This window comes from Adiantum capillus-veneris, chromosome 8, assembly GCF_014529385.1.
Source record: "Adiantum capillus-veneris isolate H3 chromosome 8, ASM1452938v2, whole genome shotgun sequence".
Classification (NCBI taxonomy): Eukaryota; Viridiplantae; Streptophyta; class Polypodiopsida; order Polypodiales; family Pteridaceae; genus Adiantum; species Adiantum capillus-veneris.
The window spans coordinates 7,834,461-8,122,818 of NC_140938.1; the positions used below are offsets into that span (position 1 = coordinate 7,834,461).

A 288,358-nucleotide genomic window follows, 5' to 3' on the forward strand; every position below is an offset into this window, starting at 1 on the left:
AAAGAGAGTAGCCTTGAGATGTAAATACCAAAACCTGTCTACATACTTGTGGATAGACTTATGAGAGAGAAGCTTCAGGCTGTGTTATTTGGTAAGCACTTTGTCATTTGCATCACTTGCAAGGATTTGCTTCATGATGGAAACTCGTAGAGTTTTCCATGTCTTTGGAGCTTGGCTGTTGCCACGGAGGCTAGCCCACCATTGACGAGCTGATTTTTGAAAGTGCATAGCTACATGGCGTAGCTTCGACGACTTCGTGAAGCCCTTGTCTCCAAAGGCTGCATCAAATTGCTGGATGAAGGCCAACACTTTGTCGGTTGCACCAAAGGTGCCATCATAGGTGAGAAAAGAGATATTCTTTCCTCCCGTTCTTTAGCTTTTGTGACCTTGGCCATGCAAGATATGATTTGCGATGTCCTCCCCTCTTGTATTCTCTAGGAGAATAGCCATAGCTTTCATCAGAAGAGGAGGAAGGTGAAGAAGAAGGAGAAGAGGGTGACCTCTTCCTAGCCTTTTTCTTCCTTTGTTTCCTCTCTTTCTTTTTGGAACGACGAGGAGAAGGACTGTATGTTGATCTTTTCCTCTTGGGAGGAGTGGGCGATCATCTAGACCTCCGTCTTCGTGGAGCCACATCTTCAGAGGAACTTAAACTTTCATTGATTTCTTTCTCTTTGGATTTCTCCTCTCGTATGGGAGAGAGTTTTCTTTTGGGGGTCTCTTCATCTCTCCTCTTGGAGAGGAAGGTAAATCCCATAAGCGCGAAGTTGTTGAGTAACTTCGGCTTGCAAGGCAGGGTTGCCCATAGCTTGCTACAACCTAGTTACGAGATAATTCACAAATATGGGAGCATCATCATTAGCACCTTCATGTGCAAAATCTAAGCTATCAATGTTCATTCTACTCTCTTGGTTATTGTCAGCCATGTTAACAAATTTTCATGTATGTACTTAGTGTATGCTTTGGCAATTCAAAACTTTAGTTGCCACTCTTCTTAGCCTTTGAAAATCGGCTCTTAAGTATCTACACCCATGGCTCGAAGTGGTTAATTATAGAGAGTAGTGGAGTAAGTCTAACATAGTTGAGGGCTAACTCATTTCGGACTTCTTATGGATCAATAATGGTAAAGCCATAGAAAAGTCTAAAAAGACTCCATTATTAAGTCCAAAGCTGCCGATGTGTCCACCATATCCCACATAGTCACAGCTCAAGAAAATCGATAATAGATCCCAGTTTCACTTAACCTAATATAATTAACAACATCAACCATTTATAGGCTACTTAAGGACCTCTCTTCTTAAGCAAGATAAGAGAAACCAAATGCTATGATACCACCGTAATGGAATTGACCTATTTAACTTGAGAGTAGCAGAAATTAATGAGAGTACTTTTGAGAAATTACTTTGTGAGCATAGCGGGTGAACATAATTGAAGATAGCAACATAATCATAGCAATTAGTTAACTTTGACATGAACAATACTTTTGCAAGAGATAGAATTTAGAGAAGCTGACAACAGTTGAGGACTGAATTTATGTGGAGCCGGGGAATTTGTATTATGATTTCTCCCATGAAGAGAGACTTGTTACAATACAATCTTTGTGTTCCTAATGACCTAGGTGATGCAATGAAGATGGAAAGCTTCATGCATCACAAGCATAACATAAACTTTGAAGAAAGCTTTAACTATCCCAAGACCTCAAACACCTTCGAAGGTGGAGAGAGCTAGCAGGGAATGAGGGTAGGGAAGAGGAAGAAGAAACATTTGAAAGGAGAAAGAATTAGTTCCTCACTTATCATAACTCTTCTTGCTAGCATACATAATAGCATAGTAATGAAGATGGAGAAGATGGCAAGCTTAAGCATTGAAGCATGGCTCTTGGTTGGATTTGCACTCCATAACCAAGAGTGTTGGTGTAGGCTCTCAACCTCTACTTGCTTGGAGAAGGAGAGGGAGCTCTTGCATTTTCCACATTGCATAATGAGAGTGTGTGTGGGAGAGTATACACCCTAAGCAACCCCCTAGCTTGCTTGGGTCGACCCCCCCTTGTAGCTCATGCTTGAAGCTCATTGGACCCCTCCAGGCCTTGCCAATCACAAGCAAGAGGCATTACAAGCAACAAGGGTAGCCTTGGGACAAGTGTCCCCGTTTCCATTTTGAGAGAGAGGACTTGATAAATGGAAAGACGATAAATTAAACCTCCTAAATCATCATTGGACCCCTTGGTTGGCCAACCAATGGGCTTCAGGCACACCATGAGGACAACATGAGGAGGAACTTGACAAGTGTCCCCTTTGCTTTCTTTGTAAAAAAGGCATGCCTTGTGTGAGTGTGTGTATGTTCTCTCTCATCCCGTCCTCATCTAGGGGTCACCCCCTCCTTGTAGGGATTGACTTTTGACTTTTGACACCTCAAGCCCTTCAAACCTAAGCCCAGGTCCCACCACAATCTTGGCCTTTAAGCACTTCAAGCTTGGGTTGGGCCGGCTTCCCACCTCAAGCTCAACCCTAGCTTACCTAAGGTCAAAGGACTTTTACACACATTATTGGAGGTCTTCAATGAAGCTGACCCTAAGGTCTTATGCTCCATTGGTTAGCCTTGCTCTTTGATAGACCATCTCTCATTTGGGCCCCTTTGCCATTGGCTCCGTGTTGAGATAGATCTATAAGCACATGTCTATATCTTAACCCTTGTTCTCGTTTATTCTCCCACATTAAGTGATCAATTTAATATGAGAAAATCATTTGGGTTGGTTAGATATTAGATTTTATGACAAATATAATGCTCGAAGATCACTTATGACATAAAAGGCTCGTGCAAACCTACAAATGGAGGTTCATTTGGCAGCAACACATGGAAGAAAACTTAGGGAAGCTCTTTGTGGCCTTCAAAAATGCAAAGTAAAGGCACCCTTCAAATTGTTTTTAAAAAGAGAAGTACTTAGTGGCCAGCCTTGCAATTTTAGGGCCGGAGTGAAACTCCATGGCCTTTTCAAGACTATAAGTACTGTAAATAAGAGTACTAAATTTTTGACTTTACATTGCCAGGATTCAATAGTTTTTTCAATTTCTATCATTTATCCTTCACTTTTGCATTTCAAATTGAATGTTTATTAAGGTTCTCTATGAAGTGAAGCAGAGTGTGACACATGGAGGGTCTCTCCTTCCTTGAAAATTTTAAGCTCCATTATATATAGTATAGATATGGGTTGAGTAACCCTACTATATGTTAACCACACTCTAACACAATTTTATAATTTATCTTTCAATAAATAGACTTTTCCATTTGGGGAGGTTGAAGGATGATATTGATCCCATCGATGGCATTTTGTTGCTCAGCATCAAGCCATCCGGTAAGAATAACTCATATATGGTTTGTCAACTCACACAATGGAGCCTTGCATTGTAATAAGCATGAGAAACTAGCCTGACAATATCTTGTGTATCCAAACATCATGAATTTGTTGTATATAGCATCCTTACGCTCTTCCTTGTTCAAAGAGTGTGAGAATGCCACCGTCAAGGAACGTTTTAAAGGAGGGTTTCAAAAGGTACAAAATTTGAAGCACCTAGAATGATTAAATTTTGAAATTTGATTGAAAGGGTGCTATTGCTTTGTTAGAATGAAATTTTCATTCTAGGTCATTTATAGATTTTGAAAACCTTAGGGTGATAGTGTATCATGAAGGTCCTAGTTTGTGAAGCCTTCAATTTTCTCACATAGCTGTGGATCCTTAATTTTATTGTAGACTTGATACATATAAAATTTAGTGTTCCTTGGTTTACTCAATTTTCATCATGTTAGAAGAGTATCTAATAACAATTGTATACCTAGCAATCTGCAAGTAGTTGGGCAATTTGATGCTTGTACGGCTATAAGATTTTCTCATGTTGATTTGGTCCGGACAATTTTTTTAAAACCTCTCTCTCTCTCTCTCTCCGGGAGTGCACTCATCCACCAGACGTCTTGTTTTTGGTCTTTGATTAGGGAAAATGTTGTTTTTAGTGAGGACATGCATGCAAACCGTAAGACTTAGCGCGGGAGCATGGATAGAAAAATACATTTTCTCAACGCTAAAAATAAGGGCAAACTTGAAATTTCCTCGATTCTTAGGTCAAAATTTGAAGCTTTTGCCCAGGTTTTCTTCAAATCGATATCAGCCGGTTAAAAATACACTCGACCCGGGTTTCTTCTAACACTTCGTGGGACCATGTCGCAATGCATCTGCCACAAAATTTGCCTCGATGGTATTAGAGGAGGACACGTTGGATACAAGAACTGGACTGTCGACACGTTGGCCTGCAGTGAAGTCAAAATGACAGCTTCTTATTTCAGCCGAATCCTCGCGAAGCGGGAACTCTTTCGTTTGCTATTGGCAGCTGGTTTGTGCTTGTGGGCGGTGTCGTGGTCGCCATTGCTTTCATTTCAGCAGCAGGAGCGTACATGCGAGGAGGAGAAGCTGCAGAGCTGGGTTCCAAATATTCAACCAACAGGTCTCCCTCTGCGGCGGCCCTCCCTGTACCTGATGCGGATGTGCCACACAACCTCACCCACCCTAATCATCTCATAGTCATGATGAATGGCATTGTCGGCAGGTTGGTCACCTTAAGCACTGTTTTCGCTAAGTGCATGATGCTTCCATCTCGTTTCTTTCTATAGGATCTGCAATGATAGAGAAGGCTTTTGAGCCAAATGCTAAATTATGTTATGCCTTAATCCTCATGTGAGCTGACACATTATTTTTTTGGCTAGAATTAGTCATGGTAATGACGATGAGACCCCGATGAGATAGCCAAATTGCAAACTTTTTATCACGTCTTCACCTGCGTACTAATGATACCTGGTTTGTGAGGCGCCCTCTCTATTTAAATAATACCAAAAAAATTATGGGATTTCAAAATCTATATCTGTTTTTTGGGATTCCAAAATTTCAATCGGTCAATAGATTCAATCAATTCTACGAAGAAGATTACGTTATATAAGGCACATGGCCTACACATAAGGCTCATATAAAGCCTCATCAGCTTTCAGACAACTCAAGACATATGTACTGAACTGATAGTGTATGTATACTCATGATAGAGCTCATTTCTTGCAGTGATATCTGCATCAATCAACAAAGACCCACCAACGGGTTGCAAAACAATAGAATACGAATGCGGTGCCTCTCATCAGGATCGGGCATGAATTTTTTTTCTTTTGGTAGGATCCATCATGCCAAGGGCCTATCCATTGAAAGAAAATGTCACATTACTTACAATGAAATTCCATTGTTCATCCCATCATTGCATGCCACACCGAAGAAATAAAAGTCCAAATTTGGTGGGCTGTGGGGCATGATGAATTTATGCCGCTGGTTTCTTGGCAAGTCTTGCTGTTATTCTCATCTGGCACAGTCTTCTCAAGCTTCTTGATCATCTGATCCATGGCCTTGTAGACTTTGCTGATGCAATACTGCATGTGCATTGATGATCAACAATAAGTAAGCAATGGGCCTCATTATTGCGTCAAGGGACTTCAGTCTTCACCTTGTCCCGTCAAAGGGCATCATTAGCCCGTTCTTTCAGTTTGAGTGGAATACTCTAGCATGTGAAGTATTTGGCCCGAGAAAATGCTTGCTCATTGCTCCACCACATGTGGACAAACTGCTTGGCATAAGGAATCTACAGTTTTGATAACTTTAGGAGGGTGAGGTCACTTGTTATGAGCGCGTATAGAGCTAGAAGAGAGCAAGTGGAGGAGATGGATCCACAGAGATGGTGGGCTTAACGCTCTCCATCACCTCCAAAACAGTGGAGGCCTCTCTCTGATTCGGGAAGAAGAAGAGGATCCATACGAAGGGCTCAGCAGTTTGCTTCTTGATGACGCGTCTCCTTCTCAAAGGAGAACTCAAGAGCCTCCACTGAAGGAACGAGAAAGAAGTGAGTCTCCTGCCACCTCGGCAGGAGATGGATTCACAAAGACAGTGGGCTCCGCTCAGACTTTATTAAGAGAGCTAGATACAAGACTTTGATTACATGACTTGAGTACAGGACAAGGCTTGATTGCAAGGACAAGACTTGAACATAAGACAAGAACTAGAAGAGATCTTTCCTCATAGGAGCCTCACAACTGGTGTTGGCAAGACTGAGGGGCTTGTGGCCCAAGACCCCTATTTATACTAGTGCTTGAGAAGGTTAGAACTTTCTAGGTTCTTCTTGAGGAGGTTAGAATCTTCTAGAACCTTCTTGATCCTTCTAGTTCTTCTAGAACCTTTTGGATCCTCCTTCAACTTTCTAGAGCTTTCTAGAAACTTCTAGATTCTTCCGGAATCTTCTCCAAGCTTCTAGAAACTTCTCGATCCTTCTAGTTCTTCTAGAACCTTCTAGATCCTTCTTCAACTTTCTAGAGCTTTCTAGAAACTTCTAGATTCTTCCGGAATCTTGTCCAAGCTTCTAGAAACTTATAGAATCTCCTTAACACTTTTAGAACCTTCTAGAATCTTCTAGATCCTTCTAGATTCTTCTAGAGCCTTCTAGTGATGATGGAGACGGTGACACAGGCAATGACGCAAGCGATGACACAGGTGATGTCATAAGCGATTGACTCTCAAGCATCCATGACATCACTCCTCCTATCAAATGCATGCTGCATTTTTGGTGGTTAGAGGACAAATGAAATCAATCAATCGTCCCGCTCATTGACAAATGCAACCCAAGGCTCCTATGTCTTCTAGAACTTAGAAGGCTGCTAAGACATTGAGTCATGCAAGAAGAGAAGGTGATGGTCAGATACCCACTCTCAATGGTGGCAAGTGCTGCTCTATTTTCTACGTTGTTTGCGACTATGCCCACCACATGCTTTGCAGGTACAGTCAGATTGCATTGGCATATGACGACTGAGAAAACACAACGTTCATTAGAGAGTGGGGAGCATTTATGTATCTAGTGATTCCATTGGCCTTTGTAAGACTCCAACCACATTTCAGCGTGCCATGATGCAAATCTTCAAGGAAATCGACAGGATTTTGCATGGCCATATTTGTCGAGGATGTCACTATGTGGTTCAACACTTGGGAGTTCAAGAGGTGCAGGGTGAAGGTGGTGAGTTTGAACCCACTATTAGTGCGTGTTTGCATAATTCAAGGGATTGTTGATTGGAGAGTGTTTTGAGATGGTGGGTCCTCGCCATGTACAGACTACTGTTTTCCATTTGAGGAGACAAGATGGGACAGTTCCATAGAGCCTGAGTATATACGGGCAGTAGCTACTGACTTTTATGGAGAGTTGCTCTCAGTTAAGCCACTATCAGAGTGCATGGACGCATGCAGAGAGAAGGTGTGGACACAGATGCCTTGCCTCGTCAATGAGGAGATGCGACAGATGCTTGAGAGCCCTCTCTGGTCAGAGGAGCTTCAAGAGGCTCTCAGAGCACTCTGTCATGAGACAGGCACCACATGCCGTCGGAAAAGAATAGATTGAACAGACTTTTAGCACCTCAAATACAACTGAACGGAAAGAGAGAGACGACACGGGGAGTGGTGGAATATTACCCCAGAGAGTATTGTCTCCAAACCTTGGCGCTTCTTTCGGTATTTTTTTATATTACTTAAACTCAGTACAATGCTGGTACTCGCGCTCTGCACCTTCACCAAGAAGAGTGCCAGAGACTGATCCCTTTGCACATATTTAAAGGCCCTTGGCTTCAAAAGCAGTTACATGAAAAGCAGTAAACTCAAAAGCATATGGTCTAAAAGCTGCCAGTGCAAAAGGAGGAATCCGTACAGCTCTGCTACGTCAGCAGCTAGCGTGAAACATGGAAATCCATACAGTCTTTCACGTCAACAAGCTAGCATATAATCCGGAAATTCGTATAATCTGCCACGTCAGCAGTCAACGTAAAATCCGAAAATCCGTACAGTAAAGCTGCCACGTCATCAGCTCGCAAATTAGCCTATGTGTGTGTGTGTGTGTGCTGAGTCGAGTTTTATTTTAATGCCTTTGTTACTTGTGTCCCATCGGACGGGGTTCCATAAGTTGGCGGGAACTCTTCTTTAAAAATAGGCCACTCGGCAAGACTTTGCAAGTTGGTAAAACTTCTTCTGCTGCTTCTGCTTCTTCACTTAGGGTTTAGGCCCCTCGACTGCGATCTGCAGATTGGCTCCGTTCTTCAGCGGCTTGACACGTCAACAGTTTGTGGCACTCGCTCGTTGTAGTTGCCTGGAAGAGGATGGTTTGACTCCCAGCTTTTTCTTGGAGTACTGGGAGGTGCTTGGACAGGACCCATGTAGTACATACCATCACATTTTGCACACTGGGGAGATGCCTGATAGCATGAGCGAGGGTTTGACCTACCTCATCCCCAAGGAGGGGGGATATGAGATTCGGCAATGGCGTCCCATCATCATTCTTAACTCAACCTACAAAATACAATATTCTTGCAAAGGCTCGGAGTTTGGGAATTCAGCTGCTACTTGAGAGCATCACACATGAGACTCATACGAGCTTTGTCGAGGAGCATAGTATCCTTGACAACATCTTCACCTTTTGGGAGGCGATTGCCCTCGCCTGCCTGCGAGGATTCCTTATGAGATTTGGCAATGGCGTCCCATCACCATTCTCAACTCAGCCTACAAAATTCTTGCAAAGGCTCAGAGTTTGAGAATTGAGCGGCTACTTGAGAGCATCATACATGAGACTCATACGGGCTTTGTCGAGGAGCGCACTATCCTTGATAACATCTTCATCTTTTGGGAGGCGATTGCCCTCGCTTGCCTGCTAGGAGAGGATCTTGTGGTGCTCCTTCTCGACTTTGAGAAGGCCTACGACGGAGTTTACTAGTACTTCTTGGAGGGCACTTTGTGCAGGGCGGGTTTTTCAGATGCATGGATTAGAGGGGTGCCTTCTCTCTACAGGTGTGCTCACAGTTAGGGGTTGCAAGCAGAAGGTCGGGGGGAACGCTTCATGCTTACACGCTCAATATGGCAAGGTTGTCCTATTGCCCCCTTCCTGTTTGATTGCAGAGGCGATGAGCAGATATTTGGCCTCACAGGTGGTTGGTTTGCGTGGCCTACAGTTACCCATTTGGAGAGAGGAGCTTCTGGATGCTGAGTTTTGCTGATGACTCAGACATGTTTTTGGAGGGCTGTGAGGCCAATTTGCATAGGCGTGAGCAGGCTTTGAAGGTGTTTAGTTGTGTGCCGGGAGTATTGACCAACTGGTGAAAGACAATTGCTTTTTCAGTTGGTCATGCTCCCACACCTAACTAGATGCATGGAGGGGGCTTTCCTTGGATCCCTCGAGGGATGCCCGTTCGCTACTTGGGCTGCCAGATTGGCTTGGACTTGTCACCAGAGCAGCAAACTGCCCCCTCCTCCTAACCATTAGGAAGAAGCTGTTACATTGGAGCTCGCGAGGCTCTCTCTTTGTAAGGTGCAGCGGAATGAATGTTGGAACTTTGCTCAAGATGAGTGCTCCGAACTGTGCTCAAGGTTCCTTTTGTTCTTATGGAAGGGAGAGCCTTCCTTTCTTAATGAGAGAGTGCAATGATCACAAACAAAGTGAATGGACACTGTGCGTGAAAGTGTATGAGACTGAGAGATAGAGAGAGAGGAGAAATATGACACCAGAGACGTTGTAAAAGCCTCCTCCGAAGGCCCCACTCTCTATGGCAAGAGCGGTCTACTTATGATTGCACAAATCTCTTCAATGCTTGGACTTGCCGACGATGTCGAGGACGATGAGGACGACGACGAGACGGGCTGAAATCTGAAAACTCTAATGGCTGAAATCTGCAAATCTTTATCTGCTGAATTCCGACTCTATGTCGGTGACGATGTCGATGGCGACGATGCGACGATGACGCGCTGAAAACGCAGATGCTGAAATCTGCGTTTTCCGGGCTGAAACTGTAAACCTTGCGGAAACTGACCGTGCGGCGAGGAACTGCTGCGGGAAGGTGAGATTTGCGAGGTTTGGGACTTGATCTGCGATGTCTAAGGGCTGAAAACTGAAAACGCTGATGGTTCTTGAGGTTCCGTCGCGGATAATCTGCAAAACGCTAGGGTGTGATGCAGATGCAAAAACGCTAGGGCTGAAAATCTGCAATTCTGATGCCGGTTGTCTTGCAAATGCAAAACGCTAGGCTGATCTGATGTTCTGCTGTCGCCGGAATTTGCAAGTGCAAATCGCTGGCTGATCTGGTCCAAAAACGCTAGGCTGTTGCGGTGGAGCAAAAATGCTAGGGCTTGGGGTTCTGCTGAGAAGTTGCCTGTTGAGCGTGTGCTCCTGCTGCCTCTTCTGCCAATTAGTGCTAGCCTAGGTTTGCTTATATACAAACTTACCCTACCTACTTTCCAACAAAAGTCACTTAAAAATAATAAGTGAAAAATATCAAAAATAGGGAAAATATGTCTATGCACTATAAAAATGCTCCTGAAGGATTCTGATGGGAATGCTTATGATCATGCTGTGTGCAACGAGAGGATATGCATCTACACTAAGTGACTGGCCATGCACGGTCTACGAACAGACTCACAAAAGTACCAGATCACTTCCTATTCTAGACTGACTTGATTGAACTGAACCCTGGTCATGCTGTAGCTTGTCCACGGACACATAGGATTGGGTGTGTCACGTGACATCCCCTCCTTTTCAAAGTGAGGTACTGGTGCCGAACTGTATGGCGTTGAGGGAGATCGCCAATAGCATCCGGAATCCTAGAAGGGACTCTTTGCCGGCCCACTCTGATGTGTGGGTCGTGCGGTACTTGAACTTCATAAAGGTCTGCAACGCTTTCTTCTTTGGGCCGCGCCGAAAGCGACACAGTCTTATGTGGCTCCTTCAATGCTTCAACTTCGTCGAGAGTCATGCTTCTTTCTTCTTCAAGAATCTCCATGGCTGAAAATTCGTGAAACCACTTCCAACACAAAACCATGAACATACCTATTCCATGTAAAGTGAGTGGAAAAAATCTTGGCTTCCTCAAAGACTGTGCATGCAATGTGGATGAACAAATAGACGGAGTGCCAAACCGTTCACCACATACACGCAAACAATGAGATCGAATCTTGTCTTGCTGATCTAAATCAATCAACTGTGGCAATTCACAACGAAAATACCCATGCTTGGTGCTCATACTTTCATGTGCTCTTTCTACAACTGTGTCGTGCCAAGGAAGTGACATGGAATGTGACTTCATTGAATGCATACTTTTCAGCTTTTCATGAAAAATCCGCATACATTCCTGCTCATTCATCTCTTGCATCTCTGCCTGAACTTGAGAAAAGAGTTGCAAGAATCTTTCATGTGTCGATCGCTCTTCTCTTGTTGTGCTTTGGTCTCGCGTTCATATTATGCTTCTCTTGCTTTGTTCTCGCGATGTATGGCTGTCACTCTTTCTGTGTATTGATGCTCTATGGCTGCCATCTTTTCTTCGTTTTCACGCTCTATTTCTGCTTTTCGGTCTAACTTCTTGTCCATAAACAACTGCGGCAACTCCTTCATAGGAGTTAGTGCAATCCTTGACGTAGATGGGGAAGGGGGAGGGTCGGAAAAACCTCCTGGTGGGGAAAATTCTTCTTCGCCTCTCTCATGCTCATCATCTCCAAGCGAAGTATCCATTCCGCTTTGAGTGATGACTATCCACTGAAGTCGTGGGTTCTTGTGGTCTTGGGTTCTTAAGTTCACGAGGAACTTGGGTTCTTGGGGGTCTTGGGTTCTTGAGGGTCTTGAGGTTCTTGGGTTCTTACGGTTCTTCTTCCGCTTGCAATCAGTGTTTGAGAAGGATCTTCTCTTCACCCAAGTTCCGCTCTTTTCCGCGGGCGCACCCCTTGGCGGCCTTGCGCTCACACCAAGGTTGCTTTTTCCCACCTCACTTCGATTGGCCGGCCGCTAAGTGCACGGTCCGCTCTCAATGAGTGAAAAGAGGCACAAGGGGAGGCTGGACAAGCCCTTCTTTCCTGGGATTCCTGTCACTCTTCAAAAACACGATTAGGAATCGACACGCCCAAGTGAACTTGGGTTACGTGCGACCTCAACGAGCAAAAAAAATTAGGTGGTTCTTGTGGTTCTTTCCTTGAGTGATACAGAACACTGCCAAAGCTCTGATACCAATGTAAGGTGCAACGGAATGAATGTTTGAACTTTTCTCAAGATGAGTGCTCCGAACTGTGCTCAAGGTTCCTTTTGTTCTTATGGAAGGGAGAGCCTTCCGTTCTTAACGGGAGAGTGCAATGATCACAAACAAAGTGAATGGCCACTGTGTGTGAAAGTGTATGAGACTGAGAGATAGAGAGAGGAGAAATACGACACCAGAGACGTTGTAAAACCCTCCTCCGAAGGCCCCACTCTCTATGGCGAGAGCGGTCTACTTATGATTGCACAAATCTCTACAATGCTTGGACTTGTCGACGATGTCGACGACGAGGCGGGCTGAAATCTGAAAACTCTAATGGCTGAAATCTGCAAATCTTTATCTGCTGAATTCTGACTCTATGTCGGTGACGATGTCGATGGCGACGATGCGACGACGACGCGCTGAAAACGCAGATGCTGAAATCTGCGTTTTCCGGGCTGAAACTGTAAACCTTGCGGAAATTGACGGTGCGACGAGGAACTGTTGCGGGAAGGTGAGATATGCGAGGTTCAGGACTTGATCTGCGATGTCTAAGGGCTGAAAACTGAAAACGCTGATGGTTCTTGAGGTTCCGTCGCGGAGAATCTGCAAAACGCTAGGGTGTGATGCAGATGCAAAAACGCTAGGGCTGAAAAATCTGCAATTCTGACGCCGGTTGTCTTGCAAATGCAAAACGCTAGGTTGATCTGATGTTCTGGTGGCGCCGAAATTTGCAAGTGCAAATCGCTGGCTGATCTGGTCCAAAAACGCTAGGCTGTTGCTGTGGAGCAAAAACGCTAGGGCTTGGGGGTTCTGCTGAGAAGTTGCATGTTGAGCGTGTGCTCCTGCTGCCTCTTCTGCCAATTAGTGCTAGCCTAGGTTTGCTTATATACAAACTTACTCAATTTGCCCTACCTACTTTTCAACAAAAGTCACTTAAAAATAATAAGTGAAAAATGTGAAAAATAGGGAAAATATGTCTATGCACTGTAAAAATGCTCCTGAAGGATTCTGATGGGAATGCTTATGATCATGTTGTGTGCAACCAGAGGATATGCATCTACACTAAGTGACTGGTCATGCACGGTCTGCGAACCAACTCACAAAAGTGCCAGATCACTTCCTATTCTAGACTGACTTGATTGAACTGAACCCTATTCATGCTGTAGCTTGTCCACGGACACATAGGATTGGGTGTGTCACGTGACACTCTTGCTGGCAGGGCTGTTGTGGCCAACCAAGTGCTTTTGGCCACCATGTGGTACATCACATCTTACTGGATCTTCTCGATTTCTTGTATCAGCCAGCTAGAGAGGCTAATCAGGAACTTTCTGTGGACATGGAGAGACACGAGTAGATCCCTCCTTGGGAAGGTCATTGTCGGGGGTCTACCTCCCGGGGAGGAGCCCTGAAAAGAGCTCTTGTTACATCGGATCAAGATCGCCCATCTGTGTGCAAATGAAGCACTGGTTCAGGAGGCTCGAATACTCCACTATTTCTGATCCAACCACCACTCACCCGAGGCAACAAAACCACCTTCGGGAGTGAATGCGTGTCCCGAACAAGAACCCGCACATTGTCTGTGGCCTTGGCCACAAGTGATGTTGAAGTGCGTGGGGTCTGAAAGACTGTCACCAATCATGGAACCAATCCTGGAAAGCAAGGGAAGATGCTCCGGCCTCAAGCATGGGAAGCAAATTGAGATAGGAAGATCTGCCTCCTCCTCAAGCACATCTGAAGTCGGGTCGAAGCCGTGGTGTCACTGTCGTAAGTAAGCTCGAGCCGCCCGAATGCCAAGCGGGCTCATCGATATCACTTTGACTGCTATCTCGGGAGACTCAAACTCTCTTTGGTAATAGCCTCTCTCGAGAATGTGTACATCAATGATCTTGCCCACTTTGGTGAGAAGTCGGGCCTGGAGTAAGTCCCGAACCTCACCTTTGCTGGGCCGCGTGCCAACAATCTTGCAAATGACCAAGGTGGCTTAAAGTGGTTCCACCTCGACCACCAAGTTCGGTTGCTCTTTTGGCGAAAGAGCAAGTCGAAGGGTTGGCTCCACGGTGTCAAGCGAGGAGGTTTCATTAGAGTCCCTCTAAGGTGGAGTAGGGGCCGCTATTCTGTGTCTGTTGCTGTTAAGGAGACGACGAAGACAACGATGTGAGCCTCTGGTAGGCAAAAGGTTGCGCACAGATAGCACTTGGAGGCAAAGGGGGGGCTAGAGGATAGAAAAGCTGCGGAGCGGGGTGGGGGTAGCGTGAAGCAAAAATTTGGGGGGGTGGGGGGGGGACAGTGGGAAACGTGAGGGGGGTGTGGGGAGCTCGAGCGGGGGAAGCAGGGGAGGGCAACACGAAGGTGGGCAGGAGAGGGGGGGGGCTTGAACGAGGATGGGGGAGCAGGAGATGGTGAGAGAAAGCATTAGCAGCAAGCTTATCCTTCACCTCTCTCTTTCTTCTCCATAGATGTATAAGAAATTCTCTTAGTAAGAAAAGAGCAAAGTAATTAAGCAAGCGAGTGAGAAGTAGCATTCATGTGAAAACTGGTTCTTGTGTCATGTTTAACATATGATTCTTGTGTCCTACTTTTGTGTTTAACATTGGTATTAGAGCTCTGCTATTCCACGAGCATAACACAAAAATCTTCTTTCTTGAGTTTGGGTCTATGCTTTTAGCATATTTCTTGGGGATTTGCCTTCCATTCATAAAACTCTAGGATTTGCCACGTAGAGCCATGTGTCTTGAGTGCAGGAGAAAGAAAACATTGTTTGTACAAGATTGTAATTGTGTGCCCATGAGGGTAAATAGTGCCTTGGAGTGAAGACTCTTAACACCTTGTTAAGAGAGAGGAGGAGAGAGCTTCAGCTCTTTTCAAGCGTGCGTGCAGACACACACAGACACAAAGATGAAGGCAAACCTTCTACTTCTTCTTCTTCACTTACTCAAGCTAAGAAGTTTACAGAGCATAAAAGGAAAATACAACATAGAGGGAAACTAGTACAACAGTCTAGTGTGAACTGCTAATGAGTGAGCTGGATAAGTGTGTCATCACTTTGGTAGGTAGACCAAGCTGGTGTAGTCTAGCCCCAGGGAAACTAGTACAACGGTTTACTGTGAACCGCTAGTGAGTGAGTTGGATAGATAAGTGTGCCATCACTCTGGTAGTGCGCCAGTGATATGAGTGTCGATGATAGTCATCCAAGAGTAATACATGTTGAGCTTCACATCTCAACACTTCCCCTTAAGCTCAACGCCATTTCCCGTATGTCAAGCATCGTTGGAAACCGCCTCAACTTTGCTGTTCCAAGGGCCTTCATAAAGATATCCGCAACCTGCTGATTAGTCGTCACGTACTCAAGGTCAATGTCGCCTGCCAAGACTCTCTCGCGGATGAAGTGTAATGTACCTCAATGTGCTTCATCCTCGCATGAAATACTAGGTTCCTAGCCAATTGTATGTTGCTGAAGTTGTCACAATAGATGATAACTGACCTCTGTATGTGTACTCCAAAGTCGTGAAGTAGCAATCCCAACCATGCTCCTTCACATGCCGCCACCGCAACACCCCTGTACTCTGCCTCTGTACTCGATAGAGAAACCTTAGGTTGCTACTTTTTGCTCCATGTGATAGCCACACTCCTAAGTGAAAACATGAATCCGTTGGTAGACTTGCAATCATATGTGCCACTAGCCCAATCCGCATTTGTGTACCATAGAGCTGCAACTCAACATATGTCACGTGACACATCCAACCCTATGTGTCCGTGGACAAACTACAACATGATCAGGGTTCAGTCAGTCCAGCCAAGTCTAGATTAGAAGTGATCTGGCATTTTGTGAGTCTATTCGTAGACCGTGCATGCCCAGTCACTTAGTGTAGATGCATATCCTCTGGTTGCACACAGCATGATCATCAGTATTCCCTTCAGAATCCATCAGATTCAGTTAGGGGAATTTTCCAGTGCATTTAGCCTATTTTCCCTATTTTGGTATTTTTTACTTATCATTTTTAAGTGACTTTCCAACAAAAGTAGGTAGGGCAATTTTGCTAAGTTAATATATAAACAAACCCAAGTTAGCACTTTCTGGCAGAAGAGGCAGCAGGAGCTTCCCGCTCAACAGGCATCTTCTCAGCAAGAACCCGCAGTACCCTGAGCACCCGCAGTACCTCAGCAATCCCTTGGCGTTTTTGGTCTTCCCATCCTCGCTTACATTCAGCATAGCGTTTTCAGTTTCCCCCATCAGCAGAACTCGCATCCTAGCGTTTTCCATTGCCACCATCGCCAGCATCTCCAGTTGCCTAGCGTTTTTGCTAGAACCACCCGTCGTCGTCATTGGCATAGTCCCAAGTTGCATCAGTCCATTGCATCCGCATTGTACCACTTTGTGCAATCATAAGTAGACCACTCTCGCCGACAAGAGTGGGGCCTTCGAAGGAGGGTTTTACAATGTCTCTGGTGTCGTATCTCTCTTCTCTTTCTATCTCTCAGTCTCATACACTTGCACGCACATTGTCCATTCACTTTGTTTGTGATCATAGCACTTTCCACTAAGAACGGAAGGCTCTCCCTTCCATAAGAACTAAAAGGAACCTTGAGCACAGTTCGGAGCACTCATCTTGAGCAAAGCGCAAACATTCATTCCGCTGCACCTAACATTGGTATCAAAGCTTTGGTAGTGTTCTGTATCACTCAAGGAAAGAACCACAAGAACCACAAGAATGTTTTTTGCTTATTGCGGTCGGATGAACCCAAGTTTACTTGGGCGTGTCGATTCCTAATCGTGTTTTGTTGAAGAGTGACAGGAATCCCAAGAAAGAAGGGCTTGTCCAGCCTCCCCTTGTGTCTCTTTTCACTCATTGAGAGCGGACCGTGCACTTAGCGGCCGGCCAATCGAAGTGAGGTCCTTGGTGTGAGCGCAAGGCCGCCAAGTGGTGCGCCCGTAGAAAAGAGTAGAACTCGGGTGAAGAGAAGATCCTTCTCAAACGCGATTTGCAAGCGAAAGAAACCTTGAAGAACCTCAAGATCCTCAAGAACCCAACAATCAAGACCCTCAATAACCAAGTTCCTCGTGAACTTAAGAACCAAAGATTCTAGTGCATGGTCGTCACCCGAAGCGGAATGGATACTTCGCATACAGGTGATGAGCACGAGAGAGGCGACCAAGGATTCTCCCCACCAGGAGATTTTTCCAACCCTCCCCCTTCGCCATCTACACCACGAGCTGTTCTAACTTCTATGGAGATGATGGTCAAGTCAATGATGGACATGATGTTGGCACAACAAGAAGTGACTCGCATTACGATGGAACGAAATGAAAGAAACGCACTACAACAACAAGAAGCGACTCGCCTTACTTTAGAAGCTAATCGAGTTGCGTTGGCCTAGCAAGAAGCCAATCGCCTTGCTTTCGATCGCGAGCGCGATGAACGAAATGAACGAAAAGCAGAAAGGCAGGCTGAGCGTGAAGCTCAAAGGGAGCTATGCACTCAAGAATTGCTTTCCGAAGTACTTGTCTCGAAGACCGAACCACCCAAAGATCGTGGTAGTTCATCAAGTGGCGCAAGCCACGATGCGGATTCCAACCATCCAGTCACAGAGAAGTTGACTTTCAGTAAGTATGACGGTAAGATGGATGCTACGGTTATTCATTTTTGGTTGCATCAATTTAATGCTTATTTTGCGACAACTAAGAAAATAGGAAATAGCAAAGTTTTGACGGCAGCTATGTACCTTGCCGGTGATGCCATCAATTGGTACCATGCATGGCAAGAGGCACAGCTAGCCGTGCACCTAGAGGAAGCCGATGGATTCACGCCCCTTTCTTTCAATTGGGCTGATTTCCAAGACAAGCTCAAGGCGCGGTTTATGCCACCTTAGTACCTTGCACGATTGAAGGACGATTGGCGCTCCTTAAGCAAAATGGTATGCCGGTTATGTCTTTTTCTAATTGTATTTTGCAGCTAGGCACTCAATTACGAAAATCGGATGATGAGCGCAAAGAGGCTTTTCTCTTTGGATTGGACGAGTATATCAAGTACAATGTGGAGGTACTCGATCCAATCGATCTCAACAAGGCAGTAGGGATTGCTCTCGCACAGGAGATGAAGCACAACAAGGGAAAGCCTAAGGAGAACAAGACTTCCACAAGTACCTCGCAGACTTCTCAGAACCCTCAGAACGGTAAGAATGATAACTCTTCTAACCAATCTTCCAACAGTCTCTCATCAAAGAATTCTTCCAATGAAGAAAAGGGTAAGGCTAACACAATTGCTAAACCTAAGCTTACTCCAAATGAAAAGGTAGCACAAGGAATTGTAGAAGGATACATCATGTCGGAAGAGCAGAGCACTTATTCTAAGGAAGGTCGTTTTCATTGTCACATTAAGGGTCACATAAAAAGAACATGTCCTAAGATTGAATCGAATAAATCTAAAGAACCCACAGCACCCACTTCCTCTGTCAATGCAATGAATGATAACACGAGTGTGCCCCAAGTTTCTCTTGACCCTCCCATTGATGATTCTCTCATTAAATGTTATGGTCGTACGTCGGGGCACCGTTTTGTCATATTGTTTGACCCAGGTAGTATGCATGATGTGATCATTTCCTCTCTTGTTGAGAGAGCCCGCCTCGAAGTTAGTCCGAGATCTCCTATCGAGGTCTCTGGCTTTCGTCCCGGTATGGACGCTCTCATCACGGAGGAGTGTCTTGATGTGTTGTTTGCAATTCAAAAGATTGCCTTCACTAGAAGATTTGTTGTTTCTTGTTAGGTGCAGCGGAATGAATGTTGTATTTTCTCAAGATTAGTGATCTTTATTGCTCAAGGTTCCTTTTAGTTCTTAGGGAAAGAGAGAGCTTTCCGTCTTGTAGAGTGCTGTGGTCACGAACAAAGTGAGTGGATTGTGCGTGCAAGTGAATGAGACTGAGAGAAGGAGAGAGAAGAGTGTCACCAACATGTGACTACTATCTATCCTTTTTGTTGATTTCTTTCTTATTATCTATTTACTTTCACTTTTTGGAAACACCCCTCGGGAAATCTAACTGCCTTGCATTGCATAGCTAGTGTGGAACTGTCCAGAGGGAGTCCAGGCCTAAGGGCAAGAGAGCACTAAGGTTGGACAAGGACTATGGTTAGCCAAAGTGGGGTCATTGACTAGCCAAAGTGGAATCCTTTGCTACAGAGGCTACATTTCAGTTCTGGGTGTGGTTGCAGTGTACAAAGGGGGTCGGATGACCTAGAAAGATACAATGGCAGCATCTCCTAAAATTTAGGGAACTGCTATTTTGGGACCTAAAAATGTGTTTGCGTCATTACCTCCGGAATGACAAGGGGAACATTTTCTTACTCTGTCGTGAAGTCAATTGGGCAACTGGTTGGGAGATTTTTAAGGCGGCAACCCCGAAACGGGAAAATGCTTGTAAATGTGCCAAGTGGCACCTTCTGGTGCACTTTCCTCATGCAGAAAAATGGGCGTTGATTTTTAAGCTGAGAGAGGCTCATTTTCAGATTTTGTCACAGGTTAAGAGCTATGGAGTGCTTGCTTTCCCTCCTATGTACAGTGCGGTGCCAGGAGTGATGCCCTGCACGCTACGCACTGCCCTCTCTCTCCCCTATGGCAGTATGTTATGCCCCTCTAGTGGGCTTTTCATTTGACCAATGTACAGTTGTGTGGGTTCATGCGCGATTGCCGAGGCAAGAGCCTCTTGCACAGGTACTGGATTAGCTAGCGGCTAATCCCCGCAGGTACAGGTGAATTCGGAGAGGTTTCACGCCAGAAATCTCGTCCGATTCAAAGGGCAAGTAGCCCTACAGGTGCGGGAGCTCGAGGACTTGCTACGGATGCGACCGGCAAGCGAAACGGAGCCCGAAACAGTAAATTACAGCCTGCTGTGTATTTTTGCAGGTTTAGGGTTTTGGCCCTAAACGGTCCCTAATACCCCCAAGAGGTTCGGGGATGCGAGGGGACCGCTGTACAGGTGATCTGGTGTATTTTCGGGGCTGAAAACAGAGAATTCAGCGTGCTGCAGATTCTCACCAGGTTTTGCAAAGTGCCCGTATGCGTCGGGAAAATCAGTCAATGCGTGGGAATACTGACTGTGAAGGGTCCTAGTACAGTTATGTTGCCGAAATCGGGCCGGAACAGTTGAAATTCAGCCAAGTTTGTGCGGGGCAGCTTGTAGGGAACCACAGCGTTTATTACCTCTTTTGAACAATAAAGAAATACCGAAAGGGGCGCCTAAGTTAGGGGCCAATCTGGTGTCGGTCTACTCATACAAGTGCAATCTAGTAGCCTGTATCCCTCTCCCCTTTGTTGTGTCTTGAAAGTACAGGTAAAGTGAACGACCAATTAAATGGGTGAAAGCAAATAAGGTTTAAGTTTAAAGTCTACCCAGGGGGAAACTTTACAGAGGCTTCAAAGGTCCGCAAGGCAGCCACTTTCTTGACAGGGAATGCGGGACAATGGTGGACAACTTTATTGCTTCAAGGGCAAGCTCCGTCCACATGGATTTACTTCAAGCAGATTTTTGCAGCAGCATGGTTATCTGATGACTTTGAAGCAGATGTCATGACAGAATGGCACCAACTTAATGCTGCTACTTGCAAGAATCTGGATGATTACAATCGGAAGTTTTGGAAAGCTCTACTTCTAGTAACTTCCTATAGGTTTGTGCCATTGACAGAACAGATTGAAAAATACTGTTGTGGCCTACCCAAAGGATTGAGAAAATACTGCACGAAGACCAAAGTCACTACTTTGACGCAGCTCATCGAGGTAGCAAACACCGGCAATGGTTTGCTCAAGGGAGAAGATTGTGAATTTAACACTGGCGTCAAGGCAGGATTAGCCAAGAAAAATTCAGCAAAGAAGTATGTTCCCAAGGAGGCTCCGAAAGGGACTCAGGAGCTAGCCAACGCAGGGAAAGATAAAGCTTCGGCTGAATCAAAAAAGGGACCAGCGAAGAAATGGAAAAGACGTTTTCCTCGCAAGTCTGAAGAGCAAAAGAAGGTCCTGAGGTCAGAGAACAAATGCTTCATCTGTGAGCAGCCTGGCCACATTGCTTACAACTGTCCTACAAAGAAAAGGCCAGTTGATTCTGAAGACAAGGAGGACAGGAAAGGAAAAAAGCCCATGGCTGGTCTAGTGCCAGATATGGTGGGCGACAAGCCAAATTCAATTGCAAGTTTTCTTTGCAGAGCATGGGGAAAGGTCAGGGATCAAACAGTGCTTATCTTCTTTGATCCAGGTGCCAAAGCCAACTTCATTTCCCCAGAATTGGCTTCAAAGTTGGGAATCAGATCTGAAGAGAGAGGGTATACAGCAGAGGCAGGTTTGGCATGTCCTGGCCATACAGAGGCTGTGACACCCATCATTGGAAAGTTGCGCCTACATATCCAGTCCTATGTAGATGCTGAAGAATTTTACATCATGCCACTGGACGGATGTGATATGTTGTTAGGTATTCCTTGGTTGTTTCGTGTACAGGGAATCATGGATGCCTACAACAAAAAGATCACTGTACAGAGCAGGGGAAAGACTCACATTCTGGATGTAAAGCTTAAAGGGGAGTCTATTCCCACTGTATCAGCTTCTGCTATTACTTCTGTAATGAAAAAGCATCTTTCTGCGTACTTGGTTTTTGCACGTGAAGTGTCAGATTGTGATGAATCAAATTTATCTATGCTAGATAAAGAAAGGTCAATGTTTTTACAATAGTATAGTGACTATTTTTCTGATTCATTACCGTCTCAATTACCGCCAGAGAGACCCGAGGACCATGCGATAGATTTGGTGCCAGACAGTAGCCCACCAAATAAGCCTCCGTACAGGGTTAGTGCGGCTCAGCAGAAAGAGATAATGGGCCAAGTACAGGAGCTGTTAGAAAAGGGGTTGATTCAGCCCAGTTCATCTCCATTCTGTTCTCCAGTGTTGTTGGTGCAGAAAAAGGATGGCTCATGGTGTATGTGCATCGACTACCGTGCACTGAACAAGAATACCATCAAGAATAGGTTCCCTATACCTAGAATTGATGATATTATGGACAAATTAGAAGGAGCAGCTATGTTTAGCAGGATAGATCTAAAGAGTGGGTACCATCAAATCCGCATTAATCAGAGGATGTGCACAAGACTGCTTTTAGAACGACGTTTGGCCTTTACGAATTTTTAGTGATGCCCTTTGGTCTCACAAATGCTTCTGCTATGTTCAATAGGATGATGGACAGAATTTTCCGTCCACACCAGCAGTTTGTTGATACATTCTTTGATGACATGATAGTCTACTCAAAGAATGAAGAGGAGCATAGGCATCACTTGGCCATTGTATTCAAAGAGCTACGCAGTCATAGGTTGCTCGTCAATGCAAAGAAAAGTGAATTTTTTCTGGAAGAGATTCACTTTCTGGGACACATTGTCTCAAAGGATGGTGTCAGAATGGATCCTGCAAAAGTTGAAGCGATCAAGTCATGGCCAAATTTGAAGACGGTGCACGATGTCCGAAGTTTCTTGGGACTATGCTCCTATTACAGAAGGTTTATCCGAAATTTCGTTGAGATTGCTTCACCTTTACATGCTCTTCAAAAGAAGGCAGTCACCTTTAGATGGACACAGAAAGAGATTTCAGCTTTAAATCTCTTAAAGGAAAAGATGACTTCAGATCCCGTCATTGTGTTGCCAGATCTTAGGAAGTCATTTGTGGTCCAGTGTGATGCCTGTGGTAGTAGCATTGGTGCAGTGCTAATGCAAGATGGCAGGGTAGTAGCCTATGAGAGCAGAATTTTGCAAGGGCCAGAGATGACCATGCAGGTCTATGAGAAAGAGTTACTGGCTGTGATTCATGCGCTCTTAAGCTGGAAACACTACCTGTTAGGTGCAGATTTCGTTGTCCAAACGGACCATCAGACCTTGCGATACTTCTTGACACAGACAAAGTTATCTGAGAAGCATATGCGATGGGCAAATATCTTGTCCATGTTCCATTTTCAGATTGTGCATATGGAAGGCAAGAAGAACGTTGTGGCTGATGCCTTGTCAAGGAAGCCACAAATTTCAGCTGTGTCAATTCCTTATCATCATGAACTTGATGATATGAGAGAATAGTATGCAAATGATGAAGATTTTGCAAGGGTCTTCGAGCAGCTAATGGATGGACAACGTCATGAACACTATCTTCTTAAAGACGGGTTCATGATGATGCATGGCAGATTGTGTGTCACAAAGCCATTGCGACGCAAAGTTATGTAAGAGAGTCATGTCCCACCGTATGCAGGGCATCGTGGTATCGATGCTACAGTTAAAGAGGTTGAGACATTCTTCTATTGGCCTACATTAAGAAGAGATGTGGATGCCTTTGTGCGAGAATGCCTAATTTGCCAGAAGGTCAAGTTTGACAGGCAAAAGGCGCCAGGGTTATTGCAACCACTACCTATTCCAGACAAACCATGGGAAAGTATTGCTATGGATTTTATCTTTGATCTTCCGAGAACGCAGACAGGAAACGATGGTATTTGGACCATCATTTGCAGATTCAGCAAGCAGACTCATTTTATTCCTGTCAGGAAGAAGATAAAGCCAGATCAGATGGCACGCTTGTTTATGAGCAATATTTTCAAGTATCATGGCATGCCACAGTCGATTGTTAGCGACCGTGATCCACCCATGACAAGTTTATTCTGGAGAGGCTTGTTTGAGAATATGGGCACCACGCTCAAATTCTCTTCGTCATTTCATCCTCAAACAGATGGGCAGTCAGAAGAGGCAAATTCTACTGTCCTAGATCTGCTAAAGTGCTATGTGTCAGAGCATAAAGGAAAGTGGGAGCAGTATTTGCCATTGGTGGAGTATGCATACAATAATACAGTGCATTCATCAACTGGCAAGGCACCCTTTGAGATAAGTTGAAGGTGGCAAGAAAGTTCCTCCCATACTGCATACAGAGGACAAGATATTTGAAGCAGATAAGTATGTTCAGGACATGGATGAAATGTACAAGAAGGTCAAATTGGCCTTAGAAAAGACTCAGGCAAAGCAAAAGAAAGCAGCTGATCGTCACCGTCGTGAAGTGGTATATTCACTTGGTGATTCGGTGCTTTTGCGCTTTGAAAAGGCAAGGTTAAAGAAGACGAAGGGCAAGGAAAGACTGTTTCCAAAGCTCAGCATGCGTTACTATGGGCCTTTTCAAGTGTGCGACATAATCAGTGATGTTGCATATAGGCTGAAATTGCCCGACAGTTGGAAGATTCACAATGCGTTTCATGTGAGTCTTCTCAGACCCTTTGTGGGTTATGTGCCAGAGGATATGCCAGCTGAAGATCAGCCGGAAGTCGAGGAACTTGACGAGATCTTGGTCCCGGAACAGATTTTGGCACATAAAGAAAGAAAAGTGAAAGGCAAGGTTGCTAGGCGTTCTTTGGTAAAGTTCAGAAACTATCCACCAATGGATGCTAAGTGGATGGAAGAAGGTGAACTTGCAGAGTCACCAACTGTGTTATCAATTTACCTGGAAGCCTTCGATTTGCAACCTACCTTGACCCCTTGAGTTTCAAAGCTACATGGATTGTCAGTGTGACAATGGCTTCTGAAACAAATGATGTACATGGTATTTAAAGTGAGCTCAAATGAAATACCTGTTACATGAATGTTAGAGCTGTACAGATTGTCAGTTTGGCAATTGCTCTTATGGAATGTCCAAAAGTGTGCTTAGTGCTATAGAAGTGAGTATTTCTTGTCAGTTTGTCAAGAATACAATAATTGCTTCTATTAAAGAGTACATGTGTAACTGCATTCTTAAACTGTCGGTTTGGGTATGCTCGAAAGTGTTACGGGATCCAACGTGTACTATAAGACAGTGGCAAAATGTGCAGCTACCATTTTGTCATTGGAAAGTTAGTGACTCAAAGCAATGGCAGAGTGCGAAGCTACCACTATGTCATTGGGACAGGGTTCACACGCAGGCAATACATGTGTTGACGAGGTGTTGAATACACCAGGGTTGACAATGAGCATGTATGTGTCGTACATGTGTCGACAGGTGTTGAATACATCAGTGTTGACTGTGAGCATGTACGACATAGATGCAAACGAGGACGTTTGAGATTTCAAGAGGGGGGTATGTCACCAGCGTGTGACTACTATCTATCCTTTTTGTTGATTTCTTTCTTATTATCTATTTACTTTCACTTTTTGGAAACACCCCTCGGGAAATCTAATTGCCCTGCATTGCATAGCTAGTGTGGAACTGTCCAGAGGGAGTCCAGGCCTAAGGGCAAGAGAGCACTAAGGTTGGACAAGGACTATGGTTAGCCAAAGTGGGGTCATTGACTAGCCAAAGTGGAATCCTTTGCTACAGAGGCTACATTTCAGTTCTGGGTGTGGTGGCAGTGTACAAAGGGGGTCGGATGACCTAGAAAGATACAATGGCAGCATCTCCTAAAATTTAGGGAACTGCTATTTTGGGACCTGAAAATGTGTTTGCGTCATTACCTCCGGAATGACAAGGGGAACATTTTCTTACTCTGCCGTGAAGTCAACTGGGCAACTGGTTGGGAGATTTTAAGGCGGCAACCCCGAAACGGGAAAATGCTTGTAAATGTGCCAAGTGGCACCTTCTGGTGCACTTTCCTCATGCAGAAAAATGGGCGCTGATTTTTAAGCTGAGAGAGGCTCATTTTCAGATTTTGTCACAGGTTAAGAGCTATGGAGTGCTTGCTTTCCCTCCTATGTAGAGTGTGGTGCCAGGAGTGATGCCCTGCACGCTACGCACTGCCCTCTCTCTCCCCTATGGCAGTATGTTATGCCCCTCTAGTGGGCTTTTCATTTGACCAATGTACAGTTGTGTGGGTTCATGCGCGATTGCCGAGGCAAGAGCCTCTTGCACAGGTACTGGATTAGCTAGCGGCTAATCCCCGCAGGTACAGGTGAATTCGGAGAGGTTTCACGCCAGAAATCTCGTCCGATTCAAAGGGCAAGTAGCCCTACAAGTGCGGGAGCTCGAGGACTTGCTACGGATGCGACCGGCATGCGAAACGGAGCCCGAAACAGTAAATTACAGCCTGCTGTGTATTTTTGCAGGTTTAGGGTTTTGGCCCTAAACGGTCCCTAATACCCCCAGGAGGTTCGGGGACGCGAGGGGACCGCTGTACAGGTGATCTGGCGTATTTTCGGGGCTGGAAACAGAGAATTCAGTGTGCTGCAGATTCTCGCCAGGTTTTGCAAAGTGTCCGTATGCGTCGGGAAAATCAGTCAATGCGTGGGAATACTGACTGTGAAGGGTCCTAGTACATTTATGTTGCCGAAATCGGGCCGGAGCAGTTGAAATTCAGCCAAGTTTGTGCGGGGCAGCTTGTAGGGAACCACAACGTTTATTCCCTCTTTTGAACAATAAAGAAATACCGAAAGGGGCGCCTAAGTTAGGGGCCAATCTGGTGTCGGTCTACTCATACAGGTGCAATCTAGCAGCCTGTATCCCTCTCCCCTTTGTTGTGTCTTGAAAGTACAGGTAAAGTGGACGACAAATTAAATGGGTGAAAGCAAATAAGGTTTAAGTTTAAAGTCTACCGCCCTTTTGGGATTGAACAGGCCAGTTTCAAAGAGATACGACACCGAGAGGTTTGTAAAACCCTCCTCCGAAGGCCCCACTCTCGTCGGCGACAGTGGTCTATTCTTTGATTGCACAAAGGTGTACAATGCGTATGCAATGGACTATGCAACTTGGTCTATGTCGATGACGACAACGGTGACGACGACGACGATGACGATGACGATGACGATGACGATGACGACGGCGACGACGACGATGACTTGATGGCTGAAATCTGTGGGTTTCTAGTCGCTGAATTCGGGGACTGATTCGGGGCTGAAATTCTCTGTTTTTGTCGAAGGTTCTATGTTGAATAAAAACCCTGCGGTGATGCACCTTAGGGCTGCGTTTTTTTGGTCAAAGTACTAGGCTGCAAAACGCTGGATTAGCAGGGTTTTTCCATGCTGAAAATGGCAGCATCTGCAAGTCTTCTAGCGTTAGTGGCTGGTTGGATCATCTGTTGTAAAAATGCTACCATAAAGGTGTGTTTTGCAAGGCTGAAAGCTGATGAAAACGCTGGTATTTGCTGTTGATAGGCAATCCAAAAACGCTGGCATTTGGGGCTGCTGCTGATGGTCAAAAAACTAAGGGCTGAGGCCCGTGGGTCGCGGAAAACGCCAGAGAATGGCACTTGATGGCGATGCTTGATCTGGGAACTATGGGAGAAAAACGCCAAGGAAGGGAAGCTTCATGGCGATGGAGATCTTGCGATGGGTCATATGGGGGGGTACTGCTGAGAAGTTGCCTGTTGAGCAAGGTGCTCCTGTTGCCTCTTCTGCCAAATAGTGCTAGCTCTAGTTTGCTTATATACAAACTCAGGAAAATTGCCCTACCTACTTTTGTAGGAAAGTCACTTAAAAATAATAAGTGAAAATCCCAATAAATAGGAAAATAGGCTAAATGCAGTGGAAAATTCCCCTAACTGATGCTAATGGATTCTGATGGGAATTTCGATGATCATGATGTGTGCAACCGGAGGATATGCATCTATGCTAAGTGACTGGGAATGCACTGTCTACGAATAGACTCACAAAAGTGCCAGATCACTGCCAATCTAGACTTGACTGAACTGACTGAACCCTGCTGTGGTGTAGATTGTCCACGAACACATAGGGTTGGGATGTGTCACATGACATCCCTTCCTTTTCAAAGTGAGGTACTGGTACCGAACTGTATGGCATCGAGGGAGATCGCCAACAGCATCCGGAATCTTGGAAGGGACTCTTCGCCGGCCCACTCTGATGTGTGGGTCGTGCGGTACTTGAACTTCATAAAGGTCTGCAACGCTTGCTTCTTTGGGCCGCGCCGAAAGCGACACAAAATCTGCTGAATCTTCTTTGATGCTTCAACTTCGTTGAGAGTCCTGCTTCTTTCGTCTTCAAGAATCTCCATGGCTGAAAATTCCTGAAACCATCTCCAATACAAAACCATGAACATACCTATTCCATGTAAAGTGAAGGAAAAAAATCGTGTCGACTCTAAAGACTGTGAATGCAATGTAGATGAACAAATAGACGGAGTGACAACCCGTTCATCAAACACATGCAAACAATGAGGTCGAATCTTTTCTGTTTGATCGAAATCAATCAACTATGGCAAATCACCATGGAAATGCCCATGCTTGGTGCTCATACAATCATGTGCTCTTTCGAAAACTGTGTCATGCCAAGGAAGAGACATGGAATGCGACTTCCTTACATACAACCTTTTCAGCTTTTCATGAACAATCCGCATACATTCGTGCTCATCCATGAGAGAAACTTGCTCAACATACAATATGTCATGCCTAGGAAAAGGGATCACATAACGATGCTGACTAAAATACAGGAAACCTTCACGAATGAAACACTTGAACAATGCGTGCGTATCAATCATGCGAACACATAATACTTCCTGTGATGGTTCTTTGGACGAAGGTTCGAGAGCCAAGATCGGTTTGTCCTGAATGATCGAATCGTCCTGTGGGGGTTCTTTGGACCTTGACTCGAAAGCCAAGATCGGATCTTGGTGATTGATCGAATCTACAACGAGGTTAGCGTCGGTAAAAAAAGCATCAACTAACACATCATCCTTGTGAACAATCACATCATCTTCATGCAACTCATCATGCTTGTGAGAAATCACGTCTTGATCATGCAAATCATCATGCTTGTCACTGTCATCCAAATCATTATGCAAATCATTATCAATCAAATCATCATCATCATACTTCACACAATCATGCAAATCCTGTGTGTCATGCTTTGGAGAAGAAGAAACGGAGAGAGTCTCCTTTTCCCGAATTTCGTGCATTAGTGCCGGCACTCGAGAAAAGAGTTGCAACAAGGCGGCTTTCCTTTCTTTGTACTCATGCTTTATGGCTTCCATTCTTTCTTCGTGTTCACGCTCTCTTTCTGCATTTCTTGCTTCTCGTTCTAACTTCTGTTTCAGAAAAAATTGCTGCAAAGCCTCCATAGGAGTTAGTGCAATCTTTGTCGTAGATGGGAAAGGGGGAGGGTCGGAAAAACCTCCTGGTGGGGAAAATTCTTCTTCGCCTCTCTCATGCTCATCACCTCCAAGCGAAGTATCCATTCCGCTTCGAGTGATGATCATCCTGCAATCGTGGGTTCTTGTGGTTTCTTGGGTTCACGAGGAACTTGGGTTCTTACGGGTCTTGGGTTCTTAAGTTCACGAGGAACTTGGGTTCTTGAGGGTCTTGAGTCTTGAGGATCTTGGGTTCTTGAGGTTCTTGAGGTTTTCTTTCGCTTGCAAATCGCGTTGAAGAAGGATCTTCTCTTCACCCGAGTTCTACCCTTTTCTGCGGGCGCACCCCTTGGCGGCCTTGCGCTCACACCAAGGTTGCTTTTTCCCACCTCACATCGATTGGCCGGCCGCCAAGTGCACGGTCGACTCTCAATGAGTGAAAAGAGACACAAGGGGAGGCTGGACAAGCCCTTCTTTCTTGGGATTCCTGTCACTCTTCAACAAAACACGATTAGGAATCGCCACCCCCAAGTAAACTTGGGTTCGTGCAATCGCAACAAGCAAATTTTTTTTTTGTGGTTCTTGTGGTTCTTTCCTTGAGTGATACAGAACACTTCCAAAGCTCTGATACCAATGTTAGGTGCAGCGGAATGAATGTTGTATTTTCTCAAGATTAGTGATCTTTATTGCTCAAGGTTCCTTTTAGTTCTTAGGGAAAGAGAGAGCTTTCCGTCTTGTAGAGTGCTGTGGTCACGAATAAAGTGAGTGGATTGTGCGTGCAAGTGAATGAGACTGAGAGAAGGAGAGAGAAGAGATACGACACCGAGAGGTTTGTAAAACCCTCCTCCGAAGGCCCCACTCTCGTTGGCGAGAGTCTATTCTTTGATTGCACAAAGGTGTACAATGCGTATGCAATGGACTATGCAACTTGGTCTATGTCGATGACGACAATGGTGACGACGACGACTTGATGGCTGAAATCTGTGGGTTTCTAGTCGCTGAATTCGGGGACTGATTCGGGGCTGAAATTCTCTGTTTTTGTCGAAGGTTCTATGCTGAATAAAAACGCTGCGGTGATGCACCTTAGGGCTGTGTTTTTTTGGTGAAAGTACTAGGCTGAAAAACGCTGGATTAGCAGGGTTTTTCCATGCTGAAAATGGCAGTATCTGCAAGTCTTCTAGCGTTAATGGCTGGTTGGATCATCTGCTGTAAAAACGCTACCATAAAGGTGTGTTTTGCAAGGCTGAAAAGCTGATGAAAACGCTGGTATTTGCTGCTGATAGGCAATCCAAAAACGCTGGCATTTGGGGCTGCTGCTGACGGTCAAAACGCTAAGGGCTGAGGCCCGTGGGTCGCGGAAAACGCCAGAGAATGGCACCTGATGGCGATGCTTGATCTGGGAACTATGGGAGAAAAACGCCAAGGAAGGGAAGCTTCATGGCGATGGAGATCTTGCGATGGGTCATATGGGGGTTACTGCTGAGAAGTTGCCTGTTGAGCAAGATGCTCCTGCTGCCTCTTCTGCCAAATAGTGCTAGCTCTAGTTTGCTTATATACAAACTCAGGAAAATTGCCCTACCTACTTTTGTAGGAAAGTCACTTAAAAATAATAAGTGAAAATCCCAATAAATAGGAAAATAGGCTAAATGCACTGGAAAATTCCCCTAACTGATGCTAATGGATTCTGATGGGAATTTCGATGATCATGATGTGTGCAACCGGAGGATATGCATCTATGCTAAGTGACTGGGCATGCACGGTCTACGAATAGACTCACAAAAGTGCCAGATCACTGCTAATCTAGACTTGACTGAACTGACTGAACTCTGCTGTGGTGTAGATTGTCCACGGACACATAGGGTTGGGATGTGTCACGTGACATTTCTCCTCTCTCAGAATGTGATATGATTTTGGGCATTCGATGGTTTTGTGATCATGACGCTTTCATGGATTTTATGACTAACACTATAACTCTCGATGCCACAAGCGATTCTCCAATTGTCATTCATGGAGAGGACATTGCTCATTCTCCATCTCTCATTGCTAATATGCAGGACAAGATTGAAAGGATTCGGGATAAGGAGACTCTCTCAGTCTCTTTTTCTCCACAACATGCCACACAGAATTTGCATGATTATGAGAAGCATGATAATGATTTACATGATGATTTGGATGACAATGACAAGCATGATGATTTGCATGATCAAGATGTGATTTCTCACAAGGATGATGAGTTGCATGAAGAAGATGTGATGGTTCACAAGGATGGAGTGTTAGTTGATGCTTTTTCTAGCGAAGCTAACCTCGTTGTAGATTCGATCAATCACGAAGAACTGATCTTGGCTTTCGAGTCGAGGTCCAAAGAACCCCCACAGGACGATTCGATCATTCAGGAAGAAGCGATCTTGGCTCTCGAGCCTAGGTCCAAAGAATCCTCACAGGAAGTATTATGTGTTCGCATGATTGATACGCACGCATTGTTCGAATGTTTCATTCGTGATCGTTTCCTGTATTTTAGTCAATGTCTATATGTGATCCCTTTTCCTAGGCATGACATATTGTATGTTGAGCACGTTTCTCTCATGAATGAGCACGAATGTATGCGGATTTTTCATGAAAAGCTTAAAAGTATGTATGTAAGGAAGTCACATTCCATGTCTCTTCCTTGGCATGACAGTTTTCGAACGAGCACATGAAAGTATGAGCACAAAGCGTGGGCATTTCCATTGTGTTTTGCCACAGTTCATTGCTCTAGATCATAAGAGAAAGATTCGATCTCATTGTTTGCATGTGTTTGATGAATGGGTTGTCACTCCGTCTCTATGTTCATCTACATTGCATGCACAGTCTTTGAGGAAGACAATATTTTTTTCTTTCACTTTACATGGAATAGGTATGTTCATGGTTTTGTGTTGGAAATGGTTTCAAGAATTTTCAGCCATGGAGATTCTCGAAGACGAAGAAAGCCTGACTCTAGACGAAGTTGAAGCAAGGAAGAAACCACAGAAGACTTTGTGTCGCCTTCGGCGCGGCCCAAAGAAGCAAGCGTTGCATACCTTTATGAAGTTCAAGTACCGCACGATCCACACATCAGAATGGGCCAGCAAAGAGTCCCTTCCAGGATTCCGGTATTGGCGATCTCCCTTGACGCCATACAGTACGGTACCAGTACCTCACTTTGAAAAGGAGGGGATGTCACGTGACACATCCAACCTTGTGTGTCCGTGGACAAGCTACAACATGATCAGGGTTCAGTCAGTCCAGTCAAGTCTAGATTAGAAGTGATCTGGCACTTTGTGAGTCTATTCGTAGACTGTGCATGCCCAGTCACTTAGTGTAGATGCATATCCTCTGGTTGCACACAGCATGATCATCAGTATTCCCTTCAGAATCCATCAGATTCAGTTAGGGGAATTTTCCAGTGCATTTAGCCTATTTTCCCTATTTTTGGTATTTTTTACTTATCATTTTTAAGTGACTTTCCAACAAAAGTAGGTAGGGCAATTTTGCTAAGTTAATATATAAGCAAACCCAAGTTAGCACTTTCTGGCAGAAGAGGCAGCAGGAGCTTCCCGCTCAACAGGCATCTTCTCAGCAAGAACCCGCAGTACCCTCAGCACCCGCAGTACCTCAGCAACCCCTTGGCGTTTTTGGTCTTCCCATCCTCGTCTACATTCAACATAGCGTTTTCAGTTTCCCCCATCAGCAGTACTCGCATCCTAGCGTTTTCCATTGCCACCATCGCCAGCGTCTCCAGTTGCCTAGCGTTTTTGCTAGAACCACCCAGAGCTGCCAGCGTTTTGGATTTTCAGCATTCGGTGTACAAGGCAGCCCCAGCGTTTTTGGTTTTCAGCCTCAATTGCATCAGATGGTCAGCGTTTTCAGCCCTATTGGACAGTAGCAGGTTCAGCCGTAGTTGGTTGTAGAAGACCCCCATTTTCAGCCCATAAAAATGCAGCCGAAACAGTCATTTTCAGCCACCGAAACAGCCCCGAAATTCAGCAGATAGAACACCACAGATTTTAGCCCTAAAGTCGTCGTCGTCATTGGCATAGTCCCAAGTTGCATCAGTCCATTGCATCCGCATTGTACCACTTTGTGCAATCATAAGTAGACCACTCTCGCCGACGAGAGTGGGGCCTTCGGAGGAGGGTTTTACAACGTCTCTGGTGTCGTATCTCTCTTCTCTCTCTATCTCTCAGTTTCATACACTTGCACGCACATTGTCCGTTCACTTTGTTTGTGATCATAGCACTTTCCACTAAGAACGGAAGGCTCTCCCTTCCATAAGAACTAAAAGGAACCTTGAGCACAGTTTGGAGCACTCATCTTGAGCAAAGCGCAAACATTCATTCCGCTGCACCTAACAACATAAGTCCTATTAAAGAGTGTGTGATTCAAAGTAGCACTTACATAGCGCAATGCGGGTGGTTTCCGAGGAGATTGCATAAACTGACTCACCAATCCAATTGTGTAGTTCAAGTCTGAACGTGAGATAGTCAAGTAGATCAAGCTACCAACCATCTTCGTGTACATGGTAGCATCCTCAAGCACTTGATCTGCATCATTCCCCAACTCCAAATTCGGATCTAAGGGCATTGCAATCGGCTTACAGTCAGCCATACCATACTTTTTCAACATGTCCAAAGCATATTGTCTTTGTGACAGTTGTACACACTCTTCTGTGCGAACAATTTCAATGCCCAATAAATATCGCAAGTCTCCCAAGTCTTTTATCTCAAACTCTTGCAAAAGTAGAGCCTGTATACCCTCTACTTTAGTCACATTATCACCTCCAACAATCAAGTCATCCACATAGATACATATCACCACGATTCTTGCTTCATTCTTTTGCACATACAATGAACGATCTGCATTAGACATCTCAAAGCCCAAAGAAACGAGGAATGTCGCAATTCTTTCATACCAAGCTCGAGGTGCTTGCTTTAGCCCATATATTACTTTCTTTAACCTACATACAAGATCACGTAGCTTCATCTTCACATAACTCTGTGGTTGCATCATACACACTACGTCCTCCAAGTCTCCATTCAAGAAAGAATTCTTCACATTCATCTATTTCAACGCCCATCCTAAAGCTACAACCATTGCAATAAACACACTAATGGTAGCCATCTTGGCTATAAGTTGAATGTCTCCTCATAATCAATCCTTTACGTTTGTGCATAACCCTTGGCCACAAGCCTTGCATTTTACCTTTTCACACTGCCATCAACATTGTGCTTTATCTTGTAGACCCACCTACATCCAATTGCCTTATTCCCCTATGGTAATGGTATTAACTCTCATGTTTCATTTTTATCAAGAGTAACCATCTCCTCATCCATAGCTTGCCACCATTTCTCATCTTTGACAATATCTTCAAAACAAGTGGGTTCTACTTCCTGTGTAATCTTCGCCATTTATGCACAATGACGAGCCACATAACTGTCATAAGATCTCTGCACAGGATTTCTTACTCTTTTAGACCTGCATGCCCCTGGATCACTTTCAAGTGCCTTATTCCGTGCTTGTATCCTTCTTGCACTTGGAGTCTACACAGAGGGTATGCCAAACTCCTCATTTAAACTCTGCTTAGAACCACTGTTGTCACCATCATCATGACCAACACTCAAATTTGGTAGCTTAGGGGGATCATCAACTTTGTCCCTTCCTTTTCTTGATACATTTGACGAGCTAGCATGACACCATTCTTTCACGCACTGCATGGCTTCTCACCAGAACCTGCACTAGGTAAACCCTTGCAACCCACTCAAAACCTGTGATTGCGCATTTGTATTTTTTGATGTCACATTATCTCTTACATCAGTCCTTAAATCATCCTTCACATGAGCATACCAACTTGCAATTTCATCAAAAGCAACATCTTTGCTCACCCTGACTTTACCTATGACATGATTGTAACATTTATACCCTTTCTGCCCAAGGGAATATTCAATGAACACACATTTTTTTGTTTTTGGATCAAGCTTACTTCTCAGCTCATCTGGCACATGCACATAAACAATACATCTGAACACTTAAAAATTTGATACATTTGGTTTTTCATCAAAAAACATCTTTTCTAGTGTCATATCATCCTCTACTGTAGCAGGAGGGGTCTTGTTCATAATGTAAACACCTATAGAAACAACTTTAGTTAACAATGAGGCATGTTCTTTTCATTCATCAATGCTCTAGCAACTTCTGCCATCTGCTGTAGAGTCAGTGTGACATAAAAATGCGTTTCATGCAGATGAAACCCCGAAACTCCGAAACCTATGAAACGTTTTGCCGAAACGCATGAAACAGACAGGCATTTTTTATGAAACGTTAAAAATTGGGGTTTTTTGTCCAGAAACCCAACGCTGCAGTTAACAAATGATTGTGGTCCCTAAAACTTATGGTTTGTGACATTGAATTAAGTTTGAACTTTGTTCAATAGAAGTACTTTGCTAAATGAATCAATGATGCATCAGTTACGATTCATGAAACCAGTGGCTGTGTTTTAACTTTCATCAATACTGAACATCTCTTTGATCGTGCTCGCTTGAAGTTGCTTCTAAGCAGTGAGCATTGAGCAGTGAGCACGTCTCTCTCTCTCTCTCTCTCTCTCTCTCTCTCTCTCTCTCGTGGACATTAAAGTCTAGAGTCATGTGTGCTACATTGTATACATATTTATCATATTTTATTAATATATAATTTAATGTCGTTTATGAAACCTGTTTCATGTTTTTGACGCTATGAAACGAAACGTTTCAAAACCTCGAAACCCCGAAACGTTTCATGTCACACTGTGTAGAGTACACCTGCATGAAAAGTACTTGTGAATTCCATGTTTTTTCAAAAAACGATTGAACTCATTTGAGAAGTATTCTCCCTCTTCATGTGATTTCAGGCACTTTACATGTTTTTCAAACATAACCTTGAAATTCTAAATGCTCATAAACCCTTGACTTTTTTGCTTCATGAAATAGATCCATACCTTTCTTGTATGGTCATCAATGAAGCTCATACAGTACCTGCATCCACCCATAGATGCAGTCTTTGTTGGACCCATACATCTGCGTATACTAAATCCATTGCATTTCTATTTACATACTTGTCATGAGGAAACGATGCTTTTGCCTGCTTTTCTTTTCAAACTGAAAAGCCTAAAATTTTTTATGTATGTCAACAACTTTAAAGGTTCTCACACCTGTAACCATCTCTTTAGTTTGCATCGTCTTCAGTCTTTGCAAATTCACATGACCAATACGTTTGTGCCAGATCTCACTATCTGCAACAACTCCTGCACCTTATGCAAACATGGCAGCATTTACCTTGGGCACATTTACAACTAAATTAAACATTCTTCCCACTTTCTTTCTTTGCGCAACGAAATTTCCATCCGTCTTATGCTATTCGACAAAGAGACCATCAGAGTTAAATCTGAGCTGCAAACCCTGCTCAACCATCTGTCCAATAGAAACCAAATTCTTTGTGATATTAAGTACATGTAATACATGAGCCAAGTACTTTACTTTACTGTGTGTCATAGATAACGGTATATTTCCTGCATGCATAATGAAATGTGCAATATCATCACAAGTCTCTACATAGCTAGGACTCTGCAAAGTCTGCATTTCCTTGAACTACACACCGTGACTGGTCATGTGATTTGATGCACCCGAATCCACATACCAGACATTATCACCAGATTTTGCCACATTTTTGTAGACATAGTATTTAACATGTGCTGCACCACAAATAGCCTCTCAAGCTCATCTACATTCCTACTAGTGGTTGCATAATTATTTTGTTACCTCCTGTCTGGAAAGTCACGTTCAAAGTGACCATGTCTCTCACAACGCCAACATACAACATTCCCATGTTGACTTGTATTGTTACGTTGCACATTACCATGACTGCTTGGAGTTTCTCTTTCTCAAAACTTTCCTCGACCACCTGTGTTCTGTCTTTAAGCATTATTCTATTGCTATGCTTGGTGGTTACCTCTTTTTTTTTTGCAAGAAAGAGATCCTTTCTTTAGTTAAGAAAACTGCCCAATGGGTTACAGCCTGCCCTTGCTAGAGAGGGCTACATCAAAATGTGGGGAGCTTCCCAATGAAAAGGTAAGATGTGTACAATATTGTGATGGCTAGATCAAGATATGGGAGGAGGAAACAACCACAATGGTGGACATTACTACCATCTAGGTGCGCCATGAACCATTGTGAAGAAGGGCCCTGGTTGCCATAGTCGTAGAAGGTCTCACAGCACTCCCGCATGCGGTCGGAGCTTCCGTGAAGTCTCTCAAACTGGCCCTTGAGTGTATGGATCAGATCCAACCAAATGTCACGGAGAGTTCGGCGGTGGGACATGTCGAGCCTCGAAGATGCGGAAGTAGCAGGCTCGCTAGATGAAACACAATGTTAGGCTGTAGATAAGCTCCCAACTCCACTCTTTATCTCTGCTCCACTCTTGAGGGAGAAGCTCTTTGGCAGGCTGGAGTATAGGCCACCCTCTTGTATCACAATCATCGTGCTGATGGAAGCCATCTCAAAGCGAAGTGCTAGGTCCGTGAGTGAGTACCAAGCTACAACACCCCAAGTGTACTAGCTGGTTGTAGAAAGTGCAGGTAGCAACTGAAGAATCCGAAGCCAAACCTGTTGTGCCATGGGGCAGTCCCACAAACAGTGACGCAGGGTCTCAATTGGGTGGTTACAAGCGGCATATACCAACGAGCGGCCATTTTGCACCAACCAACCCCAATTGCAATAGCTCGATGTGCAACTACTAGCCACTGGGACATGGTGACTCTCCTTGGCTGCCTGATCTCATAAGTACTCCCAAAATCGTGCCAAGAACTTGAACATGAGACCCTCCTCTTACCAGTTTACTGTTGCAGTAGGACGATCTTGTCTCCTTGCTATGAGTATGTGGCAACTTGGCCGAGCTTTGTACTGGAAGAAGGGGTTGCCTGGGTGATCGGCTGGAGTAAAGGGATCCCGCCAAAAATACTCCCTCAGGTCCCACTGCACTCGCACGAGAGGGCGGCTTTCCCAAGTCCATAGCTGCTAGTGTCTTGACTCAAAGGTCTGACGGGTCAGGGACACAAGTCCTCCCACTGATGCCCACAACTCGGATCCACTGGAAACAACACTTAGCCACCTCTGGTGCCTCGGCAGTGACATTGTGGAGGCGACCCTCTCTCTGAACGTCAAAGAACATGCAGAAACCTATGTCTGAGCAAACGTTAACTGAAATAAGGATCTCTAGTCGTGTGAAGGCCCCCATCCAGTAGGGTGTTGTTGGCTCAAAAGGGGTGTGCCACTCGATAGGTATAGCCTCTACAATATCCTGACACATGCTCTACACCCCCCTCCTGTCTTGCAGCTAAATGCTTTAAATCTCCTCAGGAAGTATTGTAAACTGCAATCAATCCCCAAAAGTGCGGGCTAAACTCTTTGCCATGGGACCCCAAGAGACCTGAGGTCTGCTACCAACCAAATGCATGTGGGTTGGTATTGCTCAAGGCCACTTAACAACCACTCTCAAGACGGAAGCAGACTCGCAGCAAAGCGGTCCTCCCATCTCTTGCTCAGGCCTACTCTATGCATCTCTGTGAAAATTCAGCAAGTCGAAGGGCTCCATTGTAAGGTGCAGCGGAACTGAATGTTGAACTTTGCTCAAGATGAGTGCTCCGAACTGTGCTGAAGGGTTCCTTTTACTTACGGAAGGGAGAGCCTTCCGTTCCTTTAGTGCGAGAGTGCAATGGACACAAACAAAGTGGTGAACATTGTGAATGACGGTACTGAGACTGAGAGATAGAGAGAGAAGAATACAACACCAGAATGTTGTCAAACCCTCCTCCGAAGGCCCCACTCTCTATGGCGAGAGCGGTTTACTATTGATTGCACAAATCTCTACAATGCTTTGGACTTGCCGACGATGTCGACGACGATGAGGACGACGACGAGACGGATTGAAAAACGCTAATGGCTGAAATCTGCAAATCTTGTATCTGCTGAATTTTGACTCTATGTCGATGACGATGTTGATGGCGACGATGCAACGACGACGCAGTGAAAACGCAGACGCTGAAATCTGTGTTTTCCGGGCTGAATTTGCAAACTACGCTGGATCTGACGGTGCGGCGAGGATCTACTGTGGGAAGGTGAGATTTGCGAGGTTTGGGACTTCTACTGCGGTGTCTATGTGCTGAAAACTGTTAACGCTGATGCTTCTGGGATTTCTGTCGTGATGAATCTGCAAAACGCTAGGAGTCGTGCTGATTCTGCTAACGCTAGGGCTGATCTGTGATCTGATGCCAAAACACTAGGTGTTCTGCTTGATCTTGCTGTCGCCAGACTGTTGCAATGCAAAACGCTGGATGATCTGCAAGCAATGAAAAATGCTGGTTGTCTTGATCTTTGGTCTTTGGCTGAAAACGCTAGGTTTTGCTGCCCGGGAAGGTCTTGCTGAGAAGGTGCCTGTTGAACAAAGTGTTCTTGCTGCCTCTTCTGCCAGAAAGTGCTAGCGCTAGGTTTACTTGTATACTTGCTTGCTTGCTAAATTTGCCCTACCTAGTTCCCAACAAAAGTCGCTTAAAAATAATCGGTGAAAAATGACTAAAATAGGGAAATTAGGTCTAAGCACTGTAAAAATGCTCTTGATGGGTTTTGACTGAAAATTTGATGATCATGCTGTGTGCAACCAGAGGATATGCATATATTCTAAGTGTGTGGACATGCACGGTCTACGACGAACAGACTCACAAAAGTGCCAGAACACTAAGCTAACTGAATTGAACTCATGTCATGAAGTAGCTTGTTCATGTACGCATAGGGTTAGATGTGCACGTGACATCCCCTCCTTTTCAAAGTGAGGTACTGATATTGAACTGTATGGCGTCGAGGGAGATCGCCAACAGTGTCTGGAATCTTGGAAAGGACTTTTCGTCGGCCCACTCTGATGCGTGGGTCATGCGATACTTGAACTTCATAAAGGTCTGCAACGCTTGCTTCTATGTGCCGCGCCGAAAGCGACACAAAGTCATCTGTGGCTCCTTCAATGCTTCAACTTCGTCTATAGTCATCCGTCTACTACCTTCTTCAGGAAACTTCGAGGATGAAAATTCTTGAAACCACTTCCAACACAAAAACATAAACATACCCATTCCATGTAAAGTGACTGGAAAAATTCTTGTCTTCGTTAAAGATTGTGCATGCAATGTAGATGAACATATAGACGGAGTGCCAAATTGTACATCAAACACACGCAAACAATGACTTGTCTTTCTGATTTAAATCAATCAACTGTGGCAAATTACAATGAAAATGCCGATGCTTGATGCTTAATCCTTCTTGTGCTCTTTCTGATACTGTGTCATGCCAAGGAAGAGACATGGAATGTGAATTCCTTGGGTGCAAACATTTCATCTTTCCATGAGTCATCCGCATACATCCGTGCTCATTCATGGGTGAATCGTGTTCAACGTGCAATATGTCATGCCTATGAAAAGGGATCACATAAGGACGGTGACTAAAATACAGGAAAGCATCACGAATGAAACACTCGAACAATGCGTGTTGACTAATCATTCAAACACAAAATACTTCCTGTGGGGGTTCTTTGGAACTCGACTCTAGAGCCAAGATCGGTTCTTTGTGACTGATCAAACCTGTAATGAGGTTAGCTTCACTAGAAAAAGCATCAACTAAACCATCATCCTTGTGAACAATCACATCTTTATCATGCAAATCATCATGCTCGTGAATAATCACATCTTGATCATGCAAATCATCATGCTTATCATTATCATGAAATTCATCACGGTTATCATTATGATGCAAATCACATGTGTCGTGCTTTGGAGAAGAAAAGACTGAGAGAGTCTCCTTCTCCTGATTCTTGTCAATGTGCGCATGCACACTAGAAAAGAGTCGGAACAACTCTTGCATGTGTTGGGCTCTCTGTTCGGTCGCCAAGCGCGCTTGCTGACTCTCACGCTCAAAGGCTAACCGGCTTTCTTCACGCTGGCGAGCCAATTTTGCTTTTCTTTCTTGGTGCTCATGCTTTATTGCTGCCATTCTTTCGTTGTATGCACGATCTAATTCTGCCTTTCTTTTTGCTTTTCTTGCTTCGTGTTCACGATCAAATTCTGCCTTTCTTTCTTCTGTTCTTCTTCGCGTTCTAACTTCTTGTCCATCATCATCTTGTCGAAAGCCTCCATAGGAGTTAGTGCAATCCTTGGCGTAGATGGGGAAGGGGGAGGGTCAGAAAAACCTCCTGGTGGGAAAAATTCTTCTTCACCTCTTCCATGCTCAGCACCTTCATGCAAAGTATCCATTCCGCTTCGGGTAATGACCATACACTGAAGTCTTGGATTCTTAAGTTCACGGGAAACTTGGGTTCTTGTGGGTCTTGGGTTCTTGGGTTCTTGAGTCTTGAGATTCTTGAGGTTCTAGAGTCTTGAGAGTCTTCTTTAGCTTGCAATCTGTGTTAGGGAAATATCTTCTCTTACCCAAGCTCTTCTCTTTTCTGCGGGCGCACCCCTTGGCGGCCTTGCGCTCACACCAAGGTTGCTTTTTCCCACCTCACGTCGATTGGCCGGCCGCGAAGTGCACGGTCCGCTCTCAATGAGTGAAAAGAGAAACAAGGGGAGGCTGGACAAGCCCTTCTTTCTTGGGATTCTTGTCACTCTTCAAAAACACGATTAGGAATCGACACGCCCAAGAGTATTTGGGTTACGTGCGACCGCAACAAGCAAAAAAAATTCTTGTGGTTCTTTCCTTGAGTGATACAGAACACTGCCAAAGCTCTGATACCAATGTAAGGTGTAGCGGAAGTGAGTGCTCCGAACTGTGCTCAAGATGAGTGCTCCGAACTGTGCTCAAGGGTTCCTTTTACTTACGGAAGGGAGAGCCTTCCGTTCCTTTAGTGAGAGAGTGCAATGGACACAAACAAAGTGGTGAACACTATGAATGACGGTACTGAGATTGAGAGATAGAGAGAGAAGAATACGACTCCAGAATGTTGTCAAACCCTCCTCCGAAGGCTCCGCTCTCTATGGCGAGAGCGATTTACTATTGATTGCACAAATCTCTACAATGCTTTGGACTTGCCGACGATGTCGACGACGATGAGGACGACGACGAGACGGGCTGAAATCTGCAAATCTTGTATCTGCTGAATTCTGACTCTATGTCGATGACGATGTCGATGGCGACGATGCAACGACGGCGCGCTGAAAACGCAGATGCTGAAATCTGCGTTTTCCGGGCTGAATCTGCAAATTACGCTGGATCTAACGGTGCGGCAAGGATCTGCTGCGGGAAGGTGAGATTTGCGAGGTTTGGGACTTCTACTGCGGTGTCTATGTGCTGAAAATTGAAAACGCTGATGCTTCTGGGGTTTTTGTCGCGATGAATCTGCAAAACGCTAGGAGTCGTGCTGATTCTGCTAACGCTGGGGCTGATTCTGCTAACGCTAGGGCTGATCTGTGATCTGATGCCAAAACGCTAGGTGTTCTGCTTGATCCTGCTGTCGCCAGATTGCTGCAATGCAAAACGCTGGATGATTTGCAAGCAATGAAAAACGCTGGTTGTCTTGATCTTTGGTCCTTGGCTGAAAACGCTAGGTTTTGCTGCCGAGGAAGGTCTTACTGAGAAGGTACTTGTTGAACAAAGTGTTCGTGCTGCCTCATCCTGCTGCCTCTTCTGCCAAAAAGTGCTAGCGCTAGGTTTACTTATATACTTGCTTGCTAAAGTTGCCCTACCTAGTTCCCAACAAAAGTCAGTTAAAAATAATAAGTGAAAAGTGGCTAAAATAGGGAAAATAGGTCTATGCACTGTAAATATGCTCCTGATGGGTTCTGACTGAAAATGTGATGATCATGCTGTGTGCAACCAGAGGATATGCATGTATTCCAAGTGCCTGGACATGCACGGTCTGCGAACAGACTCACAAAAGTGCTAGAACACTTCATAAGCTAGCTGAACTGAACCCATGTCATGAAGTAGCTTTTCCACGTGCACATAGGGTTAGATGTGCACATGACATCCATGGACCGCCCGTCTGTCACGAGGCTGTGGCAACCACTAATCGTAGTTGTTGGTTTCTTTCCCTTGATTTTTATTTAATTTTTGGGACCCTTTTTTTGAAGTCACAAATGGCCGGACATTGTATGGCGAGTGTGAAACGGCCGACAGCCGCGAGTTTCACTTGCAACAGTGAAGGACAGGTCGCCAGGAGATGGTCGGGCCATTCGGCACTGAAAATCGAGCAATAAAAGTATGTCAGGGCTCAGCTCAAAGTCATTTAGGACCCACGCGACTTTTATAAGTTGGTGAGTACTAGGAAATTAACTTAAGAGAGGCAAAGTGGGCACTTGGCGGCACCAGGTTAATTTGCAAGTACACCTCAGTTGGGGCGCCCAAAAATGAGAGAGGAGGCTCATTCTTCTTCATTGTGAACTACACAGTGTGTGTGTGAGTAGTGGGTGCAGGTCTTACAGATTTACTGGAAAGCTTGCCTTCTCCCTTGTCTTATGTAGCACGATGATTGTGCTCTCGTGCACCTCTCTCCCCCTTTGAATACAGAAACTTGATGCCCCACTCGAGGGGTTTCATCTGTATGTACAATTGTGTGGGTTTTTGCGCATTTGCCGAGACGAGCCTCTTGCACATGTACTGGATTAGCTAATTGCTAATCCCCCGCAAGTACAGGCAGCGTCACCATGAAATGCGTTTCGGCAGGTAAGGACAAGTGAAACGTTTTGGGCCTTGAAACGTTTCGCTCACCAAGTGAAACACAAGCCGTTTCACTAACAACAAGTTACCATAGTTTTAGTTTCAAAGTCGCTAAACGCACGTTTCGGTCTCACGTTTCACTGTGCTCTCATTTTGGACTGAAACGTTTCATGGTGAAACGCCGCGTTTCAGGGTGAAACGTTTCGGCCTTGAAACGTTTCGCGGTTACGTTGGGTACAGGTGAACTTGGAGAGATTTCATGCGAGAAATCTCGTCCGATTCAAAGGGCAAGTAGCCCTACAGGTGCGGGAGCTCAAGGGCTTGCTACGGATGCGACTGGCACACGAAATGGAGACCGAAACAGTAAATTACAGCCGGCTGTGTATTTTTGTAGGTTTAAAGTTTTGACCCTAATTGATCCTAATATCCCCAGGAGCTTCAGGGATCATTGTACAGGTGATCTGGTGCATTTTCGGGGCAAAAACCAGAGAATTTAGCATGCTGCAGATTCTAGCCAGGTTTGGGAAAGTGCTCGAGTGTGTTGGGAAAGTCGCCTTTTGTATGGGGATTTTGTCTGTGAAGCCTCATACTGTCGTTATGTTGCCAAAATCAGGCTAGAGTAGGCTATTTTCAGCCAGTCTTTGGGGCCTACAGGATGTTGCTGTCTGCCTTGAAGCACTCTAGCTGCCAAGCCGTACTTTGTTTGAAGTGTTAATTCCAGTCACAGGTTTATTCGTGAAGTTTCTCTGTGTCGTAAAGTTCAAGTAAAGTTTATTAAGCAAAGATTTGAGTGAAAGATAAAGTCTACCGCCCTACGGGCCGGTTTCATGGTTCCGTCTGTGGGATCCAGGTGCGAATCTAGTGTAGCAACAACTCGTTCTAGGGCTCCTCCCCTGGATGACGACCCATGACAAGGTTTTTTGTTGGAACAAGAGATTCCACCGTTGGATGGGAGGACGCTCGCTGCTGCCCTCGCTCAACCCCCCTGCGCACGCTCTGCAACCCCCCCTCTCTCGCCATCGCTCTTCCCCCCCCCAAGCCTTCCTCATGCTGCCCTGCCCGCTGCCTGCAATCAGCTCCAACGCGCAGCCAGCCCTCAGCGTGTCCGCCCCCGTTTGCCACGTCTCAGCCCCCCTCCCCCCACGCCTCAACCCGCCCGCCCGCCCGTCCGTCCGCCCGCCCCAGCATCGCACTCCCTCTCTTTCCGCATCGCAACCCCCAGCCCCTCCTCCCTGGTCTTGCTCGGTTGAATTCTTCAGCACTTACGACGTGCTCGGCCAGTAGAGGGCCACTTCTCGTCATCGTCATTTCGCCCTTTCTCCACAACAGTAGACATTGATGGAGGGTCATGTTCCACCTCAGAGGGACTCTCAGGAAGCCCCCTCGCCCGACCCGCAAAGCCCACCATCCGACTTGCTCCTTCGCCGAGGCCCGACAGAGCAAGCGAGCCTCGCAGCAGAGGTGGAACGCCTGTAGGCGACTTCCGTCATCTGCAAGATTCTTGGCACTAGACCGAGCAAAGGGACGTGCGCGATCTTCTCCAGGGGCAAGATTTTGGATGTTCACTTCCTCGGACGCGGCTACTATCAGATAGAGTTCGAGACCTCCGAGATGGCGTCCAAGGTCATCGCAATGAGTCCCTTGGCCATCAGCAGTTCGAGCGCACTTTCGACAGTGGAGGCATGGTTGCGATCCAGCTATAGATGTTATAGTAGAGGAGGCAGACCTTCCCGTTTCTGTCTGCTTTCCCGGTTTGAGGAGGGAGTACCTGTCACTCTTATTCAGGATAGGCTCAGAGATTGGGACTGTCTTGGAGACACCTCGCACGGCAGCCTCTGTAGCTGCCAAGGCGGCCGGCATCCCCTTAGTACGTGTTCTGGTTCGGAACACCCACACTCTCCCGAAGGTCATCCTACTACCTCGGGTGAGTGGGGGTTGGTTCCATCAGAGCGTGGAGTATTTGGGCCTCCCGAATCAGTGTTTCATTTGCAGATAGATGGGCCATTTGGCAAAGGTCTGTCCTCGCAGGAGACCTCGACCCACAGCGCATGCGCAACCTCCCAAGGCTGAGCAAGCCCAGCAGCTAGACACACAAGACGCACAGGTTGGTACCTCGACTGAGACCAGCAATCAGACAGCTGATGGGTGGTAGCAGGTGCCTGGCTGCCGCCGACAGGGGCAGGCACTGCTCCGCCTGGTGGCCGACCTTTTGCAGCTCAACAACATTGGGTTCCGATTGGGAACCGGTTTGACCCCCTTCAACAGGACCCGCCTGAGGAGGCCCCGTCCACTTCAGTTCCTCCACCTCCACCCCCTCCTCCCTCCGCCGCCTCCGCTCTGCCTCCCCCGCCTCCCCTACCTCCACCTTCGCCTCCCGTCCCTCCTCCCTCCTTGGTGGGGCCCTCAGCCTCATCTCCCTACCCCTCCACCTCTCCTCCTCAGACGCAGGGGATTGGACACGTGTTTGCCGTGAGGCGACAATCTCTTGGTAGTGCTTTCGCTACGAGCCGCATGGCTCGAGAGGGACAACCCCACTTGAGGCCATCTCTTTTGATGTAGACTTCTCCTTTTGCAGCAGTCCCTCGAGGTTTGACTAGCTTTGACATTCGCAAATGCTGGGTCTTCTTCGATTGCAGCTTCACACGGTTCTTGGGTGACTCTTCTCCTGACTTGGAGGAGGCTTGCTTTCGAGTTCACATCCTCTTTCTTGCAGCTAGAGGCAGGGAGGCTTTGGACACAGCGGTAGGTTTCTCCTTTCCATTGTGCGGTAGAGATTCCACAAAGTGGACCCAACGCACAGTTCTTGACTCGCTCCAGACTTAGGCTACTGAGTTCTCACACCACACAGGCGACTTAGGGGTGACAGATCTGGTGCAGACACTTTGGCCTCTTGCCAAGTTCAGCGTGACGTCTCCGGATGGAGCGGGTTGCAGGCACATTGTGGTGCAGTTGTTTGATGACATTAGAGCCCTCCTTGTTATGTATTTGTACATGAGGATTCTTGGACAGAGGATGTAGCCCTTCGGGCTGCACGCTCGGCTTGGACCTGGGCGGGACAATGACTTCTTTCGCGCTTATCTGGAGGTCATTCAGATGCGGATTACTCCCCATCCAAACCGGCCTCAAAGATAGTGAGGTTACAGCAGCAGTTGTTCTCTCCCACCGACTCCATGAGGATTATCTCATGGAATGTGCAGTGATTAGGAGGGCCCCAGTTTCAGCGTCAGAGGGGTCAATTGCGTCAGGAGCTTTAGAGATGCCTTGTAGGTGGTGAGATTGACATTCTTATGCTACAAGAGCATCATCTTTGTGAGAGCCGCATTAGACGGTGTGGTTAGATTTTGCGTGGTCGCTATGAGACGTTTTGGTCAGCTGCATTTGGACCTGGAGGCATCCAGGGAGGGGTATGTATGACTATTGCTGATTCTTTGCAGAGCAGGCCATTGTGGACAGAGGGATTATTGTATCGGGCAGGGTTCAATGGATTACTATGCAGGTTCAGGGTTGCCTCATGGGCCTTCCTGAACATCGATGCGCTCAATGTGGCGAGTGCACGTGCAGAGTTTTGGTCTCACAATGTAGAGTCTCTGCCGTAGGCAGAGCAATGGTGCATTGGGGGTGACTTGAACATGTTGGAGGACCCCTCGGACAAGATTGGAGGTAGTCATACTACAATACATGGAGTTGAGTTGGCAGCTTGGGAGAGGTTATGTATGACTGCGGGTTTCAGTTGTGTGGCAGCATTCTAGCTTTGTGAGGCCCCCAGACAGCCTCTGGCCTTCTCTCGTTCGGACCGCAGAGTGGGAGGAGTGAACCTATCTCGAATAGATCTCTTCTACACTAGTCACCACTTCTGTGACTTGGGTGGGACTGTTTGCATTCTGGATGGGACTTCTTTTTCGGACCATGCACCAATGATCCTCATAGTGACAGATAGCCAGAGGAGGGGAGTACGATGCTTCGCATCCCTGAGAGGGTGTTGCTGGACTCTGCGCTTAGAGAGCGAGTGGTGGCTCTTTGGATAGAGGGCTTAGACATGCAAGACTCTCCTGCTGATAGAGTGGCCACTGGACTTGCTTAGCTTAGTCGGCCATTTCTCCAGGAGTCTACGGCCCGCCAGGCGGCAGTGAGAGTGGAGGAGCAACGTCTCCGACGAGGCGTTGCTTCCCTGCAGAGGTTGCAGGAGCAGCATCCAGACAGTCCCTGGTTGGAGGAGCATTTACAGCAGGCTCGCCAAGACTTGCCAGCACCGAGGAGAGGCGCCATGAGTTTGCTTTCCATCGACAAGTATCTCAGTGGACCTAGGTGGGTGACAAAGTGATAGGGGCTTTCTTTGAGACAGTGGGACCCCGACATATGCATGCCAGGGTCAGCCAATTGAGGAGGCCTGACGGGTCGGTTGCTCTAGAGATAGAGGACATGCGAGTAGTTGCTATTGACTTCTACTGTGACTTGCTGTCAGCAGAGCCTTAGTTAGAGCGTCAGGATGTATGCAGAGAGCAGGGTTGGGCACAGTTGCCTTGTCTTGTGACTGATAAGATGCGCCAGAGGCTTGAGCTGCCTCTTCAGCTAGAGGAGCTTCACGCGGATCTCAGAGCACTTCCCCGTGGTAGCTGTCTAGGTGAGGATGGTTTGACTCCCAGCTTTTTCTTAGAGTACTGGGACTTGCTTGGCTCAGATCTCTGCAGCGCTTTTCAGTACTTCCTGCACATAGGAGAGATGCCTGATAGCATGAGTGAGGGTCTGATCTACCTCATTCCCAAGAAGGGTGGCTCCTTGGATGAGATTCGACAGTGGCGGCCCATCAAAATCCTCAACTTAGCCTACAAAATTCTTGCCAAGGCTCTGAGTTTGAGGATTCAGCCACTTCTAGAGAGCATTATACATGGACACAGATAGGTTTTGTCAAGGAGCATAGTATCCTTGACAACATCTTTACTTTTTGGGAGGCATCTGCCCTCGTGCACCTCCGTGAGGAGGATCTGGTGATACTTCTTCTCGATTTTGAGAAGGCCTACGATAGAGTTGACTGTGTCTTTTTGGAGGGTACTCTACGCAGGATGGGTTTCTTAGATGCCTGGATCAGAGGTGTGTCAGCTCTTTACAGATGGGCACACAGTCAGGTGATGTTGGCAGGTGGTAGAGGAGATTGCTTTATGTTCCACACGTTTGGTCAGACAGGGCTGCCCTCTTACCCCCTTCCTCTTTTTGTTCTATGCTGAGGCGATGAGCAGGTTTTTGGTTTCATAGCAGGTTGGTCTACGTGGCTTAGCGCTCCCTATTTGGGGCGATGAGCTTCTGGATGCTGAGTTTGCAGACGACTCAGCCTTGTACTTGGAGGGCCAGGAGGCCAACCTCCGCATGTGTGAGTAGGCTCTTGAGACCTTTTGTTGTGCATCAAGCGCATTGATCAACTGGAGAAAGACAATGGCTTTCTCGGTTGGTAGTGCTCCTACGCCAGATTGGCTACCAGGTGAAGGTTTCAGATGGATTCCTCCAGGGACTGCAGTTTGTACTTGGGTTGTCAGGTTGGTTTGGACTTGTCTCCCGAGCAGCAGATTGCTCCCATCCTCTTATCCATCAGGAGGGATCTTTTACACTGGAGCTCCGCACGACTTTGTTACACTTGCCAACCAGGTGTTGTTGGCTACTATGTGGTACATCACTTCTTGCTGGATTTTTTTGAGTTCCTGCATCAGCTAGGTAGAGGCTGATCAGGAACTTCCTTTGGTCAAGGCGTGACAATCAGATAGCCCGGGCTAAAGTGTCCTGGCAGGTCATCACTCTTCCGTGTTCTCAGGGAGGGTTGGAGATCATTGACCCAGCATAGCAGAGCAGAGCCCTTCTTGGGAAGTTTGTTGAGAGGATTGCTTCCAGGGGAGGAGCCCTGGAAGGTGTTTTTGCTTTAGCGGCTTAGTGCTAGAGTGCCCCAGGCTGGAGGCCCTTGGAGACCTTCGACCAGATGGATTGTCACAGCTATGCGCAGAGTGGGTCCGAGCAGGAGACTGGAGGACCGTTTTGCTGTGAGTTTGCTCCGCTCCTGGGAGCAGCTGAGGAGAGGCCTGGAGCAGCACTAGCCTACTTGCATGGAGGAGCGTCTGCGAGACAGCCCCTTGTTTGGAACCCCATGGTTAGCACTCAGAGAGGCCACTTGGTTGGTAGTAGGCCTCATGTTTCTTGGGGTCCCATGGCAGAGGGTCCAGCACGCACCTTAGGTGACTGGTTACAGTTTTCAGGCTTGTCAGAGGAGCTTCAGAGCAAAGCTACAGGGCATGAGAGGGGTGCAGAGCATGTGTCAGGACATTACAGAGGTAGTACCAGCTGAGTGGCTCACACCTCTCGAGTCGGCAGCGCCCAGATGGATGGGGGCCTTCACGCGACTGGAGGTTCTCATCGCTGCAGCATGGTCCATAAGCTCTTGAATAGTCGTAACAAGCCTCGACAGACAGTGTTCCTGTGGCGGTGATGGTAGTCCCAAGACATAGCAATCACACTGGACCTCCAAGGTTATCTGTTTGAGAAGAGATACCCGATGGGAGATGGTGAGAAATTTCAAGTCATAATCTGCAAGGGTTTCCGTGGCAAGCATTTCAGGATACCCCACTCTGCCAGAAGCTGCCAGAAACCATATAACTTTGAACCAAAAATTTCTTGAAAGCTTGCCAAGTCCTTGGAGTTTGCGGCGTGGTAGCTATAGACATCCACCACTGCATGGCATTGCCTCTGAGAAAAATGGCATCTCGAATTTTTTTTTCTGATCCTTCTTTGCAAGTGATCTTTATGGCTTATGCCCTGTAAGACAGAGCGATGAAGATGGGAGCGCGCCCGATGTGTGATGAAGTAAGGGTAGGAGTGCCTAATAAGTTCGGTGTCTGGACACCAAGATTCTTCAAATAAAATTCCAGTAGACTTTGGAAGCGCCGGTTTGCTCCGTCTCCTCTTTGGTAGGATCGATATGCTTTCAAAAAAGAACACGCTTGAAGCTTTAATACCAATGTCACGAGACGGACACCACGTGCCACGTGCCAGTGAAAAAGAACAGACATAACAACTTTTAAGCACTTCAAATAACAACTGAAATGAAAGAGATGCACGACACAAGACGGGGAGTGGCGGATTTCCACCACGAGAAAGCACTGGTCCCAAACCTTGGCGGCCCTTTCAATGTTTCTTTATATTACTTGAACTGGGTACAATGCCGGTACTCACGCTGTGCACCTTCATCCAGAACAGTGCCCTGAGCCCTTTGCACATATTTAAAGGCCCTTGGCCTTGAAAAGCAATTACATGAAAATCTTCAAACTCAAAAACATTTGGTCCAAAAAGCATGAGCCCAAAAAGCTGCTAGTGCATTTTGCGGAAATCCGTACATCCTGCCACGTCATCAACTAAAACGCGGGTGTCCGTACAGCTGTCACATCATCATCAATTTGACAAGGAATTGAGCGTGTGAGTGGTTTTGCTTTAATGCCTTTATGTCACTTGTACCCCATCGGACGGGGTCCAATAAGTTGGTGGGAACTCCTTTTAAAAAATGGCCACTCGGCAAGACTTTGTAAGCTGGTAAAACTTCTTTTGCTGCTTCTGCTTCTCCACTTAGGACTTAGGCTCCTCGGCCAGGATCTGCAGGTTGGCTCCGTTCTTCAGTGGCTTGACACGCCAGCAGTTTGTGACATAAGCGAGTCGAGAAGATGGCGTACTATAAGTTGATTCGCCAAAGGACAACTAACTGTGAACAATGGCGAGCGAAAACGCAAGGGAAGCAGCATGGGGGAGGGGGGGGGGGGGGGGTTTGTGTGAGCGCTGGCAGCAACCTGATGGCAAGGGGAAGGAAGAGGGAGCGTGCGAGGGAGAGGGGGGGCACAGGAAGCAGCAAGCTCCTATAACTTTTTCGGAGGATCCTACATGTTAGTCGCCTCTTCCTCGATCACCTTCATGATGTGTACCGCATCCTTTTCCTCTTCCTCTGTTGAGGACCTGTTCAGAATTATTTCTGCCCTGCACAGAGGAGTCCTTAAGCTCCTTCTCTTCCACAATCAGTAAGGACACCAAATCTGTAATCGTGGGAAGGTTTTGTTGAAGATAGATACCAGTTTTAAACTTTTCGTATTTTGGACCTAAACCTCACAGACATACTTCCACCTTATCATCATCATCGACCGTAACTCCAGTTGATGCAAGGGACTCACATATCTTCTTTATCTTTAGTGAATAGTCATTGATAGACACGTTTTTTTTCTGCACTAGCTTCCTTGCCTTTGTGTTGGTCACGTCCAGCGATAGTAAAGTGTCCCAAGCCTCCTTAAGGGTGTGAGCACACTCACAAAAAGCCAATACATGACCTCCGATCTCCTTGGTTCCAATCTTTAAACACCTATATGTGCGCAGCCAAGGTTGTTTCAAAACGTACGTACGAATTTGTTCCGTTCGATACGGCCGTACTGTACCGTACGGATTGATTCGTACAAGTCAAAAATTCCGTTTTTTTTTGGGAGATAAGTCCATCGAGTGATTTTGTGAGGATTTTTGAGCCACTCCGTACATGTTTGGGCACATCAACAGAGATGTCTTCAAATGTCTCTAAAAGCTAATGTATGTAATCTTGTTTTTAATTGGAAGTGTCCTAGAAAGTTCGGAAATTTGAGGTTTTTTTACAAGAGTACGATTTTTTAGGTACATAAATTTTTTTCTTGTACGAAACAACGTACAGTACGTACATATCCACCACGTACAATACGTCTGAACCACCTTGTGTGCAGTAGTTGCACCTTCCTCTGCTAATGTTGGTGCTGTCTCATGCTCTCTGTCAATGTACTCTTAATAACCTTTACCTATTAAGAAATTATTCATTCTAAACTTCCAAGCATGGAAGTTGTTCTTGTCCAACTTCTCACTAACAAGCTAGCTAAGTCAATCATTGTCGAACAACATGTTTTCAACACTTCACCAAGTCTCTGAGCAGCTTGCTAAAAATAGTTAGATACCACCTGTAACCATCGTATGTATACATACACCGTTTTACAATACTACACAGTATTTGTGAACACTGCAACCAAAACAAAACTTTATGCACCACCAAAATGTAGATTTGCAGAATCCTGAACCTTAGCGTTTATGCACGCAAACGCACTCTAACTCCAAAATGGGGGCCGGAACGCGCCTGAAATGGAAATTTGGTTGCACAGACTGTAAGGTGCAACGGAATGAATGTTTGAACTTTGCTCAAGATGAGTGCTCCGAACTGTGCTCAAGGTTCCTTTTGTTCTTATGGAAGGGAGAGCCTTCCGTTCTTAATGAGAGAGTGCAAAGATCACAAACAAGTGGATGGACACTGTGCGTGCAAGTGTATGAGACTGAGAGATAGAGAGAGAAGAGAATACGACACCAGAGACGTTGTAAAACCCTCCTCCGAAGGCCCCACTCTTGTCGGCAAGAGTCGTCTACTATTGATTGCACAAACTCGTACAAAGTGAATGCATGTGACTGATGCAAGTCTAGGCTAGGTCGATGACGACGACCGGGATGACGAGACCGACGCTATGGCTGAAATCTGCTACTCTTTATGTGCTGTCCAAAAACGCTGATAGGCTGAATTCTGCTGCGGCTGAAAACGCAAGAGAAAACGCTGCCTTTGCTGGTCTTTATGGCTGAAAACTGCAGGTACTTGGGGCTGAAATCTGATGGTTTTTAGGGCTGAAAACTGCAAGTCTTTGTCTACTGAAAACGCCATGCACATAGGGGCGATGATGCTTCAGAAAATGCTAGGGTTGCTGGTACCTTCCTGATGAAAAACGCTAATGACTGATGTGCTATGGCGATGATGCCTGCTGAAAAACGCTAGTGCTGGAAGAGACATGGAATGTGACTTCCTTGGGTGCAAACATTTCATCTTTTCATGAGTAATCCGCATACATCCGTGCTCATTTATGAGACGTGCTCAACGTACAATATGTCATGCCTAGGAAAAGGGATCACATAAAGATGCTGATGAAAATACAGGAAACGATCACGAATGAAACACTCGAACAATGCGTGCGTATGAATCATGCGAACACATAATACTTCCTGTGAGGGTTCTTTGGACCTAGGCGCTAGAGCCAAGATCGGTTCTTCTTGAAGGGGTTCTTTGGACCTAGGCTCGAGAACCAAGATCGATCCTTCGTGATTGATCGAATCTACAACGAGGTTAGCTTCGCTAGAAAAAGCATCAACTAACACATCATCCTTGTGAACAATCACATCTTCTTCATGCAACTCATTATGCTTGTGAGAAATCACATCTTGATCATCATGGAAATCATCATGCTTGTCATTGTCAACCAAATCCTCATGCAAATCATTGGCCTTCAAATCATCATGCTCATCATTAACATCCAAATCATCATGCTTATCATTGTCATTCAAATCATCATCATGCAAATCATGTGTCATGGTTTGGAGAAGAAGAGACTGAGAGAGTCTCCTTCTCCTGAATCCGTTCAATCTTCGCCTGCACATTTGCAATGAGAGAGGGAGAATGAACAACTTCCTCTCCACGAATGACAATGGGAGAGTCACTTTTGGCATTCAAAGTGAACGCATTTTCCGCCCAATCAATGAGAGGGTTATTCTTATGAAACCATCGAATGCCCAAAATCATATCACATCTTGAGAGAGGAGAGACAATTTTTTTAATACGGAAAACAGCTTGTTGAATTGTAAACAACACACCAAGACACTCTTTCGTGATGAGAGAGTCCATACCGGGAGCGAAGCCAGAGACCTCGAGAGGAGATTTCTGATTAACCTCTAGGCGGGCTCTCTCAACAAGAGAGGGGCTGATCACATCATGCATACTACCTGGGTCAAATAATATGACAACGTTGCCCCGTCATATGACCATAACATTTAATGAGAGACTCATCAATGGGAGGGTCAGGAGAAACTTGGGGCACACTCGTGTTGTCATTAATTGCATCGACATAGGAAGTGGGTTCTGTGGATTCTTTAGATTCATTCATTCAAGCTTAGGACATGTTCTTTTTATGTGACCCTTAATGTGACAATGAAAACAACGACCTTTCTTAGAATAAGTGCTTTGCTCTTCCGACGTGATGTATCCTCCTTGTGCTACCTTTTCATATGGAGTGAGCTTAGGTTTAGCAATTGTGTTAGCCTTACCCTTAGGTTCATTGGGAGAATTCTTTTCTGAGAGACTGTTAAAAGAGTGGTTAGAAGAGTTACCGTTCTTACCGTTTGAGGGTTCTGAGAAGTCTGAGAGATACCTGTGGAAGTCTTGTTCTCCTTAGGCTTTCCCTTGTTGTGCTTCATCTCCCGTGCGAGAGCAATCGCTACCGCCTTGTTGAGATCGATTGGATCGAGCACCTCGACATCGTACTTGATATACTCGTCCAGTCCATAAAGGAATGCCTCTTTGCGTTCATCATCCGACTTGCGTAATTGGGTACCTGCAAAACACGATTAGAAAAATACATAACCGGCATACCATTTTGCTTGAGAGTGCGCCAATCGTTCTTTAATCGTGCGAGGTACTGAGCTGGCATAAACCGCGCCTTGAGCTTGTCTTGGAAATCAGCCCAATTGAAGGAAAGGGGCGTGAATGCGTCGGCTTCCTCTAGGTGCGCGGCCAACTGTGCCTCTTGCCATGCGTGGTACCAATTGATGGTATCACCGGCAAGGTACATAGCTGCCGTTAAAACCTTGCTATTCTCTGTCTTCTTAGTTGTCGCAAAATAAGCATTAAATCGATGCAACCAAGAATGAATAACCGTAGCATCCATCTTACCATCATACTTACTGAAAGTCAACTTTTCTGTGACTGGATTGTTGGAATCCGCATCCCGGATTGCGCCACTTGAGGAACTACCAACCTCTTTGGCTGGTTGAGACTTCGAGGCAAGAACTTGGTGAACCAATTCTTGAGTTTGGAGTTCTCTTTGAGCCTCACGCTCGCCCTCCAAGGCCGCTCTTTGAGCCTCTAGATCGGCCTCCAAGTCCACTCTTCTTGCTTTAGCTTCCTCTTGTCTTTGTGCTTTTCTTTCTTCTCGTTCATCGCGCTCGCGTTCCAAGGCAATGCGAGCCGCTTCTTGTTGTATGGGAATTATTTCGTTTCTTTCTTCGCGCTCGCGGTCCTTAGCTTCCTGTCGTTCTGCTTTTCTTTCTAGTTGTGCCATCATCTCCATTATCGACTTGACCATCACCTCCATAGAATTTGGTACAACTCGTGGCGTAGATGGGGAAGGGGGAGGGTCCGGAAAGCCTCCTGGTGGGGAAAACTCTTCTTCGCCACTCCCATGCTCATCACCTGTATGCGAAGTATCCATTCCGCTTCGGGTGATGACCATGCACTATGATCTTTGGTTCTTAAGTTCTCGAGGAACTTGGGTTCTTGCGGGTCTTGGGTTCTTGAGGTTCTTAAGGGTCTTCTTTTGCTTGCAATCCGTGTTTGAGAAGGATCTTCTCTTCATCCAAGTTCTTCTCTTTTCCGCGGGCGCACCCCTTGGCGGCCTTGCGCTCACACCAAGGTTGCCTTTTCCCACCTCACGTCGATTGGCCAGCCGCTAAGTGCACGGTCTGCTCTCAATGAGTGAAAAGAGGCACAAGGGGAGGCTGGACAAGCCCTTCTTTCCTGGGATTCCTGTCACTCTTCAAAACACGATTAGGAATCGACATGCCCAAGCGAACTTGGGTTCGTGCGACCGCAACAAGCAAAAAAAAATTTTCTTGTGATTCTTGTGGTTCTTTCCTTGAGGTGATACAGAACACTTCCAAAGCTCTGATACTAATGTAAGGTGCATCGGAATAAATGTTTAAACTTTGCTCAAGATGAGTGCTCCGAACTGTGCTCAAGGTTCCTTTTGTTCTTATGGAAGGGAGAGCCTTCCGTTCTTAATGAAAGAGTGCAATGATCACAAACAAGTGGATGGACACTGTGCGTGCAAGTGTATGAGACTGAGAGTTAGAGAGAGAAGAGAATACGACACCAGAGACGTAAAACCCTCCTCCGAAGGCCCCACTCTCATCGGCGAGAGTGGTCTACTGTTGATTGCACAAACTGGTACAAAGTGAATGCATGTGACTGATGCAAGTCTAGGCTAGGTCGATGACGACGACGGGGATGACGAACCGACGCTATGGCTGAGATCTGCTACTCTTTATCTGTTGTCCAAAAACGATGATAGGCTGAATTCTGCTGCGGCTAAAAACGCAAGAGAAAAGGCTGCCTTTGCTGGTCTTTATGGCTGAAAACTGGAGGTACTTGGGGCTGAAATTCGATGGTTTTAGGGCTGAAAACTGAAGATCTTTAGGGCTGAAAACTACAGGTCTTTGTCTGCTGAAAATGCCATGCACACAAGGGCGATGATGCTTCAAAAACGCTAGGGCTGCTGGCACCTTCCGGATGAAAAACGCTAATGACTGATGTCCTAAGGCGATGATGCCTGCTGAAAAACGCGAGTGCTAATGTTGATGGAAAACGCTAGCATGGGGAAATTTGTGGCAATGATGCTGGGATCAAAAACGCTAGGTTGTGGATCTTCTTGCTTGGAGGAAAATCGCCACCAAGGGTTCTTGCATGAGAAGTTGCCTGTTGAGCGATGGAGCTCCTGCTGCCTCTTCTGCCAATTAGTGCTAGTCTAGGTTTGCTATACAAACTTACTCAATTTGCCCTACCTACTTGCCAACGAAAGTCACTTAAAAATAATAAGTGAAAAATGTCAAAAATAGGGAAAATAGGATAAATGCACTAAAAAATTCCCCTGAAGGATTCTGATGGGAATGCTTATGATCATGCTGTGTGCAACAAGAGGATATGCATCTACACTAAGTGACTGGACATGCACGGTCTGCGAACAGACTCACAAAAGTGCCAAATCACTTCTAAATCTAGACTGACTGGATTGATTGAACCTTGATCATGCTGTAGCTTGTCCATGGACACATTTGGGTTGGATGTGTTACGTGACACAGACGTAGTTCAAAAGATTGCACACAAACACGACTCACAATCTCCAAAAAGAAGCACCTCAATCGGAAATCGTTCGACGATGGTAATCCCGAGATTGCTTCTTTTGGTGCTGCTTCAAGCTCCTCAGACACAACCAGGCTCTGATACCATGTTAAGAGAGAGAGGAGGAGAGAGCTTGAGCTCTTGCAAGCGCGCGCACACATAGAGAGATGGAGGCAAACCTTTTACTTCTTATTCACTTACTCAAGATAAGAAGTCTAAAAAGCATAAAAGGAAAATACAACATCGAGAAACTAGTACAATGGTCTATTGTGAGCCACTAGTGAATGAGTTAGATGGATAAGTTTGTCATCACTCCGGTAGGTCGACCAAGTCGGTGTAGTCCAACTATTGTATCACTCGTGAAGATATGCGTATCCATCAAGGTGCGCCAGTGATGATGGCTCTCGGTGATGGTCAAAGCAAGACCCTAGCTGCCGAGAAATGAGGTGGAAGGAATGAGCCAGCAACTGGATGAGGTGGAGGGATAGGGGGAGTGTAAGGGATTTCCTTTCTGGGAAGGGGGATTTGTCAGAGGTGGGGGGTGAAGCTGGAGAAGTGGAAGTGGAAGATGTGAGAGCAAGGAACAAGTGTTGGAGGTGGAGATGGGGCCTTTAGTGGCAGAGCTGCTCCCTCCTTGGTTCATCATGAGTAGATGTCGAAATGGTTTCAGGTAGGAACTGAACTCGTTGCTAAGCTGGCGGCTGACCTCCCTGAGGCCTAGGGAACTAACCTTGTTGACCCCAACCGGTGCAGATCTCTTGCCAACTATGATCATCTTGTGTAGCTGAGGCCGATGACCCAAGGATCTGCAGAAGCTGCTGCTGCCTGCAACTATTCCTACTTTGGCTTACGGTAGAGTCTAGGTATGCTAAGCTATGACAGGGTCTCCAACGAGTGCAAGCTCTCTGTAGATGTTCCATTTAACGGCAGATAAAGCACTAGTTAGGCAGGTCCAAGTACTCGACCTGTTGCTTGACCCATTTATAAAAAACCGTTGTTAGGAGGATCTCCTTTGGGAGAGAGTGGGGGTCTTGAACTGAAACTCAAATGATAGGAATCCTTGTTGCCTCAGCGGCTACAGAAGTAGAAGTCTAGGGGGCCTCAATGTAGGACCCAATGAAATCCCCAATCCGATGAAGCAAGGAGAGGTACTAGTGGGCAGGCCTAGAAAGCAAGACCAAAACTGGGAAATCTGCCTCCTCGCCAGACTCAAGGCAGGAACCCCGTGAGATCCCCCATCCAAGGAAGCAAGGAGAGGTACTCCAAGTGCAGGCGTGGGAAGCAGGACCCAAACTGGGATCTGGGCTCATCTCAAGCACCTTGGCCACGATATCTAACAACTTTCGTTGATAGTGGCAATGGCCAAGAGTCTGCACAATGATGATCTAGCCCACCTATGCGAATCGGCAAGCCTGCACCAAATCCTGAATCCTGAAGGTCTCCTGCGCTTCAAGCCTTGCTTATCATCCTCAAGGACTTCCAACATGTTCTTTTTCCTTTTGAAGTTAAAACCTGCTTGTTCTTTTCACCCAAATCATAAGCAAATCTTCATGGCAGAATGTCAAATTTCTCAAGTGTGCATGCTACATAACTCATTTTGATGGGCACCCAATGAATGCGGAGCAGCTGAAGTGTTTACCCTTTGAAGGTTGTTTCTGTGCTTCATTAGTGGGGCATGTGACAAGTCAGGGGGCGGATGCTACTGGTAGATCGGGTCTTAATGTAATACTCGCAATACCTACAATATATATAGTTCGGGTCTCAATGCAATACCTACAACGGTACTTTCAAACATCGGGCTGGTTTTGCTCTCACATAGCAATGCCATTCAAGCCAGATGGGGAAGAATCTTTAAAAGGGGAGTGGTGGCACATGGCTAGGTTGCTTGCACCAAAGAAAATCAAGGAAGCTTTAATGTTTATGTTGTGAAAAGAGGTTCAAGGAAGCAGCACTATGTCCAAATTCTCGCCTTTTTCTGTATTTTCTTGGTTATAGAGCTAATGCTTTATTTGGATAATTTATTCAGTGCATTCATTGTTTTTTCTTGTAGATTCGACAAGGCATGAATAAATGATTCGGTGGGTTTATTCATCTTTTGCAGTGCCAGTGATTGGAAGTTTGCTGCAGACCAGTTCAAGTCACAGTTTGGAGACGAAGTGTTGGTTCACTGTGAGTAGTTGCTAATTTTCTATGGTGGACCTGGTGAATGCATGAGGGCTTAAGTTGACTGTTTTGCTAGATCAACCTATGAAGAGTCTTAAGGATTTCATTTTTACAGGTAGTTCTCGGAATGCTGCGACATTAACATTTGATGGAGTTGATGTGATGGGACATCGTTTGGCAGAAGAGGTAACCTTTATTTGTTTGCCATACTAAGGATTTTTTTTTGCCAAGCATATTCCTGTTAATACATGTGTGTGTTATGTGTGTGTCTTCCCAGGTTAAAGAAGTTGTGGAGGGTTCACCTGGACTGACGAGGATATCATTTATTGCACATTCGCTAGGTGGTCTGATTGCTAGGTATGGTATAGGGCAGCTTTACATTCCATTCAACAGTACAGCCACTGATTCTTTCAAGGGAACGATTTTGGGTCTGCAACCTGTGAACTTCATTACAGTGGCAACTCCTCATCTTGGATCTCGAGGAAATGGCCAGGTAAACTGTTGTCGCAGACCTGATACTATGTTGTTGCTGTGATTCATTAAAGTGAGCTGTTTGTCTTGACCCTGAAGATACTTACAGAAAACTTCAACACCACTTTGTTGATGGTAGGCATACCAGATCTTTTTTTGTTGCAAAAGCTTTCAAGCTATTTGTGGGAATCTATTTGGAGGGGAAACACAAGATTAGTGCCCTTTCTTTTGAGGTTTCCCCATTACTTCCACTTTTCTTATTGCCCACTCTCCAAGCTCTCGTATGCATCGGCTCATTAACCCCCATCATGGTCATGAGTTCTTTTACCTCTTCATTAACATTATCTTGGTCTTTGAGGCCACAAATCTTCACATGTAAAGTCCGGACACGCCTCCTTTGCTCCTCTTCAAGTGTCTAGTTAATGATGGTGGGTGTGGAGGTTGTTTCCTTGCCTTTTCCTTTTCTTGCGATCTCGATCCATTTCTTGGCCTCATCCGCTTTCTGTTGGATCTTTGTAATAACGTCCGTCCACGAAATCGTCATTGCTTTGTGTTGCTTCTCGCCATCTTTGATGGCTTGCATTTCTTCTTTAATTGTGTTGAGTTTGTCAACTACCGAGGGTTGAAGCTCGCCTTTTTCAAGTGTGTATCGTGATCGCATCTTTGCAAGCTCCTTCTTGAGTATCTCCTCACCTTGGGCCGTCACCCGACTCTCAAGTGTGTTTATTGTGCTTTCTTGGATCGATATGCGTTCTTCAAGTCTCTTTATTGTGCCTAGGAGGTTGCAATTAATCTTGTTAATGGTCTCGCCCAGTTCTTCTTTGCATTTTTGAATGGCATCCTCCAGAGGGTCGTCTTTGCCATTTTGCTTCTTCATGTTTGAGAGGGAGAGGGAAATGCACAGTATGGCGTCAAGGGAGATCGCCAAAAACTTCTGGAATCTTGGAAAGGACTCTTAACCGGCCCACCCTGATGCGTGGGTCACGCGATACTTGAACTTCATAAAGGTCTGCAACGCCTTCTTCTTTGGGCCGCACCGAAAGCGACAAAGTCGCCTGTGGCTCCTTCAATGCTTCCACTTCGTCTACAGTAATGCGTCTACCTTCTTCAAGAATCTCCAAGGATGAAAATTCCTGAAACCACTTCCAACACAAAAACATGAACATACCCATTTCATGTAAAGTGACTGGAAAAATTTGAGTCTTCCTTAAAGACTGTGCATGCAATGTAGATGAATATATAGACGGATCGCCAAACCGTTCATCAAACACACGCAAACAATGGAATCGAAACTTGTCTTTCTGATCTAAATCAATCAACTATGTCAAATCACAATGGAAGTGCCGGATGCTTGATGCTCAATCCTTCTTGTGTTCTTTTGGATACTGTGTCATGCTTAGGAAGAGACATGGAATGTGAATTCCTTGAATGCAAATATTTCATCCGTTCATGAGTAATCCGCATACATCCGTGCTCATTCATGAGTGAATCGTGTTCATCGTACCATATGGCATGCCTGTGAAAAGGGATCACATAAGGACGGTGACTAAAATACAAGAAACCATCACGAATGACACACTCGAATAATGCGTGCTGACTAATCATACGCACACATAATACTTCCTGTGGGGGTTCTTGGACCTCAACTCGAGAGCCTAAGATCGTTTCTTCGTGATCTATCGAATCTGCAATGAGGTTAGCTTCACTAGACAAAGTATCAACTAAACCATCATCCTTGTGAACAATTACATCTTGTTCCTGCAAATCATCATGCTCGTGAATAATCACATCTTGATCATGCAAATCATCATGCTTATCATTATCATTCAAATCATGTGTGTCGTGCTTTGGGGAAAACGAGACTGAGAGAGTCTCCTTCTCCTGAATCTCTTTAAGTTGCGCCTGCACATTAGAAAATAGTAGGACCAATGGGGCTTTGTCACAAAGTGATGACGTGGCGGACAGCAGAAACCCTAATTTCTGCCAGAAACCCTAAAATTCCTGCAAACCCTAATTTTTGCCAAAAACCCTAAATTCCGGAAATCGCGGAGGCGGATTATTAAAAAAAAAAATAAATTTTTTTTTTTTGGAAAATGATGAGCGACGCGAATTTTGCTTTTGCTTTTTTAAAAAAAAAAAAAAAAGAGAAAAGACTCTCTAAGAGAGAGAGAGAACTGATGCTTTTGATTTTAAAAGCTTTTGGGGCTCTGCTTCTGGGCATCCCTTGTAACCTTTAAATTAGTGGTGAGGGCCTCACTTCTCAGAGCATCTGGACGCAGAGTCTGAGAGTGAAACCCTAACCGCTCTCTTGTACTTTGATGATTGATTAATACAAAAAGAAATACCGAAAGGGGCGCCAGTCTTTGGGGCCAATATCTCTAGGCACGGAACTCCGCCGGGCCAGTGCAAATCTATTGTGATCTGTGAATTGTTTTGAAGTGGTTATTTGGTGCTGTCGCGGTTGATTCTTGACTTGGAGTGTCCAAGTTTGTTACAGTGGTATCAGAGCATGGCCGATTTCTCTTCTACGGGAAATACGATCCCCGATTTTTTTTTTTTCCGCGGCACCTATGGCTTCAGGCAATGATCAGTCGACTCCCTCTGCATCTGGAGATGCGGGCTGGGATCACAACGAAGATTCAGGCAGAGAGTATGGCCCGCCTCGGCCTACTCAGGCGGAGCAAAGAGAGATGGAGCGTCGTCAATTGATTGGTGATGCAACAAAGATGATGCTCAATTTTGCCAAGGACCCGAAGATGGTAAAATATATGAACCAGACCTCTTTGAAAGAGGTACAGACAGAGTGGCAGAGAACCACAACACCACTCCCGAAACCCGCTCTCAAGAAACCTTCTACCTCCAAGAAATATACGGAGAAGGAACTGGAGAACGTGGTTGATGCACGGATTGCTCAGCTTTTCGACGTGCAAAAGAAAGGCAAAAAGCACGGCAAAAAGCAGAACAAAGGTACTGACTTCCCGGGATATTTGGGTCGTCAGTCGACATTCGACAAAGCAAAGAAACGGAAGAAGCGTGTTCGATTTGAAGGAGTACCCAGTTCTTCTTCTTCTTCTTCTGACAGTTCTTCTAGCTCCTCGGATTAGAGCGAAGAAGACAGAAAAAAAGCAAAAAGCGAAGCAAGACACAAAGCTTCGGAACGGGCAAGAAAAAAGGCAAAGAAGGCTACATCTCGCCCAGAGATTGACAGTTCTACTGAGGACTCGTCTACAGACAGCTCAGATTCCGATGACGGAAAGTTTTATGCGAACAAGAAGAATTTTTACAAAGCCAACCAGTATGACTTTCTCGAAGATAACAGCAAGAAAGTCCGAGAGTTTAAGGAAGGTGGCCACTCGATCAAGTTTGATACTTTTCAGGATACTCAGATGCTTCGAAGGCTTTGTCTCTTATACAGCAGTTTGACATCGCTTTCGCGGGAGGACGCTATTCAGAGCACTCCAAGATTCGGAGAGCTGCCTCTTACTCTGAGGGGAATGCTCCTACTTGGTGGTCCACGCTTCTATTAAGCCAGACTGTGCCAGTTACATGGCTGAAATTCAAGAGGCTTTTTATTTCTTCTTGGTTGACTCAAGAGTTTGAGCGAGATATACGAGCTGCTTGGAACCATCTCCGGATGACCAAGAGCGATACAGTGAATTCTTATTGTGAAAGATTCTGGAGCTCTTTTCTACCCGCCTCTTCATTCAAGAAGATCTCGTTCAGAGAACAAATTGAGCGGTTTACCTTGGGTCTACCTACAGAGATCCGAGATCACTGCTTGGAACAGAAGTCAGCTTCTATTCAGGAGTTGATGAGTCATGCGAAGCGGGGCTTTGCCATTCACTATGGCAGTCTGACTTACCCCACAGATGAGGCCATGACACAACGAGCCAAACAGACTTCTGGGAATGAAAGTAGAATGAAAAAGAGCAACCCAGAGAAAAAAAAAGGATGCACGACCCAAGCTTACTCCTGAGGAGAGAGCTCGCTTCATCAGAGAGGGGAAGTGATTTGGATGCGGGAAACATGGACATATTTCCGCAAAGTGCCCTGATAAGGCACAGAAAGAACAAAATGATAAAGACGACGACAGGTCTAAGAGTTCGAGAGCAGCTGAGGAATGTGGCAGAAAAGGCAGATAGAAAAGCAGAACTGGTACCACATGGCGTGGGACTTGCACCGAATCAAATGAATGAAAGTACAAACTTTGCCGTTTTTTTTTGGGGCAAAGTGAAGGATGTAGAAGCTCTTTTGAAGGAGCCAAGGCCAACTTCTTTTCACTTGGAATTGGCGGCTCGATTTGGAACTGCGCCCGACAGACTGACGCCACTGGCGGAGGTAGTTCGACTGGCACCCGGATGGGATGTTGCCATTCACTGGAGTCTGGGCCCCGAAGCGAGGAGTGTCGAGACTGGGGTGACTCCCGGAGGAGTAGCTAGTGGTGTCTAGCCAGGAACGGTCGATAGCCACGCAAAACCTAGCCTAGATGGCGATGCGGTGGCTGGTGTGGGGATGGGCAGAGAAGGGGAAGGTAAAGAACCTCCTCAAACACCAGGCGGTGTCGAGGCATCAACGACGGCATTCCCACAACAATCGCCATCGCCACCACTAGAGCGTCGGTGCATAAACGAGTGTGAAGATCGTCTTGTCGACACTGAAGCTTCGGAGCGTGCTGAATGCTCCGAACGCTGAAGGAGTAGAACAATGTGATGGTGCTTCAAAGTGATGTCGATCCTCGTACCACCTCCTCTGCTGAGGTGACAAAGAAGAAAGAAACTCATCATCATCCATACTTGCATTAAACACACGAACATTTAATATTAATATTGAATGGAGAAGAAAACGTGGACAAGTAGAGAGAGAGAGAGAGAGAGAGAGAGAGAGAGAGAGAGAGAGAGAGAGAGAGAGAGAGAGAGAGAGAGAGAGAGAGAGAGAGGACTCATAAAGGGGGAGGGATTCCTGTATAGAGATATTCCTGTGAAGATCTTGTGAATTTATCTCCCGTGTGCATTCTACGTATCTTGTAAAAGCACTGCGCTCCGAGTGCGATGGAGACTGAGGCTACAATCGCGAAGGAGGTGATCCGTCTCCGCTCATAGATGTTGCTCGCTCCTCCACTAGATCTAGTTGATCGGGTGAAAGAGACGCTAAGAAGCAGTAGTAGCGCTTCTTAGCGTCTCTTTCATCCGATCAACTAGATCTAGTGGAGGGATGAGCAGCATCCATGAGCAGAGACGGATCACCTTCTTCGCGATTGCAACCTTAGCCTCCCTTGCACTCAGAGCGCAGTGCGCGTTGGCATATAATACTTCCACGACACACGGAGGAGTGTGGCTGTTCGTGAGAACATACCTGGAGCATACGCACCGAGGAGTGTGGCTGTTTGTGAGAACATACCTGGAGTATACGCAACTGGAGTGGACGCAATGACGATTAAACACATTTTAAATTTCTCGAGTATAGCATATAGACAGGAATGAACAAAAAGCCACGTGAATATTATATATATTATAAAACGGAGCAAAATTGTTCAAATACAATGTTTATGGCTTTAACAGGTCTCTCTCTCATCCTCGCATAGCTCAGCATAACTCCCTATATCTATATAGAGCTCTCCGTTTAGGCAGATGTCCTCCGTTTCATTTTGTAGATCCTCTGCATGCACCCCATAGAGAGTAGCAGCTTGATGCTCGTCTAGCACCACCTTAGCGGCTTCTGACTGAGAATCTTCTCCAATCTCCTCCATTGATGCCGCTGTGATTGGCACATGGTAGCCCTCTTACGTCCGTGCACTACGAGGGGCTACCTCTATGACGTACCACCAGTTTGATGCAAACTTTGTAGGATGAAATATGACCTGTCAGAGCCACATAACTTATATGAGAGCTTGCAAGCACATAACTTCTAAAATTGGATGTTAACTGTTTACATACTAACTTGTTCACAATGCTCGGGTAGTACAAAAGTGTCTCTTAGGTCGGTCCATTTTTTAGTTGAATCCACCTCAAGGAAACCAGACTCTTCTCTCCGCACAGTAGCGTTGCAACCCTCCATGTTTATCTTGAACCATTGCATGTCAAACAAGTCGACAAAAAATCCTCTATAATCGATCCTCAAAATCTCTTGTAGCATGCCAAAGGAAGCGAATTCCGCCACCATAGGATTTGCATCAGAGGATCGTCGTCGACTAGACTGTTCAAATTTTGCCATGATTCCACAATCTTGAGTAAAACGCTTTTTGTCGATCCATTCCACCCTAAAATGTCGACCTTTACACCATGCTGCTGTGTATGACTTATACAACCAACAAAGATTTTGAGTGGCCGTTCAAACATCTAGAAAGTCACTACTCGTACATTGCAAACTTATCTTGGTCGCGCAACCCCGAGAGTACTCCTACTCCTCCTCAGTCACTTCTTCACCGCACTGTTGTGCGCTTTTCAATTGGTTGTGCAGCCATCTTAAGATCATGAATGTTGGGAGGCTCTCCAGACCCGCCAAATAATGCATCGGTGGTCGTCTTCCCTGTCTCCACTCGATCCGTGCCCTTTGTCGGTCTTGCTTTGCATCCTCGTATTGTTGAAATCCACTTTTGCATCACTGAATTGTGAAGCATGCAAAGTCGATTGATTTTAGCCTTTAGATCTTCCGTCATCTTCTTCTCAACACCAAGATTGCACATTACAATCCCATATATGCGCTCTTCATCTATGGTTCGCCATAGCGTGTCCCGGGCTTTATCAAATCCATCTAGACACTCTCCAATGTAAACTAGGGACTCTGATAGCAGCCAACCTTCTGTCATGCTACCCTCTGGACGTGCCTTCTGATGCACATATCCCTTGAGTGTTTTCATGAAACGTTCTAAAAAGAACATCCATCTAGAATGTACTGTGCCAACTATTTCCACCTCATCAACTATGTGAACAAGAAGATGCAGTAGGAAAGTGTTTCTCAAACATGCACACAACCTCCACATCGTTTAGTGTGGCGAATGGTATGGAGTCTACATTGATCTCCTTTGGTAAGATCCATTGCAGCAACTTCGCAATTTTGTAGATTGTGTTATGGACGTCAGGAGACAAACATCCCTCAATGGCCACCGGTAAAATAAACTGCAAAACACGTCTAGCAATGATATTAAAGTCCACACACGAATTTGTTACTCAATTCCCACTATGATATATTCCACTTCAAACATACCTGACACATTTTATGCCAATCATGTGACTTCAAACCGGTGAGCTTTCCTTCTTTAGTAAAATACATTCGGAGCGAGTGCATTACACCAATGGGGGTCCGCACAGATCGAATGATCTCTTTTACTTGGCGTTCTTGGGCTCCTGTAAAAATCCATGGCATTTTAGGGAGTTTTATCGATCCATTAGATGTTGTCTGCGACCAATATTTCTCCATACAATCCACATTTCTAAGGTCAACCCTGGCTCCCAAATTATCTTTCTTGCCGGTCAGATGGTCCCACAATAGATTATCCACATCCTTGAATATGTGCATTGGATCGAGCGCGTGATTGATCATGAGTCTGGGCCAATATGGTAACTCGTACCATAGAGAGAGTATCTTCATCCCTGGGGCAAACCGTCATCACACATCTCCTTCTGCTCTAACCATTCTTGTGCATCCATCCTCGGTGGCTCTCTTCCCAAAAATCCATCGTGTAACACATGATTCTCTGGAAGATACGCTTGATAACCTTCGTAGATTTGCTTCTTCAATGAGGGTGCCCGACGTGCATTAAGTCTAGGTCCACATGTGACACATTCTCTCTATCCGCTTGTTTGAAGCCCTGCATGTATACACATGACAATAGACAAGCTTGAGAAAAACCAAGATTTACAGTGTTTGAGTTTGAGTGTAAATCACCTGAGCATTCTGTTAGTCCGGGAGAGTCATGCATGGTCCACATTAGAATACCTCTAATCAAAGCATTCCATCGACCTGTGTGTCGGCTCATATCCACCACTTCTATGCCAATCCACAATTGTTGTAGCTCTTCCAATAGTGGACAAAGATACACATCCATATTCTTCACTTTATACCGCCCCGACACAATCAAGCTTAGCCACAGGTGCCCCTTCTTGGTAGTCAACCACGGGGAATGTTGTAGTTGACGATGACAACAAGCCATACACTGTAAGATATTGATCTCTGACCAAATGGATTTACGCCATCCATAGCCAGGCCTATGCGCAAATTTCGAACTTTCATGGCAAAGTCCGGCCATGTTATATGTTTCCAGGCTGCGCAATCTGCAGGAATCCGTAGCACACCATCCGAAGATTTATTCTCCTCATGGCATGATGCTAGGGAGGCCATGGACTTACATTCGAATAAATGCTTGATGCGAGGAAGCATAGGAAAATATCGTAAAACCTTTTGTGGAATTTTTGTTCCGTAGAGATCTACTCGATATCTCTCGGAATCACATTTCGGACACTTCTCCATGTCTATGTATTCCCCTCTGAAAAGAATGCAGTCGTTAGGACAAGCGTGAATCGAATTGTAATCCATCCCCAAGTTTTGCAAGATCTTTCTTACTTCCTCTCTGGAAGCTGGCATCACATTATCACCTGGCAGTATGTGCTCTTTGAGAAATCTACACAGCAAAAAAAAAACTTGTGTAAGTAATGTATCAGATCATTATACATCTAGAGTTTTTTATTAAAGTAAACACATTGTAATAGATCACCTGAAAATCCATGTGACGCTAGTGTCACTCCATCTAAACTTTGCTTGCATGTTGAGAAGAACCAAGAGCGCCTTCAATCTAGACACAAGTGCTCCTTCATACAATGGCGTATCGGCTTCATTTTTCATATCATTATAGATAAGCCCTTTTGAATCCATGATCGTCTCGATCATTCATCGATCTTGGGCTCAAACATTGCCTTGTTGGGAATGTGGTGTACGTGATCTTCCTCCGAGTTGTGAGAGGCTACATCTTGTGGCCTCACGTATGCTGCTTGACCAAAGTGCATACGAACACGTCTATTGGGTTGCAAGATTGCTGGCTATTGGCCAGTGTCAGAGTCCGACGAGTTATAATTGGCAACAACTCGATCTATAATAGATGGATCAAACTCGCCAAATTTGTGAACGTGATGCAAAGAAACGCTTCTTGTTTGTCTCACAGCATGCTTGCATTGATTACAAGGACATAAGATCTTTGTTGAGAGATAGGTGTTTCGGTTGGACGGCCCCACATCCTCGTCACTACTCATACTGAATGTAAAAACCTTATAACCTGAACATAAATTTAATCTTCTATTGGCATCCTCTGCCTTCTCTCTCTCTCTCTCTCTCTCTCTCTCTCTCTCTCTCTGTGTTCACACTGTAAACTACCTCACATTCTCTAGTCATGTCCAATCTCCAAGGATTTAATATTCACATGATCACGTGAAATTTCTTGTGATCACAATGTTTATTATATCATTCACATAATCACAATTAACGTGATCACAAAATGCCAATAAGTAAACTGGAAACCCACCAAAATCCCACCGAGGTATGTGTTTTTCCTCACATACTTACTAGGAAACTATGTTAACCCAAAACCGATCCTGTTAAGAAATGAAAAAATCTTGGTGGGATTACCGAATTGGATGATTTCTATAGGTTAAGGAGAAGTCACGTGAATATTTAATGTGATCACATATTTTGAAACGTGATCACTCAACGGTATTAACATGTTCATATGTTTGTGATCACATTAATGAAATCCATGCCAATCTCCGCACACTTCGGCCTAGAGGTGCACATAGATCAGAACCACCGGGTTCTAATGTCGTCTTTATTGGTCAATTCCTATATTTGTGGGTACGAGAAATCTACACACCCATGTTTACATAATAGTGCATGTAGTGACCAAAACCCCTTTGCCTCTTCTCTACCTGTAGCAATCCACATCATCTTAATATCTCTTCATAGCAGATCTTTGTTCGAGGGATTACTTAGCACATGGCCTCCAATCTAAGTATCATGCCGTTGAAAGCTTTCCAACTTAAGGTCGCATCCGTAGAGAGGGATCAACGTTCTAACTCTAATTTTTTTTCTGTAGTCCCGAAGGTAGACTTTAATATAAAAAATCTAAATGCAAAATCTAATCTTAAATCTAACCTAATTGAACATATGGTGATTCGCGGCTAATTGAATATGGTTAGTGTGTGAGTTAATATGTGTCAGATTCTGATGGGAATATACATGTTGTTGTGTAATTGGTGTTTGCTCTTTGGGCAAAGCCTTCATTGACATGCACTAAAATCTAACGTAAATCTAATCTAATCTTAAATCTAGATCTAATATAATCTTAAATTTAACATAAACCTAAAGGTAATCTAACTTAAATCTAAATCTAATCTAGTTAATCTTAAATCTTGTCTTCATCTTAAATCTAAATCTAATATAATCTTAAACTCAACATAAACCTAAATATAATCCAATCTTGAATCTTAAGCCTAAATGTAATCTAACTTAAATATAACCTAGCTAGCTAATCTTAAATCTTGTCCTAATTTTAAATCTAACATAATCTTAAACTCAACATAAACATAAATCTAAATGTAATTTAACCAAATCTTAAATTTAATTTAAATCTTAACCTAACCTTAAGTCTAACCTAATTTTAAATTTAGCATAAATTTTAAATATAATCTAACCTAATTTTAATGAAATGTAATTTTAAATCTAACCTAACCCTAAATCTTAATATAACATTTCATTTCATATTTTCTCTACTTTTTCTAATCTATGTCTCTCTCTCTTAGTTTTCTCCCCTTACCTCTCTCTTTTCGTCTTCTGCCCCCCTCTCTCTCTCTTTGGTTTCTCTCTCTCTCTCTCTCTCTCTCTCTCTCTCTCTCTCTTTTCCTCTCTCAGTGTGTGTGTGTATGCATTCTTTGTTTATGCATGTGTATGTGTGTATGTGTTTTTCATTTATGCATGTGCGTACTCTCTCTCTCTCTCTCTCTCTCTCTCTTTCTTTCAAAGACACAATGTGTGTGTGTGTGTGTGAGAGAGAGAGAGAGAGAGAGAGAGAGAGAGAGAGAGAGGGAGAGAGAGAGAAAGAGGGGAAGGGAACATGAGAGAGAGGAGAGGGAAGGAGCATACCTGGCTCTCCTTCCTTTCCTCATGTGTGTGTGTGTTATCATTACAGAGAAAATTCTTTTTTGAGAGATTTGGAAAAGAAGGTACATAGTTGCGAGAAGATTCCAAAGTGCGTACTTTGATCGTTTTTTGGGGACTATCCAAGTGTCCATGGCTGAGGCCAGTTCTTTACCTTTATCTTTGTTTTTTTTTCTTTTTCTTTGCCTTTATGTATGAATAAGATATGTACTCCTAAGCACCTTGAAGGGATGAATATTTTGGATTTGCGGAGACAAGTTTATGCCAAGAAAGCTATGTTATCACCAGTTTCGGTCGCCTAGCAGCAACCTTGGCCTCTCATGTTTTTCCATTTGTGTGCTCATATTGTTATGCCTGCTTTTCGTCATTGGCATCCATCGTATTGGGAGGTTATATTTGGCAAGCTTGAAGGTTATATTCGAGGTTTCCCATTTTCTTCTTCCCTTATAACTGATTGGAGGACTGTTACTGCGCATTTATCATGGCGCGGTTGTCACTCCCCTTCTGGAAACTCTCTTAGATCAGAGGGTATCCATTGGAGTAGGGTATTCTCATCCACTCTGGTCCAACGAGCTCCTCGTCAAGTGTATTTTCTCTCTCAAAAAGGATTATGTCAGGTTGATCAGGTGGTTGATTCTAACAGGCATGTTCTCTCCTTACTACCTTGGTTTGGGTCCTCATTATCGTCATGTTTGGCAGGAGATTCAGCTCATGCTTTCTATTTTGGCCCCAATAGCTCACTACCTTGGTTTGGGTCCTCATTATCGTCATGTTTGGCAGGAGATTCAGCTCATGCTTTCTATTTTGGCCCCAATAGCTCACTACCTTGGTTTGGGTCCTCATTATCGTCATGTTTGGCAGGAGATTCAGCTCATGCTTTCTATTTTGGCCCCAATAGCTCACTACCTTGGTTTGGGTCCTCATTATCGTCATGTTTGGTAGGAGATTTAGCTCATGCTTTCTATTTTGGCCCCAATAGCTCCATACACAATGGATTCCCGTTTGTTGGATTGGCGCCTCTCTACCACTAGTTTTGTTTGCATATCGGTTGCCTCAGTTTATGAATTCTTAGAATCTGATGCTTCGATAGCGCAACATGAAAAGCACTTATGGTCAATTCACAAATCTCATTTGTGGTGGAAGTGCACTTTGTTTTGCATCTGGAAAAATTGTTTGCCTTTGAACGAGCGCATTTTCCTATGGTGATGTTTGGTTGGTGCTCTACCAGTTAGTGTTTCCTACATGTACGCTGTACGGCATATCACAACATCTTCATGTCCTCAATGCAATGCTGCTACGCTTGCTCTCACACTGTTGTCACTCTCGTTCATATTTTATCGCCGGGTCTCGGATGCTCTATGACTTTGATTCCCCTTAGCCACCTTTCATAGATGGTTCTAGCTTTTTGGAGTGCTCTAGCCTCAACATTTGGAGCCATATGATTTTATGAAGTCTTGTTGGCTCACATTGATGCCCGGAACATGTTGTTGAATTATTCCTTTTGTTTTTTGGTACTGAGATGACACATGTATTGCCTTGGGCTCTTACCAAAGACTATCAAAGCCTTATCCGCCACAAGTGTCCAATATGGTAGAAATAGTTGACTTTTCGTGCACCTGGTGATGCTTTCTTCCTATGCTTGCTTCTCGCTTGGGGAAAGTATTATGTCCTTCCAAACTTGATGCAAATACAAATCGGTTTTGTGTGCTTGGGGACATCGATGTTCCCACGCCTCAAGGTATTACTGTCAACTCAGGGGACCCTTTCATTTGGCAAGCATCCTTTCGAGCTCAAATAGGGAAAATTTGCAAATTTATGTTTTTGTTGGGTAAATTTGGACGTATGCAATCTGAATGTTCCGAGACTCATTTTCAACCTCCTCCTTCACTGGTTCCATAACTTGTTTTTTCCAATGGAAAGAGGACTCTAGATCTCTCTCCATTGGGGTCTCTACCTTGCATGATGTTCCGCCTCTGGATAAAGGCAAAGTCAAATCTGTTGGCTCCTAAAGCTCTGAGAGAAAGGGTAAGCTTGCAATTGATCACGAGACACGAAACAAGGGTAAGAATGTCAATCCAGAGGAAGGATCTCCTTGGATAACCCCCAAGAAGACCGTCAAAATATGCTCACAATTTTCTTCTCATAATTATGTACCTCTTGCAGTAAAATTTGCGGTGCAAAAACCTCTTCCTTGTAATGACAATTGTACGCTTTGTGGTATGCATGGAACAAGGTGGTACATTCTTACAGAGATGCAATGATTCATGGGGCTTCTTCATCACTTGCAGGTTTTGCTTTCACTGATGGGGATATGTAATCGATCCAGGTCTCTTGATGTTGATGTGCCTATGGGCATATGTCTACTTAGTTCCCCTTTCCTTTGTCTTTGTACATATTTCTTTAATGCATAGTTGTGTTAAATGCATTTCATATAATGTACGCGGGTTCTGTAACACTGATAAGTGGAGATTAACCTGGAATTATGTACATACATGTAAGGCATACATTGTTATTTTGCAAGAGCACAATGAGCATAAATTTGCTGGGCAATGTTCGTATTTTGTGGGATACTGAATATCTTATGTTGGATTGATGGGCTATTTGGGTGTTTTGATGTTGGTTAGACATGAGTTGCATCCGGAGTTGCACCCAATTCTTGTGTACAATGATCCAGTAGGTCGTTGGATGGTGATTCAATGTACAATCAATGGTCAAACTTATGAATTTGGGGGTGTTTATGTCAGGACAAGGGTAAAACCTAAGAACTAGAGCAGTCATGGACTTCGGCCAGGGGCCGAGCTAGACCGTGTGGACAAGGGATCCGTCTAGGGCAAGGGGCTAGGAGCCCGCCTATATAATGGGGGGTTGGGAGGAGGATCCTCAGTCTAGTTCCCCTAGTTATTACACTGGTATCAGAGCCAGATAATTTTAGGGAAGGCGTGGAGAACTTTTTGCATGTGCATGAGGGCAAGGCCGTAGAGCTCTCTCCTTGACACTCCTCGACGAGACAATTTCGGTGGGCAACTCCACTTCCGAGGAGGAGGGCTGAGATTTGCACCTGTGCCAAAACCCTCACTCTCGGGCGTGACAGAAGCATGCGGCCCTACTGGAAATGTTCCCTCTTTGTGGCGGGTGGTTTCAACCAACAACTACGAAGGGTTGAGCACTTCTTGCATCTCACGCTGCCTGCAAAGCAAGCCATGGCACTTCAGGCATTTTTTTCACACTCATGGGTGCCCAACCCTTAGGGTTGGTGGCCAAACATATTTTTTTTAGCAAGTTTAGGGGTCGGTACCTACAACAAGGATTTTCCCTTTTGTTCTTGAAAGAACGGGATTTTTTCCCAGGAATCGTAAGCTCGTTATAAAGACATGATGGTGCAGAATTGCAAATAAGGGCTTTGAAATTTCCTGCCGACTACGTCAAATCGACTTGGTGCTATTCAACGGGTAAATTTACGGTCTCCTAAAGATCGGACAACCAACAATAATTGTGGCGAGTGCTTTCAAGCAACTTGGACTACCAACGAAATTGCTGGTCGCTTCAAGCTTGGAGCACGAACGAAATTAGCAAGGCTAATTACCGGTGTCAACGGGATTCTTTATCAATAATTATCGATTGCGGTGCATCCTACATCTACGACATTATTCTTCGACTCGAGGTATTTTTCTTTACAACCACAGGCGGAGTTAGCACGACCAATCACAGGCCTTTGCTACAAGTTTTTGCGTCAGTACGGCTACAAATTTTTCGGTACTCCAAGGTATTCTTTTCTCTTTATTTTGTACAACGCATTTCGCCATGAGTACGAACAATGATGCTCAACATATGTTTGACTTCGAATACCTGGAATCGGCTCCACCTATGGATGTCGTGTGGCCGGATACTCTCACGGAGGGTTCAGGGACAGATAATGCATATTTCGGCAGTCTATCTCCTCTTCCTCAGAGCGTGTTTGATATTCTAGAGGATGATAGTAACTTGCCAGATGCCAAAGAGTTTGTCACTCGACAGGACTGGCAAACTTTTGATGCCTGATTTCACAAGTTAGCTGTATAGGTCCACATATTGGCTATGCAAGTGGAAAATCTCACACAATTATTTTACAACATGCTACCAGAATCAACTTCTCCTTTGCCAGCAACTCAAGGGGTTGTCTGCCCAACAGTTATGACCAAAGAGGTCCAGCACGTAGTATAAGAGAAATCGGTTGTCGATACAGATTTGGTCGTGACCAACGTGGTCAGGAAGCGACTCTCACAATTAGACTTCCAATGGGCAAAGCGTTAAAAATTATGCTTTTATTGCTTAGGAACGCATCAAAAAAGCAGTGTCCACATGTCCGACAACTTACGTATGAGGCATGAGTTCTTGATTTTGACATAAACTCCAGTTTTGGTGCACGGCACAGTAGTTATATGGCTTTTGAACATGTTATGCTTAGCCATTTTCTCATACTTGAATATGGATTTTCAGTGTATTGTAAGTTTTTTGAATTGGGTATTGTTTTGCCCCAATTGCTTTTCTGCTATAGTCATTTTTGGTACGACCAGTCACATCATCTCGGCTTATACGATCCGCCGAACACATTATGCGGTGCCTACAAGATCACTGCATTCGAGTGTATAAGATACATGTGTTTCCCCAATTTTACGTTTTGCATTTATTTTGGACAATATTGCTAGTTGTGCAAATGCCAAATATTGGCCACTTTCACGTGACGCAAGCCATCACTTTTGCCAAGGGTCCAAAAATTTTGTATGCACGACATGCTAGCTAGGTAGATTCAATTCTACCGCCTCATGCAATATGCTTTCGCTATACCCCAGACACTTTGTCACGGACAAGATAAGTTCTGGATTGTTTAACATGATTTTTTTTCGTTACTGTCAACGCACAACCACACTAAAAGGAACCTATATCTAAGACTTAATTCACCGGCAAGGTGCCATATTTTAGTCATTTTTGTACAGTCACGATCCCCTACATGGTAGGTGGGGCAAGATGTGACTTGTGTTTTCTGTTACCTCTCTTGATGACAACATCATAGAGGCAGATTGTTGCATGCTTATAGGATAAGCTGCCAGTCAGGCATAAGATGTCTAAGAGCACACATTCTGGGCACACACACACTAGAAATTTTAGGAAAGTTCCTCAGCCCAACATGCTCTTCTTTTCGTTCTCTATCTCTCTCTGTCTAAGAAAAATATGAAACTCTTCTAAGAAGCTTTTGATACATGTTTTGCTCGTGAGTCAGCTTGAGCCAAGATGCTCTACCTCACAGCTATTATGTGGCTAAGATGCTACTCAAATTAGTCTTCATCAGTTCGTCAATTGAACACTATTTTGCATAAGGGCTATGAGCCAAACAGGCTAAGAGCCTTTGCCAAGCCAAGGGTAAGACCCAACTATTGACATTCTTTGGGTGATTGTTTTCAAGATCTACCCAAGGAAGTACAAATCGATGTTAATGGACAAGCAAGAGTCTTTTCACTATGGATGTTTAGGGTGTCATTTTTGCACTACATGTTGTCAGTGTGACACTCAAGTTGAATTTTTGATAATCTTCAACTCACAGCAGCTGATCTCTACAAGAAAGTATAGATGCAGCAATCAGTTGCGACAGCATGGCTGTCCATAAGAGCTTGACATTTCACTTGTGTGGATTTCCTGCTCTCTCTATTGCACTACGACAAGTCTATGGACATACTGTTTTGGGGTAAGACCCGACGGGTGATTGTTACATCACCCCATAGGCATTAAGGATCACAGTTTGATTTGCATTGAGGATCACAATTGATCTCTCCCAATTATACTTTCAAAGAAAGAATTCCACAATCCACCACACACGGTAGTGAACAGACACACTTTTCAAGTTGATTCCAATCATCCTGTACACGGTTGACTATGTTGGTTACCGTTATCTGCTAGTAGTTGAGCAGTTTCTACAAAGAGTCTTACCAAGGGGTTTGACTACATAGAATCTAATCCAAGGGCTTGGATTGCAAAGGAAACACCCAGGGTCCTCAGTGCAATGCTGTTTGTTTTTTCAGGTAGGGGACGCGCTCCTCTCCATTTGAATACAGGTAAGTGTACATCACATTCAAATCTCCAGGTACGCATCTATTGATTTGGTGTTATTCCATTTTTAGTATGCTTTGCTTGGTTTTTCAAGACGTCTAAGTACGCTTGAATGTTACAGAGCCATGCCAAGGGCATGTCGGCACAAAGTGTTTTGGGCCAAGTGTCCAATCTATCTTTCTGTCTTATGCTGTTATGAACCTACTTGTAGGGTTCAATTTGGCACATGTGGTCACATGGGATACAACTCAAGGAGTTCGGTTTAGCCAGTGTGGAGCAAGATAATGAGGATTCCTCTCACTCTTGTCGCGGAGTGTTTTGCAGTTCCTCCACACACAAGTACATCTTGTACTTGATGGATGTCGCTTTTTCGGCCATCCTTATTTGAGACATATTCCACATGTGGTGAATATGAGTCTCTGGGACTGTCACTGGCACTTAATTCTTAACGATGTGTTGCGACGAAGTCCCTACGTGCTGGTTGCATCCGTTTATTAGAACATTTGAAGCACACCGTATTAGGAACAATTTCAGTGGCCAAAAATTGTTGGGTACTCAGTACAAATTTGTTGCGATGACAAGTGTTGTGAAACCACCTTAAAGGAGGGTCGTTTCTACATATAGCCAAGTATGCTAAGTTACTGAGAGTGTCTCATGGTTGGTACCTAGGTGTGACTGACCTTTCACATTCTGTTATGCTCCAACTCTTGTTGAAAGGCTTTCACTTACGTACCGTGGAAAGTCTCGTCATGGAATTGCGGTTTGGATAAATTTGTGTTAAATGCATGCACACTAGGTGTTATGGGCCCTAGTGTTTAACACTGATTTATTTGGAACGGCATGCCAATTCATGGACTTTATTCTCTCTGCACCTTTTTGCACTGCATGTGCAATCTCTCGTGCAGATTTATTATGAGTTTACACCCTGCCATACAAGGCACTGGCTCATGATGGGTGTCTATGGTTGGATGGTCTAAACTCTAGGAGCTTACTCCAGTCCACCCGCTTTCAACCTAGTTGGTTGTCTTCACTCCATATAAAATATATGGCTAGATACTCAATGATTGAGTCCTAGTTCATCAGCAGTTAGGGAAGACTGTTTGTAAGCGGTTGGGGAACAACACCTCACTCTTACTGCTGCTATTCATCTCGTGTTGGATGGGTAACTTACAAATATTTCTTTTGCTAAAGGATCTACTCAGAGCATACATTAACACAACGCATTTCTGAATAGATGATTTTCTCCCTATTCTAGAATTTGCTTAAGTACGGTTTTCAACTTTGAACACCTGTTGTGGTGGGGTTGGAGATTGTTTCAATAGTTTCATATGTCAAGGACTTACCATGTGTGCTGACAAAGTATCAATAAAGAAAACATCAGTATTCTTAAGAAGATATTACTACTGGTGTTTTCGAGGACGAAAACTCTTCCTTAAGGGGGGAGTAATGTCAGGACAAGGGTAAAACCTAAGGACTAGGGAAGTCATGGACTTCGGCTAGGGGTCGGGCTAGACCGTGTGGATAGGGGATCCGTCTCGGGCAAGGGGCTAGGAGCCCGCCTATATAATGGAGGGTTGGGAGGAGGATCCTGAGTCTAGTTCCCCTAGTCCTTACAATTTATGTGCACATAGCCTCAAAGAAATGTGCAACTTTATGGCATGCAATGTCTTCTTATCCTTGGCTTTCCAATGCTTTTCTTTGTGGTGATTTTAACAATGCCCCTGCTTCATCGGATAACACCACATGACAGTTGCACATGTTGGGTGTGGAAGAGCAGGCTTGGATAGATCTTGTTGCTTGCACATGGATGTTGGATTTGTGGATCCTTTTGCATCCAAATGTTTGTGGGTACACTTTTCAAACATAATACTCACTCGTCATATCGTGCACGACTAGATCGGTGGTACGTCCTCAATATGCAACAATATGATGAGTATGTATGCGAGATGAGCATTGACCACACCTTATTACTATTTGATCATGCCCGTGTTTTGATGGCCTTGCACTTTGGGAGAATGCATGGTGATCAGTCTCTCTCTAGGAAATGTTTACTACACTATACACATCAACAATGGCTATCTTTCGCATGAGGTATTTTTTGGCATGATTCATGATATTATTCCCCCACTGGTTGCCCATATGCATTTGGATCCTAATATTGCTTGGCATCGTTTCTTCATGTGTGTGCAAAGTGTGATTCAGGATTATGAAAAACACTATATGCTTCATTTACGTGGGAGTGTTGATGATGTAAAACATGTTTATCAAGAGCTCCAAATTTGGGTTGATACGTGTCCATTGATTGACTATGAGTTGACAGCACTTTGTTATGCTCGAGTATGTTTGCAACATAATGACAAACACAAACTAGATAAATGGTAGACTCGTGCTCGACATCGAGTGTTGTGGGACGCATGCCTAACCTCACCATCCTATCTTATTGCAGTATTAGTGAGAACCATAATTAATTTGTCAAACCATGGGATGAAGCTGATTCGACTAGTGCATACAGGCTACAAGAGATTGTCAATCTTTCGGAAAACAACTAACAACTCGCATCTAACTCAAGCTACACTCAAGTGACTGAAATCACCAAAAGCCAATCGCTCATCGGCAAGCAAATCACATTCGTTACAGCATCAAATGACATCCAAAAGTAACGAAACTTCTAGGACAAGTTTACAAAACCTAAGCATACATGCCTATGGTCTGAAACCCCACTTTAGGTCAAGTTCCAAAATCACGATTATTAACAATAGTGGATTTTTGACCTAATCGTTTTCGACCCAGAATGAATTTAAATGCTTAGCAATGATGCCCCAATACCCCGCCTATGCTTAGTTTTCGATTTAAAAGTGTAAATTCTTAGTTATGATGAAATTAGGCCGCGGGTCAGCGACGCCAAAAGCTACGAAATACTGTGAATGGCTTACGTCAATGCGCATAACAAGTAGCCATTACTATGTACTTGTTCTTCCTGGGAGTAACCTTCTTAAAAGGTCCCATAAAATCTAGTCCCCATTTCATGAATACTCCCAGTGGTTGTAGGCATCAAGAGAGTCATATCTGCAGCTGTTGGTCGACCCATTCTTTGGCATATGTCACAAGTTTTACAAAAACTTATGACATCAGCAATCAGTGTTTGCCACCACAGACCAGCTTGTAGAATCTTATTATAGGTTACTTCGTTGGAAAAGTGTCCACCAGATTCACCATTATGCGCTTCTAAAATTACTTGCATTCTTCCTTCCATAGGGACACATCGTCGAAGTATACCATCAACACCCACTCGATAAAGTAATCCTCCTATGATAGTAAATTTTAGGCCTTTTATGATCAGAGCTTTCTTCTGATTTTGCTTCCAATCCTCTGGGAAGGCACCTTGGGAAAGAAATTAATAAATATCATACCATACCAGATCCAGTGATTCTTCTGCCTCTAACTGAAATAAATGAGCATCCACTGGTTTGTCTCTTAAGGGTGATTCTGAATATCCGTCCGTACTTCTTGAGAGAAAATCAGCTCCACAATGGTTTCGGCCAAGCTTATGGAAAAATCTGAATTCAAACTCCATTAGGAACATCATCTATCTTATCAGTGTGCCTTGAATAATGACTTTATTAATAAAAAACAGAAGAGCTTGATGGTCCACATAAAAATGGAATAACTTGATGGTTCATTAGGAACATCATCCATCTTATCAGCGTGCCTTGAATAATGACTTTATTAATAAAAAAATAGAAGAGCTTGATGGTCCACATAAAAATGGAATAACTTTCCCAACAAGTAATGCCTGAACTTTGTAGCGTTGAAAACCATTCCAAGGGCTTCTCTCTCAGTAGTCGTATAGCCTTGTTCAGCTTGATGAATCTGCGATTGGCAAAATAAACCGGATAGTTTGTTCTTCCATCTGGCTGAGCTAATATTGCCCCCATTGCCAATCCCGAAGCATCTACATGTACGTGGAAAATAATATCCCAGTATGGCTGCCTAAGGACTGGTTTACTGGTAATAGCTTTTTTCAGATTCTGGAAGCTTTCCTCGCATTCAATAGTCCATTTGAACTTACTGGTCTTCTTTGTAAGATCATATAGTGGTACTGCTTGAGAAGAAAACTTATGTACAAATCTTCTATAGAAATTCACATAACCCAAGAAAGAACTCAACTTTGAAGCAATTCTGGGTGCTTTAGCTTGCTGAACACACCGAATTTTGTCATTGGCCATCTCTATTCCATTTTGGGAAACCACATGTCCCAGTAGCTCTCCCTTCCAGACTAGAAAAACAAATTTGAATGGATTCAAACAAATCCGCTTCTCCTGGCAGTGTTTGAAAACCATTTCTAGGAATAGGAGGTGTTGTTCCTCATTTGAATAGACAGTGAAGTCATCCATGAAAATGGCGAGGAACCGATGAAGGAATTCATTAAACATCTCTATCATACACCACTGAAAGGTAGCTGGTTCATTGCACAGGCCAAAAGGCATCACCAGATACATCCATGAAGCTATACATTTCATATCCTGCGATCTCATCAAGCAAAATATCAATAAAAGGCAAGGGAAATGGATCCTTAATAGTTTGGGCGTTTAGTTTCCTATAGTCGACACAAAATCTCAATTTTCCATTCTTCTTGGGGACGATGACTATGGGAAATATCCAATCACTGCTTGGCACTTCCGTAATGAACCCAGCCTTGAGAAGATTATCAATCTCCTCCTTGATCTTCTTTGCATAGTTGGGGTTCGTCCGGTATCTTTGCAATCGTACTGGCCTAGCATCTGGTTTCAGCTGTATTCCATGCTGGCATACTTCAAGATCTACTCCCTTCAGATCTGTATGTTCCCAGGTAAACACATCTTTATAGTTCTGGAACATTTTTCGTGCCTTTTCCTTCATTGCCGGATTGAGGTGCTTGTTGACCTTGATCATTCTAGGATTATCCTCTGATCCTAGGTTCCACTCTTCCACTTCCCGGTCGTCTGGAAGCAACCAGTTTGGCCCGTGTTGCCTTCTTGTATGTGGAATAACTGATTGCATTCACTCTAGCTCATGTGTCTACCAAAGCATTGGTGCTATGATTGTTGAGCTGTACTTTGATGTGCAGATCCATTCCATCTAACCAATTGTCATGTGTTGAAACTGCCTCTTTAGGTAATTCCCATTGTCGATCATCTATTTCCAAAGTGTTGGTGGAATCAGTATCTGTTGATTCTTGAGAGCAGCTTTACGCTTGAGTACCCGAAGCCTAGCTTTCTCTTGGGCTTCATCAATTACCTGCTGTCGTTTGATCTTCCTTTGTTTGGCTGCATGCATTCTTTCTAGCAAATCATTGGTTAGTGAAAAATTGTATTTCTTTAAACGACATCCACTAATCCAATTAGAAATTGGTTCATCATCTAGGGTGGACAATTTTACTGCTCCACTTGGAGATACATCTTCAATGAGAAATGGTCCATTTTCCTTTTTCTTAAACTTTGGAATGTGCTGCTTAAGGGAATAGACTAAAACTAAGTCCCCTTTTTTGAAGATTTTTGTGATTAAGTGGGAATCAAAAAACTATTTTTGTTTTCGCATTTTTGCATAGATTCGGCTATAGTAGTTAGCCTTTGCTCGTCTAGCTTTTCCAAATCTTCAAGTCTTTCTGACAATTCATGTCCAGTCCACTCAAGATTCTGTGCTACCCTTAATGTCGGCAATAGAAATTATACTAGTAATATGGCATCAAGACCATAAACAAGGTTAAAGGGTGTAGCATTTAGAGCTGTTTTGAATGAAACTCGATAAGCCCATAGAGCAGCATGGAGATTCATTTCCCAGTCTGTCCTTCCTGAACCAACCACTTTGGTCAGTACCGAGCTAAGAATTTTATTCGTATGCTCAGCTTGTCCGTTTTCTTGTGGGTGATAGGGAGCTGATTTGTTATGGATGACCATAAACTCATTAAGAAAATACTCGATTACCTCATTGAGGAAATGAGTTCCTTGATCATCACTGACAATCTCTATTGGCAGTCCATATCTCTTGAATACATACTCATATAAGAATGCAGCAGTGGTTCTGGCATCATTCTTTTGAGGTGCTTTAGCCTCAGTCCACTTAGTTAAATAGTCCATAGCTACAATGAATATTGAGCTTGGGTTCTATAAGCAGGTGGTTGTATCGGTCCAACAAAATCTATACCCCATTTTGAGAAGTCTCTAGCCCCCATCATTGGTCTTAAGGGCATGATGTCTACTCATGTTGGAATTTTTGCTCATTGACAAGCATCACACCTTCGAACATATTCTTTGGCATCTTCAAAAAGTGTTGGCCACCATATGCCTGCCATCAAGATTTCTCTTGCGGTGGTCTCACTAGAAAAGTGACCTCCAGCTAATCCAGCATGTGCTTGTTCTAAAATCGGAATATACTCATTTTCATTTGCACAAAGACACAAATATTGATCTTTACCTCTCCGATACAACTTGTTCCCAATAAGAGCATAGTCTCTTGCTTCAATTTCAATTGCTCTTTGACGGCGTTTACTCATATCCTCAGGAAATGTTTAGCTCGATAAGTAAGTAACCAGATAATTACTCCACTTAGGAACAGGTGACATTTGAAACAATGTTACATGAGGAATGGGTGGTTATTTTTGACTTTGAGGGCAATATTTTACAAAAGATCTAACATCTCTCCTCATAGTCGGCCAAAATACTCCAAGTCTCGAGATTCGTTGCATAGTTTGGTCTTCCGCAAAGTGAATTCCTACTATGGTAACATGTGCTTGACTTAGGTATTGTTCTTTTTCTTCAGGGTTAATGCATAATAGCAATATCCCGTCTGGATTTCTTTTATATAGCCTTCCAGCTAGTAATTGATACATAACCGATTGCTCAATTAAATCAATTGTGATAGGAAGTGGTATTTGTGAATGCACTTGAGCTATTGTCATCAATGACAGAATGTTTTCCGACCATCTAGGTATCATTTCCATGGAGAACAAATAAGCATCTAGTAAATCATCGTCTACCCCTTTAGGTAATTACCCTGAAATAATCCTTGACAAATGATCTACTCATTGATGTGTAGTGCCTTTTTTTACAACCACAATGAAATCAAATTTGAGAAGAATGATGAACCATCTCACGATTCTCCTTCTACTGCATGACTTGTTGACCAAATACAACAAAGCTTGGTGGTCCACAAAGAACACAAACTTGTTGGCTAATAGGTTATGTCTATACTTTTTAATGGCATAGATCATTCCTAGCCCTTCTCTTTCGGTGGTGGTGTAATTCTTTTCTGTCATGTTCAATTTGTCGAGCTAGAATAAGAAATAGGAAAGTCAAATTTTCCATCTCCTGGTTGGACTAGTATACAACCAATAGCAAAGTTTGAAGCATCTACATGTACGTGGAATACCTTATCCCAATCTGGTGCTTTCAATATTGGTGAGCTGAGGTGAGGAGCTGAGGTGAGAGCTTGCTTTAGCTTCATGAAGGATTCTTCACATGCCTTGGTCCATTCAAAGTGCGTAATCAAGCTATACATGGGTTTTGTAATTATAGCGTATATGTAGATGAACCGTCGGTAATATCCACAATGTCCCATGAAGGTTTGTACCCCCTTGACTGTTGTTGGTCTAGGCAAATCAACAATGACATGAATCTTCCCAATATCAATAGCTATGCCATTTTTAGACACGATATGTCCAAGAATTTTCCCTTGTCTTTCGATGAATGTGCACTTTTCAGGATTTAAACAAATCCTATAAAGTCTCCATTTCTCGAATACCTTTTTGAGGTGTTCAAAATGATCAGCCCGGATTGACGAATGTACGTATAGATAATCCATGTATACTTCTAAGAATTTCCGAAGATACTCTTTGAAAGCATGGCTCCTCAACCTCTGAAACGTGGCTGGAGCATTAGTTAACCCAAACAGCATAACCCGATAGGCAAATATATCCCATTTTTTTGCAAAAGCAGTTTTATGTTGATCTTTTGGGTCAACCAAAAGTTGATTGTATCCCGAAAAGACGTCTAAGAAGCTGTAAGCTTCTTTTCCTGCCACTCATTCTAAAACATGCTCAGTTATTGGAAGAGGAAAGTTGTCTCTAATGGTAGCTGCATTCACCCTTTTGAGATTAACACACACTTGTAATTTCCCATTCTTCTTAGGTACTACCACAATTGGAGACACCCAATATGTGTGTTCAATTTCGTAAATGAATTCAGCTTCCTTTAGTTTTTCAATCTCTTCTTTGATCTTCCTGGCAAATGTTTCGTTATAAGTGTATGGTCTCTGTCTACTTGGTTTCGCATCATCTCTCATGGGTATAGTATGTTGACAGATTTCTGGATCAACACCCTTGAGATCCTTGTAAGACCAAGCGAAGATATCCCGGTATTCCCTTAACAAGCTTAGCAAAAGATTTTCTTCTTCTTCTGTTAGGTCATTCGCAATGTAAGCAGGTCTAGGCTCTTCTCTTGGTTCAGCCAAGTCTACCCTTTTAGCGTTTTCAAGCCCTTCGTAAGATTCGCCTTGTTTCCGTAGTTCCCTAACAGGTTGTTCAATTATGCTTTTCCGATCTTGGAGAGTATACTTTTTGTAATGGGATGGAACATGCATTACATCCTTACCATCCTCTTCCATGGTTTCCATTTTGGTTGCGTAAATCTCCTTTAGAGTTTTTTTCAACTCTTGATCTTTTTTCCGCTCCACTCTGGTCATGAGTGGTTTCTTCTTCTGTGATTTTTCTTGAGTTTCCTTCCTTGTTTTTCTCGATGACACAATCATTAGCATCTATCTGCATCAAGAATTGTGTTTTACTTGAGACTGATGGCATAGGTCATGTTTTCACGATATTGGTATCTCTCTTTCGTTTATACCATTTTGTCTTCTTGATTTTTGGTTTGGAAAGTCAAAAAACTTTTCCTCCCCTCCGTTTAAGAGTAACTGAGCTCTCGTATTCTCTTTTTCTGACCCCGAATCTTCTGAGGTAGCTAAGTCTTCATCTAACTCATCAGTTGCATCGTAATAGAGGTAGAAAAGACTTGTTGAGCTTTCATTAAGTCCTTGGGTTCCTCATCTTTGTTTTCAATGTTAAGGACTGACATCATTTGGATGGGAATTATGTCGTAGCCATCCTCATTGCAAAATTTAGTAGGCATAGACTTATTAACACATACATCCATTGTTGCTAAATTTAAGTCCACCTGAATGGTTCAAATAAATGCTCTGGAAAGGGTTCAGGTATGTAGGCTTCGTCTGTACAGTCATTTTCTAGGATACATTCCTCTTGTCTTAAGCTCCCATTTTCTGAAGCCCCGCACATCCAAATAGGAGTGTCTTTGTTTAACCAGGATGGGAGTTTAGTTTTTGCCAAAGAGACTGGATCAAACTCTTGGATGGGTGTTTTCAAACCATCTCTATAAGTGTGGTCTTTCAGATTGACTCTTGTTATAGATCCCACCTGCTTCAAGTACAGATAGTTATTTCCCCAATCTTGGATAAGTTGTACCTGTCGCATGAAAGGTCTTCCCAGTATGATTCCATAGTTGAGTTTTTTCCCAAAGTCTACTATGGCAAAAGTGTGTTGATATTCAATTTCACAAGAATTGACTATCATTTTTTCAAGTAGCCCTAGTGGTCTCTCAATGTGTCCATCAGTCAACTACAATTTCAGTCACGTTTGTCTAATGGCTGGCCGTCCCCAGGATTCCCATACAGCTTTAGTGGCTATGGCTATGCCACCTCCACTATCCAGCATTGCCATGGTTTCAATGTCATTATATTTCATTGGGAGGGTGGTGTTTCCTTCTTCCCCTTCATAATATTCTCCGACCTTGTTCATAGGAACTGATCGAATCTCTTTGTTTTCCATTTCATTTTTCAAATTTCCCAAATTCTTCGAGATTAACTCTGTTATCCCCACCTTCTCTAGGATTTTTTGTAAATCGTTCCAGAAGTATGTCCTGAGTTTCAACAGTTCTTCCAAAGTAAGAGTGCATTGGGTGAGTGTAGACATGATTGAATGAATGTTGTCTACTTCTAGGGTCTATTGGGATCTTTTTACTTGAGTGGTCTTGCAAACGATGGATTCATCTTTGTTATCTCCCAAGTAAGAAGGTAATGTTTTTAATGTCAATGGTTTAGATATTCCTGAAGATTTCGATCCCCAATCCCTGTACAAGGATTGTAAATCCATGTTTATATGAGATGGTAGGTTAGCCAACCAGACTTCCTCTATAGGAGCTGACTTTCAAGTTAGGCTCCCATCATTGATCTCTCTTACCTTTTTCCATAAGTGTCCTGGCCAGTCTTTCTCTACGAATTGAATTCCGTCTAAGGCATCTTCGCTGTCTACTACTATAAGCTCTGGTTCATTTTTTTCAAGGTGGGGTTCTGCCATACATCGAATTTTGCTTTCGTTTCTTCTACCGCAAGCTCTTCAGGTTTTGCAATAACTTCAAGCTTGGGTTTTTGTTTATCCATCATTTCTTGCATGATTCTTACCAATTTTTGATAAGCCTCCAGCTTTGCTGCTTCCATGTCTGGAGATGGATAGTTTTTCCATTTTTTTTCCATGTCTTGGACTGATTTAAGTCCTACTTGGTAAGCTTCCAAGACTGCGTTAATAGGCTCAAAAATTTTATCTACCAGAATGGATCCCCAATGGATCCTCCAGATTTCACGGTTATTTCCTTGAATTCACTGCCAGTTTCTTTCAACTTGTCCTGGGCTAGCATTTTTGCTTTCTCTTCGTTTTCAACCCGTTGTTTTTGTTTTCTCATCTCATAACTTTTGCTTCTGCTCCTTTTGATTCTTTGACAAGAAACTTTTGTGTTCTCCGAATCATCAGAGGAGTTGTGTTTCTTTTTCTTTTCCTCTGCTCTAGTGATTAACTTGATTGGAACAATTGGTTCACTCTCTGATGAGCTACAAGGCATCACTTGGACTACGTTTACGACAATTTTTCCCTTGTTCAAAGGATTCTTAGGACAATCTTCCGGAAAGGCTTCAATTGGTTTGAGGTTTTTGTCAGGCTCTGGACATCCGTTCTTCCAATGGTCATCAACACCACAGTTATGACAGTTTCCTGTTCTAGGCTTCATTATGGGTCTTCCCATGGGAGGTTTGACATCTTGATTAGCTACATAATACATTGGTGCGAGCTGTGGTGGAGCATAAGTCATGGTTTCTTCCATTGGTGGTGTATGTGGACTATACCAATCTCCTTCTACCATTATTGTAGATGGACTAGGCTCTACATAGGGTGTAACAGGCACTAATGCTTGTTCATCTATGACTCCTTCCGAGTGCATGTACTTTACATGCCTGCATTATGTCTTGGATACGGAGGTTGTTGTCCCAACATAGGTTGAAGTCTTTCCATACCCATTGGTGGTCTTTGAGCTTGGGCCATATTAAGCTAATATCTGTACATGGGTTATCCTTGTGGCCTCATGGGCACATACTGAACATTCCCATCATACTTTGGTATGAAGTAGCACTCGTGGGTCTCATGGTTGGTCCATTTACCCTCGATTGCACACCATTTTTGTGGCCTAATTGGTTGTCCCTGTGGAGGTATCCCTTGTCCTGGTCCTCTCATAGGTGCTTTTTGCATATTGTTCATCATTTCGTTCATCCTTTTTAGCATATCTTCTATGGTTGAGAGCAGCAGCCGTTCTCACTTGTCCTGGTTTTGTGGATGCTGTTTTTTTGCTTTGGTTATCCTTAGGAACATCTTCTTCATTGAAGATCTCGCAATTGTGTCCTAGGTCAATAGCATTAGACACACACGCTTTTAGGGTGGTATGCTTTTTACTATAGAGTATAGCATGAAGTTCTTTGTTTAGCAGTCCCTCCAGAAACAAGGATACAAGTCGTTCTTCTACAGGTATCTCCATCTCTAGGCCACTGGCAATGTATTGTTTCATTTGAGCCGCACAATCCCTAACAAACTCACCATGTTTCTGTTTAAAGTTGTAAATTTGAGCTACCGTATTATGTTTAATCCCCGTTTTGGAACAAACAGCTACAAATCCTTGAGATAATGCGTTCAAGTCCATGATTGACCTTGGTGGAATTTTTTGGAACCATGTCAAATCTTTTCCTTCTAATGTCATTCCAAACCCCTCGAATTGAGTATGGAAATTGAATATACGCTCCGCTCTTAGCACTTGCTTAAAGATTTCTAAGTGGTCATATGGATCCCCTGATCCACTGTATTTTCTGATTCATTTTTGAAAATCAGTGTAACACGTCTATTTGGTTCCACTCCAAGTCTTCTAGGAGTTGGTCCTGTTCCGAGCCCTTAAAAGCAGTCTATTGGAAATAGTGACTCATGTAGCCCTGGACTGGTCTTAGTGTCACCCGGTTTTCTACGTGATGAGGTGGTTTCTGGTTTCTTCACATTACTCTCAGATGATCTCTCAAGATGTTCGTCTCTTGGAGTGGTTTCTGGTCCTTGATCCAAGATCCAATCCCGTATGGAATACCCTTGGTATTTGGTTTGTTTACCTCGTCGGGAGTCATCATAACGAACTTGTTGTTATAACAATCCCTAAACAAGTTGGTAGATCTGTAGATCCCTTATCTTTGATCTTGAAGATATAGATGATCTTCATGGTCGTTAATTGTCCTGGTCTGGCATGAGAAGTCCACAAAAGATCTTTTATGTTTCTATCTTCCCAACAATAGACTCCGATCTTAGGATTATTCGTACTAAGACGTTTCAAAGGCTTCAAATCTGCTTGATCATATCCCTCGAATTCCAAAGTTGGTGGTCCTTTTGCTGACATATCTAGGATTATAGTGTTTACTTCCATTTGTCTATCACGTCAGAGTCTTCGACCTGTAAATACTGAGTTCCGTTTCAATCCATGTACATTTTTCCTTGTTTGTTTGTCCTAACCTCTTCTTCAAACTCAATACCATGGTCATCAATGCGAACATCATACTCCTCGTTAGGGTCCAAGTAAACCTGGGCTCCATGATGGTTAGTCTTGTAAAAAGATAGTATATGCTTATAGCGCACTGTCGTTCAGGTTTCCGAATGAGTCGAGTAAGAAGACATTTCGGATGTTGAATCTGAAAGTGTCTGAGACTTCTTCAGGAATTGTGTGCAAGGAATTGCCTTGATTCATGCTTTCTTCGGTAGATACTCTATTGGAGGTTTCTCTGTGTATGCCCTGATTTTCTAGTACACGACCAGATCTAAGGTTCATATAGACTTATGAAGCCCTGGATAGAGTACTCACCTTTGGATTGACTTGTCGTCAATTTCCACTCGATTTAATTGCAACTTTCTGTCAAGCCACTGATTCCTCGTCTGCAACCTGATTCCTGTACAAATTTAATCAAGTTAGCTATTCTTCTATATAGACAGTCGAGCTCTTGAGAACTCTTGTGATTGGTCTCTGTGTATCACTTCAAATCAATCTATGGGAGTCAAAATTTGACTTTCAGATCGACTTCAACAGAATTCAAAGGTTTGATCTGCAATCTGAAAACTGAGTGTATCTGTATCAATTTTAATCTGATTGAACCCAGAATTGCCATGTGGCTTTATATTCTGTTGGTCTATCATTGCATAAGTTCAAAAGTAAAAATGATGTCTCTCGATAGCAAAAGTAAATAATCATGATTATTTACTTTTGTCAAGTTTTGACACTTTTTGGATTCGTTTGGCAAGTATTTGAACTTGTTAAAGCCCTTGGACAAGTTTCAATAAGTTTGGACAATATTTGATCAAGTTTATCAACTGTTCCATGTCCGTAGACTGTGATTTCAAGGATTTGACTTAAGTCTCACTTTTGTGGTCCAAATTTCACCAAAATTGATTTGTGAGGTCTACTTGATGTGCTTAACTTTGTGGTATACTCAAATTTGCAAAATCATCAAGCTTTGAAGCAGATGTAAATAATCGCGATTATTTCCTCTAGCTAAACTTTTGCAGGTTTTTGTCCCAACTTTGACACAAATCTTTTAAGCACCTCAAGTTAAGGTCACTAGCCAAGTTTCATCAAGTTTGGACAATTTTTGGTCAAATGGTCATCATTTATCTGTCCGCAGACTAACTTTGCAATTTCAGTCACAATTTTCAATCTAGTGATTCAAGTATTACCAAATTTGGTTTGTGGGCTTTTTACAACATGGTAAAGCTACTGGTATGCCAACTTGGTCAAAAAAGTTCAAAATAGAGCAGATATAAATAATCGCGATTATTTACATTTAATAATTTTTTACAATTTTTTGGTCAATTGAGCATATACACATGTTTATCACATCAATATAAGCCTATGGATCAATTTTCAACAAGTTTAGATAAACTTTTCTCCAATTTATAAGCAAGATTCAAAAAGTCAGTACAAACTTTAGTTTTTACCCAGTTTTTTGCCAGTTTAGTGATCCAAATCTCTTGGGCCTTTACAAAGATCGTTTGTACACATGCAATAAGTCAATGGTATGAACTTTGGTCAATTTAGAGCAGAAAGTTAAGAATCGTAATTATTAACTTGAGGCTTAAAATGAACACTTTTTTGCAATTTTCTCAAAGACAATCTTTATATGAGCTATTTTAAGGCTATGAATCAAGTCAAAACTTAATTTGACGTAAAATGTCAAGAAAAAGTAAATAATCTGAGTTTTGGTCAACTTCTTGAAACTTTTACCTCGAAGTGTCCTTGAGCTTACCCATTGGTTCAGAAAACTCTTAGACTTACTCTCCCAGTAGGATTGAGTGGATGCGAGTCTTTTCAAGCTATTTCTAGCCGTAGACCTGAAATTCTGCAACTTAATAGAACACTCACACTTGATTATTTTCAGAGAGAGCAACGTTTTGAAATCCACCTCGGATCCTACTTACCCTACTCCTAGATTCTCATGCAATGGGTTTGTGGAAAGTGTCAACAAACACTTGTTTTCTTGTGGTTTTTTATGTTTTTCAGAGTCTTGATTTTAAGACTTGTCTCGTCTACCAATCATTTTCAAAATCCTAATCTAAATCTACAATCCTAAAGGTACTCAGCAAGTACAATTACTTCCAAGCTACCTCTACACAGCAAAAGACAACACTCTTAAGCTATGCGGTTTCTAAAAAGAAATTTTTACTCTAGGTGAACCTAGAGGAAGTTAATGGACAAAGTTACACAAGACGCTCATGTTTTTTCCTAGTTTAGGTCTCTTCAATTCCCGGCAGCGGCGCCAAATGTGGGACGCATGTCTAACCTCACCATCCTATCTTATTGCAATATTAGCGAGAACCACGATTAATTTGTCAAACCATGGGATGAAGCTGACTCGACTAGTGCATAGAGGCTACAAGATGTTGTCAATATCTCAGAAAACAAATAACAATTCACATCTAACTCAAGCTACACACAAGTGACTGAAATCACCAAAAGCCAATCGCTCATCGGCAAGCAAATCACATCCGTTACAGCATCAAATGACATTCAAAAGTAACAAAACTTTTAGGACAAGTTTACAAGACCTAAACACACATACCTATGGTCTCAAACCCCACTTTAGGTCAAGTTCCAAAATCACAATTATTAACAGTAATGGATTTTTGACTTAGTCATTTTTGACCCAGAATGCATCTAAATGCTTAACAATGATGCCCCAATACCCCGCCTATGCTTACGTTTTGATTTAAAAGTGTAAATTCTTAGTTATGATGAAATTAGGTCACGAGTCGGCGATGCCAAAAGCTACGAAATACTGTGAATGACTTACGTCAATGCGTAGAGCTTTTACCTACGGTTGCAATGCAACAAATGCATTTGCAATGTGACAACCGGAGAGGGAGTAAGAAGCGCAAGAAGGAGAGAAGTGAGTGCCGTTAGCTCACGCTGTGTATTTCTTTTCCAAAAAACTTATAAAAAACTTACAAAAATTGGCTTTTATACCTTAGCCAAGGTTTTTGGGTAGTCAATACTAATAATTTAGAGTTCTACCAAAGCTGGGAATTGACTGGCTAAAACAATCTGGAAGCTTGTAGCGCTGGCTCATTAATTATAAGGTTTATCAGAGAAAATAAGAGTTACAATATTCCCGATTTATCAAAATAATAAATGTTTTACAAGGAGAACTCCGAAAAATGGTGTCTGCGTTAACTTGCTACTAACAAGTGTTTGTAGATAGGGATGTGCTTCAAAATAGTATTTTAAGCACCTACAACATTCAAGGGCATCTCAAGACATTAAGAGGGCGAAGCTCCAATTGGACTCATGGACAACTTCGAAACGTGAGCTTGCTCATGCCATGACGTTGCATTTTGGGAATGCATTGTTCCTTCTCTAGTTTCTAATGAAACTGGCCATGCCCGCTAACTTCTGTTATCTAAAGTGCATGCAATTCACTTGCCTCATGATGCGCAAGCGATGGAGGTGGATTTTAATGAAAATGAATTGCACTCAGCATTGATTGCTCTTGGTAGACGGCGTTCCACTAGTTGGGATGGACTCACTGTGGAATTTTTCATCTCCTTCCGGAAGCCCTTGAAAGGGCCTTTGCTCTATATGATGAATGTTGTGTGGAATAAGCAAAACTTGCCATTGTCTTGGAAAGAAGACTTGCTGAAATTATTGGCCAAGCAGGCGCTTTGCGAGTTTTTATCTCATTGGCCGGCTGATTACCCTCATGCTGGTCAAATACAAAATTTTGGCTAAGATGATTGTGCATCGCATCAAAGAGTCACTTCTTGCAAGTATCCATCCCGCTCAATATGGCTTCATCCCTCATTGCCAAATCATGGATAACTTGGCAAATGTCTTAATTGGAATGGAATATGCCAAATATACCCAGCAAGATGTACTCGTGATGCAAGTGACATTGAAAAGGCATTTGATACAATACAATGGGATTTCATTGCTGATATAATGTGAGCCCTTGGATTTGGTCCTAAGATAGCCAATGTTGTATATTTCTTGTATGCTCATAATTCGTCATTTGGCCTTCTTGATGGTGACCTGACCGATCCTTGGCCACTTGGATGCTCTATCAGCAAGGTTGTTCGCCTTAGTGCTTTATTGTATGCCATTGCCACCCACCCCTTGTTGTTGCATTTGGATCACTTCACTTCCGTTGGCCGTCTTCACGGATTGCAATTACCCTCTGGGAATGAATTTATTGGCCAGGATTCCTTATTCATGACTAGTAACAACCAAGATGAGATGTGGGAGATTATGCAAGCTTTGGATACATTTGTGCTTGAGGCTGGCCTTAAGGTCAATTTTTGAAAATCCAAACTACTGCCTCTTAATGCACGTGAATGGCATCATCTTTTGTGACCTGGAGACATAATTGATTTGCATGTGATTGTCACACACTTGAGCTTTCCTATTGGGTGGAATATAACCAACACCCAGCAAGTGATTGGAGTATGCCACAATAGCCCAATCCACTAGAGTTCATCTTCAAACTCAACACAACTTATAAGAAAACCATTGTTTGCACACAACCATAAGCACACAGTCAGTACACCAACACAAATAGACCCAATCATCTTGCACTATTCAATTCATAGCCTTCCACACGCACACACCTTGACCATCTTTCCATCCCTCTCTCTCAACACCGCACATGAACCACCTCTTTGAGCCCCATGGGATTTTCACCTTGCACCCTGAGGGGATGTCTCGGTGCCATGACAACCCCTCACCTGAATAAAAAAATTGGCCGCTTCGAGGCCCTATGGGACCAAGCTTATAACAATATGCCATGTCAACACTGTCTTGTGCCATCAACAACAGCCAACACACCCCTGCTATCTTCAACATCAACACAAAACGCCGCCTGGCGGTCGCCCTCGTGGGGACGACAATGCCCATAGGCTCCACACCATCACCAGAGCTCAAGAGAGCTCTCTCTTCCCACCTTGATACCCCTATGGCCTCCTCGCCTTGGCCTATATACCATGCTCGTATGCCTTTTGTCCACACATGTAGGTTTAAGAGACGCTGCCATGTGGCAGCATTTGTTGCCTTGGCCTTCAAACTTCAAAAGCTCATCCACTAAAAATCTCAAAAAAACTTCGATTTCCTGCCCTATTTGAACACCCCCCATTTCATGCTCAATGCTCTAGTTCTCGAGCCGACAAAACCCACCAGAAGTTGTTGTCCCCAAATTTGAGCTCCTCTCTCTCTACTACACTTTGACTTCCCAGGGCCACTCAATCGAGCCGACCAAAATTGGGAAAAATTATCTAGCAATGTCTCGGTATCATCTGGCACAAGCTTCAAATTATTGTACCTAGATGACCATGCATCAAACTGACAAGCATCCACCTCTTGTTGGCTTCATCTCTGTAAACCTCGTCGAGATCTAAAAAATATCAGATGACACATTTTCCAATGTGACCAAGTGGGCACATAACTAGCCCCCAACAAACATTCAATTGAACATATCTTGCACATTTGGGATCCGATTCACAATCCGGAATTGGCATGCTCCATAGATCAATACAATATTCTAGAGCATAAAAGTCATCATTTGAACACCTAAACCTTCCAACCCAATTGGCCCCTTATGGAGCCCATTTGGCCTAAAAGACCGCATAAGACATACACTTTTGCTGCTACCTTCCTGCCCATGACCTTTGTACCTGATTTAGCCCATTGTCATGCACCTGTTAGCCCATCCATACCTGCCTATTTCATCTTCTATGGTTGACACACTTTAACTGTACCATCATTACCCAACCCCCTTGTTGAACATTTATGCTCAACCAAAAACAAATTTATTGAACTTGAAACCTGCAACATTCTACTAGCATTCAAACAAACTTATAAAGCAATAACCATATGTATAGTATATACAAAGCTGCATGTTCTACATCTTATGTCTTGAATAGGTAGGTCCCCTAACCCCCCTGCATCACATCACAACTTTCTCTTGGGTCAAATACTTGGCATTGCTCACACCCATCAACCTGTAGCACCGCCACATAGTGCCACATCCAAGGACACAACCATCCATATATATAAGCTTCCCATAACATACCTTCACTTCCACCACTTTGAGCATCCATTAGTGCAATGCTTGCTCTAAACAAAGTACCACGATGTACACCAACCTATTGTACATACACACCATCCATACCTAGAATTCTTGGCCCTCCCTCCCATCCATATAAAGTGGAGCCTCCTCCAAGGACGACCCACCTTCATCTCACTTGTATGCACCTGGAAGTTATCTACTACCACTTCACCCACATGAAAACATCATAAACCTCTTACCTTAATGATACATGAAAACATCATAAACCTCTTACCTTAATGATATAGTGTCTATCTCCCATGTGTTGCTTATGTCCAAAGCACTGCTAGAACTCGAACAACCTTGGTGTTCTTCTGTGGAACTCGTCACTTTTGGCACTTCAATCGCTTTCTCTACTATCTGCTTTAAAATGTGCACCTTCTCTTTAAAATCCTGGGCCACATCCTTGCTCGAACCCTCTCAATCAAACACATTGGGTGGCACTTTGAACATCCCTCTTTGCAGTTTTTAAGACCTCTTAGGAACATCTCCTCTAATTTTCCATCATTTCTACCAGTTCCCACCAAATGCATATCAACACAGGGAAGATGTAGAAGGCGGGGACAGTCACAACATGCGGTAACTGCTCCTTAGAAGGCCGACCAACAGGAAGCGAGAACAGCTACAATGGCAGTAATTACTACGATGTTACTGTAGTAACTTTGAGAGCTATAAATAGGACCCACTACAATGTAACTGGGCTTTTTGGCTTTTGGCTTTTTGGCTTACGAGCTCTTAGAGGTTCTCGGTCCACATGCAAGGCAGCTGAGGCCAAGGGTAGAAAAGGCCATCGTCACAATACAAGCAGGAAGGCCATGGAAGAGACTGAGACTGAGACTAAAGAAGAAGGACATTAGGATGCCGACAATGATCATTATAGAAAGTCATCCAAACGCAATCGGGCAACCACGTCCAGAGAAACCAGAGACGATTTAGACGGGCATGGTTACTCTGCTTTGTTAAGATCTCTTTTCCAATGTTCAAAGGTGGAAAGAAAGATGACCTGATGTCCATATTCAAGCTTTTGAGCAATATACTGAATTGAAGAATATTGATGAAGATGACTAGGGAGAGTATTTTCCTCAAGCGTTGAAGGATATGGCAAGAAAATGGTATTATCATTATCCAGCTTGCTAGCTCAGGTCTTACAACAAATTGATCAAGACTTTCAAGATTAAATACTCAGACAACAGAGGAGATGAAGACATTCTCTATGAGCTGGACAAGATCAAACAAGGGAAATTGTCTGTATTAAGGAGTTAACCACGCAGTTGCAGAAACCACCTTTAAAAAAAAGACTGCGTGCATGGTTTTTGAATGGGTTTTGCAGCAAGAAGCTGAGAGAGCAAGAGGTTTCTACACCCACGAATAAGTTCAATGACCTGGTGCAGCAACCTCTGAATCTCGAACAGCAAGCCAAGAAGGAGAGAATCCATAAGAAGCACAGGTCTAACAGCTTTACTACTGAGAATTCCAATTCTAGTGAGACTTCCAGTAGTTTTGATAGAAGTTCTGATGAAAAGAGCAAGGACAAGGCTAAGAAAGGGTCTTGTTTCAAGAAACTTTATGAAATGGCCAGGCAGATTGTTGAAATCAGCTAGAGGAGACAACCATTAAGGAAGATGGAAACCTGGTGCTCCAAATGAAAATCCAAAGATCATGTGTCCAATGAATGCCCACAGTGCACATACTGCAAAGCGTATAGCCATCTGTGGAACAGCTGTGGCATTCAAATCCATCATTTCAAGAAGGATAAGGATCTGTCTCTAGGTGCATTTACAAATGATGAACCATCCAAGGTAGAGACGACCAGTGTACCTCAAGAGGAAAAAATCAGGTACCAATGGGAATGGTACTGGGCGCAGCAGATACCAAGGGGGTACTGGCCGAGGCCAAGGTTGTGTTAATTTCCAAAACCAAAGCCTTAACACTAGGTTGGTAACCTAACAGGACATAAAAGTGTCCTTTCAGGGTTTTGAAAAAAACCTCCAAAACCATAGTAGATCCACTCATTTTGTAAAATCCTTTCATGAGGTTATAGTTCAAGGCCTACTACACATGGAAAAAATAAGAAACTTGTAAAATTTCTCATATTTTGGTCACACCAAGCCTCCAAAGTTGATCGACCAATGCATTTTCATCAAAACAGTAATTTCTTACGTTTTGTTGCATAAAAATAAGATTAGGGATTTTTGAAGGACTTGAGATAAATTCCCTAGTTAACTTCAATGGGTTGGTGATCAGAACATATGATTGCTTCTCACTCACTATTTTTTGTTTTTCCAAAATAAATAGGTACAAAAAATTTGAATTTTTACCATTCTGCAAACCTATCATCAAAGTTTCTATAGCCACGCTCAATACAAATAATATATGCATGTTTTCTTAGTTCCCTATTGTCCTTTATGTTCATAAGGAGCCATGGAGCATGTCAAAAGAATAATACATCTCTTACCAAGGGGAATCTTGGGGACAAAGATGAAGTGCTAAATACAGCAAACATGAAAAAACTGGGTTCAACGTTATGAGTTGTAGAATCCCATAAAAACTATTCAATATCTAGTGAAATTTGATCCTTATGACTAGATATGGTTACTACCTACAAAATGCATGTAGTTGTCACAAGAAACTAACAATATTGAAAAAGCTATACTTGATTTACTAGAATGTTTAGTTTTCTTCTATAATTGAAAAAATCAACCATCGTTGTATACTATGAAAAATAGGGTATTAGGTGCCCCAAAACTTTATGTTACAATATGCGACATAGAAAATAAAAAATGCATTTGGATATCATGAAATCCACCAAAAAAATCATAGAAGGGCTAAAATTGGCTTAAAAACAGGATTTGACAATTTTTGTAATTTGGTCATAACTTACAACTTTAATATTTATTTCTCCCTAGAAGCATTAGGACATGTTGAGGACTACTAAAGATAGTTCTCTAGCATTATAGACCTCACAAAAATGAATTCTAGAGTGGTATAGTTGCAAAAAGTTGAAAAAAGCCAAAAACAGGACCCGTTTTTTCACACAGTTTAGGTTGTGAAATGTTGTGCAAAGACAAGGTTAAAGATGGAATTGATATTCCAAAAAAATGTCGAGTTTTTTTCAGCTCATGAGACAACTTTCTCGATAGATAGCACCTCAAAATCCATTTTGAAACTCTTGATATAATTCAAGGAAAATGGTCACTTAACAGGACATAAAAGTGTCCCATTACCAACCTAGTGTTAACTGCTATACCTGTGGGAAATATGGGCACTTTGCAGCACAGTGTCCAGAAGCACCCAGTACTACCAGAACCAGTTCCAGTACGGACAGTCACTCGCAGTAAAGGAGTGATTATTGAAGAAATTCCAAATGAGCTTGTGAAACCAGTGAGTCCTGGATCCAATAAATAGACTCAGCAGCAGACAGAAGTCTAGAATGCTAAAGGCAAGGAGAAGGTAGTCGATGAATGGCAAGAGCAGCGAGAACTGGCAGCTAAGATCATAGAGGATCTAGGTAAGAAACTACTAGAGAATCCAGAGAGTTCTGATGCTCGAGTTATTCAAAAGATATAAGCCCAATATTTTGAAAAAAAGGTAGCCAGATTAGTCAAGATCTGGAATCTCTGAGACCATGCTTGTTGCAGTGCAAAGAGTGATGGATGATTTAGGGCACGTCAAATCAGAATTGACATCAATAGGAAACACTAGACTGGGGAACGCAGACACCAGAATAGAGGATTGGCACTGTGAAGATAATCCTGATTCCTCGAGTTTTGATAATAATTCTGACCAGGAAAGAGAAGAAATTAATGCCCAAATTTGTGCCTAAATTCAAAAATTGACAATTGAAAAAGAAGATATCAGGAAGACTTTGCCTAAAGCAGCAAAATTCATCAGATAGCGGAGAAAGGCTGAAGAAGATTCCAGAGCAGTTGAATTGAGAGCTGTCAGAGATGATCAAGTGTCGATAATCTAGGTGGACTACAAGGTTAGGAAACAATGGGAGCCGCTATCCAGTGTTATAGTGAATGGAGGGGCAGGTGTGAATATCCTGGGGACACATCTTCAACAAAGTCTTGGTATCACAGATTTGAAACCAACACAACCCTTTTAAGGTTCAAATGGCCGATCATAGAGTTGTTCAGGCAACTGGTATGATCAAGAATATGCAAATTAGGGTGGGTAAAGAAAAATTCAAAACGAGCTTTCTAGTACTGGATGTTCAAGGAGCATATGGTATGCTACTGGGAAGGCCATGGTTGCGGACGGTGTAGGTTGTTCATGATTATGCCAATCAGAACCTAACAATATAGGGAATCAATAATAACACCAGAATTTGGAAGAAGGCACTTCAACCAGAAGAGCTTTGCCAGAAGTATAGGGTTAAGAAGATTGAAAGGATGCTTGCAGCAATGAACATTTTTCCAATAGCTGAAATAGACTTAAACGCGGTATTATTCAGAAAGGATCAGGATGAGAAACAGAGGAGGCAATTTCCAGATCAGTTCACTGAACTGAATCCTGGAGAAAGACCATTTTAGTTGCCTCGATGGTTAGAGAAATCAGCTGACTACAAAGAAGAATGTTCAGATTCCAGTACACCAGCGCACACTGAAGAGGTTACTGGAGTTCAAAATGAGAATCCAAAACTAACTTGTCCGTCCTAGGATTATGATGAGGAGTCAACTAAAAGAAGAGAAGGTGGGCCAAATTGGTTGCTTCCAGATGATCAAGAAAGTGAAGAATGGAATCTAGGTTCTGAAGAAAGTCCTCAATTGATCAAAGTGAATAAGCATCTGAACCCATAAATGAAAGAAAAAGCTCGACTTATGTTCCAAAAATACAAAGATGTATTTTCATAAGAACATACTAATTCAAAAGATGTAGAGGTTTTCCAACACATAATACCTCTGAAACTAGGTGCCAGACCAGTACGTATGTAGAGGTACATAATGAATCCAAACTATGCCAAGAAGGTCAAAGAGTAAATTGACAACCTTCTGAAAGCCAGATTTATCACAGAGGTCACCAGTAGTGACTGGCTATTCCCTATAGTGGTGGTACCAAAGAAGAATGGAAAACTCAGAGTCTGTGTGGATTACTGAAAATTGAATGCTCAAACTATCAAAGATCCTTTTACACTACCCTTTACTGACATTCTTCTTGATGAGATTGTAGGCCATGATGTGTATAGTTTTATGGATGGCTACAATGGTTATAACCAGTTGAAGATTGCTCCTAAAGATCAACGAAAAACCACTTTTATTACTGAATGGGGTGCATTCATGTATTTAGTCATGCCATTTGGTCTCTGCAATGCTCCAGCAACATTCCAGCATTGCATGATGGAGATATTCAGTGAATACTTGCACATATTCTTAGCTATATTTATGGTTGACTTCACTGTATTCTCAATCGAGGAGAAGCATTTACTATTTTTGGAAATGGTTTTCCAGCGATGCAAGGAGAAGAGGATCTGTTTGAATCCATTGAAATCTGTTTTTCTGGTCTGGAAGGGACAATTATTGGAGCATATAGTGTCTAGGAATGACATAGAGATGGCCAATGATAAAATCCAATGTGTCCAACAAGCCAACACACCCCGCACAACATCTGAACTAAGTTCATTCTTGGGATATATAAATTTTTATACAAGATTTGTTTTCTTCCAAGGTGTTAGAAGCTGGACACACCCCACGGTATCTAACTACTCGGAGGATTATTATTTTTTGGAATTAGTCATTCATTGAGGAAAAGGTCCCGGTTTTTCACCTTGTAAATGTTGGGACTTACAGAAGTTTCCAGATTGTATCCCAGTTTTGATAGTTAGAAGGAGTAGATGGATGATTTTGGAACTTTAGGTTTTGAGAAGTTGTAAGGTATATATATCACTTTTTGACCTTAATGAAGGACCTTATGTCATTTTAAACAAGTTGAAGTTTGTGAGTGAGCGTACTGTGTACGTGAGAGAGAGTGTGAGCTTTGTCTTGACTCTACGTGTGCTACGGTGGTCGGAATCGAGTGCGGAGAAGTGCAGCGTGTTGCCCCCGACTAGAGCTACGAGCCGATACCAACATTGCGCGCATACGGTCCGGCTTCGGGAGCTTCTTCTACGAGCTTCATTGGTTGTTTGGGTGAGCATATGTTGTCCGATTTTGCATTGCAGCATATCCACACGTTCACATTGAGTAGAACCACACATTAGGCACTTCAGATTTCGGAAACGAAGACCTGCAGATTTCGGCCAGACATCCTACGTGTTTCTGCACCGGGTGTTTTGGGTCGTGACTTTGGTTCACAGACCTTAGGGAGAGTGGCCTATAGGTATTCGTAGGGTCTCCTTCAAGTTTTGTGGTGTTTTCGAAGTGTTTGATAGGTGTTCGGCTCTAGCAAGCGTTGTAGGAAGCATCCCCTTTTGTTCTCTTGAAGACTGTGACTTAGACATTTGGTAGGGGCCTCTGTAGGAACTAGTTAGGAGTCGGTCGAGTGTAAGTTGACACCTTATGCTTACTTCCACGTGCCTGCGGGTCGAGCTTCGTCCTTAGCTAACATTACTTGTTAGGTGAGTTCTCGCTGTGCTGACGTCTGTCGCGGCGTATCCGTCCAACATTGGCGCCGCTGCCGGGGACGAAAACCTTAGGTAGGTGACCGAGACTAATCCTTGAGGATTGGGATTTTTGGCTTGCCAAGAGTCTCGCTTTACATTTAGATAGGATCAGAGGGTGGAGGACTCTCTAGGTCTTAGAGGGAGTTTAGGAAGCGTGTGTCTAGCCTAGATCCTTCGACTGAGGTAGAGGAGGTACACTTAGGAATTTTTTTAGTTAGTAGTCGAGTTCTAGAGTAGGAACAGGGAGTGGGAGAAGCGGTGTGAAGAGAGCTTGAGAGTCTGGAGAGGCCAAAAGGCAACCAAAAACACCAATTATCACCATTTCTTCATGGTAGGTAGGAGTAGAGTAAGTAGAACATCATGATTCAGATCGAGCATCAACAGCATTCCTGTCAGGAAAAACTTTAATTTTAAGCCAGGAGACATCCTACGTGTAGTATGTCTACAGGCCAATCTGGGAGGAATTTTGGAATTTTGAGGTGACCAGTGTGTTCTGAAGGTAGGGTTTACCCTAATTTCAACTGCAAAGGGGAAATTTAGCCATCTCTTGACAGGATAAGGCCAGATAGACTGAAATTGCTAGACATCCTACCCAATTAGTGCAAAAGCATCAACTTGAAACCAAAACCTTAAGATGGCTGCATGAGTGTGCCTTGCATGATATATTGAGTGACTGAAAGGGTCTTCACCTCATTCGGGTAAGAGAATTGGGTTCAAAGTGGACTTTAGCACTTTTGACTGAAAGAAGAAAAACAGCAAAATTTTGAGACTTTTGACATCCAAACTGAGATCTAAGCATACCACTGGGATACTGACATCAGGGGGAAGCTGTGGAACAAATCTGGGGTCAAGCAGGCCAAAAAGACATTCTACGCGTAGGATGTCTACTGAGTGATTTAGGACTCCAAACTGAAATTTGAGTATACCAAGATGATCAGCAGCTCAATAAGAGCTGAAGTCTTGAGTTTAAAGCCATTTTGAAGAAAAAGACATTCTACGCGTAGTATGTCTAATGCAAGAAAGTGAAGCCATAATTGGACTTTGAGAATTGTAAGGGGTTATATAGCCTAAGGCAATCCTGCTAGTCAATTTTGGTCCAATTTGGAGTTGATTAGACTGATCAACACCATCATCAGGCCGTCGGAACAGATTTCTGACTCATTGACCAGCTTCTAGAAGTCCAAATCAAAAAGTAAAAACAGCTGTAAGCTCAGCACAACAAGGGGAAAATACAGTGCAAAAATCCAGGCTAAATGCAGCATGAGACATCCTACGCGTAGGATGTCTATTGGGCATTCTGGAGAGAAAATTTGACTTGGCCTAGACAGTGAGGTTCTATTTGGCTTAAGGGCTCTAGAACTTCTTTCAGAGGTAAAATTGGACCGTGATTGCCCATTTGACAAAGCAAATACTGAATTCAATCTTTTTCACGTAAATTGGCCAACATCAAGGAAGGGTACTGTTTCAGATTAAGAACCTAATCAGGAACATCAACAGTGTATAGAATACATTAGTGGTTGAGATTAACTCTCCAGTTATACCAATCATTACTAAGATCACCTCCAGCAGATAAATGCGTTGATCCAATTGCCGAAATTAAAACTCTTGTGTACAGGTATATTCAGCAACAAAGCAAGACGTTATGCAGAAACTGATCCATTGCCAGGTTAGTGGTTGAACTTGTGATCAGTTGCATTGATAAGTTTGATGAATTTAAAATCAGGAAGATACATTGTTAGAGACCAGAAAGTGGCAGGTGACCAAGTGAGCGTAGTGTCCACTGAAGAGAGTGTAACTCAGGCAAGGTTAGATTCGCTAGCACCGATTATTGAGGAAGGTAGTGATACTGACACGTCGTCAGACAAATCTTTCTTCATGATGGGGAGCCAACAGCCAGGAAGTTTCGCCTATGAGGGACCTATGCGAGGAGGAAGTACCTCCCAAAATCCTTCGAATGATTCCAGGCTTACTGTGATCTTCTTGGAGGGAACAAACTCAAGAGGAGCCCTAGTCTATTCTGACTGTCGAGGTCGCAAGTGCATTTGTATTGAAGAGAGGCCAGCACAAAGATTGGAGATAATCCACGTGTATGATGATGGAGATAGATTCTGAGACGAAAAGGGAAACCACTATTTAATAGTTAGCAACCCTGAAGATTACAACAGATATGGAGACAATGTGTCTAAAGGGAAAATGATTTCAGAAACTCAAGAGCCTCCACCAAACATTGATCAGCATGGAGCTATTTTCATGTACGATAAGAAAACAATCAGGGTTCCAACTTATAACGAGAATGTGGGAATCTACAAACACGAGAGCGAGGGTATTGTCTCTTACTTTCGCAGTAAAGAACCATACGTAGACGAACTAAGCAAAGACAAAGTTCTTTACTTATTTTCTTATGAAACTGCTACGGGGAAGGGCATAGTTTTTGTTGATAGATATGGGCGAGAATACCAACGTATTCTCCCAGAGGAAGTAGAAAGAGCAACAGGTCCAGGAGCATCAACATATGCCCCTGAGGAAATGCCGAGAGCCGTCCACACCCCAAGCAAGTCAACGAATCCATTCTCAGATGAGTATGACGCTACATCACATTCCCCCAGACCGCGAGCATTCAACAACCAAGACCAACCAGTAAACCAGCCATCATTGCAGGCATGGCTTAGACAAAGTGCGACAATGGAACCAGACGAAAACCGAGAGGGTTATCCAGCGGCTCGAGGGCTCAGGGATTTGCAAGAACCACCACACTATTCAAGGTATCAAGCAAAGGGTAATCCAAAGACACAAGGGTCGACCGAACTTGGAGGACCACCCATGGAACGAGTTCGAAGAGAAGGACCACCTCCGGCGAGAACCTTTAGAAATTATGGCTTAGGAGCACCGTTGGGCGAGGAACCAGCCTATTACAAAAGGCCTGAGGAGGGGTATAGACTTGGAAGGGGTGATCCCATGATGAGGTTTGTAGACCATCGCAGAATTAGACCTTCTCAAGTGCAAAAATGGGTAAACAGGAAATACACAGGAAACAGAGACCCAAGAGATCATGTAGCAGCCTTTGTACGTGTGATTAGAGCTGAAGAGGTGTTAGACTTTCCTACCCAATTCGCAGGGTTTGTACTAACCCTAGAGGATGATGCTGCAACTTGGTTTGACTCTGTAGAGCGTAGAGACTTTGAGTCGATGGAGGAAGTGTTTGACGATTTTATTGAGGAATTCTCTCAAAGGGGAATAGCTCATAATACCGTCTCACAAATCCATAAATTCAAACAAAAAGATGGAGAATCTGTACGGAAGGCAGCCCTAAGACTAAAGAGATATGTTAAGTTCTGTCCAGACTTATGTTGATATTCATCCAAGGACTAAGGAATGCAGATCTCCAAAAAGACTTACATATGAAGAGGAGCACTACGTTGAATGAGTTGACCAAGGAAGCCTTGTACCTTGTGGACAATTGTGCGGTTTACAAAGAAGGGGAGTTCAAGGACCTTGATGACGATTCATCTTCACAGCAAAGTGGGAGCAAGTCCTCCAAGACAACACTGAAAGGAGAAATAGCGGTAAACCAAGAACAGCTTGTAGATGAAGTGCTAAAAAAGATCAACTTGTACGCCAAACCCCAGGCTAAACCACCCAAGTGGTGTGCTATTGAACAAAAATGGACAAACCATGGGACCGAGGAATGTTACTATAACAAGGGATATGTGAGGGAGAGACCTTATGCTCCCCAAGCTCCTGTAGCTTCCCCTTAAGTTCCACCTATGCCTAGATATCAAGCAGGCAACTTGCCAAGACCTGTAGGTGTAGAGAGACCACAACCGGTGTTGGGGCAACAACCACCCCTACCAAGATTACGACCAGTTGGTGTAAGATACACCCCAACGGTAACTGAACCAGAAGAAAAGGCTTTGGTGCCTATGCATGCATGCATACTATGAGGATCCCAATGGATATGCGGCGAACCCTATCTATTATCCACCGGAGAAACCCTTGACACCAGATCCATGGAGCATGATGGGGAATCAAGGGCCTCCAACTGCTATACAGGCCGCAGGAGAAGGAAGATATAACTTAGATGAACGAACATTGTTGTTCATAGCCAATGGAGGCATGGGCGGACAGAGACAGGCTTACCAGCAACGGGGAGCTCAAGGAGCACCTCAACAACCCAAGGGCCCCTGTTACAAGTGTGGCGGAGACCATTGGCTGAGAGACTGTCCCCATGATGAAATCATTAGAGTCAATGCGTATTTCCCAGAATGTGGAATTACTCATTTGATTCCCGATTGCCCTAAAAACCCAAGTAAAGGAGAAAAAACCACCTTGAACCTGTTGGAAACAGTACCTTCCAGTGGAGTATCAGAAAGTGAAACAGTCATACCTGTTCAGGCGGTGACACGGGCCCAAGTCCAAAGAAGGACGAATGAACCCATAATAGAAGAACCAAAGACGGATGCCCAAAGTTCAAAAACGAAAAATCCGAGAAGCACTTGGAAGGCAAGAAAGGCGCGTAGGAAAGCCAGGAAAGAACGAGAGAAAACCGCCCTATCCGATGAGTTGAAACATACAAAGAACAGGTTGGAGAGGTTAGAAGATCTAGCCAGCCTAAGCTCACACACCACAGCAGCCATAGCACCAAAGGAAATAGCTGAGCCCAAAAGTGCAGGATCAGGAGGATCTGTGTTAGCAGACAAAGTAAACGAGCAGTTGGATGCGCTTCTAAGAGCTTATGAAGCTCGGCTTAAAAAAAACCAGACCCAGGAGCAAAGATGGATGACATATCCATATGCGGAAATAGAAAAACAAAGGTTGGATATGTGTAAAAAGATGATCGAGACGGCTCAATCATTGATGGAAGACCCATTGGGAAAACCGGTAAATTGCCATGATGTGCGAGTTCCAACCCCTATCCAACCAACAATAGAGAAACATGAGGAAACAAAGGAAAGACTCACTAATGAATATGAGTCCAGAGGAGAGCCTATCATAGTGCCCAATACCACCGAAGGGGCAAGTGACGGGGTCCGTCCTAGAATATCGGCAGAGATGGGAAAGGACGGTAATGGTCTAGATGATCTGTGGAAGCAAATCAGAGAGGCCAACGAGGCAAATAGAATGAATGACCACCTGAATAGCACGAGAAAAGGAAAGAATGTGATCCTACCTCCTATTGAAGAATTTGAGGCAAGATCACAAATAAACTTTGAGGTGCATTCACAAGGGGGAGACCAAGGATCTATTAGTTCGGGACAAAGCCAACCAGACTCTTTGAGAACTTTACCCTCTTACCTAGGAGAATACGAAGCTAAGTCAGAAGTGAGGGCAATTCCATCTCAAAGATTTTCTTCTAACAAGGTGATGGACTCACAAGGATTGATTGAGCTGTTAGCCACCCCGGTGGCATGCACAATCACGTTAGCAGAACTCCTAAAGCTAAGGCCAAACATGTGGACCACAGTAGGAAAATGTCTAGAAAAATTTGGAGTAAAAAACCCCACCTTGAAACTACAAGAAGGAATCAGGGAGTTGGACAGGCCTAATCTAAACACTAGGCCGGTACCATTGAATAAGGTTGGAGAATATTGTGAGGGAGAAGACGGAAACACAACGCTACCTGTAGAATTCCAAGGAGTGGTTTCCAAAGCTATTCTTGACAGTGGAGCGGGAGTTACTACCGCCACGAAGGAAGTCTGGAAAAAATGGGGAAAACCAGCTCTGAGGGCTACCCAAATGAAGCTGCAGTTGGCAGATGGTTTCATGGAGAAGCCTCTCGGACTCTTGGAAAAGGTAATTGTCACTTCGTGCGGGATCGAGTATGAGCATACATTTGCAATAGTCAATTTCGACAAAAAGAACAATTATGAGATAATCTTGGGATGACCATTCATGCGACAACTGAAGATGGTCCAAGATTGGGGTTATGATCACATATACCTCAGACATGGCGAGACGACAACTAAAATACACTTGAAAGACCATAGTTACAAGGATGTAAACCAAACACCTGTGGAAGAGTTTGATTCGGCTACAATAGCAGGATCAGAACTACCAGCATGGTTGGGGCAACCAAAAGAGCTATGGATGTGCGGAGCTTCACATTGTGGAAGCTTAAGAAAAGAGGATTGCATCTTAGAAAGAGCAATTGAAGACAAAGAGTATATTCCGGAGCCATTCCCTGAAGATGCCTTGGAGCCTCTAGAATGGGAACACATACTGGCAATGTTAGATGTATGTACCATTACCGACAGTCCAACAACAAAATTTTGCGATAAGGATGGTTACGATGTGCTACCCTATTACATGGTAAGCGTGATGCCAGAAAAAAGGACGGTAGCACTTCCAGAACAAGAAGAGTTTTACAACTCTTATGAGCAAGTGGAAGTAAATGATGAAGCAGATAAATCAGCACCATACCATCCACAAGCCAATGGGCAAGTGGAGGCCACAAATAAAACACTATGCACGGTCCTTACTAAAATAGTGTCACATTCAAGGACCGACTGGGATCAGCAGCTACACTCAACACTATGGGCATACAGGGTAGCTTACAAAACCTCAATAGGAACAACACCATACAACATGGTGTTTGGGCTTGTTGAGCCAACAGAGGATCACACCCACATTTTTGCTCACACTCATCATTTTGTAACCATTGATTGTAATAAATGTCTTTTCGACATTAATTTTGATTTGAGCCATTCATTAAGTAACGGAACTCAATTGAGTTTCCAACTTGTAATCCCGAAGTAATTTCACTTGCTGATGTAATTAGTTAGAGATGTTCTCACCTCCAAGGCTGAGGTATATAAGCCAAAGTTTTTGTAACCTAAAGGAGTCAGATTATTAATCAAAGTGAGTTTTTGAGCGCCGTGACTGTGTCTGAGAGAGAGTGAAAGAGAGAGAGTCTTATCTACTCGCTACACGAGCTACGGAGCCGCCATTGGAGAAGTGACACCGCCATTGTGTTAGCAACGGCGAGAGCTACGCACAGATACCAAGAGTGCGCGCTATCGGCTTCTATGTGTGGTAAGTTCCTACGAGCTTCGGTGTGAGTTTTCTTCCAACTCGTGTGTCGAAATGGAGCGTGCAGCATATCTATAGAACCACAACGAGTAGAGCTACACATTAGTACCATCGGGGTCAAGTTTCGATCACCTGTATTTTTCGGCCTGTCTTCATACGCGTTTACCGCACGGAGTGGTTATAGGTTGATTTTGCAGTTCAAGTCTTTAGGGTGTTGTTCTTACCTAGTGTATAGACTTCCCCTTGAGTTTGAGATCGATTCCATGATTCTAGATCCTGTTTCGTATAGCATTCGTTCGTAGTACGGATTTCAGTCACTTGCGTATTTTAGAACTTAGATTTGATTTCCTTAGTAGTGATTGTCATTAGAAGGTCGAGTAGGTGATTTGACACCCACCTAGTTGTTTCCATGCGCCTGCGGGTCAAGCTCCGTCCTCGTCTGACAAATTCTGTTGTTGGTTGAGTTATCGCTATTTAGCTTCCGCTAGCGGCGTAACCGCCTTAACAATTGGCGCCGTTGCCGGGGACGAGAGCCCTAAGTAGGTGACCTTAGACTAATCCTACGAGGTGATTCGTATAAACTACTTTGTACACTTTAGTTAGAAAAGATCTAGGAGTGGTGGACTCCGAAGATCTCGAGAGATACTAGGAAGTGGGGTATTCCTGGGTCTTCCGTGTTGACAGTATTTTTAGTTTAGCTTAGATTTGTTTGTTGTTTTGTTGGTGTTGAGTAGTTGTTGATAGAAGAAGAATTTGCTAGTCCGTGAGTGACAGCGGATCTCTTTAAAATCACAATTACCAAACCCATCTTATGATTAGGAATAGCTTAGGTAGGACTTCATTTGATCCTGATCTAGAGCTAGTAATCATTGGAGTATTTGCTTGATATGGTTGATTGCATGTTAGATCACTAAACCGTCGAGTTAGGAGTGAAACTTGCAATAAACAAAAGTCAGAGAAATTTTCTGTGTATTTGGGAGCTGCTGAGCACTTGAGAAAGCTTTAGGAAGGATTCTGTGCCAAAAAACTGGAAATCTGCAACTTTAGACATCATACGCGTATGATGTCTAAATGACCAAACAGAAACCAAAACAGAAATTTTGACTTTACCAGAGTGTTCAAAAGGGGGATTATACCCTAATTTCAACTTAAAACAAGAGCATTAACACTCAAAGAAACCCAAAAAGACAAGCAGGAGTCCAAGAAACGCAAAGAATAGGAAATTTTGGATTCAGATCTTGTTTTTACATTCAAACCTGACAAAAACACTTGAAACTCAATTATAAACATTGGAGAAGGCTTAAAACCAAAAATAGTCAAAATCTGGGACAAAAGACATCATACGCGTATAATGTCTTTTAGCACATCCACTGCTTATTTTTGATATCTGACCTAACAAAATTGTTACAAACACTGTAGAAAGCATAAATATCCAGTCTTGACCCAAATTGATGAAAAAGATATCATACGCGTATGATGTCTTTTACCTAATTTTGGACATATTTTGATACTTTGCCAACACAGATCCATTGTAATAGCTGTCTAGGGGTTATATTTCAAGTTTCATCCCATTTGGATCACAATTGACCCAAAACAAGTCAAAAGCGAAAAATTGCCAAGAAAAGCCTAAACTAGCCATAACTTGCTCAAACAGAGTTCAAACTGAATTTTGTGAGTGGACAGAGCATAAGGGGGCTACTGAGAGTGAGCATAACCAAAATAGTCCAAATCTGTGAAAAAAGACATCATACGCGTAAAATGTCTTTTTCAGCATAACTGCAACAAAATTCTCACGTGATGAAACAGAAGTTATCCAACTGACAAGATTAAACAATTGACCAAGTATCAATCAGTTTGGATCAATTCTGACCACAAAAACTTGGGAAAACAAATTGTCGAGACGGAAAAGTTAAAGTCCTTTAGGGGAATTGATGAATTTGAGATCGGACAGGAATCTCCAGAATAACCAACCAAAACAAGGGGAACAAGCAAGTGTCATATTAACCGAGGGAAGTGTAAACCAAAGTTGGGTGCAACCATTAGAGACGATCTTTGAAGGAAGGGTTTCTGATACTTCTTCAGAGAAATCTTACGAGATTTTCACCGAACACTTAGAACACTTGAACCTGAACAACAGAGAAAATATGGCAGCAGGATCATCAAACCCTTCCGCCACAATGAAGCTATTGTTCATAAAATATCAGTACGACAATGAGCAAGGTGCCAAGATCTACAAAGATGGAATGGACCGCTATTGTGTAAAGATAGAAGATAGACCTAGTGAGTTCAAGGACTTAGTGCCTGTGAGCTATAGCGGAGATAGATATCTAGATGACGAGGGTACCATGTACTTGGTAGTCCTAAACCCTAACATTGTGGACAAGTGGGGATTGATGGGCACCAAAGCCAAAGTAGATGAAGAACTCGAGGAGAAAGCACCAATAATGAACTTCCCTGATGCAAGGTTAAGAAGAGAGAATGAAACTACAAGGATCAACACTGATAACATCTATGTGGGGCTATACAAATATAATAATGGGGAGCAAGATCTCTATTATAGATGTGAAGAACCCTACACCGGAGAGTTGACAGACCAAAAAAGACTTTATGTCTTTACCTACACAGAGGGATTGGAAGTGAAAATTGCCGCTTACGACAAGTATGGGAGGCAATACTCAACAATGGGCAAGAAAGAATTAGAAGGATATACATACTTTGGGGGACCACTACATCAGTATTCTGTTACTTCTAGCTCACATAGACCAGCACCAACAAATGGAGTGCAAAACCCAATGACAACAGGAGGACAAAGAACTCAGGTTGCTGACTCTTTCAGTCAACCTCAGTACTCGAAGCCCTGACCAATGGGATCATTACATTCCAGAGAGTCAATGGATACGAATCGAGGTAGTGCAGTTCCAATCCCCACGTATACCACTCCAGGTCCAAGGTTCGAAGCGGAACCATCACATTTACCTCCTAGTAGTAGATTCAGGGCAGGGGAACCGACAAGGGTAACCCATGAAGTCCATGATGCTAGAGAAAGCTTTAGCCGGGACACAGGAGCAATGAGATTGGTAGCAAACCATAGACGTATGAGACCATCTCAAGTAGCCAAGTGTATGCCAACGAAGTATGGTGGTTCAGGAGATCCGTATGCACATTTGTCACTCTTTAAGCAAGTCTTAAGAGCTGAGTAGATAACCGATTTCCATACACAATACGAGGGATTTGGTCTTACTCTAGAAGGTACGGCATTGACATGGTTTCAACCACTGAACATAGGGGGATTCCATGACATTGACCATTTGCTAAGAGAGTTTGCTGAGGAATTCTCAAAACGAGGGATTAAGCACAATACGGTCTCACAAATATATGCTTTTAAATAGAGAGAACACGAAAAAGTGAAGGAAGCTTCACTTCGCTTCAAACAATACATTGAGAGATGTCCAGTACGTGAACAACCACAAGATGACAGACTATCTGTTCTCTTTATTGAGGGATTGAGAAACGACACTCTCAAGAAGGACTTGCACTTGAAAGCTTGTACAAGTTTCGAGCAAGTAACGAGAGAAGCATTGTACTTAGTGGATAACTGTACGTTTTATGGAGAGGTGTTAGCGGATACAGATTTTGCATCCAGTAGCTCTTCCTCCGTAGTGAGCGAGACTACCACTAAAAAGAATGTTCAAACAACAACCATGCCAAATGTAGAGCAAATGATAGAAGAGGCTCCAAAAAGGATGGCACCATACCAAAAACCATTGCCAAAACCACTGAAATGGTGTGCTATTGAACAAAAATGGACAAACCATCCAATAGAGGAGTGCTATTACAACAAAGGGTATGAAAGGGAGCGTCAGTATGCACCTCCTGCTCAATTAGCACCACCTCAGGTACATCCAGTACCTCGATACCCAACGGGAAATGTACCAGGACCTATGGGGATAGAAAGGCCGCAACCGGTATTGGGACAACAACCGCCTTTACTAGGAGCAAGACCAGTGGGCATTAGATATGCACCAACCTTAGAGAATCAGGAAGAACAAGCCTTAGTGCTTGTTCAAGCCTATTATGAAGAATCTGGTGCACACATGTCTCCAACTGTGTATTACCTACCAGAAGAACCCAAACAACCAGAACCGTGGGGCATGATTGGAAATGTTGGAATACCAACAGTTACAAGTGCTTCTGATGAAGAGAGATACAATTTGGACGCAAGAACATTGATGTTCATAGCTCATGGAGGGTTAACAAGACAAAGACCATCCTATCCACAAAGGACGAATCAAATGGGACCAAGACCAGCACTAGGACCCTATTACAAGTGTGGAGGTGACCATCTGATGAATGTTTGTCCACATACAGAAATCATTAGAATTAACGCTTATTGCACTGAGTGTGGGGTTACTCACTTCATTGAGGATTGTTCAAAGAATCCAAACAAAGTGCAAAAGACGACATTGAATATGCTAGAAACTATTCCTACCAGCAGTGGGTCTGAAAATGAAACTCTGATACCAACGCAAGTTGTTACTAGAGCTCAAGCTAAGAAAACCACTAGAGAACCTGAGAATGGAAAGTTAGCGACTGAAGTGGTTAGTCAAGGACCGCGGAGTCAGAGAAACACATGGAAAGCTAGAAAAGCACGCATGAAGTTGAGAAAAGAACGTGAAGACGCTATTCTAGCCGAGGAACTAAAGCGAACTAAAGATAGATTAGAAAAACTTGAGAGTCAAAACGGGAAACGAGAGATGAGCCCGGAAAGAACGAAACAAAAGAGTATCAAAGAAACAACGAGCTTAAGCTCAGGGGGATCAGTGCTAGTCGACAAAGTACACGAACCATTGGACGCACTGATGAGAGCTTACGAAGCTAGGTTAAAGAACAACCAAACACAAGAATAGAGGTGGATGACATACCCAAACGCGGAATTGGAAAAGCAGAGACTTGAAATGTGCCAGAGAATGATCGAGACTGCACAAGCCTTATTAGAACCACCAAGAGAAACAATGAATTGTGGAACGGAAAACCCAATTCAGCAAGAGACTATCATTTCACGGGTAGCTGAAAAGACTCCCAGTGTACAAAAGCATGAAAATACACACAAGGATGACCGCATAGTATTGAACACAACCGATCAGGAGACAGAGAGTTTTCATCCAGTCATACAGAGGTCTTACGGAAGAGATGAGGACTACAGTGAATTTTGGAAACAAGTGAGAGAGGCAAACTTTGCAAACGAGCTAAGTTGCCAAGCTAATCAGACAAATTGGGAAAAGGACATCAGGAATCCTCCCATAGTGGAATTTGAGGCAGGATCTCAAGTGGACTTGGATCTGCAATCTTACTGGGGAGATGGGGGCTCTGTTAGAACAATGGAGAGCAAACCTCATTCACTAAATACCTTACCTTCATACTTAGAAGAGTATGAAGAAAAATCCGAGATTAGAGCACTTCCCTCACGAAGAATCTCATCAGAAAAAGTCATGGACTCGCAAGGATTGATAGAGATCTTGTCAACACCAGTGACATGCACTATCACTCTAGCTGAGCTTTTGAGGCTAAGACCACATATGTGGACCACTGTAGGAAAATGCTTGGAGAAATTTGGTATAAAAGACCCAACATCGAGACTGTAAGAGGATATACAAGAGCTGAGCAAACCACAAAAGAACGCTAAGCCTGTACCCTTAAACAAGGTCGGAGAGTATTGCGAAGGTGAAGAGGGGAATACAACCTTACCAGTTGAATTCCAAGGAGTGAACACGATGGCAATACTAGACAGCGGAGCTGGGGTAGCCATTGCTACAAAAGAAATCTGGAAAAAATGGGGGAAACCAGCAATAAGGAAGACTAGGTTGAAACTCCAATTAGCAGATGGACACATGGAGAAACCTATGGGGTTATTAGAGAAAGTCATAGTGACTTCTTGCGGCATTGAATACGAACATACTTTTGCTATTGTCGATTTTGACAAGGAGAATAACTATGATATCATCCTGGGAAGACCATTCATGAGACAGTTGAAAATGGTCCAGGATTGGGGCTACGATCACATATACCTGAGAAATATGGAAACCACTACACGTGTGAACCTTAGAGACCATAGCTACAAAGATGTGAACCGAACACCGGTAGAGGAGTTTGATTCAGCTACTTTGGCGGGATCCGAATTTCCAGCTTGGTTAGGTAAGCCCAAGAAGTTATGGATGTGTGGGGCCTCGAAATGTGGAAGTCTGAGGCGAGAAGAATATGTTTTAGAAAGGGCTATCAAAGATGAAACTTATATAGGAGAACCCTTTCCAGAGGACACGCTTGAACCATTAGAATGGACACACATTCTAGCAACCCTAGATGTTTGTGCAATTCCGGATGGTCCCACAACGAAATTTTGCGACAAGGACGGGTACGACGTGGTTCCGTACTTCATGTTGAGAACTATACTCGAAAAAGAAACTAAAAAGAACGATACACTGGAAAAGGAAGATGAAGAAGAGGTGTTTCACGACATTCCCGATCATCCAGAGTGGGAAAATGAAGCAGAAAACGAGTCAATGGACAATTCAAGCGGAAACGAAGAAACTATAACGGATGTCCGATTTTATGACTTTCCGAACCAAACTAAACAACGTCAGAAACACTATAGAGCAAAGAGAAAAACAAAGGGGGTTAGAACCAATCCGATGCTTAGAATAAGAGGAAAAAATCAATTCCTAATGCTAGTAAAGGCGGAAGATTATGTTAAGGACAAGATTTCTGGAAGAATGAGAGGTAATGATCAAAAGAGCTTACGAAAAGACAAAAGAGGCTCAAGAAATCAAGTTCAAAGGAATGGAACGAAAACTGAAATAGAAAAATCAGAAAAGAACAAGCGCAACAGAGAACACACGGAGTCCAAGTTAGAACGTAGAAACAAGTACAGAGAGCTCAAGAAAACTCTGAAAGAAGTTTGGACGACAGAAATTGAGAGTGGAGAGGACGAAAACGCCAAAATCAAGGAAAACATGGATGTTCCCTCTCACTACAGGAAATTCACAATAGAGGATAGGAAGGTGGTATTAACCCAACCTATTCGAGAGAGAAAGGAGAACGAATCTTATGAAGGACCGGAGGATGCAAAAAAAGTTGATTTAGAAGCTCCAGGTGAGACACTTAGATCGGTGTACATAGCCACAGATTTGTCTCCAGGCGAGGAAGAGAGACTTTTGAGTCTTCTCAGAGAGTACAGGGATGTGTTTGCATGGTCTTGTAAGGACTTAAAGGGAGTTGACCCATCGATATGCCAACACACAATCCCACTAAAACAAGATGCAAAGCCTAGCAGACAGAGACCATACACATATAATGATACGTTTGCTAAGCGAATCAAAGAAGAGATAGATAAGCTAATGGAAGCTGAATTCATATACGAGATTGAACACACCGATTGGGTATCTCTAATTGTGGTGGTATCCAAGAAGAACGGAAAACTCCGAGTGTGTGTCAACTTAAAGAAAGTGAATGCTACAACAATCAGGGACAATTATCCCCTGCCGATAACTGATCATGTTCTAGAGCGTGTATCAGAGAAAACAGCATACTCCTTTCTTGATGGTTTTTCAGGATATAACCAGCTAGCCATAGCACCGGCAGATCAACATAAAACAGCTTTTGCAACAGAGTGGGGAATTTATGCTTATCGGGTTATGCCTTTTGGTCTAACCAATGCTCCCGCAACCTTCCAGAGGCTGATGATGCATGCTTTCAAAGAATACTTAAGGTTGTTTCTAGAAATATACATGGATGACTTATGTGTACATTCTCTTCTAAGAGATGAGCATCTAGAACACCTAAGAAAAGTATTTGAGAAATGTAGGACATATCGCATTTGTCTCAATCCTGAGAAATGTGTGTTTATGGTCCAACAGAGCAGAATTCTTGGACATATTGTCTCACAAAACGGAATATCCACAGATTTAGAGAAGATAAAAGTTATAGTGGATATGCCTAGACCAAAAAATGCGAAACAAGTACAGAGCTTTATGGGACATTGCGGATATTATAGATGATTCATTTACATGTACGCTATAATAGGCCAACCACTTTACAGGCTAATAGTGAACTTTGAATGGACAGAGGAGTGTGAGGAATCATTCAAGAAATTGAAAGAGGCACTCATTACTGCTCCAGTCTTGAAATCACCAGATTGGGAGAAGATATTCCATGTGCATATAGATGCTTCGGCATATGCAATAGGATGCATTCTGGCTCAGCCAGAAGAAGGAAACATGGATTTTCCTATCTGTTACGCCAGTCGACAGCTCAACAATGCAGAGAAGAATTACACCACAACAGAGCGAGAAATTAGGAATGATATATGCTGTGAAGAAATTTCGGCATTATCTTCTAGCCAACAAGTTTGTGTTTTTTACGGATCACCAAGCCTTGCTCTACCTAGTGAATAAACCATGCAATACCGGGAGAATAGTGAGATGGTTCATTATCTTACTGGAATTCGACTTCACGGTAGTAGTAAAGAAAGGAAAAACACATCTTAGAGCTGATCATCTTTCGCGATTGACGAATGGAGAAGACCCTATAGGAGTAGATGACGACATGCCAGACGCGTACTTGTTCAACATAGAAATGATACCGAAGTGGTCTCAAAATGTCGTTAGCTTATTAACCTATGGAGGAGAGTTTGATAGAAGAGAATACAACCAGAAACATATTGCTATTCAGCAATCCAAGAATCTTCAATTGGTTGCAGGAAGGTTGTATCAATTGGGAAATGATCATGTTTTACGACTATGCATCAATCCTGAGGAATATAATATATATCTGCGCGAAGCACATGTTCAGGAATGTGCATTTCATTGTTCAAGAAGGAACACATATAGGAATTTGTTACAATTGGGAGTCTATTGGCCAGGAATGAAAGAAAGCGTACATGAATATGTCACTGTATGTATTGTATGTTCATCAAAACCGCCAGCAGAGTATTCGACATTATATCAGATAATGATCGCTCCGGAATGGAGTCAGTATATTGTTGAATATCTCACAAATAGAACTTTTCCAGAAGGAACGTCAAAAGCTCGTCAGAAATCTGTAGAGACAAAGCTAGAGATTACGCTTTAATAGGAGATCAACTCTATAAGAGAGGTAAAGACAACCAGCTTAGGATTTGCGCATCAGAGTCTGAGTATGTGATAATCCTGGAGCAAGCTCATGGAGGAGTAGGTGGAGGCCATTTCTCAGGTGATAAGACAACAAAACTTGTCTTAGCCGCAGGAATATGGTGGCCAACATTACATATGGACGCTGAGGAATACGTTAAACGGTGTGATGACTGTCAGCGGACCAAAGTACCACTTAAAAGAGATGATATGCCGCTTAGACCAATGATGGGGGCAAGAGCTTTTGCAAAATGGGGGATTGATTATGTCGGACCCATTTCACCTCCTGCATATAAGACTCATGCACAATACATTGTTGTGGCTACAGACTATCTAACAAAGTGGGTCGAAGCAAAGGCAACTCAAAAAGCAGATGCCAGGACCACGGCACAATTTCTATATGAATACGTCTTTGTACGATATGGATTGCCAATAGAAATTGTGAGTGATCGAGGCACACATTTTATAAATGAAGTGATAGAGATCCTTCTAGATGAATTCATGGTAATCCATAGGAAATCAGCCCCGTATCATCCACAAGCAAACGGACAAGCTGAAGCAACAAAAAAAACCATATGCACGGTCCTTACGAAGATTGTATCTGAGTCGAGAACTGACTGGGACCAGAAGTTGCATTCAACATTATGGGCATATAGGGTAGCATATAAAACATCAATAGGAACGACCCCATATAACATGGTTTTTGGGCTAAATGCTATCTTACCAATAGAATTCTTGATTTCAACCTTAAGGGTGGCTAAGGATCTAGAGTGGACAGGGCACGAGCTTTCTGATAGAATAGATGACCTGGAAAAGTTAGACGAGCTTCGCCTAAAAGCAGTAGCTTCTATCTACACTCAAAAAAGGCGACAAAAGGAATTTTTTGATAAGCATGTGCGGACTAAAGAGTTTAATGTTGGGGACTATGTCCTAGTTTACACTCTGAAACAACATGCTAAGAAGCTTAAAAAGCGAGGGATGGGACCTCTGGTGATTAAAGATCTATCACCAAGTGGAGCCGTCAAGCTTGCTACATTAGACGGAGAAGAAATGCCCAATTGGATTAGTGGATGCAGAGTGAAAAAGTATCTTTTGCCGCTAACCCAAGACATGCTTCTCAAAATACATCAAGAAAAGCTGCGTATCCAGAAAAAGAAAAAGATTGTGGAGGAAGCGCAAGCCGAGGCGAAGGAAAGAATGGAGAAAAGAATACTACTGCGTTAGAAACAGTGCAATGAAGGAGCAATACGAATAAACGCAGTCAGTATTACAGAAATGGATAATGACAAAGAAGAACCCATCATTGAATGCAAAGTAGGAACTAACCAAATCAAAGCCAGAGCACTATTGGATTCAAGGACTCAAACTAACCTGCTTTCACTCAGTTTGTATAGACAATTGACAAATGACACTAAATTACAAACTGCCAAGCAAGAGTTAAAGAGTTACTCTGAGAATTCAATCAAAATTGTCGGATGCACAGTTTTACATATACAGATTAACCAGTATGTGTATCCTCACATGTTTTACGTGGCTGAAGACCAAGCTACACAACATCCATTATTGCTAGGACAACCATGGCAGAAGCAATACAATGCAATGATTGACTGGAGTTCTAAATCAGTGCTTATCAAATACGAAGGTGAAAGTCAATCAGTTAAGTTCACCAAAGGATCAGAGACAACTCCAAAGGAAGAATACAAGAACAAAGGTAAACAACAACCAGAGAAAAAGAAGAAGCAACGGCAACCAAAAATTTCTATACAACTGGATTTCTCTTCGACGAGGAACTCTCAACATTGGATAAGGAAGACCAGCAATAATATAACAGCTCAACCTTGGGAAAAAACGGAGTCAAAGTTGGTATGGAGACCAAAAAAGGTTGTGCCAGAGAACACCAAAGTGGAAAACAGAGTCTTCAATACCAGACAACAGAGTGATTCCAGACAATCAAGGACAGTGAAACAGATCTGGATTCCAAAGAAGTTCATGACAACACAAAGCTATAGCAAGCAAATTTGGATCCCAAGGATTTGTAAACAGGAACTCCCTTCAGTACAATCTACGGAAACTCCTAGGTATTTCAAGGCGAGGAAATCAACACAAAGAACAAAGCAGGTTTGGGTCGCAAAGAGTTTGTGGCAAGCACAAGCGAAGCGGAAGCAGATTTGGATTGTGAAAAAGAACAACAAGGTAAAGAAGAATCCATCTACTGATTCTACTACCGAAGTGCCAAAACCAACCCAAAACCCGACCACCAATCCTTCAATCAAACACAGAGCAGCTTTATTGGAAAGACTGTTGTTTCATCGCTCTACAATTGCATTGGGAACTTATGACCAAAACAACTACAATGCTTCGCCCACAAACACTTCATAGTCGTCCAGGAGGACTCAGACTAGGAGGGGGGGAGGTATACAGGAGCTACAAAGCAGCTACAAGCGACAAAAACAAAGAAAAACAAAAAATTATATTACAAGGGCAGTGTCTTACATGATTTTGTAATTTTTATGTTTGATTGCAGATATTGATAATATTTATACCCTTATATACCTTGTTTTGCAACAAGAAGAGATCAAATGATGAATTTGGGTCTCTAGACGTGTAAATATCACTAAATAAGAGTGTTTTTGGAGCTAAAAAGTGGTAATCCAAGTCCAGAAATCACAAATAAGTGTATATTCATATACACAGGGTTACCAACTATTTATTGTGTATGTTTGGAATTTTTTGGCTTCAATTTCCTATTTTCCTTTAATTTTTATGATTTTCTTGATAAAAGTAAAAGAAAAATAAAAAAGCAGGTGAAACGAGATCAGAAAAAAGAAAAAAATAGATGGTGATGATCCTAATGACAAGGGCAACCCATGGTAAAAATTGAGTACAATTCGGGAAAAGTTGCGGAAAGCCCGAAATGACAGAATTTTGGCAAAGTGGACAGATTTCTCAGAAACAGGTGAAACGGAGTCCAAATTGAGAAATTTCAAATCCTAAAGTGCATTTCACGACGAGATAGGAGCACATGTCAAATTTGGTAACAAGTGATCCGGGAAGTCCGAAGTTAAGTATTTTTCACATCACTTTCAAGCTCATTTCCACTATTACCTTCTTGGAGAGAGCAAAGAGCACACAGGAGCATCCGACCTTCTACAGCCTTCTACGACTGCTACGAGAGCTCAGAGGACACCATACATGAGAGGTAGACTCGTTGCCATAAGCTTTTGATGCTTATCATTAACTTTTGTCGCGAAAACTGACCAAAACCAAGAAACAAGAGCAGACGGGGAATGCGGTAGAATGCTAGGTAGTGGCACAACTGCCTAACCAAACCTTGCAAGAACTTATAGGTGGGTTACCCTAGTATAGAAGATGGGTTTCTAACACTCAAAGCTCGAGAAAGAACGACTGGAAAAACCCTAGGTCAACAGAGCCTGCAAGAGGCAAACAGGAAAAAGTTGTCGAAACGACACAAAACTCCTCAAGAAGCTTAACAACATCGAGAGCAATGCAACCATGGAGTATCTCCAGGTTTGGACCACCAAAAGTGGGTCAAAACAACCGATTCGACGACAGACACACAAAGCGTCATTTTGGCATAACGGCTGAAATTGACGACCGAATGAAATGAAACTTCACAAGCAGCTTCAAATATACATGGATGACTTATGTTTGCAAGCAAAACCCAAAAGAAAGCTGATTCACTTACCGATGGTGAAGATGGAGAACGGGGAGCCAAAGTCAAGTTCAACCAAATAGATGGCTTCACAACATATCCAATGAGCTGGAAATGCAACTCTCGAGAAGAAAAGTTGAAGAAATTCAACTCCAAGGCAAAAAGACGACTTCGGAGACTGAAATGCCTATAAGGGGGCTTTTTAGCTAAACTGATGACTTTTTAAGTTGAAAACTAGTTAGCAGGGCTTAGGGCACTAGCACAAAGCATTCTTTGCACAAAAAGACCAACATTTCAAGAAAAGACATCATACGCGTATGATGTCTCACAGCATGAATTTCACATCCATTTCAACATTTGAGTGCATAGCCTCATTCCATTTGTTAATCACATCCTATGAACCAAGTATCATGAGAATTGGAGTTAGAAAACCCAAGGAAAACCAAAAAGACGCAAAGTAGGCCATAAAATTGATTTTTGGTCCTAATTTTGTCAAAATAACTCCAAACTCATTGAAACTTTGTAGGATTGTTGATTAACACATCTACAAGCTATCTGAAACCAAAAAACACCATTTTGATACAAAAGACATCATACGCGTATGATGTCTATTTGCACTTACAGAGCCAAAACTGCTCATTTGTCATCATACATCCATTATATATATCTAATACATGCTACATATGAAATTTGGAACCATTTGGTCAAGAGGATCACCCCATTAGTCCAATTGAGGGAAAATCCTTCACCTAAAGCCTATTTTTGGCCCAAATCCAACATACTCAAGTCCAAACCAAGATTTGAGTAGGGACAGTCCTTCACTAGTACATGGGGAGTCCACAGAACCAATCCCATGCAAAATTGATGAAAAAGACATCATACGCGTAGGATGTCTCCAGAGCCATTTTTAGCCCAAAATCTATCCAAACTTCATAAATCCACTGAATAAGCTTATCTAAAGCCAAATCCAAGCTTATAGAGAAATTTGATCCAAAAATACACTAAAAGACATCATACGCGTATAATGTCTCACTATGTGATTTTGGCACCTCAGGGCTTCAACCACCAAACAGAAGTGATCTACATGCCATTTGAAAGTGAACCACCAAGTTTTATCCAATTTGGATCATAAAATCCAAATCCCTTTCAAAATTTTGCCAAGAGCCGGAACTGGACTAAATTGGCCAAAACTTGACCAAATGGGATCCAAACTCAAATCCAAGCATATGATAATCATGTATACACTATCAGCTACAAGCACAACCAATATGAAGTCATTTTGACACAAAAGACATCATACGCGTATGATGTCTCCAGCATGATTTTGAGCCCATTTTGTATATTTTTTCACCTACCTTGCATCCTTAGGCCCTGAATAGCTCATGTTTCAATTTTCAAGTCATTTGGATAGTTAAAAGCTTCATTTCGGCTTTCAGTACTAAAAAGACGCTAACTTTTGAAATTGGAGTTACAAGATCCATGGATTCCGCCAAGTCATCGCCAACGAAGAGAAAAAGACCGACAATCAAAGATGCTCTTGCAGAAGCGGAACCCTTTGACATTCCAGCAGAAACCCTCAAGCCAACCAAAACTTGGGTGGAGGAAGCAGTATTGGAGAAAGAGGGAATAAAGATCTACCAGGGGACTTTCAGAGATCCTCAAGGGCAAGCGGTGGATGTACCGATGATCCCACAGGAATTGGTAGATTATAGCAGGTCAGAAGACATCAACAGGTACCTGGAAAGGGCAGACTTGCACAGTTTCTTCACCTCGAGACCATCAGGTGTGGATACAAGAAGAGTGTACGAGTTGGCAACATCCATTCAGAAGGATGGAAAAGCCACATTGACAGCCATGGATGGAGAGAAAGTAGAAGTACAGATCATTCCACAGCTCATTGCAGACGCATTGAAGCTGCACAACAAAGGGAGCTCGGTCAGGGAAAGAAGGGAGGCCATAGAGGTCTATGGGCCCAAGAAGCAAAATGCAACCTATGGAGATATGGCGGACCCAAGAGCGGCAACCCTTTGCCGACTGTACAACCAATTTCTTCATGTTTGCAGTAAAAGACCGCAAAAGTATACGACACCACCCCATGCCATTGCGACCACCATCACATGGGCATTAAAGAGCAATATGCCAAAAGAGGTGAATTACGCTCAACACATCCACGAGCAAGTAATTGCCATGCACAACGAGAAGCCAAAGTACATAGGAGGAGCGGAAATTCTAACAAGAATAGCTTATGAAGCTATTGGAGCTAAAGATCAGTGGCCAAAGGTTCCCTCCCAGAATGAGTGGCTTAGAGAAGCCGACGAGGAGGAAGAACAGCCCGAAGTATCCAAGAGGGCATCCACAAGAGCACGCCGAAAACTAGAAGTAGTTTCAGAACCTGCGGAGGATGTGGACGAGCCGCTTAAGAAGAAAGTAAAGAAGAAGGTTGCTCCCAAGCAAACCAAAAGTAAGAAAGCGGCAAGAATGGAAAGACTAGTGGAGCAGTTTAGAGCGGAAAGAGCTCTAAAGGGTGACTTTGAAGAAAAGTGGGTGCCAGACCCCACTAAAGTCGGAACTAGCTCAGCCAGGCCACATATTGATCAATATGATCAACATATTAAAGCTTATGAGGAGTCGGAGGCTATTCTGGAGCAGCAACCTGTCGAGCCATACACTGAAGAGGAGGTACAACAATTAAAAGCTGAGCTGAAAAAAGACGACAAGGGGAAAAGGAAAGTAGATGAGTCTACTAAGCCTCAAGAGAAAGATGGGCAAGCCGACAAAGGGAAAGCCAAGGAAGCTGAGGACAGATATTCCTCTATGACTGATGTACCAAGCCCTAAGAAGACGGAAAAAATTGTGGAGGAGACCACAGTAGAGGTGGACACAGATGATTTGGAAAAGCCAGAGGCCGAGACCAAAGAAAAGAAGATAGATCCAGTTCAGCAAAAGAGAAATGATTATGAGGATCTGGTAGAGATAGGATACACCGAAGAAGAGGCCCTTGAGGCAGTTTATGGGATCACCCTACAAAAACAAGATGAACGGAGAGGAACGGAGGAAAAAACAAAGAGTAAAAAAGAAAGTGAAGAGAAATTGGACGAACCGAAAGTACTGGAAGAGCCAAAGCCAGTGGAGGTGGTGGCAGAAAGAGCTTTAGAGTTGACAGATGCTGATGGAAAAGACATGCACATGGTGCATGAACTGCTCAGCAAGATAAAAGAAAGGTCCAAGGCAAAGGAAGTAGAGATTGAGACAGCCAAACAAAGGGAAGCGGAGTTGTAGAGAAAATTAGAGAATGCTATGACTGAATCTGAAAGTCATAAAGCATCACTCTATGACGTGGAAAACGAGAGAGACGGCTTGATACTCCAGCTAGCCGAGGATTCAAGAGAAGTAACAAGTGCACAGGGAGCAAGGGAGCGAATAGAGGATGAGCTGGAGGTGGCCAAGGATGAGCTCATTGAGCTAAGGGAGAGAGTCGAGCTCCAAGAAAGAACAATCACTAGACTCAGGACTACCCCTAGACCTAGCAGAGCAGGAACCGAACAAGAGGGAGCTATCATACCAGCTTTGGAAGACCAGGTCCGAAGCTTACAAAGAGAGCTGAAATTAGAGCAAGTGCAAAGGTTGCACATTGCGGAGGGATCATTGGCCGCAGAGGAGAGGCTCACATTAGAAAATCAAACACTACGGACAGAGAATGAGGCCTTCGCAAACAGCTCCAAGATCTACAAGAGCAACAAAGAAGAGATACAGAGACACCACAAGAAGAATCAAGTGGAGCAGCCATAGAGCTACCAGAAACTGGAGAGGCAACCACAATTGAAGATCCTACCCCAGCTCAAGAGGCGGCCTCGACTTCAAGAATCTCTGAAGAAGAAGAACAAAGGCTCCATGACCAAATAGAAAAGTCAGCAGAGGAGAGTGCCAAGGCGGAAATGGAATGGGAGAGGAGACTCCTAATCTCCATTAGACTTCAGGGACTAGACACAAAAGTGCTCCATGAACAGTGGATGCAACCCAGCCTGCCTTTCCCTTTGATGAAATTTGAAGTGCTAAAGAAGAAAAAGAGAATAGAGGAGGAGCAGTATGCCGCTCTTTACGAAGGCGACATCACAAAGGAGGAACAATCAAAGAAGATAGTAGATTCACAACTTAGATGGAGGAAAGGTTGGCTGAACAAATACCCAGCCTACCTCATCTACTTGGTGGAGGCACCAAAAGAGATTCGGGAGGATGCAACCTTCTGCCCGGTGCCAAGAGTCAGAAATTGGAAAGAGCATGGCAGGATTGCAGAAAAGAAGCAAAATTGGCTTGATTATCCCAGGATGCCAGGACCAAAGGCAGGAGAGAGAATAGGTAAAGCCTACATGGTGAAAACCCTAACGGGCACCATCAAGCTCTTTACTGGCTCTCCTAACCTTTCATGTCAGATGTTCAAGAAAATCTGCAGGACTCTCTTAGCTTGCATTAAAGTGTTCGCGCCAGATAAAGCCACGACCTCGAGTCTACTATCGACGGCCAACACAGTGACTGATATGATGTACGATCTTTCATTGCAGCCTTCTCCAAAAGTGTTACACCTCCTATACCAAAGGATTATGTTTTTGCCTAGCTTCCACATGCAAACATTCGAAGAAGCTTTCTACACTGGCTTTTTCACCCACGAAAGAAAAATATTCGGCCCAACCTTGACCATCGGCAACCTATGATACGAATCACATTTGCAGATGCTTAAGATGACAGGACTTTATTGACCAAGCATAAAAGTCATGTCAGGGACGACATGAACGCGGAAGGGGGGAGTGTTGAGCCAGCAGAGGATCACACCCACATTTTTGCTCACACTCATCATTTTGTAACCATTGATTGTAATAAATGTCTTTCCGACATTAATTTTGATTTGAGCCATTCATTAAGTAACGGGACTCAATTGAGTTTCCAGCTTGTAATCCCGAAGTAATTTCACTTGCTGATGTAATTAGTTAGAGATGTTCTCACCTCCAAGGCTGAGGTATATAAGCCAAAGTTTTTGTAACCTAAAGGAGTCAGATTATTAATCAAAGTGAGTTTTTGAGCGCCGTGACTGTGTCTGAGAGAGAGTCTTACCTAATTGCTACGCGAGCTACGGAGCTGCCATTGGAGAAGCGACACCGCCATTGTGTTAGCAACGGCGAGAGCTACGCACAGATACCAAGAGTGCGCGCTATCGGCTTCTATGTGTGGTAAGTTCCTACGAGATTTGGTGTGAGTTTTCTTCCAACTCATGTGTCGAAATGGAGCGTGCAGCATATCTATAGAACCACAACGAGTAGAGCTACACATTAGTACCATCGGGGTCAATTTTCGATCACCTATATTTTTTGGCCTGTCTTCATACGCGTTGTCAGGAGTTTTTTGGAGCAAGGGATTGCGCATATGTACATACCCATGCATGGTGCATCAAATAAAGTATTGCCCATTTTCCAGAGCCAGGTGGTTACGTGGGGCCCACATGTGTACAGGTAGGACACCATGTACATAGTGTATCGATTTTCATCATTACTAGTACCATTGTGTTTTTCTACAATAAGGAGGAGTTGGTAGCGCGTAAAACTTCTCGAGGAAGCTATCCGCGGGCCGACGACGTGAGGTTAGCAGGTGCGTCAGATGGCATCTAGTGGCGTCAGGAGGGCGAACGAGGTCAATATTTGCACGCAGATGAGGACAGACACAACATGGGTGTTTGCTTGTGAGAATTATGCAGAAAGGTCATCATGAGGACCTTTTTTTGGGGCCACTTCACGTGATGGCGAGGCGCATTATTGGAAAAAAGCTGAGTGCCACGTGTGCGAATGATGCAAAAAGGTGACAACTATGCACTGCGAGGTCAGTTTTTGGCCTGTTCGGGGTCCGTTTGAGGTCATCTAAAAGGCCAAGGGTGCCCAACTAAAAAAGCTAAGTGTGGGAACTGAAAAAACTGAGAGAAGACCAGAAAAAAACGTGGAGAAGAGAGGAGGAACAGCCGCAGCTGTGTTTTTGCTCATTTTGGAGCCTGTTTTGGCCGTAAACTTCTCATCCGAGGTCGGATTTGAGCACTTTGACATTGTACACTGGGGTTTTGGGCCGTTCCGGACGCGATGGCGCTGTCCATTTTGTCAAATTCCTCACTCTTTTCCTGCTGTTTTTCTGTGTAAGTTTCTCCTATGAGCGAAGTTTCTGCTCCAGTTTGTGATTGTATCTGGCTTATTTTACCCATATTGTGTGAGCTGTTTGCCCCATTGGTGTTGGCCCAAGCTCATTTGTATCTAAACATCAGAAATTCTCCTCTTTTGAGCTGAGTTTTTTGGGTGTGTGTGTGTGTGTGTGTGTGTCTGTGTGGAGTGGGCAAGTGGATAGTCTCTCTCCTCTCACTCCAGAGGTGTGTTCCCTGTCTCGGCCAGGTGTGTTGTGTAAGCCGAGTGGTGCCCCATAGTGTGTGTGTGTATCTTCCCAAGAGTGTGTGTCGGGTCGTTATAGAGGCGCTGTGTGTGTTTTCATCTCGCCCACAGCGTTTACCGCACGGAGTGGTTATAAGTTGATTTTGCAGTTCAAGTCTTTAGGGTGTTGTTCTTACCTAGTGTATAGACTTCCCCTTGAGTTTGAGATCGATTCAATGATTCTAGATCCTGTTTCGTATAGCATTCGTTCGTAGTACGGATTTCAGCCACTTGCGTATTTTAGAACTTAGATTTGATTTCCTTAGTAGTGATTGTCATTAGAAGGTCGAGTAGGTGATTTGACACCCACCTAGTTGTTTCCATGCGCCTGCGGGTCAAGCTCCGTCCTCGTCTGACAAATTCTGTTGTTTGTTGAGTTCTCGCTATTTAGCTTCCGCTAGCGACGTAACCGCCTTAACAGGGCTAAACGCTATACTACCCATAGAGTTTTTAATCCCAACTCTACGTGTAGCAACAAACTTGGAATGGACAGGGCATGAACTCTCTTCAAGAATTAATGATCTTGAAAAGCTAGATGAACTCCGCTTACGAGCGGTCGCTTCGATCTATGCTAAAAAGAGAAGGCAAAAGGAGTTTTTTGATAAACATGTGCGTACCAAAGAGTTTAAAACAGGAGATTACGTACTTGTTTATACATTGAAGCAACATGCCAAGAAACTGAAAAAGCGAGGGATGGGACCATTTGTGATTCATGATCTATCACAAAGTGGGGCCGTCAAGTTTGCTACATTAGCAGGTGAAGAAATGCCAAACTGGATTAGTGGGTGTCAACTAAGGAGATATCACCTTCCACTCACACAGGAGATACTCCAACAAATTCATCAAGGAAAGCAAAGAATGAAAGAAAAAGAGAGAGTACGGGAGGAAGCTCAAACCGAAGCACAAGAACGCATTGCAAAAAGACGGCTTCTGCGACAACAACAACAAAGTAAACCACCATTGAGAATCAATGCCATTCGACTCATGAACTTGGAAGAAGACATAGTCGAGCCAATAATTACAGTCACGGTGGGCAATGATCAAGTTGAATCACCAGCCTTGCTCGATTCGAGTGCTCAGGCAAATTTGATCTCTTACGGATTATACCAACAACTCCAAGTCGCAAATCAACTTCATCCTACTCCCCAAGTGCTGGAAAGTAGCACATCACATCCATTGAAAACATTAGGGTGGATTATATTGCATATACAGTTACATCAATATATTTACCCACACAAATTCTATGTGGTGACAGATGAAAGCACACAACAACCAATGCTGCTAGGGCAACCTTGGCAAAAAGCATACAATGTCCAAATAGACTGGAAAGCACAGGCGGTCAAAATCCAGCACGAAAACGAACAACAGGTGGTAGCTTTTGCTCAAAAGGAACATCCGGATCAAATGCAAGCCATGCAATCACTGGAAACAAATACCAAAGAACAAATACCATCAACGATCAACAAGAAACCTGAGACCAACTACCAGCTAATGGACAACCATGCTCATCACAGACAGCTGAAATCACAGACTACACTGCAAAAATCTAGACTACCACAACAAGGTAAACAAGTATGGATGCGGAAGGATAGAAACGCCATGAGGGGGAAAACACAATGTGACAACCGAATTCTTACAAAGCAGATGGTGCAACCAAAAACCAAGGTAACCAAGCAGATATGGATTCCAAAGAAAATGCTTAGCCAAAACCCTCATGTCACTCACATTTGGATACCGAAGCAAAAGACAAAGCAAATACCTACGGTACAAGCAACGATGGAAAGTAGACATCTATAGGTCAACCGTGCAAACAAATATAAGTGGGTGCCGATGACAAACCAACAAGGGGAAAAGTTGGCCGCACCAAACTACCAATGGAAAGCCAAGGCCATACGGCCCATAGCTATCACATCCTCCGAAATAGCTACGACACCATCAACAGTGTCGGCAACGCAGTTGCCTCTGACCAAAAAGACCATTAAACAAAGAGCAGTAGAGTTACAGCTGCTACTTGCCAAGAAAACAGGAAATCTCGATGGCGAATGCCAATAAGCATCTTGCTTATTCCCTTCTCTTACACAGCATTAATTTTTCCATGCATTGACCGAGTATGCATAAAATAGGGCCACATTAATCGGCCACGCATTAGTACGACTTTTTCAACCTATGCACGGCACATACTTCGAGGCGAAACCTTGTCATCCAGGAGGACTCCGACTAGGAGGGGGGGAGGCATTCTCAATGCGGAACCAATAATAGAAATAGCAAATAAGGGCACAATTTTTGACTATTTTGAGGGTTGACGTTTAATTGCGAAATTTTCTGGAGTAACCCAAGTATATATGCCCTTATATAGCATGAAGCTACAGGAATATGGGGCCAAACGCCAAATTAAGCCCCTAGGTGTGTGTATATATGTAGAAATAGCCATTTTTCAGGCAAAATATTGGTAAAACGTAGAAATCTGGCCACAAAAATTGCATGAGAGTGTATATAATGTGTTGCGGTGATGTTTGTGATCTATTATGAATTATGGAGATTTTCTGGGTTTGATTTGCTATTTTCCTTTTAATTTTGCTAATTTTCGGCAAAAAAACTTCAAAAATACAAAAAGCAGGTGAAAAACAGTCGTAATGAAAAACAAAAAATATGGGGATGACCAGTGACTAAAGAACAACCTACGGTACAGTGGGGGTGCAATTATGAGACTGAAGCGGAAAGTGTGTTTTGGCCAGGTTTTGGCCGAAATGACAAATTTTTGGTAAACAGAGCAAATGGAGTCCAAATCAATAATTTTTTGAGCCTAAACCGCATCTTGCAGAAAGATAGGAGCACATGTCAAATTTCATGAAAAATGGTTCGGGGACCTCCATTATAAGAAATTTTCACCCCATTTTTAGCTCATTCTCACTATTGACCTTGTGGAGAGAGCTTCTGCCACCTAGAGCGGATCGATCTTCCAGCAGCTTCTACGACGCACACGTCTACCCGACCAGCTCCAGACATGAGAGGTAGGCTCACCACCTTGAGCTTTTCGCGCATGTTTGTCATTCTGTCGCGAAAATTAGCGTAGAGGTCACACACAAAGCGAGCGGTAGAGACCTACAAGTAGAAATGACGGCCTAACGGCTAACCCGAAAGCAACAAGACTTCATCAGCAGCTTACCCTAGTCTAGGAGACCCTTCCTGGATAGCCAATGGCAGTGGGAAAACATCGGGAAAAACCCTAATTCCCAGAAACCCGCAAGCGGCCACCAAATGGGAAATCGGCGAAACGGCGATCAAATGCTACCAAAATTTACGGGTAGGAGCATATCGACATGCTCGACAAGTCCATATGACCCGCATGACCAAAAAGTGACCCAAAGCGGCACTAAACCTCAGAAACGACATCAGACAGACAAAGCGTCAAAATGCACTTGCGGCCAAACCGCAAGTCCGTTTGCCACCAAACTTCACGAGCGGCTTTCCTAGACCATCAACAACCAAGTCTTATGGTGGTGGACCACCACAAATCATCAAAGGTATGTAAACGCCTCCACGGGTGCTTCTCGAGCGACAAATTGCCAAATGAAGCTTCGGTGAAGCCAAAGTCGACAAAAATCATACGACAAGGATCCCCAAAGGATTTGGAAGCTATGAAGACCAACATCGAGGAATTTCATCGCCAAAAAGAACTCCAAAAGTCAGAAAACGGCTCAGAGGCTCTGAAGTCCACACAGGGAGTTTTTACTTACCCAATTGACTTTTTTGTTGAAATTAGGCTTAAAAGGGACTTAGGGGAGCAAAGGGCAAGCACTGGGAGCACTAACAAGAGAAAAATCACCAGGAGACATCCTACGCGTAGGATGTCTCAAGGGCAATTCTTGGCACAAAACCCAACAATTCTTGCCATGCACATGTTCTGAATGACATTCACAAGCCCTACACCAAATTTCATCACCTTTGGAAGAGATTGGACCTCATATGCATGGAAAAACGCAAAGATAGGGCATAAAGGCACTAAAGGGCCATTAACCTACCAAATCTTTTCCAAATCTCATGAAATTTGCACAACACATTCACATACACATCAGCTAACTTTCTGTGTGGTTTGGGAGCAAAAATGAAGAAAAAGACATCCTACGCGTAGGATGTCTAATGGAACTTTTGGGCATGAAGGAGAAGTTTTGTCATTTCAAAAGTAATAACCTCATCAACAAGAGCCCATATGTCAAGTTTGAAGCCCTTCTAATCACTTTTGACCCCCAACACCTTCAAGATACATATTTTGAGCCCAAAAACACCTCATAGGGCCCTACAGGCATCAAATATTATCCAAATACAAATCCAAGAACATGGCTATGTTCCACAGGTCAAGGACAACCCACTGATCAAGTTTCATGCAGTTCTGAAGAAAAAGACATCCTACGCGTAGGATGTCTTAAGCTTAGATTTAGACTTCTGTGCAAGAAATGACATCATAGGAGCTAATACCATGATGCATTGAGCCCATATACCAAGTTTCAACCCATTTGGACATCAATTGCTTCCCATAAAGGACAATCTACCAAAATTGTGACTTAAAGCCTAAATCAGCCCAAAAATCCACTTTTTGACATCCAAATTCAAATCCAAGCTTATAACCATGTTCCATGAGCCTTACACTACCTACAAGTCAAGTATGAACCAGTTCTGAAGAAACAGACATCCTACGCGTAGGATGTCTAGATGGATTTTTTTTTGTCAAATTTGCACTGTGAGCACATGCACAGCTTCACAAGTTCCTTTTGAGCTATGATTTCAATTTTCAAGTCATTTGGATAAGTAAAACTCGGTTTAGCAGCTGATATGAAAAAAAAAAAAAACGCTAAACTTTGGATTGTTGAGTACAACAGGGTCTATGGCAGCCTCGAAGTCACTGGCAAAGAAGAAGAGAATGACAATCAAAGACTATCTGGACAAGGTGGAACCATTTGTCATTCCACAGGGAACATTAAAGCCTACAGGCACCTGGATACAGGAAGATCTACTAGAGTCAAACGACCTAAAAATCTACCAAGGAGTATTCAAGGACAATGACGGAAATATAATAGAGCTGCCAATGCTGCCAAGGGAGCTCAATGAATTTGTCTAGAGCAAAATGGCCGGCTACTTGGAGAAAATTGACCTCCATAACTATTTTGAAGCAATCCCAGCAGGGGTGGACGTCAAAGAGTATGGGAGTTTGTGACCAGCATTAGAGAAGATGGAGTGGCCAAGGTGACGGATTTTCATGGCAGACCCAACACAAAGATCATTATTACGGAAAGGGTTGTCGCCCATGCACTAGATCTCTCCAATCAGGGAGACAGTGTGACAAAGAGAAGGGATGAAGTAAAGGTGTACAAAGAGAAAAAGGCTAATTACACTTTTGAAGACATCGCCAACCCAAAGGTGGCGATCATGAGCCAATTGTACAACCAATACTTCCACATGTGCACGAAGAGGCCGCAGAAGTATAGGATGCCTCCATGTGCAATTGCCACAACCTTTACTTGGGCAATGACGAAGGGCACCCCAAAGATAATCAATTATGCGGCATACATACAAGACAGCCTGGTAAAGATGGGAAACAAAAAGCCAACCTACATAGTGCCAGGAGAGATGATAACCAAGGTAGTTTATGCAGCACTACATGCCAAGGGAAGGTGGCCTGACCCCCCATCTCAGAATGACTGGCTAAGGATAAAGGAAGACAAAGAAGACGAGCCACAACGAGCACCAAGGGTGGCTACAAGGTTGAAGAGACGAGTGGAGCCAGTGAAAGAGAAGCAACCTGAGCAGAAGAAAGGCAAAAAAGAATCTGTTCAAGTGCCATCCAAAGAGACTCGATCACAAAAAGCGGCTAGACTCGAGAGGCTAATGGAGAGTTTCCGAGCAGAAAGAGCCCTCAAGGGCGATCTAAACGAATTATGGAAGCCATCCCTTGAGTCGATGTCCGGATCCTCAAGAAGAGTGCAGAGGGACCGCTTCGAAGACTATATGAAGAATTTCGAGATTCTTGATGCTGCGGTGGAAAACATTCCACACATCCCTTTCACCGAGGAAGAAGTGGAGAAAATACGGCAAACGTTGCTAGATGAACAAGAACACAAGAAGAAGAGGAAAAATTGCGAAAAGCAATAGAGGCAGAGCTCAAAGAGAGCACCAAAGAGGCCTTGGAATGGGAACAGAGGGTTTTCAAATCAATGACAATTCAAAAAATCGACGCCAGCAATCTCAGGTGTGAATGGCTACAACCCTCTCTCCCATATCCATTGCTTAAATATGAAGCGGCAACAATAAACCGGCAGATCAGAGAAGAACCAACGGTCCCTCTCTACAACGCAAACACCTCGAGGCCAGAAGGAGTAAGGCTGATAGTAGATTCTCAGCCCAAGTGGAGGAAAGCTTGGCTTACCAGGTACCCGCAGTACCTAATACACTTGGTAGAGGCACCTAAACACATGAGGGACAATCTCAGCTTCTACCCTCTACCAAGGGTTAGGACGTGGAAAGCACACGAAATCTTACAGAGAAGCCAACCCACTTGGCTGAACTACCCAAAGCTGCCAGGCGTGAAGGCAGGTGAGAGAATAAGTGTACAATACATGGTGAAAACCCTAACGGGCGCCATAAAGTTGTTCACTGGCTCACCTGACCTTACATGCATCATGATGAGAAAGATCTGTAGGACCATCCTAGCAGTGTTTGAAACCTTCAAGCCAGGACAGGTGACTGACATCATATTCTTCTTCCAGGACACATACAGATGTACGTATGAGATGTCAGGTCAACCTTCCAAGGAGGTGATACATGCATTATATCAAAGAATCATGTTTCTCCCATCTTATCACCTCCAGGCGTTTGAAGAAGCTTTCTACACGGGGTTCTTTACCATGCATACAGACATCTTTGGGCCAACAATGCTGAATCTACATGCACAGTACGAATCGCTGCTAAAGATGCAGGAGACCATAAGGTGAAGCAAAAAGATCAAGGCCATGTCGGGGACGACATGAACAAGGAGGGGGGGGATGTTAGAAGTTGGACACACCCCACGGCATCTAACTACTCGGAGGATTATTATTTTTTGTAATTAGTCATTCATTGAGGAAAACCCGGTTTTTCACCTTGTAAATATTGGGACTTACAGAAGTTTCCAGATTGTATCCCAGTTTTGATAGTTAGAAGGAGTAGATGGATGATTTTGGAACTTTAGGGTTTGAGAAGCTGTAAGGTATATATATCACTTTTTGACCTTAATGAAGGACCTTTTGTCATTTTAAACAAGTTGAAGTTTGTGAGTGAGCGTACTGTGTACGTGAGAGAGAGAGTGTGAGCTTTGTCTTGACGCTACGTGTACTACGGTGGTCGGAATCGAGTGCGGAGAAGTGCAGCGTGTTGCCCCCGACTAGAGCTATGAGCCAATACCAACATTGCGCGCATACGGTCCGGCTTCGGGAGCTTCTTCTACGAGCTTCATCGGTTGTTTGGGTGAGCATACGTGGTCCGATTTTGCATTACAGCATATCCACACGTTCACATTGAGTAGAACCACACATTAGGCACTTCAAATTTCGGAAATGAAGACGTGCAGATTTCGGCTAGACATCCTACGTGTTTCTGCACCGGGTGTTTTGGGTCGTGACTTTGGTTCACAGACCTTAGGGAGAGTGGCCTATAGGTATTCGTAGGGTCTCCTTCAAGTTTTGTGGTGTTTCCGAAGTGTTTGATAGGTGTTCGGCTCTAGCAAGCGTTGTAGGAAGCATCCCCTTTTGTTCTCTTGAAGACTGTGACTTAGACAATTGTTAGGGGCCTCTGTAGGAACTAGTTAGGAGTCGGTCGAGTGTAAGTTGACACCTTATGCTTGCTTCCACCCGCCTGCGGGCCTGCGGGTCAAGCTTCGTCCTTAGCTGACATTACTTGTTAGGTGAGTTCTCGCTGTGCTGACGTCCGTCACGGAGTATCCGTCCAACACAAGGCATTAGGAAATCTTTCAATGTCTTAAAAATTCCATTATTAGTAAGCCAGTACTCCGACAACCAGATTGGGATGTCATATTCCATGTGCATGTTGATGCTTTGGGACTGGAAATGGGGGCCATACTAGCTCTCAACCAGATGGGAGGACTGATTATCCAGTGTATTTTGCCAGTCGAAGATTCAGTCAAGCTGAACAAGGATATAATATCATGGAGAGAGAAGCCCTAGGAATGGTTTTCAGTGCCACTAAGTTTCAACATTACTTATTGGGAAAATTGTTTCATTTCTATGTAGATCATCAGGTACTCTTATTTTTTATTAACAAAGTTATTATCCAAGAAAGATTAATCGATGGATGATGTTCCTGATGGAGTTCGTATTCCGCATATTCCACAAGCCCAATAAATCTCATTGTGGTGCTGATTTTCTTTCCAAAAGTAATGAAGGCTACCCTAAAATATCCTTGAGGGATGAGCTAGTAGACACAGAGCTGTTCCAGGTAACAGTTGAGGAGAACTCGTACCCTGAATGGTATGATGTGTATCAGTTCCTTTCAAAAGGAGGATTCCCAAACAAGTGGACTCATCATTAGAAGAAAGCTCTGGTTATTAAGAGTCTGAAGTTCACCATAATAGGAGGATTGCTCTATCGATTGGGCATAGATGGCGTTCTTCGAAGGTGTGTACCGATGGAAGGGCGAATGCAAGTTATCTCTAAAGCACACGATGGAGATTTTGGAGGACACTTCTCCACTGATATCACTTATTAGAAGATTTTACAAGCTGGATTATGGTGGAAAAATCTGATAGCAGATGTCTAAAGTTTTTGTAAAACTTGTGTTACATGTCAGAGAATGGGCAGACCAACAGCTGTTGATATGATTCCACTTACTTCCGTACAATCACTAGGAGTACTCATGAAATGGGGTATGGACTTCATGGGACCATCCAAGAAGGTCACTCCAAGGAAGAACCGGTACATCTTGATGGCTACCTGTTATGCCACGAAATGGGTAGAGGCCAAGGCTCTTCTAGATAATACTGCGAAGTCCACTACTGTTTTCCTATTTGAAAACATTATCTGCCACTATGGATGTCCCATTGAGAAATCTTGTGTCTGGTCAGGGAACACATTTCATTAATGATACTATGGAAATTCTGATGGAGATGCTCTGAGTTAAGGACAAGAAATCAACTCCATATTATCCCAAGTGCAATGGTCAAACAAAGAGAGGAGTAACAAAACCATAAAGAATATTCTAACCAAGGTTGTTAAAAAAGAGCCACACCAGTGGGATCTTAAGCTCCACACTACTCTATGGGCCTACAGAACAGCTTATAAAGTCACCACTGGAATGAAACCTTTCAGAATGGTGTATGGTACTGAACTTGTAGTGCCTATTGAATTTGTGATTCCTAGTCTCAGAATGGCGGTTGAGTATGGATTAGATTTCAATCATAATCTCAAACATAGACTGGAGGAATTAGAGTAGTTGGATGAGTTATGACAAGGAGCCATGCTGGAACAGGAGATTATTCAGCAATGCAGATCGAAGAATCAAGTTTAGGGAGCTCCAAAAGGGCAACTTAGTCCTGCTTTATTAGTCCAAACTGGGCCGTAAGAAACCAAATTTAAAGATAGCTTGGGCTGGTCCATATGAAGTCGACTGGGTATTTTCCAATGGCACAATTAGGTTGAAAGACTTATCTGGATTACTGCTGCCAGGTGTTTATAATGGGGCCAAGATCAAGCTATATTATTCTAGTGAAAAAGAGACCTCTAGAGGAGATGCTACTGGTATTCTGGGTGCTGATGACCAGGGATTTCTAGACCCAACCATTTTAAATCTTTTCCATGTAAACCCATAAACAATTGCCAGTGTCAGAGCCAGTAGAGTTTCAAAGTCTATAAAAGTTCCTATGGGGAAAATTGGGCAACGGGAATGAATGTGATAATCATTGAAGGGATTATGGAACAAATGGTCAATGCATGTGTGCCACGTTGCCCAACGGTGCACACAACTCTAGGAACGGTAAGTAGTGGAGCTTTTATGATGCATACACGTATAACAGTTAGGTGTGTGAGAGTTATTCCTCCGAAATCTCTTGCGCGATGACTACTGTTACACACTCGACATCGCCAAGCTCTGAGAATTATTCACTGCAACCAAAAACCTCCTCGTCAGACGAGTGTTGGTCCCTATCTGTCCGTACTTGGGACACCTTGCTGCGGATTTAAATTTACAAGTAAGTCTTCTTTCTCTACAGACTTGTAGCCCTCACAGTGTATGAATAGAAAGAAAGTGTCAGAGAAGATGCAGGATACAATGGCTGTGATGGCCGAAAATAACATGCCATATGGGGTGGCCTCTACACCACACATAGCCTGAACATCCCCAAGCATCATCTGAAGGTAGGAGTAAGCCTATAGGTAGAGAGGGGGCACCACCTAGCATAAGTGCGGCTAGGATGCAGACATACATGACCTAGGGTAGCAAAAGTGAGATGCCCTCTAGGTAACCAACATGAAATGGTGATACAGCAAACGTCCACATTTAGAAAATGCCTCGTCAACAGTTAGGAGTGTGTGTATGAGGGAGGTATGTGGCAAGGTCAGAATGGAGCATACTGACTGATTGGAGAGGCCGTACGTGATGGAGCACAAACAGAGTGATATACAAGAGATGAAACATCCCGCGAATGTGGAAAAGCAAAAATAAGGAGAACAGAGAATGGACCCCAAAGATCAAGACAACATAGCACTCTTTTATTGGCGATGATGATACTTACAAATGGTGGTCTTGATGGTTACAAACCTGGCTCTTAGCACTAGGGATGCATGATGGAATGTGAGCGCTATATGGTGCATGGTGAAGTTGGAGTTAGAGGGAAGGTTAGTTGAGGGAAACATCAAGATGATGTAGCCACCGATGACGTCAATCACCAACATCGAGAGCGGCCCAAGGTAGCATGGTGTGGATGCATTCAATCCTAGCGTGCTCATGTTGCCTTGTGGGGGAAGTAGTGACTGCCTCATGTGCATGGAGTGGTTGTGACTAGTAACTCAACCATAGTGTAGTGGATAATGGGGAAAATGGTGATGTTACCAATGCTAAGATGCCCAAGCTTGCAACTCAACATGATGCCATGAGTTCTCTAGCTTGGGGTGCATTATGTGCTTAGTGGTGCTTACAATGTAGAGTGCATGGAGCTAGTGTATTCCTCCTTCACTTGTGTCCGTTTTGTGCTTAGCGGAGGCCTCTTTATATAGGCTTGAGAGGTGGTCCTTACCCAATGGTCCTTACTAATATCCACTGGTCGTTGTAGAAGGTCTAGATGCCTCTCTAGTTAGAGAAATAGAGAGAGAGAGAAGGTAGAGATAGAGAGAGAGGAAAGAGTGGGGTGGGGAGATTTTTTCTTTTACAATCCATTAGCCACTGGCTAGCTTATTATGGAGGAGTGGAGTTCAGGGAATTTACAAGGGTTTTGTTGATGGTTCGGGTGGTCGGTGTGAGGTTTAAGGCTGCCAGAATTGGTAGTTGCTGCAGGAAGCCGAGATGCTACGTGTTACTCCCTCTCGGTGCCGGCCTGGGCGTGCCTTCGGCGCCACTCCTTGTTTTGGTGTTGGCGGCGTGTGAGCTGGCCGTATTTGTTCTCTTTGGCGTTGATTTTGACTTTTCGTTTTTCTAACTTTTTCGATGTGTACGTATATGCGTGCGCGTGTATGTGTTTATATATGTGTGTGCGCGTAGGCGTGTGTGCTTGTGGATGTATGTAATTGTGTGTGCAAGAGTGTTTTTATGAAAAGTGTTGTGAGTGTGTGTACTATTTTTATGGGTGTGTATACTCGAGTGCGTAAATGCGTGCCAAATGTGTGTTTGTGTTAACCCTCACGGCACACGGACACCCTATCGCCTACGATGGACGTGTATAATGTATTTGGTAGAGTCAGGTACCGGGCTTGTCGGACCAATAGGGAAAGGTAGAGTGATCGTCGATGAGAGACGCACTTTAACTTGGACATTCAAGGGATTAGTTGGTTAAGCATGGGCGCCCAAGTGTGAATGGGGTGAGCTCCTATAAAAGCCAACTAAACCTAATTTTTACTCATTCTCTCATTTGTGCAATTGAAGAGTGCTCTTGCTCCATCTCCATCTTCTTCTTCTTCACCTCCTTGTGTGTGTGTGTGAGAGAGAAAGAGAGAGGGAGAGTGTGTGTGCGATCGAGCATTACGAAGGCACGGCGGCGGCGAAGCGGTTGAGCGCGGCACGACTGCAGCTTCTTCTTCATCGCGGCGAGGAATCCACCACGAAGGCGAGCGTAGAGCGGTGAGTGACACACCCTTTGTTTCCTTGAGCTTGCTAGTTTAGGCTTGTTGTGTGCTTGGAGCCGTTTGTGGCTCGCACACGGTGTATTGGCAAGTCCCTTGCTTCGACAGTGCGGCAAGGAGCGCACAGTTTGTATGGCTTGAGTTGTGTGTGCCGTGTCGAGCGGGTGTGAATGAGTGTGCGTGGGAACATGAGAGAGGGGGGAAAGAAAGTAATTACTTATATATGTGTTTTATCATGAACTGGCCATGGTGACACAGAGAGAGAACGAGAGTGAGAGAGGGAGGGAACGCGGTGCAGGGAGAGGGAGGGGGTGAATGGGTGTGTGTGAGTGTGTGTGTGTGTGTGTGTGTGTGTGTGGGTGTGTGTGTTATGAGAGAGAGAGAACCGTCTTACCTACACCTGCGGGCCTGAACGAGAGCGCTAGAGAGAGAGAGGGTGGCAGTGCCTGCGTTTGCAAAGGTCTACGAGAGAGAGAGATGGGAGCAAGCTGCCTTCGGGCTTGAACCGAGAGAGGGAGAGAGAAAGAGAGAGAGGGGGGGGGGGGGGGGGGGCTGCTGTTATGCATGCCTTCGGGCTGACGAGAACGTGAGAGAGAGAGAGGGTTATGGTGAGCTCGCGAGGGGAGTGGTGGGGGGAGTAAAAGAGAGGGAGAGTGGCTTTGTATTGTGTCTGGCTACCTCCAGGCTTGTTGAAAGAGGGCACCAGAGAGAGTTTTTTTTTTGGGCTCCTGGCTTGGCCGACAACGAGCGAGAGAGGGGGGGGGGTTTTGTGTGTCAATGGGGTGGGGTAATGGTAGTGGTCATGATATATATATATATATATATATATATATATATATATATATATATATATATATATATATATATAGAGAGAGAGAGAGAGAGAGAGAGAGAGAGAGAGAGAGAGTATTATTGCTAGTCCTGGGGCTTGTGGTCTCCACACAGACACACACACACACAGAATAGTGAGGGGAAGAGAGAGAAGAAGGAAAAGAGAGAGAGAGAGAGAGAGAGAGAGAGAGAGAGAGAGAGAGAGAGAGAGAGAGAGAGAGAGAGAGAGAGAGAGAATATTATTGTCCTTAGGGCACGGTGGTCCGTCGGTGGGAAAAAACAAGAGAGAAGAAGGGAGGGGAGAGAGACAGAGAGTGTGTGTGTGTGTGTGTGTGTGGGAGCGAGGTAAGAGAGAGGGATGATTGTGGAGAATAATGAAAGAGAGAGAGACTTAAAAACAAAACAACAGCCCGCCCTGGAAGAAGGTAGTTCTTTTATGCGCCCTTCGGGGTTTGGCGGCAATGATAATAAGGAAAAAGTGCTATTTTTTGTGGTTTTCTTTACCTCTGGCTCCTCGAATGGTGATTCATGCAGTTCTTGGTTTTGAAAACCGAGAACTTTAAACTCTCAAGCCGGGCTAGAGGGAGGTGCGGCTAACCCTGTGTCTTTAGCTCTCCCCCTAAGGTTAGGGGCATTCATGCCCCTAACTCATCTGTTTGATATTGTCGTCGGAGGTGGAGGTTGATGGTGTATCCTCATCAGGAATGTCGATAGGTGGAGCCTGATCAAATCAAAGAAAATAAGGTTTTAGTCGCCAACCATTTACCCTGGTTTTATGAAGTTTGCCATCAGCTTCCATAAGCTGGTAACTCCCATTGGGATACTTTTTCTTGATGATGAAAGAGCCCTCCCATCTGAGTAGGAGCTTCTTATCTTTCTGTGTGTCGAAGAGATTGTCGTAGCGGAGCACCAACATTCCTTCTTTAATTCTTTGCGCTGAAGATGCTGGTTAAAACTAAGCTGTTTGTGCTCTACCTGTGCCACATAAAATTGATTGCTTCTTCTCTATCCAACTGTAGTCTTTCCAAGTCGAGGATGTGATCTCTCAAATGCATGTTGGGCCATTGAAGTTGGCTTGCCATCACTCTGAGACTTTGTAGTTGCACCTCAATAGGCAAGATTGCCTCCTTGCCAAATACCAAATGATATGGTGTGAACCCCAAAGATGTACATAATGAGGTTCTATAGGCCCACAAAGCTAGGAGTAGATACTTATCCCAGTCTCCGGGATGATTGTTAACCTGCTTGGTGATAATTTTACAAACCATTCCATTCACTTTCTCAACTAGGCCATTACATTGAGGGTAATATGGTGAGGAGTGCCTCCTTGTAATGCCAAGTTTTTGCATTAACTCTCCTACCAAGTCTGCTCTAAAACCTGGCCCTCTATCAGAGATGATTTCTAACGGTGTGCCAAACTTGCAGCATATGTGCTCATAGAAAAACTTAGCTACCTCTACCACTGTGATTCTAGTAGTGGCTGTAGCTTCTGCCCATCTAGTCATATAGTCGACTCCCATGATGATGTAGAATTTCCTTGAGTTGGCCCTAGGCAATGGTCCCATGGCATCTATACCCCATTTTTCAAATGGTCCATATGAAAGGATATGTGTATGTGGTTCAGGCATGAGTGACATGGTGCCGGCCTTTTGACACAACTTACATGTCTTACACTAGTGGTGTACATCACGGTTGAGGCTAGGCCATACAAAACCAACCTGCAAGATTTTCCTACTTGTTATATCTAGGGCAAAGTGAGCACCACAAACACCATCATGACAACTGGCAATTACCTCCATAATTTCATTAGAGAGAGGGACCTTCCTGAGTATTTGGTCCTTACCCTTACAATACAAACTGTCATTGATAAGCCAATACCTTGCGGCCTTTCGGGTAAGCCATTGCTTCTGTCCTTTCGTTAGATCCAATGGACATTCCCTTGTTTCCAAAAAATGCACGATGTCAGGTAAGGCGTCACTACCTTGAAATAGAGGGAGCTTTAGCTTTATAGCCCCAACCACCACTTCTTGTAGTCTTTTGCTTGCTAGGGCATCAGCTTCATGGTTTTGAGCCCTTGGGATGTGGTGTAATTGAAATTCTTCAAACTTACCCAACAAGGTTTTTACACAGCTTAAGTGAGTCCTCAATTTAGGATTCTTACATGTCCATACTCCATTTACTTGCCTTACCAAAAGTAGACCATCCTCGAATACATTAAGGCTCTTTACCCCTTGAAAGATGCACCATTGTAAACCCTTTGTTAGTGCTACATACTCGGCTTCGTTGTTAGAATGTGATTCTAACAAATGGCCAAGTGAAAATACCTTGATACCCACTATGCCTGCAGCTGTTTTTTCGGATGCTCGCTTGTAGGCTCCATCAAAATAGAGAGAGTGTGCTCTTTCTACTACCGGTGGCTCTAGAAGTGGTTGAAGTCCTTCCCCTTTAGATTGCTTCACCTTCTTCTCAAAGATTTGGTAGGTCATAAGTCCCGCCAAGCTTGCCCTTGTCGTGCTTTCCACAAGTACCGTGTAGTTAAATTCTTGCAAACGAACTAGCCATTTAGTAATCCTAGCAGAAACATCCATGTGTTGTACAACATATAGGGAAACATCTCATCCATGGTTAGAATCACAAATTGCTTGGGCAGCAAATATGACCAAAACTTTGTAGTTGCAAATCTAAGAGCTAAGACTAGGTGTTCCACATGGGTGAAGCCTTTCTATGCTGCTGTCATCATTCGATTGGAGAAGTAAATTGGCCTCATGAATGATGTTGTTGTATCCTTCTGGAGTAGCACAGCACCCAAGGAGTCATGACCCACGCTTGAGGTGATATAGAAATTTTCATCCTACTTAGGTGGTGAGATAGTTGGTAGGGTGGCTAAGAACTCCTTTACCTTGTTGTAGTGATGTTCGCTCTCCTTATCCCAGGTGAAAGTTGATCTTTGAGTGATCTATTGTAGTGGTAGAACAAGTTATGATAGTAGATGTATGAATCTACTCAAGTACCTAACCTTTTGTAAAAAAGAGACTAGTTGACGTGCGGTTGTTGGTGAAGGTAGGGCTATGAGTGCGGACACTTTACTTGGATTGGCGTTGATACCTTTCGTTGAAATGTGGCAAGTGCATTTGTGAGACCAAATGGCATAACCCTGTATGCAAAACAACCCCATGGTGTAATGAAAGTGGTTTTTAGCCGATCTTCCAACGCTATGCTATTTGAAAATACCCAGAATAACCATCACACAAGGTGTAGCATTCAAAACCCACCACTTCATTCAAAATTTCATCCAAGAAAAGGAGAGGAAAGTGGTCTCTCTTTGTAGCTGCATTTAGTGGTTTGTAGTCAACGCAAACCCTCCACTTACCATTCTTTTTAGGTGTCACTACTACGGGTGACACCCACTGTGAGTTTTCTACAGGATAGATGAACCCTGCTTCTAGTAGCTTCCTTACCTCGGCCAGGAGTGCCTTTTCTTGTATGACCCCCAGCCGCCATCGTAGCTTTTGCACAACTCTTTTTACCCCTTCCTTCAACTTAATATGGTGTTCCACTACTGTAATACCTGTGATTCTTTCATAGTTGTCAATAAAAAGGTCAGGAAATCCCATCAACATTTGCAAAAAATTATCTTTATCCTCAATTGTTAATTCCATAGACAACATACCCTTCAACATACTTTCTCCTAGGCCAGGTGATTTACTTTCCTCTTCATTGCATAACCTTTTGGTGACGAATCGCCAGTTGTGCTTACCCTTTGTGGATCCTTCATGATGATACCCATCACATTAATGGAACTGTCACTTTCATCGGTGGATGTGGTCTCCTCCTCAGAAGTGGAAGACTCACTAGTGGTTTCATCTGCTGATGTCTCTAGGCCCATTTGCTTCTGCTTGCCAGTCTTCATGTCGTAGTAGATTGTCTTCCCTTTCTTACTAGTCATGCGTAGAAGGCCAATGTCCCAATCCTATTTTTCCTTCATGGCCATCAACCATGGCCTTCCCAAGATTAATGGATAGCCATCCCCCTTAGTAGGCATTACAAAAACATATACTTCTACCTCAGTGTTGAAATCTTTTATCTTCACAGCACTTACCACACCTGCACGTTTTACTTTTGCGTTGTTTGCCATCTTTGCCTTGCATGGAGAAGGCCTGTCAACCTCGAGCCCTAGCCGAAGCATCATAGCGTCACTCATCACACAAATTTGTGCACCTCCATCAATGTAGGTGTTTCCAACCCTCTTACCTTCTATGTTGACGTCGACAATTGGAAGGATGTCATCCATGTTGCAACCCGAAATTGCTCCGGCTACCTTTGCTTTGGAGCGCCTTGTACTTACCATTTTGGACCATTGCCACCTTACCTTTGGTGCAAGGTGTAGCAGTTGTGGCCATGTAGTCTTTGGTCCTTGCTCTGCCACATCCAATGTTAGATCATAGGGCCTAGAACTTTCCCCTAACTGGAAGTCGGTGATGCCTAATTTCCATCGTGGCCTTTTGATGGCCTCTTGCTAGTCTCTCCTTTCATGCTTCTCTCTTCATCAAATTGTGTAGCTTTCTCCCTCCTAGTTCTTTTTACAGTCATGGCTTCAAATGGTTCTACAAAGGTTACCTTCTCCTTAACCTTATCCCTCTCCTTTACTCTGGGTAGATCCACTACTACTACGGCCTTTCCTTTCTCTTCTAGCCTTATGATGTTTACTGAGCGATCAGGTTGTGGTGTCAGTGGAAGAGGTGGAATGGGTGCTTGTGGTGGTGCCTGGGGTGGAAGTAGAATTTGTGTAGGTAGGGCTGGTGCTCGGGGGGGGGGGGGGGTGTTCTCTCTCTAGGGGGTGACAGTTGGTTCCTCCTACCTCCTCTCTTATAGTTTTGTCGCGGTTTGGGACAGTAGTACATACCATGACCATCTTCTCCACAGTTATAGCAATGATACTCCCTGTTTTGTCGTCGTGCTCTTCTCGGGTCTTGATCTCTTTCTTGATTTCTTCCTTGCTGTATCAAGCGGACATACAAATTATGCAGTTGGTCAGTAATATGGGCCAACATATCTTGTTGGTCATTTCTTACCCCAGGGGCCGGTGGTGGTGGAGGAATGGTGGTTGTCGTGGTTGTTGGTTGAAATGATGTTCCTGCTTCTGTTGACTTGGTTTCTTTGGCTTTCATCCGTAGCTTCTTGTCCTTAAGGCGAGCAATCTCGATGGCTAACTCGTACGTAGCCAAGAATCTACCCTTCACCTTCTCCTTGAGAAGTGGCCATAATCCATGCGTGAACTGATCCTTTTTTAGGAAATCGGGTGCAGCTTCCCCTCTTGCCAGTGACTCAACCCACCGTTCCCACAAATCCACAAATTTGGACTCATAGGTGGCATATTCTAAAAGACCCTCCTGCTTCAAGTCTCTCAACTTGTCCCACAGCTTCTCTGAAGTGGTACCTCCCCCAAAGCGCCTCTTAAAAGCAGTTTTTAAGGGCTCCCAGTCATCCTTAGTTGCTTGTGGAAGTGCTTTGTACCATGACCTAGCTTTTAGCTTCATGAGATGCTTAAAGATTCTAGCCCGGGATTGATTTGTATCTTTGTTGCTTACTACACATGCTACTTTAAAGTCTTCTAGGAAATCTGTTACCATATCCTTCCCCTTCTTTCCTTTAAATGTTGGAAATGCTACACTTGCCATGATTATTGAGAGAGAGAGCTAGAAAGACGCACTGCTTAGCTTGCAATCAAAAGTTTTTTTTTTCTTTTTCTTTAAAAGGAGGCGTGTATACCCTTTTTATACTAGAACATAGATTAAAATCTCAAACGGTACATTGCCTTGTGCCAAAGGTAAGACAAATGGCTTATCTGATGCGAGAACCTCAAAGAAGCTCTCCCCACCCAGCATGGTGTCGATGACGTGCTAGTAGTGAGCCTTCAAGTCTAGTATTACCTTGATTAAGCATACTCGTATCGGATTGCGTGATCTGCCTTGAGGTAAGTTGTATATCCACTGAGTTTGGCGTGTTGATTGACTCTCCCACTGCGAATTGATTACCATTACACCTAGCACTCGAGCTTCGATGGCGATGCGAAGTTCGTCTAGTTGTGCTTGGAGCTCTTCTTCTTCTGTCGTCCAGGCAAACCCTGCTAACCATTCATCCATCCAAAAAAGTTTAGGGGTTTCAGTCTTGTAAACTTGAGGGTTTCATGAAAGGATCCTCAGTGGGGGCACCAAGAAAATGATGGCTGGAAATAACATGCCATATGGGGTGGCCTCTACACCACACATAGCTTAAACATCCCCAAGCATCATCTCAAGGTAGGAGTAATCCTATAGGTAGAGAGGGGGCACCACCTAGCATAAGTGCGGCTAGGACGCAGACATACATGACCTAGGGTAGCAAAAGTGAGATGCCCTCTAGGTAATCAACATGAAATGGTGATACAGCAAACGTCCACATGTAGAAAATGCCTAGTCAACAGTTAGGAGTCTGTGTACGAGAGAGGTATGTGGCAAGGTCGTAATGGAGCATACTGATTGATTGGAGAGGTCCTACATGATGGAGCACAAACTAAGTGATATACAAGAGACGAAACATCCCGCGAATGTGGAAAAGCAAAACTAAGGAGAACAGAGAATGGACCCCAAAGATCAAGACAACAAGCACCCTTTTATTGGCGATGATGATACTTAGAAATGGTGGTCTTGATGGTTTCAAACCTGGCTCTTGGCACTAGGGATGCTTGATAGAATGAGAGCCTCCGGGGGTTCACTATGTGCAAAACTACCATATCACGTGCGTTCAAGACATGTTTGTAAAACCTCTTATCTGTGAATTTTGTTAGGAATATAATGTATCATTTTCTTTTAAAATCTGTAAGTTTTTTTCAAATTTGAAAAAATAATGCCCTTCTGTATATATATTTCTGTAAGTTTCAAGAACTTTAAATACTCTTCTGTTGAACTCACGTGATAGGTTATATTTTTATTAGGTGATCTCCTCGGGATGAGAGCGCCATATGGTGCATGGAAAAGTTGGAGTTAGCGGGAAGGTTAGTTGAGGGAAAACATCAAGATGATGCAACCACCAATGACGTCAATCACCAACATCGAGAGTGGCCCAAGGTAGCATGGTGTGGATGCATTCAATCCTAGCGTGCTCATGTTGCCTTGTGGGGGAAGTAGTGACTGCCTTATGTGCATGGAGTGGTCGTGACTAGTAACTCAACCATGGTGTGGTGGATAATGGGAAAATTGGTGATGTTGCCAATGCTAAGATGCCCAAGCTTGCAACTCAACATGATGCCATGAGTTCTCTAGCTTGGGGTGCATTATGTGCTTAGTGGTGCTTACAATGTAGAGTGCATGGAGCTAGGGTATTCCTCCTTCACTTGTGTCCATTTTGTGCTTAGCGGAGGCCTCTTTATATAGGTTTAAGAGGTGGTCCTTACCCAATGGTCCTTGCTAATATCCAATGATCGTTGTAGAAGGTCTAGATGCCTCTCTAGTTAGAGAATTAGAGAGAGAGAGAAGGTAGAGATACAAAGAGAGGAAAGAGTGGGGTGGGGAGAGTTTTTCTTTTACAATCCATTAGCCACTGGCTAGGTTATTAGGGAGGAGTGGAGTTCAGGGAATTTACAAGGGTTTTGTTGATGGTTCGGGTGGTCGATGTGAGGTTTAAGGCTACCAGAATTGGTAATTGTTGCGGGAAGCTGAGATGCTACGTGTTACTCCCTCTCGGTGCTGGCCGGGGCGCACCTTCGGCGCCACTCCTTGTTTTGGTGTTGGTGGAGCATGAGCTGGCCGTCTTTGTTCTCTTTAGCGTCGATTTTTATTATTCGTTTTTTTATTTTTTCGATGTGTGTGTATATACGTGCGCATGTATGTGTTTATATATGTGCGTGCACATAGGCATGTGTGCTTGTGGATGTATGTAATTGTGTGTGCAAGAGTGTTTTTATGAAAAGCATTGTGAGTGTGTGTACTATTTGTATGGGTGTGTATACTCGAGTGCGTAAATGCGTGCCAAATGTGTGTGTGTATTGCTTGAGTTGTGTGTGCCGTGTCAAGCGGGTGTGTGTGGGTGTGAATGAGTGTGCGTGGGAACACGAGAGAGGGGGGAAAGAAAGTAATTACTTATATATATATATATATATATATATATATATATATATATATATAAACTATATATGTTTTTTATCGTGAACTGGCAATGGTGACACAGAGAGAGAACGAGAGTGAGAGAGGGAGGGAACACGGTGTGGGGAGAGGGAGGGGGTGAATGGGTGCGTGTGTGTGTGTGGGTGTATGTTATATGAGAGAGAGAGAGAGAACTGTTTTACCTGCTTCTATGGGCCTGAATGAGAATGCCAGAGAGAGAGGGTAGGGGTGCCTGCGTTTGCACAGGCCTGCGAGAGAGAGGGAGATGGGAGCGAGTTGCCTTCGGGCCTGAACCGGGAGAGGGAGAGAGAAAGAGAGAGAGAGAGGGGGGGGGGGTGGGGGCCGGGCTGCTGTTATGCATGCCTTCGGACTGACGAGAATGTGAGAGAGAGAGAGGGTTATGATGAGCTCATGAGGGGAGTGGTGGGGGGAGTAAGAGAGAAGGAGCGTGGCTTCATATTGCGTCTGGCTGCCTTCGGGGTTGTTGAGAGAGGGCGTGAGAGTTTTTTTTTGGGCTCCTGGCTTGGTTGACAACGAGCGAGAGAGGGGGGTTTTTTGTGTGTCAACGGGGTGGGGTAATGGTTTTGGTCGAGAGAGAGAGAGAGAGAGAGAGAGAGAGAGAGAGAGAGAGAGAGAGAGAGAGAGAGAGAGATAGATAGATAGTTCTATTATCGTCCTGGGAGGTCAAATATGACCTATGGGACCAAATGAACATGTCACGTGGTGTGAGTGGAGTTCATAAGTGACTCTCGATGCTCAAAAATGGCTGAAATGAGCGTCGCAATAGAGAGTCCACATCGTGGTTGGGAGAGGAAGGTATGTAGGGAGAGCTCATGGCTGAATATATGGGGAAAAGAGGACCTAATGTGGTCAAAAGCTTAGCACTCAAGTAGTGTGTGGTACTCACTCTCTCGCACTTGACGAGGGCATAAGGTGCAAAGTCGATGACACTCCTCGCCAGTGCCCCAACGTCTTGTCTCGCAGCATAGAGAATGGGAGCTAAGACGAATGGAGGCAATGGTGCGGATCGCACTCAACGGGATGGGCTCAAGGATGTAGGAATGGGTTCGGTTACCTCGTTCCGAGAAGAAGAGAGATTTGTAGTTTGGGGCAACGTGTGTGGTGTAATGGCTGAAGCGAGAACCTCCAGATTTCTCCCAAGCCATGATACATTGGCGTTGTGAGAAGGCCTCATTAACTTGGGAGTCGATCGACGCATCCTTGACCAAGTGAGATGCATCCCATCTTCTAAACCATTTCTTGATATCAAGCATCCACCCCGAACTTATTATTTTGCTCTTGCATGTCTTTTGAACCTTTTGACTTGCTTCATATGCGATTCTAGGAAGTCGATGCAAAGGGCTACGTTGTGTCTTACGCATGTACTCCACAACCCTTTCCATGCCCAAGACCTCAATGGGAAGCGATCCGGACTCAAGAAGTAAGAGCATGTAGGGTGTTTGTGTCTTGACTTGGAGAAAGTTGGTGAGAAAACGCTTTTGGACATTCTCAAACTCTTTCCAAGTAGACTTCCCGATGCTTCCACCCCACACCTCCACTCCATAAAGAGAGAGAGAGAGAGAGAGAGAGAGAGAGAGAGAGAGAGAGAGAGTATTATTGCTAGCCTTCGGGCTTGTGGTCTCCACACACAGAGAGAGAATAGTGAGGGGAAGAGAGAGAAGAATGGAAAGAAGAGAGAGAGAGAATATTATTGTCCTTAGGGCGCGGTGGTCCGCCGGTGGGAAAAAACAAGAGAGAAGAGAGGGAGGGGAGAGTATGTGTTTGTGTTGGAGCGAGGTAAGAGAGAGAGGGATGGTTGTGGAGAATAATGAAAGAGAGAGAGACTTAAAAACAAAACGACGGCCCGCCCTGGAAAGAAGGTAGTTCTTTTATGCGGGGTTTGGCGGCAGTGATAATAAGAAAAAAGTGCTATTTTTGTGGTTTTCTTTACCTCCGGCTCCTCGAATGGTGATTCATGCGGTTCTCGGTTTCAAAAATCGAGAACTTTAAACTCTCTGGCCAGGCTAGAGGGCGGTGCGGCTAACCCGGTGTCAACTGAAAATGCAGTAGTCATCACTTCTCTTTAGGCCTCTCTACCACTTATCCCACACAGTAAAATACCCAAATATGTGTTTACTGAGTAGGAAAAATCGTTGTTGTAGTTATGGGATTTTGTATATGGTCGTACAGGCTACGAAGTTGGAGTTTGACACAACATTTATCAAACAGGTTCTTGATTCTTTTAATGCTGAAGAAGGCAGTGCCAGTGTTAATGGATTCAAAATAACAACAAAACCTAAATACATTGCCTATGCCTTCAGAATGCCCGGCGAGAAGAAGCCAACCATAGCATCTGCAAAGCAGATAAGTCTGGCTCTAAAGGAGGATGAAGTAGCCAAAAAGAAACAGAAGGTTGGTGCACAAGGGGTTTCAATAGCAGGACTGGATGTCCCCTCAGCCTACAAGTTTGTTGTTGAGAGTGTCAGCTTGAAAAACAATCCCACATATGTGTCAAAAAAGGTGTTTGCCATGCTGCTTGCAAAGAGGCTAAATGCTAATGCCAAAATCAATCTAAGCTAGATCTTGTCTCACAACGTTTTACAGCAGATTGCCAAGCTGAAATCTCAGAGTGGATTCAAAACTTGGTATGTCTGGCAATTTTTGTATTGGGCTACTGCTTTAGAGGCCTTTCCCCAGGTAAAGATGGCTTGGAGTCCAAAGCCCATTCCAATCAATAACAATGTAGAGCTATCTTCAGATGAAGAAGATACAAGACAATCAATTGGCCACAACTAGATAGAAGAGGAAGGGCACACAGGTGGAGGCCAGTGGTTCAAAGAAACCAAGGATTTTGTTTGACAAAGAATACTCCTCTATTGAAGCAACTGAAGAGTTAGGTCCAACCCCCCCTACCCACTGAAAAATCCTCAACAGGTCAGACTTCAGTCGGCCCAAAGAGCAGACTCCAATAGAAACCAGCACTAAAATAAGCCAACAAAAAGCAAGCACTAGATAAGTGGCAATTAATTAGGACAAAGGAAAGGGCCCAGCACCTGCCAACCCAGTCCCCAAAACTCTTTTCAATGAACTAGCTTTATCAATAGCCAAAAAGGATCGATTGCAACAATTACAGCATGACCCTCTCAAAGGTCGATTGATTCTTCAAAAACCCGACTTGACAACATTGCCATATGTAACTTTAGTTATGGTTTATGAGCCAGTTGAATTTGATGCAGCTACAGTAGTCGATGGCTACTCAGCGGTCATCCAAGCATCATGGAACAGCATTGTGCATGCCCTAGGACAGATGCTGGATGTGTCAACTTCCAGTACAGAAGTGGATAGGTTGAAAGAAGAACTCAAAATCAGTCAACATCAGGCTCATGAACTTCAACAGAAAATGGCTGGTCAGTCTCTTAGGCATGCTATTGTCAGGAATCAATCAAATCGGACTATTAAGAAGCTGCAAACAAAGATGACGAAACTAGAAATAAAAAATAGACAATTGCATGAAGAGAAGGCTACTGCCTTAAGAGATGCTGATAGATTTCAGACTATGCTACGGATGAAGCGTGTGTACTTCAAAGAGCTGCTGACAACCCACACTGCATTAAAGGCTTCCCTTACAGAAAGGTACGTTTATAATAACCTTGTTGATATCTTGAATCCACAAGGCAATGTAACCCTCAATTATGACAATTTGAAGGCACTCATGGGGACTATTCAGAGTGATCTACAAGATAAAGTCTTTGAATACAACACAACCTTTGCAAATCAGGCCATCATGGATTATATCAGTAAAAGCAAAATGATACTGATGAGGAGTCTGAGCGGGAAGAAGAGTAGGATGCGGAAGGGGATGACCAAACGGAGGACAAACCTGATGATGATGATTTTTCTCCTTCCCCACCTTCAGGCTCTGAAGCCGTAGGATCACCTGCCACGGGGGAAAGTGAACCCAACAAAGACTAGCCAGACCAGTACTAAGACTAGCAAGACCATCAGTCTGATGAGATCAGCAACAAAGCAGTGGCCAACACAATAAGGGCAACACTAGAGATCCTCCAGCACACCAATCATTGGTATATTCCAGACAATAAAGGAAAATCCAAGGCTATGACTGCATCCGCCAAGGTTGATGAGCAACACTCTTTACAAGTCATTACACTCAAAAAGAGATTAAGACAGTAGCAAGTTTCTACTACTAGACAGTATTTGGAGGATGACACTCTTATCTCTGATCTAAAATGCTTCCAAAGGCTGTATGTAGGAGTCAGGGAAATGATTCAGCAGTGGAAGTCGGCTGCCTTTCATGATCAAGAGCTATGTCAATTACCTGTGCATTTAAGTAGTATCCAACTACTAGAAAGGGTACCTACGTGGACACTTGACTTCTGATGATATGACAATCAATCCACATTGGCAGAGACAGTCTACTGCAAATCGCCACTTTATAGCTCTTGAACTAGATCTACTACTAGGAAGCAGACCTACATACAAATGTATGAAGGAGGTCAGGACTCAATTGAAAGAAGTTTTGCTTCAAATGAAAATTGCCAGAGGTGTGCTAGATCAGAGGGTGCATGCCACTATTGAAGATCAGTCTTCTAGCAGTTAAGGACCTCAAACCCAAATGACAGTAGAAGAACAAGCAACTGCTCTCCGAAAGCTTTTTCAGCTTGTCTAAATTCCTAGGAAGATGATGTAGCAGGAGAACCAAGCTGTGCTCAATTTTTTGGAGTTCATGCCTGATTCTCTTATACTCTTGTATGCATTACCTGCAAAAGAGGCTGAACTGTTGAGATTTTTCCCAGCCTTGTATCCTCATCATCCAGAGCCAGTAGATCGGCTCACTTATTTCAGCATCACTAATGAATTGCAGGACTGGTATGAGCGAGCCTCTATGGAATGGAAAGCCTGGCAACAATCACTCGTCAATGATGCCCTCAAAAAGGACAGTGTCATGGACCTACAAAAGGAAATGCAAAGGTTCAACTTCTGTATGGGATAGTGGAAGGTCCAGCTCCAGGGATTAACGAAGATCACAAATTAGTTGCTTCAACTGACTGTGAAGTCCTCCAAGATTCTTGAAAAGCAGGGATTTTAATTACGCGATGATGCATTTTGTTAAATGTTAATTATTGTTGTTATTATCACTATTTTTTTCATGTTAATAACATATCTAATGTCATGACCTACGAAAACCGGTAGAAAACGTAGAACCGGCGGGACAACCAACAATCCCGGCAGGCCCGGCGAGTTTAATACAAAACCCGGCGGGCCCGGTGGGACAAGCAAGAATCCTGCCGGGCCCGTCGTGTACCCTCTCCATATTTGGCGGCTCTATATAATCCTTCCCATCACATCACCTCTTCCTCTAAATTTGGTCATCCTTTAAAATTTAGAAGAAAAACTAAAGGTAAAAAAATGAATAGTCTTTAAAAAAAAATAAAACTTAATGTAACTCTGATCATGGATCATTAGTTCTTTTTTGGACTGAACTGATTCTTGAAAGGAGGTAGAAAGGTGAATCTTTGGGTCGGTATCTCTACATTTGGGATGGACTGATCTCATGTTTGGTTCACCGTTATATTTGCTAAATTGATTGCTATATTGATTAGAACTTCTATCATGGGTCATTAGTTCTTTTCTGGACTGAACTGATTCTTGAAAAGAGATAGAAAGGTGAATCTTTGGGTCGATATCTCTACTTTTGGGATAGACTGATTACATGTTTGATTCACCGCTGTATTTGCTTGCTATTCCGATTAGAGCTCCAATCATGGGTCATTAGTTCTTTTTTGGACTGGACTGATTCATGAAAGGAGGTAGAAAGGTGAACCTTTGGGTCGATATCTCTACTTTTGGGATGGACTGATCACATGTTTGATTCACCACTGTATTTGCTTGCTATTCCGATTAGAGCTCCAATCATGGGTCATTAGTTCTTTTTCGGACTGGAGTGATTCATGAAAGGAGGTAGGAAGGTGAATATTTGGGTCAATATCTCTACTTTTGGGATGGAGTGATCACATGTTTGATTCACCGTTGTATTTGCTTGCTATTTCGATTAGAGCTCCAATCATGGGTCATTAGTTCTTTTTTGGACTGGACTGATTCATGAAAGGAGGTAGGAAGGTGAATCTTTGGGTCGATATCTCTACTTTTGGGATGGACTGATCACATATTTGACTCACCGTTGTATTTGCTTGCTCATGTTTGAGTAGATTGAGGTTTATTCCCTTCGGGCTTCACTACTACGCTTGTGTGTGATATTGATTATAACACTAATGTTTGGTTTGAATAATACTTGAAAGAAGAGATAACATACTGAGCTACGGCGAGCCCGACGGGCAAATAGCTTTACCCGGCGTGACCGTCGAGAAGACTCACTAGTCCGGCGGGCCCGGCGGGCTACGAGCCGGTCTCTAGGTCTCCCTGGAGGTCAAAAAAGATGAATGTCAATTAACAAAATATTTTTTATTTTGCATTTCTATTGTTATTAACCTAAAATTATAGTGTGATCACGTCATTTTGAAATCCCTGTTGAAAAGGATATCGCTGCCAAACCCGGGCTGGGACCAAAATATAGAGAAATGGCGTAGATTCTCTTTGAAGCCAGACTGAAGACAAATTAGCCACTTCCACAGGGATGGATTCACATAGCCTCGATTGTCATAAACTGGCCAGAACCCGGCTCACTAAGTGCAAATGAAGTCTCTATGATCCCGACACCAAAACTTACAATGCCCTCATGCCTTATGAATTTGAAATCACCACAAAAAGACGGGATCAGCTTGAGCAGGAGGCCATTTACAGATTTATCTAGAAGGACAATGCTAGCACTGAGACTTCAGAGGCACCAACAAAGAAGAAGGGCAAGAGGAAGCCGGTTCAGTGGAAGAATATTGGGTAGTTTCATCTTAGAATCGACGGTGGACTTTCCCACTTAGGCACTGGAAACTCCTTGGCTGGGCACCCTTGGAATTACAACTATATGGGTGTCAAGCACTCAATAAGCATGAAGTATGGCATAAAGCTAGCAATACTAAAAGAATACTATCATGTGGAACATCGGCCAACTCAGAAAACCAAATGGGTTTTCTCAGCAACAAATCAAAATCAGGTGGTGGATTGTTTTTCCAGAATGAAATTTTGGAGTTATACCAAAATTCAAGAAACGAGGGAAGGATGTGGAAGGCAAGGACAGTCCCAACAAGCGGGAACTTCTCCTTAGAAGGCCAACCAGTGGGAAGCGAGAGCAGCTACACTGGCAGTAATTATCGCATAGCTACTGTAGTAACTCTGAGAGCTATAAATAGGATGCGCTACACTATAACCGAACTTTTTGGATTTTGGATTTTTGGCTTACGAGCTCTTAGCTTCTAGATTCACCCCTATAATCAACTCTATAATCAATCCTCAAACTTCATGTGAGCTTAAGCCTGTTGTACACTGTAATGATTATCCTTGAGCTATTAATTTGAATCTACAAATACCATTTCCCACCTTCCAATTGTGTCTTTCATTTTAGTACATTATTTTAGATTAGTTCTCTATTTCAGTCCAGTACTCTATTTCAGTCCTCACTAACTGAACTGCCTAGATAATCAGAGGCTTTGGAATAGCTGTCTAAAGAGACCATCTCCCATTATAGAAGAACCTTTACCTCTTTAAAATTTTCCATCCGCTTTGATTGAGACCCACCAGCTACAACTGCAAGCTGCAACAATCCAGCTTCCATTTTGTTCTTCATCTTTTGGCTCCTTGCCCTAGCAACTCTGACAGATTCTCATAGCTTTGGGATTCTTCATCATCCACCTTCTCTTCAACATGAATATGCAGGCAAGCTAGGAGTTTTTCAAGCTTGAAACAATCTGCATTGACCACTTGGGTGACAGCAACCAAATCCTTCCAGCATGCTTCAAACTTATCAACAAAAATATCAAAATCATCACTTGTCTCTTGTTGCAACCCTTTGATCTTCGCATCCTCTTCACCAACCAACACCACTTTGAAAAATCTGTATAGAAACTGCTCTTAAAAACCAATCCAACTCTGTGATCTGAGTGGGCAACCTTCAGAGAAATCCTTTATGGATTCTATGCCAGATGCATGTTCCTGCCCTCGCATAATATGCTAGCCTTTGAAGAAGCATTCTACACTGGATTCTTCACCTGGCAAACAAAGATATTTGCATCGGTGATAAGCAACCTCACATCCAATTTTGTAGTCTACTCAGCGGTGGAACTGAAGAATCAAGTCACCATGCAATTTCTGCAAGTGCCTGACAAAGAATGAAGAATCAGATACCAAAAGGCACTGGAAGCACTTAAACAACTAGACGAAGATTTTTGGCATTCAAGATCGACATCAATAATTGATTACAAATTGACAATTTTGATTTAGCAATGCTAGTTGATTTCATTTCTGGTTGCTTAAAGTAGTCGATTATTGTTTGATTTTCTCGGTGCCTTTTACACAAGGTAATTATTTTCTGTTACTAGCACATCACGTTATGCCATGGATTTACATGTTGACATTCAATGTATGTTTGATTTTGAAAACCCTACCCCAGTTTTGCTTGCTACACTTCTCGAAGTCAATTACTCTCATGGAGGGTGCTCGCATAGAAATGAGCCCAAATGATAACATTGAATTTCTTGATATCCAAGAGTTTAGAGCACTCCAAGCGTGTTTAGCAGAATCTATCTTTGCACAGCTGAATGCAAATGCCACTAAGATATTTCATATGCTTGTGCAGTTTGTGCAATGGCTGGCCAAGGGACAAGTTAATGAGTAGACTAGGGTTTCTACGGCACCCATGCCTCGTTAAAGAAGCAAGGCTCCAATCTAGAGGGGTTGCATCTTCTCTCTCAAAAAGAGGTAGATGACTTGTTAAAGTGTTATATAATTTTATACTTACTTAGATTCAACAAAATTTTCATTTCTGAAAGGAGAGAGTTTTCCTTAAAAGAATTCTTTAGAGGAGACTAGAGGTTGTGTCGGGGTGATTTCTGTACACATTCACACATTAGAACACTACAATCATGCACATAATTCAAAGAGAATACCACAATAGAGATTGACACTTGATGAGGACCGGATTTTCTTGATTACGGTCTGCCCTCCAAACAATTTTTATATTATAATTCTCTCTCAAAGAGAGATATGATTACAACACAATGTGTACAGTTGTGGAGATTTTCTTGAACAAAGAAGATGGTGTTTTTCAATATTCCATGGTGTAACCCTCCTTCCCAAGTCCTAAACACCCTAGCGTGAAGAAAGAACTACATGGTAAGAGGTAGATGAGAGTGAAAGAAGTATTTTTCAAGCAAGATAATATCTACTTTGTATAGGCTTACTTCATGAGCAAGATCTTAGCATAGCTTAGCATAATAGTGTAGAAGAACATGATAAAGAAGAAGATGAATCTTTCACTTGTTTGGATTCGCATCCATAGCAAAGTGCTTGAGTATGAGGACCACCTCTTAAGCTTCCATGGATAGAGAGAGAGAGAGAGAGAGAGAGAGAGAGAGAGAGAGAGAGAGAGAGAGAGAGAGAGAGATATCACTTGCTTTGCCTTTTCTTGCCACACTTTAGGCTTGCAAAAATGAGAGAGAGAGAGAGAGAGAGAGAGAGAGAGAGAGAGTTCCTAGAATCCCATGAGCCTCCTTGCTACATCTTATCCCAAACTTTCCCAAAGTTCAACTACAATGTTCACTATATCATCACACAATATCCAAAAATCTTTACGCATTCACACATGTTAAAAGATCACTGTCCAATGATCATCTCCACATTCATAGCATTGACGTGCCTATTTGAGATTGTTAGTGAGCATCCATTGGTCGTCTTGTTCTAGGAAGATAACCACTAGGTTTATGATTCTTGTTTGCTAGGAACATGAGAGTGCTCACATCCATCACATAATAAGTTTTGGTTGGTTGCGTAACATATGATGACTATGTAGCATCATCTGTACCAATCCAAGAATGATGAACTTTGTCACATACATGTTGTGAGCGGGATGAAAACACACACAACGCCTCTATAACGACCCGACACACACTCTTGGGAAGATACACACACACACTATGGGGCACCACTCGGCATACACAACACACCTGGCCGAGACAGGGAACACACCTATGGAGTGAGAGGAGAGAGACTATCCACTTGCCCACTCCACACAGAGACACACACACACACACACCCAAAAAACTTAGCTCAAAAGAGGAGAACTTTTGATAATTAGATACAAATGAGCTTGGGCCAACACCAATGGGGCAAACAACTCACACAATATGGGTAAAATATGCCAGATACAATCACAAATTGGAGAAGAAGCTTCATTCATAGAAGAAACTTACACAGCCAAAACAGCAGAAAAACAATGAGGAATTTGGAAAAATGGACAGTGCCATCGCGTCCCGAATGGCCCAAAACCCCAGTCTACAATGTCAAAGTGCTCAAATCCGACCTTGGATAAGCAGTTTAGGGCCAAAACAGGCTCCAAAAACACCAAAAACACACCTGCGGCTGTTCCTCCTCTTCTCTCCACGTTTTCTCTGGTCTTCTCTCTATTTTTTTAGTTCCCACACTTAGCCTTTTTATTTGGGCACCCTTGGCCTTTTAGATGACCTCAAACGGACAGGCCAAAAACTGACTTCGTAGTGCATAGTTGTCACCTTTTTTGCATCATCCGCACACCTGGCACTCATTTCTTTTCAATAATTCATCCTACCACCGCGTGGAGTGGCCCCAAAAAGTGGTCCTCATGATGACCTTTTTGCCTAATTATCACAAGAAAACACCCACGTTGTGTCCGTACTTATCCACGTGCAAGTATTGACCCCGTTCGGCCTCCTGACACCACTAGATGCCATCTGACGCACCTGCTTACCTCATGTCGTCGGCCCGCGGATAGCTTCCTCGAGAAGTTTTACGTGCTACCAACTACCCATTATTGTAGAAAAAACACACTGGTACTGGTAATAGTGAAAATCGATGCACTATGTACACACTGTCCTACCTGTACACATGTGGGCCCCACATAACCACCTGGCTCTGGAAAATGGGCAATCCTTTATTCGATGCACCATGCATGTGTATGTACATATGTGCAATCCCTTTCTGAGAAAACTCTTGACATAATTTGCCCACCCCCTAGCCTGCTAGAGCATTCATGCTCAGCAGCAGCATTAGTAGATGCTCATTCCACCTGGATCAAAAGGCCAAAGGCATATCGCCTGATTCACAAGAAGCATCATAACACCACACCTACATTTGTCAACAATCAACCAAAATGCACCATAGGCATATCCAACTAACACATTCGCCCTGTCTGGCGTTCCAAAAGCATAAATATTGCATGCCACATTCAACCCAACCAATAGAGACAACTCAAGTGACTCATCACCTGGCATCTTGACTTCACTAGCCATAGCAACAACCTGCAAATCATGCACCCAAGTAACTAAAAGCATTGTGTGAAGGTAAAGTTGTTGATATCCAAAGCACAAAAGTATCCCTGCAACACACATATCCCTAGCATAGACATCCACATTGCTGAGATTGGACTCATATATGCCAAACCCCTTCTCGTCATCATAAGCATACTCATCATAACACGTAACTTTATCCACATCATAATCATGGCTAGCACCACTATCCATAGCTTCTAGTATGGGTTCATCAGTCTCCAAGAATACAGATCCCTGCTCTAAACCACAATCATGCTCATAAATCGGTTCAATCACTGCACATACATCAAAATATGGCATCAAAACAGGCTCCACATCCAACAAATCCACAAAATGGCTCTCAACCTTGCCCTCTTCCCTAATTTCCAAGAAACTAGTATCCAAAGATACGTGCTCATCATCAATAACCTCGACCTCACATTCACACCCAGAATCACAAGGTACACAAGTAGCCAATGCATTCTCTTCAAGAATTTTCAATCCTGTATCTTGGGAAGAAATGAGAAACCTCATAGGATAGGCTACTTTTCACCTGCTTAGGCTTAACTTCATCTTCCATGTCAAATCCATCTTGCACATGCATACCTGTACTGATACCATGTTCCTCAAGACGCTTAAACTTCCATTCCTTGTGCTTTGCAATGCATACTGCATCTTCAAAAGACTCGTGCCTCTTCAACTCAACCTCGAACCGCAACCAAGGTGACAAACCATCAACAAAAAAACTTTTCTTCAATGAATAAGGGGGGGTCTCATCCTTAAGAGCAACACACCAACGAGTCCATAAATCTGTAAAACCTTGTACATAGGCATCAACACCTTGACAAGAACCTTTCTTAAGAGCATTCAACTCATTCCATATTGCATTTGCATCTTCAAAAACCTGGAAACTCTCTAAAAAAGCTTCTATAAACTTGTCAAGACTCAAACCATAAGAAGAAGCCACTGCTTCTTTAGCTTCCAAATCCATGAACCAAACACGGGCCTCATCTTTCAAAAGCAATCCAAATAGCCTCAAAATCTTGTCCTCATCACACATATTGTTGCTTATGCATGCCGCCTCGACTTGCTCCAGAAAGTCTTCCGCATCTTCACCACTTCTTCCATGAAATTCCGGATAAGAGAAAGCCATGGTTACCCAAGTTACAATGCTTTGAGAACCCCTTTGAACACACGTGCAAGAACCCAAGACTGTTAACTGACTCAATTCCCAAAAACTTCAATGGAGCTCAACTTCAGATAAGGACAAACACATGCACATCAAATGAGTTTTCATAGTTGATCATCGGAATTACAACAGGCAAAGGACATTCCAAGATCTCTCGTAATCTTCTTGGCCCTAACATAAAGACTATGCGCTGCTGGAAAAAAATCTTCCTGGACACATGAACATTTATCTGGATTCTTTGAGTTAAATGAAAAGGAGTGAACTGAGGTCCATTTTGACCATCCATTAAAGCCAACTATGCAGCTCCCAAGAAGGCACCACCTGTCTTATCCTCTGATTTTGCCAAAATTTCAGTGGCATCACAGCATAAATGGCTCAAAAGACCAAAAAACCAGCCATCACAACTCGGAAAAATTTTGGCAGAGTTTCCCCAGAAGTAGAGCAGTAGGAACCCAAAATATAGACTGTATATGTATGCATAAACTGTCAACCATAGAACCCGAGCATCAAATAGGACTCACTAGTACATAGCCTATGGCAAGGTCACGAAAAGGGTGCTCCAGCTACCTGTATCACCGAAAGGATCTCCACATTTGAGAATCCCCCAGCTCAATAAAACCTCACGCTATCGACCCTCACACAAAGGCTCATGCAAATCGCGTATAGTCAAGTCTCAGAAATGACTATCTTCCAAACCAAGTCTCAGAAATGGCTGGGACTGCCAAATAAAGCCAAATATGGCTTCACAAAGGCGTACGATGGCACTTTCTACAAGTAACGTACAATCCAACAGACAATGCGCTCAAGCAGGCGCTAAATGATGCATACCCACAACTGCAAGTGACATCACTGCTAGTATATCACTGTACTCCAGCTACCTGTAGCTGTGTGAATCACCTGTACATGTACCTGTCCCTATAAATTGTAACCTATAACCTGTAACCTGTAATCTGCAACCTGCAACCTGCAACCTGTAAGCCCGAATCTCGAAGCTTGAAGCTAGAAGCAGAAGGTACTCGAAGAAGATCCTCCGTGGGGGCGCCAAAAGAATGTGAGCGGGATGAAAACACACACAGCGCCTCTATAATGACCCAACACACACTCTTGGGAAGATATACACACACACTATGGGGCACCACTCGGCTTACACAACACACCTGGCCGAGACAGGGAACACACTTATGGAGTGAGAGGAGAGAGACTATCCACTTGCCCACTCCACACAGAGACACACACACACACACACCCAAAAAACTCAGCTCAAAAGAGGAGAACTTTTGATAATTAGATACAAATGAGCTTGGGCCAACACCAATGGGGCAAACAACTCACACAATATGGGTAAAATATGCCAGATACAATCACAAATTGGAGAAGAAGCTTCATTCATAGGAGAAACTTACACAACCAAAATAGCAGAAAAACAATGAGGAATTTGGCAAAATGGACAGCGCCATCGCGTCCCGAACGGCCCAAAACCCCAGTCTACAATGTCAAAGTGCTCAAATCCGACCTCGGATGAGCAGTTTAGGGCCAAAACAGGCTCCAAAAACACCAAAAACACACCTGCGGCTGTTCCTCCTCTTCTCTCCACGTTTTTTCTGGTCTTCTCTCATTTTTTTCAGTTCCCACACTTAGATTTTTTAGTTGGGCACCCTTGGCCTTTTAGATGACCTCAAACGGACCCCGAACAGGCCAAAAACTGACTTCGCAGTGCATAGTTGTCAGCTTTTTTGCATCATCCGCACACCTGGCACTCATTTCTTTTCAATAATGCATCCCGCCACCACGTGGAGTGGCCCCAAAAATTGGTCCTCATGATGAAATTTTTGCCTAATTATCACAAGAAAACACCCATGTTGTGTCCGTAGTCATCCACGTGCAAGTATTGACCCCGTTCGGCCTCCTGACGCCACTAGATGCCATCTGACGCACCTGCTTACCTCATGTCGTCGGCCCGCAGATAGCTTCCTCGAGAAGTTTTACGTGCTACCAACTCCCCATTATTGTAGAAAAAACACACTGGTACTGGTAATAGTGAAAATCGATGCACTATGTACACACTGTCCTACCTGTACACATGTGGGCCCCACATAACCACCTGGCTCTGGAAAATGGGCAATCCTTTATTCGATGCACCATGCATGTGTATGTACATATGTGCAATCCCTTGCTCCAAAACCTCCTGACAACGTTACTCTTGGGTTCTTTCTCAAAAGATTCAATCGGCTCTTCATAGTATGAAGTTGGTGGTAGCATTCTCCAACTTGCAAGAATCTCTACAGTTTGTGTGTACCTTACAATTGCTTGGTTCTCATGAGGTAAAGTAACTAACCTAGCACTAATTGAGGTTTTTCTCCATCTTGCTTTGTGTTATTCGGGCCTATTTGTTATCTCGGTGGTGGTGGAAATGGTTGCACCCCTAGAGGTTCATATGGCCTTTCCCTCAAATAGTTCTTGTTAGCGAACACTCACTTATTTTGTGGTTGGTCCATTTCTATGGATAGCATGCCACTTCAAAATATGTTGCACATTTTTAAGCAGTTGCTAGTCTCGGCTAAGTGTTACACCATGGAGTCGAATGATCATTTCCACAAGTGTCACATCTCCTCATTGGTTGTTGGAGTACATACGGTTTCTGTCTATAACTTTGGTTCACCCTCCTTATCACTTATTTAACCAATTCATCAATGTTTGATATGGATGGACTTTGAACAAATTTTCTTTTCCATGGATACAGTCATCATGGAAGAGGTGCTACTTGTCACATTCACTAGGTCTTTGAACTCACTAGGCCTTTCCTCTAATCTCACGTAGTAACAATCCATACCATCTTTGTAGATCTTTGCACTTTGATTGTTTTTGAATTGATACTTCAAGTGCATCAATTTTATTTTGGGTGCTTGCTGGTATGGTCTTGCTTCCATGTTTAGCCCCTCCTTAAAGATCACCTTGTTGAATCCCTCAACCATGTAGGTGTAAGATCTCTTTGAGGATGTATCAGACAAAATTTCCTCAATGATTGGTTGTAAGGGAGCTAATGGCCAGTGATTCACTCTCTTGAATAGAAATATTGCTCACTTGGTCTTTTAGGATAGGGTTTCTAATCGGTTAAAATCCTCTAATGATGTCCAAATTCAATTTTGAAAAGGCCTATGTACTCTTGATGATTTTATCTATTTGTGGTATCACTTTGGTTTCAATATATGACATGGGAATGTAGATTGTGATCCACATACCTCAATGTAGAAATAAGATGAAACTTTGTCCAAAGCTTGCCGATGTATACTTTTTATGTGATCTGGACTGGTTTAGGTTAGTTGAAATTCAAATCCTAGGTCCGACTTTGTGGTTTTTCACTACAAACTATTTTTGGCCCCTTTGGTCTAATTTTGGGATTCTTTTTGCAATTTTATTTTGGGAAGTATCTTTCTACAGATCTCTGCTATAGATTGTTTAGTTCTCTTCCCAATTTCTCAGATGGGGGACATGGATTGTGATCCACGTTCGATCTCTTTTGGATATAAAACTTGGCAAGTTTCTAGACTATGCTATTTGGAGCCTATTCCCAAAACCTTTTATGATTTGGATGAGTAAAAGTGAAAAAATATCAAATTCTAGTGAGATGGGCTAAGTTTAGGTATTTTCATTCAAGCTACTTTGCTTGAGTGTGTTTTTTATCTCAATTGGATCCCAAGATTTGGTTTTAACTTATTGGAGTCAATATTTCTCGGCTGGTCTCTGTTTGTACTGACGGGAGCAAAGCGAACCCCGAACCCCGACGACCTCTAAAACGTCGGGGGCTGAATGGCACGCCTTGAGCCTGTCATGGTAAAGAGAACAGGGGGCACCACCTAGCTTTGAGCGGCTAGGACGCAACCCATGATGATGTGAACGACGCAAACTTACACACACACACACACACAGATTGAAAAATGATGAAAACCCTCGGGGGTGTGAGGGTGAAGTATTTATGCAGTATTTACAATGACCTTCCTTCCAGCGAGGCGGCACACCGTGGTGATAGAGAGGTAGGGAGAGAGGACGGTGAAAACTACTTGGTGCGTTTTCTAAGACGACTCAAAATGATTGTGAAGCTTGCTACCAAGAGCGTGTATACCTTTGTGCATCGACCATTGGAGTCGAGAGGTGGACGTGGCTCCCTTCGCATGGTGCAATTCCCAAGGCAAACCAACACACAAGCCCCCTCCCCATGATGCCAATAGTGTCAACTCTTCCCACTACACTCTACCAAGTGCCGACCTCTCATAAACTGCCCCCCCCCCCCCCCCCCCCGATAGTGACCTCTCAGTGCCAATTTAAAGGTGTTGGCTGCTTGGATTATGGTAATCTTGATTGGATTAGAGTAAGCTAATCACGGAGACAAAGCAAGCGGTGGGCCCGGTGTGGTTGACCCTTGCTTTGTTTTGGGGGGTTATTAAAATGAGAATCTCTAGGTGGGCCTTTGTGACCATCACCTAGAGAGAGGAAATTTACAAATTGGGATTTTTTACAATGGCTTGCTGACAGGTGGTAATGGTTGAGAGTTTCTCTCACTTTGGCATTTCGGATGCAGGTTATGGTTGCAGAGAAGAGCATATATGGTTGCGTTTTAGCACAGGTGTAGCTACGAGCAAGTGTTGATGCATGAGAAGCTACGCTCCGGGAGTGAGCCTTGTGGCCTTTGCAGTCTCTGTGATCATTGCGGCGTTGTGCGGTTGCTAGGCAACTTGATTTGAGTTTTGACTTGTGTTTTCTCACAAGTAAGAGATTCACAGATTGGATTCGAGAGAGCTAGAGAGAGATAGACGGATTCTCTCTAGGCTGATGCATTTGAGGCTATGTGAGCCATGGGTTATGCATCGGTGGATGCTACTCGCACAGGAAACGGGTACTCTTGCTGCAGGTAGAGATCTCTCGTGATAAGTATGGAGCCTGATTTACCCCTTGTAATTTTCTGTGGTAAAAGCGCACATTTGTAAGGCCCCCATTATGAGGAGAAGCCATCGTGCGTGAAGGAAAATCACTCACCGGAAACCAAAATTTTCAGGGCCAAGAATCAAGGGCAACTTTAGGGCCCCCGAGACATTTTTTTTTTGCTTCGCCAGAATATTCCTTTTTGCCGGAATATTATGGCCGGACGGCGGCCGGAAAGCGATCAGTTGGCCGGTAGTCAATGGTCGGTGGCCGGTGGTCGGAAGAAGTCAATGGTCAGTGGCCGGTGGCCGAATTCAAAAGCGGATTTGTCTACACAAGGGCGGCCACACATGGGCGGATTGGAGGGTCCGATTTGGACTTATTCACACAAGGGCGGCTACACATGGCTGCCTCTCATAAGAGAGGGCAGCCCTTTTGGCCTATAAAAGGAGGCTATTTCTACACACATTTCATAGTGTAAAGTTGATGCAACAAGGTGAGTGTGAGGTGGTGAGAGTGAAGCAAGGCGGGAGCTCCATTAAGGGTATAATCCCTTTGTAAACTACTTCTTGTTTTGAAGTATTAAAGCCATTGAGTGGCTGCTTTCCCGTGGACGTAGCCCACATTGGGTGAACCACGTATATCGTGTGTACTCTCTCTCTCTCTCTACTCTATAATCTCATGTATATAAATTTGTCTCTCTCCATTAAGTAATCTACTCAATTGTCTATTTAGCTACGTCTTATTTCCTAACATCTCAGAGATCCGAGACAATAGGTTGCTTCATGTACGCTGTATGTGGGAGCTTTCTGCTTGTTTGAGCATGTTTTTTCTCTCTTGGATAGGTTTCTTCGATTGCCAGGATCCTGGCTGGATTCTCTTACAAGTTTTTGCATTCTTCTATGAGTAGATTTTGTGAGCTCAAGACTGAGGCACATGTATGTGACATGTATGGTCATATGAGGTGATTTACATGAGAGCTTACTTGACCCAGTTTTGTGGAGATTTGAGCATGCAGTGAGTGTGGATGATACGCATTTGGTAGCTCTTGTTGTGAACTTGGTGTTCACTTTATGGTTATTTGGGTTTATAGCCATTTTCCGTTGAAACTATGGCAAAATTTTTCGAAGAGTTTTATGCGCATCATTTATGCGATCTAGGTAGAGATTGCGGGTTTCACTCAGCATTTGCGTGCGGTGTTCTCTGCAGGTGGGAAATTTGTGCGTGTGTATACATCGATACCGCACATTGTGGGCTTGGTGATTAACTCACAGATTGCAGTGTGATACTAGAGCAGGCGAGGCTTGTATTGACATTGCGGGAGCTCTATTTTGGAGTGTGTCTCACAGGTTTTACATTGTGCTTGTAGCCATATTTGTAGACAGTTTCCAGTTGTTGGTGAGGTGGTTTTGCTATCTAGCTTGCTACTTGTGCTCATGGCAGAGACAGGTGATCGATCAGATTGTGACCTCTCACAGATGCACGTGTTTGATGGGTCAGACTTTGCGGCATAGAGAAATTGTATGCTTGATGCACTGACACAGTGAGGGTTGCATCGACCATTGAGTGGTGATGTAGGTAGACCTTCAAACATGTCTGACGATCAATGGCAGGAGCTAGAGGAGATGGCACTATCTACGCTCTCTTTGCACCTTGCGGAATCTATATATGCTCTTGTTATGTATGAGACTACTTTGAGAGCACTTTGGTGCAGATTACGTGATATGTATGATAGATCTGAGTCATCAAGGACTCGTGTGAGACATGTACATTCACGAGTATGCCGAGAGGTGACATGTTGGTATTGTGGTCATTCTGGACACATTAGACGGTGCTGTTTTTGTCGTATGAGACATGGTAGGAGACATGGCAATCTCAGAGATGTATGTAGTGATGCCATGGACTCACTTGCTTTGACAGTTGAGGAAGATGTAGTGTCGGAGTATACTAGTGACGGGGATGTCACTTTTACCTCGAGCTATGCACAAGAAGCTATACATGTGGATAGTGCACTCCCTTCGCAGTGGTTGCTAGACGCAGATGCTATGTTTCATGTCACGTCGCATCGTGAATGGTTTTGTAGCTATTCTAGCGGGATGCTTGGCAGTGTATGTTTGACCGATGGATCGTTGCATGCGATAGCAGGTGCAGGAGATGTGAGACTGTCATTATTGAGTGATGCATCTTACTTGTTATGACATGTGCGCTATGTACCAAATTTGATAGTGAGTTTGATCTCGATTGGTCAGCTTAGAGATTGTGGATGTCAGATTTATCTTCGAGAGCGAGATTTTGTGATGCATTTGGGTTCGCTAGTGATTGTGAAAGGTGCGAGGAGTGGTCTAGGTTACCCATTGCATGTGGATCACGCGAGAGACGGTGTTGTCTCTGTGATCATGCAGCCAAGTAGACAGCGAGAGAGCAGGCGAGTCTCTTTTGCTTGTGGATTGCAGGATGCTTTGCATGGAGTGCAAAGCAGTGACCTTGTTGTGCAGGTTGCGTCTACGGATGCACAGGTAGAGCGGGACAACTCTAGTGAGTCACAACAGGATGAGTCATCAGAGGTGATGACAGAGATGACTCACATGGATGCTGAGATGTCGGCTATTGTGGAGTCATTTCTTGATATGCTTATGCCAGAGCTTGATGCAGATTCAGGATAGATGGATACTCTTGGTACACATGTGATATGCGGTGGGTACCAGGAGTCACTCCACAGCTCGGAGTCAGAGTGCCATGGTCTCTTGATAGGGGACATGATTTCCATGAGTTGAGTTCTGAGTTGGAGGTGGCAGAGGTTGTCAGGGTTGCATCAACATTCGGTGTCCTCATGTACGAGATGCTGATCTCGAGGCCCGACATAGCAGCTGCAGTGGGAGCATTTGCAGCAGGGTTGATTAGTTGTTCGATGGCTGATCTCGGCATAGAGCATAAGGGAGGTTTGCAAGTATTGGACCGATACTTGCAGGAGTACATGAGCTCTTGTAGACTCTTTGCAGAGCTTGGAGCTAGCTCTGTGTGGCTTCCACAGCAGGATGTTTGTCTATTAGTAGAGCCGGATGCACTAGCTTATTGAGAGTCAGTGGGCATAGGTTGAGAGAATCTCACACCTTCTATTAGTTATACACTAGCAGATCTTGCTTAAAGGCACATTGGCCTTTAAGTGGGAGGTTGTTAGGGTTAAGGCCTATGTGCCTTGATCGGTTGCCCAGGTCATGGGCGCCCGCCCACTGTTACCCTATACTTATAGTGAGTATAATGTATAAGGGGAGCTGCCACTTCACAGTCTCCCCACCCACATCGTGTGTGTGTCTCCTTCTCTCTCTCACTCTCCGTCTGTGGTGCTCCCCGATCCCCTTCAAAAGGGATGAAATGACATCTCTAAAATTGGGATCAATAGCATACTCATGTATCATAGAAGATATATCATTGTGAGTTGCTATGGAAACCGCATTCACTCTCGGCCGTCTTGAGAGTGCATCAGCTACTTGATTATGCTTGCCAGCAATGTGAGCAATATGAAAATGAAATTGTGAAAGAAAGTTTGCCCACCTCATTTGTTTGTCAGAGAGCTTGGTCTGCGTCATGAAGTACTTAAGACTTTGGTGTTCCATTCGCAGAATGAAAGGAGTCCCCAATAAATAGTGCTTCCATGAGTCTAAGGCATGTAGAACTGTGAGGAGTTCCTTTTCATATATGCCTAGAGCTTGCTCAACAGGGTCGAGCCTTCGACTTTCATAGCCTATGGTGTGCTCTTCTTGGAGCAAAACAGCTCCAAGGCAATCACCACAAGCATCACATTGGACCTCAAATGGCTTTGAGAGATCCGGTAGTGTAAGCACAGGTTGAGAGATAAGCTTTTTGAAAGCATTGTTCTCCTTGGTAGACCATGTATACCTAACGTTTTTCTTTGTTAGGTCATGTAATGTTCCTGCTATTAGTGACACTACAAGAGGTTGTGTGCTCTTGTGACGCTTCTAGCGACAGAAATACATTGGGTTTTTATAACCCCCGGCGTCGCTATGAGTGTCGATACGAGGACGTCGCTATAAGCATCGCTATGTTAGTCGTTATAAGCGTCGCTATATAGCGATGCCTATAGCAACGTTGCAGAGTCTAATATAGCGACGCTCATAGCGACGCCCGAGATGAAAAAATTTTGGTGGCAGGGCATCCATGCCATGCCACCACTCAACCATATTGAATGTTTCATTTGTCTAAATACCTTTGAAAAAAAGTGCAAAGATAAATATAGACCCAAAATAGTCACCCACAAGACAATATAATCATTAACTCCATCATCCATAGTACATATTGTTTGCAAAATAAAGATACAAAGATGACAAGCGTGAATTGATGAAAGTAAATCAATGACAATTGTACACATAGGCAAAATCACTTGATTGTTAATCATTGCAAATGTAATAGTTACAAACCATTGTCATTATTTAAAAAATATACATTTTTTTCAAAAAGACGTATAAAAGTCGTCTCATGATACAAAATCTATGACAAAAAGAAACTAATGCTATCTAGATATGGCTAAACTGACGTCGTCTAATCAGACGTCTCATCACGTCGAAGCGGCGTATCTGTCGGATTCTGCAAAAAAAAACAATAAGATAGCTTTTTGTAAGTATAAACATATAGCGACGTTTATAAAACAATATAATTAAAAAAAAAGAATAAACCCTAATACTAACCATGCCGCCGCCGCGAGAACTCGGGATGTCTATAAGGGCATTTAAGCCCTTCCTGCCTACGTACTCACGCTTGTACGGTGTGGGTTCACGTCCTGTAAACGACCACTGTCAAAACATACAAAGAATCCATTATGTTAGAATTTAAAATCCCATAAACCCTAAACTATCAAACATAGATGCGAAAACACTTACAAAATCAGCCTCCCACCCGTCGCTCCCCAAGTGGTGCGAGCTCCTTGCCTCTACTCGCGCTCTGGCTGCTTCCACTTGTTGGGATTCTTGCACGCTTCTTTCTTTGCATGCTTCCAATCTTCTTTGGCCAGCCAATCTTGTCTGCTCCACCCATGCTTGATTTCTTTTTGCACTTCAGAACGCTTATGCTTGCAGTATTCGCGCATTCGAACCTTCATCACATCTTCATTGAAGCGATCATCCCGTGTTGCAAGAGGAAACTCGTCATGAAGCATGCTGATGACTCTGTCTTTTAATTCATTCGGTACTTCACTCCAGGTGTTTAGTATGTAGTGTCTAAACACCAGAGAGCGCGTGAACCTGGGTGTCTCAGCAGGGGTCTCTAGAGGCGTGTCAATGGGGGTACGGACGCCAGGTGTCTCCACTAGAGTCTGAGCCCCGAAGCGAGGAGTGTCCACTGGAGTGACTCATGGAGGAGTAGCTAGTGGTGTGTAGCTACGGGGAACGGCAGTCAGCCGCGCAAAACCTGGTGTCGATGGCGATGCCATGGCTGGTGTCGGGATGGGCAAAGAAGGGGAGGGTAAAGAGCCTCGTCGAACATGAGGCGGTGTAGAAGCATCGGTGGCGCCACCCCCACAACAACCACCACCGCCACCACTGGAGCGTCGGTGCCTAGACGAGTGTGAAGATCGTCTCCTCAACACCGAAGCTTTGGAGTACGCTGAGAACTCCGAAACAGAGGGAGATGCGGATGGAGTAGGAACGCGCGATGGTGCACCAGAGCGATGACGCTCCACATACCACTGTCTCTGCTGGGGTGACAAAGAAGAAAGAAACTCCTCATCATCCATACCTGCATTAAACACCCGAACATTTAAATTTAATATTGAATGAATGGAGTAGAAAACATGGACAAGTAGATAGAGAGAGAGAGAGAGAGAGAGGAGGAGGTGTCGTCGTCTCTGCTTATGAGAACATACCTAGAGCATACGTACCTGGAGTGGACGCAAAGACCATTAAATACAATGACGCAATGATGCATATAAATACAATGATGCAATGACGCAATGACGCAAATACTTAGAGAGCCAGAGTGTTTACAAAACGGAGCAAAATTTTTCAAAACGGAGAATCATACAAGAACTTGAATGTGCTTGTAGCTTTGGAATGTTCAAAGGCTAGCAGCAACAGAAAGTATTCTTCTTCTATTCAACTTGAGTGATGGAAGAGGCAAGTGCATAACTCTGAATTTAGAAAACATAGCAAAATTGTTTGAATACAATATTTATGGCTTTAAGAGATCTCTCTCTCATCCTCGCATAGCTCATCTTTACTTCCTATATCTATATAGAGCTCTCCGTTTAAACAGATGTCCTCTGTTTCATTTTGAGCATCGCTATTACTATTAACGTCGCTACTATTAAGCACCTCTTGTAGTGTGAGAACTTTTCTATGAAGCGTCTATAGTATGCACACATACCTATAAAGCTTCTTAGTTCATGAAGATTCCTTGGTTTAGGCCATCCTTTTATTAACTCTAATTTTGATGGATCCATTTGGATGCCATCTTGAGAGATAATGTGACCTAAATATTGAATCTCTTGTAAGAAAAGTTCACTTTTCTTTCGATTAACATAAAGTTTATTCTCTCTTAGAACTCGAAATGTTACCTGGAGGTGTTGCTTGTGTTCATCTAATGAATTAGAGTAGATGATGGTATCATCAAAGAACACTCCGGTAAAGGTTCGGTGAGGCCTGAATAGCTTCTTCATCAAGCGGTTGAATGTGGCTGGTGCATTGTTTAAGCCAAAAGGCATGACAATGTATTCGTAAAGACCAAACGTAGTGTGAAATGTGGTCTTCACAATGTCTTGATCAACTATCCTTATTTGATGATAGCCACTTTTTAGGTCAATCCTACTGAAGTAGGTGGACCCTTGTAGCTTATCAAATAGGTCTTATACCCATGGAACGGGAAACCTATTCTTGATAGTGATCCTATTTAGTGCTCTATAGTCGCGACGATATGTGCCGTCTTTCTTTTTCACTAATAGCACAGGTGAGCAAAATGGAGATGAGCTAGGCCTATGAGCTAGGCCTAACCATGCCCTTCTCAACTAACTCGTGCACTTGCCGCATAATCTCTTCTTGTTGAGCTTGAGAAACTCTATAAGGAGGTTTTTTAGGCGGTGAACTTCCTAGAAGAAGTTCAATTGCATGGTCATCATTGCCTCGTTTAGGAGGTAGCTCACAAGGGATGTCGTAAAAAATAAAGACATCTTGAAACCCCTTGAGAAAATTGGATAACTCTAATTCCTTTTGATTGTGTATATTTTCTTTTGCTAAAACATTAGGTTCATTTTGAGAGTCTTTTAACAAAAATCATGTACACGAAAATAGAGCTCTTTATTGACTTGTTGAAAGATTGTGTGTGTAAAATGGGTATGGTGTTACCCATTTCCTTAGCATCTATGTACATATCTTTTTCCCTGAACTTAAAGGAGATTCTCCTTTCAAGGAATTTAACATTGGTAGCCATGTGATCAAACCATGGTACCCCTAGGATTACATCCTCATGCTTGGGAGGAGAGATAAAGAAGTCCTCTTTGTCCACATAGCTTTGGACATGGAGCCTCAATTTCCTGATTAAGGGAGTGACTGAAGCTTCTTGCCCCTTAAAAGCACCGTTTACGGATAGGACATCTCCCATCTCATAAGCTTGTATGCCTAGCTTGGTGGCCAACTCTGTGGATATGAAATTGTGAGTAGAACCAGGGTCAAAGAGAATAAAAGCATCATGTTCTCTTACCTTTCCCCAAGCATGGCATAGAGGAGATTCTTTGTGGTGAGTTTCCTCCTCTTGGATTTTGACCAAGTAGCTCTATGAGGCTCATGGCGGGTGTTCTTTTGGGGACAAGCGTGGTACGCATGCCCTTGCTCGCCGCACTTGAAATAGCGGTTATCCTTGCGATAACACTCAAGCCCTTCAGGAGAGAGTTTATTTTTGTCTTTGTAAACTCCCTTCTCTTTAGCTTTGTTGGAGTTGTCCTTAGGAGACTTTTGGGCATTGTCCTTCCCCTTAGGCTCATTGGAACCCTTGTTTTCCATGGGCTTAGAATTTCTTTTAGCCCTCATTTGGAAATTGATTTGAGAAGCCACCATAGTATGGTGTATAACCGCCAATATGGTGCGTAGCCTTTGGGAGCTGACATACTCCGCCATTTCTTCAGTTAAGCCCGCACAAAATTGTTGCTTTTGCTCTCCAAAATCCAACTTTTTGAAGACAGTGGCTTTGAGTTTTAAGTCCCAAAACTTGTCTACATATTTGTGAATGGATTCATAGGGAGAGAGCTTCAAGCTTTGCCATTCGGTGAATACTTTGTCTTTGGCATCGGTGGCAAAAAACTGCTTCATAATGGAAGCTCTTAAAGCTTTCCATGTTCGTGGAGCTTCACCGTTGGCCTGTAGTCTAGGCCACCATTTTCTGGCGGACTTTTGAAAGATCATAGCTACATGGTGTATCTAAGAGGACTCTGTGAAGCCCTCATCTCCAAGGCCGCATCAAACTGTTGGTGCATAAAGGCCAAGACTTTGTCTGTAGCACCAAAGGGGCCATCGTAGGTAAGGAAAGAGATCTGACATGTGTCCCTCTTTCCCCTTGTGTACAAAGGAAGCTTGTGTGTGTGTGTGTGTGTGTGTGTGTGTGTGTGTGTGTGTGTGTGTGTGTGTGTGTGTGTGTGTTTGTGTGAGTTTCTCTATCATCCCGTACTTCTTGGGCTCGCCCTCTCCTTTGTAGGGCTTGAGAAATACTTTTGGGACACACACAAAGCATCCAAATTCCCTAGGCTTTTGACCTTTGGATACAACCTTTGAATTTTGTAACCTTAGCATTTTGGAAGTCTTAATGGGCTGAACATTAGGGTCTTTTAAGCCCATTGTTGCACATTTCTCTTTTGCAGATGGACCCCCCCCCCTTTTGGATCCCTATTTTCCCTCCTTTGGATCCCTACTGTGGCCAGTCTGCTAGCTTAACCAATATTCTAGCTTTTTCTCCCCTGGTACTTCCCCGTATTAAATGATCAGTTTAACATGAGAAAATCATTTAGGAGAATTAGATATTGATTATTATGACATTTCCTAGCTTCACTCTTATCTTACCGTAGAAATAGTGAGAACCTCATACATCAATGTCAATATGAGAAATGTAATCAATATGAGGAGTGTAGTCAACCACTCAACTAGGGCATAAAGGCAACAAGAGCTTGTCAAACTCTTAAAAAATAGTATCATGGTCACTACAATCAAAAATTCACTCTCAAATGATCAACTCCTTGTGACCAAACTATCTATGATGGTAGATAAGCCTACTCAAGCCAAACCTATGGTCTCAAAATCCAGCAAACAAGGGTCGGTTGCAAAAACAATACTAAATATTACCACTAATTTTAGCAAATTAAAATCAACATCTGGAGAATCATACAAATTTGAAACGATGAGCTCTATCTATAGCAATTGATGATTTTTTAATCAAAGTCCTAAATCGCAAAGATATGACTAAAGACAATATGTAGAGAGTCGTGACCAAATTAAGAAATAGCACAAGATACTTACATCAATAAGTAGAGTCTTCACTTGGCAATGCATAGAACTTCTCAAAATTCAATTATGATGTCACGCATAGGAGAAATGAGCAGCTAAGATAGGACACACATGATACTCAACAATTATATTATGTAAAAATCCTATCTCACTAAAACACAGTTCGTGGATGTAAGGGTCTTATACCATAAATGAGGTCAATAACCCAAAGATTATGATGGGAGATAAATCCTATTACAACTAAACTAAAGTCTCAAAATAATTAGCATCTATGGATGATGCCTTTTCCTCGATGTTCAAGAGGCACACTCACTATCGATATATTGCTAGATATGGTATAAGAGAATTTTCCTTATCTAATAGGTAGTCTTCTGAAAAGTACTCAATTAATTGGGTCAACCCATCCATAAAGATAGTTATAATTGAATATTAGTCTCCCACTTTCCACATCGCACTCACCTATTCCTCTTGTTTTCTAATTACTACCACGGTTTCACATATACAATAAAAGTTCCTTTATTAGTTTTGGATTTGGTTTTATTTACATATGAATCCTCAATTACCACCCGAATAGTCGTTTCTTAAACAAGGTTCAATCAAGACAATCATGTATTTCATTAAAATGAAATATCCATTATTATGAATTTATCGCTACCCATGGACTTTCCCTGTCTAACCAACAGAGCCTTTCAAACGGATCTCTTATTTGATAACCACAAAGCTAGAAAGATATTTATATTTTGATAACCACTAGGGCTACTGGCTCACCACAAGTTAAGAAAATTCTCTAATTGTAGCTTGTTTCCTCACTAACCATGAGTTCCATATGGCAAGAAGATGCCCTATCAATAACTTTCTTTTCAATGGAAACCTTTCAATAGTGATCAAACAGGTTTGCCTTTGACCAAAGAATTCTTTTTCCAAATATCTCTTTTAGCTTGATTTAGAAAGAACATGCTTGTCTCTCGTGATGATTCATCTTTTGTGGTCATTTTTTTGTACTTCCTAGGGCTCTTATACTAAGGTCAATTTATGTATGAACAATACAAAAGCTTGCACTTTGAGTTACCAACATAGGCGTGTATGTAACGATTACCTACAGATGAAGATGGGCATCAATAAATTCACTCACTCAGAGAGTTTGAAGTTGAGGGTTTGTTGGAGCTTCACATTCTCCTTCTTGGTGAGGCCATCTCTCAATACACAAAAAAGGTAAAAGGGTGTAATACTAGAATTATTAGAAACCACTTTTATGTAGTTGCAACAAGGTTGGTATACAATTGGACAAATATGAAAAGGCATAAGGATATGACTCTACTGCAAGGTTATGTGTCTATATACTTAGGAACACATCCTCCAACATACACAACTATAAGTGTAAGGAAATTCATGCTTCACATACCACTTTCAAGTGGTCAAAAAGGGGAAAATTAGGGAGGGATAGTAACAATGTGGAGAGTGATTTATTTAAGTGAAACTTGTTTTAAAAGACAAGGGATTGTATCCCTCATTCACTAGTGCATGCATCCATAATACACCCATCTACATGCTTGTTCTACACTTGGTTTAGCTTATGTAGATAGAAAGTTCAAGCTTTTCCCCACATTATTTTGACGATATATATAGCAAGGATTCAATTCAATGATTAGTTACCTTATGATTAAATTCTCTTAGGTCAGATGAGAGACCTTGGGCCAAGGAATCCTATGATCCATCTAGCCTTCATGCCTATACTTATAGACATCTCATGTGATGGTTCCCTAGTAGGCCTTCCTTGACTATATGCCTCACAATACTGCCCCCTTGGATAATGTTGGAATTAGGGTTGCAGAGAAACACACACAACTTGGAGAAGACGAAGGAAGCTCAAGGCACACAACAGAGAGTGTGTTACTTAGTGTGCAATGGAAAGATAGATAGCCCTAGAGTGATGGGCGTATATACAGTGCATAGGGGAAAAAACCTCCTAAAGAGGGAAAAAATGCCCCGGCGGTCCTAGTGTGTTCACACACATCACTACCACATGTATATGGTAACAAATCCCCCCTAAAGTGATGCGGTGAAAGAGAGATGGCACATGAGTAAATGGAAGTGACATGCCCTAAGGACAGGATTATCTACAAAGGGGAGTAAGCCCAAAGATTTGCGGAAAGCTTCAAGCTTCTCACGAGACAATGCCTTTGTGAAAGGATCTGCAAGGTTGTCCTGTGTTGGCACATCAGCCAAGTTTATCTCTCCTGCTGAGAACCTCTCCCTGACATAGTGGTAATGCACCTCAATGTGCTTTGTGTGAGCATGAAAAACTGGGTTCCTCGCAACTGCCAATGCGCTCTGACTGTCAGTGTAGATAGTGTTGGCAGTGTCCTGTCCAACACCCAAATCAGCGATAAGGCGTCTGAGCCATACACACTCAACCGTAGCTGTGAAGACTGCCCTGTACTCAGCCTCACAACTCGAAGTGGCCACAGTAGGTTGCTTCTTGCTCAACCATGATATACATGAACTGCCAAGCATGAAACAAAAACCACTTGTGGACATTCGCGTGTCAAAACAACCAGCCCAATCTGAGTCCGAAAAAGCATGTAAGTCTGGCGGCAATGATCCCCCCTTGGGATAAAACAATCCAAGATATAAAGTGCCACTAAGGTAGTGGAAAATCCTCTTGACAGTCTGCCAATGCTTAGACCCTGGGCTATGCATAAATCTGCTGACCTGTGAGACTGCAAACTGGATATCTAGCCTCATGTTGCATACATAAATGAGGCAGCCAACAGCAGTTTGGTAAAGAGTGACATCATCAAGATCGCCAGCGTCATGTAGACTCAACTTCAAACCTGTTTCCATGGGAGTGGCAATAGGTTTGCAATCCTCAAGTCCAAACTTACATAGCAATGTCTCTATGTAACTTTTCTGACACAAGGCAATACCACCATCACACTGCTTAAACTGTATACCCAAGTAATGATGCAACAATCCCAAATCTTTCATCTTGAAAGTAGCATTCAAATCAGCCTTAAATTCAGCAATATGTCTCTCATTTGGTCCAGTGATCAGCAAATCATCGACATAAAGAACCACAATGAGAAATACATCATCCTCACGCTTTACATACAATGTGCTTTCTGTTGGACTGTTACGAAAGCCTCGTTTAACCAAATGAGTGTTAGCTTTCTCATACCAAGCACGAGGAGATTGCTTCAACCCATACAAAGCCTTCTTACATCTGCACACTTTTTCCTCTTGTCATTTTGTGACAAAACCGCGAGGCTATGTTACATAAACTTCCTCAAATATGTCACCATTCAAGAAAGCAGTAACAATGTCTGATTGATGTACATCCCAACCAAAATGAGCTGCCAATGCACATAGAAAACGCACAGTAGTCATACGACAAGTGGGAGCAAAAGTCTCTTCATAATCTATGCCTTTTTGCTTTGCATAACCCTTTGCAACAAGTCGAGCCTTATGGCGATCGATCTCACCATCCGGCTTGCGTTTCAACTTGTAAACCCACTTCGTACCAATGGCCTTTTTGCCAGGAGGCAAATCACATAAAGTCCATGTGTCATTTTCTATAAGTGCATCATATTCTGATTGCATGGCAGCCATCCAATTTTTTGAATTCTGTGCTTCATCAAAAGACAGAGGCTCCTCAACATCATGTAAACTAGACACAGCCAAAGCATAACAATCTGATGCATAAGATGCATGGCGAGAGCCTGAACGAGTACGACTGGACAAAGGTGCATCCAATTTACTGTCACGCAAAGTGTGCACTAGCTATTTTGGCATACCTCTAGCCTGCTCATTTTCAGCCCTAGTACATCATGTACATCTGCATCAGTAATAGGCTGATCTAAAACATTTTCAGAAACCCCCATAGGTTGTACATTTGCCTCATTGGAACTTACATTCGTATTTCCACCACTGAAAAGAGGCAACAACAAAGTGTCATAAATGTCATGTGAGCTTACATTAATGTCTCTAGTACATGACAGGAAGGGCTGAACAGAATCTTCCACAAACACTACATCCCGAGAAACCAGAATACCTTTTGTTTGCGGATGATACAACCTGTAACCTTTTCTTTCAGCATTATAACCAACAAAAATACATTTGATAGCCTTATCATCCAATTTTCTGCGCTGCACTTATGGCACCAAAGCATATGCCAAACAGCCAAAAACACGCATGTGCTCAATAGATGGTTTTCTATCATGCCATGCTTCATATGGAGTAATATACTGCAAAGCTTTCGTAGGACACATGTTAAGTACATAAGTGGCACACATGATGGCCTCAAGCCAAAAAGAATGCGGCAAAGCTTGAATTTTGTCCATGCATCGTGCCATTTCCATCAATGACCTGTTTTTCCTCTCAGCAACACCATTTTGCTGAGGTGTATAAGGCACTGTAAATTGGTGTTTTATCCCACAACTAGCCAGAAATGCATTAAATTCATGAGACATATACTCCCCCCCTCGATCGGAACGGAGGGTGCCCATAGTACATTTTGAGACATTTCGAGCTAGAAATTGTTTGAAGCACATAAAAACTTCGGACTTCGCTTTAAGCGGAAATACCCATGCATGCCTAGAGTAATCATCAATGAAAGTCACGAAGTACAGGTAATTGCCCAAGGACGGAGTTTGCATGGGCCCACAAACATCACTATGCACAAGCTGCAACCTGCATGTGGCCCGAACTGAACCATCCTTTGGAAATTTAGAACGCTGCATCTTACCCAAAATACAGCCTTCACAAAAATGTTTGACAGGTGCTTCAAGAGGCGGCAAAGAAGCAACCATATCAGATTTCTGCAAACGCAGCAAACTGGCAAAATTCAGATGACCAAAACGTGCATGCTAAAGTTTTGCATCTGAAATAGCCCTTGAATGTGCAACATCATTTGCAAAATTTTGTCCACACTTGTCATACAAAGTGAGCTTCTACAGCCCACAGCACAAAAGCCTAGATGCAACAATTTCATCACCAAAACTGAGATCATGAATTGTACATCTGTCATCCACAAATTTGACTACAAGTCCAAGTCTAGCAAGTGCGGATACAGACAAGAGATTCTTCTTGATCCCAGGTACATAAAGTGCATCAACAAGTGTGAAGGAATTGCCATTAGCAGCAATGAGCACAATCTTTCCAACTCCCTGAACTGGAAAAGAGGCGTTGTTGGCACAAGTGACTGAATTCCCTTGAGGGACAAACTCGAGAGAGGTAAACAATTCACGATGTGAGGTAATGTGCTTTGTAGCACCACTGTCGAAATACCACACATGTGAATCTGCAGCAACTGACAAGCATGCATCATGGACAACAAGATTTTAAGTGCACTCTGTGCTAAAAGCCGATTCTGCATCAATATCAGCAACACATTCTCCTTTCACAGAAGACTCAACAATGGATGCATTTGTAGTGGAACCAGCATTTGCAGTGGAACCACCCTCTTTCTTCTTAGCCTCTTTGGCCTTCAACTTAGGACACGACTTGATCAAGTGATCATTGGCTTTACAATAATGGCAATGCGTCTATTTTTGCCCTTATCACCAGAATTTCCAGACGAATTGATGCCAGCAGAAGCATTAGGAACATAATTTTTTCCACTTGCAGTAGAACCATAAGAAGTGGCTGCATTGCTGTTACCACCCTTTCTTTGAGAAGTAATAAAAGCCTATTCAACTGCACGCTGTCTAGTCTTGTTTTTTCTGGAAAGTGACTCTTGCAACAGCAATGTGCATAATGCATCAAACTTGACAACTTCTGGATTTCCTTGGGTCATAAGTCTCCAAGTACTAGCAAAAGTCTGGTAAGAATCTGGTAAGGCATCAAGAACAGACTGCACAAGGGAACTGTCTGAAATAACTTCACCTGCAGAAATAAGTTTCTCATTGATATCCTTGACACTAGCAAGGAAAGTGTACATATCATCTTCCTCATGCATAATCTTTGACTCCAGCTCTTTACGCAGCAAAGCAATTTTAGCCTCATTGCAGCTTGCATAAAGACCTAGAATATCCCAAGCCTGTTTTGCATATTTTGTTGAACAGATGTGAGGAACAATGGTGCGCTTCACAGACAACGCAATCAATGCATGAGCCTACACATCCTTAACATCCCAACGAGCTTGTTCTGCCGTAGGCAAAACAACTCTAACAGTTGCAATCCTTGCAACAAGACCTGCAACATCCTCAACATCGCCTACATCCTCAAAACCGGGACGTACATCAATGCCCTGCACAATGTTCCAGACACCCTTTGACACAAGAACATGTTGCATCATATAAGCCCACGTAGGGTAGTTGTCCCCATCCAACCTGTCCTCAGCAGGTTGTTGTTGTCAGTCATGGTAAATGCTGCACCTAATGTGAAAACTCCCCGAAAATAGGAGAAACGGAGTGGGAACAACCTGTGCTATATAGCACAAACCGTAGAAGACTATAAGGCACTTGTTATGCAGAAAACAGTACTGACAGAAATTTTGCACAAAATGACAAAATAGCCTGTGCAGTACTGCCTGTAGTGGAAACTGTGAGTGTGCAGATGCGGTGCGTGTGCACAGAGAGTGGGAAGGGGAGAGAGGGAGAGAGAGAGAGAGCACGACACAGTATGTGGGGTGGAGCCCCCAAATCTCACAGTGTGAGCACCATGTGAGAATGTGAGTGAGAGCTCCTTATTCTTTGTATGTATAAAGAATAAGGAGATAAATGTGGGTGGCCGGACACTGGTCGGCATACACGGGTAAAGCACAATGAAGCACACCACCTTTACCTAACATTCTCCCACTAAAGGCTATGTGCCGATAACTGGCGAGAAGACTAGCCTACAACTAGTATATACAAGAGGTGAGAGAAGACGACTCTCAACCTATGCCCAGCTGGCTCACTCTGTAACCGCTCTAGTGTAGATGCAACATGCATACCACTACGTCTAGAGCTACGATGACACTCGTGATGCAGGTATCGAGTGACGACCTGCATGGCTCCACAATGCACAATGCCAGTGTTAGTCATCGCACGACTGACAACTCCCACTGCAAATGCACCAACCGCATAAGCAAGATCAGGTCTCGAAACCAAAAGGTCAAACATGAGAGACCCGAAAGCCGACGAAACATGCACTATGTGTGGAAACCTATCCCTGTTAGCAACCTCAGTGCCACATGCATCCTCATCAGGAACCACCTGACTATGCATCAGCATGTCAGCATCCTCTGGCAAAGGTATATCTGCTGAGAATGATTGCAAAACCGAAAAATTAGCACCACTGCAATCACACACAGCTGTCTGAAGGAAATTGTCGCCCTCAAACGTATCATATGCATCATAAAACAATGCATCGGTCTCTGGCTCAACCGATGTCATCTCAACGGATGACTGACCAAGGTGTGCATCCCCAGAGATACCACTGTCTGCGTGAACGTCACCACAAGACAAATGCACAACCTGCTGTGTCTCACAAGAGCCTGCCTACTCTAATTGCCTAACCTCAGTAGGCACACACACAACTGTCTCACTGCTCTGCTAACACAAAGGCAAGGCAGCATGCAACCCACTAGCAAAGGAAACCCGTCTCTGCTGTCTACATGGCTGCAACAATGTCACAAAGATAGTGCCATCTCTCACGTGACTAACATGCATCGGATATGTGCTATCAACACTAGCACCTTTAGCTAAAACAAGCTGTCCACGATGCAAACTAAAACCGTGCTCATCTAGCACAACATGGCACCCACTGTCTCTCAACTGACTCACGAAGACCAAACTCCGAGTCAAACTCGGCACATGGCGAACATGCCTCAGCACTAGCATTGCTCCACTTGCCAATGACATCCAAACATCTCTTGCACCAACAATGTCATGGACTGAACCATCAGTCAAGCGCACATGTCCAAGCAAACCGCTAGCATACGAGCAAAAGTACTCACGTTTGGGCGAGACGTGAAATGAAGCATCAGTATCTAGCATCCACTGCGAAGGTAATGTGTCATCGCATGACATGAGAACCTCAGGAGTAAACATGGAAGCAAGAATGACCTCACCGTTGTGTGTAGCCTCATACACAACATCTGCCTCCGATGTAGTCAAAGCTGAAGCATCCAACCTGTACTGACGTTTGCGCTATCGCATCCTGTGAAAACAACACCTCCGAATGTGTCATGTGTGTCCACAATGCCAACAAGTGTGCAGTCTCCGTCTCTGAGACCTGCATCTCACTCTAGGCGCATCTCTAGACTGTGAGGTGCCATATCTCTGACACAACAACTGCCATAAATCTCTAGTTGTACGTGCATGCATAACTATGCAATAGACTGACTCTACTAGGCTCAACATAATCGTCGACCGCGCTCGTGCATCCAAGTCCTCCCACGCAATGTCAGACATGGACTCTGGCCTCGCATCCTTGCCCTGCAGTGGCAATGCCTGGCCCAAACAAGTCAATGCATCAAGCATATGCGAGCTCCACCAAGCGAAATTTGACCCATCAAATCTCGTAACAAAGAGCTTAAACTCTAACGTGCGTACTGCCATGTATGGCGACCTGTACAACCAAAGAGCAGTAAAACCAATCCAAAAAACTGTCGGCAACCACACAATTGAGACGGAACCAAAAAAGCAAGTGCAGAATAGCTCGATGCACAAAGTACGCAGAAGATCTCCCACTAGAACCACAATCTGCGGGCAAAAGAGATGGATGCGGAATACACGTCGCAATCCAAACTGCCAAACACTATGGAAAACAATGCTCGAGATAACAAAACTCTCCCACCCGAGAGCAAACCACTGTCTCAAGCAAAGAAGGTGACCAAGAGGTCAAGCGCACCAGCCTCTACAATAGGCATACATATCTGGCAAAATTTCGACAGAGTCTCCTCTGTAACTGGAGCAAAAACTCAACAGTAAATCTCAATGGAGACAACAACAAATGCCCAAATGGCCAATCCGGGAATGTACTCGTCCGGAATCACCTCACAAAGTCATACATAGAGCCAAACTGCTCTAGCCAGAGTATCACTCAACGGCGCTACAAATGACATACATATGTGAGTGAAAAACTGCTACCAAAATGTGTCAATGAATGACCAATGTGCCAGATAACCATAGCATACACAAATCCTCACTCCTACAAGAGTGGGTACAAGAACACCAAACTGTGTTCAAACTGACAAAACCTGTCAATGTGAGAGCCAAGCTCGATCACAAACTATGGCGAGTAATCTCCAACCACTATCCCACAAAAGCATGCACAAAGCAAAATCTCAAGACACCTGCTGTGTCGAAACCGGTATGCAAGCCAAAACACTACAGAAGATGTCCTCAACTGCAATTGGCAACACCTGTGGGAGTACTAGACTCAACCTATAGCCGAGAGTCAAAACTGGAAGCTCCAAATGGCCGAGCACACACAGCTCAAGACCAAAAAAGCAGATCAAAACATGCTCGCAATGCACCACCAAAAAGGAAAAACACTGCACGCAAATCCTGAGTGCTACAAGCAATCGCAACCTCGATCGCACCAACAATGCGCATAAAACTCCTGGGACAATTTCGCCAGAGTTTTGTCAGTAAAACGGCCACAAAACCAGTAACCAAACTGACTACACGCTTAAAACCATGAGCAACCAAAGCGCATCAAAACACACTCCAAATGCATGCACCAATCTCCACACTTTGCATACATCATTGCAAACACCTGCAAATCTAGTACACAAATATCTGCTCTACCTGTGACTGCCAAAAAACATACTCGAGGCATACATTGTCAAGCTCAAAATGCAATCACATTAGTCTCACTGATCATCAAACCACATAAGGCATACATCGTATCCTCCCACCTGTGAGAAAACTTGCAGCAAATATCACTCTCACATTTGAGAGCAAACCATGTGTGGAATCCTCGACACACAATAAACAATTACTGCTGCAGAAAATTGAGCGTTCAGAATTTTAAAATTCTGATATGACGAGCGCGTCTGGAGCGTGCCAAAACCCCAAGGTAGACTCCTGGATCACATGTATATGAGTCCAGGTGTGAAAGCTATGCCAAAAACCTCCGTTTCGGCCCAAAAACGCAGCATAACTGCCAAAAGAGGGCTGAAAAATGCATCTCCTCAACCGTAGCTCAAATGAAGTTTTTGATGGCTCGAATGGCTTCAAAAGGGGGGTAAAACACTTGGACGCCTAGTGGAAACGCTCTCGAAAAGCTGAATTTACCGATGCCGAAGTCGAAACCCTGTTTGCACTCTTGAAAGTGCGCGCGTGCGCGGAAGCGATTTCGGGAATGAAACCAGCTCTGATACCAGTTGTGAGTGCGCGGATGCGGTGCGCGTGCGCAGAGAGAGAGAGAGAGAGAGAGAGAGAGAGAGAGAGAGAGAGAGAGAGAGAGAGAGAGAGAGAGAGAGAGAGAGAGAGAGAGAGAACGACACAGTATGTGGGGTGAAGCTCCCAAATCTCACAGTGTGAGCACCATGTGAGAATGTGAGTGAGAGCTCCTTATTCTTTGTATGTATAAAGAATAAGGAGATAAATGTGGGGGGCCAGACACTGGTCGGCGGACACGAGTAAAGCACAGTGAGGCACACCGCCTTTACCTAATAGAAACGGAGGCCGAAATGAGCCCAAATCAAAATTTTGAGCAAACCACGCTCTACGAGCTTACCCAAAATATTTGTCGACCTACAAACGCTTGCCAAAGCTCACTGAAATCGGAGAAAGTGAGCTTTGGCGTGTGCTGGAGCAGCTGACGACTAATCCCGAGAGGACGTGACCTGCTCTGATACCAATTGTTGGAATTAGGGTTGCAGAGAAATGCACACAGCTTGGAGAAGACGAAGGAAGCTCAAGGCACACAATAGAGAGTGTGTTACTTAATGTGCAATGGAAAGATAGATAACCCTAGAGTGATGGGCATATATACAATGCACGGGGGAAAAAACCTCCTAAAGAGGAAAAAAATGCCCCGGCGGTCCTAGTGTGTTCACACACATCACTACCACATGTATATGGTAACAGATAAGTGTTCTCGTATCCCAAAGACAAAAGTGGAGTATTTAATCTTAAGAACTCTAATGTTTTTCCAAGCGATGCCTTCTTCACGTCGATCTTTTTGCTTAGCTAAAGCTTGGCAATGCACATAATCACGAGTTCATAAATCATGATAGTCTAGAATTTCCTTGGGTTTAATACGGGTCGGTTGGAGGTTTAATAAAATCAACCAGAACTTGATGATCAACTACATTTTTGTCCCTATATAAGTATTTATGTAAATGAATTACATGAAAAACTGGATGGTCACAAGAGTGTGCATGTAAAGAAAGTTTGTAGGCCATATCGCCAAATCACTTGATTATTTTGATTGGAGCACAATATCTAGGAGATAACTTAGGTGTAAGAGTAGTGTTCAAAAATTTTGAATGTTCTAGAACACATAAGAATACCTCTTCTTCTTCCATTAAGGTGATTTGATGACATTTCTCATGAGCATACTTCTTGTATCGGTCTTGTGCTTGTTAACATTTTGAAGAGTAATTTTTAGCATGTCCACATAGTCTTGGATAAAATCCTTGACTTGTTGAATTTTCTCATTAGCTAGCCCCACTATAACTGTTGATCTAGGTTGAACCGTACATATGCATAAAAGGACTCAAATGAGTCATATCGGGTGGATGCATGAATAGGTGGACCAAAAACCTTGTCCCGGACAAAGGTTTTATAACCGGTACATAAAACCATCTCTATTAGTTCAATTCGATATATTCTTTTGAACAGATTTTTAATTAAATATAGAATTTCCACAGCTTTTTGTTAAATATAGAAGACGGCTCTGTACCTCTTAACTATGCACGTCAGCCAGCTCTTTACACCATTACTATTTCCACGTCTCTTTTTTAAATATAGAAGACGGCTCTGTAGCTCTTAACTATGCACGTCAGCCAGCTCTTTGTCTTCCCGCTCTCTCGTTTTCCTGTCTCTCTCTAACTCTCTGTGTAGGAGCACAGATTGCTGTTTTACTTTGTAGGCCTATCACACATCTATTGCTGTCATATACTGCTCTTGCTCTCTGTAGGCCTATCACCTTGCTCAATCTCTCCCTCTCTAGCATGGAGCAAGAATCTCACACTGTATGTGACTGCTCTCAGCCTCACTGTGAACTGTGTGCTAGGTATGTTGTTGATGCGGTCAAGGAATATCATGCTAGGAGAAAGAGGGAGCAGCGTGCTAAGAACAAGCTTGAGCAGGTAGCACGTGAGGAAGATAATGATCAAAATGGTGCTGATGATGCAAAGCGTCAAAGACTTTGCAATGACCTTGTTATGCTCTTCAATCGGCGTACAAAGGCCCTCGATGTTGCATCACGCTCAGATATTTTTTGCAAGTTTGTCAATCATCCTTCTCTTGGAAACCTTGAAATGCCCAGGGCACAAACAACCTTCGTTGAAGCCATACGCAACACAATAGATGCAATCAAATTACCCAAGAGCTGACAGGAGCTCTTTCTTAAAAGGTTCATCACCACAATTCTTATGAATGTTGAGTGTACATCTACCTCAAAAGTGAATGTTTCAATTGCATCTAAGTTGCTAAATTTGCACAAGAGGAACTTCATAGTTGCAAAGAATCGGTTGAGGGCAGCAGGTGATGGCAATTTGCCAATCTCTTTGTGTGCTCGACAGCCCATGGATTGTGGCTTCATAACACCTGATGAGAAAAAGTTGATCTTCTCTTTTTGGATGTCTAACACTCGTGTTTCACCCAATAAGAAGGATGTGTGCAGAAAGCGTATTGTAAGAAATTCATATGTCAAACATCTGGGCATCTTCTTGAACAATCTCAAGTAATAACTTGCTTCATTATATCCATTTTTTTTTCTAATATTTGCATTCATGACCTATATTCTCTATAAATGGGTTGATAAGAGTAGATATGAAATCGGATATGAAGGAAGTTATAAATGGAAATAAGGGGAATCTGTATTTGGTCCTAGACTAAGAGTAGATAAATATTGGATGTGAAGGAGAATATAAATGGAAACATAGTTTTTATCATACGCGTATGTTTGTTGAAACATACGTTTGCAGACGCATACTTTTACACGCGTATGATATGTATAAACTGGTTAGGTAAAAAACTGGTTTACATAACCAGTAAAAATATTTTAATACCTATTTCTCACTGGTATACATAGTGGTTAAGTGTTCACATGTACTTGTCAAGTGTTCACATGTACTGTTTGTCATGTCAGATAGGTAAAAAACATATCTCTTTGAAAGGAAAATACTGGTTTACATATCCAGTAAATTTTTTTGTACACTTATTTCTCACTGGTATACATCGTGATTAAGTCCTCACATGTACTGGTTAGGTAAATAACATACCGGTTTTAAATGAAAAGACTGGTTTACATTAGCAGTCAGAACATTTGAATTGGATGACACTTACATACCACTGGTACGTACCAAGGACATGTGTTCATTTTTTTAAACACATTTTTCTCACTGGTATACATCATGGTTAAGTGCTTACATGTACTGGTTAGTAAATAACATAGCGGTTTTAAATGAAAAGACTGGTTTACATCAGCAGTAAGAATATTTGAACAAGTTGACACTTATATACCATTGGTATGTACCAAGGACATGTGTTAGTTTCTTTTAACACTAATTTCTCACTGGTATACATCGTGGTTAAGTGCTCACTTGTACTGGTTAGGTAAAAAACATACCGGTTTTAAATGAAAAGACTGGTTTATATCAGCAGTAAGAACATTTGCAATGGTTGACACTTATATACCACTGGAATGTACCAAGGACATGTGTTCATTTTTTTAACCCTTATTTTTCACTGGTACACATCATGGGTAAGTGCTCACATGTACTGGTTAGGTAAATAACATACCGGTTTTAAATGAAAAGACTGGGTTACATCAGCAGTAAGAACATTTGCACTGGTTGACACTTATATACCACTGGTACGTACCAATGACATGTGTTCATTTTCTTTAACACTTATTTCTCATTGGTATACATCGTGGTTAAGTGCTCACATGTATTGGTTAGGTAAATAACATACCGGTTTTAAATGAAAAGACTGGTTTACATCAGCAATCAGAACATTTGAATTGGTTGACACTTATATATCACTGATACGTACCAAGGACACGTGTTCATTTTTTTAACCCTTATTTTTCACTGGTACACATCATGGGTAAGTGCTCACATGTACTGGTTAGGTAAATAACATACCGGTTTTAAATGAAAAAACTGGTTTACATCAGTAGTAAGAACATTTGAACTGGTTGACACTTATATACCACTGGTACGTACCAAGGGCATGTGTGCATTCTTTTTAACACTTATTTATCACTGGTATAGATCATGGTTAAGTGCTCACTTGTACTGGTTAGGTAAATAACATACCGATTATAAATGAAAAGACTGGTTTACATCAGCAGTAAGAACATTTGCACTGGTTGACACTTATATACCACTGGTACGTACCAAGGACATGTGTTCATATATACTGGTTTACCTAACCAATTAAGTGAAAAAACATAGTGGTTTGAAATAAAAATACTGGTTTATAGTAATGTAACAGTTTTCCTCAAAAGCTGCAGTTTTCTTCAATGTTCTTTAACCATATATGTCTTTCATTGTAGGTGGAGCTCTTTCTCAACTTCAAAGAATAATACCCTGAAATTGTAATAAGGCAGCGAGCGTTTGAGTACATGAAGCCATATTTTGTGCGGAAATTGAGAGACCGATATACTTGCTGCTGCATTTCAAATGTTCAAATGTCCTTCCTAAAGGATGCCATAAATCACATGCGAAGTTCTGTATTCGGTCTGCATGGAAAAGCTTGCCATTGTCAATGCAACATATGCAAAGACAATGGTGGATGCAAGGCACCAAAAAACCCTATCAAGAGTGTGACAGCCTTATTGGACTCTATACTGTGTCCTAAATCAGATACGTCCACCTTCCATGCCCTTGCCTGCTTGAGTGGTCAATGTAAAAGGTGTGGCCCGGATAAGTTAGACTTTTGTGCTGCAGAGGCTGCATTTATTGCTAAAAAGATTGTGGTGAAGATTTTTTAGGACCTAGAAGTAGGAACTATGCGTGACGGTCTGAAGAAGACTTTAGGAAAGTCTTGTCACATAAGGAAATATCATGCCAGGATCTCTCAGTCATGTTCAAAGACCGTCTTAAGAAATACATAATGCATAATTTTGTGTATAGATGGCAAGCAGAACAATATAAGGAATGTATACAAAGCTTTCCAGAAGATGTTGTTGTGTCAGTTGTTGACTTTGCTGAAAATTATAGTTTCAAAGAACAAAATGAGATTCAGTCCATGCACTGGTATTCAAATCAAGTAACTATTTTTGTGCACATAACATATTTCCGAATTGCAGGTAACGACATCACCCTAGATCAGTATTATTTCTTTTGTATTAAGCCTTCAATAATTTCTGACTTTTATATTATGCAGGTGACATCCACAAGACAATTCACTTCTTCATTTTAGATGACAAGCAACATGACACACATTTTGTTCAACACTGTTTTCTGAAACATGCGGAATGGCTAAAGCAATTTGGTCTAAACATAAAACGTCATTGGGTATGGTCTGATGGAGCAGCTTCACAATTCAAAGCAAGAAGACCATTCTATTTCCTTGCCAGGTATACCATGTTCTAACAAACATTATCTGAAGGTGATTTTAATATAGAGACCTATAATAGTGGCATTAAAGTTGTAATAAAATGCTTGTCTAACATCAGTAATATTATAATACGTGTTTTTTTTGGTAATTTTATCGTGCCAAGAGTATATTAATCTTCTTCTATCCATTGAATAAATTGTAGATACAGTGTTTTTATGGGATGGAAAATGTCTTGGAACTTTTTTGGATCCGGACATGGTAAGGGAGAACACGACGGTGCGGGAGCAGTGATAAAAAGGTCTTTAACTCAATACCAATTGCAGCCAAACTGCCTAAAGATAGACTGTGCTATAGATGTTGTGGCATTATTGAGACGGGCCTTGTCAGATGGTGCTATAGCCACCTATGCATCCCAAGCCTGTTATGTAAGCAAGATTTTTTGGGTGATTGAATTGGGAGATGTCGAAAGGGGAAAAAATTGGGATGTGAAGGCTGTAAAAAATACCCGCTCAATGCACTCTGTTTCTGCATATTCAAAGCATGATACAACTGCTTTGAGAACACGTTCACTGTCTTGTTTCTGTAGTGCATGTAAACAGGAAAAGTGGAGGAGATGTGTGAGCAAGTCACACGTTCCTTTCTGGACATACCTTATTTTGGAGCCTACAGAAGAAGGGGAAGACGATGACGATGAAATAAATGAGGATGCAACATATGAAGGACACTATGACACCCTCAGTCAAGCTCTTATTGTTGGTGATAATTTTGTTGTTCCCGCACCAAATGACAATGAAGAAAAAGTGGATTTCTATATAGTGAAATGCACTGCAGCTATTCAAGAGTTTCATTCAGACGCTAAAGATGACTGGGGCAATATCATTGGGCGAGGATCCTATGCTATCAAAGGGTTTTACTATCGTATGATAAATGAGCAGACCTACGAGCTTTTGGACAAAAAGCCAGAGGTGTTCATATATTCACATCTTGTTCGGGCAATCAAAATCCCCATGATACCCCATCCCAGCAACTCAAAACTATATACAATATCACTTGATGTCAGTGAGTCTATCTATAATAGTATGCCTTTTGAGCTGTAACCATCTTAAGAAATGCATAATGCATAATTTTGTGTATATCTGCCTATTACTATAAACTGAACTCTTTCTCTCTCTCTATCTCTCTCTCTCTCTCTCTCTCTCTCTCTCTCTCTCTCTCTCTCTCTCTCTCTTTGTCACTTCTCAGTATCATTTCTGTATCATACCAGTCATTTCTCAGTATCATACCGGTATCATACCAATCAATTCCCAGTATCATACCGGTATGATACAGTATCATACCAGTCATTTCCCAGTATCATACCCATATCATACATTCCTCTCTCTCTCTCTCTCTCTCTCTCTCTCTCTCTCTCTCTCTCTCTCTCATTCATTTCTAAACATCATACCAGTCATTTCTCAGTATCATACCGGTATGATACTGAGGAGTGATTGGTATGATACCGGTATTATACAAGTTCCTCTGTCTCTCTCTCTCTCTCTCTCTCTCTCTCTCTCTCTCTCTCTCTTTGTCATTTCTCAATATCCTCTCTTTGTCATTTCTCAGTATCATACCAGTCACTTCTCAGTATCATACCGGTATCATACCACTCTCTCTCTCTCTCTCTCTCTCTCTCTCTCTCTGTGTGTGTGTGTGTGTGTGTGTGTGTGTGTGTGTGTGTGTGTGTGTGTAACGTCTCAGTATCATACCGGTCACTCCACAGTATCATACCGGTATCATACTAGTCCCTCTCCCTCTCTCTTTCATCACTGCTAAGTATCATACCTGTCACTCCTCAGTATCATACCGGTATCATATTAGTCACTTCACAGTATCATACCGGTATCATACCAGTCACTTCTCAGTATAAGACTCTCTCTCTCTCTCTCTCTCTCTCTCTCTCTCGTGTCACTTCTCAATATCATACCGGTCACTTCTCAGTATCATACCTATATCATACCAGTCACTTAAAAGAATCATAGTCACTTCTTTGTATCCGACTCTCTCTCTCTCTCTCTCTCTCTCTCTCTCTCTCTCTCTCTCTCTCTCTTCTCAGTATCATACCAGTCATGCCCAATATAATACCGTTATCACACACTCTCTCTCTCACTCTCTCCTTTTATTTGCAATATACTTCAAATATAGAATACAACTTATTTCCGTGCAACTTGCTTGTAAATGTATTATACATGAATTCTGTTACATTGATTGAGCCTTTTGGCTGAGTAATTCTCCATTTACATCCATCGATAAAAAAATACATCGACAAAAGTCGCCCACTTCACAGACTTTATGAAGCTTTCTTTTTATATAAAAAATCTGTTCCTTTCTTCTTGAAAAAGTCAATCCGCCATTTCCAATAAAAACGACGCACATAGGTGTCGTCAAGTTGTCCGTCTGCACAAATTACAGTCCTCTTTGTATACTCAATTCTGTCCTTAGAGTACAACCAGTGTGCCAGCCAGTTTATGATAGTGGTTGACAGAAAACAGGCACGAACTTCTTTAGACTGCTTTTCTAGCTTGGGAAAACAAGAAATGACCCCAATGGATTAAACATTAGCTTATATCCAGAATCATCAAAGATAAGTGTGTCAGGTGGTAGGTCAGGAAAATTTTTGAGATTCTTGTGGAACACCGGTTTATCTGTCGCGCCCAATTTAAAAGGGGCCCTTGTGCACTGCGCCTGACTTACCACTCTATTGAATCTTTTGTGGTGGTCAAGGAACACTGTCGCTAGCGTGAGTTTGAGCTTCAAACTCGCAGCAGCTCCATATCCACACTTTGAACCATCTAAAAAAAAAAATCAGAAACACTTTTGCATCGGGCCTTACCCAAAACTGTGTATCCCCTTCAACAACATACCGCATTTCTGGCCAGTGGGGCAATTCTTCACCATATTTTCCATCGAATTTCTTGAGCAGTAATCCATTAAGGTCCAAAATGAGAACCCTACGCTGGACGCTCAACGGAGGTGGTGGCCTTGGCCATATCAGTGGGATTCTTTTAATTAGTCTATATCATGGAGGAAACTCGAGCACTGCAGGAGACAACACACAATTCCATATTGCACGAATGTCAGCCCTACCATTCTGCTTGTCAGCCCGGAACCTATCTGCAAGGCGCCATTCTTCAACTGAAAACATATCTGCAGATGCAAAATTACACAAGACTCAAATTTAAGTATGCAATTAAGACATATCTATATATTGAAATCATACAATAAAAACACACAATGTTCAAAAATTAGGCACAAGATGAAAGAGACGTCGAATGGGAAAGAAAGTTATATTAATTTCAGAAGTGGTTACATAAAAAGAAACATGGGGGGGGCAAACTATAATCTTTTGCAGGCTCTGGGTTTAGGGTCAGAATTTGTGCCGGTATTCTGCATCTCCTTAGTGTCTTCTATGTCCATCTCCTCTTCTGGCTACCCTTGGGTCTCTTCCTCTTCCTTGCTTTTTTGCTCCATTTCAGGCTTCTCATCTCCAGTCTTCTCGATTTTTTTTCTTTTTGCCTTTCTTATATGCTGAGCAAGGGTCTCCTCGGGACCTCCCTCCAACCTGACATCTACACGACCATCAACTTTAGAAAGCTGTGTAGCAAGAGATCACTTATTAGAGCCATAATCAATGAAAAAACTTACTCTTGCCACGTTGGCCTCGTTTTCTCGGGGTTTTTGATCTCGTCACCCGCACGCCAATGTCTAGCAACACATCGTCTTCCTCATTCTGGGTTTTCTCTTCAGTACCAGTCGTACTCTGCTCCTTTACCTCAAAGTTTTGTTCTTCTTATGTTGTTTCTGAAACAGGTTTCTCGGAATTACTAGGGACATTTTCATCAAGCAATACCTCCACAGGTGTCTTGTATGCAGGCGTCACTGCATCGTTCCCTGTGTCTTTACCGGCAGTAGTTCTGAAGCAGCTTGACTCTGAAAACACATCAGAGAAGACAAAAATCAACCACCTGATTACCCATTGAAACAATTTTCTCACCTATTTTTGGGCATGGTTCAACTGGCTTCTTCTTTAGAAGGGATTGGTCTTCTACAGAAATAACTCCGAGGCAATCCTTAAGCATGCACTTTCCTTTCTCAGCCAAGTGAGCATATCAGAATGTCTGGTATGCATGTGAACAAAGCAATAGAACAACATGGCTTGAGCGATTGTGATCATGAATTTTTACACCACAAGCATTGCACACATCAATGAGAACAACACTATGTCCAGGAGCTGTTACTCGTGTAGGCAAGACTATGGTTTCAGGTAGCATTGGTTGACTAATCATGCTTGTCACAAACGTGACATAGAGACCAAAGGTTTCCTCACGGTCCAAGCATTTGGATAATTCTTCCTGTAGGCAAGAGACCTCCGTTATCAGACAATGTCAAACATGTATAAAATCGGTATAATGATGTTATCATACCGGTATGATTACATCCTGCTGATATGATGTTATCCCACCGGTATAATGTTATTATGCTGGATAGTATAACATCATACCGGTAGGATAACATCCGGTAACATCATACCGGTAGGATAACAGTATACCGGAAGTATAACATCAAACCGGTTGAATTTTATCATGCCGGTTAGATCTAACCATACCGGTCGGATGTAACCATACCAGTAGGATGTTATCATACCGGTAGGATTATCTCCTAAATCCTACCGGTAGGATATAATCATACCAGTAGGATGTAATCATACCGGTAGGATATAATCCTACCGGTATGATAACATCCTATCGATATTGTCATCTACCCTTACCGAATATGATATAATCCTACCGGTATGAAAAATCATACCGTATGGTACTTTGCATGTATTATACTACAATCAAATGGAGTTAAAAGCATACCTGTGCCTGTTGTAGGGTGGCTTTTGCTTGGTCAAATTTTTCTTGGAGGTTGTCAAGCAAGCCTGTTGGTACATTGGCATCATCAGGGAAGTGCATTCGGATGGTGTCAAGGGCACCCTCGCAACAGTGCACATCAGCAACAGATTTGACCACTGAATCCCTAGCCTTCTGACACTCTGCTGATACATTTTCATGAGATTTTCTAACCTCAACAAGAAGTTCTTGCAAGGAAGTGGATACTTCAACACTAAAGGCATATTGAGTGGTCGCAAAAAGTCCACTTCTGACTGGTGTACTTCCGGATGGGGTATTTACTAAGAAGATGGCAGAACCACTTAGGGTACCTGTGGATACTTGGGAAGTCTCTAACTTCCATTGTTCTCTTTTCCTATCTAAGTGACCTTCATTGGTCACATTCTTCACCACCTCAGATGCAAACTCAGCCCACTTTACCAGACCTGTGAATACGAAATAAACATATCCGCGTGCAAACTTGACTCCTAGCAGATAGTTTGGTGGTTTGGATTGGTACACCTGCTTGTAGAGCTGGTAGAGTGCCTTGTAGTGATCGGGCCTTGCTGTTTTTATCGGCACTTTTTTCTCCTTCACTGGAAGACACGTGAAAACTTTCATCCAGTCGGATATGGACACATCTGCATCTGTCAACTTCCTAACATCTTTCCCCTCAAGACTTATCCCATATTCCCTGTGAAAATCCTCCTTTGTCGTGCATAATGCCTTTAATGGCACCTCCACATCCTTGGGGTGAACAAAGCGGCTGATTTTGGGAGGAGGCTGTAACTTCTGTCTCTGAAAGGAATAAATCCATACTCATTACTCAATGTATCCACACCTCAGTACTCTACTACACACAGGGCCGCTGTACACAACACAGAGAGAGATAGAGAGAGGTGACATACCTTCGTGGGAGAATGTCGGGTCTTTGTGGGGGAGACCTGTCGGGCTGCATTCCTTGGGCTCTTTCTTAGGTTGCTATCCATAGCGAAGGATAAGCAGTGTGCACAGGGGACTGTAGAGCGAGCTGAGAAAGGCGCAGAAGGAGAAAGGCACAAAGATACAGAGAAGTCACAGTCATGAAAACATTCGACTGAACATTGGTTCTGACGTGGGCTCCACACGTGTTTTTGAATCCTCCACATGATTTTTAAGATTTTGTATCCTCCACACGAATATTTAATTCAAACAATTCTTGCCCATAACACCAGTTTAATACCCCATAAATTTTAAGCCTCCAAAAGAAACTTTCAACCGGTTAAAACCGGGCCACCTATTCATGCATCCACCCTATCATGCTTGGCATTATTAATTATAAGCAAAATTCAGAATAGGGAGATAATCTTCCAATCGGATTAATTTTTGCAATGCATGCTCGTAGCATATTCTCTAGCACTTGATTAACTCGTTCAACCTACTCAGTGATCTTTGGATGGTCTATAGTACAAATATTGAGTCGTGTTCCCAACCATTTAAACATAGAGCCCTCTAAAAGTGACTGTTTAACTTGGGATCACAATCACTCACAATGTTGTTGGGGGTAATCGGAGATAATAAATTTGTGAGCTTCTAATTTAGAGCATTATGTCACAAGTTGAGAGATTTTGTGTGCTCAAGTGAGCTTATTGCATGCCATAATATTCCCATGCATGAAGCAACACTACACAATTTAGAGGCCAAATTATCATTTCATGTTGCATGAAGCTCCCATCTATTAATCAATATATATTTATGTGCATATCAAAGGTGGTTTATATATACACACTTTGTATCACAAAAACTACTTTTGAAATACTTGCTCTATATACATGTGTGCAGTTTTTACTATTTTAAAAGACTTACCATCAAGATTATTGAAGACACAAGGTAACCTACCTACCATCCATACTATGAGTTATTCCTTGAACAATAAATTTTTTTCTTTATCTTTCATAGATAGTTGAATTTTATATAATCACATGGTTGGTTTTATCATTTTCATCAATGTACAAAGTCCTCTCTTTCACAAAGCATGCTGGACTAGTTGGTGTTGAAGTGAAGGAGGGATAAAAAATAGAATGAGGCATAGTATATAAATCATACATTACAAGGGCTATAATCCCAAATGAATCTCTTGTCAAGAAATTTGTATGCTTTCAAAGAACAATAATTTTTTGAACAGCCGAAGTCTACTATCATTAGCTTTTTTGCCGACATTGGCATCTTACACAATGTGGCATGCCTTCAAAATGTAAGCATGAAAGTTCATATTTTGAAAGAGTCCCTTTCTTGCCATTTATCCAAAAACTCAAGAGTTTCTTAGCTCTCTAGGACCTCCCTTGTTCATCATACCTTGCAATCATTGCAATCCAAGAGACAACATCACTCTTGTATCCTTCTTTCACTTGTGTAATTTTAATGGTCTACATTAGATTAATTGAAAATAATTAGGTAGATATATAACTTTTAATCATAATGTTGGTACCAAAAAACAGGCCAGCTAAACTCTTAATTTAAGAAAGGCATACCTCCTAAGCACTTTTTCCATATCCAATAAAATCTTCACTAGAGAAATAAGTGTAGAGTATGTACATATATTTCTGTTTATTTGAGAGCTAAAAGTATAGAGAGTTGCACTTAAAGATCGATTCAACAAGGATAAGTGGCTTTGCTTTAAAATCCATTGATTCTAACGGGGGCATGAGAGAGAGAGAGAGAGAGTTAGGAAACTTTTGCATATCCGTTAAGTCTTTATAAGATTTCAACAAGGTACATTGTAGAGAAATGGTTGTGCTCATGCAAGATCTTTGTTTTCAAAGCTTTGCATTGAGGTATTACGGGATTAATGTAAATACCTGAACTACGGAGACTTGTATTGTTCCGTACAACTCTTCTTTTGTCCTACAATCACATTCTATTCCCAATTAACAACCTCTTTCAACATGCAGTTTCCTCTCTCAATCGAGTCTACACGAAAAGAGTTTTAGAATGTCCAAAATGCGCATTCTTCCAAACTTTCTCCAAGTTGAAACACAAACATCATATAGGCTCCTACTTCTTGAGTTAGAATCTCTTCCATTTGAGGCAATGGGCATGGAGAGGGTTGTGGGTTATGCACTACCATAGCCTTTTGGCTTATTTTCCACTCCCTTTTGATGCAAGGTAGGGCATTGGGGCAATGGAAAAGAGTCCCATTGACTATGCGCATTATGCCTACTACAAGTTTGAGAGTCTAAGTACCACACTCTGGAGTGCTCACCCATTGCTCACATCTGATCATGCTTTCTTCATACTTTCAATCATCACCTAGACCTACATAATTTCTTCTCCTATTGCGACTCCCATTACCATGATCCTTGATCATCGAGAGTCACTTATCAGTCCCACACATAGTATATCACATGTATCTCTGGTCCCATATTTGACCTTGAAGGAGGATAATCAGCTCTCTCTCTCTCTCTCTCTCTCTCTCTCTCTCTCTCTCACACACACACACACACACACACACACACACACACACACAGCACAAATGGTCTCTTATTGAGGGTTGATGTACAACGATGCTTTTTTATCTTATGCATCATCATCATCTTGCCCTTCACTGTCATCCTCACCAGCCCCCAGCTCAATTGTTAATTTGCATGGTTCAGATGAGGCGCGGCCTCTATTCCGAGAATTTTTTCTAATGAAGGGGTCTGAGAAGCCATAGCCTGCTGACTTGTCTTGGGCATAAGCTGTGTCCCTTGTTCCACCATCTCCTTCATCAAAATCCAATCATTGAAGTCAAACCTAAAGACAAATTTAGTATTCACAACTTGTTGCTATTCTTCAACTCGCTGAGTTTCAGCAGCAGTAGGAGCATACTTGAATGCTACAAACCACTTTCCTTCTAGTATTATACTTTGGGCACGACCATCTTTCACCAAAAAAGAGAGAGATCAGAAGATATTTTCTACGATATGAAAAAGTGAGTCCCTACTGAGCACAAGTTGCTCCAGCTCACATCCTTCTCTCCTCCACATCGACGCAAAATGTCGAACATGGTTTGTACGTTCTTGTCTATCATTCATCTCCTTCTTCATTGCACACTGTTTCCATATGCAAAATGATTATTCATCTCCTTCTTCATTGCACACTGTTTCCGTATGCAAAACAAGGTTTGTAGACCTAGAGCATCATGAAAAATGCAAATTGCTTCAGATCCAATAGCAACCCAATCCAAAAAGATCATCAAGGTTTGCAGGTTGCGTGAAATTCTGTATGATAGCAGATACAAGATCACTGGCTTTGACAGCATTCCCGTGCCGGGACTCTTTTACAAAATTCAAAAAGGCCACTGTTATATCCAGAAGAGCCTCTGCATCTGCTATCTGCTATCTGCTCTCTTGGCATGTGTACAAGTGTGAAAAGATCATCCGCTATTTCATCGTCGAAGCTGTTGCTATCTCCACTTACAAGTTTCTCTTTTCCTTCTGCAATGGAAGCTTTGAGGTGCCTATAGTGAGATTAGATTTTTCCCCTTGAAAGAAGGGGCAGCATGGCAACCCTTCCCTCGGCTCATCTCGCCAAACTTGACGTGCGTACACAGTGCTAGCTCTCTCTCTCTCTCTCTCTATTTGGAGACGCAAAACTAGAACAAAACCTAAATATTAGCAGTAAACTTCTTGCTTCTCAGGGCTGCGTGCTCATCTATACCTAGTAGGCGCTACGATTTTTGTAAATGAAAAGAAGAGAAGAATCTACACGGATTCTTTTCATGCGAATTCTGAGGACATCACCAGTTGGGACGCGCGAAGAGAGAGAGTGAAGTGCTGAGGACGCCGCCAATTGCAACGCGGAGAGAGAGAGAGAGAGAGAGAGAGAGAGAGAGAGAGAGAGAGAGAGAGAGAGAGAGAGAGAGAGAAGTGCTTCATGTGTTTGCTGAGCTGAAGCGGGGGGACATGCAGCAGGCAACTTTTTTTTCAACGTTGGGGTTAGCCTTCGCAGCACCATCACCTTAGTGGTGGGTTGGTTAGAGATGTCGATACCATGCGTGACTATCTCCACCTGTGCAAGTTCAATTCTGACGTTCCCGTTTTAGAGAAAACAACTGAGATCAAAACCCTTGACGTAAGGAATCTTGAGAGGAATCTCCTTAAGAAATGAATAAAATAGATGTACAGCCAGTAGAGTAGAGAGAAATGAGCCAAGTGTTCGTTCAGTGTGGTCCAATGTTCGTTCGGGAAAAATGTGTCTCAGCTTAATATCGTGCCGTTTTCAATTTCAAAAATGCTGGTTGAAGACAAGGGGAAAAGGAGAAATTCCGCCCCAAAATAGAGAAAATTAGTGTAAAAACTCGAAAAATAGACCTAATTTTCTAAAATTTCCTCTTGGAAAATTCAAGAAAAGGAATTTTGTATGTTTGGAAAAATGATTTTTCCCGAGCACTTTGGTCAATAGACAACTTCATCCTTTTTATACTGAATGCAATTTAGTGTTGTTCGTGATGAGCCTACAAACTGTCCATGCGTGGATGGTCAGCAAGCTGCCACATAGGTTTATCTACAACTATACACCGAGGGTGAGGGACAAGCCATGACCTATCCTCAATATGGACGTCCATCAAATACAAGGGAGATAAAAAGTCCCAAGCTACGAAGGGAGGTGGTCGGCAACACGTCGGTTGAAGCTCACCTTTACGCTTGCCCGTCAAGGCCGAGCAGGATATGCACCATGTAAGGGAGTAGGCTACACTATTGGGATGCAAGGCAAAAGAGAAAGACGACAGTGTAGCTACCCATTGTGCGCTTCGACAATGAGGGCTTTACAAGAAGAGAGAAAAAATATTATGGGTCTATGCAAAGCAACGTCAAATGTTGTTCAGGTGAGGGAAATTAGAAGAGATTGTGGGGTTCAATGCAAGAGAAGATTTTGCACCTTGTGCATTTAAAGCTAGAGCCAAGGAGAGAGAAAGTGAGAGAGAGTCGTAACCCAAGAAGCGTAGCTCAATTGGTGAGACCTTTGTGATGTAACCCCAAGGTTGAGGGTTCGAGGCTCATGGGATGCGTTCTCTTGGGTGTATTCTCCTCCCTATTGGGGGGTGGTTCCCACGGTTGCTCCTCGAGGGTATAATGTACAGCAATGTACAATTGTAAATACATGATATGTGTATAGTTTCTCCCTACTACCTTCCCCGCGTTGATGGTTTTAAAAAAAGAGAGAGAGAGAGAGAGAGAGAGTCGTCGAAGATCTCATTTTGGTGGCCTATGAACCTTCCTAAATTAGGGTTGAAGCTTTGAGATGGAGAGCTGGTTGTATCGGATTGTAGCAATGGGATGGATTTTGAATCCATGCCAAGGAGAATCTCTTTTGGTCCCTGGATTGTGTTGCAATGAAGGTATCCCTACCGATAGGTGCTTTGGCATACCTTGTTTTTGTGAGAAGGACTCAAAGAACTCAAAACTCTTCAACCACTTTACAACATTTGTTAGCCTCAACGAGGCTACAATGTTGTCTCAGCTTGGCATAGATGGTATAGAGGTCACCTCTATGCTTCATTCGATAAATGAAGACTTCATTTTTTTTTTTAAATCTTGATGTTAAAGCTATGGAAGCTTAAGTGAACTACCCAATGTGATCCCATTAAGTTTAGCTTTTAGATATTTATTTTACTTATTTGTCAAAGTCGAGTAGGTCAATTTACTTAGATGGCTTTATATGCAATCCATTGCATATTTATTTTACTTATTTGTCAAAGTCGAGCAGGGCAATTTACTTAGATGGGTTTATATGCAATCCATTGCCCCATTGTACAAGCATCACTTTATTCATTGCCAAAATTGGTTGAGGAGACACTCACTCACTCACTCTCTCTCTCTCTCTCTCTTGCTTTCTCTCATTGGTCTCTACGCTTTCGCATCGTTGACTTTGACATGGTATCAGAGCCTTGGTGGTGCAAGATGGCTTGTGAAGAGAACCTGTGAAGAACCCCCTCCCTTGTTGACGGTGCGCCTCTTCTTTTCCCTCCACCCTCTGTTGTCGGCATGCAAAACACTGCTTGTCGGAGCCCCTCGTGCCCTCATCCTTTGCATGCTGCGTGTTGAAATGCTATGATACTTTGAGTGTTTTTGTATGTCCATTGTTGCCTACCCGTGAGCCTTTACCCTTGATGTAGCCTGCGTTTTGAAACGCTAAGAGAACCCCCCCCCCCCCCCCCCCCCCCCTCACAATGTCGTTCTCTATTGTCCCTTGCCTTACATTTTCAAATGCCCATTGGTGATGGCACCAAAACCCCCCCTCCCACCTATGTTTTAAAATGTCGTCTGTGGCATCCAAGCTTTTTTATACGATGTACACTCACACCCCCCAACCCTTGGTTGATCCAGTGTCCACCTTGGGGTGGGTTGTTTAGGGCCGCAAATAAGGAGGATAGTCGACCAAAAATTGAGAGCCAAAATTTATGAGGGGCCGTGCCAAGCTTTGAGCAACAAATTGGAGTGAGGAAGGGGAGCCCATAAAGGGGCCATGCTCAGCCTTGAGTAGAGGCTTGGAAGATGGGATTTTGAAGCCCTGTGTGCAACGCGTCTGGAGCATCTTGGTGAAAACCTTGTGTCCACCTTTGAAGTGCTTTGTGGCAGCTTGGAAGAAATGGATATTGGAGCTCAAGACATGGTAAATTTGGGAGTAGCTTGGAGATTGCCTGGCCACCCCTTGGAGTGCAAGAAGGACTTGCAAATTCTAGATCTTGCAACTTCAGTATGCCCCCCCTTGCTCGAGAGCGAGCGACAACATTGATGACCAACATCGATCATCAACCTTATGGAAAGCAGATCAACCAGTTCCCCCCCATTAGCGGCCTATAGACCGGTAAAGTTCCCAAGGAAACCATCATTTTTTTTTGGCTCGAGATTGTGAAGCCAAAAGCAAATGCACAAGTTCCCTAGAGGACAAAGGCAAAGGTAAGCTTGACAAGGAAGATAGTAGTAGTACTCGGTTAGCTACCTAAGTACCCACGAGGGCAAATAATTGTTGTTATAGATGTGACATGATGCTTTGTTTGGATCGGGAGTTTGAAGCCCAAGACAAAAGTAGGAACTCACAAAGAGACAAAGGCAAAGGCTAGATCAGTATCCTTCATGCATAGTTTATGGGACCTTCCTAAAGACAGACATGCTCGGCTACATAGATAACGATGATAAAGATTTGGCAAAGGAGCTGTGATGGCATGCAACGTGCTGACCATAGTGGCCAATGAAACCTGATTTCAGTTGGTTTTAAGAAATTTTCAAAAATCACATTAAAATTGGCTGATAGGGCAAAAAACGTAGAAATAGGGGTTTTATACACAAAATTGGGTGTATCTTGAGGTTTTAAGATTGAAATCACAAAAGAATAAGTGGACTAGTTAGAGAAAGTCGGTGTTTAGCAACTGTCAAAATTACAGATTCATTTGTGGTGGAACATAGATCACGATCCATGTATCCCAAAGACAGAACTTGGCAGAGCTTAACTGAGACCAGCTGACTGATACTATTTTCAAACAACGAAAAGAAAAGTTTGGGATCAAATTGAGCTAAAAAAGACACTCAAATCAAGGGAATTGTTAGAAAACACTCAAAGTCAGTCTATCTAACCAGAATTTTGGGATTTTTCATCTTTTTCTTATCCAAATTCAAAACGGTTTGGGGAGTAGCTTCACAATAGTAGAGACTATAGGTTGACCAAGTTTCAGGTCAAAACGAGGTCAAACATGGATCGCGATCCATGTACCTCATCATAGTTTTTGGCTAAAAATTTAGTGGGTAGCTGAGAGCTAGACAAACAGGTCAAATCCCAAGTCCAAAAGTGATGGAACATGGATCGTGATCCATGTACCCTATTTGAGTTTTTGGATAGAAAATTTATCAGCTTGCGACGACAGAGACTATTGTGAGCAATACTTCCCAAAGCAAGGTAGCCAAAAGAGTTTAAAATGTGGGTCAAAAGGGCCAAAAACACTTTCAAGGTGGAAATCCGCAAAGTCCGACTTAGGGTTTGACTTTAAGCTGACCAGAACTTGCTCAAATCCAAACATATTTTGGGGATAACCAAGGAATACCTTCATCTATAAGTATTTCAAATTTGGGGTCAAAAGCTCTCTAAACATGGATCACAATCCACGTATGTTTCCCAAATTTTTGAGCTAAAACCTAGCCACTTTGCTCTACATGCTATTTCTAGCATAATCCCAAAGTTCCATCTCATTTGGACCTAATTTAAATCCAAGTACTCTGAGGAAAGTGCAAAAATTGACTTGATTTCCAATCCAGAAGTCTAAATCCAAAAAAGTTTGATACCATAACATCTAGTAATCCTGTTGATCTTGATGGTACCAAGAAAACTCAATTTGGTGTCCAAATATGGATCACAATCCATGTATCCATGGTGATAGCGTGACATAAAATTTTTCTAGACTATAATGCTACATGAGGAAACATATCCCAAGTCTGGTTCTGGAAAAAAAAAGAGCAAAAATGGGTCAACATGCAGTAAAATAGGAGACAAACTCAAAATTGTAGATCAGACATAGGGTTGGGTATTTGACCTATCAAAACAATTACAAATTTGAAAATATTTGGAATATAGATTTTAGACAGAGTATAATAAGCTCCCAGAGATCAAATCTAGATGTGGTAGAGCATGGATCGGGATCCACGTATCCCAACATCAGTAATTGTTGAAAATTGAAACAGAGCCTATTGATAACCTTATCTAGCCATTGTCAAAATTTGAAGTCAAAATTTGATGACCCTATAGAAATACTTGAGTACATCTTATATCTCAAGTTTAAGCTAAAATTACCTTATGGAGACCAAGATACAAGCAAAAGTTCCTGTGTGCTGGTCTTGATACTATTTTGAGTGCTGTTTCAAGTGCAGTTTACCAAAATTGCTCTAAATTTTGATACACAATTCCAAATTGAGTCAAGTAAAGCCAAAAAAAAAAATTGTGAGCAATAGTACTTTTTCAGGTTTCCTAATTTTAAACTTTTAGCATACCCCAAACCAATTTCCATAGACCAAGGGTCTCAAGGTCCTGAATTTTGAGAGTCTACCTAACCAGGGACAACAAGGGATAAATTGCACTAAGCAAAGGAGGGCTTGTCAAGGACTATCTTGAGAGTATTCAGTGAGCCTTAAACATGACAAATCTTCCACCCCTATGGTTTTCACTCAACTCAATGATAGGCAAACCACAGGAAATGTTGCAACACCTTTAACACTAGAATGGTAACATGACACTTTTATGTCCTTGGACACTTTTGTGTCCTGTAAAGTGACCATTTTGCTTGAATTATTTGAAGAGTATGAAAATGAATTTCTAGGTGCTATATATCCACAAAGTTGCCTTATGAGCTAAAAAAAACTTAGCATTTTTTTTCGAGTATCAATCTCACCATTAACCTTACTCTTACACAACATTTTTGAACCTAAACTGTGTGAAAAAACGGGTCCTGTTTTTGGCTTTTTTCCAATTTTTGGCAACTATACCACTCTAAACTTCATGTTTGTGAGGTTTAGATGGCTAGAGGTTAGGCCTTCATAGTTCTCAACATGTTTTGATGCTTGTAGGAAGGGCTAAGTGTTAAAATAGAAAGTTATGACCAATTTACAAGAATTGCATAATCCTGTTTTTTGGCCAAAATTAGCACTTTTATGATTTTTTTTGGTGGCTTTCTTGATATCCAAATTCAATTTTGATTGTGTAAGTGTAATGTATAACATAAATCTCATCTTCCTTGAGTTTTGGGGGACCTAATATGCTATATATCATACTATATGATGATGGTTGAGTTTTTTGATTGCTGAAGAATACGATACATTTTAGAGTAGCAAGTATAACTTTCTCAATATTGCTAGTTTCTTAGTCCAATTGTGTGTATTTTGTAGGTAGTGACCATATCTAATCATAAACTACAAACTTGTCTAGATATTGAGTAGTTTCTATGGGTTTCTAGAGGTCATAATGCTAAACTGTTTTTTCATGTTTGCTGTATTTAGCACTTTATCATTGCCCCTAGGGTTCCAATTGTAAGAGATCCATTATCCTTTTGACATGCTCCATGGATCCTTTTGAATCCAGAGGCCCAAAGGGAACTAAGAAAACATGTATATAGTATCTGTATTGAGCGTGACTATAGAAACTTTTAATGATAGGTCCGCAGAATGGCAAAAATGCAACCTTTTTTGTACCTTTTTTTTTGCCCAAAAAACTATTAGTGAGGTAAAATAAACCATATGTTTTGGTCACCAACCCATTGAAGTTAACGGGGCATTTTATCTCATGTCCTACAAAAATTTCCACTCTTATTTATATGCAATCAATCGTAAGAAATTGCTGTTTTGGGCAAAATGCACTGGTCCATCAACTTTGGAGGCTTGTAGTGACCAAGGGATGAGAAAAATTACAAGTTTCTCATTTTTTCCATATGTAGTAGTTATTGAACTATAAGCTCATGAAAGGATTTTTCAAAATGAGTGGATCTACTATGGTTTTGGAATTTTTTCCCAATACCCTGAAAGGACACTTTTATGTCCTGTTAGGTTACCATTCTAGTGTTAATAGTGGAATTCAGAGGAAACGTGGGGACATATCAAACATACAACACCACACCTCAAGGCATGGCCCATGTATTTTTTCCAAGTGATTATAAGCCTCATTGTAAACCACACTAGCCATTATACACCTCAATTCAATGCATGTGCCTTGGAATGTGAGAGCGAGAATTGATGAAGACCTAGAGGAGAAGCATCTGCTAAGTGATAAACCCAACGTGAGATTCATAAAAATCAATGAAGCTATGAGAGTTCTAATGAATTATGCTGATGAGTTCTTGTATAGATTCTCAAGCGTGGATCCACATAACTTTTAAAAGTGTGTAGAATCCAATGCTAGAGAGTTGACAACCCATAAGAATCTCTATGCATTCACATATACAGATGCCCAAGGACTGCAAGTTTTAATGGTAGATAAGTATGGACAAGAGTAAAAACTTGCTGATCTAATTGACCTAGCCTAAGATATACATACAGGGTTACTTCTCAATGAAGTGTGAGAGCACCAGTGATCCTTGAGATTAGAACACGAGGATTTGGACATAGATTCCCAAAGAGGATTCCACCAAGATTTTCTCCAAGACAAGAAGAGAGAGTGAGAGACATCTTTGCAAAAGACTCCACATTGTTCAGCTTGGTGTTTGAACCACAACAAACGAGACCATATCAAGTATCCAAATGTGTCAAAACAAAGTACAATGGGTCAGGGGATCCAGATGCTCATGTCTCACTCTGCAAACAAGTTTTGAGAGCTAAACAAACTGTAGATGTTCACACCCAGTACGACGGATTTGGATTGATATTGGAAGAAATGGCCTTGCTATGATTTAAATCACTGAAGAAAGATAATTTTCCACACATAGAACAACTCTTATGTGAATTCACAGAGGAATTATCCAAAAGGGGGATCAAGCACAACACGGTGTCACAAATCTATGCTTTCAAAGAGAGAGAGAATGAGAAAGTGAAGAAAGCTTTTCTTTGCTTCAAACAATACATAGGTCTGCAACTATTGCTTCTTTTAGGTACACTCCTTTGTAAGTCTTACGTAGGCTCTCATGGAAACATTGTGCATGATCCAATGGTTGGGCAACTTTAATAGATAAGCCATCTTATTGATTGGATTAAGAATTTAAAAAGAACCACAGTATCTTTTTGCTAGTGTAGCATAATACTCTTGGTGGCCCGTAGGATTCTTGCTCGTAGTATGCCTTAGACGAGCCTTGAGAAACTTTAGCAAGACCCAATCATTTTTCTTAAAGGTTAAGGCTCTTCTGTGCTTATTAGAAGCAACCCTTTTTGCCTTTTCATTGAGATGGATATAACCTCTTTAATCTTTGGAAAAGATTCATGTGAGTCTCGGCTATATTCACTAGAGCGAAGATCTTCCCATGTACTTCAAGTAGTAAGGGACTTTTGGATCTTCCCTCTTTAACCTCGAAAGGTGCTTTCCCCATAGAAGTATGTACAATGTCATTGTACGCATACTCTATGAGAGGTAGGTACTTCTCTCATTGAGAACGTCAATCTACTTTCATGGCATATGCTTTTAGAAAATTCAAGAATCACTAAATTAGTTATTTCACTTTGGTCATCCGTTTGTGGATGATAGGGCAAAAGAGAAATTTACTCTACTTCCTAGATTCTCAAAGAGACCCTTCTAGAAATTACTAGTCATTCTAGGATCTTTGTCCGACACTATGGATGTTGGCAAGCCATGCTACTTGAAAATTTGAGATCTGAAGAGGGTTGCCGTTTGATGTTCCTTAATAGTCTTTTTGACAGGCATAGAGTTTGTTTTCTTGCTAAGCCTGTTGACTTAAACAATCCAAGTTGCTTCCCTTGGTCAAATTTTGACTTTTGGCATACTCTTCATGGTACGCCAACAGAAATACATTTTTACTCCTCAAAGAATAGATTATGGAATCCTTCTTTGCCCCGCATAATGAGAAACATGGGATTCATACATGACTTTCTTATTGTATAGGTGAGAAACACATAGCTTATTGCCGTTTGGAAGATAACCATACTCCAAGGTGAATGGTTCTTTTTTCTTCCCTAATGCAAAGGTTGTAATTATGTACTTAATGTCTGGGTCAGTAGCATACTCATCTACTATAAAATATATGTTGGGATTAAAGCCCAAGTGGCCTCTTATACAGATATGGCTGGCCGCCCGTCTAACTCGCTTTTCACTAACTCTTTGTATATATTCACATATACTTGTGTGAATAATAAGATTTGTGTAATAACCCTTCAACAAATTCTCTGCGTACTGTGTAAGCTCTCTGTCTCTGTATCTGTGTGTGTGTGTGTGTGTGTGTGAGTTGATCTAAGCTCCGCTCCGCGACTTCAATTGGTATCTGAGCAAGGCTCAGTGCTTTTTCGCGTGATCGCATGTACGCACTTTTGAGGAGGATTTTGGATCCGAAGCTTGGAAATTCACACTCGGCATTCCAAGAGTATTTCCAGAAGGTGACCTGATGTTGTACCCCCCTTTCAAAGTTGTTTATGCCCTGAGAATTTTGTTCTGAGCACTACATCAAAAGATAGATTTCAGCCGCAAAGAAAACCTTCTTGTGTAGATTGGCAAGCAAGAGGTGGTCGGCATCAATATCGGCATCGACATACATCACTCATTAGTCTTCAAAGCATCATCTATATACGAGGTACACATATATATCATCAGATATATATATATTGAAGTTTGCATTGCTACTTCTTGTGCTTGCTAGGTTCTAGGGGAGGTGTGTCCATACAACGGCTTGACACCACTGGCATGTATTACAGATTGATGTACTGTGATTGTGGGTCTGCTAGTTGTGAGTCACGCTAGCAGACAAAACGCCGCAGCGGTCATAGGACAGTGATTGGTCTATTGTAGGATGTATGCTAGTTCTAGGCAGTTTGATGAGCCATCTGAGAGGGTCGTGTGTGGGGTTTTTTGAAGCCAAGCACTGGGGGTTGGGTTACCCAGTGTCTTGCTGGAGTTCCCCTCTACACGCATCCTCTTCAGCGATTTTTATCCCATAGGATGTATGACTTTGTGTAGACACTGGATTGCATCTTATGCGTCAGGCCGTTGAGGCATTGTTCAGGGTTCAGTCTTGAGACAGATACAGGTTCTGTGATTTCCCAGACAGGAGACAATGTATGCTTACAGGATAGCATATTATAGAGATTTTTAGATTTGTCACTGGTCAGCTATTTATGGTTGTTTTTGAGCTATCTTTTGGTTTCCAGAGCTCAGTTTACAGGGGAGACTCTGTCAAAATTTTTCAAAATACTGACAGTTCTTGAGGAGAGGTGTTCAGCTTGTTGTTTACAGCTTGTTTATTGTGTACATAGGCCAGTTTACTTGGGAAACTCTGTCGGATTTTTCCCAGGAGTAAAGAGTTTGGCAGACATGGCATCTTCTCAAAGTGATACTCTTTACAACATAAAGAAGCTGGATGGCACAAACTTTCCATTATGGAAGAAGCAAATTTGGCAGGTTTTGGTGCAGAAAAAATAAGTGAAGCCACTGAAGCTCAAAGGGGAGAGACTAGAAGGTATGGCTGAAGATGAGTGGGAAGAGCTTGACGAGTTAGCTTTTTCGACAATCATATTGACACTGGCAAAAAATGTTTACTTCAACGTAGCAGAAGAGACTACAGCGTATGGCGTATGGCAAAAGCTATGTGGTATGTACAAGAAACAAAGTGTTGCTTCTCATATTTACTGGCTCAAGAAATTGGTGGATTTGAAGATGAAGGAAGGGACAGCCATGTCAAATCATTTCAATGAATTTCACACAATTTTCTGCCAGTTAACAGCACAGGAGATAGTCTTTCCAAATTCAGTGAAGGCTATGTTTCTCTTAATCACTTTGCCAGACAGTTGGGATACTTTTCGCATGGCATTAAGTAATTCTATCGCGCCAGAGGGTCTTACAAGTGTCAATGTAGAAGGCAGTTTTCTTACAGAGGAAGTGAACAGGAAGAACATTGACAAAGGCAAAGGCAATAGTGCTTTGCTTGTTCGAGGGAGACATCAGTTCAAAGAGAAGAAGGGTAAGAAGGCACAAATAGAAGTAAGTCTCATGACTCTAAGTCAAATGATGACATAGAGTGCTAACATTGTGGCAAGAAGGGTCACATGAGAAAGGACTGTACAAAATGGAAACAAGAAAAAGGCAAAGCTAAGAGTTCTGAGCAAGATGATAAGAAGAAGAGTTCAGTGAAGATTGAAGAAGTGAATGTCACAGGATCTGGTTCAGACAGTGATTCCGGAATTGCAGCTGGTGACATCTTTCTCACAAGTAGCTATGATTCTGCTTTCTCGACTTCAGAGGATGGTTATGCCATGAGTGACTGGATTATCGACTCTGGGGCATCTTTACATGTCTCTCCTTACAAAGAGTGGTTTACATCATATGTTGCTACTAAGGATTATGTGAGACTTGGCAATGAGCAGGTTTGCGACATACTTGGAGTGGGAGATGTGTAGTTAAAATTTCATAATGTTTCTTCTTTATTGCTCAAGAATGTCAGACATGTTCCAACAATTCGAAAGAGCTTGATCAGTACAGGGAAGTTGGATGATGCGGGTTATGTGACAGTCTTTGGAAGATCTCCAAAGGTTCAATGATTGTAGCACATGGAAGCAAGTCAGGAACTATGTACACTTTACATGTTTCAGAGGTCAAAAACCATGTAATTAATGTGATTGAGCAGCCAAGTGTATCACTGTGGCATCGTAGGCTGGGACATATGTCAAAGAAGGGAATGGACATATTGTCTCATTCTGGTAATTTGCCTGGTTTCTCATTTCATAATTTTGAGTTTTGTGAGCATTGTTCTTATGGTAAGAAAACACAGGAATCGCACAGATCAAAGAGGAATCGTAGGGACGAATGGTTAGCTCTTGTGCACAATGATCTATGCGGACCAATGCCTAGTTTGTCACTACGGGGAGCAGCGTACTTTTGTACATTCATAGATGACTATTCTCGCAAAGTATGGGTTTATTTTGTGAAGCACAAGGATGAGGTGCTCAAGGTCTTTAAGACATTCTTGCAGCTTGTGGAGAATCAGAGTGGTCAGAAGCTGAAGTGCTTGAGAACTGATAATGGTGGAGAGTACGTTCCAAAGCTTTTCAAGACTTTTGTGAAGCAAAAGGGATTAAGCGGGAACTTACTGCACCATATAATCCTTCACAGAATGGGGTTGCGGAACATATGAATAGAACCATACAGAAGAAGGTCAGAAGCATGCTGTCAAATGATGAGTTGCCTGATGGATTTTGGGCGGAAGTAGTGGCTACAGCACTCCATTTGATCAACAGATCTCCTAGTAGAGTTCTGGAGAGGGAAGCAGTGGCCGAGATGCTATGGACAGGAAAGGCTCCTTCATATAAGCATCTCAGGATCTTTGGTTGTGAGGTTTATAGCCATATTTCTAAGGATTTGAGAAATAATTTAGAACCAAAGAGCAAGAAGTGTATATTTCTTGGCTACGGAGAATCGGGCGGGATGGGTTACCAGCTTTGGGATCCTGAGTCCAAAAAATTTATTCGTAGCAATGATGTGCATTTCAATGAAGCCAAGTTTCACGCTAAGCCAGAGAAGATAGAGGAGATCAGAGGAGTTGTCTTCAGGGAAGATGGACCTAGTGCTAGCACATCAAGACAGCATAGTCAGGCTCAGGAACAGCCTATAGTGGCTAGAGAGGCAGAATCAGCTGTGGTGAGACGTTTTGAGTGTGTCTCCAAACCACTTGATTGTTATTTGCCACCTCTAAATTATGTCATGCTCATGGATTGTGGAGAACCATCTTGTTACAAGGAGGCATTACAAGTGGTTGACTCGAAAAAATGGCAGTTGGCCATGCAATCAGAGATGACGGCTCTGCATAAGAATCAAACGCGGGATTTGGTTCAATTGCCAGAGGCAAGAAAGCTCTACCTTGTAAGTGGGTTTATAGGTATAAGCTTACTCCTCATGATGGACAGCCAAAATACAAAGCACGGTTGGTTGCTAAGGGTTTTAAGCAAGAACAGGGAATAGATTTTGATGAAGTCTTTTCACCAGTTGTCAAGATGACAACATTGAGAAGTGTACTTGCTTTGGTTGCCAAACATGATCTGCATTTACATTAGATGGATGTGAAAATGGCATTTCTTCATGGAGGTTTGCATGAGGAGGTTTATATGAAGCAGCCAGAAGGGTATGTTGAGAAAGGCAAAGAGAAATTGGTATGTCATTTGAGAAAGAGTCTCTATGGCTTGAAACAGGCACCAAGAGAATGGTACAAGAAGTTTCACCAATTTATGCTTTCTCAAGGATACAAGAGAAGTGAGACAGATCATTGCCTGTATACTCGACAAGCTAAGAATGGTAGCTTGATAATCCTCGTCTTGTATGTGGATGACATGTTACTTGCTGGTAGACAAATGGAAAAAATCTCAGCTCGTAAGTCAAAAATGGCAAAGGTTCTTGACAAGAAAGACATGGGTGAGGCAAGTCATATACTGGGTATGCGTATCCAACGAGATAGGTCAAAGAAGATGCTTTACTTATCTCAGGAAGAGTATATTGACAAGGTGTTGCAACGTTTCCATATGGACAGGGGAATAAGGAGGAGCATGAGATTCATACATTACTTTCTCACGTAGTGAGCTAGTAACGCATATTATATTTCCATAGAGAAGATAACCATCTTGTAAAGTAAATGGCTCCTCTTTTTTCCCTAGTGCAAGGGCTGAAATCACATCTCTAAAATTGGGATCAATAGCATACTCATCTATCATAGAAGATAGATCATTGTGAGTTGCTATGGAAACCGCATTCACTCTCGACCGTCTTGAGAGTGCATCGGCTACTTGATTATGCTTGCCAGCAATGTGAGCAATATGAAAATGAAATTGCGAAAGAAAATTTTCCCACCTCATTTTTTTGTTGGAGAGCTTGGTCTGCATCATGAAGTACTTAAGACTTTGGTGATCCATTCGCAGAATGAAAGGAGTCCCCAATAAATAGTGCTTCCATGAGTCTAAGGCATGTAGAACTACAAGGAGTTCCTTTTCATATATGCCTAGAGCTTGCTCAACAGGGTCGAGCCTTCGACTTTCATAGCCTATGGTACACCCTTCTTGAAGCAAAACAACTCCAAGGCAATCACCACAAGTGTCACATTGGACCTCAAATGGCTTTGAGAGATCCGGTAGTGTAAGCACAGGTTGAGCCTGATAAGCTTTTATTTAAGCTTTTTGAAAGAATTGTTCTCTTTGGCAGACCATGTGTACCTAATGTTTTTCTTTGTTAGATCATGTAATGGTCCTGCTATTAGTGAGAACTTTTCTATGAAGCATCTATAGTATTCACACATACCTATAAAGCTTCTTAATTTATGAAGATTCCTTGGTTGAGGTCATCCTTTTATTACCTCTAACTTTGATGGATCCATTTGGATGGCATCTTGAGAGATAATGTGACCTAAATATTGAATCTCTTGTAAGAAAAAATCACTTTTCTTTCGATTAACATAAAGTTTATTCTCTCTTAGAACTTGAAATTTTACCTGGAGGTGTCGCTTGTGTTCGTCTAATGAATTAGAGTAGATGATGATATCATCAAAAAACACTCCAGTAAAGGTTTGGTGAGGCCTGAATAGCTTCTCCATCAAGCGGTTGAATGTGGCTGGTGCATTGGTCAAGCCAAAAGGCATGACAATGTATTCGTAAATACCAAACATAGTGCGAAATGCGGTCTTTACAATGTCTTGATCAACTATCCTTATTTGATGATAGCCACTTTTTAGGTCAATCCTACTGAAGTAGGTAGACCCTTGTAGCTTATCAAATAGGTCTTCTACCGGTGGAACGGGAAACCTATTTTTGATAGTGATCCTATTTAGTGCTCTATAGTCGACACACATATGATACACGCCGTCTTTCTTTTGCACTAATAGCATAGGAGAACAAAATGGAGATGAGCTAGGCCTAAGCATGCCCTTCTCAACTAACTCATGCACTTGTCGCATAATCTCCTCTTGTTGAGCTTGAGAAACTCTATAAGGAGGTTAGTTAGGCTCTTTTAGGAGGTAGCTCACAAGGGATGTCGTCAATAAAGACATCTTGAAACCCCTTGAGAAAATTGGATAACTCTAATTCCTTTTGATTGTGTATATTTTCTTTTGCTAAACATTAGGTTCATTTTGAGAATCTTTAACAAAAATCATGTACGCGAAAATAGAGCTCTTTATTGATTAGCTTGTGTATGTACAATGGGTATAGTGTTACCCATTTCCTTAGCATCTATATACACATCTTTTTCCCTGAACTTAAAGGAGATTCTCCTTTCAAGGAATTTAACATTGGCAGCCATGCGATCAAACCATGGTGCCCCTAGGATTACATCCTCATGCTTGAGAGGAGAGATAAAGAAGTACTCTTTGTCCACATAGCTTTGGACATGGAGCCTCAATTTTCCAATTAAGGGAGTGACTGAAGCTTCTTGCCCATTGAAAGCACCGTCTGTGGGTAGGACATCTCCCATCTTGTAGGTTTGTATGCCTGTCTTGGTGGCCAACTCTATAGATATAAAATTATGAGTAGAACCGGGGTCAAAGAGAATAAAAGCATCATGTTCTCTTAACTTTCCCAAAGCATGGCATAGAGGAGATCCTTTGTGGTGAGTTTTCTCCTCTTGGATTTCGACCAAGGTAGATCTAGGAGGATCATGGCGGTTGTTCTTTTGGGGACAAGGACGGTACGCATGCCCTTGTTCGCCGCACTTGAAACACCGGTTATCCTTGCGATAACGCTCAAGCTCTTTGGGAGAGAGTTTATTTTTGCCTTTGTAAACTCCCTTCTCCTTAGCTTTGTTGGAGTTGCCCTTAGGAGACGTTTGGACATTGTCCTTCCCCTTAGTCTCATTAGAACCCTTGTTTTCCATGGGCTTAGAATTTCTTTTAGCCCCCGTTTGGAAATTGATTCAAGAGGCCACCATAGTATGATGTTACAGCCGATATGGTGTGTGGCCTTTGGGAGTTGACATACTCCACCATTTCTTTGGTTAAGCCCGCACAAAATTGTTGCTTTTGCTCTCCAAAATCCAACTTTTTGAAGACAGTGGCTTTGAGTTGTAGGTCCCAAAACTTGTCTACATATTTGTGGATGGACATAGGGAGAGAGATTCAAGCTTCACCATTCGGTGAGTACTTTGTCTTTGGCATCGGTGGCCAAAAACTGCTTCATAATGGAAGCTCTTAAAGCTTTGCATGTTCGTGGAGCTTCACCGTTGGCGCGTAGGCTAGACCACCATTGCCTGGCGGACTTTTGAAAGTGCATAGCTACACGATGTAGCTTAGAGGACTCCGTGAGCCCTCATCTCTAAACGCCGCATCAAATTGTTGGATAAAGGCCAAGACTTTGTCCGTAGCACCAAAAGTGCCATTGTAGGTAAGGAAAGAGATGCTCTTCCCTCCCTCTTTGATCTTCTTGAGCTTGGATTACCTCTTCCACGTGGCATAGGATTTCCTATGGCCTCTTCTTTTTGATGGTTCAAAGGTTGCACCATCACTTTCTTCAGAAGATGAAGAATTTGAGGAAGATGGATAAGAGGGTGACCTCTTTCTCGCCTTGATCTTCGTTGTCTTGACCATCACTTTCATAAGAGAAACAGGATGAAGAAGATGGAGAAGAGGGTGTCCTCTTTCTCGCCTTTTTCTTCTCTTGCTTTTCGTCATCCCTCTTTGAAGTATGGTGTGGAGAAGTATGCGATGGTATTCTCCGTTTTGGAGGTGATGGAGAGCATTTATCCCGCCATCTTCGTGGAGCCATCTCTGCTGAGGTGGCGGAAGACTTACTTCTTTCTCGTTCCTTCGGTGGAGGCTCTTGAATTCTCCTTTTGAGAAGGAGAGGTGTCATCAAGGAGCAAATTTCTGAGCCCTTCATAGGGATCCTCTTCTTCTTCCCAAATCGGAGAGAGACCTCTTTTGGAAGTCTCACAAGGAGGCTTCCTAGGTGTTCTCTCGTCATGGTGGGGAGCTTGGAGAATCCCATGAGCTTGAAGCTGCCGTTGCACTTCACTTTGAAGGGATGTATTGCCCATGGCTTGTTGAAGCCTAGAAACAAAATAGTTAACAAGCATCGGGGCATCATTAGTAGCTTGCTCATTAGCAAAATCAAAGTTATCAACATTAATTTCACTCTCTTTACTATTGTCAGCCATTCTAAAAACTTTTGGCACTTCAAGCCCCAATTGCTACTCCTCTTTACCCCTTTAGAAAAATCACTCAAGCTATTGTACCCGTGGCTCGAATACCATTAATTGCAAGGAATAGAAGAGAGGGTCATTCAACACCAAAACAGCACCGGCTCGTTTCAAGCTTCTAATAGCTCAATAGTGGTTAAGCCGTAGGCAAGCCCCGTATGACTCCACTTTTAAGACCATAGCTATCGACGGTGATGCCCCATTAACTGCACAAAGCCAGGCACACTGCAAGGCTAAAAAGTTCCTATTCTACTTACTCACATGCAATTAATAGTACCAACCATTTATGGCTAGGTTGAGGACCTCCGTTCTTGAGCAAGAAAAGAGAAACCTTGTGCTCTGATACCAATGTAACATTTAATGGCCTAGTAACTTGTGTGTAGTGAAAAATAGCATGAACATAGTGAGCATTTCATTAGAATAGATTCCTAATGAGATTAACAAGAGTGTTTGGGTGGAGAGAGAAACAAAAAACCTAGTTAGATAGCATGAACAATACTTCAAAAGAGAGAGAAATTAAGCGATTGACAACTGTTGAGGACCGGATTTGCATGGAGCCGGTCCCCCCTCCAAAAGGCTTTGTATTATGGTTTCTCCCATAAAGAGAGACATTTACAATACAATTCTTTATGTTCCTTCAATACTAGCTAGTGCAATGAAGATGGAAACTTCATGCACTAAGCAAAACACTTATCAAACACAGCATCAATTCCCTCACGGTCTTAGACCCAAGACCTCACACACCTTCGAAGATGGTGAGAGCTAGCGGGGTATGAGAGTAGATTGAGAGGAAGAAGGAGTATTCTTACGAGAAAGATGTAAATTTCCTCACATAATCACTCATATTAGCATAGCTTAGTTTAGTAATTAGAATGGTAGATGAGATGAGCATGCATTGAAGATTGGCTCATGGCTGGATTTGCATCACAAAGCCAAGAGTTGTTGATGTAGGCCTCCCTTCTCACAACCTTGGAGTAGGTGGTAAGATTTTTGTTAAAGCTTGAGAAGGAGAGAGAGTCTTCTATACTACACACATGAGATTGTGTGTGTGTGTGATAATACCTTGCAAAATTCAGCCCCCTCTCTCTCTTGGTCGACCCCTCTTGCTTTTTTCTCTTTCTAGCATCCTATTGGACCTCCCTAGGCTTAGCCAATGGTAATTAAGAAGCATAAGTGATAGCCTTTTGACATGTGTCCCCCTTTCCCCTTTTGTGAGAGCTTTAGGTAATTATTTAATTCAACTAAACTCTGATTGGACCCCTTTGCCTCCTGGCCAATAGGAATCAGGCAAGCCATTGGGTTGTTGAATGTTCATTGGTCCCCTTGGGAGACTGTCCAATAGTCTTCTAGAGAGCTTAATTCTTATTGGTTCTTTTATTAAGTGTTTTTAAATTAATTAAACTAGATTTACTCTAGCCTTATTCTCATTGGTCCACCTTCAAGGCCACCCAATTCCTACACCTTGTGGGTATCTGGGCTAGGGAGCTGACATGTGTCCCTCATTCCCTTTGTGTAAAGGGGGCTTGTGTGTATGTGTGTGTCTGTGTGTGTGATATTATCTCTCATCGCCTACTTGCAAGGATTGCCCCCTCCTATGTAGGGATGGATGAAGACTTTTGTGACACACACTAAGCATCCAATTTCCCTAGTGTTTGGGCTTTGGACACAACCTTTAAATTTTGGAACCTTAGCATTTTGGAAGTCTTAATGGGCTAAACCTTAGGGTCTTTTAAGCCCATTGTTGCACATTGCTCTTTTGCAAATGCCCCCCCCTTTGGATACCTATTTTCCCTCCTTTGGATCCCTACTGTGGCCAGTCTACTAAAATAACCAATATTCTAGCTTTTTCTCCCTTGGCACTTCCCCATATTAAATGATTAGTTTAACATGAGAAAATCATTTAGGAGAATTAGATATCGATTATTATGACACAACCAACAGCAGTTTGGTAAAGAGTGACATCAGCAGGATCGCGAGTATCATGTAGACTCAACTTCAAACCCATTTCCATGGGAGTATCATGTAGACTCAACTTCAAACCTGTTTCCAAACTTACATAGCAATGTCTCTATGTAACTTTTCTAACACAAGGCAATACCACCATCACACTGCTTAAAGTGTATACCCAAGTAATGATGCAACAGTCCCAAATCTTTCATCTTGAAAGTAGCATTCAAATCAACCTTAAATTCATCAATATGTCTCTCATTTGGTCCAGTGATCAACAAATCATCTACATAAAGAACCACAATGAGAATTACATCACCCTCACGCTTTACATAGAATGTGCTTTTTGTTGGACTGTTACGAAAGCCTTGTTTGACCAAATGAGTGTCAGATTTCTCATACCAAGCACGAGGAGATTGCTTCAACCCATACAAAACCTTGCTACATTTGCACACTTTTTCCTCTTGTCCTTTCTTGACAAAGCCGCGAGGTTGCGTTACATAAACTTCCTCAAATATGTCACCATTCAAGAAAGCAGTAACAATGTATGATTCATGTACATGCCAACCAAAATGAGCTGCCAATGCACATAGAAAATGCATAGTAGTCATACAACAAGTGGGAGAAAAAGTCTCTTCATAATCTATGCCTTTTTGCTGTGCATAACCCTTTGCAACAAGTCGAGCCTTATGGCGATCGATCTCACCATCCGGCTTGCGTTTCGACTTGTAAACCCACTTTGTACCAATGGCCTTTTTGCCAGGAGGCAAATCACAGTCCATGTGTCATTTTTTATAAGTGCATCATATTCTGATTGCATGATGGCAGCCATCCAATTTTTGGAATTCTGTGCTTCATCAAAATACAAAGGCTCCTCAACATCATGTAAGCTAGACACAGCCAAAGCATAACAATATGATGGATAAGATGCATGGTGAGAGCCTCAACGATTACGACTAGACAAAGGTGCATCCAATTTACTGTCACGCAAAGTGTGCAGTAGCCATTTTGGCATACCTCTAGCCTGCTCATTTTCAATCCTTTCCTCATCAAGTACATCATGTACATCTGCATCAGGAATAGGCTGATCTGTAACATTTTCAAAAACCCCCATAGGCTGTACATTTGCCTCATTGGAACTTACATTAGTATTTCCACCACTGAAAAGAGGCAGCAAAGTATCATAAATGTCCTCTGAGCTTACATTACTATCTCTAGTACATGACAACAAGAACTGAACAGAATCTTCCACAAACACTACATCTCGTGAAACCAAAATACGTTTTGTTTGCAGATAATAGAACTTGTAACCTTTGCTTTCAGCACTATAACCAACAAAAATACATTTGACAGCCTTATCATCCAATTTTCTGCGTTGTGTTTGTGGCACCAAAGCATATGCCAAACAGCCAAAAACATGCATGTGCTCAATAGAAGGCTTTCTATCATGTCATGCTTCATATGGAGTAATAGACTGCAAAGCTTTTGTAGGACACCTGTTTAGTACATAAGTGGCACACATGATGGCCTCAAGCCAAAAAGAATGCGGCAAAGCTTGACTTTTGACCATACATCGTGCCATTTCTGTAAGTGACCTGTTTTCCCTCTCAGCAACACCATTTTGCTGAGGTGTATAAGGCATTGTAAATTGGTGTTTTATCCCACGAATAGCCAGAAATGCATTGAATTCTTGAGACGTATACTCCCCTCCTTGATCGGAACTGAGGGTGCCCATAGTACATGTTGTAACATTTTCAGCCATAGCCATAAATTGTTCGAAGCACATAAAACTTAGGACTTCGCTTTAAGCGGAAATACCCCTGCATGCCTGGAGTAATCATCAATGAAAGTCAGGAAGTAAAGGTAATTGCCCAAGGACGGAGTTTGCATGGGCCCACAAACATCACTATGCACAAGCTGCAACATGCATGTGGCCCGAATTGAACCATCCTTTGGAAACATAGAACGCTGCATCTTACCCAAAATATAGCCTTCACAAACATGTTTGACAGGTGCTTCAAGAGGCGGCAAAGAAGCAACCATATCAGATTTTAGCAAACGCAGTAAACTGGTAAAATTTAGATGACCAAAATGTGCATGCCAAAGTTTTGCATCTAAAATAGCCCTTGAATCTGCAACTACATTTGCAAAATTTTGTCCACACTTGTCATACAAAGTGAGCTTATACAGCCCACGGTACAAAAGCCCAGATGCAACGATTTCATCACCAAAACTGAGATCATGAACTGTTCATCTGTTATTCACAAATTTGACTACAAGTCCAAGTCTAGCAAGTGCAGATACAGACAAAAGATTCTTCTTTATCCCATGTACATAAAGTGCATCAACAAGTGTAAAAGAACTGCCATTAGCAGCAATAAGCACAATCGTTGCAACTCCCTTGATTGGATAAGAGGCATTGTTGGCACAAGTGACTGAATTCCCATGAGGGACAAACTCGAGAGAGGTGAACAATTCACGATGTGAGGTACTGTGCTTTGTAGCACCACTGTTGAAATACCACACATGTGAATCTGCAGCAACAGACAAGCATGCATCATGGACAACAGGATTGTAAGTGCACTCTGCACTAAAAGCCCATTCTGCATCAACATCAACAACACATTCTCCTTTCATAGAAGACTCAACAATGGCTGCATTTGTAGTGGAACCACCATTTCTAGAGGAACCGGCCTCATTCTTCTTAGTCTCTTTGGCCTTCAACTTAGGACACTGCTTGATCAAGTGATCTTTAGCTTTACAATAATGGCAACGCATCTTAATTTTGCCCTTATCACCAGAATTTACAGATGAATTGCTACCAGCAGAAGCATTAGGAACAAAAGTTTTGCCACTCGCAGCAGAACCATAAGAAGTGGCCGCATTGTTGTTACCACCCTTTCTTTGAGAAGCAATAAAAGCCTTTTCAACTGCACGCTGTCTAGTCCTGTTTTTCCTGGAAAGTGACTCTTGCAACAACAATGTGCATAATGCATCAAACTTGATAACTTCTGGATTTCCTTGGGTCATAGGTCTCCAAGTTGTACTAGCAAAAGTTTGGTAAGAATCTGGTAAGGCATCAAGAACAATCTGCACAAGGGAGCTGTCTAAAATGACTTCACCTGCAGAAATAAGTTGCTCATTGACATCCTTGACACCAACAAGAAAAGTGTCCATATCATCTTCCTCATGCATAATCTTCGACTCCAGCTCTTTACGCAGCAAAGCAATTTTAGCCTCATTGCGGCTTGCATAAAGACCTGCTAGAATATCCCAAGCCTGTTTTGTAGATTTTGCTAAACGGATGTGAGGAACAATGGTGCGCTTCACAGACAACGCAATCAATGCATGAGCCTGTGCATCCTTTACATCCCAACAAGCTTGTTCTGCCGTAGGCAACTGCCGTAGGCAAAACAACTCTAATAGCAGCAATCCTTGCAGCAAGACCTGCACCATCCTCAACATCGCCTACATCCTCAGAACCACAACGTACATCAATGCCCTGCACAATATTCCAGATGTCCTTTGACACAAGAACGTGTTGAATCATATAAGCCCACACAGGGTAATTGTCCCCATCCCACCTGTCCTCAGTAGCAAACATCTTGAAGACATCTATGTTGTTGTCAGCCATGGTAAATGTTGCACCTGATGTGAAAACTGCACAAAAATAGGAGAAACGGATCGAGAACAACACGTGCTATATAGCACAAACCATAGAAGACTGTAAGGTACTTATTATGCACAAAACGGCACTGACAGAAATTCTGCACAAAATGATGAAATTGCCTGTGCAGTACTTCCTGTAGTGGAAACAGAGGCCGAAATGAGCCCGAATCAAAAATCTGAGCAGACTGAGCTCTACGAGCCATCCCCGAAATATTTGTCGACCAGCGAACACTCGCCAAACCTCACTGTAATTCGGAGAAAGTGAGCAGGCGTGTGTTGGAGCAGCTGGCGACTAAGCGCGGGAGGACGTAACCTGCCCTGGTACCAATTGTTGGAATTACGGTTGCAGAGAAATACACACAGCTTGGAGAAGATGAAGGAAGCTCAAGGCACACAATAGAGAGTGTGTTACTTAGTGTGCAATGGAAAGATAGATAGCCCTAGAGTGATGGGCGTATATACAATGCACAGGGGAAAAAACCTCCTAAAGAGGGAGAAATTCCCCAGCAGTCCTAGTGTGTTCACACACATCACTACCACATGTGTATGGTAACAATTGTGCTTGCCAGGAATGTGAGCAATATGGAATTTAAATGGTGAAAGAAAATTTGCCCACCTCATTTGTTTGTCGGAGAGCTTGGTTTGCGTCATGATGTTCTTGAGGCTTGTGATCCATTCGTTGGATGAATGGAGTCCCCAAGAGATAATGTTTCCACATGTCTAAGGACATATAGAACAACTAGTAGCTCTTTTTTGTATTAGCCTAATACTCGCTTATTGGAGCTGAGTCTTTGACTCTCATATGCTATGGCGTGCCCTCCTTGAAGAAAAATAGTTTCAAGACAATCACCACAAGCATCACATCGGACCTCAAATGGCTTTGAGAGACCTAGTAGTGTGAGCACAAGTTGAGAGATAAGTTGATTCTTAAGCTTCTCAAAAGCTTCTCGCACTTTTGCAGTCCATGAATACTTAACGTTTTTTTTGTTAAGTCATATAATGGGCCTGCTATTAGGGAGAATGTTTTCTATGAAGCATCTATAGTATACAGACATACCTATAAAGCTTTGTAGCTCATGTGCGTAGATTCCTTGGATTAGGCCATCCTTTTATTACCTCATGCTTGGCTAGTAGTTTTGTTAGTGATTTTGTTTCAAATTCAATACTATGAACCCTTGTTTGCACTTGCTTGAATTTTGTAGTTGTCCATGCCGAGGGTCTCTGATTAAAGCTCAAGCCTTACTCATGATCAGATACAGTTTTTTGACTAGCCACTCTTGTTTTATGTGTGTAGGCATAGATTGGACCATGAAATGTTTTAAGTACTCTTTTTGTCTAGGAATGCCCACCAACGGTAGAGTGGAATGTCTTGAGAAAGGAAAGCTGTATCTGAGATGTGTTGAAGTGAATCATGTGCTTTTAAATCAGTATAAACTAAGTTGTATCTTTAATCATTCTAAGGTAGCATTAATGGGTAGGTCATTTCTACATTCATGATAGGCGGAACCTTCAATGTTTCTTCTGCATTCAAATTGTTTCTTGGGTTAAGAGGATATTTGATCTCACTACTTTATGCTTTTCTAATCTTTTCACAATTCTCTGTCCCGCCAAGCAGACAAGAACGAAGAAACGGGTCGAGATGATTCCAACAAATTTTTAAACACCCAAGCGTGCGATGTTGTCAAAGTGCCACCAATGCTACTCAAGGTCAGGCTCACATCTTCCAAATGTGTGCGTGAGTGTGTCCATCACCATCATCATCAGGGTATGTCAGCTTGTTGTTTGAGCCACAATTTCTTTTCTTGTCACTGTCAAAGTCCAGGCTCGCGGGGCTGCAGATCCCAGCCATACAATCAGCACGCTTTAAAAATAGTGATCATACAACCGGAGCGTCTGATTTCTGACACGTCAGTCGGCTTGTGAATGGAGACCTGACACGAAAGTTTGCTGCTAATGTCGCCGCCTGCACACCATTAGCAAAGCACCACCTCAGCACACAAAATCTGTCCTTGAAGAAGAATGCGACATGCATATCAGCACACAGAACCCCCCTTCCACGAGATTTCCTACACGTCAGCTCGTGGAATCTACTCCTCCCCGTAGTCTGCCCCTCTCGCCTGGCCTTTGACGGCCGGGAAAGGACATTTACTATCTTTTCCCTGGTTTCATGTGCTCCCCCATGGCTCCCGGCTCCCGCCGGTCGCCAGATGGGGTCTCCAATGAAAACAGGAAAGGACAGTAAATGTCCTTTGCCTACACCAGAATTGTGAAACACAACAAGCTGTATGAAATTTCTGTTGTATTTTTTGGAGAGGCAAGGTGATGGGGGTGAAGTGGAGTGGAGACCCAAGGTGTTGGGTTGAAGTGAGGAAATAGAGGCTACTACACAGGAGGAAGGGTTAGTGGAGGTGAAGGATGTTGGGCAAGTATGAATGGATGTCGCATCCTATGGTATAGCTTAAGTGGACTCGTTTGTTGAAAGTCATGGTGTTGCTCTACAACATGCACACACATAGAAGGTCATCGTGTAGGAGACCATTACATAGGGTAAAGGAGCCAGTTGTAACACATGTGCCTTTTAAAAGTCATGCACGCCCCAATTTAGAGACAAAAATTTGAAATATGCTAGGAATCTTGCTTATGTGTCAACTTGTGATTTGCTGAAAACTATACCATTAATGGGCCTTGGGTGTTTCCAACCCTTAAAAGACCTCAAAATTTAAACTCTCAAATTGACTGCCCAAATTAAATCAGAAAAATATCAAACTTGGTATTACCTAATCCGCCTTTGCATGAGGAATCTCATGCAAATTTCAAAATTCAAATCTGATCAAATTTGCAAATCCCACCCAAAATTACACTTTTTTTCTTGAGTGTCTCTAAACTGGCTCCTTTACCCTAGATGATATTGAGAGTGCATCCAATCTAAATAGAGGTGTGAGTCAAGATTACAAAGGTCATGTTCACCTATAGAAACCTTGTGGCTCATAAATTCCACATCACAACAGCCTCGTAAGCCGAATAATTTTACAGTTGCCAAACGGTGTAAGATTGAGAGTGGAGTGTGCTTCCTCCATGAGAAGTATCAATTGTATTACAAGCTTGCTTGACTAATGGGTGTGACTGTGAATGTTGTGGCTACGAGAGCTTATTTGTATCTTGCTTCATCTTATAATTCGAGCAGATCTAAGGCATAAAACGTGGAAATCTCTTGCTTAAAGCAGGGCTGAAAACGCAGATCTTTATGATGGTGATGATCGGTAGCAATGTGAGCACTCGATGCCAGTGAGGGAATGTCCAAGGGGAAGCTCGATGGGCTGTTGAAGTATCAAACCGCAATGGAACAATGCGAAGCACGCGAAGGCAGTTCCAAGCCATTGAACTGATCTACGGGGATGGGCAACATAAGGGTTGATCTAGGATGATACTCTAGTGTTATAACGTCTGTCAAAACACATGTACAACCAGATCGTCACCAAGGGGTAGATGTAGGGCTTAATTCCACTCTTGATGTGAGAGGATTGAAGGGTTGAAATCCGGCTGTAAAAACACAAAAATAAGGCATAAAATGTAGTAGATCTCTTGCATAAAGTAGGGCTAAAAAATAAAATCTTGATGATGGTGCTGATGGATAGTTATGTGAGCACTTGATGCCGGCGAGAGAATGACCGAGGGGAAGCTTGATGGGTTGTCGAAGTATTGGACTGCAAAAGGAATCACGCAAAGGCAGTTCCAAGCCGTGTTCCAACGATGGAACGGATTGAAGACTGAAAACACTGAATTGATCTACAGGGATGGGCAACAAAAGGACTGATCTCGCAGTAAAATCGTAGTGCTATAACATTTGTCAAAACGTATGTACAATCGGATGGCCACCAAGGGCTTTATCTAGGACTGAATTGCAAAAACGCAGATCTAAGGCGTAAAATGCAGCCAAAGTACCGAACCACAATGGAAAGCATGCGAAGGCAATTCCAAGCTATGTTTTGGCAATGGAACGGACTGAAGACTAAAAATGTTGAACAGATCTATAGGGTTAAGCAATGCAAGGGCTGATCTGGTGATGAAACCGTAGTGTTATAAACATCTATCAAAATGCGTGTACAACTGGATGGCCACCAAGGGGTGGATCTAGGGCTCAATTGCACTCTCGATGTGAGAGGAATGAAGGGCTAGAAGCTGGCTCCAAAAACAGAGATCTAAGGTGTAAAACGCAGCAGATCTCTTACATAAAGTAGGTTGAAAACATAGATCTCGATGATGGTGATGATGAATAGCAATGTGAGCACTTGATGCCGGCGAGGGAAGGGTTGAGGGGAAGCTCAATGGGTTGTCTAAGTATCGGACCTCAATGAGAAGCATGTGAAGGAAGTTTTCAGTCGTGTTCGACGAAGGAACGGACTGAATATTTAAAAAAGATGAACTGATCTACAGGGATGGGCAATGGAAGGACTGATCTAGCAATGAAACCATAGTGTTATAACATCTGTCAAAATGCGTGTACAACCAACAAGGAATAGATCTGGGCCTGAATTGCACTCTCGATGGGAGAATGTGGTAGATATTGAACATTGGAAAGACTCACTTTTGAATTTGTATGATCTAAATTGATTTTGAAAAATTGTAATATGAAGTTCAAAACTCATTTAGTATATAATTTTCACATGTGTTGTTTACCTATGGTTATTGTTTAGCGCAAACTTGAAATTTAAAGTGGTTATATGTTATGTTTGTTTATTTTCTTCATTTTAAATCAAAGCACTTTCAATTTTAGAAAGTATTGAGTCCAAAGATATAGGGTATACTCTTTGATTACAAAGCCTTAAATCTTGTGTGGGAATCCTACTTTGTAGGTGGCACATGTAAATTTAAAAATTTGGTCTCTATACTAGGGAAACTCTTGCAAATTTTTTAATGGAGTTCTTGAAAAAAAAATTAAGCTATTAAATTGTTTGTGCATATAAGGTAGGGAGGCCATGCTAATACTATAAAGATATTATGTAGGGGGACTATATTAGCACTTCAATCTCTGTAGATAGGGGATAGGGCGACTATGTAAGGGACCATATATAGGGAGGGTTTTCCTAACGGGATGCATGCACGTGGTATCTCCTTCCCAATATTAGTGAATCCCCAGTGCTTTAAGTATACAACTTGACGATAGAAGAATTCAAAGATTAAAGAGATCCTTTTGGGGCTTAGCTGATTGAATAAATGTAAAGCTTAATCTTTCAACTCATCAAGTGCAAGACCAGCTTAGGTTGTGGTCATGCGAGGGATAACTGGATAACTTTACCCAACTCTGCACTACGCAGGCTATTGTGCTTCCTCTATGGCACATGAAAACTTAGTTACAAACAACCTAGCAATCCGTGGCCACCTAGACGACTGTTGAATGGGCACCTGTGGGTTTCCAATCTTGGGAGGGAATAGGCTATCGACAACATGGTCCCATCATCACGCATCACATAGCATGATAGGCTTCGGGAGTTCTCAACGCAGTTTTTTGTAAATTTTTTACCTTTTTTATTTAGTCATTGCATGCTCCAAACGGGTTACTTTTGCAACTATGCCAAAATCGGCATAGTTGCAAAACATTTGGCATAGTTCTACTGTACCTCTTGCATTTCCTCACGCGACCGTGAATGAGGCTTAGTTATATGTTAGACTTTCTGAGAACTAAGCCTCGTGTGGTCACTCCCTTAAACTAGAGAAAAATTAATTGGGTCTATTTGGTAAATCACTTTTGCTATGTCATTCACAAAGCACAACTCCAAGACAAAAAGGTATGTGCATAGCTCTAGGTAAATTTTGCAATCAATGTCGTTTGATTATGTCTCATAAACCAAAGACAACAAAAGATGGGAACAAGCAGTAGCTCTATCAATCTAAGAGAGGACTTTGGGAGGTTGTGAGAGAGCACTTTTTGAAGAATAGGTTTTCCAAACAAGGCCATCCCTGAAATGTGAGCATTCTAATCCCTTCTCACTTTTACAAAGCGATGGAAAATTTCTAGTCAAATAAAAAGATAATGGCACGTCTAAATTTTCAGCTTGCAATCATAAATTGAAGAATTGTGTACTCTGCATATATATGGATAATGATTAATGCAACACAGACACACTACAATAATTTCCCCTAGAGTCCAATTGTGTGAGAGCAAAATGGTAGTTCAGCCAGCTATGGTTGAGATGATGGCAGAAGCTGGAAGATGGAGCGAGGGTGCCAAAAAAGATAAAGACATAGAGGGGACAAGCAATGGCATAGACTGAATGACATGGGCAGCATGCAATGGAGCGGCTGCAAGGCGAGCATCAGTAGCAAGATGAGATGAAGGAGAAGGAATTAAACACTAGTCGATGTTGACATCGAGCCGACGGACCCACTAGAGCTTCAGCCAAGACCATCAAAAATTCTTGTGCACGGGCTCTCTCTCGTCTCACCTCTCTTGTCTCACAAGAAGATTTAGAAATTTTCTCATGTAGGAAATCGAAGTCTTTTTCATTGTTTTTCATACAATGCATAACATCATGAGCTTCTGCTCGAGAGGCACCACATACCTAGCTAGGTACGATTGCGGGCAAGGGACCACCGGCGTCCCCACTAGGCCGGCGGTCCCCTGCCCCCAATTGTACCCAGCTAGGTATGTGGTGCCTCCCTCACAGAAGCTCTATGTAAATTGTATGATATCTATGAAGAGGATTGAGATCTTGTATATAATTTGAAAGAAAATGGATATATGAAGCTTACTCTACTCAATTAAACTTTTTTCTAGATTGCGCCAATCACTTGAATGTAGTAGCATACTTGTTGGAATGGTCAGTGGACCATTCCTTCCATCCTATCATACTACTAAAACGATTTAAAGGTGTTTTAATATACTACGTGTTATATGTTGGCTTAGGGACAAAAAAATTTCATGAGCATTCTATCCATCACTTATTTAACACTAAACTTTATTAAATTGGCTTTGGGCACAATATTCCTCTAGATTAGGCCAACCTAGGAATGTGGTTGACTATGTATAGTTCACTAAAAATTTGACTTGAATGAGTGAATTTATGTGCAAAGTGGATTGATTCAAATGATGATTTGATAAGTGTATTTTTTTAATGTGCATAAATTTGTTTAATCAAAGCACTAATTAGATCATACTTTGGATCAAAATTGAGGTAAAAATGATAAAATCAATCCAAAACAAATGAATTTTGATTAGCAATCTGATGGATGATTGATTGGATGGTGTTTTTACATTTCTAGGTGTTGACATTTTAATTGATTTGCTTGCATATTTTCCACCAAAAAAATGATCATGTTCTGGCTATGTTTTGTAAATTTTTAGCACTTTTTAACCAATTTATTGCTTAAAATTACTAATTTTTATAAAAAAGACGAAAATAAAAAAACTTGATGCAAACTATTGATCCAAAATATCTACTGCAAATTAGTGAATTTTCTAGCTATTTTATTTTTAACACATTTTTTGAATCTCGGGCAAACTTTTTTACTTTTTGCACTATTTGTGAAAAAAAAAAAAACACACATATACACATGCACAATACTTCATCTCTTTCCCTCTCTTTTTTTTCTGTGTAATGTTTGACTCATTTTTCTATTTGATTGCATAAATTTCACCAACTTTTCCTATCTTCTACATTTATTTTTATTTTGTTCAATTTTCTTTTGACTTTTATTTTTTGGGTTGCCCCAAAGGGGTGAGGCCTTAGTGACGCCTCCCCTTTTTGCTAATGAAAAAGGGGGACTATTTTTTGTTTTAAAGCACATTTTTTCTGATTGGTCGGAAGAGATACAAGATACTCATTACCAAGACAACCAAATATGGGAAAGGATACTTGCATCATTGAATTCTCACAAAAAATGCTTATTTTTGAAACTATCAAATTGTGCTATCCTAGCTTTCAATGCACGCGCGCGTGCGCGCGCGCGCACACACACACAGAGAAAGAAGATATCTACTCATTGCCAAGACACAAGAAGTTTTTGACAAATTCTCAAAATAATTCCCACATTGTGACTTACCTCAACATAGAGGCGGCTACACATCCTACATGAACTGTCCTCTCTATATTTTTCTTTTATTGTGAGGTTCTATATGACTCTTCATTATAATACAACTTATATTTTTTACAGCATGATTGAATGGAAATTAGGATTATTTAATCATTGAAGGAACTAGATGTCATAACCTTTATGTAATTTCAAAATAAATCCTATCTTGCCACAATCACTTGAATAGACTCTAATATACCAACTTAGTTAGACATGGAACCAAAATATCAGTCATTTTGTACTACTAAGAGGCACTACAAATACACATTGGGAAGTACGACCTTTGATTCCCTGTAGAATAATTTATTTCCTAGATTGGGGTAATAGGACTGTGATTCCTTTTAGCATTTATTATTTCGCTAAGGAATGTATTAAACATTGATGACACCGTTTTTGTTCATAGTTTTGAGTCACAAAGCCTCTTAAAAATTTCATTTTTACAAGAGACATATATGCTTGGCATAAAAGAGTCTTGAGTAAATATCTTAAATAGGGAAAATTTAAAAAATTACAAACTAAAACTTGTAAGTATGAAAGGTGTTGGGGTATAAAGCCCAATGTGGTCGCTCAGGTAAGTTGGCGGGCCGTCAGGTATGTACACATATTCTTTTGTAAAAACCTAATAAGAACTCACTATGCTCTACACATTACAGTAGAGCGAGTTCACCATATCGTCGTGCTCTTCTTCTCGCACTCTCTCTCGCGTCGCACTTCCGCTCGTACTCCTTCAACTGGTATCAGAGCTCAGATCGAGGCTCGGGACAGCACTGCAGGAGGCTAGAGTCACTAGCTCAGATTGGAGTGAAATTCCACAGGCGAAGACACGGCCCCAAATCTCGTGGGCGAGCCCGTAGGGTTTGGTGTTGTCAGAATTTCATTCTGAGGTCATCTCGGCCACCGTTCGGCTTCGACAAAGGTCTACGCAGGCCATTTTCGACTACGTGATCTCAGCGGGTGCAGATCCAACTCTACAAATTTGGGGTTTTCGGCCTACGACTGCAGGTGCTGAGGATATCGACACTCCAAGGAGTGGTTTACTTCTTATGTGACCACTAAAGATCATGTTCGGCTAGGCAATGGGCAGGCATGTGAGATCTTAGGTGTTGGAGATGTTCAATTGAAGTTTCAGAATGGCTCTTCTTTCACGCTGAAGAATGTGAGACATGTTCCCGCAATTACAAAGAGCTTGATGAGCACAGGTTTACTTGATGATGCTGACTACGTCACCACTTTTGGACAGAACATGTGGAAGATATCCAAGGGTTCTATGACAGTAGCACATGGAGTAAAGTCTGGAGGACTTTACATGATTTATGTATCAAATGTCTCTAAAAAAGTAATCAATGTAACCGAGCAGCCGAACGTTTCTTTGTGGCATAGCCGGTTAGGACATATGTCCAAGAAGGGAATGGAAATCTTGTCTCGTTCTGGTTATTTGCCTGGCTTTTCATTTAATGATTTTGAATTCTGTGAACATTGTCTGTATGGTAAGCAAACACAACAGCCACATAAGCATAGAAGCAGTAGAAGAGATACACAGTTGGCACTTGTTCATAGTGATACACAGAGGAAAGTATGGGTTTACTTTCTCAAGCACAAGGATGAAGCGTTTAGTGTTTTCAAAACGTTTGTGACACTTGTGGAGAATCAGAGTGGCAAGAAGCTTAAATGCTTACGCACTGACAATGGTGGAGAGTATGTTTCAAAGGCCTTTCAGGACTTTTGTGAGTCAAAAGGTATAAAACGTGAACTTACTGCTCCTTACAATCCTCCTCAAAACGGTGTTGCTGAGAGGATGAATAGGACCATACAAGAGAAGGTCAGAAGTATGTTGTCTAATGCACAGCTGCCAAATGGGTTTTGGGCCATATTAGATTTGGTGTTGCACCAAATGGATGTCAAGACAGCGTTCTTGCATGGTGATTTAGATGTGGAAATTTACATGCAGCAGCCAGAAGGGTTTGTTGAGAAAGGCAAGGAAGATTGGGTATGCCAGTTGTTAAAGAGTCTTTATGGCTTAAAATAATCACCGAGGGCATGGTACCATAAATTCCACAAGTTTATGCTTTCTCAAGGCTACAAACGTAGTGAGTTCGATCACTGTCTATATACAAAGAAGGCTAAGGATGGCAGTTGGATGATCCTTATTTTGTATGTGGATGACATGTTGATTGCTGGCAAGCACTTGGAAAAAATTTCAGCTTTGAAGTCAAAGATGGCAAAATCGTTTGACATGAAAGACATGGGTGAGGCAAGTCATATACTTGGTATGCGCATTGAGAGAGACAGATCAAAGAAGTTGATTTGGTTATCTCAAACAGAGTATATTGACAAGGTTTTGCAACGTTTCAATATGGACAAGGGAAAGGAATTGAGTGTTCCATTGCCACCATATGTGAAACTTAGCAAACAAGATTGTCCTGTGTCTGAGGAAGAACAGGCTGAAATGGATAAGATTCCATATGTGTCTACAGTGGATAGTTTGATGTATGCAATGATTGCTACTCGCCCAGACATTGCATTTGCAGTGGGAGTAGTAAGTCGATACATGTCAAACCCAGGCAAGAAACATTGGGAGGCAGTGAAAGGAATATTGAGATACCTGAAAGCTACAAAGAGTATGCGTATATGCTATGGGAGTCAGGAGCTAAGTGTAAAGGGTTTTACAGACTCAGATTATGTAGGTGACTTAGACAACCGAAGGTCTACGTCAAGGTATGTCTTTACATTGGCTGGTGGAGCAGTATCATGGAGTTCTAGATTACAAGATTGTGTTACTCAGTCTACTACAGAGGCTGAATATGTTGCAACATTAGAGGCATGCAAAGAATCAATTTGGCTTAATCGACTAGTAACAGATTTGGGAATCAAAGAAGAGATGCCTGTGTTATATTGTGATAGTCAAAGTGCTATACAATTGGCTCGAGGATAAGCAACTTCAGCTTGTCAAAGTTCACACCACAGAAAATCCTGCTGATCTACTTACAAAAGGACTTCCCTCAGAGAGCTTTGCGCATTTTCGCAAGCAGTTAGGTGTAGGGTAGTACATCACTTCTCTACATCTCTTGTATATTAGCTTGTATAGTAGCTTCTCTCACATTTAAAGTACCACATTGGACTTTAAGTGGGAGGTTGTTGGGGTATAAAGCCCAATGTGGTCGCCCAGGTAAGTGGGCGGGCCGCCAGGTATGTACACATATTCTTTTGTAAAAACCTAATAAGAACTCACTATGCTCTACACATTACAGTAGAGCGAGTTCACCATATCGTCGTGCTCTTCTTCTCGCACTCTCTCTCGCGTCGCACTTCCGCTCGTACTCCTTCAAAAGGCACATTATGCTAACAATTCACTCATTTGCAACAAAAAAATTTCCATTGAGCTATACTATGATATACAAAAACAAATGAAATCTCAGTTACTACTAGTCATCATGTCCATGCAGTCACCTTGATATTGACATATCAAAGTAGATAAAACACCCATTATAATATATTGGAAATGTTTTTGAAAAGTATTATCACATACTCCTTTGATAATTAGTTGTATGACTTGATTGTAGAGTTTTTTACAAACTGAATTCTTAATGTACACAATCACAAGAGCATACACATATCTCAAAGTGTCCATTGCTTGCATCAATGTGGAAAAAGATATATCCCTTAATAGTCATAACATAAAAAAACATCAAATCTTCTTCAAGTCTCCTTAGAGTAGGATGCCCTTGGAATCAACCCCCTTATAGAAAACCAGAACATCATAATTTCTTTAAGTGTCCTTAGAGTAGGACGCACTTGGAATCAAATGGTTTTATAAAACCAAAACATCACAATTTCTTCAAATATCTTGAGAGTTAGATGCACTTAGAGAATAATTAGAGAATAAGTCTCCTTAGAGTAGGATGCACTTGGAAACAATACACTAGAACATTGGCACAAAAGGTTAAAAAATGTGTAATTCATTAAGTACAAACAAAGTTACAAGAGGTGTTCTCTTTTGCAAAGGACTGGATATAAAGGTTATGGTTCGTGATGATTCTTCAAGTACAACAAAATGTTATACAAGAACCTTCTTGTCATACTGCACAAATCTAGAGTACTATCTTGTCAATAAATTATTTGGATAGCATGTTCTTATCTAGCATGATACTATAGATTCTTCACATATCCACAAGAAAAATGAATTCTTGAAAGTTCCTCTAGATCTACACACAACCTGCATAAAAGAAGAATAATTCTTATAAGTTTATAATGAATTTTGTCATTTAAATAAATGTGTAGAAATTATAAAGAGAAATACTACCTTTTCTTTACTTTTTAAAATGGAGAAGTCCATGCTCATTAAGAAGCTTGCTCATTTAAATGTGTAGAAATTATAAAGAGAAATACTACCTTTTCTTTACTTTTTAAAATGGAGAAGTCCATGCTCATTAAGAAGCTTGTAAATGCTCTTGTAGATTGGGCCTTTGGATTAGCTCCTTTACAACCTGCACAAAAGAAGAATAACATTTATACATTTATGATGAATTCTTTCATTTAAATAAATGTGTAGAAACTATAGAGAAATACTACCTTTGATTTACTTTCTAAAATGTAGAAATCCATTGTCATTAAGAATCTTGTAAATGCTCGTGTAGATTGAGACTTCATAGTAGCTCCTTTACATCCTAATACCTTGGCAAGGAAATCAATTGTACACGCTTTATGCTTGGTATATGTGGGCCCTTGATAGTCAAATTCCTTAACTAAAGATTTCCCTTCCAGAACTACATTCTTTAGACTCCTTCTTGTTGTTGATGCTCTTCTCTCTAGAATCATTTCGATGATATCCTCTACTTTTTTGCTATTGAAATTCTTTCTAAATAAGATTTTTTTTTGTAATTACTTCTCATTTTCTTATCAAAATCAATGATCATGCGTATATCATCAACATCATCAAGGCCTGCATTGCATTTATACGCCCGGATTTTAAAAAAAGTATAAAAATTATTATACGCCAACAATCTCGAATAACTACCGAATAGCTGTATTTTTTTCTTTTTGATCATCAAAAAAACTGCTTATATAAAGACCATTGTCGGTTTTGATCAAAACGAGCGATTGGAGTTGAGAGTGCAACAGATAGCTAGAGCTTATTGAGGTATACTTTTAAATTTTTTTACATTTGGTCTAACTTTTTTTTGTGTTTTGTGCCAGACTCGTGTGGTGTAGTAGTTTTTCTCTCACCACAGAGTTGGGTTGCAGGTTATAGGTCACGATGTGGTGTGTAGCCATCCGGCTCACTCCAGAAGTGAGTAAGCTAGTCGCTTTTCTCATACTTTGCAGCCACTTGGCTCACTGTAGAGAAGGGTTTTAGGACAGACTTAGATTCTCACTCGTGTGGTGCAGTAGTATATCTCTCACCACAGAGCTAAGTTAGAATTTAGTAGTCGACTTGTGGAGTGTAGTAGGCACCTCTCACTTCAGAGAGACCTATAGATTTTTCAATTTTAGATCAACCACGTAGAAATGTAGTAGTTCTGCTCGTCAAAGGAGAGATGCATATTTTATTACCTCTTCATCTCTGTGTGACACACTATTTACTCTTGTGCTTCAAACACCAAAGACACATCATTGTTCATCACTAGATGACTTGGTGTTGTCTTGGATGTAGATACATACGATATTTGGCCCGCATCTAGATTGTTAAGTTGTTCACTGATGTGTGTGTTTTGAGTTTCACACACTTCATCAGGGATTAGATTAAGTCACATTATCGTTCTTACTACATAGAAATATGAGGGATACGTTTGTCTACCTAAGAGTGGAGAGACACATACCTATGTCCTCTTCATCTTAGCATGACACGCCTTGCCCTTGTACTTTTTGATCCATAGATACGCCACTCATCAGTAGATGCCTTGCTGTTGTGTTGGATGTAAATATGTACGATGTTTGACCATAGTCTGACATATTAAACTGTCAGTTGATGGTTTTTTTGTATGCTCCACACACTTCATCAGGAATTTGATTGATTAAACTATCAATCAACATCACAACAACATCGAGGACTTGTGTTGAGCGTACCTCACACAATCTCGGTTGTTCACATGTATGCTCCGATCATTTACGTGTATTACGTATCGCACATAATAGGGTCCAATTCTTGTGGTGAGCGTCCCTCACACTCTTGGTATGTTCACCTCTCTCCATCTCTCTCTTTGTGTGTTCTCCTCTCTATTGTACAATGTATGAATTGCAATCATAATATATCGTTGTTTGCTATAAATTATGTGAATTGTTTATGAATTAGGGTCATGACACAATTGATAGTTTCCCCTCTCCTCTGACAACGTTCATGTTTTAAAATTATATCTTGCAGATATGGTGAATACTAAGCTAGAGAAACGTCAACAAAAATTCGCCTTCAAAGTGATAGGACATCACTTTCATCACATGTCAGAGCCTAAGCTTCATTGTTGCATAAACCCCTCTGCTCTGGAATATTATTTCTAGTTCACAGAGGCCTTAAGAAAGTCTGTATTTGAGCAGCTTCAACTCGCATTTACGCCCGTTGCTTTTGACATATCTCTAATGACATCAGGTTCATTATTGAACATGGTGAAGTAGTCTATTGGACAGATTGCAAAGATTTGTCAAGATCTAAAAAATGTTGAAATCATTATTTTGTCAGGCATAGCTACTCGCATACAAATTGTGCAATAGTTGTATACTGAGTTCAAGAGGAAGGAGAAGCTGGAAAGAGCAGCAAAGCGCACGAGAATGGAAGCCAGCTCTTTCGATGCTACTGAAGAGCCAGGAGAAACCATTAGAATAGAGTCTAGTGCTAGTGCCACTCTCGCTCTTGACCAGTCTCAACTCCCCCTTCTATTGCATCTTTTACCAGAAACTGCAATCTTCAACATACAGGCTCCACAAATGGGAGAAGGGAGATGGGCCGTGAAACGTGTAGGCATCACACATCTTGCATTTAAAGATCCATTGTATGCGGCGAAGATCTTCAAAGTCCACTTGCATGGACCCACAATGGATCAACAAGTTAAAGACAAAGCCACAGTTTTGGACATTGCTCATCGCGGCATTATTTATCCACTTGCCATGGTCCACCATTTAGAGAATCCAATGCTCATTTCACGTTTTTGGAATGGCGGCCATGTAGAGAAGTGGATAAAAAACTGCACTGCAAATGGTAGTCAACCTGCCATTTGTGATTGTGTAACCCCTGAAGGAACAATAGAGCTGTTTCAAAATAACATTTTGCAGATAATAAACGCTCTTCTTCCGCCCTAAGTATCTACATGTGCACAACTATCTCCGCAATGACCTTCACTCCCGCAACATGATGCTTCACTTTGTAGAGAAGGGGGTCTATGCACGCATTGTCGATTGGGGGTCATGTACAAAGACAAAAAAAACGACATTCTTTCCTCCTCTCCACGACTTGCAAATAGAAACTAGAAAGCAGACCCAAAGAGATTTTCCATGGGCTACCCCAGAATGCATATCTACTAGTCCCCTTCCCTGGAATAAAGCCATGGATATCTTCTCCATGTGTCATACTTTTACGACTCTTGAAGTGCATGTCAGTGCTACAAGATCAAAACAAAAGATATCTTTTAAGCGACGACATGGTGATAAATATTCTTTCTTGCATCATGATTAAGTTATCTTGTCTTTTTATTTGAAGATTTAAAAGAGATGACTTATTAACTTCACCATAATTCTTTCTAATGATGACATATTCGCTTGATTCGCAGATATGAAAGAAGAACTTAACCATGCTAAGCACATGCCATATACAAGTCAGAGAGAAAGCATTACAACCAAGAGAAAAACCTCAAAGCTATTGCTAGAATTGAAGAGGATGAGTCTAGGTTGCAAGGCGAGCCTCTCAGCCTTAAGGAGTGAAGGAAGCTATGTCTAGATTTGCAGCACAAGGGACTTGCATGATGTCGTGCAGCTCTGCTCCCAAGCAAAGAAAGATGCCAGAAAAATTCACATTAAGTTTGTTTGAAGCTTATGTGTTTAATGAACAATGATCAAGGGCTGATTGCAGGCCGAGTTCAATGCTGAATGTATGTCAAATGCGGTTGAAAGGGAAAAAATATTCTTTAATGATGCTAAAAAGTGGTATGCTTGAAGTGGACACGAATGGGGTATTGTGCCATAGGACTGCAGTGCTCGATGTGCTCTACCCGCCAGTCTTTACGGCTCGTCAATCGGAGCTACGGGTAAGAAGTTATGACAGTTTTAATTTGAGTCAGTAGCAGATCCGTACTAGATTGGGCAACTGCAGCTGAGGGAACAAAACTGGAATGAATGCATCAGGCTGAAGTGCTCACTTTGTGGAGCACGTCGGTCTTTTCAGATCGGTGATTGGGATTACGGTTGCCAAGATATGAGCCATTAAATATTCACAGGGGGCCGTCTCCGAGCCAGTCAGGTCGGCTTGGGAAGTGTGCCATCTGGGAATTTTACAGCCCTACAGGTTTTGTGTGCATTCTATGAATTTACGGCTCGTCAGATACAGTCCAGGTTGATTGGATAATCTGATTAAGGTCGGTGTCAGTTGCCGATGCGACTGAGTTGGGTTATTTTGGCATTATTCGAGATATCGGAGTGGACAATAAAAAAAATAATCACGATGATATTGTTAGTCAAGGAATGTTGAAGAAATTTGTACTGCTTGGCATTGCTCAATTGTCATGTATGCTAAATGTGGCCGCCCGATGCTTGGCAATTCCTCGGTCGCCATGTATGCTTAATGTGGCCGCCCAATGCTTGGCAATTCCTCGGTCGGCCTGTATGCTAAATGTGGCCGCCCAATGCTTGGCCTTGCCTTGGTCGGCATGTATGCTAAATATGGTGCCCAACAAAGGCCAAGGGCTGCCCAAGGGACAAAGGCCAATGGCTGCCCAATTAAAAAATAGGGCTTTTCTGTGTAAAAACCAGGAAAGCCAAGCAATGCATGGCGAATAAGCCAAGGGCGAATAGTGCGAGCTGCGCAGGGAGAGAGAAACTCGCGCTGGGCGCTACAGTCATCGGGTGCGCACGACGCAGAAGCGAGAAATGACCGCAATGCCGGTGCGAATAGCTTTGGTGCTACTGCCGTTGCAAACCGTGCTGGGCATCCGACGACCTGCCACGTCAGCAAGAGGCAGGACCCATTAGCGACATCGCTAATGGGTGCCGTCCATTTTTAGAAAAGCATGCCCCATGCAACAAAGGAGAGGCTAATATAAAAGGAACAAAACGACCCTGAGGAGGGGATCATCTTCTCTGGCGATCAATACTCTCGGGAGGAAGGTGCTCTAAGCCAAGGCCTCGGGAGCTCATGAGAAATCGGGCTACTAAAGCTCTCTCTCCTTAAGCAAAGGAAAGGAGAAATCTCTTGAACTCTCAGAAGCAAAGGTTAGTTAAGCTCTTAATCTATCTTCTTGAGCTCCTCCTCGTAATCTGAGGGTACTCTCTTAAGCTCCATCTTCGGGGAAGCTCTATTAGCCACTTAAGAAGCTCTTAAGCTCTATCTTCTTAAGTCATATCTTGAATCTCCTTAAGCTCGGAAGCTCCTCATAAGCGGGTGATAATCCTCTAATCCTAAGTTCTTAAGCCGAATTAAGCCCTATAAGCTCGATGCCCTTAATCTAATCCTCTTCGTAATCTTATGCTCTTCTAGCCGCCTAATATGCTCTGAAGCTCTATACTCTTAAGCTCTCGATAACGGAAGCTCCATCTTCTTAATCTCCATAGCCTTAAGCCATTCATAATCGAGATTTTCTTAATCTCCATATCCGAGTCTCCATAGTCGGAACAAAGCCTAATCTCAAACTGTTAAAAGTGTCCATTCGAATCAGGAAGCAGAAGGCAGAGTAAGCAGGATTCCATCAATTTTCTTGTTTAGCACCTGGTTTTAGCCAGGATTTCTTCTTGTAAAGAGCATTTAAGCTCCATTAGTGATCGATTAATCATGGATTTTATCAATTAACTGGGGATTAAATGGACTGCCTGTTTTAAATACTGTTGTCGATAAATTGTATCTGCTACACCTTGTTTTCCGCACCTCTCACAGCCAGGGGCCCGGTGCCTTCTCGGCTCACCTTTCGCACAATTATCCCCTGACATTCTTGGTGAACCCGACGCGAAACGAGCCGGGGTGAGCAGTGTGGTGAATAAGGATGTCGACACTGCAAGAGGCTGCCATGCAGCAAATGATACAGCAATTTGCTGCTTACGTGCAACAACAGCAGGCTGCTCAACAACAGTACAATTTGCAGGAGAGGATCCGTAAAGCTCGGCACACAGTTACCGAGAAATTACATCGATTTGAAGGCCGCGATATTAGCAAATTCTGCAATATCTATGAACAGGCAATGGAAGAGAATGGAATTGATGATCATAACGCAGTAGAAGGGTTCCATTTGATTGCTGAGCCGGAACTTAGGAGTCGAGTTAAAGAAATTCAGGTGCTTCAAGGCGCAAATTGGCAGGATTTCAAGAAGGCGCTTCAGGAGGAGTACTTCCTGGAGGATTCTCAAAGAGTAACCAGGAAAAGTTTCATGAAGTGGGTGCAGAAGAAGAACAAAAATCTGTCTGCACGAGAGTTAATGCGGGAATTTGAGAAGAAATTTGAGCAACTGTCTTCGACAGAGCAACGTTCAATGAGGGATCAGAAGGTTGAGTTGTTCATTCAGGCTGCTGATCCTCGACTTCAAAAGAGTTTAGTGCAGTTGCTAGAGGATCCAAGTGGAGAATTGGGCTTAACATCCGCCTGGAAGGTAGTCACTGAAGTAGTCAACATGATTGTGAAACGACAGATGAGAGTTGACAAGATGATCGTGGCTGACATCATGGATGTTGCGGAGGAGGAACCTAAAGAGAAAACAACCTCGGCAATACCCAGAGTGGAGGAGCCAATTCTTGATGAATTGGTGAAAGGTATTCAAGAATTGAATTTGAATTTTAAAGCTGTTAAATTTGATGGTCTAGCTGCAAAAGGGTCTACATCGGAGCCTAGGCAGCAGCCACCACGCAAAGGCTGGGACCGATGCATGTGGTGTGACAGTGAAGACCACAAGTATGTTAAGGAATGTGATGAATTTGACAAAGCATATAAAAAGAATGTGGGGTTATGGAAGGACAAGAAGATACACCTTAGGGCAACAGGTGAGATGCTCCGCCTGAACTTCGGTAGGGGCGGCATGAAGAAGATAGTTGATGAGATTCAGCATAATGTTGCTCTTGTGGAGGCAGCTACTTATGGGCTGCAAGTCTGCGGGAAGGGAGATGAAGATGGTGCAGGTACCAAGGGTCAATTATGGCCTTATGCTTTGAAGACAACAGAAACATGACAGGTAACTTATGGGAAGCTGCGGCAAGTAGGGAATTCAATTCGAGAAACCACAGGGTGGACTGATCCAGTGGATTCCCTCTCAGTGTATGCATTCATTGCAAAGTCTCAAGCTAATGAGGCTATGGTGGAGGAGAAGTGGAAAAGAGATGAAGAAGCTCCTGGGACATCGAAGAGGGCAACGAGGTTCAACAGCAAGAAAGAAGAAAATCCTACTCCAAATCCCGCTCCTGAAGTGGTGATGGAGGATGCACCTAAGGACAAAAAGCAAGGTAAACCCAGGGGACCCTCTTATAAGCTCAAGTCTGACATTGAATTAGCTATAGATTTAAAGAAAGTCTTTGAAGAGCGAATTCTGAATAGCAAGGTGGAGCTCACATTGGGTGATATATTGGGGATTGCCAAACATGAGTTTCATGAGGAGATAATAGATATCATCAAAAGGAAGTGGCAGATACCAAGTGAACAGGAGCTGGAGTCAGTGAAAAGCCAAGAGGTACGCCACATTGAAGCAATTCTAGACGACTATGAAGAGTATTTGGCGAATCTTGAAGAAGAAGAAGAGTCGAGATCTGTGGTGGTGTCAAATCCAACCGTACCTGAGGTAAGGCATGTTCATTTCAATGAAGATGAAGATAGTGAAAGCATACCAAGGAGTCACTTTTCAAGGACTCATTGGGCAAGAGCAACAACCGAAACTGTTGTAAAGCTTGGCGACATCGAAGAACCAGTCTTAGCACTCATAGATCATGGATCGGAGATCAATTTGATGGCTAAAAGCTTGCACAAAAAGGGGAAATGGCCAATTGATGTGGACCATGGTTGGCGGATTCGAGTTGCCAATATGCTTCCAGGCGACCTCTATGGTGCATGTGCCAATGTTAAGGTAACTGTAGGGGATGTCTGTGATGAGCAAAATTTCTTTATATAGGAGCATTCCTCTTATCCTTTAATTTTGGGGCAACCATACATTACGGCTGTGCGAATGGAAACCAAAGTGCTAGATGATGGCTCGGCCTATGCCAGGGTTCGGAGCCGTGATGGTAAGAAAGCAGTGCAATTCTTGACTGTATGTGTTGACCATGCTAGGAATAAGGACAGTCTACGGGATCATCCAATGCCGAAGATACGCAAGGAGTTTAGAGAACATAGGTTTGCACAGGATTTTCTCGGAGTGCCATTATAAAGCGGGACTATGGTGGTACAAGTGAGGAGAAGTTCTCGCAAACAGAAGCTTTCTCTTCGGGATTTTTGGGCTTAACATCTGAAGGTTCAATCTCTTTCAGAAAATTTAATGATTTGCCGAAGTGGGAAAAACAGTATGTCTCAGGTATTCAAAGTGAGTTGCAGGGTTGTGATGTGCTTGAATCTGATGATGTGATTTCAGGAGTCTTTGAAGAGGTGTCTTATGAAGATACTATGTCAGTGCTTGAAGAGATTAGGCAAAACAGGTTACAAAGTGTAACTGAAGTAGTCAAGGTTCATTCAATGGACATGTATGATGAGTTAAGTTCATATGAAGCATTTATGCATATTGAAGATAATTCAGGTGAAACTGTGGAAGCACAGGTAGAGACCAAATACAAAACTGTTGCAAAGAAAGTGAGGCCAGTGGGTACACCGTTGCCAGAAGGAAGTGATGGGATGATCAAGGAGGCTTCTTGACGGCCTATACTCAGAGATCCGAAGAACATAGGACATAAGTTTACCAAGGAGACACTACAACAGCTGAAGGTTGGTGAAGACAGTTTCCTCAATGAAGAGGAGATCAAATGTTTTCAAGGTATGCTCGAAAAATATGGTAAAGCTTTCGCTTTTGAGCCAAGTGAGATAGGGTGTGTGGACCCGAGTGTTGTTTCACCAATGGTTATTTTCACTGTTACAAACATGCCATGGAGCTTGCGTTCTATTCCAGTTCCTAAAGTTCACTTGCCAAAGCTTATCAATTTGCTCAATGAAAAGATTCAAATGGGAATTTTGGAGCCGTCGTGTGCTCTGTATTCTAATCGATGGTTTACTGTTCCGAAGAAAAATGTCACATTAAGGTTCATTCAGGATATGCAACCGGTTAAGAAGGTAACAATCCGCAATGTAGGTACTGGTCCAATTGTGGATGAATTTGCTGAGGCCTTTGCAGGTAGATCTATTTACTCCATGGGCGATCTTTATTCAGGATATGATCAATTCCAGTTAGCTTTGGAGAGCAGGGATCTTACTACAATGCGTACTCCTCTTGGGTTGGTAAGGATGTGCACTCTACCACAGGGTGCTACTAATTCAGTAGCTCATATGATGAACGACATGAATAAGGTATTAAGGGACTTTATCCCACATGTTACCATGCCTTTCATTGATGATCTACCAATTAAGGGCTGTGAAGAAGGCTCAAAAGATGAAGCAAAAGACCAGAGGGGGTGTAGACAGTTTGTTGCTCAACATATTGCTGACTGTGATGCTATATTATCAAGGCTTGAAGAAGTTAACTTAACACTTTTAGGTCGAAAATCGACTTTTGGAGCTAAAGAGGTCTTAATTGTGGGACACATGTGCAGTTCTGAAGGAAGAAGGCCAAGTCCTGCAAAAGTTGAAGTAATCCAAAAGATGAAGGACACATGTGCTTCAGTTACTGAGGTTTGTCATTTCTTAGACGCGTGTGTGCTCTATCGTATTTGGCTTCCACACTTTGCCCATGTTGCAGAGGTGCTGTATCAATTGCTACGAAAAGGTAAGAGGTTTTTTTGGGAAGGAGTTCACACACAAGCTATTAAGAAATTAAAGAAGATGCTTCTTGAGGCTCCGACCTTGAGGAAATTTGATTATAAATGCGACAGGCCAGTTATTTTAACAGTTGACACTAGCCCGACAGGAATTGGATGGGCTATAGGTCAAGATGATGCTGAAGGACATAGGTATGCAGTGAGATTTGGAGCCAAGGTGCTCAATGCTCGTCAACGAGGATATCCACAGGTTAAGAGGGAACTTTGGGGCATTGCTACTGCTCTAAGGACCGATAAAGAATATTTTATTGGAGCTACCATTGTGGTAGAGACAGATTGCTTTCCACTAATAGGAATGATTGCAAATTGCTCTACTCCGGACATTGCCATGCTACGATGGATAGCGTATATCAAGTCTCTGAACCCTGAATTTTGTCATATTGCAGGTAGAGATAACCCTGTTGCAGATATGTTATCAAGAGCCAAATTTGAAGATGAAGAAGAGATGTTGACCATGAGTGATGATGTTGGCTTGAAGTTCTACACGTCTTCTTATCTACATGCCAACTGCGGTAGTATTGCTCATGTTTTTGAAGTCTTTTCTGAAGAGTTTTATGATGGAGAGTGGCTTATGATTGGCTGCTACCTAAGTACTCTCACTAGACAAGAAGGATGGAGTGAACAAGAATTCAAAAAGATCAGGAAAAAGGACTATGGCTATTTCTTGAAAGACGGACATTTATGGAAGCAACCGAAGCGCCCAGGAGGGGTACATTTGCGACAAAGCAACCCAACAGCAAGTGATTAAAGAGTTTCATGAGAGTCTATGGGCTGGACACAGAGGAGCCTGGGCAACCTTTGTCAAAATTAAAGACCGATATTGGTGGAGAGGTATGTACAAAGATGTGGTTCAATTTGTGGAATCATGCTTAATATGTCAACAGTACTCTAATGTGCGACATAGAGATGGGTTGCATCCCACCTATCCATTGGCCATGCACTACAAGTGGGTGGTGGACCTTATTACAATGCCAGTAGGAGTGTGGCAGATGAGATATATTGATCTTTCCAGGGAAGATCTTACTAATCAGGTGGAAGGCAGAGCTTTGCGTACCAAAGCTACCAGTTCAGTATGAAAATTCTTGCTTGAAGATGTTATCTCTAGATATGGATGTGTTGGCGGAATTACAACAAATAGAGGAGAACTGGATGCAGATGAAGCTCGAGAGTTTTTTGCTCATATGGGCATTAAACTCGCCCTCACCAAAACATATAATCCAGAAGGTAATGGGAAGAGTGAAAGGGGACATCCACCTATTGTTAAAGCTTTAGCAAAGGCGTGTGAAGGACATATTGGTGATTGGCCTAAACTCTTGCCATTTGCTTTGTGGGCTGATCGCACTACTCACAGTTCAGTTACAGGATTTATGCCATTCGAATTGATGCATGGGCAGAAACCCATCATGCCTACGGAGGAAGCAGTTACAACTTCGACCATAATGCCATGGGAAGAAGGTATGTCTACTAAAGACTTGCTTGCTCTACGTATTCGGCAGCTTGAGAGGCGTCAAGAGGATATTGAGCAGGCTAAAGAGAATCTTAAGGAGGCAAGATTGAAGAACAAGGCAGCATTTGATGGAAAGCATAGACTACGACCAGAGGCTATCAAGGAAGGTGACTGGGTACTTGTCTATGATAGTAGCTTGGAGAACCAATACTCTGCTATGCGGAAAATGGTGAAACGGTGGTTTGGACCATATGTGGTGCAACATGTTTTTGATAATGTGACATATCAATTGTGTGAACTAGATGGTACTATGCTTAAAGTGCCTATTGCAGGAAAAGAATCAAGTTGTTCAAGAAGCGAGAAGGCGATATTGTTCTTGAAGATTCTAATTCAGATCCACCTCCACAGCCCACGGCACAAAAGGCCAGATGCAACAATTTCATCACCAAAACTGAGATCATGAACTGTACATCTGTCATCCACAAATTTGACTACAAGTCCAAGTCTAGCAAGTGCGGATACAGACAAAAGATTCTTCTTGATCCCAGGTACATAAAGTGCATCAACAAGTGTGAAAGAACCTCCATTTGCAGTAGTAAGCACAATCTTTCCAACTCCCTGAACTAGATAAGAGACATTTTTGGCACAAGTGACTGAATTCCCATGAGGGACATACTCGAGAGAGGTAAACAATTCACGATGTGAGGTAATGTGCTTTGTAGCACCACTATCAAAATACCACACATGTGAATCTGCAGCAACTGACAAGCATGCAACATGTGAGGAACAATGGTGCGCTTCACAGAGAATGCAATAAATGCATGAGCCTGCGCATCCTTAACATCCCAACGAGCTTGTTCTGCCGTAAACAAAACAACTCTAACAGCAGTAATCCTTGCAGCAAGAAGCACCATATTAGAGAGTTTGAGACTTTACATTCAATTTGGGCATCATCAATATCTTGAAGATTTGGCCATACAGACAAATCTCAAATTATTATTTAAGTCCAAAGACTTCCACAAGGTAGTACTCGAAAAGCTCTTCCAAGACATGCTCTCAAAACTTTGGGTAAGATTTGTCCACGTGGTCAAATCTTAAGCTTGTTTTGAAAGCGGGAATTGAGAAATTCCCAAACTCACTAATATGATGTTGACCTGCAACATCCTCAACATCACCTACATCCTCAAAACCAGGATGTACATCAATGCCCTGCACAATATTCCAGACGCCCTTTGACACAAGAACGTTTAGCATCATATAAGCCCATATAGGGTAATTGTCCCCATCCAACTTGTCCTCAGCAGCAAACATCTTGAACACATCTATGTTGTTGTTGTCAGCCATGGTAAATGTTGTACCTGATGTGAAAACTACCCAAAAATAGGAGAAACGGATCGGGAACAACACGTACTATATAGCACAAACCGTAGAAGACTATAAGGCACCTGTTATGCAAAAAATGGCACTGACAAAAATTCTGCACAAAATGACGAAATAGCCTGTGCAGTACTGCCTGTAGTGGAAACAGAGGCCGAAATGAGCCCAAATCAAAAATTTGAGCAAACTGAGCAAATCGGAGAAAGTGAGTAGGCGTGTACTGGAGCAGCTGGTGACTAAGCCTTGGAGGACGCAACCTGCTCTGATACCAATTGTTGGAATTAGGGTTGCAGAGAAACACACACAGCTTGGAGAAGACGAAGGAAGCTCAAGGCACACAATAGAGAGTGTATTACTTAGTGTGCAATGGAAAGATAGATAGCCCTAGAGTGATGGGCGTATATATAATGCTCGGGGGAAAAAACCTCCTAAAGAGGGAAAAAATGCCTCGGCGGTCCTAGTGTGTTCACACACATCACTACCACATGTATATGGTAATAGGCAAGGATGGAGCATTGTGGCATGGGTGTCTTCAATTGTGGTATTGCTAAGGGTGTGTGTGATTAGGTGACGTGCAGGTGGAGCTCTGTTAGCAAGCAAGGTGTGTTTTGAAGGTGTGTTTGAGAGGATAGGGGTGCTGCGAGTGCCCTGAGCTATAGGGAGGCCTTTGTTTGTGTGTTGGGCGTGTTCCCCATTCCACCTCTCCATCTTCTGGTGCCCCCACTGAGGAGCACGCTGATGGCTCCCTAGTGATGTATTTGTAAGCAAAAATGCGGCAGAGTTTTGGCTCGATTTTCAGTGGTGAGGAAGATGTGGATGAATGGCTGATATATTTCCAATTGTTCATGCTGTCATTGCAGATGGCAGGTGATGAAGAGAAGGTGCAGACAGTGCCGTTGCTACGACGAGGTAAAGTGAAGGCATGGTTTGATGGTCTAGAAGCTGGAAATAAGAAAGATTGGTTTATCTTTCAAGAGAAATTTCTTTGCAAGTTTTGCAAGGTGGTGTCGGCTGAAGCAGATGCGGTTATTAAAGAGCTACGACAAGAAGTAAGTGGAGATTTTGATGCTTTTGTTGATATGTTTGAAGCTTGTTGGAGTGATCAGGTTGTTCCACCCAGGTGGTCAATGCGAATGGTTTCAAGCTGGAGAAATTCTTAGCCTGCTTGTTTCCTCGAGTTTGCTATAAGGTGGATGATGCAGAGCCAAAGACTTATGCCAAGGCAGTCAAAGTTGCCAAGGTGAAGAGCAAGAAGGTGATAAAGAAAATGGAGTTGGGCTTGTTAAACTCTACAGATTATGCACCTACGGTAGTAGCAGGGTGTTCTATGGACCAATCGTGGATGGTGCCAAATGTGCGAAGTCCATATCTTGCTAGGGTAGCGCCTTTGATCAAGTTTGCTCCTTGGGAGTTTCTTATTTGTGAGGGGTCTATGCCGATTGTGGAGGAGTTCGTCAATGAAGATGAGCCTTTTGTTGAAGAGAGCCTGTGTGCAAAGGAATAGCCGATGCCAAGTTCCCAGTGCAGCTTGAAGTGGTGGAGCCTGTTCTTGTGGAGTACTTGTACAAGAAGGTAGCGGAATGTGGCCAAGTCGTAGGTGTCGATGACTTGGGGTTGGATGATGAAAGTGGACATGATGATGGTCCAGATTTTGTGGAGCAGCTAGAGGATGATGATGCTGATGCCAAATAGGCGTATGGTAAAGATGATGAGGTCACAAACTTGAGTTCTTGGGAAACGAGCGAGGACGATAGAGATACAAGATGGGAGATAGATTCCAAAGATTTGATGCTAGTAAAGGTAAAGTTACCTTGTTATATGCATGAAGATGTGGTAGTTGCCACTATGAATGAAGAGCAGGGAAGAGTGTCGGAGCTGGGGAACAAAGAGATGCAAGCGAGGGTGCTATACGGCACCATACTAATGACGATGCTCATCAAGGTAGCGGTGGAAGGTGCTTTGATTGTACATCGGGTACATGGGTTTCCCAAGAAGGAAAGTGTTATTGTGGCTAAGTAAGAAGAACAGGTTGAGGAAGATGGCAGGGAAGAGGTATTGGGTGCTCATCAAAGGGAAGAGAAACTCCAGCTAGTTGTAAGGTTTCCAGTTTCTGAAACCTTAAAGGTTGTATAAAGCTTAATCAAACTGATATGATTATTAAAAAAGAAATGTAGAATTTTTCGACCATGGCAACTATTGGTATTTTTGGAATCTTAAGCACAGCAAACCCCGGGCTAGAAATTTTCAGAATTGAATTCCGATAAAAACTGGCATAGTTATGACCCCTGGAAGTTTACACTGTGAATTGAGTAAAATAGGTAAAATTGAAGGGTTGCACTAATCATTTAAGCATAGACTTTATTAAAGGTCTCCCAGATATTTACAAGATATTTACCAATTAAGCAAAAATAGGTCAAATTATAGCAAAATTAACATTTTAAAAGCTGGCAGGTAATAGGAGGGTCATCACTGACCTGCCAGGGACTCATTTAGAAGCAGGGGGCGTTTTTTGACTTGCTGGGGGCTGCTTGAACTTCAAGCAACTGCTTTTTTAAGCTTGTGAGAGCTTAAGAGTGCCATAAAACTATAAATAGGACCCCTAGCTTCACATTTTACACAGACTCGGAGCCTTGCTACTCTCTCTCTCATCTAAGAGAGAACACTACGCAGAAATCATTAGAGATTAATCTCTAATTGATTAACCCTAACGGTAATTAGCCTAATCCTTCTTAATTAGCAAGGTTAGATTAAGATATTTGTTAATAAATCAAAGATTAGGCCTATGTATACTCACAAAACCTCTCTTAATTAATTAATCTCTGCTGATTATTATAGTTAAGCTTAGTAATATTAAGCTAATTAATTATCCTATCATATTAGGGCTGAAATTAGCCAAATCAACCATGAATTAATGATAAATATATTATTAAGCTTAGATTAAGATGAGGTAATTATTAGAGTTGCATTAAATAGTCATTAAGCTAGAAAAATTATCCTATAATTTTTTGAGTATTTTTCCTAATTAATTAGGCAAAATTACTCTGTTTTTTGAGCTATTTAAATAGGGGAAATTAGTAAATTGATTTTAATTGCTATGATATATTTATCAATAGTTAATTGGGTGTTAAGAAACCCGTGATAACTAGGAGAAGCTCAGATAGTCAATCTAGCTAATTAATTAGGCAGAATTAATCTATTTTTTGAGCAATTTAAATAGGGGAAATTAGTAAATTGATTTCAATTGCTATGATATATTTATCAGTGATTAATTGGGTGTTAAGAAAACCGTGATAATTAGGAGAAGCTCAGATAATCAATCTAGCTAATTAATTAGGCAGAATTACTCTATTTTTTGAGAAATTTAAATAGGGAAAATTAGTAAATTGATTTTAATTTCTATGATATATTTATCAGTGATTAATTGGGTGTTAAAAAACTTGTGATAATTAGGAGAAGCTCAGATAATCAATCTAGCTAATTATTTAGGTAGAATTACTCTATTTTTTGAGCAATTTAAATAAGGGAAATCAGTAAATTGATTTTAATTGCTATGGTATATTTATCAGTGGTTAATTGGGTGTTAAACAGCTCGTGATAATTAGGAGAAGCTGAGATAATCAATGTAGCTAATTAATTAGGCATAATTACTCTATTTTTTGAACAATTTAAATAGGGGAAATTAGTAAATGAAATTCAAATGTTATGATATAATTATTAGTGGTTAAGTAGGTATTAAAGAACCCGTGATAATTAGGAGAAGCTCAGAAAATAATCTAGATAATTTATTTAGCAGAATACTCTGTTTTTTGAGAAATTTAAATGGGGGAAATTAGTAAATTGATTTCAATTGCTATGATATATTTATCAGTGGATAATTAGGTATTGAAAAACCTATGATAATTAGGAGAAGCTCAGATAATGAATCTAGCTAATTAGTTAGGCAGAATTACTCTGTGTTTTGAGAAATTTAAATAGGGGAAGTTAGTAAATTGATTCAATTGCTGTGATATATTTATCAGTGGTTAATTAGGTATTAAAGAATCCGTGATAATTAGGAGAAGCTCAGATAATTAATTTATCTAATTAATTATGCATAATTACTCTGTTTTTTGAGCAATTTAAATAAGGGAAATTAGTAAATAGGTTCAAATTTAATTGAGTTAAATTTTAGAGGTTTATTAGATGTTAGCTAACCTGTGATAATTATGCTAATCTCAGATAATTAGTTTAACTAATTGTCTTAGTGGAATTACACTATTTTTAGGGATAAATAAAAGGGAGAAATTAGTAAATCATGCTATACGATTACATGCTATTACATGGTAAAGAGGCCGTGATAATTATGCCAAGGTTAGGAAAGTAGTGTAGATATTTATCTCAGTCAAATTACACTATTTTTAGCTAAAAACTAAAGAGGGAAATTAGTAAATCATACTATATGATTTTATGATATCTATCAGAGCTATAGTATAGGGTAAAGAGGCTGTGATAATTATGACAAGGTTAGAACAGTATTATAGATATTTATCTAAGTCAAAGTACATTATGTTTAGCTAAAAACTAAAGAAGGAAATTAGTAAATCATGTTATATGATTATATGCTATTTATCAGAGCTATATTATAGGGTAAAGAGGCTGTGATAATTATGCCAATGTTAGAAAAGTAGTATAGATATTTATCTAAGTCAAATTACACTATTTTTAGCTAAAAATTAAAGAGGGAAATTTGTAAATCATGCTATATGATTACATGTTATTTATCAAAGCTATATTATAGGGTAAAGAGGCCGTGATAATTATGCCAAGGGTTGAAAAGTAGTATAGATATTTATCTAAGTCAAATTACACTATTTTTAACTGAAAATTGAAGATGGAAATTATATAATTAAGTTAGAAAATAATAAGATAATTACCAGAGGTCAAAAATTACCTTATCTACTTGTGGTAACTATACCATAGTTAATTGGTGAAGTTAGAAAATTATAATTAACCAAAAGTCCTATTTTTAGCGAATGATTAATTAAAATAAATAGACTTTGTGGTCAAAAGTTTTTGAGAAAATTGTAGTAGGTATAAACCTATGATATCAAGTTGAGAAAATGAAATCTTTAAGAGAAATTAAATACAATAAATATTAAGCCTGAAATAAGTAGATTATTAGCTTAAAAGTCGATGGAAAAATTAGGAAAAAGATATAGAAAATTATAAGAAAGATAGGAGAGCTTAGAAAACCCTTAGAGAAGCGGTGGAAAAAGTTATCATGCTTATATAGACAAATAAGAAATTACTAGGTCAAGAATTTATCAACTAAGACTATAAATTTAACCTTGGATGGGTTACGATTGAATACAAAGGATAAGTCCAGATTTTGAATTATTTACCTAATGATTAGACGTACTTTTTATAAGGATAAGAAGTTATGTCACCAAAAAGAACACGAGCAAATCCTACATCTGATGATGAGGATATAGCTCCAAAACAAACTAGAGCGTCGCACGACGACGAAGCCGGGCCTAGTAGTAGGCCTACGGAGGAGTCTTCAGGCGCCAGCGCAGCAGTAGATGGCTAATCAATACCAGGTGGGTGTCCCATTGTTCAATTAAGTCTTTAATTAGTTTAAGTTATTTTATAAGTTAGCATTGCATACGTAAGAAGGATAAACTCACTGAAAACGGAAGGTAACTTCCAATGTGCATTTGTTTATAATATAGGAAAGAATTGTTTGGGTTAAAACTGGTTGAATTAGGAAAGATATGTTTGATCATCCTTAAGACAGCTTGTCTCAAGACACCTCCGATTCCTTGATATAAATTGATGATAATGATTGGCTTTCTAGCCACGGATAAGTCGGTTACCCCCATGAACGATGAGTTTCTACTCCGTGTCATGTCATGATGTTTCTACATAAGTTAGGATACCGTTTTTTATCCTAGGGGAGCTGCCCGGTTGTATGGGCAACTGGTTTGGTGTATGGGCACCCGGAACCTTGGGTGGGGGTTTATCCACTCCAAATTTGAATAAGGAATGGGTGTCGTTTTTCACCCTTAGGTGGTCTTGAGACAAGAAGAGTACTGGTCATGGTTATTATGGATAATGTTTTGATTGATAGTACCCTGTCTTAAGTTTAAAGATGTCTGTTTTCTTAAAGAATGCTTTCAATGCTGTCTTTAATAATTGATTCAAGGAATTACTGTGACTAAAAGTTAAAAGAAACCATTATTTTAAATGTTTAAAACAATGTGATAGTAAGATAAATGAATCATGTGTGAGTGCGGGGTGGTAAGTGGGGATTGACTAAGGTTGTCAATCATGGATGGGTGGACCTGATTAGTCAGGTAACTATCCATCCCTGCGCACTAAAATGTTTAGAAAACTTCTTCACTTGGAGAGGAGTCCACCAACGGCTGTGCCCTCACATCTGTTAGAGGGAAAAAAGCGTTGGTTGAGGATACCTTAGCCCAATATGTGGAAGTTATAGAGCCGAAAGACTTTTGGGATTGTTAGTATGTTATCCCGTTTCCGCTGCGAGACAGGACTAGGTCTTCTTCTAGGGCTATAGAGCCAAGCCATTGTCAATGGCAAAGGCTTATTCCTTGGATTTTTCTTGTCTAGAGACTCCGATTTTTATAAGGCCTAGAGACCTGTCAAGGATCCCATCCCGATCACGGTATAGGCGGGTTGGGGACATTACACTAGCTATGGATTACACAAGCCCGGGGCGGTCACTTTTTAGAATGTGTATGATATCACGTCAGTTAACCAGAGAGGATTATTAAAAGACCAAAATGTGTAAAAATGTATACATACGGAGGGGTGTGGGGTTTTTTTTAAATAGGCTCATAGTGTAAGTATAGTATGTATATTGGGGTATTACCTCTTGAAAGCACGTGATATAGGGGTCTTTTGATAAGTGACTGCCCGGGTACACAAGAGATGCCTTGGATACGGGCTCTTTTGAGCAGGTATGCTTGAATGATGAGGTTGATTGGGGGTTTGATGACCCAATGGATGAGATGGATGAAGAGACACAAGTGATGGCTGGGAAAGCTTAGACCAGAATGCAGAGGGTCTATCCCTCTACAGATGGAGGTTTCTCTAGGAGAGAAAAAGTCTGTTTCTATGGTGGTGGTGCGACGGAGGCAGGTATGGAGGTGAGTATGGAGTTGATGGTGACCGGGGTGCCTATGTTGGAAGTGTTTCCCGCTAAGCAGAGTGGTCCTTTTGAGCATGAAGAAAAGTCCAAGGGTTTGGACTTGTTTGAGTTGTCAAAGGAAGTTTGTGTGTGGTGACTCAAGGGTATGCTGATAAGTGCAGCTGTGCAGTGGGTCCTCGAGCAAGTACATGATTTGTTTGAGGAGGATCTCCCTTTATATGGTTGGGAGGGAGGGCATGGTATGCTCTCTGTCAGGGATGACACGTCTAACGAGAGTGGTAATGCATTTGATGGTGCTTGGTTGGAATTGGGTAGTTTGCCAATGAATTTTGGGAGCAGTGGAAGCATGTCGAGGGAAAACTATGTGAGTGATTGGTTGTGTGCTGAGATGCAGCACTATGGGAGGCCGTTGCAAGTGAATGGAGGTGACCAATGCCAGATGTTTGACCCAGCTGATAACCATGCTGTATGTAGGGGGTTGGGCAACCCTCTTAAGCAAGTACACTGGGTGACAAAAGATAGATTTTGTACACATGGTCCTGGTTTTGGAGTGTTTTTGGTTGCCAGTTTGGTGTTGCAGTTTTTTTTAGGTGCAAGAAACATGTGTGTGGTTGAACAAAAATGTTTAACTAGGGGGTGGGCAATGATGGTGCAACCAAGTTAGTCTGTGCAAGGAAGTGCTCCATGCCAAGCTATGGGTGCTAGCAAGTGCAGGACAAGGGGCCAAGGCCAATGTGGAGAACCTCGGTAGGCAAATGATAGTGGAAGTGTATGTCTAACGTAGTTTTTTTGGGTCAAAAATGCCCCCAAATGGTCCAATTGGGGTGACAGGTAAAGGCACCCGAGATGCTGATTTGGTGCTCTAGAATATGGTCTTTGAGATGCTTTGCAAGTTGGTCCAGACGGCTCCTCAAATGGAGTCCCGGTGTGAAAGTTATGATTGTCCAAAGATGGAATGCTTTGCACATACTTGACGGGTACGGCAGGTACATACATGTGTTAGAAACTAGGATCAGTGGATACGTGTGTAAGGCTTGAGATGTGGAGCATGCCAGTCTTTTTGGATTGTCAATCGGGCTCCGACTGGGGCAAGTTATGGCTTGTGGAATATTTGTCAAGGGTCGAGTGTGTGCCCACTTGAAAGCACTAAAAGGAATGCCATTTGATGGTTTTTGACCTTCGACAAGGTTCTAGAGGGTGGATCATGTTACGTGCATATGACAAGAATTAACGGCTCGACAATCGGAGTTGCGGTGATCGAGTTGCGCTAGGTGGGAATTTGACGAAGATTGCAGACAGGGTAGCACCAAGTGATTTTCGTAGCCCTGGTTTGCGGCCTCGGCAAAGTTCAAGTGTGGCATATGTTGGCAAGTTTGGATTTTGGGTCGATGACCTTCATTATCTTTTTGCAACTCAGGAATCAGTACACAGAGCACTGACAATATGGAAAATGAGGATTTAACAGAACCCCTTGGTTATTATTTGTAAAGGCTAAATAAAGGGCGTTGCACTCCAAAGTGAAAAAGGGAAAGGAAATAAAAGGAGCTTAAGTGAGAATTCACAAAGTCTTGCATTTCAATCAAGATGTATTCTTTCCGGCACGCAGCTCGTGGATGTAACTCCACTCGTGTCCTTTCACTATGTTGACAGATAAATTTAAACTGCCAAATCAACAAATCCACCTCTCAATTTAGAGGTCAAAATTAATTCAAAGCAACAAACTACACAAGCAATACTCTAATATCAATGTATTTGGACATGAGATTCTAAAATTTTAATTCCAGTGAGAGCATAGTGTGATGGCTCTACACATGAAAAAAAATTCTATCTATGTTCACTTTGAGGTGAGAAAATATCTAGACGTCAAAATCGAACCCACCTAAATAAAATTGACCTCTATTCTATTATATTTGGCAGACTGCTAACTTCATGTGAGACTACACTCTGCACATAACGACAATCTCTAGATTGTATCACTAATTCACTTACACATGTGAGTAAACTGAGCACATAGCAAGTGACTCCTAGAAAATAAACACCTTGTATGAGTTAAGAGTTTGAGCTCTACACAACATACAAGGCTTACATAATTTGAACCTAAAAAAAAAGAATAAATCAATTAAAAAAATATTAAATTGATTTTAAACAAAAGATTTTAAAACTATTTTAAATTTCAATAAGTTTTAAAATATAAAATATTCTATTTTTTCTCTACTATTGACATGGAAGACCTTTTGTGATGAATACATGCCTCAACAAGGCATGTTGTCGCTATATATACTTTTTTTAAATCAATATATTCTTTGATCCAAAAATACTTTGTGCAAAGTATTTTTCGATCGAAGTTTCTTTCGATCGAAAAACTAGAAAAGATTTGGTTCCCCGTTTTTGCTGACATGACACCGTATAATACGTCCATATAATATGAGGTCATATAAAATACACTCGTATATGACGTATTATACGTATCCCATATAACGTATAATGCAGCTTAAATCAAGGTGCATCAAGTAAGGTAATAGTTGTCCCATGGGTACGTCGTCATTCTTTATATGTACATCCAATGTGTATGTAAATATATTGCAATTATTGGTAGGAGAAACATTGCACTTATCTATAATGAGAATCATCAAATAACACTGTTCTTCTTGGACCACACCCAAAGCATTTTTCTAAGGGCTTAAACATTGCATGCATGCCTAGATTGCTTGGCCTCAAAAATATATAACAATTCTTTTGTCCCCAAATGAATCAAAAGGGAAGAAGTATGTACTCCTATTTATCATAAATTATTCCAAATTGTAATCCATTTCAATTGAACAAATTGTAATCCATTCCAAATTGTAATCCATTTCATTTAAACAAATCTCAGCATTAAACTTTTCAGTAAGAACTTGTACGAAACTTATGCATCCAAACTGCCAAATTCGGTACTTATTTTCAACATATATAGTTGGTCTATACAAGGGACATGTTTGACAACCATGCTTCATCAATAATTCATTAATATCAAATATCATAACAAATATAGATCACATCTTCATCTACACTTTTCTCTTTTGGAAAATCTATTGTAACACTTGTCCTCTGACACATTCTCTATCATCTCCATATTGCAAACTTTTGGGCAGGTCAAATATTCACAATGCTTAACCAACATGTGGAAACTAGTAAATATAATAGATATGGATCTAGGAGCTAATATCTTACATCATGAATTAAAACATATATATAGTAATTAAGCATATCTAGAAGATTTAAAACTTTTTTCTAGCTTGGCTCTTAGACTAAGATCCTAAAACCATCCTTGCAGCCTTTGTTGATATGAAAATACAATGCCAGTAATAAAGAATGGTCATATTTTTTTGGAGTAGGTATGTAGGTATATCATGTGCATGTGTTGGATAGAAGGGTATATTATAGTTCATAAGGGTTAATGTGAAGCTAGGAACCTCTGTCCAAAATCTTGGTATATGGTCAAGCCTTGAGTTCCAACATAGTAACAATACCATGCTTGAACACTTAAGATGGATGCCAATACTTTATCTATATATAAAAAAGAGAGCATGGTCATAACACCCATGCTATTATGCTAGGGATGAATTTCAATCTTGGATTGTTGGCACCAAGTCCTTGATTCAATGAAGAAATTATGGATGGTCTTCATCCAAACACCATGCAAGGGTATGTGATTTTCCAAAAGATTGTCAAAATACCATGCAAGGATGCTTGGTAATAATACCATGTTTGGAAGCTTGAATTACATTAAGCCATAAGACTTCCCGAAGTGCTTATTAATAGGCATGTGATTTAAGTTTCCATGGTTCCAACACCTTACAATGCTACAATGTGAAGCTTCAATGAAAATATTGTGCCTGGTCTAGAAGTCATGGTATAAAGCTTCATCCCAGCACTGTGTAGGATACATATGCTTGGTCATAGGACTTTGCTTGGATAATTGAATGCCAAGAATTCATAAGGCCTCCCAAAATACTTGATCCTAGGACCATGCTTGAGTTTGTCATGGTCTAAAGTCCTTGCAAGTCTCTTGATTTCAAGACCATGCTGGATCCAAAACTCTAGCAAGATGCTTGGCATCAAAATTGTGCTTGAATTCGAAGCAAAACATGATAAGATGCACATCGCACTAAAATTAAGAAATTGCTAAGGATCGTAATGAATATGAAATAGACCTTTTAATCGCTCTTGGTGCTAAGATCAAAATTGAATACTCTCTATGGGCATAGTCTAGAAAACTTTCTAGGATGGTCCCAAAGCTAATTCTAGCATGCTTAGTCTCAGTAGAGTCTTTGGATGCTTGATCATACGATTATTTTAGCATGCTATGATAAGGTCATAAAAAGTATGAAAGAGATCTTTAGATAACTCTTGGTCTTAGGATCATGATTGGATTCATTCCATGAGAATGGTCTAAATAATTCACTCGGATGCCCAAAGAACCAAGACCGTGCAAAATACAAAATATTCAAGACATAATACCCAAGACCATGAGGGAATTTATGAGTTCGTAATGGTCCCAGGACCTTGCTAGCTTTGGGGGGTCCACTTAATAATTACGAGACTATCATGTGATTGCAACATAAAGGGTTATTTTAGTTCATTTTTCTCAAATATTCACATATAAAAGGGTATCATAAACTAGAATTGGAAAAGATAAAATATTTGTCAAAAAATCACAACTAAGGAGTTTTAGAAATAGTCATTGAATGCACATGATATACACAATTATATAGTTGAACCCCCCCCCCCCCCCCCCCCCCCCCCAAAACAAAAAAAACAAAACCGTTCGAGGGCTAGCTAGCATGCTTTGTTTACGGATATGAGTACTAGGTCCCAAGGCCATGGATGAAAATACAAAATTAACACGGCCATAAAAGCACACTAACATGTTGGCTTTTAGGACCATGCACTCATGAATGCTCACAAGACAATGCCAGGTGGCTTGGTCGTATGATCGTGTTAAATGCTTGAATCCTAGAAATTCCTAAAGACTCCCCAAAATGCTTCATTCTAGGACTGTGCTTGAAGTGGTCATGGTCTCAAGAACTTTTGAGGCTTTGTGGCCTCCAGACCATGTTGGAATGGAACTAAAAACTCTAGCAACATTTTGGTATCAAAATTGTACTTAAATCCCAAAGACCACCATAAAAGGCTAGGCTACATAGAAGTCAAAAAAGTACGAAGGAGCATGAAAGGTATGAAATAGCCCTTTTCATAATTTGTGGTTCTAGGACCATGAGTGAATTCTCTCTATAATGGTTCCAAAATGCATTCTAGCATGCGTTATCTTGGTCTATCTAGAATGGTCCCAAAGCTCATGCTCGCATGCTTTGTCTCAATAGAATCTTTGAATGCTTGGTCCCAAGACCCTCCTTGCATGCTAGGTCTCAAGGAAATGAAAAGATGCTTTGTGTAGCAGCCACACTTAGATGCTCTAGTCCAAAATTCAAATTTTCTTTCGTGCTTGGTTGTAGGACTATCTAAAATAGAAAAGACTCGGTCTTGAATTGATTCGAGTCCAAATGTGGATACATTATCATGTGTTCGACCTGGATTTTATTAATATTCATTATAAGACTACTTATTTGCATGTGCCCCAAGCATGGTTGCAAGACCATGCTGCAATGCTAAGGATCAATACCAAGCTTGGATTCTTGGCCCCAAAGGCCATGTTTCTTTCAAGAACACTGGTCATGGTTACAAGACCATCCTCAAATTCTATAAATGGTGGATACATGGATGTAAGAATGGTCATATAACCATGCTTCCACTAATGACAAGTCCATGGTAAGTATCATGTCATGCTTGAATTCTCTTTTTGGAATATCATGCTTGAAATCTATGTCTTAGATACTTGCGAAACTCGGAACCTCCCCCGTCCCTGCGTGGGCCTCTCGTCCTCCCACTCCACAGATGGCTACCACACGCCTTATGCCCATGCTCCACACGCCACCTGACTGCCTGCTTTCCTCTGGATTTTTTTTTGCTCTTTGCGCTCCTGCTGACGCATGGAAAAATTTGCTCCACACACCAAATTCACTTCATTCCTCCTACCCTTTTCCCTTTAAGCTTTGGGAGGATCTTTCGAGATTCTCCCTAATTCACCTCCTTCCCAAAATTGGGCACGCCTACTACTTGCTTGGTTCAAGGAGTACTCTTTGTTTGCAAGATATTCTAGGATGCTTTGGTCTAGGGACCATGCTAGAATCCCAATTCCCAAGGCCTTCATCTCTAAAAAATATTTGGTATTTTTGAAAATGCCTCCCATTTACATCAAACTCTAAATAGAATGACCCATTCTTATTCATTAGCTTTCATGTTCTTTTCAAATTTGATTGAAACTATCCCTTCTGTCTTTGTCATCACTACCATATCTAAATACATATGACTGGAAGACCATGCTAATAATCAATTTGAAGCTTGGATTATTTTGCCCATGCCCATGCCCATGCCCATGCTTCATTGGATAAAATCTACATAGCCTCTAAACCAAGGTGCTTGGTCCTAGGGCCATGCGTAAATGCAAAAAGTGAACACAAGTTCTATAGCTTGCTAGGTTTCTAGATCCAAGAACATGTTGAACATAGTAATGTGACACACGCTCAAACTCCTTGGTCCCAAGAGCTTGCCCCAAGTCCATCCTTGGATGCTTGGCTCAAGACCATGTTTGGAGGCTATACCCCAAGCTAGATCCCAACTCAAGGACTAAATGCAAAAGATGATTGATTTCTAGACCATCTTGGATACCCACTCTTATGTTTAAGATTGGATGATTGGTCCAAGAACCTTGAGAGTCGAATGCTCACTCCTAGCTACAATGCTCTTATGCTTGCTCTTAGGACCATCCTTAAATTCATCTAGCGGTAAGAGCTTGACTAGTCTCTTCAATTTGATTAATTAAATTCATCACTTTTTTCCTTTTTTCCTTTCCCCCGAGATTTTGAACGCTCTCTTGCTTTCTCCCCTCTTTCAAAATCCACGCCTCCTCACGCGCCCCCCCCCCCCCTCTCCAAGAGATTCCTCGTTTCCTCTCTCTCATTTCAATGAATTCACATTCTTGAAGAAAAAAGGTCTCTCTCAACCACCTTTCTGATAATTTGTAAGGTACCGTTGTCACCAAATCTTTTGTATTTTGATGCATTCTGTGTTTATGCTCGATGGACGTGTGGTGTGTGTGCACATATATGACACACTTATATGTGTGTGTATTATGCATTTGTGTATGCATAACACAAATAGGTGCTAGATAGAGAGAAGAAATGGTGTCATGGGGAAGTAGATGGGTGGAAGAAGAAGGTGAAGCAAAGATGTTAACGTTATAGGGGAAATCCTACCTTCCAAGAGACATGAAAGATCCTATGCAATCAGCAAGGGGGGAGAGAGAGAGAGAGAGAGAGAGAGAGAGAGAGAGAGAGAGAGAGAGAGGGGGAGAGTATTCCAAGGATGAAATACATAAGATCTCTCTCTCTCTCTCTCTCTCTCTCTCATCGTAGGGTAGGAAGGAGAGTTATGCTGATATATTCTCTCTCTCTCTCTCTCTCTCTCTCTCTCTCTCTCTCTCTCTCTCTCTCTCTCTTGTTGGGACATGATATACGCCCAAGACAGAGCTACAAGTTGTTGAGGCTCCTCAGGTAGACAGAGGGCTGGGTTCACATAAGGCGGCAAGAGAAATTGGAAAAGCTTGTAAACCAACAAGAAAGTGTCATGTGGACCTTGCTGTTCACATGGGGAGGTGGAAAGGTGAGATGGAGAGTGCCACATCGTGGAAGGGGATTTGTTCCAACCCCCTGGAAGTTCTTTCTTCCACCCTCCACCTTGGCAAAAAGTGCCATGCTGGCACCAATCACATTAAACTAAACCTCCCACCCCTTTGTCCACACTTGCCTTCTCGTCTTTCTTCTGCCGCCTCCCAATGTGCACATAAGACGGTGGTAGAAAATTTCCTCACAGTTTCCTCCACCATTAATGTGAACACATGGACGGTGGAAGAGGACGTTTGCAAGCTTTTCCACCCGTAAGACCTCATAAAGTGTTATGTTTTCCGCCGCCTCGATGTGAACCCAGAGTTGTAGCTATTCTGCACCACAACGAGTTGATGAGCAGGACGAGCTAGGGAGTACCAAAGCTGATCTCTCTCTCTCTCTCTCTCTCTCTCTCTCTCTCTCTCTCTCTCTCTCTCTCTGTGCACACACAAGCATTGTGTGGGCTTCTCTCTCTTTTGAAAAATGGCCAGCAAAACACCCATTCAAATTTCAAATTGATAATTTATAAGAGGGTGGTCACGCTGCCCAAAAAAACCTTGTTTAGTGCTACTGTAACCTGCTTAAGTTACAAAATCTTGGTTTGATTTTAAGCTTGCTTGAAGAAAAGTGAAGGAGTACGAGCGGAAGTGAGACGCGAGAGAGAGTGCGAGAAGAAGAGCACGACGATATGGTGAACTCGCTCTACTGTAATGTGTAGAGCATAGTGAGTTCTTATTAGGTTTTTACAAAAGAATATGTGTACATACCTGGCGGCCCGCCCACTTACCTAGGCGACCACATTGGGCTTTATACCCCAACAACCTCCCACTTAAAGTCCAATGTGGTACTTTAAGTGTGAGAGAAGATACTATACAAGCTAATATACAAGAGATGTAGAGAAGTGATGTACTACCCTACACCTAACTGCTTGCGAAAATGCGCAAAGCTCTCTGAGGGAAGTCCTTTTGTAAGTAGATCAGCACGATTTTTTGTGGTGTGAACTTTGACAAGCTGAAGCTGCTTATCCTCGAGCATTTCCCTGATGAAATGATACTTCACATCCACATGCTTTGTCTTTGAGTGATAAACTGGATTGCGAGCCAATTGTATAGCACTTTGACTATCACAATATAACACAGGCATCTCTTCTTTGATTCCCAAATCTGTTACTAATCGATTAAGCCAAATTGATTCTTTGCATGCCTCTGATGCTGCAACATATTCAGCCTCTGTAGTAGACTGAGTAACACAATCTTTTAATCTAGAACGCCATGATACTGCTCCACCAGCCAATGTAAAGACATACCCTGACGTAGACCTTCGGCTGTCTAAGTCACCTGCATAATTTGAGTTTGTAAAACCCTTTACACTAAGCTCATGAGTCCCATAGCATATACGCATACTCTTTGTAGCTTTCAGGTATCTCAATATTCCTTTCACTGCCTCCCAATGTTTCTTGCCTGGGTTTGACATGTATCGACTTACTACTCCCACTGCAAATGCAATGTCTGGGCGAGTAGCAATCATTGCATACATCAAAATACCCACTACAGACGCATATGGAATCTTATCCATTTCAGCCTGTTCTTCCTCAGACACAGGACAATCTTGTTTGCTAAGTTTCACATATGGTGGCAATGGAACACTCAGTGCCTTTCCCTTCTCCATATTGAAACGTTGCAAAACCTTGTCAATATACTCTGTTTGAGATAACCAAATCAACTTCTTTGATCTGTCTCTCTCAATACGCATACCAAGGATATGACTTGCCTCATCCATGTCTTTCATGTCAAACGATTTTGCCATCTTTGACTTCAAAGCTGAAATTTCTTCCAAGTGCTTGCCAGCAATCAACATGTCATCCACATACAAAATAAGGATCAGCCAACTGCCATCCTTAGCCTTCTTTGTATATAGACAGTGATCGAAGTCACTACGTTTGTAGCCTTGAGAAAGAATAAACTTGTGGAATTTATGGTACCATGCCCTCGGTGATCGTTTTAAGCCATAAAGACTCTTTAACAACTAGCATACCCAATCTTCCTTGCCTTTCTCAACAAACCCTTCTGGCTGCTGCATGTAAATTTCCACATCTAAATCACCATGCAAGAACGCTGTCTTGACATCCATTTGGTGCAACACCAAATCTAATATGGCAACCAATGCAAGAAAACATCTCAATGTAGTCATCTTGACCACCGGAGAGAAGACTTCCTCAAAGTCAATTCCTTGTTCTTGCTTAAAGCCCTTGGCAACAAGCCTTGCTTTGTACTTTGGCTGACTATCATGAGCGGTGATCTTATACCTGTAAACCCATTTACAGGGTAGAGCCTTTTTGCCCCGTGGTAATTTAACTAGCTTCCATGTCTGGTTTTTATGCAGAGCTGTCATCTCTGACTACATGGCCAATTGCCAATTCCCGGAGTCCTTCATTTGCATTGCTTCCTTGTAACATGAAGGCTCATTGCAATCAGTCAACATGACATAGTTCATAGAGGGAACAAACCTATCAGGAGGTCGCGTGACACGTCTAGATCTACGCACAATAGGTGGCTCAGGCTCACCCACAACCTGTGGTTCCACTGTATCCAGTCATTGCTCATCTTGAGCCCTGACATTTTTTCTTGCACGTGTAGGTCCATCTTCTTGGAAGACAACTCTTCTAATCTCCTCAACCCTCTTTGGTTTAGAATGATATTTGGATTCATTAAAGTGAACATCATTGCTGCGGACTACCTTTCTGGATTCGGGATCCCAAAGTATGTACCCCATCTCACCAGAATTACCATAGCCTAGAAAGATGCACTTTCTACTCTTTGGCTCAAGTTTGTTCCTAAATTCCTTTGGAACGTGAGTATATGCCTCATAGCCAAAGACTCTGAGATGCTTGTATGAGGGCATTTTGCCTGACCATACCATCTCTGGCACTGAATCCTTTTGCAAAACCTTGCTAGGAGATCTATTTACAAGATGAACAACTGTTGATACAGCTTCAGCCCAAAACCCATTTGGCAGCTGTGCATTAGACAACATACTTCTGACCTTCTCTTGTATGGTCCTATTCATCCTCTCAGCAACACCATTTTGAGGAGGATTGTAAGGAGCAGTAAGTTCACGTTTTATACCTTTTGACTCACAAAAGTCCCGAAAGGCCTTTGAAACATACTCTCCACCATTGTCAGTGCGTAAGCATTTAAGCTTCTTGCCACTCTGATTCTCCACAAGTGTCACAAACATTTTGAAAACACTAAACGCTTCATCCTTGTGCTTGAGAAAGTAAACCCATACTTTCCTCGAGTAATCATCTATAAATGTCATAAAGTAAGAAGCTCCCCCTAGAGATAGGTTAGGCATAGGTCCACACAAATCACTATGAACAAGTGCCAACTGTGTATCTCTTCTACTGCTTCTATGCTTATGTTGCTGCTGTGTTTGCTTACCATACAGACAATGTTCACAGAATTCAAAATCATTAAATGAAAAGCCAGGCAAATAACCAGAACGAGACAAGATTTCCATTCCCTTCTTGGACATATGTCCTAACCGGCTATGCCACAAAGAAACGTTCGGCTGCTCGGTTACATTGATTACATTTTTAGAGACATGTGATACAAAAATCATGTAAAGTCCTCCAGACTTTACTCCATGTGCTACTGTCATAGAACCCTTGGATATCTTCCACATGTTCTGTCCAAAAGTGGTGACGTAGCCAGCATCATCAAGCAAACCTGTGCTGATCAAGCTCTTTGTAATTGCGGGAACATGTCTCACATTCTTCAGCGTGAAAGAAGAGCCATTCTGAAACTTCAATTGAACATCTCCAACACCTAAGATCTCACATGTCTGCCCATTGCCTAGCCGAACATGATCTTTAGTGGTCACATAAGAGGTAAACCACTCCTTGTTTGGAGACACATGAAGTGATGCCCCTGAGTCTATAATCCAGTCACTCAGTGCATTTCCATCAGATGCTGTAAGAAGAGCTGAGTCCATTGTATTCTTCAAGAAGTAGATGTCTCCTGACACTAGACTGTCATCCTCTGCAACAGTGTTTGTCACATTTATTTCTTGAATCTTCACTGAGGACTTGTTCTTCTCACCATGGTCTTCAGCTTTCTCTTTGCCTTTTTCTGCTTTCCATTCTCTGCAGTCTCTTTTCATGTGACCCTTCTTTCCACAATGGTAGCATTCTATGTCACTCTTGCCTTTAGCACTGCGGGACTTGCTACGAGGCTGATTCCTCTTTCCACCTTTGTACTTTTCTTTGGTCCTTCCCCTGACAACTAAGGCTGTTCCTTTGCCTTTGTCCATTGTCTTTCTATTGGTTTCTTCAGTAAGCAGACTTCCTTTTACACCTGCTATGTTCAAACCATCTGGAGGTGCAACATTACTCAAAGCTGTGCGAAAAGTGTCCCAACTTTCCGGCAATGTGATCAACAGGAACATAGCTCTAACAGTTTCATCAAACTTGACACCTTGAGCTGACAACTGACTATAGATTGTGTTGAATTCATTCAGATGATTGGACATAGGCGTCCCTTCTTTCATCTTCAAGTCAACAAGCTTCTTAAGCCAGTATACCTGTGAAGCTGCACTCTGCTTCTCATAAAGATCACTCAGCTTTAACCATGCTTGATAAGCCAACATCTCGTCTGCTACATTGAAGTAAACGCTTTCTGCCAAAGTCAGCATAATGGTAGAAAGTGCCAATTCATCCATTTTGCTCCATTCATCTTCGTCCATATCTTCTGGTTTTATCCCCTTGAGCTTTATAGGTTTTATCTGCTTCTTTTGTACCAACACGTGCCAAATCTGCTGCTTCCACAATGGGAAATTGGTTCCATCCAGCTTCTTGATATTGTAAAGAGCAGTGTCATGTGATCCAGCCATAGCTACGCTTCACAGTAGTTTACTTTCTTGGGAAAAATTCGGCAGAGTTTCCCCTGTAAACTGACCTCTAAACCAATATCAACTTGTCAAATGAACCAAGAAAGCTTCAGATTCTGCATAAATTTCGGCAGAGTCTCCTTTGTAAAATGGCTCTGGTGTACTCAAAAACAGACCAAAAAACAGCTCAAAAACACTGTCTCTCTGACACTGTGGGCTGTGGGTAAACCTGTCCTGCACCTGTACTGTCTCTGACTGTCCTGTCACTGTCCTATAAGCATAGACTGTGACAATGCCTCAACGGCAGTAAAGCAAAGATGCAATCCCAACTGTCTAACTCACAGTCAATACATCCTAGCTGCCTATCTAAGGGTGCTCGAGGGATCGCTCCAAGACCTGTATCACCGAAAGGATCTCAACATTCGAGAATCCCCCAGCTCAATAAAACGTCACTCGACCCTCAACAAGGCTGCAGTAAATCTGACAGTACATAGACTTCCCACAAAGTCATACATCCACAAATTTCCCACTGTATGCTGTAACCGCTGCGGCGGTTGTTTGCTGCGTGACTCACAGCCAGCAAACCCTCAACAGACATACATCATCTCTAAAAATACATCCCATGTGGAAGTACCTGCAATGTCAGGATGAAATCTGGAATATCAAGCAGCAAACACAAGCTACCTGATGAACTAGTGGATGTCGCCTATAGTCTGTGTGTAGATGCGCCCGTGTTGTATGTGACACGCCTCCAAGAACTGTGAGCCGTCCTTCGGTGTGTAGACAGCCACAAATCAACACTCTGGGAGTGTCGATATCCTCAGTACATGTAGTTGTAGGCCAAAAACCCCAAATTTGCAGAGTCGGATATGCACCCGCTGAGACCACGTAGTCGAAAATGGCCTGCGCAGAACTTTGTCGAAGCCGAACGGTGACCGAGATGACCTCAGAATGAAATTCTGAGCAGTGTCTTGGCAAGATTTGGGGCCGTGTCTTCGCCTGACGAATTTCACTCCAATATGAGCTGGTGACTCTAGCCTCCTGCAGTGCTACCCCGAGGCTCGATCTGAGCTCTGATACCAGTTGAAGGAGTACGAGCGGAAGTGCGACGCGAGAGAGAGTGCGAGAAGAAGAGCACGAAGATATGGTGAACTCGCTCTACTGTAATGTGTAGAGCATAGTGAGTTCTTATTAGGTTTTTACAAAAGAATATGTGTACATACCTGGCGGCCCGCCCACTTACCTGGGCGACCACATTGGGCTTTATACCCCAACAAAAAGAGGCAAAACTTTACAAGTGTTTGTAAATAGTAGAAATCCTTCAATTTTATCAAGAAGTGTACCCTTGTTTAGATTGATTAGAAAAAATGTTTTTGGCAAGCCACGCTTGGGTGAAAGGTTTTTTATACATAACAAAGGAGGAGAGAAGACAAAACTTACATGGTCCATCACATGACCGAGTGATTCCCCAAGGAGACTCTCCCTTGTTACAACAACTGTCGTGACAATATTTTTGACTTGACTGTGATTCCAACCTGATACAACATTACTAAACTTATTGTAGCATAACATTGGCTGTAATGCCAAACAGATACACCAGACCCAGAGAAGAGCGTATTGTAGACCACATTAATCCTTCAATCCATTAATCATGTCCTGAATTTTTTCCTTGGGTGAAAGCATAGAATGGTGTCTAAATACTTGGTGTCCATGGACACCAAGTATGATGCTATAGATGGCACCATAGCTGGGCTTTTAAGTCAATAATTTTTAAAAGAATATAGGTAAGATAACTGACTTCACGACTCCACTACTCGGATTGAAAGACATGGAGCGGTTAGCACGCGTGGACCTCTCCCTCTCTCTCCCTTTCTCTCTCTCTCTCTCTCAGATGGCCTCCAATGCCCATCTCCATCTCTCTCTCTATCTCTCCTACTCTCCTGTTCAGAATATGGATGATGGAGAATCCCTTCCTCTTGATTTGGTTCCAGCTCATACCTCCTCACAAGCAGAAATGGAGCTTCTTGAACTCAACAATGCAGCACAACTGGATTTCAGTTCACTATTACAATCAGGAAGTTTTGTACAACTTCATTCATTTCAAACTACTGCAGACTGTTCCAGGATGGTGGACGACGGATTTTATGATGAGGCACATGGAATAGACACCATTCATACGCAGGTGCACTCCAAGAGAAAGGCTTGTCTAAATGAGGATGAAATTATTGTAGTGAGGAAGTATGAGGCACAGGCTAAACGTGAGTACAGAAAGAGATGTCGTGCAAGAAAGAAAGTACAATCAAGCGTCAACATTGGAGCGGAAGATTGTCATAGGGAGGACGTCGATGTACACACAAAGGAAGACAAGAAGCAACATACTATTCAGAATATTGTTCAACACATTGTGAGACAGTTGCATAGTTACGGGAAAGAAGATAAGAATGCAATTCTTTAAGGTGTTTTCAATGATGATAGAATCTTGCCATTCTGTGAAGATTTGTATCTTCCTGCAAATGGCCTTATTTCTGCACTCAAGGTCTCCTTACAGGAATTAAAGATTCCAAAATCAGCTGACGAGATGTTTTTAAAACGAAGCACATTCAACATGCTGGTGAATGGATTACTGCATGATAATGGGAGCCAAGGTAGAGGTGTTACTCTACATAAAGTGGCAAAGCTATTAAATGTTCATCCAAGGAAGTTATATTCAGCTTTGGGTAGACTTGACAGTGATCCTATGTCAAGTACGCTGAGGTTCGACTTATGCAAAAGGAAGTCTGGAAATGCTGGGTCCTTAGCGGAGGAATTGAAGCAGACAATTATTACATTTTGGATAGAGCACAGTAGGGTGTCTCCAAACAAGAAAGATATTTGTCGGAAACGATTGGGCAGAAAACATTATCAAGAGCATCCCATACACTTACTTGATGAATCTCAGGTAAACATGTCGCATTCTTACAATGAATAAGTCTCAAGTGAAACATCTCACTCTTATGAATAGCTACCCATTGCATGTTATGGAGTTGTGTACATCTTACTATATGTGATATGTATCCAAGTAATGTGTCAAGATATTCTATTGTCTCTACCTATGCTATTATGTGTGCTATATTGCACAAGTGTAGCCCAATGTCCTTGTCTATGCTATAAGTGTGCCATGTAAAAGGACTCTATTGTAGTAAGATAGCAACATGTGTGCTATACAGTAAAAGTGTGTGTAAGAATAGCACAATGTTCTTGTCTATGATATGATGTGTGGTATGTGAAAGAGCTATATTACATATTGAGAGCACTATGTGCGCCATATAGCGTTAGTGTGTGTAATAAGAGGCCAATGTCCCTATCTATGCTATTATGTCATAGTATTTCTTACAGTATGAGTGCTATATAGCATAGCTATGTGTAATAATAGCCCGATGGTCCTGTCTATGCTATTATGTGTGCCATGTAGCAGGACTCTATCAGAGTATGACAACATCATGTCTGCTATATAGCAATAGCACAATATACCTATCTATGGTATTATGTGTGCTATCAGATTTTATAATATTATGAGAGCACTATGTGTGCTACATAGCAGATGTTAGTGTAATAGTAGCACGGTATCCATGTCTATGCTAGTATGTGTGCTATGCAGAGTGTGATATGTGTAATAATAGCACAATATCCCTGTCTATGCTCTTTTGTGTGTTATGTAGAAGAACTGTGTTATAATATGAGAGCACTATGTGTGCTATATAGCAGACGTGTGTGATGTGTGTGTAATAACAACTAAAAATCCCTATCTATGCTATTATGTGTTATATAACAAAATTGAGCATGTAATGAAAGCTGAGTTATCTATCTATGCTATTATCTGTGCTATGTAGCATAGCTATGTGTATTTATACCAATGCATATGTAGCTATGCTATTATGTGTGATATATAGCACAATGTAATTCTAATGCATTTTTTTTTCAAGCAGATAGAGTATTTCTTGAAGTTTAAAGATAGCCACCCACATGTGACAATTGGGCAAAGGTCCTTTGAGAAGCTGAAGCCTTGGTTCGTGCGAAAGTTGAAAGATCGAAATACTTGCTATTGTGTTTATCATATCAAACTGATGTATCTCAAAGATGCATTTAATGTTATGCGCTCATCTGATTTTGGTTTTCATGGGAGGTCATGTACATGTAAATGCAGTGTTTGCAAATCAGATGGGGTGAATGCAGAATGTCTTGCCGTTGAGCACTCGTTTTCAGGGATCACGAAGTTGTGGGAATCATGCGTATGTACAAAGGATGAGGGGTATATGTTCCATAAACACACTTTCTTGATGGGCCAATGCAAAAACTGTGGTGTGGAAAGCTCAACCTTTGTCCACGAGAACTTGCAGAGATGACAAAGACAGTTCCACTGCAAGTCTTCGAGGACATTAAAGTTCAAACTAAGCATGGTCTAAGTAAGAGAAAGATGTTGTCACTCAAACATGTGGCTTTAAGTGAGCTGACAGGGAGGATAAAAGACGACATCAGAATCTTCATCGAGCACAATTTCACTTACAGATGGTAGGCACATCAATACAGAGAATGTTTGAAGGTGTTTCCTTCAGATACCATTATATCTGTAGTAGACTTTGCTGAAAATTACTCGTTCAAAGAGCAAAATGAAGTACAATCCATGCATTGGCATACAGATCAATGCACCATCCTTGTTCACATAACGTACATGCGTGACGAAAGTATTATCAAGCATATGCATTTCTACATCTCCGATGATAGGCAACATGCTACGCTATTTGTCCAGCATTGTTTTCTTCTTTGTGATCAGTGGCTTAAAGACCAGGGGCTGAATTTCAAGAAGCACTGGGTGTGGTCAGATGGTGCAGCCTCGCAATTCAAGGCTGCAAGGCCATTTTACTTTGTTGCTAGATATTACCAACTAACAGGTACAAAGATGACATGGAATTTTTTTGGCTCTGGCCATGGCAAGGGGGAGCATGGTGGCGCTGGCGCTGTGATAAAGAGAGCCCTTACACATGAACAACTCAAGAGTAATGGAGTTGTTCTTAGGCAAGGTGTAGACGTGGTTGCATTTTTGACGAGAACAATGTCCAATGCTGCATGTAGCTCTTATGCACAATCCACTAAAGCAGGTCCTACTATAAACATGAAATTTTGGCTAGTAAAAGAGACAGAAGTGGACAGGTCTAATCTATGGGGTTGTGAGAGAGTACCAGGATCTCGATCACTCCATTGCATTTCAGGCTTTTGTCTTCATGATCCTACTCAATTAAGGACCAGGCGGCTTTCTTGTTTTTATGATGCTTGCATGAAGGGCCATTGGAGGACTTGTTCCAGCAAATCATATGCAGGCAAGTGGACACATAAGGCATTGAAACCACTCTCTGAGGTAGCAGAAGAGACTGAGGTACAAGAAGATGAAGCTGCAATGTTTGAGGGATCCCAGGATATGCTGAGTGAGTATCTCATTGAAGGTGATAACTTTGCAGTCAATGCAGACGCTGGCAATGCAGAAGGTGTAGAGTTCTTTCTTTTGAGATGTACAAAGATAAAATGGATGACAGATTGCATTTTAAGAGATAAGTGGAAAAACAAATGTGATAAAAACACTTATGTTGTCATAGGCTGTTATTATCAACAGCAAGAGGGGGACCCAAATCACTACACTCTACTTGATGATAGGGGAGTTAATAACCTGTACTCTCACCTTGTTTGGGCAATCAAGTTTGACATGCCTTTGGTAGATGCTACCTCAAAGACATATTATTTATCTCCGGAACTACATGAAACCATTTACAATGCCATGCCCTATGAAGCAGCATGATACCTATTTAACAGGCTTATATTATGTTCTATATAGCCTTCACCATTCAGTACCTCCTTACACATGTCCATTGTGCTATGTATCACATAGCACACAACCACACAGAGCACATAACATAGAATCACACACATTTCAGATAATGAGGTTACTATTGTGAACATGTTGCACCTTGAAAAAAATTAGCCAAGATATTTGTCGGAAACGATTGGGAAGAAAACATTATCAAGAGCATCCCATTCACTTTCTTGATGAATCTTAGGTAAACATGTCTCATTCTTACAATCATCTCACTCTTATGAATAGCTACCCATTGGGTGTTATGGAGTTGTGTACATGCTACTATATGTGATATGTAGCCAAGTAATGTGTCAAGATAGTCCATTGTCTCTACCTAGGCTATTATGTGTGCTATATTGTACAAGTGTGTGTAATAATAGCCCAATGTCCCTGTCTATGCTATAAAAGGACTCTATTGTAGTAAGATAGCAACATGTGTGCTATACAGTACAAGTGTGTATCACATAGCACAATGTTCCTGTCTATGATATGATGTGTGGTATGTGAAAGAGCTATATTACATATTGAGAGCACTATGTGTGCCATATAGCGTAAGTGTGTGTAATAAGAGGCCAATCTCCCTATCTATGCTATTATGTCATAGTATTTCTTGCAGTATGAGTGCTATATAGCATAACTATGTGTATAATAGCCCGATGATCCTGTCTATGCTATTATGTGTGCCATGTAGCAGGACTCTATCAGTGTATGACAACATCATATCAGCAAAATAAAATTACATCATATCACCAAAATAAAATTACATCATTCAATCATTAAGTTTAGAGAACTTTGAACAAGTCAGTTTTCTGTATAGTAATCGCAAGTACATTCAGTGCACAAAATGCTGTATACATGATTCCATAACCACAATCAATCTTCCTTACATACTTCTCGTTGAATTCTATAGTGGCTGATGACACGAGCAGACACACTGTCCGAAGGATTTTCAAACTGGTTCATCTTTGCATAAGCATTAGGGCTGGGTGAGACTGTCCACTTGACTAACCAAGGGAACAATGTGCTAACCAGGTAAATTGAGGACTGACAAATATCTGCTGGTTCAAATGAAGTAGGACAGACACAAGTCCCGGGAGGGTTGAGCAGACACTTGTAGAGTGTGTCATCCACCACCAGTGTATTATCAGAGTTGAACTTAGGATGGTGCTTCCAAAAGTATTTCAAACACTTGAAAAATATGGGCTTTGCGTTATCTCTACATGGAGGGATCCCAGGAACTTCATTTAGATTGAAGCTCGCCTCTCTACACCCCTCTTGACCGATAATATCGAGGAAATGCAGTTTGTTCAGCCTAGGAAAGCATGCACTCAAAGCAAGAGCTAGATTGTCCTGGGTCATGCAACTCCATAGTGCAACTTGTGCTCTTTGCAACAGTGCATGCAAAAAGATTGATGCATTGGGCCTGACCACATATTCAAATTGCATCTTTCCTGTAGCATTTGGTGCAGTGACTACCTGATACCTTGATCTTGCCCAATCAGGAATAATGCTTCTCGCTATTCCTTTGTAGAAGGAGACCTTATACCTCCTTATGAGAAGCCCATTCACATCCAGTATGATGCATAAATTGTCCCTTCTCTTCTTGTCCTCAAAAGACGCAGGAGGTAGTGCAACAATCTATACTGGCATTACCACAAGACCCGGCCTCTCTTGCCTCTCATATTCATGTCCATTTTTGGCCTCTTTATCAACATTCTTTGTACCTGCCTCATCTGTATCTGTAGCAGCCGCTCGACCCATAGGGACCTCTGGACTTTTACCTTTGGTATTCCCAACAGTGGGATCTCTACAAGACTTAGTTGTATCATGTGCAACTGCCTCTTTCGTGTCCACATCAGCCATGAAATGTTCTCCCATTGCCTCTTCCGATTGAGTTGCTCTGTTAGTGGGCACCTCTGCGCCTTTCCCTGCCTCATTGTTTTGCTCTATACATGCCTCAGTTGTATTATGTGTATTTGCCTCTTTCATGTCCATAGCAGCCACGAGAACTTTTCCCATTGCCTCTCCCGATTGAACTGCTCTGTCGTATGCCTTAGCTGTGTCGGTAGAAGCCGCGACATCACCATTATCCACTGTTGAGCCTATTCGAGGTACTCTCTTAGTGAGGTCCTCCTCACCCAAGCCTCCCATATCTTCATCAGCGGCATCTGTACCCTTTGCATCCTCTGCATCAACAATGTCATCAGCTGCATCACTTGGACAGACCACCTGGGCTTGAGCTTTGACATCACTTGCACCCACTGCCTCACGTGTTCGAGCTTCTCTCTCAATGAGGACCTCCTCACCCATGCCTTTGGTATCCTCAACAGAGGCATCTGTACCCGTAGGCACAACTGCATCAAGAAGGGCATCCATGACAGCATGAACAATACTTTCTATTCCACCATTATTAACATTTCCCTCAGCAGCAACATCTGTGCTAGCATCAACTTCCATAGCATCCACAAGGTCATTTGTGCAGGCATCAACTACCGTAGCATCAGCAATGGCATCTGTGCAGGAATCAACTGTGGTAGAATCATCAATGGCATCTGTGCCAGATTCAATAGTGGCATCTGTACCCATAGCCACAACTGCATCAGGAAGGGCATCTATGAAAGCATGAACAATACTTTCTGTTCCACCATCATTAACATTGCCATCAGCAGCAGCATCTGTGCGAGCATCAACTTCCATAGCATCCACAATGTCATTTGTGCAGGCATCAACTACCGTAGCATCAACAATGGCATCTGTGCAGGCATCAACTATGGTAGCATCATCAATGGCATCTGTGCCAGATTCAACAGTGGCATCTGTACCCATAACCACAACTGCATCAAGAAGGGCATCTATGACAGCATGAACAATACTTTCTGTTCCACCATCATTAACATTGCCATCAACAACAGAATCTGTGTGAGCATCAACTTCCATAGCATCCACAATGTCATTTGTGCAGGCTCAACTAGCGTAGCATCAACAATGGCATCTGTGCAGGCATCAACTACCATAGCATCATCAATGGCATCTGTGCCAGATTCAACTGTGGTGGGGGTTGATAATGTACCCTTTTCAAGTTTAGCACGGTCAACATCTGTATGCACATCATCATGCACAACCTACACATCAACTGCATTAGGCACATTTGGAACAAATTCAGCAGTACTAGTAGGTGTGCAGGGATCAACTGTATCAAAAGACTCTTTTTTTTTGCCTGTAACCCCCCTAGAAGCTGTAGCACCCCCTCTTGGATTCTTCACAGGATAAGACTAAGCCAGTGAACCTACAGACCCCTCATCTGTATCAAAAGACACTTTTTTTTTGCCTATAAACCCCCTGGAAGCTGTAGCACCCCTTCTTGGATTCTTCACAGGATAAGACTGAGCCAGTGAACCTACAGACCCCTCATCTAGAAACTCTGAAGAGCGAGTGCGTCTCATGCAAGTTCCTCTTTTTTCAGCTTCTTGATTATCTACGACAAGAGAAAGTAGAAACATATTACTAAACATGTACAGAAAATAAATCAAATAGTTTGCAACTACTCGATGCAAAGAATTATAAGACATGTCACTAACAAATTCCAACACTTGATTCATCAATGAGCATGGATACAATAGGGGTGCAATGGATTGCACATGCCTTCTAAAGACATCTTCTAATTGCATGAAGTTACAAAAAAAACACACTCATTGCTTTGCATTTGGTTTCTTTCTCTTCCTAAATGAATCAAGAGGTATATCCATTGTGGGACTTCCACCTAAGTTCTTGGGAGTCGATTTCTTGCACTTTGGTGTTGGCTTCTTCCCCGCTGGAGGGGGTGTTGCTTTCACCGCATCTGCAACTGCCTCATCTGATGCATCATCTCTAGTGTCCACACTTGGTGATGCTTTGGCACTCAACGGAGAACGCAGCAGCCTTCTCGGAGTTAGTTGTTGCCTAGGTGATTTGATTGCAGAAGACTTTTCCATCAAGATGTCTTCAACTACTCCACGTACTGCATACCCTACGGCAGACTCCGCTTCAAGGGCTGGCTGCATCCCGCGGGTAGACTCCGCTTCAAGGCCTGGCTGCATCCCTAGGGTAATCAGGCCATTATTCCTTGTGGAATGCATCGTCTTGTTGGAGCAAGCATGCGATGATTGTTCTACAAAGCAAGCTATTTACAAAGTCTCACTTGGAGTATCCCAAAATACACACATAAATACTGATTTTGGTACCTACTAGTGGCCTGCGTAGAGACTCTCTCTGTTTTTGTCCTCAATGATTCTTGTATACAAGTCTTTGCTGCAATGTCTGTACCTGCAAATGATTTCATTAAACGCAAGAGTTTAAACTACCAATGGAAAGTGGGCCTGCAATAGTAGTAGTAAATAATTGACACAGTGACTACCTGCACTTGATTCTTTCATCTCACTCTTCACCTTCAGACCAATCATATGCTTAGCTCTAGGGGGAATAGACATGTTGCAATCTAGAGAAACACAATAGCCATAGTCCCTACATACATGCGCGAAGCATAGCATATGGTACACATGGGTGCAAGGCAGGGAGAATAGATCCAAGCTTCTGGCATTGAACGGGAATCCACATCCTACAAAATGGTAGAACCCATTAAGTGCCACCTCGCTAATGCTCTGCTTAAAATCCACAGGAGGAAAAGGCTTCATCAAACTGGCTCCCACGTTATGTGAAGTCCTCTCCATGGTAACACAAAATTTAAAGTGCTCTGATTCCTGTGCTATGTTGGTCTCTACTTCTGCAAGTAGTGCCTGTGAAACAAAGAAGACAACACATCTAATTTAAGTCTCGATAACCCAACAAAAGCAGATTGCTGAAAAGAATATGCAGCGTGAATCTTATCCCTTATTTGCAATACCACATATAAGACAAGCACTTACTCTATATGCTATAAACACAAGCTTGATGTGGTATATGATATGCACTGTGCTATATAGCACATAGGACAGTCCAAGTATAATGTGCTATAAGTGCTACATAGAGTATGCACTGTAGATCATAGTAGAGAGACTTTTTAAAATACCAGATATAGCCCAAAATTTTTCTCTATATGCTATATAGCACAAGCTTGTTGGGTATATGATATGCAGTGGGCTATATGAGACATAGCACATAGCATATAGCACAAATATTGTGCTATGTAGCACATATCACAATTAGAGATGTGCTATGTAGCCTCGGGGAGGTCACCTAATAAAAATGTAACATATCACGTGAGTTCAACAGAAGGGTATTTAAAGTTCTTGAAACTTACAAAAATATGTATACAAAAGGGCATTATTTTTTCAAATTTGAGAAAAAACTTACATATTTTAAAAGAAAAGGGTATATTATATTCCTTAAAAAATTCACAGATAAGGGGTTTTAAAAACATGTCTTGAACGCACGTGATATGGTAGTTTTACACATAGCGAACCCCCCGAGTATGTAGCACATAGCAAAAATAGAGATTGTGCTATATAGCACAATTCACTATTCCACACACTCTAGGGCTATATTGTGAACATATAACACACAAAATGTGCTATTTAGCACATAGCACATAAAAAGATTGTGCTATGTAGCACATATCAATATTTAACACACACTTCAGGGCTATACAGTGAGCATATAGCATACAGGTATGCTATATAGCACATATTACACATGTCCATTGTGCTATGTATCACATAGCACATAACCACACAAAGCACATAGCATAGAATCACACACATTCCAAATAGATGAGGGTACTATTGTGAACATGCTGCAACTAGATTGAACTATAAAGAACATAGCACATAACCACACATAGCATATAACCACCCACTCCATGAAGATGATGGCTATGTTGTGACCATATAGCACATAGCACATAGCATATAACCACCCACTCCATGAAGATGATGGCTATGTTGGGGCCATATAGCACATATTTTGTGATATATAGCACATAGAAAAAATAGAATATGCTCATACAGTACATAACCATACAATCCATAACACTCTAACCACATAACCACATGGAAGTGAACCACATACTCCAAAACAAAGTGAAGCACATGTAGGAGGGTATGCACCTTTGCTTTAGCCACATTGGCTTCTAATTCAGCAACGTTCTCTCCAGTAGTACTCGAGAACTGTCCAATCAAATCAATCAGGCGTTGTCGAGCTACAGGGTCTTGCACGCAATCAATCTTCGTTTGCAACTTTATGGCCAAAGTGTTTGAGCTTTGAGCACCCTCAGCCCTATGCAATTCTCTGACTTGATCCTCTACCTGCTTCTTTGCACCCTCAAGTCTTGACTTATAGTCTTGCAATCTGCCCTCTGCAATATTCTTCATTTCTGCAAGTGCCCTGCTATCCTCCTCTGCCAATTGTACCAGGCATCCTCCTGTAGGCACGCTTGACAATGGTACAGACGTACCTTCTATTTTCAATGATGATCTGGTAGAGGCAGCAGTGGTTTTGGAACCTCTCCCTCTACCACTCATCTACTCTTCCCACCTCTTGATCTTGTTTTACAAGTTGTGTCTTTCTTCTGAGGCTCTCATTGCCCTCTCTGCAAAGATAGCCCAAGAAATTTGATGTTTTCCAAATTCACTGCAGTTTTCCAATGCAAAGGCCTTCAAATTGAGTCTCTACTTCATACTCCTGGTAGACATCCGAGTGTCTCCACACAAGATTTTGTAAGAACTCCGACCGAGCATGGTATGCCTTCACTTTCTTCTGGCTACCCGGAACAGGCTTTGGGCATATAAAGACAGCTTCCCAGTCCTCCTCAGAGATGTCATTGTTTCCTGTCAAGCTACGCGGATCAACTCCCTCCAATGGCAATCCACGCTCCATATGAAATTCCTCGGCAAGACGACAAAACTTCGTATGCAGAGGTGGTTCAATGTTCCTAACTAGACTGCTGCTTGCTTGAATTGGATGCTTTAAGGAAGGTGCCATGATGCAGTCTCAAGTGATATATCTGCACATCATCCAATGAACTCATGAGACGTGGTGTGCCCTCGCTTATCATCCCTGCTAAAAAGAAACAAGAACTTCATGGGCCTGCTCTTGTAAGCAGAGCATTCAAGGTGATGTGCTATGGGATTTGCCCCATGATTGCATGCAGCTTGTGGACTAGAAAATTACCTCGAGAGCTCGCCTCTTGTTGCAAATGAGCAAGGTGTGGCACTCATGCAGCTCGAAATGCAGCTTAATGTAGCTAAATGATCCCAGGTGGGGCGCGGGTGCTCAAGCAGTAGAGAGTGTACATGTTCAATGGGAGAGACATACCTAGAAGAGAAGAGGGCGGTTACTGCAATCGTCCTTGAAGCAGCCAAGCTTGCACAATAGAAGCTCTAAGCACAGTAGACCTTGAGAATGCGCGCGTGCGAGAGAGAGAGATGCGGGGGGTCGGGGGGCACGGTGTTTGAAACTGCCAACTACTCATGAAACAAAGTGGGTGCGTGAAGGCTGAATTTTTTAGTATAACATTTTTTAGAATATAAATTTGGACGTCTGAAATATGGCACCAGTGACCACACCCCCAATGTCATGCTATGCTATTTAATTATATCACATATATAGCTTTCCACCTATTCATGCTTTCACCCCCTTGGAATTTCTAGCTTTGGAGACCATCTCATAGGCCTCTTGAGATGCTTCCTGGTTGGCAGCCAACATGTTCCTTATTTCCAATAGCTTTCACTGGTTGATGGAAGTTCGCAATCCTCTTCCTTCATTGCCTTATGAGCTTTCTCCGCATCTTTAATAATCAAGTTCCTCAGATAGGAGATGTTGACTTCATTGATTTTCACTTTGAAAACGTGCAGATTGAAATCCACAAAGAGATCTTTCAGGTTGGGAGCCTGGTAAGCCACATTAAACACATAACTGTTTCTCAATTTGTAGATGATCCATAAGAACTCAGCCCTTGTTAGGTTAATCCAATAGTAGGATAGGATACATATTGAGTCTCCTGGTAAAATTTGTCTCCAAGAGACTGTTTTTTTGAGTATAGTTCTTATAGGGGACAGAATGACAACAGACTATGGACAGCTTAAGAATAAATGAAAAATGGACTCTACTCCTACTTTGCATCTAAAACAGATTTCGATAGATAACCTTGCATTTAGACTTTTCTCATCTATCCACAGGGCTTTATGGAGGATTAGCCAAAGGAGGATAGATTTCTTGGGTTGAATTGTCTTATCCCACATCTTTTTGAACTTGAACATCCACTGTCTCCTATCGAGGTTGATGTCCCAGCGTCTGTTTTAGGTGACATGTAGTGGGGGGGGTTACCAAGACTCAACTGGGAGTGTTGTAGTTTGAACCCTCCTTTCTATCCGGAGGCACTGAGCGAGATAGAGTTGTTAAGTGAAATCTTCCATAGCTCAGAACTATGGAATACTTTGAGTCTAGATGATATGAGTGTGAGTTCCCATGGCTGGAGGGGAAACTAGAGCAGTAGTTACTCAAATGATGTCCACCTATGTAGCTATCCATTCCACAAAACTCCCCAAGTGGATATACCTTTGTTGTGACATCAAAGTGCCGTCCTTATCTGATTATCAATGATTGGGGTTAAGGGGCAAGAGGCCACCAAATGGAGTTGTATAGCCAAACAACACTAGTCATGTTGTTAAGCCATAATACCAATAAATTTTCCCTTGACCTACTCCATGCTCCCCATAACGAGGTAAGGAGTTTAGACCTTGTAGCCTTGATGGGGAATGGCCCAAAAAAATTAGCGATCCAGCTTAGGTTTTGCCATGGCTTTGAGTTATCCAGTGAGAAGCTGTTAATTTTTTTGAACAAGAGGAGGGCCCATTCTTGGTTAGTATCATCAAGGACTCGGATATGAAATTTAATTGTAATTTTATCTGCCCACTTATTAACATTTTTAACACCCAATACCCCTTTATCTACTGGTAGACAGCAAATATCCCAACAAACTTTAGCTGCAGCTTTCTTAAATGGATCTCCCCCCAAAGGAAGCTCCTGCAGTATTTGCTAATGATGCCAAGATGAGAGTTAGGTGGGCGCCAACAACTGAGAAAGAACAATATATATGCATTTAAAAGTGAATAATTACAATTACTCTGCCAAGCAAAGAGCCCTCAAAGCCCTTCCATCTGTCTAACTTGGCCATGAACCGTTCTAACACCCAATCCCACCTTTGTCTGAGGGAGACCTTGAATCCAAATGGGATACCAATAGCCTAAAGATTTCAACATCATTGATCGGAGTGCACCCTTGACTAAGAAGCCAATTTGGTAGAGTAGTTAGAGAGGATCTAACGCCTGTCTTGTTGTGGTTGATTCTTGATCCAAAGGCACAACAAAAATTTTCCATAGCAGCCCAGAACTCCTGAAGAGAGTTATCTTCATTACACAGCAAGGCATTTGTGTCATTAGAAAATTGGGAAAGACATTGCTGGTTGACCCTATCTGGAAGGGATTCCTTTAATACCACCCTCCACCATCTTCCCTTTGACTAGGCAGGTGAGGCCATTTGCACTTATAGCAAACAGAAGAGGGGCCAAGGGGCATCCCGGTCTAATTGACCTATTGGGCCCAAAGTAATTGGACAAAGCTCCATTAAGAGAGACTCTAGCTCTAGCATGACCAAACAAAGTGGTTACAAACCGGATCAGTCCTTACCAAATCCCATCCTTTCCAAGCTAAGTAGAATAAAGGACCATTCGAGGCGGCCATAGGCTTTGTCAAAATCAATTTCTACAAACACATAATCAATTCCCAAGTCTTTTGCATGTTCAATTTCCCAAAGTTCTATGATCGCTTCGAGGATCCTCCTCCCTTTAATAAAGCCTTTTTGTTTTGTAAAAATCCATTGTATTAAAATGGGGGTGATCAACCACTTTGGCAAAAATCTTATAACATGTGTTGAGCATAGTAAGATGTCTCCAATTAGACAGACCTTACTTGGCACCTTTCTTATGCAGCAGTTTGATGATCTCCATGTTGATAGAAAAAGGAAGTGCTTGGAACCAAACTGCTTCTTCCCATATTTTTAACAGACGAGGGGGAAGGGTTTCTTTAAAAGCCTGAAAGAATTCAGCAGGCAGGCCATCTATACTGGGGGACTTATTAGGGGCCAGTGACTCGGTAGTAGCCTTAATTTCAAAAATCAAGAAGGGGAGATCAGCTCGGAAGCTGGCCTCTTCAGGAACAACCTTCTACCTGTATTTCCAAATTTCTTCCCTTGCTTGCAGCAATTGGGGGAAGATCACCTCCTTAGGACTAAACAATTTCTTGAAGTGGCTCTGAGTGAACTCTAGATTGTCCTTTTCATTTTGTATAAAGCCGTCGGATGCCACAAATAGTGGGGAGGACTCTCTCATTTGCTTACTGTTGAGGATCTTGAACATCTGTTTAGAAGGTCTATTGATTTTACGTGCACCACTCTCTAAAGAAGATAGTAGCATGTTTAGTGGATATGTCTTCTTCATGTTTAAGTTTGACTACTACTAGAAACAGGGCCTCAGAGTGAAACTACCCAAAGGTTCTGTTTTTGCAAGAAACCAACATTTGGTGGTTATTTGATTGGCTGAAATTAGAAAATCCAACTTGATTTTGAGCTTGCGTTGAAGAAAACATACAATTTTTTAAAAGCTTTAGTGTAAATACTCACAAATGTTTCAAATTTGGATCTTAAAATTAGGCAATTTATTAGTGTATCCTTATTTACTTCGCTTAAGAAAAAAATTTGGCAACCCCTACAAGTTGGGTGATGGGACTAGTGCTCACAAGAAACTGGGGTTTATTGTATTTTTAACTGAATAAAACTGAAAAGCATCGGCTTGACCTTGAGCTTGTCAAATTTGACAACACTGAAGCATAGAGACCAAGGAGAGAGAGAGAGAGAGAGAGAGAGAGAGAGAGAGAGAGAGAGAGAGAGAGAGAGAGAGAGAGAGAGAGAGAGAGAGAGAGTATCCTAAACCAATCAACCTTGGCAATGAATAACTGAATGTGTATACAATGGAGGGGGTTGCTTATATAGAAACCTTAGTAAATTGCCCTACCCAAACTCTGAAAACAAAGTAAAATAAATACCTCAAAGCCAAAATAAATAACGGGACCACATTGGGCAGTTCATTGGAGATGCCAAAACTCTAACACCCTCTCTACAGTTCATAGTGGACATCAATAGTTAGACCAAGTCGAAGAAGAAGATACCATGGACACCCCAGTAGAAGGCCTGGTCTACTCGATACACCTCGATTTTTCTACCCTCAACTTTCTATCTTAGAAGAATACAATCTTGAGCATCGGTTGCCTTTTTAGAAAATTTGAATTGTAGACCAACTACATCCAAGAATCCCCATTTGTGAATTGTGAACACATCATGGTCAAAACCAAATACTTCAAAATAAAGAACTATGGAGCACATCATGTCCATGATCCAACCATCACCAATGGATTGGTGCACTCATCCATAGTGTTTTAGATACGTCTGATTGGTTCCCTGCAAGATGCATGTGCCTTGAATTGCAACCCATGGGTTCAAACATCAATAACTTGAACTCCAACACAAGGGTACAAAATAATTATATGGATCACTTCTTGCCCCTCTCCGCCACTCACAAGCCTCTCTCTGGTTGAAGT

General features: G+C 42.5%; 1 protein-coding gene and 1 pseudogene across 31 annotated transcripts; one reads left to right on the forward strand and one right to left on the reverse strand.

The window, feature by feature from the left end:
- The first annotated feature begins 4,284 nt into the window (after positions 1–4,284).
- On the forward strand, positions 4,285–242,197 carry LOC147451633 (lipid droplet phospholipase 1-like). 31 transcript variants are annotated; one of them, XR_015188803.1, is made up of 9 exons: positions 4,285–4,592; positions 59,968–60,035; positions 60,145–60,215; positions 60,307–60,386; positions 60,485–60,522; positions 193,526–193,718; positions 200,428–200,475; positions 227,648–227,739; positions 241,857–242,197. XR_015188803.1 is itself a non-coding variant. In XM_086517542.1 (8 exons), the coding sequence occupies exons 1-8, from the start codon at positions 4,441–4,443 to the stop codon at positions 241,860–241,862; spliced, it is 555 nt and encodes a 184-aa protein (XP_086373668.1). In that variant the 5' UTR covers positions 4,285–4,440; the 3' UTR covers positions 241,863–242,197. The 31 variants fall into 31 exon arrangements, 20 of the variants coding, with proteins under 20 accessions (XP_086373668.1, XP_086373667.1, XP_086373666.1 ...); XR_015188804.1 differs by lacking the exon at positions 241,857–242,197 and adding an exon at positions 240,461–240,571; XR_015188802.1 differs by lacking the exon at positions 241,857–242,197 and adding an exon at positions 227,855–232,673.
- LOC147451634 (non-structural maintenance of chromosomes element 4 homolog A-like) lies at positions 202,162–203,091 on the reverse strand (annotated as a pseudogene).
- Positions 242,198–288,358: the final 46,161 nt, after the last annotated feature.

What these genes read in the sequence shown, in the direction of transcription:
- LOC147451633 (XM_086517533.1), top strand. Translation starts at nt 4,441, where the DNA reads ATGCGAGGAGGAGAAGCTGCAGAGCTGGGTTCCAAATATTCAACCAAC. An exon ending in CTAGGTGGTCTGATTGCTAG is followed by an intron (nt 60,387 to 60,484) that starts GTATGGTATAGG and finishes ACTTCATTACAG; the next exon opens with TGGCAACTCCTCATCTTGGA. An exon ending in AAGATTATTGAAGACACAAG is followed by an intron (nt 200,476 to 227,647) that starts GTAACCTACCTA and finishes CCCGCCAAGCAG; the next exon opens with ACAAGAACGAAGAAACGGGT.